Source organism: Oreochromis aureus, linkage group 7 (genome assembly GCF_013358895.1).
Source record: "Oreochromis aureus strain Israel breed Guangdong linkage group 7, ZZ_aureus, whole genome shotgun sequence".
NCBI lineage: Eukaryota > Metazoa > Chordata > Actinopteri > Cichliformes > Cichlidae > Oreochromis > Oreochromis aureus.
Window position 1 is genome coordinate 54034341 of NC_052948.1, and position 240209 is coordinate 54274549.

Sequence of the window (240209 nt, forward strand, 5' to 3'; positions counted from 1 at the left end):
CTGAAAAGACCAAAAAGAAGTAAACCTTGAATCTCTAGTTCAGTAATTTTCAGAAACATATGAACAATGTGGATTCGAGCACATTATTTAAGCAGCTGCAGGTTAATTTAATGGGGACTATTTTCAGCAGTGTATAAATTCATTTTCACCACTCTAGTGATGTGGCACAGGGATGTCAGCTTAAACTCAAACAAACAACAATGGACAATAGAGCTCTGTGGCAAAGATAAATACGATACCCCTGGGTATGGTACATACACAACACTTGATAGTAGCATAAATACACTGGCTGGTTTTGATGTTTTTGTGATTTAAAAAACCTCATAAGTGGACATATAGCAGATATACAATACTGTATATGTACATGTACCTGCTGGCTTTAAACACACATATACACGCAGTCACTCTTTTCCAGAGATAGACTCTGTGTTATTACTCTAAATTAGTTCTGACCCTAAACCTTATCTCTGCTCCACAGACAAACCTCCAAAGAGCAGGCTGTGGCTTGCTGAGGTCCAGCCCACCTGAATGTCTCTGAGAGCAAACAAAGAGCAGAGGGCCAAAAAAGGCACCAGGGGGAAAAGATGAAGGAGTCAGTGGATGAAAGGTTGTGCGAAGCTATGATGGACATGGAGGACTGGAGGTTGAAAAAGGCTCTATTGAATACATGCAATCAGAAGAACTATACATCCAGGCAGGGAGCTTGGATGTGGTTGTACTAATAGAAATGGTAAATGGAAAAACAGGGCAGACAGCAGGACATGCCCTTTAGAGTGATATAAACAAGAATAATTAACTGTTGAGCATCTTAAGCTAAATATATTGCTTCTGGGATAGATCTTTTTCTGCACAATCAGCCAATCAGGCTTCACCAACTGTGGTACAAAGCTGATACTTATAGGAGCAAGAGAAGAAAGGCACATATTGCCGGAATAGCAGTTAGATGTCAGAATAAAATAAAAATGTTATTGTAACATTTGGGAAATGGAAACTGTTATGCAGGTGACCCCCTACTGACTATTACAGGAAAACTATTTTCCAGCATTTGAAAAAGTATTACCATAACATAGAATATAAAGATAGGTAAAAATACAAATATCAGCCTGTAAGGCCCCAAACGTTGATTCTGTTCAACTGGACGTAGTGTTTTCAGTGAGAGAAACGTTTCGTCAATCATCCAAGTGACTTCTTCAGTCTCAGCCTGTAAGGGTTTCACAACACCCACGTCCAGAACACAGATATCCAAAACCTAAATCTTTATTGTAAAATTGTGGCCATGCACAGACAACCAAGAGGTGATGGACAAATAAATGCAAGGCAAAGTGGCTGGGAAATTGAAGACAAGTGTTGCCCAAACAGTAAGTCTTTTTCCTGCAAAGGGATTGAGTCTGAATCGACCATCTTCTGCAATTCCATTATTGAGGTTGCTGTGCAGAGCTGTGGCCACAAGGTGGTTGGTGCTTGAGTAGCTTTTTACTGCTTTTTGTTTTAATCAGAGAAAGTTCTGTTACTTGTAACAATGCCAGTTGATGCAGTGGATGCATTCCAGCCTCTAAACTCCAAGCAAAAATAGCCGATTTCCAAAAAACTCGTATCTGGGAGAAAGGCTACTGGGCAAATATTGATTTGACTTATGTTTATTATTATTACTGCACATTAAATTACTTTTGTTGATAAATTGAAGTATTTATTTAATTTTCTTGATTTTATTGTATTGCCTGAAATGTTTGCATAGTACTGTAAAAGCTGATTTCACCTCAACATGGAGCAGAATATAACTAATGAGGCATGGGAAGCAAATCTGAACATGATGCACATGAGACAAGGGACTGTCAACATAAAACAGAAACGAACACACAGACACAGAGACCCAGACTAAGACATACAAATTGACACAGGAGAAAAAGGTAAACAAACACTGAGACAAGATGAACTGGAGAAACAGGACACGGAAACCAGACAGACACAGGAAAACAGAAATCCAAAGATGGGAACAGGACACAGACTGACAGGGAATAGACAAAAAGATAAGACTAACTAAATACAGGGCCATGGACATAAAAGGGAACTGACTAAATTAAAGAAGAAACTAAGAACTACATATAACTAAACTAGAAGGCACGTGGGAAAAATGCTAAACACCTTGACAAGGTAAAGATGAACTAAAGTAATAATCACACAAATCCATAAATAAATCAAAGCCCCACAAAACTCAAGACACTGGGTCCAAACCAAGGGATCCTAACACATAATCCACTCCAGATCTTTAATCAGATTAGTTTGTCATGGATTATCCGGGAAATTGGCCTCACCTGGCCATGAATTGGTTCATCAGTTAATCGCCCAGACTTTATTAGCATTATTTTTGCACAGTTCCCAATAAAATACACACACACACCATAACCGCTACACTGATATAGAAGTTAATGTTTGAAAAAATACCATAAAATGTTAAATGTAGCACCAATTGTGACTACCAGGAAAAATATGTTTCTGAGTATAGTGTCCAATAGATATAAGACCATATTATTTGAATAGCCTGTCTCTTTAACACAAGCACACACTTAACAGACAATGATATTAGGGAATGTATCTTTCAGCATACACATTTCCACTACCTACAGGCAGTCATGTGCTGTGTCCTGCTGTGCCAGGTCTAGGGTTTGAGGCCCTTTGTTTCTTTTAGAGCAGCTAGTGATCTGTAAACTGACAAATGAACTGTGAAGCTGCCTTTTCTGCCTTGGGGGTATGGGTGGGGGGTTGGGGGTCAGATTTATTTTTCTGAAAAGTCTAGGTCTGCATCACACACTGTATCTGCTGTGTTTATGCCAAGTCATTTACTGTACAGGTGAGTATCCTTCTTTAGGTGTCCAGTGGTGGATGAGCATGTGATATCATGTGTACCAAGCACAAATGAGAGAGATTAGCTTGCTGTGCTGTAGACTGTTGGGTTGTACAAAAACACAAATATGGTAATAATGCAAATGTGTTTCTGATGCTTTGACTGTTTTTTTCTTTATTTCACCACAGAAAAGTCTCTTACCATTCCTTCATTTATATTTGCTGTTGCAAATGAATGCATCTATTAAATATTGGTATAATGCACATCAAATATAAGAAGTTTCACACAGTGCTGGACATAAGGTTGAAATGTGCATACTGCACTTACAAGGAAAAGGTCTGGTTAGATTCACTTACTGTTTGATCACAAAGTTCCCCGTCAGAAAAGCTAGTCCAAATTTGGAAAACTGAAATTTAATCAAGGTTGTTTGTTTGGCACAGTTTTACAGTAGTTTGGTATATGCATAGTTACAGTTGCATACATCTTCATTTACAGCTGTTTGCTATGGTCAGTAAATACGTTTTTGTCCACAGACTGTATATAAAAGACACATTTGCTGTTATGTCATTGTTTTGCAGACTGCACATGTTGCTGTTTTTTGACACGAGTGTAAAGTTAGTTAAGCTTGTAAAGTTAAGCTTGGTTAGCATGTTGCATTTATGAACCATATGGCAGCAACACACAAACACATATCTCCTTAGTTGTTGCATCCTTTACCAGTATATCATTACTTATTCAACTATATTAAAAGTGATGCAGTATAACATACCAGCATATGGTCCAAAGGTTCATTGACTGAAATTAGCAGAGGTGAGGCTTTTTTAATAAGCTGCAATCATTACTGTTGGCAGCAGACCCATGCTGACTGATACATGCCTCACCATGCCACCATGGCCCTTCAACCTGATTAGCTAAAAATTAACAGCATCATTAGGAGTCATCTTCTGCAATCCATGAATATCTTTTCAGTGTTTACTTAGCCACCTAGTTATTGATTAACTATTTCGGCTCAGTAGTGTTGCCATGGTATTGATCAGTACCAGGATCTCGTAATCTTAAACAGAAAACTCCAGCACGCTTCTCTTCTGGTACAGTTTTGTATTTGTGTGAAGACACCAGGTGGGTACACACATATCATTTCATTAAACCTTCCATTTGCATGTGTGTGCATGCACATGCCTCAGTGCCTGTATGTGATAATGGGCATGGATGTCTGAGAGTGTTTGCGCATGCTCTGCATAATGTGTATAACGTGTGCATGTGTGTCTGTATTGCTGTGTTTAAATACACATGAACAATAGCGACTACGTTGCCGCTGCGGTGGTGGTAATTGATGAATGGCACAAAAAAGAGTGGATCCTGGGGGAATATTCCATACCACTATAATCAAAGCCTTGATAGTGTCCCTGTCTTTGACTAATGGTCCCAAAAAGATGCCTCTTACAGCCTGCCTATAATTCCCCTACCACAGACCTCCAGGGAGAGCCCAGCATACAGGGGGATAGGAGGCTTATGTTAGATTTTTACCTTCCTGTCCCTTAAATACAGATAAGTAAGTAAACAGTATTAATTCTTTTAATGAAAACTGTTTAAAAAAAACAAGAAGAAAAAAAAGAAAATGGACAGCTGGGCTATTTTTAATGGTGAAGACAAAAATAAAGCTGAAAAAAATCTCATCTTGGACCACGAGAGCTGTGATGAAATTGGTTACACACTTTCATCAAATTAAGAAAAAACACAATAGGATCACATACCATGGGGAAAAATAAATAAATAGAATAAAGATAAAGATGTGGAAAGAGAAGTTCAGTAGTGGGGCAGGGGCATATAAGAGTCACAAATACATAAAGATGTGACAAACTCACCTTCAGACTAGTCTTTTGTATACTCATATATGGAGACCTGTACAGTAGATGTGTAGGAGCACATTTTGCAATGAGGACACTCACAAGGCGAACTCAGAAAGGTGAAAATGATATCGGCCACTCAAACTAAGAATTCAAATTATTATTCTTTTGCAGTTATAACTATTTGTTGGTAAACTAAAAGTCCATTTCTATTCCTAAAGATACCATCTGTACAAACACACCAAAGGTCTACTTACAGGATAAAAAGGTACATGTTGTCAAACATTAAAAAGCACATATTTGCACAGTTGCATCTAGATCTTAAAGTGCAATGCTACGAGACCGTCTGTCTGTTCAGCCAATAACAAAAAGATTTTAGTCTAAAATCTTAAGGTTTTGCTTTTACCTTTTTAATTTGAAATAAAATACCTTATTAGTCTGAAAAACCTTTAATATAGAATCAAGTGTAGAAGAGGTCAGCAATGTTATCCTCCAGCTATATTTGACATATTATCTTACATTCAAGTGCACCAGGAGTATTTTGTGTTGTCTTTTCAAGCCCAGTGCCACAACATGAGCGTAGGCCTTAACACAGCAGCTTGCTTACATTTTTCTTCTAAATGTCACAGTGCTGCAGTTCAGAAACTAAAATCCAACACACAAACATGTTCGCACCATTATAAATGTATGGCATTACTCTGCACACTGCGTGCTTGTGTGGCCTTTTGCAGGCGTCCTCAGAGACGTGGCATTGACAAACCTACAAACAGTAATTGGGCCATTATGACTCCCTGCAATGGTATTGATTCCACTGTTTTAGGTGCAGGCGGGTAATGGGCGTCTAGACACAAAGGTTCATATTGCAGGCAGTAGGGCTTGTGCAGTATTAGATACAGTAATCTTTATGTTGTTCATGACTCAGGTGTGTTGTTTTCTGTAGCTCTGCCTATTGGTAATGATGTAATTCGGCACCACATTTGAGCAGTGATTGCACAGTATTTCACTGTGCACTGTGTACATGTTTCCGTATTGAGAGGCTGGGATAAGTCTGTGTAGTTGTATGCAAAAGTTGCCTCACCTAATTGTGCCATGTGACAAAATGTGGGCAACACTGTGTTTATGAGACATTCAATGAGCTTTAATTTTCTGTTTATTCCTCCTAAGGTACGTCAAGATTGGCATCAGGTATTGTAAGCTCACACCACTTCAGACTTGAATCAATTCTCTGAATGTTCAAACCTTTTAGTAATCTACAACAACCATAGTGTCCTCTAAGAAACTGGCAGAAGAACTTATATTGAAGTGAGGTTCATGCCTACAAAGTAGGAAATGGCTAAAAATGTATCCAAGTGATCTTCCAGTTTCCAGTTTTCACTCTCTGAAATATCAGAGAATTAAATGGAACTGTGAAAGCTGATCCACAAAGATGGTTCTAAGAGAGTCTTCAGTGTAGGAAACCTACCTGAAAGCTCATCACAAAGGTCAACCTCTGAAGCCTGCAAAACAACACCTGGATAAACCAGGTTCATGTTGTGCACAGAGAGCATTCATACTGTGATTCTGATGAGAACACATTGTCGCTTCTCCAGACATTGTCTCTTCTCAGACATTCTCGCTTCTCCAGAGAATGTCTGACATATCAAGGCAGAGTTCAGTCATTCAATATCAATGGTCAATGGCTGCTCTATCTCACCATCTTCTGAGGTCTGCAGCTTGGGTATGATTTTGGACTCTACCTTCTCCTTGTCACACATCATTCTCATCTATAAATCTGACTTTTACCACCTTCAGCCATAACTCTCTAAAGTTCTGCAGGTGAAACCATCATTCAGGTCTTTAACATCTTCTGCCTTGACTACAACAATAGTGTCCTGTGTGGTCTGCTTTCCAGATGTCCAGACAAGCTGCAGTAGGTTGAAAACTAAGTTGCTAAAGTTCTCACTTCCCAACCATATATATCCTCAATCGCTCCCAGTTAAATTCTGTATCTGCTATGAAATCCTCCTCTTTACTTACAAATCTCCACATGCCCTTGGTCCTAGTACTTATTGGGCCTTTTCCTTCTCTGTACCTCCCAGACTCTGTGTTCCATGCACAAGGACCTACTTTTCATCCCCCACAGCAGACTGCAGTCCTTTAGGGACAGGCTGGCGGCACTCTCTGGAACAGGGTCCCATCTAAGATCTACAATGTCCTGTCTCAGGGCATTTACAAAAACAGTTGAAATGTCACTTATTCACTGAGTCTTTTGGCCTTTGAATTTTAGTGTTAAGGTACCTCAGGTTCTTTGAAGGGCACTATAAAAATTCAAGTAATTATCGTTTTTATTAACTGTTACACTTTTGCAGATGCCTTTGCATGAACTGGGATACATTGCACTTCCACTTAATTTCAACAAATATATATTTCTATCTAAAGATATATGCAAATGTCAGTTAGTCATCACATACTATTACACTGGTGCTACTCATAGTAAATGTGGACAAAGTCTCACGTAATGAAAACAGCATAAACATAAACAGCAATTTCTTTTACTCATATTTGAGTAGCTGTCATATAGAAAGCTACTCAAATACCAGAGCTGATGAATAAAAATATGGAACAGGAAATGAGCAAAATTTGCCCACCTTAAGAAAATAAAACTCATTAGAAGTTAACTCATTCAACAGGACAATGATCTAAAGCACAGCAAAAAATTCACCAACTATTTTAAAGAACAGGCTGAAGCATTATAAGAGGGCTATCATTGAAGAGTGATGAAGCATGGGTGAATATCTTTAAGCCTTTCACAGATGATTAATGTGTTGAACTGCAAAAAAAAAAAAAAAAAAAAAAAAAAAACTTGTACATTTACAAATTATTTATTTGTCTCTGAAATATAGAGCACTGAACACAAAATCTTTTTAATTATGGCCATGGTTCACTCACTTCAAATACCTTGGGGTATGAGAAAATCTTTTTATTGATTGCAAAACAGGGAGTTAATACAGAAAAAATAAACAAACTAACATCTTGCCTCTTTCACATTCATTCAAAATGTGCTGCAGAAACCATGTATTTTTTCACTGGTTCCAGAAAGCTTGTCCTACCCAATGCTTAGTTTTGTTGTCTGAAAGGTTTTGTGGTTTACTTTTCTTTAAAATAATCAACTAAATATGCAGTTTGTACAGGAGTGCCCAAGTTAATGCATACAACTGTTGATTGAGAAGCACTCCATATGGAAAGGAAAGGAGAAAACATCACAATGGAGTCACCTCTTCCCCAGTTCAATTATCACCAGAGCTAAATCTAATTCCAGTCCCTACAAGAGCTGAATGACTACAATCTGTTCCAGGTTGCTTCCCAACTTTGAAAATCCTGTCACCTGGAGAGCAGAAAGCAGGCGAGTGGGATCTCATCAAAGCCTTGCTGCTGATCAAAATCAAATATTACTGAGGCTTGGTTTCCATGGCAATGATGCGTTGCCCCCTCCATGACATCTGGGGGTTTTAGCTGTGAAGGAGGCTCCCACCCTCCCTGTGTTGTCTGTCTGCCTTCTTGGTCCAAACGTGAGCAGAATAGATGAGTAAGCAGCATCTTGACCACCTTTTCCTGTTGCGTGCATCTACAGAGTTTTGTGCAACAGCTCTTCCACTGGCTGCACAGGGATAGGATGCTGCCTTGTGTGGCAAACACGCTCCTGTCCTGCACAATAGCGTTGGTCCACAGAGAAATGCTGAGGCCATCGATTGCTTTCTCCACTGGGGCACAAATGTGCAACCCGTGAGCCCACAAAATGTCAATGGATATGAATTGTGTAAAGAACTCTTGATCCCCTAATTCAATATCGTAAAGCTTCACAAAAGGTTGCACTGTACGGTAGAATATCAATATCTTGCAAGTATCTTTTGAAGATTGCCAGGATTTATTTGTATTTCTACACAGCAGCAACTTATAGACACAGTTAAGTACAGATATGTGCTACAAACATGTAGCAAGTATATACAAAAACTATGCTACAAATACAACAACTGCAAGCTGCATTGAAACCCACCCTACATATGTCCTCCATTTCATGTGGTGTCTGACTTGATCAGTGTCATATCTATTCTCTTCTTAGGCCTTGCTTTTTTGCTTTTCTGGATTTTGGGGGTTTTGTTAAAGCTTTTATGGATTATATGTATGGGACATACAGGTTCTAGAGGCTAGATTTAGGTATGTCACATGAGGTTTTTATAGTTCACAATATAGTAGATGAAATTTACAGTGCTAAAAGTGGTTGACTTGTTATCTTTTGTTCTCAAGATTTCAGTGTTCCCTGGAAATCCCATTAGTTGAGTAATGCAGTTCTACCCTTTTCTGTGCAAACAGCTAAATTTCAGTATCTGGTTGTTTGTTTTTGCACTGTATTGAGGTCACAGGGCCACCAGTGCCTTCCCGCTTTATACAATGACAACAGTTTTCAACAGCACATTCTGCTGCGTTCCCACCTTCTGCCTGCAGCATTCATCTGAGTGCTGCCATGATGAAACACACATTATAATGCTTACAAGAACATGGCCCCAGGCTCTTTTAGCAGCATCAGTCACCTACCATCAAGTCAGAGCTGCTCCTAATGGGTGAAAATAGGAACCAGACTCATCTGCACAAAGATAAACCTACAGGAACAGAGTATGGCGGACATTAAGATTTAAATGGACATGTAGGGTTTGGCTCAGTGTGTTCATGATCAAGCTTTCATGCTCAGCTCTATGGTCCTTTGTTAAGTCTGTCACAGATGTTTCTAAACGTGTGTGGGGGAGGGTGTGATGATTTTTACCGTGGTCTACTGATCTCCTCACTACATTAAGCCAGGTCATTCGTGATTGCCACTAAGGCTGCTGGCAGCAAATGAATGTGTAGACAACAGGGACAGACAGACACACAGACAGACAGACACACAAACACAGACACACAAACACAGACACACACACACACACACACACACACACACACACACACGCATTCAGCAGTGTTTTGTCTGCATATGTGTTCAACTGATAGAATACTTAATGATACTTACATGTCAATTTTGAGTTTCCATGTGTTCCAGGTGTTCATCTGTAAATAGCATCCCCTTTATCATCAAAAGTCTTTTTTTTCCCTGAAAGCTCAGGTGGATCTGCTCTAAAACAAAGAGACAAACACCTACCTTTAAGACAAATTATGATTCACATTAAAAAAAAAAAAAAAAAAAGATGCTCTGCAGTATTTAAAATTACACTCTTCCTGCTGGTTATGTTAAAAATGTCAGTGTCCAGTTTATTTTGTCTGTACGTGTAAATGAAAAAAAAGCTGCCCTGCACTGAATTCTTTAGGACAGTGTACATTTTGAGGGATGATTGTGATGTTGGCTGATATTCTTTGCATTTATGAATGCAGTGTATTGAAGTTATGTTGCAACTTTCCAGAAACAGATTTTACAAACAACTAAACAGCAGAGCATGAAGACACTTCTCCATTCCATCACCATCATTTGCTCATTTGTGATGCTATTTTGACCTGCAGAAGTTGTGCAGAAAAATTGTAATGGCATTCGAGCCCTTGTGCTGAACAAATGTCATGGGATTACACCATTTCTACCCTAATATATGCATTTTTTACTATTAGTACACACTGGAGTTCATAGATGCCAACAGCAATACATCTGTGATAGGTCAATATCAGTTGACCTGTATTTCAGTCTCTATTAATTAAGACAACTGGAGCAGCCATTAATGTGTGAGCAGTGAAAGGAGGAGAAGACCTACAGGCTCCATTTTTAGTTGTCATGACAAGCACACTCAAGTTGTAATCATCAGTTTTGTCAGGACCATAACATTCAAAAGAAGACTGATCTTTCCATTTTTCTCATGTCGGTCTGTTCTGTGAGATATGGCGCTGATTAAGTCAGATAGAGCATGTAGTTCATTTAAAATGACATTTGACAATCTGAAAGGACAGAGGGGTATCAGATGTGGGTTGGCAATTAGATTAGCTGATATTCATGGCTTGCATGAACTAATGCATGCAAGCCATGAACTAATTCAATGCAGACTTGTGACAAATTTAAGGAAAAATCTAAAATCCATAGTGAGTGCACCTGGCAGCTTTGCAGTGGTATAGGCAGCTTAGCTTGAGTTCAGCTGTCCCCTGAGAGGGAACAATTAATGAAAATCAATACAAACTTTTTCTGAATGGCAACCTTTATCTGAATATAAAAGATTTCTACCCTGATTGCTGCATGGTTGCTTCCATGAAAAGAATATGAGCATGGCGGGTCTCTGTGAAAAGGATGTGAATCATTTGCTATCGCTATGGCCTTCATAATCATCTGAGCTTAACTTAGGTGAAGACTTATGAGAGATTTTAGAATAAGAGCGCAAAAAAAAGAAAAAACTCACAAAGCTTGCAGCTGTAGTAATGGAGTGATTTTTCTGCTCACAAAAAGACTAAACATTTCATTCCATCTACAATTGTTATTTTTTAGGTTTCTTCAGCTGTTTTTTTCTTTGATGGGGAAACATAAAATGACAGGAGATGAAGGGCTCTAATTTAAGCGGATGGCGGTTAAACAGTTGAAGGGAATAATAAGGTATGTGTGGGTGTCAGTGTGCTGGAGGGGAGTATAATTGAATACACAGAAGGCCTCATTCTGTCCAGTCCATTGTCTTAATTGTCGTACTACTCTGTTTTGCAGACACTGTTCTATGATCGCTGAAGGAGAAGCAGAATAGAAACATAGTTTGTACATGTTCAGTGGCTTGCAGCACCACTTGCAGGTTCAAAACCATAAATGCAGCCTACTGGACAACATTAGCTTAAGTGGTCATTAAGACTTAAACCTTAAGTGTGTGCAAAAAAGATGCACTACAGTTCTGCACACATCACATGGCTTTCTGTGAAGAAAAAAAAAGCAGCTAGGAAACAAGGAAAAACAGGAGTGTTTGATCATTTGTTAGACATGCCTGACTTATTCCGGTCCTTAAAGGTGGTTGTCCATCAGTGTCCACAGAAACAAATGTGACTGGCTACTTAAAAGTCCCAAAGGTTTATGGTTATTAATTATAGCAGATCAGGCATTGCTAATCCAGGTGTAGGTAATTAATAGTTGTCAGAGGTAGAGGACGAAGCATTCAGCGGGTCCATAAATCTACTCCTTTAAAGGAGAGAGACAAACAACATCCACATGTCCAAACTTAGTTCTATCCTTTATTAAAGTGTGTTTTGGTTTATAGGAAGCTTTTCTACAAACTTTTTATCCCTTGGTTATGTATGGTAATAATTAACCAGTGAATTTTCAGGACTGATGCTGCAGAGGGGACTCTACACAGAAGGGAATTCATTGCAGGCTGTGATTCTCTTTTGTGTATCTTCATGCTAAGCCTGGGGATATGGGAGGCTTCTTGTGCAAAAGAAGAGGAATCTCCCCTTTATTCACTATCACACAAGTTTTGGGAAAGCAAACGCATCTCACTGAAGATGAATTATTCCTTGCTGAGAATCTATGCTTTGATTTCTCCCTAATCGAACTCAAGTTTGGCTGCACTGAAGTTCTGAGGCACAACAATGCATGCATTTTTCATAAAAGACAGATCATGGAAAACAGTTCGGACTGGAATAGCGGTGACATATTTTGTGCTGAATACACCATGCATATTTCATAGTGAAAAATGTTTTCTCCCCAGCAGCTCTGTCAATGCTCAGGCTCAGAGGATTCAGAAGAGATCGAGTGTTGCTCTCCCCACCACTTGGCAGTGTGGGAAAGTAGAGGTTCTACTGCTAACCATACATTTTTATACATAAATCATCAACATAAAATCATAGTCATCTGATCATAGTCATCAAAAGCTGTAAAGTCAGCAGACCACCACACCACTCTGCAAAAGACAGAAAAGAACAGCAACTGTCACGGCTGGGGCAGCAGTCGTGTGGTGTTGTGAGAAAAGGACCCAAAATGCAGATACTGGCTGGGGTGCGAGGGAGCGTTTATTTATAGTGATGACAAAGTACAAAAACAGGAAATAAGGAACAGGGAGCAACTAAAACCTAGACTGGGAAAAACTAATGAACAAACCTGAACACATAAGGACACGGGAAGATACGCAGAGATGACATGGAGAAGGGAGAGCAGAGAGACGCGAAGGTTTACCAGATTACACAGACAAGCCGACAACCAAGACAGACAGGCACCCACTATAAACGCACACAAGGTAATGAGGGACTGACACACCAGAGGGGAACACCGCTGAACCTAATTAGACACAACGAGACACAGACCTTCAAAGTAAAACAGGAAACTCACAGACTGTTTTACAACACAAACTCAGGGACACGAGCACAGGGGGGAGAACATAGGTAGGAATAATAAAACACTAAACACAAGAATCAAACCCTAAGAACTAAAACAAAATCAGAAGAAACTAGAAAGTAATAACAATAAACTCAGAACGCTGGGTCAGCGACCCAGGACCATGACAGCAACACAGGGAAAGGGTGAAAAGTGGAAAAAAGGTATGCATGTCTGTGTGGGTGGGTGAGTGGTTCCAAGCTAGAAATTATTTTTCTGTTATTTTATCAGTGATAAAATTTCAATTTTAACATTTTTATTTACTAATAACAAATCATGTGTTGATTGCTACAGTTCCTAGTCCACCATATTCAGTGTGAGTGTCATGCAAACCTGGAGATGACATGAACTGATGTTCCAGCAAATGAAAAGGGGAGACTGGGACAATATATACACAACAGGGTGATCAGGAAAGTGCAGACAGCTGGGATAACAGGAGGAACAAATCAGGCATAACGAGGCAGAGGAAGTGAAACTGAACACAATGCACATGAGATGAGGGACTGTCAAAATAAGGCAGGAAACAAAGTGAGAAGCAGGCCAAAACACACAACTTGACGTTGGAAGGCACAGACAGACAGACAGACATGATCGGCCCAAAAGACAGAGGGAGAGAGCGAGGGAAAGGCTAAGGAACAGGGAGAGAACGAGGGACAGAGCAAGTGATGGGGAAAAAGTGGGATGGGCTGGGGAAACTAAAGACAGAACATAGACACGAAGACTATGACAGATGGGACATGACAACAAGACCGACTTGGTAAGGTAGAAACTAACACAATGAAAGGACTGAGGGACAAGAGGGGAACACAAAAGGAACTAAACAATGTAAAATAAACATGAGTTGCCTGAAATAAAACAAGAAAACTAAACAAGGAAACATAATCCACTATTCAAAAGCAAAACAATAATAAACACACAAGTCCAGAACACAAAACACTAAACACTGGGTCAAAGACCTAGAACCATGACAGTGGGCTGGCTGACCCTTGGTGGAGATTACTTGTTATTCAATTCTCTTTGTCTTTTTTCTGGTGAATACATTGAAATCTATTGTGTTGTACACCACTCACTGCATTTAATCATTAATTATTCATCGCTGGCTCTCTTCCACAGCGTGTCTTTGTCCTGTCTTCCTACTTCACACCCAAGTGGTGATTGCAGATGGCTGCCTTTCCCTGAGCCTGGTTCTGCCAGAGGTCTCTTTATTTTAAAAGGGAGTTTTCCATCTCACTTTCTCATCAGCATCTCTCGAGAGGCACCTACCCACACCTTTTTCAGGGGAGTTGGACAATGTGCAGGATTTCTAACCCAGTGTTCACTTTTTTTCCACCAGCAGAGGCACCCATACGAGTGGGAGCTGCAAAAGTACAGCTCCCACGAGCCTCTAGTTCACTCAGGGCCGGCCTCCAGCAGAGGTGTGGCCGAATCCCGGCACTCTCTTGAACACAAGGGGAACAATGACGGTGAGCAACCTGGTCAGAAAGGACACTTTATCTGTCCGTCATGAGCAAAAGGGCGCACCCATCAGTAATGGTAGGAGTACCGGTGGGCGAAATAGATACCAACAATTCTCCTCCAAGACTGATGTTGCCTGCTAAGATTATAAACCGAGCTTTTCTTGATTCAGGCACTGAACAGAATTTTATGGACACAGAACTAGCACACCAGTTAAATATCGCCACAGAAACATTACCTCACGCTATCCATGTCTCTGCTTTGTCGGGACAGTGCCTTCCCGCCATCAGTCATGTTACCGAGCCCATTTCACTTGCCCTATCTGGTAATCACTGGTGAGAAAATCTTTTGTTTGTGTTCAAGGCTCCTGAAATGCCTCTCGGTCTCAGTCATCCCTGGCTGCAGCAGCACAATCCCCAAATCAATTGGAAGAAGGGGTTCATGTCTGGGTGGGGGGAGGAGTGTCATATGAACTGTCTCCGGTCCACCACTCCACTAAATTCTGCCTCTAATCCATCCTTGCCTTCTGAATCATCTAATCTCACCTCTAATCTCATCTCCATCATGATTTAGCTGAGGTGTTCAAGAAGGATAGGGCATTGTCATTACCCCCGCATCAGCCATATGACTAGGCAATTGATTTGTTCCCTGAAGTCCCCCTATCCATGAGCCAGCTATACAGTCTCTCCCAACTGGACTACATAACGGCATCACTGGCGGCAGGCATTATTCGGCCCTCCTCATCTCCGGTAGGAGCTGGTTTCTTCTTCATGGAGCAAAAAGACAAATCTCTTAGGACATGCATTGATTACCGAGGATTGAATAACATAACTGTAAAGAATAAATATCCACTGCCTCTTCTCTCCTCTGCCTGTGAGCTCCTCCAGGGGGCGACTGTTTTCAGCAAGCTGGCCTATCATCTGGTGAGCATCCGTGAAGGAGGTGAGTGAAAAACTGCCTTCAGTACTCACCTGAGCCACTTTGAGTATTTTGGTGATGCCGTTTTGATTAACCAATGTAGCAGCCGTGCTCCAGGCCTTGGTAAACTGTGGGATTTCATCATGCGTTTTGTTTTCATCTATCTAGACGATGTCTTGAACTTCTCCAGGTCAGTCTCTGAACATGAAAGCCACGTCAGGCAGGTACTCCAACGATTACTTGAGAACAGACTCTTTATAAAAGGGGAAAAATGTGAGTTTCATGTACAAACTGTGTTGCTCCTTGGCTACATCATTGAACAGGGCAATCTGAGACCGGACCCAGTAACAGTTAAGGCTGTCGAAGACTGGCTCAAACCCACCGACTGCCGGCAGCTCCACCATTTCCTTGGTTTTGCAAACTTTTACCGTTGTTTCATTAGAGATTTCAGCAAGATTGCTTTACCACAAACCCCTCTAACATCTCCTAAGGTTCCGTTTCAGTGGGATTAGTCTGCCCAAACTGCATTCACTCACCTTAAGGAACTGTCGCCTCAGTTCCCATCCTGTCCCAGCCAGATCTGAGTCTGCAGTTTGTGGTGGAGGTGGATGCCTCCGATTCCGGGGTGGGGGCTGTACTCTCTCAGCAAAAGAATGGTAAGCTTCACCCTTTTCTCTCGTCATCTTACCCCTGCAGAGCGGAATTATGACGTTGGGTATTGGGAGTTGCTTGGAGGAGTCGCTCTGGAGGAGTGGAGGCACTGGTTGGAGGGCATAGCTAAACCTTTCAAGGTGTGGACCGACCATAAGAACCTGGCATACCTGGAGTCAGCTAAGCGACTGAACGCCTGGCAAGTCACGTGGGCCCTGTTTTTCACCTGTTTCTGTTTTTCAATTACCTACAGGCCGGGATCTCACAAAATCAAGCCAGACGCCTTGTCACACCAGTTTTCCGTCACCGACGACGAACAGGACCCAGCACCAGTACTGCCTGCCTCTTGCTTAATCAGAGCCGTCACCTGGGAAATAGAATCGGGAAGCCCAGCAAACTGGAAAGGCCCCGATGGACCCTGGAAATGGTCCATCAGGGCGGCTTTTCAGTCCTGTCTCCATCTGGTCTCAGGTACCTCACTGTGCTCACATCTAACCACATTTGAGGCCTTTTGGGTTTTCAACCACCGTTTTTTCCTAGAATCAAATGTGAGTATTCTGTTCCGCCTCTTCAGTTTCATCTGCGCATATGTTGCCCGGTATAGTGGGCCACTCGGGCAGTGCTGCTGCGCACCAAGGAGCGCAACAAGCACATCTCAGACCAGCACTGAGCTCCCACACCGGAATACTCCGTTGGCCAAAAGGTTTGGCTCTCCACACGTTTCTTCCCGGTGCGTTTGGAATCCAAGAAGCTCACCTCAAACTATATTGGACCTTTTGAAGTCTCCGTTCTGGTAAACCCTGTTTCTGTAAGACTCAAACTCCCACGCAACATGAGGAATACGCAATGTTTTCCACGTCTCACAAGTGAAGTCTGTTCTCTCCAGTCCGTTGTGCCCTCATTCCAGGCTCCCTCCACCCACCCAGGTCATGGATAGGCTTCCAACCTACTCCTTTACTCGCATCATGGACTTCAGGCGGGGAAGGGAGTTCCAGTACTTGTTGGACTGGGACAGCTATGGCCCTGAAGAGCACTCCTGCTGTCCTGGATAAGACAATGTTGCGGGACTCTCATTGCCAGTATCCTGACAAGCCTGGTGGGTCACCGGAAGACCCCTGCATCTCTTCGACTGGCTCATCGTCAGCCCATATGTTGTTATTGTTTTTCTCCGCTCTCTCTATTTCTCTCTCCTATCTCCTACCTGGCTGGGCGGAACTCGTCACGGGTTCCTGCCTTTGGCCCACGCACCTGGGCTGATTAACCACCTGCCGCTCATTAACCTGGTTTCCTGGCCACTGTTTAAGGCAGTGGCTCAGTGCTTCTCGCCGTTGGATCATTGAGTAACCCGAGTCAGTGCAGCTCCAGCAAATCCTAGTCTCTGTATGAATCACTTGCTTGTTTCTGACTGTGTGTTTCCCTGTACATAGGTACCCTGGACCTGTTCCTGTTTACCTTCCCTGGATTCCTGAGTTTGGCAGTGTGGCATGGAGTGAGAGCATGTTTTTTGCAGAAGATGACTGTGGAGTGTACATTGGAGAGGAGCATGGCGTGTGTGATCGTAACTGTGTGTATGGACCTTCCCCCTCCTTCCTGTGGAACCCTGGAAACCCCGACCCCCGGACTTTGTATATATTTCACCTGGTGATTGTAAATAAACTTTTGACTTTCATTCTAAGAACTCCGAGTCTGCGCTTGAGTCTGTTCGGTCCCGTGACAGTTTTTTTGTTTTTATGACAAGTGGTCTAATAAATATGTTAAACATTGTATATAGGAGGTCTGAGGGTTGGATGGCTTATGAAACACTGACCTCATGGACCCATCAGCAACTTTTATGTAGCAGTTACATTTTTGTTATTATTTTACTGTGTGTGTTAGAAAAGTATAAAGCCAAAGTATAGCCAAACACAAAAATTTGCATTTAGTGAAATGTGGTGGATTACTTATATAATGGCAAATTCTCATCTGCCAACAGAGCACCACAATTGCTCACCATCACCTCTCAGCTATCATCTGCTGCAGTTTGTCACAACCCATAGCATCCCACTGACTCACCAGCTGACAGCTCTGGGACCCGACTGAAGAGAATCAAATGGATTGTGAGCCCAGCTATGTGTGCCAAATTGAATGGCGCACACTAATTTGTGAAATATACATTTTCATATAAAAGCTGACAAAGAAATTTTATCTCAAACCAGGGAATCGCTGAGGTATCGTCACTGGAGAAAATTAATTGTTACCCGCTCTGTGGCAGCGTGTGACAGTTTTTGAATAGGGTAGATAATGGCTTTATCATCGCACCATGAAAAACAGCCATATTAAAATAAGTGACAAGCAGTGCAACACGAAGGGCATGAGAGCTGCAGATATTGGATGGGCCGGCAGAGAGGAATCAATGGAATCATGTGAAAAACTGCGCAAACATCATCTGACAAGATACCAATTGTCAGAAGTAAAAACAAGTTTCAGAAGTAAAAATGATAAGATTTCATAGCTGTTAGAGAAAAAAAAAAAAGATTCTTCAAAATTTAGCTCACACTTGGTAGTTGCCTGGTGGAGAAAGGATCGCTTGGAGTATTGAATTTCTTTGCCACACCACTCTAATGCATCTCATTATAGCTAAACCAAATAATCAGCAATTAGCTGCCTCTGAAAATGACACTTCACCCGGCTGAATTTACTACAACCTAAAACCTTGCTCTTTATCAAAAAACTTTAAACATGCAGAACAATAACTGCACATTTTTAACATAGTGATCACTTGGTTTAACTAATAACTAGAAAACATATCATTAATAATATTTTTAAATATATTTATTTTGGAAAGAATAAGACAAGTAATTTTTTTATGGTATATTTCAATAAATCTTTATGATATTGGTTTAAATTAAAATCTGGAATGTTTTCAGATGTAAACAAAAGATATTTTCAGGCATTTGCATGCCAAATGGAAATTGTACCTCAAACATGGAATTCATTTACTAAATAACCTTACACGTACCCTTAAGATGACTTTAATTGTTTAATGAACATGCAAAATCAGCATTAATGCATTTAAATGCTTTAAGGTATTTTAAATGGTTTAGATGGACAATAAATGTTATCTAAAAAGAACAAAAGTTGAAACTCCATCACTGAATTTTGAGCTTAAAAGAAAATTTTATTCTACAATGCAGATAAATAAACTTTAAAAATCCTTTAATTTTGTTATAAAATAGAATTTCAAAAATAGAGATCTGACCACAAATGGATATTACATATTGGTAAACAATCATGTATTATAATTTTTTGTTGTACCAAGTGATTTAAACAAGCACTTTGTGGTAATATATGTATTTTCTTATCTAGTTGTAATTCAGTGATGTAATTCAGTAATTCAGCAATGTAAAAATAAAATAAAACAGAAATACCTGGAAAAAAAAAAAAATATATATATACACACACACACACACACACACACACACACACATATATATATATATATATATATATATATATATATATATATATATATATATATATATATATATATATATATATATATATATATATATATATATATATATATATATATATATATATGTATATAATAAACCAGCTGTTCTCCACAGAACCAGCCAAGGTGTACTCTCAGTGGCATGGGAACAATATGAGAACAGCACCAAGGCTGGAGATGGAACAATACTGGAAGAGCATATGGGAGAAGGACGCAACCCATAACGGCAATGCTCAGTGGCTAGTGGATCTGAGGGCAGACCACAGCAACCTCCCCGAACAGGGTCCAGTAACCATCACAGTGGCAGAAAGGGTCTCCAATATGAAGAGTTGGACAGCACCAGGCCCCGACATGGTTCACGCCTACTGGCTGAAGAAGCTTACTGCACTCCATGAGCGTTTGGCAGCACAAATGAACCAGCTGCTAGTTGACGAGAGACACCCGGAATGGCTAACCGAAGGCCGGACAGTCCTGATCCTCAAGGACCCCCAGAAGGGACCGGTCCCCTCCAACTACTGACCAATAACCTGCCTCAGCACTACGTGGAAGCTCCTGTCAGGCATCATGGCGGCTAAGATGAACAGGCACATGAGTCAATACATGAGCGGGACACAGAAAGGGATGGGCAAGAATACCCGAGGCGCAAAACACCAGCTACTGGTAGACCGAACAATCAGCCAAGACTGCAAGACCAGACTGACCAACCTGTGCACTGCCTGGGTTGATTACAAGAAGGCCTATGACTCAATGCCCCACAGCTGGATCCTGGAATGCCTAGAACTATACAAGATCAACAGGACCCTAACGGTGCGTTCACACCGAACGCGATAGGCGCGAGCGAAAACGCCCCAAATGCCCCTAATTTGACGCGTGCACATTCGCACCTCGACGCGTGTCCAACAGAAATCCATCGCGCGTCAAAATTGCATATTTTGACGCGCGTGAACCGGAAATGTGGGCGGGATGTGGGAGGAAGTTGTGCCAGACGGTATCTTTGCAAGATGGCAGCTGTCGAGCTATCGCTTGAAGAGCGAGATTCCCTGCTCTATCTACTGTGGAGAGCAGAGCAGCGGGGGAAAAGACGTCCTTGCCGTACCTGGGTCCATCAGGTCCTCCAGAGGCGTGAGCAGTTTGGTGAGTTTCACCACTTGCTCCAGGAGCTGCGCCTGGATGACGGCCGATTCCAGCGATATCACCGTCTTTCACTCGGCCAGTTTGAGGACCTGCTGTCCCGCGTCGGTCCCAGAGTCGCCCGCCTGGACACCAACTACAGGCGCTCAATTCCACCTGCAGAGCGCCTGTCCATCTGCCTGAGGTTAGTAAAAGTGTTTAATACGGTCGTCCTTTATAGATACCTGTGCTAATATATGCTAAACTATCGTTTATACACTGCTAACATGGATGTGCTATGCTAACAGTGAATGCTCTCGGTGTTTACTGAAAGCAAACTGTGGTACGGTGACGACTGTATTTTTAATATTTCTAGTGATACTCGAAAGTTCTCATCAAGTCCCGATTTAATTCGATTTATGCTGTTATCAGTGTTTGCAATGATAGCATGGCTGTGGTGTCTATCAGTGCATGCTCTCTGTGTTTGCTGATATCAAACAGTGGACCACTGTGCGCTAATCTTTGTTGTGATACTCTCCTTTTTTTTTATTTAGACCTGGTTTAATTCATGTATAGCTGAAATTTTTATATAATCCCCGCAGACTGTTTTAGATATTATCTAATAATTATAGTGTATATTAGATAATATCTAATATATTTGTAATTGAAATCTAACAGGGTGAGAAGTTCGGCCATCCGGGAGGGGCTCAGAGTAGAGCCGCTGCTCCTCCACATCGAAAGGAGCCAGTTGAGGTGGTTCGGGCATCTGACAAGGATGCCCCCTGGGCGCCTCCTGGGTGAGGTGTTCCGGGCATGTCCCACCAGGAGGAGGCCCCGGGGCAGACCCAGGACGCGCTGGAGAGATTATATCTCTCGGCTGGCCTGGGAACGCCTTGGTGTTCCCCCGGATGAGCTGGAGGAGGTGGCTGGGGAGAGGGAGGTCTGGGCTTCTCTGCTTAGGCTGCTGCCCCCGCGACCCGATCTCGGATAAAGCGGATGAGGATGGATGGATGGATGGAAATCTAACATCACCAAAGTGTTTTGGAATCTGAATAATGTATTTTGTAACTGCAGTACACATCATACTAATTTTAAACAATTTTGTCCAGGTTCCTTGCCACCGGGGACTCCTTCAGGACCATTGCGTTCAGTTTTCGAGTTGGTGTGTCTACCGTGAGCCAGATCATCCCCCAGGTAGTGACAGCCATCTGGGACTGTCTAGTGGATGATTTCATGGCTGTTCCTTCACCAGGAGACTGGCAGTCCATTGCAGAGGAATTCCAGGAGCGCTGGCACTTCCCTCTCTGCTGTGGAGCTCTGGATGGGAAGCACGTCCAGATGAAGGCACCCCCCAACTCAGGATCCATGTTCCACAACTACAAGGGAACATTCTCCATTGTTCTCCTTGCGGTTGTGGATGCAAGGTATCGCTTCGCGTTATTGATGTTGGGGGTGCGGGAGGACCAGCGGACGGGGTATTCTGGCCAACTCCACCTTTGGTCAGGCTCTTGGGCTGGGACTCTCCATCTGCCTCCTGACCAGCCTCTACCTGGTGGAGAACACCGTGGAGCCCAGCCCCATGTGTTTGTGGCTGATGAAGCGTTCCCGCTTCGGCGTGAGCTCATGAGGCCTTTCCCTGGACACCTCCTCCCTTTAGAGAAGAGGATTTTTAACTATCGCCTTTCCAGGGCCAGGATGATAGTGGAGGGTGCCTTTGGTGTCCTCTCCTCACAGTGGAGGATGTATCGGCGCTCCATGGAACTCCGTCCTGAAATTGCAGAGAAGTGTGTGAAGGCAACGTGTGTTCTCCACAATTTTCTGCGCTGTTTGGACGAGAGAGGGGCACCTGCTGTGAGGAGTGTGGCACCTGCTGTGGTGGAGCCGTTGCAAAGCCTGGGCCGTGTAGCAGCAAACAACTCCTCCAGAGAGGCTGTCCTGGTGAGGGAGAAGTTCATGGCCCACTTCTCGGCGGAGGGAGCTGTGACTTGGCAGCCAAAGGAGTAACCTTGTTTGAAGTCCAGTGACTTCCCACAACGGCTCTTTTAAGAGCCACCCACAAACCTGTAAAGAGTGTTCCTGCCTTTTTAACATTTTCTTAATAAATGGAGCTCTACTCCAAAATAAAATAACCTCTCTTTACTCTCTTAAATAACTTCACTATGTTCCTATATACTGTGTGATGCAAAATTTTGGGCAACCTTATTAATAGTAATTATTTTCCTGTATGAATCGCTGTTACAATTGAAAATGTCACTTGCATATATCATATAGGAGAGACACACATTGATATACACTAAATTTTCATTTCATTTGTCTTTTTAAGTTGCCAATTTATGCACCTGCTTGATTTTGTTTAAACAATTATTCCACACTTTATGTAAATCCAGTGAACTTAATTTCACTTCTCAAATATCACTGTGTGTGTCTTCCATATGATATATTTAACTAACAATTTTTATTGTAACAACCAACGATTTCTACAGGAAAATAATGACTTTTACCAAGGTTGCCCAAACTTTTGCATCCCACTGTATTAGTATATTTTGTCATTAGTATAATAAGAAATACATTCTACATGTGTCAAGTCGGTGTGAATATTTGCTGTGTAGTAAAACTGAGACATTAGTCATTAAAAATGTTTATTTGAAAAATATATAAATTCAATAACAACAACATTAAGCATAAATATATAAAATTTAACTATTTACAGAAAGACAGGAACAAAAAGGACCCAGCTTGGAATAGAAGAGCCTCAGGGAGAATGAGGAGAAAAATAAGAACATTGTTTCTGCCCTGGAGAGCCTGCTGCCTCATCAGAAAACTACTGATCGCTAGGGTCCAATGTTTCCAAATTTAACACAGCTGTGCTGCTTTCAAAAAGTAATTTGTGCATTTGGAATTTCACGAATTCTCGTGTCTGAGGCGGCAGGCTCTCCAGAGCAGGAGCAAGGCCAAGGAGGAAATACTCCGTTGGAGACGGGCGTGGCCTCTTCAGTGACTCCAGGATGGCCAGCTCCACCGCCAATGGACCATCCTGGGACCCGTCCCTCGACCGCTTTTGAGCTGTCCTCCTCTGTGGGCCTGTAAAACACAGCACAAAAACGCAAAGAATTGAGAAGGCTGCTACTAGATTTTCATTTTCAAAATTGAAAAAACAGGATATGAACAGATTGGTTGTGAATATTTAGTAAAGGTGATCACCAGTGAATCCAAGTGACTAAAAAGCTATCAGTGCTTGATGTACATACCTGTGGGTGCAGCAGCAGGAGTGGAGGGACCAGGGACTGGGGAGCTAGGAGAAGCAACAGGGATGGCTCTGCTGCATAATCAGTTGACTCTATCAAGACAATATTAAATGTTAACAGGTTGAAAACAATAGTCATTCGAAATTATATACAGTGGTCCCTCATTTATTGCAGCACATGAACAATAGTCGCAGTTCTCATAAGTTCATTCTCAAAGTGCAAACCTTTGTCGATTTTTAAACGTAAAAGTATTATTATGCGCGCTTTTTCTCCGTCTGTGGCGCCACTTTTGTGCGCCTTTTTCCTCGCAGTGCAGGTGTCTATTTCGAATGAGGGTCATAGTTATGAGTGTCTTTGTGCTGTTTTTTCTATTGGACGTGATGGTTATCAAAACCAAACATGGTAAATTTGGCGCAGGAGACACGACACGGAGGAGATTTGTCAATCAGGCTGCAGAATGCAAGGCGCATTGTTGAAAGCTGTACGGTGCACTAAAAAAAATCAGCAAAAAGGCGAGGCATTGACGGATGAACTGCGGGACTACTGTATACTGTTTATTAATAAACAAAATATATTCCTATATGACAACACGCATAAATTAACTGCCTACATTAATTCATTGTAAACATACCTTCAGACTGAAACTCCCCTGCTGCCTCTCCGGGCTGCCCCCCTCGGGGGCGAGTGAATGCTCGCCCCCGAGCACCATATTGCCGCTAGTCTCCCGTGGGGTGAGGAAGGGGTCCAGAAACCCCATGACCGCGTAAAATTTCCATCTCCTCCCCGATCCTGCTGCAGACCCACTCCTCTTCTCCTTCCATGTCCTCTTCTCCTTACTGTACGTGTCCCTGAGGCTCTTCCACTTTTTCCTGCAGATGTCCTCTGAATAAACACATTATCTTGTTATCGGAAAGGTATTTGTACATCAGTGGGGAAAATAGCGGGACAGTAGGCATGCTTGCCAGCTTTTGCGCGGACTCATCGGGTCAGTCTGAAAATTAAAAAGAAAGAAAAAAGAAGAACAAATGAACTTACCAGGTTGCCCGATCTCCTCACTTATGTGCCTCCAAGCTAGGTCCTTTTTATTCCTGTCCCGGTAGAAGTAGCAGCTAGCATCGTATAATTCTGGACGATTAGCCACTGCGCTGATGAGTTTTCCTCCATACTGAATGAAGAATGAAGGGCTTTGGTTTGATCTGCCCTTTGACCTGGTTACAGCCACGTCACCAGGCTCCTGATTGGTTGACGCGCGCCGACTTGACGCTGGAGTTCAAATTTTTCCAACTCGAGCGGTGAACGCTAAACGCAGCGTATGCACAAAATGCAACACAAAACTGACGCTGGCGTGGTTTTTTTCGCGAGTCAAGCGCGCCAGATGCGGCACACTGACGGCGCTGCCACGCGTTTTGGCGTTTTCGCGACGCAAATCTGCTTCGAATTTTCGCGGACGCGCAATCGCGCGTCATCGCGCTTTTCCATTGACTTTACATGTAAACCTGACGCTCTGGCCGCCTCTATCGCGTTCGGTGTGAACACACCGTAAGAGCCTTCATCAGGAATTCAATGGGGATGTGGCGTACAACACTAGAGGCCAACTTCAAGCCCATAGCACAAGTCACCATCAAGTGCGGGATCTACCAAGGAGATGCTCTGTTCCCACTGCTGTTCTGCATAGGCCTTAACCCGCTAAGTGAGATCACTGACAAGACTGCCTAGGGATACCGACTACAGAATGGAACAGTTGTCAGCCACCTCCTGTACATGGATGACATCAAGCTGTTTGCCAAGAGTGAACGAGACATCGATTCACTGATCCACACCACCAGGATATTTAGCAATGACATCAGAATGTCGTTCGGACTGGAGAAGTGTAGTCGGATGATAACAAAGAGAGGGAAGGTAGTCAGAACTGAGGGGGTCGAACTACCAGAAGGCAACATTGCAGACATACAGGACAGCTACAAGTACCTGGGCATCCCACAGGCAAATGGGAACCATCCCACATAGCAAAAATGGTATGGCCACGATCTGGCCCACACAATGTGCTTACACATGGCCCGGATACCGCAAAGAATGATGCCCCTTTGGTGGCCCAGATCTGGTTTGCCACAGGTGGCCCACACATGGGCCAGCACAAGGCCAGTTGCAGACACACTGGTGGCACTGTGCTGGCCCAGAACAGTTTCAGCTCTGGCCCCAGATGTCAGCCTAATGTGTACCTTAATCAAACCATGTAATAACAACATAATAGTGTAAAAGTAACATGATGAAACTCTGTTCAGACTGATTCTTACATAGCGCTTTTCTACTCTCCCGGATTACTCAAAGTGCTCTATACAACATGCCACATTCACCCAATCCCACACACTTTCTCTAAACTGAGTGCTTCCTAACTACATTCACACACTTGACATGCAGATTGGAGGAGCCAGGGATCGAACCACTAACCTTCCGATCAGTAGGTGACCTGCTCTACCTTCTGAGCTTCAGCCTCCCAGTGGTAAACATGAGTAAACCCTCACCAGGTTTTGGATAAAGTGTACACTCACAAACCTGTCAAACCTGCATTTGAAACATTGGCTACCATAGCAGTATAGTATTGCAACATGGCATTTGGATCTTCTAACTAAACATAAATATTGTCATCATTGCCAGACCTGGCCCACATCTGGTTGACATACACCCTGCCATGACAACAGTCAGTCAGAAGTGCCAGCTTGATGTCGGATCCGGGCCAGACCTGTTTTCTATGAGCCTGGGCCACATGAACCAAACCATAATCGGGCCAGATGTGGCATGCCATCAAATAAACAGTGCCATCTACGCCAGGCCTGGCCCATATCTGGATGACATACCACTTACCATGCCAGAAGTCAGCCAGGAGTGCCGGCTTGACACCAGATCCGGGCCAGACCCATCTGCTATGTGGGATGAAGAGGCTGCTAGGAAAGCTGCAACCACCAAGTACCTGCAAAGGGTCAGGCAAGTCCTGAGGAGTCAGCTGAACAGTAAGAACAAGATCCGGGCTATCAACACCTATCCCCTGCCTGTGATCAGGTACCCTGCTGGGATAATAAGCTGGCCAAAGGAGGAGATAGAAGCCACTGACATCAAGACAAGAAAGCTCCTGACCATGCATGGAGAGTTTCACCCCAAGTCCAGCACCCTGAGGCTGTACGCTAAGTGGAAGGAAGGAGACTGGGGACTGGTGAGTGTCAGCACCACAGTCCAGGATGAGACAATGACATCCACGAATACATCACGAAGATGGCCCCAACTGACAGCGTGCTCAGTGAATACCTCAGGCAGCAGAAACCCAAGAAAGAGGAGGAAGGCGAGGAACCATCATGGAAGGACAGGCCCCTGCACGGTATGTACCACTGGCAGATAGTGGAGGTGGCTGATATCCAGAAATCCTACCAGTGGCTGGACAAAGCTGGACTGAAAGACAGCACAGAGGCATTAAACATGACAGCACAGGAACAAGCTCTGAGCACAAGATCCATAGAGGCTGGGGTCTATCACACCAGGCAAGCCCCAGGTGCAGGCTGTGTAAAGATGCCCCAGAGACAATCCAGCACATAACAGCAGGATGCAAGATGCTAGCAGGCAAGGCATACATGGAACGCCATAACCAAGTGGCCGGCATAGTCTACAGGAACATTTGTGCCAAGTATAAGATCCTGTGGGACTTCCAGATACAGACAGACAAAATGGTGGTGGCTAACCAACCGGACATAGTAGTGGTAGACAAACAGAAGAAGACAGCCGTAGTGATAGATGTAGCGGTCCCAAACGACAGCAACATCAGGAAGAATGAACACGAGAAGCTCGAGAAATACCAAGGGCTCAGAGAAGAACTCGAGAAGATGTGGAGGGTGAAGGTAACGGTGGTCCCAGTGGTAATCGGAGCACTAGGTGCAGTGACTCCCAAGCTAGGCGAGTGGCTCCAACAGATCCCAGGAACAACATCGGAAATCTCTGTCCAGAAGAGCGCAGTCCTGGGAACAGCTAAGATACTGCGCAGGACCCTCAAGCTCCCAGGCCTCTGGCTTGTTTGGCATTGAAGCATATATGTCTCATATTTTGAATTTCAAAAAATTAGGTATTTAATGTAAGTAAGGTATTATTTACATTTAAGCAATTCACACAAAAACCCAGATTTAAAAAAAAATGGTTTCAAATGTCAAATTCAAATGTAGAATAATTGAATGTGATTATTATTTTGTTTTTGTTTTGTTTTTTTTTGTTTTGTGTCTTACGCCTTTCATGTCTTTATATTTTACTGGTAAAATAGGTCAGCATTTATTAAAACATCTGAAAATATACACGGAAATAAACTTTTTCACAGTGCGTATAATCGCTGTATATGTACTCAAATCTTAAAACTAAAATAAAAATAATTTAAAAGATAATTTAAATAAAAACACATTTCCATCCATTTTCAATTGAAAACTGGATTTAAAATATAAATTACTTTTATCATCATAATTATAAGATGTTAAAGGGAGAATATATTTTTGTGAACTGATGTGTTATTCTGCATCAGCAATATTTCTTTCTTTTTGCAAATCAGTGCATTTGACGGATATTAAAGTAAACAAAGACAATGATTTGAAGACTAAGAATGAAGGCTGTGACGAACAGCATTTCAGACCATTAATTGTCTGCTCAACATCATTTAAAATAAGATATAATTTTACCGATTTCTCATTTGGCATTTGTGTGACATAATTTGAAGAAAATGCTTTACTGGATAAGGAGGCAGGAGCACTCAGACAAGACCCAAGATGAGAACATTCAATGTGGCCAAATGAGCATGAAGAAATATAAAGCGATGCTAATGATCAGGGCTCATTATTCTAGTTATAGACTGAACTGAGATAGAGTGGTTCATATAAGGCAGCTCAGTGTGAGTTTTCAATCAAAGAATCACAGTAACATATTCTTAACATGTCATCGTAGCGTTTTCGATGTCAGTCATATCAATCCATGTAGACAGCCGACCTGAAAATACACGAGCGTCTCTGCCTCATTCCTATTCCCCTGGAGTTTGTCTCTCCTGAGCCAAAAGATTCCACTCAGGCGTCGAGAATCAGCCCATGAAAACATAATGAGCAAATACAGCAGCAAAGAAAAGCCTGGTAGACTGAGGACTGGGGGATTTTGTGCTGCACAGTCCTACCACGCACTTCAAAGTAAAGCACCCTATCCCTGGAGAGGTCTCCCGTTGCTCTCACCCCTAAACACTGCAGCAGCATCCTCCCCCTCCTGCCCTCTTCTTCTTTTTCTTCCTCCTCCTCCTTTCAGTTTCTAATCTTCCAATTAAAGGTCTCTGGCCTGCTCGCTGACAATCCCCATTATGTAGTGCATCTTTTCAGTGAATTTGTGGCTTGAATAAAAGCAAATCTCTCTCATATATTTCTAAATGATCCCATTTCACATTGAAATGACCTATGCAGTTACATAGGACATTGTCTGGTTGAGCAGACATACAATAGCCTAGATTTTTTATGCACAAAAGAGCAGCGGATGAGGTTAACTAAAGCATAACTTTTTTTTTTCATCAAATGACATCAAGAGGAGAAATGATTGCTGTAACTGCCAATAAAACCCTGGGGTGATGTTGCAGCTCCAGTGAACTAGACGAAGGGGCCCATCGTTGCCAGAAACCATTACCTGCTGAGGATGCTCTGCTCCCGTGGCCTCTACTGTGGCAATGAAATCAGAAAAATGGATGGTAATTCGATTGGCCCCTTTGTCCTTACAGAGAACTGCTCAGACCTTTCAGACTTGGAACTTGAGCACAGACCTTCAGATTTGACAGGGAATTTTAATTGGCAGTGGAATCGGTGCAATTACAGTGCAGGCCGTTAATCACATGTGCCCTCACGGGTCAGCTCAGAGTGCACAACGTGCTGACAACTGACATGACAGGCATACACATCACCGTCAATGGCAAATTAGTGTTTAGATATAAGTATCAACACAGCATTGGGAAAATAATCCATTGCAAACAAACTTTGGACTTTTAAAAGTGCATAAGCATTCTCAGCAACTAAAAGCACCTGTTTTGAAATATAACTGTCCCTGTGACTGTTACTAAATCTTCATTCTTGAGTCAAAATCCCGCTAACTTAAGTAGCACAGGACAAGAATGTTTCAGTGGGTCATGTATTTTCCAATTTATGAAATCTGGTACAAATAATCAAGCTGGCAACAGGGCTGTGAGCATCTGCGATCCATTAAAAGGGCATGGATACCCAAATGGTAAAAAACAGCTGGAAAAAGAAAACAAAAAAACAAGATGTTCTTGAAAAAAAACTGTATAATAACCTTAGCAATCACTTTAATTTTGTGTTTAAATTACTAACTTCCTGTGTTTCCTGTACATCCAGATAGGTTTGCAGTGAATGGTCTGAAAAAGAGCAAATATCCAATGAGCAGCAGTTCTCATGAATCCAGCGGAGCAGCTCCAGACCATCATACTACCACCACCGTGTCTGACTGTTGGTGTAATGTTCTTTTTATGAAATGTTGTTAGTTTAATGGCAGATGTAAGAGGATACAAACCTTTTTTCCTATTTGCAGCTGTGATCTTTGCCCTATATTGTGCCTTAATATTTGTCGACAATAAAGAAAACCCAATAAAATAAATAGAGGCAGCCACCACTCTATCTTTCTGTAGATCACCCCTTGATTCAGTTGGGTAGAGATGTCAACACTGTTCATTCCACATCTGAACAAAACTGCAGGAGGAAAAACATGAACACCAATGGCTGATTTAAGTGAGTCATGTATTTGACATTACTTCAATGTGTGAATTTCCAGGCAGTAAACACAAAAAGCCAGGCATTAACTAAGTGAAAGTAAGTGGAAGAAAGGGGAGTTTCCCTGCCCCAAAGCATCTTCAGAGGACTTTCATATGCGGTGTCTGTGCACGTCATGAATTATCCATGATTGCAAAATAGATCTCCTGCTTGCAGAAGCTGCACTACATGGAATATTGGTATGTAAAATAATGCGAATTATCTGCACAAATATGTATGCAAGCATAGTCTGTCTGGGTTCAATCAGCATTTCCAAGCTAAGGAGCACATTTCCTATGACACTCAAATGTCAGAGAACTTTGGTTAAATAACCAGAGTTTGCATCTTGTTATAGAAACATAATTGCTTTCAAAAATGTAATTGCATTTTTACTGTAGAACATACAGCAGTGTAATCCCTAAACTCCAGTATTCATCCACACACCTAGACACAACACCAGCAAAATAATGTGGGCCCATAAATCCTCCAGAAACCAAAGCAAATAGAAGAAAGCACACTCACAGGTCTGGCAGGGCAGGCTGCCGTTGCTGGGGAAACAAGAGACAGCGATGGCCGACAACTCAGGGACAGGATGAAGTGAGGGGATGTGTTTGTGTGCCTGTCCATCTGTGTGGGGGGCAGAAAAGGGTGTTGCTAATGATGGGGTGAAAAGGGGGACAGTGTGAAGAAGTCTACTGTGGACTGATGTGTTGTTGCATGATGGCGTGATGGCTAAAAGCTTAGGACTGAAGGCTGCTGAGTGGAAGGCTGATATATTTGGAGCACCTTACTTCTATCACAAAAGATCGATCAAGCTAATGATCAAAATCCAATTAGGTGTCCAAAGCTGAGTCCCGATCAGGCAAGATCAAATATTGTACTTGAAAAAAGTTGATGTTTTCCTCCCCTCATGCCCAACCAGTCATGACAGATGGCTCCTCCCTAAGCCTGCGTCTGCTGAAGGTTTCTTCCTGTTAAAAGGGAGTTTTTCCCTCCCCCTGTTGCCACTCGCTTGCTCATGGACGATTTTCTGTTCATTTAGGTTTTCTCTCTATTATTGTAGGGTCTTTGCTTTATAATATAAAATGCTTTAAGGTGAGTGTTGTTGTGATTTTAGCACTATATGAATTAAACTAAACTGAACTGAACTGAGTGATGATGGATCTACAGCTTTGATTTGGCACAGATTTTCACACCAGATGCCATTCCTGACGCAACCCTCCCAAGGACTTGTGTTTCCTCTCAGTTTTAAACTGGAGATCATTAAAAAGGTAATAAGAAAAAAAATGTAACATATGTCTTCATATTTATTACAAAATACAAGTGCCAAACCACAGTCAACCACAGACATGTATTGTAAGTATGCAAAAATAATCAAGAGAATACATTTTTAGATCTACATAAAAGTCAATCATCAATTGCTTTTCAAGAAATAATGCCATACCCTCTGTGGTTACAGCTTCAAGGATGTGGAGAGCTGCCACATTTGTTTATGGTATCATAAATGCTTAAGTCTATCCTATAAAATTAAATGGCTGCTCAGCTTTTAAGGTTGCGTTCCTTGAGTTGTTCTATAAAAAAAAAAATAAATGAATAAATAAGCCCTTGTATATTTCATAAAAACATTTACTTACATCTACCTTGAGTAGAACAATCTATATTTATTACGTGTTTTAGGTTTGGTATTGATCTTGTATTTCCCAGTCCATGAAACAAGAATTGTATTTGACTGCAACGAAGATGTTTAAAATTTCAATATAGAAAAATAATTATCTGATTAATGTATGATATAAATAAAAGTTGTTGTTTTTTTGTTTGTTTGTTTGTTTTGTTGTTTTATCTTACAGACAGTGCGGCAATGATTGAGTGATAATTAAGCTTGGGTTTTTTCCTACCACAAAGATTTCACCCCAAATCTGCATTCTTTGTAACGACCAGCAGGAGGCAACTGTACTGATTGCACAAAGAAATCAAATTATCAAAAATTACAAGAGAAAAAAATCCCTACTTCTCACTTTATCTATAACATCAGTAAAGGCTCTCCTGATACGTTTACAGTCACACTGCACTGAATACAACATATTTATTTTGTAAATTATCGAGAGTCAAAAAGACTCTAATTATGCAGCGGCATCATGAATGAGCAGAACCTTATATTGTCATCTTCTTTGTATTTTAAAATCATCTGAGAGAAGGTGAATTTGACACCCTCTCTCAGATGACAGTGAAATGTATAGTTTATAATCTTTTTCCACTCTAATAATGACCATACATTTACAAACTGAACTTGATTTTTATTTAATGTGATGTGAAACTAGCAACTGAACAAAACCTCCTCAGCAAAGTGTTTGCTGAGGTCCCACAACAAGTCCAGAAAGTCCCAGAAAAAAAACAGGCATTTTGCCACCTGATCAGGCACCGCCTATTGGCTCTTAACAAGAATCCAGGTTTAATGAATGTCTGGTGGCTTCACTTTTCAGTGTGAAGTATCTTGCATAGTATCTGTGGAAAGACACTTTAACATTTAGCTGAAATTAGTCCTGAGGTTCACCGGTTCTCTAATCATAAACAGACACATTGCTCCACTACATCACTGTCTTACATTCAGAAATACAAGAGGAACAAATAGGTATTTAACCACTGCTGAAAATAATTCCCAGTACTGTGTTTTAAAAACTATAGTGCCCAGCTGAATTAACACTTTGTTTTATTGTTTTCCCCCACAGCATATTAAAGTGTGCACAGAGAGTTCTTCTGAAAATATTTATTAATGCAAATTGTAGATGAGTCATCAACAAGGTATTGTTAAAAATGAACAAGAAGGGAGGCAAGGCTTTTAATTTGAATTTAGTTAATTTTATCACACACTGCCCCTTCATCTTCTCCAGCCTACATAACACCACCATGAGCATCTTCTTTGTTGGCTGTTTCTGGTGTGAGCTCTGTGTCCTTTGGAGAACCTGGGCACTCTTCAAGAGAAAAAATAACTGCTCTGGAGATCACAATACTTCTACATTCATATAACTATAAAGTTGTCTTGATAAGAGCTTTATCTGTATTCTCATTTCATATTTTCAAAACAGAAATCCATAAAATACAAACTATGACTTTACACTGCACTCTCACATTGCATTTGTTAGAAAAGTGCCCCCTAATCAAAATGTTTAACTATTTGCAATTTCAGGCAAAAACTCATCAGTGGCTTGCTAGGACCCCCTTTTACCTTCAGAACTCCCTTAATTCCTCAGCGATTTTAGTCCATGATACAATAGCATCACACAGTTAATGCAGATGTATCAGCTGCCCCATTCCACCACATCACAAAGATGCCGTATTGAACTGAACTCTGATGACTTTGGAGCCCATTTGAGTACTCATTGTCATGTTCAAGAAACCAATTTTAGATTATCAAAGTTTGGGACATGGTGCATTATCGTACTGGAAGCAGACATCAGACAATACTCAGGTAGGCTGTGGCACTTAAACGATGCTTAGTTGGCAATAAGGTGCTCAAAATTGGCAAGAAAACATGCCCCACACCATTACACTATCAACAGCAGCCTGAAGCTCTGATACAAATCAGGATGGCTCCATGCTTTATTCCGACCCTACTATCCAATTTTTTTCCAGTCTTCTATTTCCTAGTTTTGGTAAACCCTTCTGAATTGTAGCCTCAGTTTTCTGTTCTTATCTGATAGGAGTGGCACCCGGTGCAATCCTCTGCTGCTGTAAGTCATCTGCTTCAAAGTTCGGCCTGTGAGTTCAGACTTGTCAGTACTGGATACTTTTTTTCCACTGTGACAGCCATTCTGAGAGAATGATACCTTAAAGCCTTAAAACCACCTTCCATCACCATTTTGATGCTCGGTTTGAACCTCAGAATGTTATCTTGAACATATCTACATGCCTAAATAAATTGAGATGCTGCCATGTGATTGGCTGACTACATATTTGTGCCAACCTTTGAACAAAGTACTGACTTTTTTTTTATCTTAAATTGTTGATTAATTATTGAAGTAAATTCAGTTCTTAAAATAAATAGTACATTTAAAAAGGCTCATATTTCAAGGCATTTTTGCTCTCATGTAATTTACTTTTAATTTTTAAAAAGCATTTAGAACCTTTTTGCCGAAATATACAAATATACTTCTGTTCTCTTCCACAGTTTCATTGTGCATGTACAATGACAATAAAGAGCTATTCTATTCTATTAAATCACTTCAATTATTAATGATATATAATGCAAGGTAGCATTTTCTGGGTGCACTTGTAGTGCCCTTTAAAAAATGAATCCCTACGCCAAAGGTTATCAGACTCCAGAGTAGTAGTATTGTATGATAAATAATTTGAGGTATATGAAAATATACTAGTGATGCCAATACAGTTTGGTAGAAAAAATCTCAATTTTCCTTATCTAAAATCTTCCCGCTCCCTAAACTGTCATCATTTCGTGTGATAATTCCCCAAGACCATGTGGTACTCATCTTTTTTAAGACAGCAGCTCCCTCTACTGGTCTCAAGTAGTAATAAAGTCTCAAGGCTTTATTAAAACCAATTAGATTCGACTCAATCAATTCGACTCAGTTCTCACAGCAGAAAAGTCATTCTCACCACTCATAATCCAGTTTTGAAAACAGTTAGGGAATTTTTCATAACACAGTGTAACCTATGCAAAAGATGCTCCAATGATCAAAATCTTTTTCACTTTTGTTGAAACATGAATGGTCAATCAAGCACATCAACTCTGTGGTAAATGAAAAACCATTCACTGACCTTTAAAGACTGAGTCAATAAAATGTTTGGGTTTTTTGGGGGGGGTGTCAAAACCATACTGACTTTGGAAAGAGTTCTGCAGAAATGAAGGCTAATGTAGAGTGCTTTGTTTTCAGCAAAAAAGAAATGGAAAGGATTTATTTGAAACTTTACAAAACTGATGAAATGGAGAAAAGCAAAATACTGCTACTCGAAAACAGACAAAGAAAGTATGTACAATCTGAGAACATAGCGTCAGATGTTGAGAAGTGAGGTTGAAACTAAGCATCAGAATAAGGAAGAACAATAATTATTTATGGCGGGAATTTTGATGTCAGCTTGTGTGAATATTTCAGACACTGTAGATGTACTTTCCCACACAATCCCCTGCAGGGTTTACAGGGAATGGACTGATATGAGAAAACATCCAGTGAGCGACAGTTGTCTGGGTGAAAACACTTTGTTGATATCAGAGGAGAATGGCCAGATTACTTCGAGCTCTTGGGAAGGAAAAAGTAACTCAAAAAAAAAAAAAACACTCATTACAGACAAGCTATGCAAAAGAGCATCTCTGGGAGCCACACCTGTCAGTTAAGAACAGGAAACTGAGGCTACAATTTGAACAGACTCAACAAGATTAGACAAAAGAAGATTGAAAAACACTACACTCCAGTCACCAGATATCAGTTCAGTAGAGCATTCTTAGTACATACTAGAAAGAGAAATTTAGATGAGCAACTGTTACACAAGACTGAAAGTATGTATTTTCATTTGTTGTAAGTAAAATTGTTCTTGTAATTTTGTAACTTGATTGAAAACACTAATGCAATGCTGGACAGTATTCAAGAAAGTGACAGACCTAGACTTGTAAACAACAAAAGTACAAACTGTTTTGATGAGCTGTCAGACTCAAGTGAGAAGTGCATCAACACAGTAATAAATATCTTTAGTATTGAAGTATGTGTAGAAACAATGACAACACTGCTTTGAGAATTGCATTAAGAGTAGTGAGGATGACTTTTCTGCTGTGAGAACTGAGCCAAAGCGATTGAGAAAAACTGTACAGAAAGTGAGAGAAAGTACCACAAGCTTAAAAACACAAATTCAGTCATTTAAAAACAACACGTGGGAATTTAGATATAACTGATAACAGAACCCACAAGTAAGTCATTGGTGAACTTTTGCAAATACTAAGAAAAGATGTTTATGTTTTGTTGTTTTTTTGTTACCTTCTTTAGCAGAGAATAATAGAGAATAATAATAAGAGAATAACTTTTTTGTTTTGTCAGAAGCTCAAACTGGCTTAAAAGAGAATAAAGTGAGTTAACAATCTTGGGGTTTCTGTAAACATAAGGAAAGTCAAGAATAAACAGTCCTGGTTGAAAATGTTACTTTGAAAAATCTGCTTTAAATTCAGCTTCCATAAAAATGATATTGATTTAAAAATATGACTTAATGTTCAGTGATTGTCCTTACAATAATGCTGGTTTAAAAAAAGATGCACTTTTCAATTAAAGTAGTGAATCATAAAAATGATATTTGTCAATCAGTTATGTCACCATATGTGTTATGGTCTTCTGTCTGCTTTCATACAGTCACAATTAACTTGTTTTTGTAAATTATCATTATCATTATTATTATTATTATTATTATTATTATTATTATTATTAATATTATTAATATTATTATTCATATGCATAAAACTGGATGAATACATCTTAATTCGTTATATTAAAAAGAAATTATGTGATATATACATTTACAGTCTCTCTCTTTTAGCTATGACAAAACATCACAAAAAACAATGAACAGAATTGCCACAATTTTTTAAACAGATGCACATTTGGGTATAAACTGTACTCGTTAATTCCTGTCCTGTTTCACAGTCACCAAAAACGGGAGAGGACAGAATGTCGCCTGTCAGGCTCCTAAGGTTCTGAAATCGAAAAGTTTATTAGCTTTTATTGAGCTTAGATTATTGATTGTTTTTAATAAATAAAAAATTAAGATATATTAATCTAATTTTCTGCCCTATAATAATTATAATGTCCAAGTTACAGAAAATGGAAATAAAAGTGAAGTATCTCAATATTTCGTTAATAGTACTAACAACAACAGGATTACAACGTGAATTTTTGTTATAAATTTAACGACAGTCCTTTTTTATTATTTATATATTTATTGGGTTGAAATTATAGGGAAGACATCAGTGGCGCATGCGCACCTGCTCTTGTCCGCCTGTCTTCTCCCCCGACAGACCGCAAATGACCTCAGTCTCTGCAATATCACACAACTTAGACTGGAGCGCTCAATAAACGGCATACCGGGAGCGATGGCTGGGATGTTCGGGAAGATATTCGTTGGCATTTACGTGGAGATAAAACGGAGCGACGGTACGTAGCATGCTCCGCTCACACATGCACACTCAGACACACCGCTCTCCATCCGGCCGGTCCGCATGAGAGCAGCTAACGTTACCGCTCAACGCAGCCGGATGTTTTTGCTAGCTAGCAGGCTGCTACACTGTCATTCACAGGAATGTCGCAATAAAAAGGTCGGCGAGCGAAGTGTCAGAGACTCAAAAACGACACAAATAGTCTTTGACACGGTGCTGCTGTGTCTGTCAGTGATGCAGACATACGGCAATGGGTCGACCTGACTGCAGGGCTGCGGGCGGGTCCGTCCACCTGCTGTCCGGTTGACACCTACCCTGCCGTCCTCCCTCTCCTTCCTCCCGTCCATTGCTTCATGGCCGAAACACCTCCGGTTAGAGGACGGGATGCAGGCACAAGTCTGCACTGCATCATGCACCATGCAGCGGTGGCCTGTTAACCAGGGCTGATGGATGGCTGATGGGGGCCTTTCATCTCGAAGTGTATTTCATCTCAGTAAAAAAAATCGCACGACTTTCAAACTGCTCTGTGTATTTTAATAATTGTCTGATGGCTAAGAACCCGGTTAACAGTCAGTACACGCAGCTCTTGCAGTAGTGTGATTGACAGTCTCAACATCATCTTTCATCAGCCACACCCATTTAGCATATCAGCATCCTTATTTTAGGGTTTAAGTTCTCCATGTAAACACTGAATGACTGATGGATCCGTTTATTTGTTCTAAGATAATGCACAAAATATTCTCAGGCCTAATTACTGAACATTAGCTTTATGGCTCATAAGTTGGTGTCTGTATGAGCATTGGCTCTACAGTCTGGTCCAGCGCTGTGCAGGCCTAGCATCCTTCTGTATCCTCTCTGCAGGACGAATACACCAGGCGATGGTCACATCACTGCATGAAGACAATGAGAGTGTGACAGTGGAATGGATTGAGAACGGAGACACCAAAGGGAAAGAGGTACATCTACCTCTGCACTCTGTTTCATTCATTATGTCCTGAAATGTAGTGATTTGTAATTTGTAATTCTCTTCCTGAATTTTTGTCAGAGATCCTGAGAGGTTCCACCTAAACTCTTTTATTTAACTTTAATTAACTTTCAAATATGGCACCTGTCTGTAGTTTTATTAATGTTGCTGATGAATTGACTAAAAAGTGATTGTCTGCCAAAAAATGATAGCTGGTATTTAAAATGTTGTAAATGAGTTGCTGGGCTATAACCTGTGAAACATATCTTAAACATATCTCTTGTGAATGATATCAAAGAATTTTGAGCCAGAAACACTAACCCTGTCAGACGGCAGATGCTGCAATCAGTTTTGTCAAAGTGACTTTTATATGCGATTTATTTATCAAGGTAAAAACTCTTATTCATATTAAAATGGCTTTTTAAGGAGGGATCTGGCCAAGAGAGAAGCTGAAATTACAACAAACATGTCATTGTACTGTAAAGATGTTTTAAGTAGCCAAAAAGGACTGGATTGATCGTAATATAAAACAAGGAGCAGATACAATATTACAGAGTCATGAAGATACTTGCAAAATAGGTAATTTCTTTATTTTATATATAACAGCTTAGTGAATCCTGACCACACAATATTTATCAGTATATGTTAGAGATGAAAAACACAAAGAAACACTGGAAATCACTTTTTGGAACACCTGAAGTGCAATGAAATAGAGATGAGTATCTTATTACCAAGGTTATTATCGTTAACGAAAACTAACGAAATAACGAAAACTAGAAGTGAAAAAACATTTTCGTTAACGGAAATAAAAATGAAAACAAAAAAAGGAAAACTAACTAAAACTGTAATGAGTGTTCACAAAACTAACTAAAATTAACTGAATTTATAGCAAAAATGCGTTTAGTTTTCGTTGATGTGTGCGTGTCATACAATAGTCAAGGGTGAAAAAGAAGTTTAGTTTCCAGGTTTTTTTTCTTGCTGTGTCTCATTATGCCAGCAGGTGGCAAGTACGTTAGTTGAGTCGTCTGTGTTGCTGCTCCGTCCACGCGCAGAATCATGTCAGGAAAAGTCTGGAGAAAGCGCCAGAGTCCAATTTGGGATTACTTTGAATATGACTGTTTTGGATAAAGCAAGTGTCTTGTAGTGGAACGAGACAAATTATGAGGGACATTTCTAAAGGGAAAAAAATCCCACAAACCTTAAAGTGCACTTGAAAGCTCACACAAGAAGGCTAATCTAGCTTACCTGGAGAAGGTAAGGGAGCACGCCCAACCCTCATCCCCAGAAACAGAAGGTAACACCAGGCAAGGCAGCGTGATGCATCCCGAGACAACAGGACTGGGATATCTACATAACTGTGTGAGTCAATTGCCTTAACACCCGGTGCTGCAAGAGTTAATAGTGTCATTGGGGCCAAGATATACATTTTATAGTTGCCTGGTATCAATGGTTGTTCATCTGCCTTTATTTATTTATTTAAAGAACCCATAGGTGGGAATGTGAGTTGTCTTTCTCTGCGTGTTAGCCCTGCGACAGACAGGCGACCTGTCCAGGGTGCAGGGTATGGTAGCTGGAATAGCAACATACCCAAGGATAAGCAGAAGAGAATGACTGATATGATGTAACTGGGATTTTGTTACACTTTATTGCAAACACAACTAAAACTATAACTGAAACTAATCAAAACTAAACTGAAACTAAGGATTTTCAAAAAGATAAAAACTAAACTAAACTAGCAAACAATTGGTAAAAACTAATTAAAACTAATATAAAATTGAAAATCTGAAGTCAAAACGAAATGAAAATAAAAACTAATGAAAATTGCAAAACTATTAAAACCCTGCTTATTACTTGCTTTATCCTGGACATGTTGTAATGCTGTTGTAACATATGGGGTCTATTGCTGTACCCGATGCAGTGCACTACAAGTATCTCAAGTGTATAAGCATAGAATGCTTAAAAAAGATAGAAGTAGACACCGTCACATGACCCATAGTTTAATAAAGTCCTCATGTCAAAAGGTGAGCTTTTATTTTTGGAATTGTAATGTTGATGTTTTGAAACCAGATGTAATAAGTAAGGTTTACCAAAACTAGGAAAGACTGGAAAATTTAACAATACTACATTCACAATCACAATGTAGGCTTGCTTTAAGACAAAACTGCAAATGAACTGCTTTATTGTTCATTTTAGAATCTAATTGGGACCATAATTTCATATATGTGTTCAATAAAGCCTGAAACTTATAGGCCATTTTCCCATAGACTTCTATGCAATCAAACTTCTTTTAAAACTAAAGGATTTCCCTCCTGCTAGCAATCAGAAAGATCGTAGATTTTAATGAACTTTGTCATTGGCAGAATTATCTGAGCTTTTTTTCATGTTGGGTGTTCATTTGGGAAGCTAAGTTCACCTTTAAATCATTACAGCCTTCTAAAAGAGTACAAATATTGAAAAAATATTATTAATAAAAGATATGTCGACAAACTAAGCAGTCACATACTGCAAAGATAAACTTGTTTCCAAGTGTTTGTGTCATCTTTATTGATGTTCTCAGCAAATACAGCCCCTCTTGCACTTGATGAGGTGATCTTGAGCCCCTGCTTAAACCAAGATTATAACGATAACAAAGTAATTTCTATCTTTTTTCTGATTTAGATTGATCTGGAGAGCGTCTTTGCTCTGAATCCAGATGTAGCTCCTGATGAAGAGATACCACAGAGTCCCGAGGCTCCTGTTCCTCCCTCCAATGTTGCCAAAACCAGCAAAGTACCCAAGGTCTGCTTCTCAACATCAGCCATCATTAATCAATCACTCCTATTTGCACATGATCTTTTAACAGAATATTATTACTATTATTCCTGATTTGAAGAGAATATGCTGTATTTTTTTTACCAGCTGTAAGTCAGTTTAGACATTTTTCCTTGCAAACTTTATGTACTGCCTTCTTGCATTCTACATTCAACTCTGATGATTATGGTCTTTATAGACCAGACGGATTACAGCGATACCCAAGGCTGAAAATACCCCACGGGAGAACAGAGGTACGTTTGAATTAAACCTGACCCACTAACATATCTGAGATACAAAGCTTGTAATTTAATCATTTTCTACTTCAGTACAGTTGGTGGTGCCGAATCATGTAAAAAAAAAAAAAAGAGTTTATTGGAAACAGAGTGAGTGAGGGTTATTTTCTCTGAAATTAGTGTAGAACAGTTTCCCTACAGCTTCTTTAACTCATGTTAAAGTCACTCTTTTGGCATTCCAAGATTTTCCCAATACAGGAATTAGTCCAAGTGATTAATGACTGTAAAAGTCAAAGATAGAAATTTGTATACAACAGGGTTTTGTAAGAATGTAATAATGACCCCCAGTGTGCATTTTAGTAAGAAACATCCAATAAGTGTGCTGAAATTTCTTTCTTATCAATGTTTAATTGTGAATTGACAAGAAAAAAAATTCAGTGTTAAGTATGTTCACATTTTGTTAGAATTAAAGAATCACGTTTGGTTGTATTTACCCTTCTAAGTCTGTCAGTTAAGACAAAATGAATGGTTAAGTTTGTGCAGTGGGTTTGAAGCAGTCAGCATAGAAACACTGGCATGAACAAACCTCACAGAAAATCAAAAAAAAGAGTTTAAGGATAAGAGGGTCACTGTGAACACTTTTCCTGAGAATTTGGGTATAACTTTGTGTAATTTGGGTGAACTGCCTTTTTAATGTTTTGAGATGAGCAGTTACAATGGATTGTGTGCTTCTCAGCTGCCTCAGTGGGAACCACCCGGGCACGTCCCAGTCAGCACAGCCAAGCTGCGGAGCCACCCCCACCAACCATCGTTCCCCAGCCTGCCATAAACCAGTCCCTGATACAGCAGCAGAACGGTAACACAGTCACCCTATCTGGAAACTTCATATGAGAGAGGATTCATGTCCACATGGCTCTGTTTGAAATTCTCTGGAGGGAGTTTCCAGCATCTCTGTTGTTGTTCTCTGTAGCAGTGATGTCATGCTCCCACACAGCTGTGTCTAAGGGTGTCAAAGGCTCTTTCACTCGCTGTGGCTTCATACTGCAGCACTTGTTTTTCCTCTACTGCTGTTTGAATTACCATAAATATGCAAATAAGATCAGGCCTTCAAATAACACTCAAAACATAACATTTGGAAAAAGAAATACTGTAAATAAAAAGTCATATTCAGTCTAAAAAAAACAAAAAACAATCAGTTAAATCTAGCAAGTTGTTTGTAGACCTGCCCACCTGGCTATGTGCATACGCAGAAAGCAAGAACAGAACAGACCAGACATCATGACACAGATGAACTCAGACACAGAATGACGAATGGAGCTGGACAAGATATGGGCTGAGGGACTGAATCAATCAAATCACTGCCATGTGTTTTAGGAACACCCCAGGACTTTTAACACGTTTAAAATAATGCTGGTCCTAACATCCAGGTTAGGGGGCATTCACAATTATCAACAAATTATTTTTTACAATTTATGAAATGGATAAATGGATGTAGTCTTTATAGTATAAAATTTTAGATATTGTACATTTTATACTTTATTATTGAGAATGACTGATTTAAGGTGATGCATGACATGTGTATAATTAAAAAACTGACTTTTAATTTGAGATTTGAAAGTGGGACATATAATAAATGTTGAACAGGATTGATTAAATTTATGAAACCATTTAGATTTCAGGTAAATGTACAAAGCGTAGTGTAACTACTCAGCTACACACAGTTCTTTTGATTTATTTCTTCTTTCTTCCTTTTTGTTGTATGAAGTGTTTTGTCTATGTGGTAGCCAGATGACTCAGAGCATCAGCAAAACTGCAGCTCTTGTTGTGTGTGTGTGTGTAAAAGTAAATGTAAGGCATTATGAGTCAGTATCAACAAAAATAATTGTTAATGTATTGGAGGGAATACATTAATAATTATATATATAATTGATATATATATATATTTTAATGCTGATATTTTAGGCCACTGTGCTCCTTTTTTTTCAGCACGGAGGAAATCTAACTGTGTGAAGGAGGTGGAGAAACTGCAGGAGAAACGAGAGAAGAGACGTCTTCAGCAACAAGAGCTTAGAGAGAAGAGGGCACAAGTGAGAACTTAAGCATACGCTACAGTACTTTACATTATGCACACATCAACACACATTACCACAGTGTGAAGTGGAAAACCATTTGTTTGAGAAATATTTCTAGATATGAAGCTGATTTATAGCAAACTGTTAGGGTGATTGTGATAAAAGTTGTCATCGTTGTACTTAAAATTGTTAACCTTGTCTTGAACTGCATGTTCAGATATTTTTCTGTTCCTCCCCTACACATCTAGGATGGTGGGGGATGCTATTAGCTATAGTGTTTAACTGCAGGCACATTCTATGCAAGGTTCTGGTTTCCTTATTTGGTAAGGAATGTTTACTTCCTGCCCTTTGTAGGCTCACCTGTATATGGTGGACCGTTAAAGGAGTTGAGCCATATACCGGGGGGTGAGGGGAGATGACCCTTTTGTGATCAGCAGGAAGTCACACACACGCACACACACACACACGCGCTCGCACATGCATATACACACACACAGTGCCTTAGCTTACACACCACAGGGGTTTTACAATGGGGGGTTGTGTCATTTCAATAAAAAGTCTCCGAGCAGAGTTGTCTGGGATCAGGTGAGGAGCTTTCAGCTCCAAGAGCTGACCAGGCTTCTCTTGCACAGCAAGTAAAAACTGACTGAGAGGAATTGTCTTGCTTTGTTCATGGGAGTAAGTCTCTGAGTCAGTGAGGCCTGCAAGCGCAGACCTAACACATACCTGCCAACACATTTTCCCAGGGTTTTTAAGACATCTACTGGAGGCCACCTGTTTTACTATTTCCACTGTAACACTTCCAAAATTTGCAAAAATGCAAAATGTGTACTATCTTCACTTTTTCATCTAAATGACTTCAAAGTTCAGTCTTTGAGCTTTGACCAACCCTACCACTCTAACAAAAAAGTCCCAGATTTTGAAACCTAAATGCTGGAAGTTATGATTTATAAACATAACTATAAGACATGGATAATAATGCTGCCTCTCACACAACAGGAGTTTTACCCACTATACTGTTGTATTGTGTCTCTTTATCAAAGAAAGTTAACTGACTGAAAAACAGAATTATGCACAAACAACTAGACTCTGTACTGTTAACCCAAATGTTGAAGTTATTCAGTAGATTAAATATACTGTATATATTTTTGCTTGAATATTTTGACCTTAATTAATGTGGACGTGTGGACTGAGCTTTTTTTCTGTGCTTATTTCTATTGTGTGTCTGCTGTAGTCTGCATTCTTTCACAGTGTGCTGGTAATGTTCCAGATTTGCAGTAACAAATTATTGAAACCTAATGCATGCTCTGTCATCCTCACAGGTCTCTTCCATTATCAGGTTTTTTAAATTTAACCTCATGTTAAATAAGCAAAACTGTGACACTATGAGTCACATGGAAAAAAAAAACATGGATAATTATACTCCAAAAAACAAAATAAAAGAAACATTACTCATCAAGTTATATTAACTAAAACTGTGAAACTCTGAAACTGATTTAATAAGCGCTGTGTTTTAATTAATCAGTCAGCTCATGTAGCATTTAATAAAAACGTTTGAATTCTGAAAACAACTGAAACAACACAAACTTTTAAAGCAATCAGATGCTTCAGTTTTTTTCTTTTGATTATTGCAGCTGTGTTCGGTTCACAGTGTTCTGAGCAGGTGCCCCTAGAGTTAAAACATTTAGTTAGTTTGAGCTAAAAATCAAAAAGTGATCTACCAAATTTAGCATAATTTTAGAGAGCACTGTGTGGATACAAAAAGTATTCTCAGGCTGGAAGTAGCTTCTAATCGGCTGATGTCCTCAAAATGTTAGGATGTTGATTTTGAATTAATTAATTCACGAATAATTGAAATGCTTCCTGAATGTTTTTATTGAATTTGTCATTATGTGATCAATACTTTTGTTTTCTGTGACACTGCAGGAGGTGGACGTTAATTTACCAAACTATGAGATTATGTGTATGATCAGAGACTTCAGAGCCAGTCTGGACTACAGACCTTTAACCACAAACGATCTGGTGAGTCCGATTTAGATCTGCTGGTCAAAAGGAGGCGGTAGAGAGAGAGGTACCTGAGAATGTTGGAAGAAAGGAGGAACGAGGAGGTCATTTGAGGCTGTAGGACAGGAGGGGGTTAGGGCACCAAGAAAGAACGAAGTGAATAGAGAAGTAAAGATTAGGAGAAGGTAGAAGAAAAGCCCAGCAGAAGGGAGATATAGAAGAAAAAGATGGCAGAGGAGGAAAGGAGGTTGTAAAGAGGCAAAGAAAAAGGCAGCAGAAGATTTGAGAAGCAAAAGTGGAGGGGAGGAAATACAAGAGAAATAAAGATGACAACAGAAGGTCCTATGCCCATGTGCCTTTTGTATTTTAACTTCCTTATTTTATTATTTTATTATTTATTTTAACAACACCAAACAGAACAACAAAGCACATATGGCCAGTACAAAGGTGTAAACCGCACTATTTATTCATGTCTTCTCATGTTTCAGATCGAGGAGCACAGGATATGCGTGTGCGTTCGCGCACGTCCCCTCAACAAAAAAGGTAAGAGCAGCTTTATGTAGCAGCTGTATTCAGAGAAACTGTGAAGCCTGTTTTCAAGCTCAGACAGCTAATCAAAGTAGTTTGGAATTGCAGGGATGACCCCTGTGAGGAGGTGGAAAGCCTCCCTAAAAGCTTTTTATTGTTTACATCCACTATACCAATCAGAGCTGCCTGATTTTGGACACACACGGGACATTGCTTCTGTTGTGGTGGCAATTATGTCCATTTTAAGTATTATTTCTAAAAATCTCTGAATGTCGATTAATTAAAAACAAGTAACAGAGATGTCTATAGACTGCTGCTTGTCTTTGCCCTGGTGCACCTTTGTAGCCTGTGTTTGGCCATGAATAGAAAATGTCATTAACAATGACTGTGTCTCTTCAGAGTTATCAACAAAGGATCTGGATGTGATCACCATTCCCAGTAAGGATGTGGTAATGGTCCATGAGCCCAAGCAGAAAGTTGACTTGACCCGCTACCTGGAGAACCAAACCTTCCGATTTGACTATGCCTTTGATGAGAACTCCACCAATGAAATGGTTTACAGGTACACTGTTTTTTCTTTTTTCTTTATGCTGTAGCACTTGAGTCAAATATTCTGCTGCCAATAAACACTCCACCTGCAGGTTCACTGCTCAGCCGCTGGTTGAGACCATTTTTGAGAGGGGAATGGCGACGTGTTTTGCATACGGACAGACTGGAAGTGGAAAAACACACGTGAGTGTTTGACTTTGATTTGAGAAGTTTGTTTTTAGAATCATGTTCTAACTCATGTCTCCTTTTAGACAATGGGAGGGGACTTCTCAGGAAAGAATCAGGACTGTTCTAAAGGGATCTATGCACTGTCTGGTTAGTTTATGCTTTACTGATTATTATTATTATCATTATTATTGCTGGTCTCTGTTGTCAACATAATTCATTTACATGTTTCCTTCTCTCCCTGCAGCCAGAGACGTTTTTCTCATGTTAAAGAAGCCAAATTATAAGAAGCTGGACCTGCAAGTTTTTGCCACATTTTTTGAAATTTACAGTGGGAAGGTAAGTGTGTTATAATGACTGATCATTTATTGAAAAAGTTAATATGTAATACAAATAAAATAATTGGTTAAATAATTGATTTGTGAATAGAGTCACGATGAAGGATGAGACATTTACTTCAATTTCAAGCAAAAATACCAATTTTTTTTACCAACTGTTTATGCCAATGTGCTTGATTCCCGGTAACAGACAGGTACGTCAATCACTGTTCCTTGAAAGAGAGGAAGATATATAAGATATATATACATATACATATATATATATATATATATATATAATATATATGTATAAAGTATGGGACATATACTGTGGGATATTAGACACCCGCATGTCCTGGCTGAAAATACCTCTATTCACACCTTTATGGTGATAACATGTGCGGCTGCACTTGCAAATACACAACCATGTCATCACAGCCAGCCTCAGTCTCATAGCTGCTCTTCACCAAGCCCAGCTGCACAGCAGAGCAAGCTAGTGTTTTACCTCATTCCTCTCCTCCAGGCAACAGAAGTATTAAAAAAGCAGGAAAAGGCTGGTTGAGAGAATAAAAAGCAAAAGAAGCTGTTGTACTGTTTTGTTGAGGAATCCAGCATTTCAAATATGCTGCTCAAAAAATAACACTTGTATCTTGAATTAAATATTTAAGTTGAAAATGTCAGTAGTTGCATAATTATATTAGGCACTATATATTTTAAGCATGTTTAGGCGAGTCCACAGTTTATAATTTTCATTTACATTGTAGAAAAAAGTAGATGTAATGACAAGGGTTTTGGCTGTCAATAAGCACTTGTTTTTCTGACATTTTCCTACACCTTAGTGTGTATGCATTTATGATTGTTAGATAGTTATAGTCCTCATAAATTTATGTTACCTCATTATGCTTTGATGCTGCTAACGCTGCTATCTCAGGGTTAGATTTATTTGTTTCCTACTCTGCCTCAGTAAAGAATGTGAGTTGAGCATATTTGTGTTTGAAGGTGTTTGACCTGTTAAACCGTAAAGCCAAGTTACGGGTGCTGGAGGACGGGAAGCAGCAGGTGCAGGTGGTGGGCCTGCAGGAGAGGGAGGTGAAATGCACAGAGGACGTCCTCAAACTCATCGAAGTGGGAAACAGCTGCAGGTAAACATGTAATTTTTTTCACATAATGACATGTGAAAACACTAAACAGTAACAAGATTTGAGTTGGAGAACCACTGAATGAACCCCCTGAACACCCCTCACCATGCCTCTTGCAGGACGTCTGGGCAGACATCGGCCAATGCTCACTCCTCCCGGAGTCACGCTGTTTTCCAGATCATCCTGCGTCGGCGGGGGAAGATGCATGGAAAGTTCTCTCTTATCGACCTGGCAGGAAATGAGAGAGGGGCAGACACGTCCAGCGCTGACCGGCAGACCCGCCTCGAGGGAGCAGAGATCAACAAGAGTCTGCTGGCACTCAAGGTCTTCGCTTCAGTACTACAGATATTCTGTTCTTTAGTGTTGTGCTTCTCATATAGTTGTGATTTGAGGAGTTTACATACACTCATTTTGGGTTTAATGTTATTTTAACTTGGGGCTTTTAAAGATTTCTTTGAACAGTTCATTTTCCGGGGCGAAATGATTACACACCATACCATAAAAAAAAAAGAATTGAGTGCAAAAATTTTAATTTATTTTGGATTTTCTCTAATTTGACAGGATCAAAGTATACATACAAATATACATATACTAACATTCACATAAATCTTTTAATAAGTGCGCCTGAAAGTTTGGTATTGCCCTTTAACCTGAGGGTTATCTTCTTTATAGTGATCGCCATTGACGACAACTGGTAGTTTCTCTGCCAGCATAAAGAAATTGACTGAGTGGACTGACCACTTTGCAGAACAACAGAAAAGTCCTAGGAACTCAGTGAAGGTTTTCATAAAGTCCTGCAAATTTAATTAACACTGATATGAGCAGTTTTGATGCTAAAGGAAGGCAGGTATAACAGTGAAAAAGCAAGCACCAGAGGTGGTAGTGAAGGTGGATGAATTCAAGTACTTGGGGTTAACCATGCAAAGTGACAGTACACAAGAGAGGTGAAGCGAGTGCAGGCAGGGTGGAGTTGATGGAGACAGCTGTCAGGGGTAATTTGTGACAGAAGAAAAGCAGTAAGAGTGAAAGGTAAGGTGGTAGTGAGACTTGGTATGATGTATGGTTTGGACACAGTGGCACTGACAGAAAGATAGGAGGCCAAGTTGGAGGTGGCATAGTTGAAGATGCTAAGATCTTTGTAGGAGTAACCAGATTGGACACGATTTAATAAGGTGCTCAGGTTGAGCAGCTTTGATGTGTTCGACATGTCAGAGGAGGGATAGTGGATATATGAAGCAATGGATGTGGAAGACTGGCAGGCATGAGGAAAAAGGGATTAAGAATATCTTTTAGGTGCACTTTGCTGTATAATCAGAAGAACAACTATCAAGCAAAATGGAACAAATAGCCTATAGATATTTAAAAAAAACTTTAAGACAACAAAGAGGATTCTTGGAAGATTCCTCAGGAAAGGAGGAGATGGAGGCAGGCAATCTCAAGAAAATCCCAGATATATTTAATTGACTTGAAACAGCAAATCATGTGAGAAAAGAAAAATAGTAAATATTTCCTAGTTCTCCTTAAAAATTATTTTTAAAAATGACTATAATTAGTTAGCCAGAATTTTTGCATAATTGGGCATGGTGTATGTTTGCAGGAGTGTATTCGAGCCCTGGGCAGAAACAAACCACACACTCCGTTTAGAGCCAGCAAGTTAACCCAAGTGCTGCGGGACTCGTTCATAGGAGAAAACTCCAGAACATGCATGGTAAGAAAACAACATGTACCCACTATAGATGGACACACAATAGAAAATGTGATTACAGATCACAGTATGCAGTTCTGGTAAATCCCTCTCTCATCTTTTTACAGATTGCAACCATCTCTCCTGGGATGGCATCTTGTGAAAACACACTGAACACACTGAGATATGCCAATAGGTAGGAGAGATTCTGCTGAAAGGCAAAAAAAGGTTTTCAAATATAACATTAGGATGAATGCACATTGAGTTCTAATTTCAAATTTATACACCTTCACTTTCCACTAACTAACCTGACTCTCAGTCTTTGTCAAAAGCATCAACATAAAGTTTTAAAGTGGACCTGTTATACTCATTCCAAGTTCCATAGTTCTATCTATTATACAAGATTCAACTGTCAAAAAAACATTAACAGTAAATTCAATTCTCTCACTTGAAGCCAGCTTTCTTCTGATTGGCTGCCTATCATAAACAGAAGTTTGGAAAATTTGTTTATTAAGCACATTCACCATTGTAAGAGTATAGAGAATTATTAAAAATTTTGTGTTTGAGGGGTTTGCATGAAACATAACGACAGATTACACGCATCTTGTCATCTCATTTTTCTTGAAAATGTTGACTCCTTGTCAGGAATATTCTTAGTTATCTGTGCGCTCCGTTTGTCTTTCTCCTCTGTTGAATTAATTCATAAAAATGTAAAATAGAAAAGACTACATAACATAACATGATCCTCTCCTGCCTCCACTTGTTGATGTGTGTTTCTCTCCCCTGTCATGCTTTTTATTTTTTCCCCAGAGTAAAGGAATTTGGGATAAGTCCCTCAGACATTCCCTTCTCCCAGAGTGGGGGTGGAGGAGGTCGCTCTGAGCTCTCCCCTACCTATGAGTATGATCATTTTGCTATGTCTCTTAATAGTGTCGTGCAGAATTAGTTATATTGGCATTTCACATGAACCCAGGCAGCCGCTTTGTGTCTGTTTCCAAAAAGATCATTGAGGGTCCTAACATTACCGAGGCTCTTCAGTCATCATAATCATGATGTAATCACTATTGTAGGGTCTTTACCTTACAAGATAAAGTGCCTTGAGTTATATAAACCGTTATATAAATAAAACTGAATTAAATTCAGTTTAGTTGGCATGTGAACCAAGGTTAAAATGAGTTCATTCACTGTCTGCCTCACTTTACTTATTATTTACAAAGTTTTTTTTATTGCTTTAAGTCATTTCCTTTTTTGTTAGTGTTATTTTATTTTTGTCAACAAATCCCTTGAAAAAAACAATAACAATTGTACTTTTCTATGAAGTATTACTTTGTATGAATATTATATATTTTTGCACTTCCATCCCAAAACACTCCAGTGAGCTACACGTTGCACTGGATGAAAAATTTCTTCGTTGCTGTGAAAACTAACTGTCATTTATTGTGTTTTAAACTCACATACATGTCTTCATACTGCAAATAATTATTCACTAAAACAGGAGTGTCAAATATAGGGCCCGGGGGCCGAAATTGGTCCAGCAAAGACTCCAGTCTGGTGCACTGGATGGCTCTGGAAAATGGGATGGAGAGTGTAAATTTTGGACTTTTAATTGTACTCTTATAAGTACAACCTCCCCCATGGCCATTTATACTGCACCAATGTAGTAACGCAACTTATAAACTGTTAAATGACAGAAAAGTTCCTGTTCGTTCACTGTCTATAGAAATTTCTGTTTTTTACAATGGGTGCACAGTAAAAAAGGGCATTTTCTGTCAATTAACAAAAACTATCTGCTTTTATAATTGCAAGAAATTCTTGGCAAACCGCTACCCACACATATAACCTTCCTGTTAAAGGAGCGATCCTCAACAAAGCTGCTCATAGGGCATCGTCTAATTATTGGGGTTCTCTCGCTGTTGTTGTGGGCTTTTACCTTAAAACATGAAGCATCTTCAGGAAACCGTTAATAAAAGTGATTTAAAATGAAGAGTAAGTTAACAATTCATTTATAAAATGATGTGCTAGAATAATGTAGAGATGGCAAAAAAACAAAAAAGAATTACACCACAACCTGATCTCTCTATTCAGCATACCATTTGAGAACTGCATCCTCTGGGTTCTGATCTTTCTGTAAGATTTGTTGGCAAAAAGTTAAAAAAAAAAATCACTACATCGTCTTACCAGTATCATCCAATCTATTCAATATATTTTAGTTTTTTGTCACCCATCATGATGCATGTGCCCCACTTTGTTCAAACTCTAAATCCCAAATTCAGCAGAAGTGTAAACTTTTTGGTTTTATTTGTTCTTTAGGCTTTCTTTCATCAGTCATTTGTTGACTTGACTTGTTTTCCAGACGTGAGTTCCCAAAGCCTGCATGAAGTTCATCATCATCATCTTCATGTTTCTTTCTCATAACTCACAGTATTCATCACTGCTTTCTTGGCATGTTGAACGACTTGTCACCGACACGACACGTCTTCTCATATACAGCTACACACCATTGTTGCTCACCTCAGCAGTTGTTTGCAGTGGTCATATTGTTGGTTTACCCACAGTCCTGATGTGTTGTCAGGGTGAAGGAACTCACAGTGGACCCTGCGGCAGCCATGATGGAGAGCCATCAGGGAGGACACATCACACAGCTGGAGGTGCTGGAGGCTCAGTGGGGAGTGGGGAGCTCTCCACAGAGAGATGATCTGAAGCTGCTCTGTGAACAGAACGTAAGAACATCTGCTGCCCACGCACGCTACTGTGACAGAAAACATCTGAACCCACAGCAGCTCCATGTGAAAAATATAGATGCTAGGTTTCCACAGACTGACTTCAGTCAGCAGGGAACTGCTGAGCCAGATGATACCTTGCATTATTCCACAAATGTGGCCCATAGAAAATAATAATATTCAAAATACCTCCTACCTTCTCATATCTTTACTCTAGCTCCCTGCCACATTCACAGTTCAATTCAGCACTAAGTCTACTTGCAGGTTCTTGCACAGTTACTTTCCATATAACTACAGTTTCAACAGAATAAACAATGGATCTTGCCTTTCTCTGCAGTCACTTTATTTTTTAACTTTTATGTCATAACCCTCATTCACATTGTTGCTGATGGTGTCTCATCTGGAAAAAGGTTATGCCTGAATATTGAATAACATTAGCATTTAATAAAAGAAGTAAATAAAGTAGCTGTGGGTTTTGGTACATTATTTTTATTTCTCGGAATTTATCTAGCATAATTGTTTTTAGTTTAAATTTGCATATATTTCGTGCAGTTTTAATTTCATAATCAGAGCACTGGCTTTGTTTATTGTAGGAGGAAGAGGTTTCCCCGCAGCTCTTCACTTTCCATGAAGCCGTCTCTCAGCTGGTAGAAATGGAGGAGCAGGTGCTAGAGGATCACAGGGCTGTTTTTCAGGTACAGTAGGCCAGAAAATTTCTGTTTTTCCATTTACAGCTAAAAATAATAGGAAATTAATAACCAATTGTAGCTAATTGCTATGCCTAGCCCCACATACCTGATTGATCATTTGTTTTGAGGCATGTTAGTATAGATACAGATTGTTTCTGAACAGTGCTAAATCGTGTATTATAATGGGTAAAGCTTTAGTTTTAAAAATGTGGTATCCTAAGCAACAGTTCACAGCTAGCACTGGAATTCATCTACCCTATTTTCTCAAGAGGCTTTACCTTTGCCAGACCTCCTTCTACTTCTTTTCCACCCACGCTATCGAGCGTAATGGGCGACAAGGTCTCTCCATCGATCACGATTTCCAGCAAGCTCTTCACCTTCATCCCAAGCAATGCAAAGGGCTTTGAGGTCATAATGGAACGTCCGGTGCCAGGTCAGCCGTGGCCGTCCCCTGCCACAACCTCCAGGTGGAACCCATCGGAATGTTTTGTTTGGCTGTCGTCCATGCGAATGATGTGCCTGGCAAGTTTTTGACGGCAGCATGCAATAATCACACTGAGGTGAGGAAGGTTGCTTCATCGTAGCACCTACTCATTGGTGACATGATCAAAGTATCGGATCTTCATTATCCTTCAAAGGCAGCACTGATGGAAGACGTCCACCTTCCTGGTAATACTGGCCGACGCTTTACACCTTTCAGATGCATAGATTTCTATTGGTATGATGATTGAGGCGTACCAACGAACCTTGATGTTGGGATGATGATTGAGGCATACCAACGAACCTTGATGTTGATTGAGATGGAGGCAGATGACCAGATATTTCACATTTGTTGGAATACCACCGAGGCTTTGCCAGTGCGGCTCTTGAAATGGGTCTCTCAATCTCCGTCCCAATCGATGACACTGCCAAGGTATGCAAACCTCTCAACCACCTCGAATTCTTGCCCACCGATCTTGATCTTAGGCATACTGGCCTGGTTGCTGATGTGCATGTTTTTTGATTTTTCTGCACTGATGCAAAGTCCAACTTTTTCCAGCCAGGTTCGACGTTGGACCCTGGAGGTGGTGTCCATCTTCCACCAGCAGGACTGTATCATCTGCAAAATCAAGGTCGGTAAGTCAACTGATCCCGTCCAAGGTGATGCCTGCATCTGGCCCGACCAGGGCTTTCTTCATGATGAAGTTGAGGGCCATTAGGAACAGGAAGGGCGAGAGGATGCGTTCTTGCCTGACACCAGTCTCAATGGCGAAGAGATCGGTGTGGCCCGTGTTCGTCTTGATGGAGCAGTTGGGGTGGCAGTAGAGTGACTTGAAGATTGAGATGAATTTTCACGGGACACCGTACAGGTGGAGGATGCTCCAAAGCAAATCTCTGTGAACGCTATCAACGCTTTTATGAAGTCGATGAAGTTTATTGAGAGTGATCGCTCTCAATTAACACGCATCATTGAACACTAACTGTTCGATGATGTTCCTGAATATTTGGGTGAATATTTGGTCAGTGCATGATCGTCCACGTTGAAAACCCGCCTGTTCTTCGCAGAGGCGTTGGTCGGCAGCGCCTTTAAGTTGGCAGAGTAGCATGGTGAAGAAGGCCTTTCCTGTGACCGAGAGTAGGGTGATTCCACGCCTGTTTGTGCACTCCATCATGTTGCCCTCCTTTGGTAGTTTGAGGATGACGCCTTTCTGCCAGTTTTCGGGGACAGCCTCCATTCACCAACATTCATTGAACAGTTTTGTGAGCACATTTGTAACAATCAGCCCTCCTTATTTCAGCAATTCTGATTGGATTTCATCCATGCCGGCTGGTTTGTTTGATTTTTGAGCTTTCATTGCCAAGCAGACTTCTTGTTGAGATATGGCGCCTTCTTCTACTTGAAGGGCTCCCAGTGCTTCTTGTTGCTCGAAATTGTATGTGCTGGTTCAGTGTTTCCCAGAAGTGTTTGACTCAACAAGCATCCTGCTCTTCTTTGGTCACCAGAAGTTTGTCATTCTTTATTCTGTTATCTGTTCAACAAAATACATAGATGTATGAAGTCCTTCCATGAAGCCCTTTGTTGATAGCTCTAACCTGTTTAGTGCAGTAATTTACAGTAAATACCATAGAATTTGCCATATTTTTATAAAGAGGAACCACGTGCTGTAACACAATTTTGACCCACTTTTGCATTCATAGGCAATATGAATTTAAAACCACATAGCCCAACTCAGCTGCATCTTTTTCCCTTACAGGAGTCGATCCGCTGCTTGGAGGATGAGAAGGTGCTTCTGGAAATGACAGAGGAGGTGGACTATGATGTTGAATCATATGCAACTCAGTTAGAACAAATCCTGGACCAGAAGATAGACATTCTTACTGAGCTAAGAGGTAAACATCATGCAGTTTCCAAATTTTCAGCCTCTTTGCATTAACAAAGTATCAATTCTACAAGTTAGTCTGATAAATGAATAACTGTAGATGGCAACAGACACACCCTTAACAAACAACTACCAGCTGCCACAGTAATTAAAGCAATGTACCAATGTTATGTTATGTGTAAGCTACAATTCAAACAATTCCTCTGCCAGCAGTTCTTTCCCACAAGGAAATGAATCTGTTCTCTCCACCAGACTCAGAAACAGCAATTTTATCTCACAAAACACAGGAATTTTCATCTACTGTAGTCTTGATTTGTTGGTATTGGTTGGTTTGTATTATTGTGCTGTGTTTCAGTGTGTAAGCTTCAATCCAAACTAATGCATTACAGTGCAAGAGTGCTAAGCAGTTTCTATGATAGCGTGCCATTTCCATCAACAAACTTGCAAGTAAAATTAAAATATATCTTCACATTTTCAGTTGTATATCAACTCAAAATGTGTTTTGTGCCAGCAACTCAAATAAGTTTTACACTTATTCATATAGGATTTTTAAGAAGTACACCCATATTTGGTGATTTAAAAATCTGAAACTTCAGTCAAGGTCAGTACTGATGAGCAAATAGCTAATTATATGAAAGAAAGAAGTTAAGTTACGAATTATATGAAAATACAAGAGACCCAACAAAGACAACACAATTGTCCAGCAGTAGGATTATCCATGATAATAGGAGAGAGATAAATCTTTATTTCCTATTCTTCACCAGTTTCTGCTCTTATCCTATCATTTCACCTTCACTTTTTATAAAATTCACATTTTGCTACACAATATTTCACAATAATTTAAAAAAAAAAGCTTCCACTGTTGTATCAAATTTTGTATGAGTGACGTGATTTCATGTTATCCTGAAAGACGAAGATCATCATTTAAATAGTGCCTTCTGTGTGATATTCTCTCTTCTTCCAGATAAAGTCAAGTCTTTCCGTTGTGCTCTCCAGGAAGAGGAACAAGCTAGCAAACAAATCACCCCCAAGAGGCCTCGGGCGCTATAGACACATAACATGTTCTATTTCACTGATTGGTCCTCAGAGAGGTGAAGGCCATAAGGAGGTCAGTGCTGATGAAGCAGCTGATTTAACTCAGCTGTGATTTTATGGTGTGAGTTCCTGTAAGTGTGTTTGGTTTCCCCCTGACCTCTCTGCTGTACAGACTGCTTCCTGTCATCCATCCATTTGCAAAGCCAAAGAGCGTACCGCCCAGGCTCTGCCATGTTCCTGTAAAGCGTATCTATGAAGTTTTTCTCTGTGTGCTTAATCCCAAGTACTTGATTTTAAAATAAAAAAAAAGTTCAGACATTGTTTTGAATTATTTTTTATCAGATCAGTCATGCTCACCAGGGCAATTTTATAAACAACTTTTGCCATTTTGTGCAATATTTGGAGGAATTTTTCTTCCTGTTCTTCCTGTTTCAGCTCGGATGAACAGGGCATGTCAAGTTTGTGTGTAACATGAGCCACGTGTTTGTGTTGATACTGTATGTAATTAAGGTTTGATTGAGACAAGCCTAAAATTAACCTTATGTGACATTAACTGCGCTAAAGGGTGCATTTTGATCAAGGTGTTTCAGGATACATTTACAGAAACTGAGTTGTTTTTTTTTCATTTGCCATAATAAAAGATTACTTCTTGTTGCTGTATGTGTATTTATTTAGCCCTCAGGGCACCTTCTGTGGAGCATCTAGCTAATTTTCTCTGGGCCACTAGTTTGTAGTTACTAATTATTACTAAAATATGTTTAACTACTCACGCCGTTCAAAGGCATGAAAATCTTTTCATAGCCTTCAGTTTAACATGAAATAGTAAGCCTAGATTAATTTTATTAGTATTTATTATCAAAATGACTGCTGTAAACTCAGTTTATTGCAGTTGAGCTACATTAAGTTCAAGAACTGTGCTTTGTATGTGTGTAACTTGATACCACATCTGTATTCTAGTAACCAACAGTGGGCCTCTGGTTACAAAAAGAACTTGTACAGGGAGTGCAGAATTATTAGGCAAGTTGTATTTTTGAGGAATAATTTTATTATTGAACAACAACCATGTTCTCAATGAACCCAAAAAACTCATTAATATCAAAGCTGAATGTTTTTGGAAGTAGTTTTTAGTTTGTTTTAGTTTTAGCTATTTTAGGGGATATCTGTGTGTGCAGGTGACTATTACTGTGCATAATTATTAGGCAACTTAACAAAAACAAATATATACCCATTTCAATTATTTATTTTTACCAGTGAAACCAATATAACATCTCCACATTCACAAATATACATTTCTGACATTCAAAACAAAACAAAAACAAATCAGCGACCAATATAGCCACCTTTCTTTGCAAGGACACTCAAAAGCCTGCCATCCATGGATTCTGTCAGTGTTTTGATCTGTTCACCATCAACATTGCGTGCAGCAGCAACCACAGCCTCCCAGACACTGTTCAGAGAGGTGTACTGTTTTCCCTCCTTGTAAATCTCACATTTGATGATGGACCACAGGTTCTCAATGGGGTTCAGATCAGGTGAACAAGGAGGCCATGTCATTAGTTTTTCTTCTTTTATACCCTTTCTTGCCAGCCACGCTGTGGAGTACTTGGACGGCGTGTGATGGAGCATTGTCCTGCATGAAAATCATGTTTTCTTGAAGGATGCAGACTTCTTCCTGTACCACTGCTTGAAGAAGGTGTCTTCCAGAAACTGGCAGTAGGACTGGGAGTTGAGCTTGACTCCATCCTCAACCCGAAAAAGGCCCCACAAGCTCATCTTTGATGATACCAGCCCAAACCAGTACTCCACGTCCACCTTGCTGGCGTCCGAGTCGGACTGGAGCTCTCTGCCCTTTACCAATCCAGCCACGGGCCCATCCATCTGGCCCATCAAGACTCACTCTCATTTCATCAGTCCATAAAACCTTAGAAAAATCAGTCTTGAGATATTTCTTGGCCCAGTCTTGACGTTTCAGCTTGTGTGTCTTGTTCAGTGGTGGTCGTCTTTCAGCCTTTCTTACCTTGGCCATGTCTCTGAGTATTGCACACCTTGTGCTTTTGGGCACTCCAGTGATGTTGCAGCTCTGAAATATGGCCAAACTGGTGGCAAGTGGCATCTTGGCAGCTGCACGCTTGACTTTTCTCAGTTCATGGGCAGTTATTTTGCGCCTTGGTTTTTCCACACGCTTCTTGCGACCCTGTTGACTATTTTGAATGAAACGCTTGATTGTTCGATGATCACGCTTCAGAAGCTTTGCAGTTTTTAGACTGCTGCATCCCTCTGCAAGATATCTCACTATTTTTGACTTTTCTGAGCCTGTCAAGTCCTTCTTTTCACCCATTTTGCCAAAGGAAAGGAAGTTGCCTAATAATTATGCACACCTGATATAGGGTGTTGATGTCATTAGACCACACCCCTTCTCATTACAGAGATGCTTCATTACAGAGATGCTAATATGCTTAATTGGTAGTAGGCTTTCGAGCCTATACAGCTTGGAGTAAGACAACATGCATGAAGAGGATGATGTGGACAAAATACTCATTTGCCTAATAATTCTGCACTCCCTGTATAGAAGTCCAAAGTCACTTGGCTCCTTTGATGTGTAACCTCAGTAAATACTTTTCTTGATGATTTCAGGTCTCAATTGCTAGTTTCAAGTCTTATTGAATACAATGTGTTTATTGTTTTTTTTATGGACCCATTAGAGGCGGAGAAGGCAGAGTACACATTTGGATGAGCCAAACTTGTGATTGACTAGTCGCTACTTTACAAGCCTTGCAGTGTCTGCTCCAAAGCTGATTAGTTGTTGTGGAACAAAAAAACTCAGAGTTGCCGATCGCAGAGTTAACAAACCCAGATCTACCTCTCACTCGGTGCTTCCTGTTTCTAAACACCAAGACATCAGTGCTTGAAACACTGTGCTTCAGGCATCACAGTGGGATCTCACTCCTCAGCTGGTTGTAAATCCTGGATTTATACTTGGGGGTTTTTAGACATTCCACCTAATTGTATGTAAACATTTAAGACTAGGCTAAAAAGAACACACAAACACATGGTAATTTTTCATCCAATTATATTTATTCCACAGTACAGAGGATAATGGTGAGTGCTGGGGGTCAGAAATCTACCAGAACACATACTGTCTGAACAAGGACACATCTGTACCTACTGAAAATGTGAGTCTAAATCACTTGAAAAAGTAATTCTGGTGTCCCTAATTAAGTACATGTGGCATCTTAGTTACTGGCTGTCGGTGTCATGGATCAAAGAATCAGTTAAAACATGTAAAATGGGTAATGACAATCTATGCAACAGCTAACATGGCGCAGAGAAGTATTATTTTATGCCACCCTTTCCTAGCAAATATAAGCAGTATATAAACGTTTAACGATGCAATAATGTAACTGTAAGCAGATACAAAGTTTTTGTCTATTCCTGTAATTATAAAAAAAAAATAAAACAAATGGAAATCACACATAAAGCATAAATTAATGATGCAGTAATGGTTACAGGGCAATTAAAATTGCTACAAATATAATAAATGAATGTGTAGAGCTACATTTTAATGTGTTATAAACCATTAAGTGTTTATAGCGCTGCTTATAAAGACCAGATGATGTTAAAATAAATTTTGTGCATGTGACTCTAATCCCATACTATGCATATATTAAAAGTGTATATTAATTATTGCCACTATACACTTTGTCACGGTCCTACAGCATCTGCGGCATTATATTTCAGATGTGTACATACAAAATGTGATATGGCGCTAAAGCTGGACATCAATAAATTGTCAGTCCCACTTTCTAATAAGGAAGTTTTTCTAAAAGATTAATTCATTTAAAGATATTAATCAAAACCGACTTTTATTTGGCAGCTTTGTTTCACTTATAATGGCTTTTAAAAATATTTGTAATCCTATTATAAATATTAAATAGTCATGAATTAAGAACTTTAATCAGTAGGCATGCTTTCTTTTTACATGACTGTACCTCTTTAGTACAATACATACATGTTTCAGGTATGAGTTTACAGAAGTCATTACAAATACTTTTATTAGCTTTAGAAAATATGGGAAGGTTTTAAACACATGAATTTTCAATAAGTGCCAAATAATTGGTTTGCTAAAATCCTGTTAATAGAAGCAACAGTGGGTGCTAACATTTTTCACAGTTTCAGCATTAAAGCTAAACTGAGCAGTCATCTCATAGACTGAAATGAAGAGTGGTCTTTTTGGACTAACACGTCCAATGACTTATTCAGCATACAATAATGTTTACCCTTTCACAAAGGGTGTGTTATTAGAAAGTGAAACCACAAACTAATAATGCACTTTTTAAAACTAAAGATGTAGGTCTCTACATTTAATCATTTTTATCCCAAAGTGGCAATAATTGTGATTACAGGAAATATATTCTGCTGTTTGTTTTTGTTTTTATATATAAGTGTTCAGTTTAATTGTAAGGACATAGTGGAGAAGAGTTAAATTATTATTCTTACCAGTGTAGGTTAAGTAATTTTAAGTCAGATTAGACAACATGCAACAGTTTGTTAAATATTGTTTTCTGTTATGGGCTTTTACTTTTCCATGCACCTACTGCTGACTGAGAAAAATGTCTCGAGTTATATTTCAAAGGTTTTGTAAAATACTCCAGCTTGAAAAATAGGTACAATAGTCCTATAAAACATACTTGACTGTTGTAAGAGACAGCAGATGTCTACAGCAGCTCAAATACAAACAGTTTTCACGTGGTGTGAAAAAGCTGCACGTGGTGTATGGACGTGTATGCTTTCAGACTGCATGTAGATTGTATTGTGGTAGATTGTGCCCCTGCTGTGATGTGAAGAACAATATTGCACTGGTAGGAACATAAAAGCTTCCTGTGTTGGTCCATAGACTGCCAAAATGACAAATAAAATGCTACATATTTCCGTTATAGTTCACCTGAAATTTCCAGAGTAACGTCATGAACCTTAAATAAATAAATAAACCTCGACCCTATATTTCCTACATATATATCTTTACAGTATGTACAGTGACACATCCTTGGCTCCTGAACAGTGTCAGAATCCAGCTGGACAGACATTCAACTCAGCAGCCAAAATGGCCAAATGGGAAAAAGTGTTTGCATCCATAAAACCACCCACAGCACGACAGGCAGTCACGCTTAAACTCCAGGACTTCTTTCAGTCTAGCATATTGTCCAAGGTTTTGGCAGCACGCTCGAACTCTGCTCTACAAGGTCAAAACATTTTGCCCATTTTTTTTTTCACATGCAACATTCAATTTAATATTATGTAGTCAGCAAATCAAAATCCAGTCAAAGCATTAAGAAGTTTGCTCTCAGTACACACTTCCCCTTCTTATGAAAGGCTGGATACAGTATGCATCAGGGGTTTTCAAACTATGACAACCTCCCATCTGTGTCAGGTGGATTGGACAGGTGCACAGAGGTATTTGAGAGCAACAGGAAGCACTAGTTGTCTTTTTTGGCCCTTTAATTTTCCCACTTAACAGTTAGAGAACTTTGGTGTCTCATTTCCAAGTTAAAAATGAATGAATCTATGTGATATATGTATCTTTAGATTCAATGGGCCATAGACTTTCAGAAGATGTTGCTATATCCAGTACCCATGACTAATAAGCAGACAGTACTTCATGGGTACAGTGCAAACAGGAAGAGCTAATAGCTAAGACAATTGCTAAAATGTTTTTAATGGGGCCAAAATCTAAAAAAAAAAAAAAAAAAAGTTTTATTTTGTTTTTTAAAGAAAAGAAACAAAAATAAGAAAAACTCCTAATCCTCTAGCCATAGTCTGTGCTTCTCAGATATCAGCATGTAGTCAAGTCACAAAGCTAATTAAATTCCTTTAAAAAATAGTCACCATTGTTCTAAATGATTTTCTGGATTCCTCAATGAGTCTTCTAAGTATCTGGGTTAACCAACAACAACAAAAAAGCCTTGTCTACTCAGTAAAAAGAAGATTTTAAACTTGAAATCTTTCTCATTTTGCACCTCTGAAACCAAATGAAAACAAAGACAGCAGTAGATAGTAGGAAAATTAGGAAATAGATTTGAAGAGACACCTCTTGTAGTGTGGTGGCACAGTAGTAGAGCAGTAAGTACTGTTGCCTCACAACTAGAAGATCCTTTTTGTCCATTTAAGGTGTCCCTCCCCAAAAGCCCCCTTTCTTGTGACTGCCCAACTGCTGGAAGCTTGCTGAGGAGCAGCACTGATTATCTGAGAGTTACATCCTCCTGAGAACCAGCCCATTCATTTATGTGTCCTCTGTAATGGACATCTGTTTTTGACTTATTTGCGCTAACCTACTAAGCCCTGATGTGCTAAATAGATGACATCCTGGGATTTCCATTGATATTTCATGGGTTTGGTCTTTTATCTCCAAAAAGGAAGGAAATCACAAAAAAGTTCGATAGAAAGATTGTTTTTTCCTCGCTTCTCAGGAGGATATTTCTGGGTGTGCTGTGTATGTAGCCAATAGCACAAAGAAATGAGGTTACTGTATGTCATGTTATTGTAAGATAACATAACATATGAAGGAAAAGTGCGCTTTTAAAGGTAAACTTCAGGAGTCTACATTAGATTGCACTAATTTTTAAAGAATTACATTTACTGTAGTTCCAAAGCTTTGAGAATAATCATCCACCAAACAGAAAAATATGCCTGTTAAGAGAACACAGAGTGTAGGGATGGATATGCATCAGTGGGGGAGCACAATATCAGACTTTGAAAACTCCTGGTCTAAAGACTTATAGAGTTCCTTGTTAACTGTTTGGCACATATACTTACATCATTTTCATATTGTGACCAAATGTACAGACATATGCATACCTGCACATATATCCTGACATAAATGAAAAATGTCATGCACTACAGAGGTGTTCGAATGCAGCAACATGAGATGGTAACTACAGTATATTCCACTGTAAACTAGTGCAAAAAAGGATAATGAGGTTACGCTGTTGATTAACTACAGTATTAGAGAATGATTTTGGCTTTTGTGGTGGGTTCAAGACGGTCTGAATCACACAGACTGGAAACAGATGCACTCTTGTGTAGTGTGGAAGCTGGGCATGTGAAATAACAGCATAGTAAAATGAGGGTGACAAGCAGTGCGGCTGCTCCATACAACCTTACACGAAGGCTTAAAGGACAGATTCACAATTTTTCATGCTTCAGAAATAGCCAGATGGTCATCTGAACACTGAAACTTTTGTAGTTATAATTATTTAAGTCTATACCAAGCATCCATATGTAGAACTATGTATCATTTGTTTAGACTTAGACTTCCAGTTCATGCAAAAACACATTAGAATTTATGCTTGTTATTACTAATATAAATATTCTTTTGAAAATTTGGCTTAAAAGATTAAAGTAAATGATTTCCAAGGTTTTAAATTTCATCTTTGTGTCAGGTCAAGTCAAATTACTACAGGGTGTGTATAAAAATAAATAACTTTAAAAACTAGCTATATTAAAACAATTCTATTGCAATATAAGAAGGGAATAGGGTTGATTTTAAAAATCGAGTATATGGCCCTTTATGAATTATCTTCATAAACACTTTTTTAATCATATGCCAGATTTGTTTGCACTGTGGAGCTCTTATTGACTGAATTCAGATCATTTTTAAGGTCTAAATTAAAAGCTCTTGTCATTCAGTTTTGTGCAGCCCTTAGTAGAACACCCTGAACACTGGCTGAAATTTATCGAGAGATGTTATTTAGTTGTTAACATTTGCCAAAAATAAGCATAGTGGATTCTGTCCGCTATCACCTAAACTGGAAGCACATTGTGTAGGGTATGTCTTCTGACTAGTTTTACTGTTTCAGTGTTCACACAGGCACCTGACTTTTTTATTTATCATACCTGTAAATATTTTTACCTATTATTTAAAGAGTGACATTTATGCCTGCTATCTGCCCATAGTTTTTGTTTTGTGTTTTTTGGATTTGGGTCAGAGATGTGAGGTGGCTTCATCTTCTTTAAAGGGAAAGAGAGACCAATGGGACTCATCTCCCATACTTTCACACTGATAATTCAGTCATTTCAACATTCGAGCTGAATCACTTCGGCTCATTCTTTAGTCCATTTGGTACAAATACTGAAACACATCTTTGTGAGTGAAAGCTCTCCCTTCCAGTTCAGTCTGAAATGAAACAGGCTCCAGGTCCAGCCTGCATTATATCCTATGAGAAAAAAAGAGCAAATACCCAGGAAACACCTCAAAAGTGTCTCCCAGCAGCAGCAACTATGGGAAACAAAACACCACCAGCAGGTGGATCTGAGGTATTGCAAGCAGATGAATATATATATAGATATATATATAAATAAAGGGATAGTTGCTGTGGACTGTACAGAGTCTCAGTTGTTGCTTTAATGCTGCATGCCCTGTTTTTCTGCTTTCCGTTTTCTCTGCAAAGAAAGTGTCTTGTGGGATATTAAGGCCTTGGATGGCCCAGAGGCCACACGGAAACAGAAAATACTACAGAGTCTCACACAGGGTGGAATGAAAACTGAATGGCCAACCTGCTATCAGTATGTTTTAAGAAGCATGAACAGGACTGATCTGTGACTAAGACGACAAGTACTTTCCTCTGTGATACAGTATATTTCACAAATCCAGCCCTTATTGTTCAAAGGATCAATTCATCCAAAATACACATTTCTTTACTCATATCTTTTGGTATCTAAAAATTTAGAGATTCTTTTAAAATCTCTGCCAGCACAATACCATGAAGGTAATTTGTTTGTGGTCCATTACACTTAACTCAATGCTAGCATTGCCATGCTATCATTTGTCCAGTAACAATGCTGCAAGCTTTTTTCCTAATCTAGTTTAGCTTGTTAGCATGGTGATTTTAGGTGGTAACAAAGAGAGTTTGGACCCTCAGGTACATTTTCATGACAGAAAATACTTCCACTTACATTTACATCATCTTAATGTTTAGATACTTCTGGACAAATAAAACCAAAAAGTACCAGCCAGATAAATCGGGTGGAGTAAAAGGGAATTGGAGAATCCTTTATGAAGCCAGCTGACAGGCTGATGGTAAGAAATGGGAAGAGAGTAACTAAAGCATCTAACCTAACAACCTACTGGATGGATTTTGTTTACACTAACATGCTGTGGCTAGTTAAAATAGCTACTAATATGATCTTTTTTTGTAGTTTGGATGAACAGATCCTTTACAGTAAGGTCTCCATTTGGTCTCTCCTTAATTTTTGTTAGATTTGCTTTTCTGTTTTTGCATCATGAGGGTTTTCTATACTTATTGCCAGTCACTGCTGTGTTCCAAAACAGTGGAAAAGAAGCTCAAGTGTAATTCACTGGCCTTTTGCCACGGCTGCCAAACGAACTTAGCCTCAGTCCCATGGTTGACTGTCTGAAGATCAATCTGGCTCTGCAGTTTGTCCTGAGCTCATGAGTGTGAATGTTTGGACAGTGTGTTGTTTGGAAAGGAGAAGGGAGGGTTTCCCGTTAGACGAGATTAGTTTAAGGCTTACAATTTCTTTTTTTTAATCCTTCCTTTGTCATTTTTTTTAAAATAGTGGTATATCCTATAAAAGTGTAACTGTAAAAGAGTCATGCTACAGAACTGTTTTGTTCTCTAGATCCCACTTGGCCTGATTAGTCCACTCCTCCTGGACAGATCCCTACTTATCGCTCCTTCCTAATCTCTATTAATTATGTGTTATTTATGCTATACCCTCTGTGTACAGACCCATCATCCACACCCTCCCATCTTTTCTTCACCTTTCTATCTTTTATCTTAGTCCAGAGATCACAGTGGCTCAGCCAGGGTCCTTTATACCAAAGCTTTTATTTTTTAAACATTACTTGGGGCCATGTAAGCCTACACTGCCCTCCTTGGTGCTGCTGCTGCGCCCCCAGCACCCCGCAGCTATACTCATACTCCTCTGTGCTGCTGCTGTGACCCCTCTATCCCGCTCCACTTCACACTGGCTGAGCGTGCGCTCAGTCCGGCCTGGCTGGCTGGGTGAGCCTGACCCCGACCCTCCAGGCTGCTGAGAGGAGATGGTGCGAAAGATGTGGTTCCGTTTCCGGAGGAAGTCTCCTCCGGCTGTGCCCAGAGCAAAGCTGCCCTTCCGGAGGACCATACGGGTACTGGCGGACTTGGCAGGGCGAGACCTTTGGTTGTACTCCAGCTGAGATAGGTGGGAAGCATAGCCATCCAGGATGAACTGGAACAGATTAACAGTCAATTAAACTGGGTTTACTCAGCATTAATGCACAGACAGAAGGTCCCCTGACAGACCCTAAACACTCAGCGATTAACCATGTAAAATATTCATGGACTATTAAAAAAAAAATGCACACCTACTCAGATAAAATATTTTCATTGTGGGCTAATTTATAATTTACCACAATTAATTTACTATCAGACCTGGCACTGGTGCTGCATTTTCTTCGTGGGCCTTCCCACTATGTAGATATGAGACGGAGGCAGGCCAATAGAAGTGTACACTGAGATGTCCTTGGTGGAGCCATAGGCAGCAAATATCCTCATGTGGGCCTAATCAAATACAAAGAGTTTAAACTTTTAGGCATTGGAAGGATTTTGCTGCATTACTATTCCAGACTCTCCCTGCCCTCACTTACCTCATTGATGAGGGTTTTGAGGAAGTTGGCCTTGTGTCGGAGAGGGTCATGCACCAGGCCGTCGCAGAATGAGACGATGCCATTAGGGAAGTTATGCTGGGAGAGCCAGGCAACAACACGCTGCTTCTGCATGTCAGGACGACCTGTGACATACACTATCAGATAGCCCAAGTCCTGCCAGTACCTGCAAACAATAAAGAAGAATCCTGAGAAGGAGTCGCATTTGGATTAGCTGACTTCCATGCTAAAAGGGAGTGATATGTTGTTCAGAAAATCAATATTCTGCCATTACTTCACATAAATATTCCCAAGATGCAGCACATGTAAAAACTACTAATACCAGGGGGGTAGTATTTATTCTCAATAGTTTAGAAGAAAACTATAAAATAACACATATGGAATTAAAAATGTGTGAAAGAAAATGTGTTTTTCAATTTTACATTTTTCAAAACTTTCACCTTTGTCTGTAACAGTAATGTATAAGCTCCACACAACAATTAGTCCTGCAAGTACCTGAGCTGAGAGAGAGGAGAACCCCAGCCTTAGTACCTTTGTCCATGCAGCAAGTAGACCATGTGTTTGTGGTCATTTATCCATTTATGCCTTCACTGTGGAGAGGAATGTTTTGCATTGTGTGATGTTTTTGACCTAGAGAAGCAATTCTTGTGTTGCTTCTTCTATCTTACTAACACACAAAAACCAGATAGACCAGATTGAAATGTGAGATATGTGGCTCCATGTGAGATGCAGAGAAAGTGAACTGCTCATATCTGCATATGCATTTTCCACCATGAAGTATGGAGAACAAGTTGCCAAGACAACATTCCACAACAATCTGTTTTGGTCTTTGCTGGGGAGTTTTTGTTTGTGTCCACAACTTTGATTTGTACTATCTAGATGTTTTACACTATATATTACTGCAGAGTAGTATTCCTACCAAGCATGCTGGTGTTCTCCTTACCTTACCACATCCACAGCCCCTGCTCGAACCTTAGGGTCACTCCCCATTATTGAGACGCTGGCAGCAAATGACCCGTCAATGCTGAATACAACAAACTCCGTTCCTCGTGGTACAATAGTAAGATAGCTGTCCGCAAATGTGTGGTCGCCCCTATTAGAGAAACAGCGACTGGTAAATATGATGAAATTCATACAAGTATGCGTCTCTCCTTGTGAAATAACTACAACTCAGCATACCTGACCACCATTTTGACAGGATATACCCCGATACCCAGCCTCTTGCTCTCTGGAAGTACATAAGAGACACGTCCACTGTTGTTAGTGAGCTCCGTGTCAAAGTACACCCACTCTCCAGAGGGAGGCTGGGTCATGATGTGAATGTCAATCTGCAAGAAAAAGAAAAAAAAACAAAAACAAAACATGGCTTGAATACAAACCATCTCTTTTTTCTTTTTGTTCCTAACAGCCAAATATGTCAGTCATTACCTTTTCTCCAGTTAGTGTGACCATGTCCAGAGGACCATACATGAAACGTCCCGTCAGTGTCTGCACTCCATCCTCTGTGAACACGGCGTCATTCACGCGATGATTAGCTGTCACATTCTGAGAAGCAACCAAAACAGGAAATCAGTTTCAATTCTCTAAAGTCTCCCTTGAGTCTCCTCTTACTGTCTTTTGCTGCCAAAATGAGATGACGAGAACTTGACTGAAATGTTAATCAGCTATTTGTTTGTCCTGTGAAATGCCTCTTTGGCACCTTTGGGACTACCGTATCATCTTCAAGGACTTTTTGGACACCTTTTTTTCTGGAATAACTGAAATCCTTTACTTATGTCTTGCTGCTTATATCTTATGCAGGGCTATGGGCTATTCTATTCTATTCTATTAAATGTTTAGAGAGGAAATATTTTCTTGGTAGATATGCTAGTAACTAACAGATATCTGAAGTATGAAAATCAAAAAACTTGCTTAATCTTTAACAGTAGCTTATACACAGCCTTGTCAAAAGAAAGCAATGATAATCTAATATTTAGTTGGAACAAATTTAGCTTGGCATTATTTCAAATGTTTTATGCTTAGCATGTTAGTGGGGTTAAGTTAATCAGGTAGGTTAATTAAATTTGGATGTGAACTAGATGTGAACGTGAACGGTATGACAATGGCTGCCTGTCTCTCAGTGTTGGCCCTGTGACAGGCCAGCGATCTGTTCTGGGGGTTTCCTGGCTCTCGCTTTATGGTGGCTAGGATAGGCTCCCCCCATGACCCTTAATTGGACAAGCAGAAGAAAATGGCTCTAGTATGTGTGACATGACATTTTCTGATGTTAAATGAGTCTTTTAGAGAACAATGTTGAGGTCTCCAAAGTTTGGATCATTAGATTTACAATTTTCTTTGTAAATTTGCCTTTCAGGTAAATAAAACATCCATTTTTCTCCCTTTGTGTCATTTTTTGCTGCTGCTGAAATACTTCTAAAGCCAAACCTATGCCCTCCGAAAATATAGCAGAGATACTTTATGGATGTTTAAGTCAAAAATCTCTCTTTTGTATCCACATCTTAAAAGTTCAGCATTGCCTCTGTCAGGTGGAGATACCATAAAGACCTCTTACCCGAATTTTAACGTGAGTCCTCTTTCGAAGCCACTTCTCGCGGGGTTTTGAAGGAGTAAATTCAGACACTTCTTTACCATCCAGCTCCAAAATACCAGAATTCTCATGTCTCATTACCTGCAACAGGAAATGAAATTAACATTAATCAGAAGAATGAAAATGCTGTGTATGAATGTCTATGATGTAGATTCTGTTCTCTTTAATGTTTATGGGGAAAAAAGAAATGTAGAAAGCTTGGTGAACTTATTGTACCAAATTTTCTATAAAGGAATGGGATCTAATATTTAATTGTAAAAAAGCAATGACTGAGATTATCATCCCTAGAACTATGCAACTTAAAACACTTTAGTGATTACAGCTTTCAAAACATTTCCAGTCTCATCAAAGAAATAAAATCAATTGAAAGAGAACCTGTCTGAGTATAAATGAGACAACGTCCGTAGATTCCCAGTAGGAGGCATGGAAAAGATGAGGCAGAGCTATGGTTGGAAACGCTGTCAGGGCATCAGGACAGTAAAGAGCATAGTCCATCCTCTTACTGCCCCACCACCGAGAGGCAACTACAGCAGTGAAGGGAAAAACAGACAGTCAGAACATCCACTGTGCTGATTTTAGCTTAGTGTTTTTCACTGAAGGTTTGACTAAGAGGCACTAGGGCTAGGTTAAAACTGGACAGTGGTGAGTAGTAGAAAGGTTTGAAGTGCACATTGTTCCCTTTCTTTTTTTCTTGTAATGCAGTGGTTCCCAACCTTTTTGACTGATATATCCCCAAAGCCCTCAAATATCCCTCCACCGATACCACAGTGTATTCCAAACATGATCCCAGTGAATGCTATTTTAAACTCTACAATATTTTAAAAGACACGTGATTAATTGTAGTGAAGCAATTCGTCCATTTTTTGTGTTGCAAAAGTAAAAAAATGTTTGTTGTTACTGTTTATCCACGACTTGTATTTGTCCACTGTTTTATCTATGAACTGTTAATATCCCTAAACTGCAATATATGACTTGGATACAGCAATTTATTTGATATGATTAATTTAGTTATCGCTTGTAGAAATAAATTAGTACACATCAGTTTTTACTACTATTTGGGCTGTTTTATTTTCCCACATGAATGGGATCTCTTATGCTCATTTTTATTTCCACAGATTTATTTGTAGCCACTACTAGTGTATCCATTATTCATAATGCTAAAGCATCTGAATTTACTTATAGTGGGCTTTGGTGCCATCTCTGTCTTAAACAAAGTGTTTAACTTCCTTCACGCTTTGTTTGAGATAACTTTCTTTTGACTGCCTGCATTTCACAACCAGAAGGTTTGATCAACAGGTGGGTGGGGCTTCTGTGTGCCTGAGATGATCACATTAGCAATATCTGCTCTCAGTGATGTCATATAGATGTAGCAGCAAGGGAAAAGTCTTTAGAGCAATCTGACGCTTTAGGCTCACAGGGATCACTTACACCTATAGCACACTGACCTTCTTATTTAAAACTTAGACCATGTTTAATATCAAAATCCATTGTGTCATAAAATAAGGAAAACATTACAGAAAACATCAGTATATATTTTTTGAGATTTTTCTGCCAACACCCAAAGTACCTACTGAGGTACAAGTAAGCCTGGTTGGGAATCACCACCAGGACAAGAAAACAGTGGTTCTCAAGAAATTAAGTTCAGAAAGGCTCACAAGAAGGATTATGGACCTCCAGTGTAATTACTGTAACTACTTGGGAGTACTATCTGAGAGAGAGGAAGAAGCCAGAGGAGGAAGGAAAGAACACAGGGAATGAATACAGATTGTAGCATCCTTCCCTCAAGGTCCTCTTACTACAGCTCCCAGGGTACCTTTCTCTATGTTCTTCAGCACCCTGGGCGACGGGGGTGCTGAGCTGATGTCAGTGATGTCAGACGTGACATCAGTGAGGTCAGAGGTCATGTCAGAAGTCATGTCAGAGCTAACATCCGAGCTGTGCTCGGACTCCACACCGTTGGATCTCGGAAAAACCTGACGAATTTTCTTGCGCAACTGAGGCGGTGTGGTCCGAGAGGCAAATCTATGGTAGGGTAGATGCAGCTGTGACAGCAGACTGGGCCTTTTAGTGTGGCTCACTTCACATTTGCTTGCTAAGAGGATGTTTGGAGGGAGGAAATGAGAATGTCAACATGTAAACTTCCAGCTTCTGGACCAAAAATTAGGTCAGAGACACAATGTCAGAGGTCAGCTTACTTGTGGCGATGTTGGAGGCGGTGTAAGAGTCAGCTAAGCCTGACACCTGGCTGGCTATGCTGGCCTCACTGGCTCTACGGTTGCAGCGAAGGTGAGGAATCCCTGGTGATGTTGATGATGGATGCTGACCATCAACAAGAGTATGTGAGTGAAGGGTATCCACTGTGGATAAAGAGGAGTTAGAGTCATATTCTTTATTCACATATGATCAATTATTTCTATGATTATGAATAATTCAAACACCAGTTTAAAATAATTACATTTTTTAATCACTCATGCAAGGAGAAACAAGTTGTAAATACAACATGTTACCTTTTGAGTTTTAACCATTTGATAAATTTAAGTCTCACATTCACTCTTTTAACTCTTTTTTTGGTTTCCTCCAAATATCTTCCTGCTTAGCTACCACATGTTCCACTATTTTCACCCAATAGTCACAGAACTCTGTTTGCTATTTGCTGCTGAGCAGTTAGTGTAAAATGGCTTTTTAGTGCTTAATTTGTCTGAGAAGGAAAGAAAGGAGTCTGAAGTGGCAGAAAAATTAGAGTCATTAGAGTGAACCAAAATGATAAAACTGCAACCAGCTCACTAATCAACTAGTAGAACCTTAAAATGAAGTCTGACAGAAAATTCAGTGGATAAGTACAGGTTTATGAAAGAGCCATAAACATCAACAGATGAATCAGCCAATATACTGGAATATTGTATTTTTTAATCACCAAATATCAGTAATGGTCTTAAAAAATCCTATATTGTTAGAGGCTCTAGTTTTAACCAAATCCAGTCCACATTAGAAAAAAAATAATAGGATAAAGGAGATAAAGAGAACAAATACACACTCTCTGTGTGGCTCTGGGAGGTCTGCCAGTTGAGGACAGGCACAGGGATGGAGGTCTCACTGACAGTGCTTTCCTGGTTGCGATGTGATGCTGTACTGCCAGACTCTATCAGAAGCTGGGGGTTACTTTGCACAGTCTCAACTAAGCCAGACAAGGGGTAAAAAAAAAAGTCAACAACTTGTATTACATAAAGTTCTGCAGCAAAATGTCTCAGGAAGTGTGCCTTTCTTTTTTGTCGGTGTTTGCGTGTGTGTCAACTCACCCAAGAGAGCCGAATGTCCATCACCCAGAGGAAAGCGCTGATAGCGGGGGACACTAAAGGGAGGCAGCAGGTAGAATCTCTTGTCTAGGAGAGGCTCAAGACGAGAGGCGGAGGGGTCAGCTGGATGAAACATGTTGTAAACCTGCTGGCAGGCTGGACGCAGCGCCGACACTGGAGCAGGAAACACAGCAAGAAGTTTTAAATAAACAGACTGGTGTGACTAGTAACACGGGACACTGTGTATACAAACTATAACTTTAGATGGTAGGCTGGAAAATACATTACAGTTTTACTGAGTGGGAATATGTGATGCAACTTTATCATGATAATTTTTTTCAAAATTTATACTTAGGATGCAAAAAACAAGTGAATGGATTTATTAGAATAACAACATAAAGAAGCTCCACTGACCACCAATATATAATCTTCAGTCATTTTAATGAGCCTTGTTTTATGACAGCATTGTCTCACATCATCGATGTAATTCTCTCCACTCCTTTTGGAGATCATTTATCTGAATTTCATTAGTGGGACCACACCTTGAAGCACACCCTTTCTCAAAAATGAGAAGCTGTTTGTTCTTGTTTTTGTGCCTTACCCTGACTCCTTTTTTCAATTGATTCATTTCTCATTAGTACATTGGGATCTTTCCAGTCTGGGAGTCGCCGCCAATCCCCTCAGAGGCCCTGAGGCCTTCCCCAAACCACAGCCTCAATTCATGCTCAAGTCATCTGCCATTATCTACTATATCTACTGCTGTAAAACCTAAATGAGGATGTGGTCCCAGCTAGTGAAATGCAGTTCTTAACTCTGTAACACACTTTCTTATTGTATTTGCACACACTGCTATTGTTTCTACCCATTAGTACTACACACATTTTGTTATTGTGTTGAAGCACTTCTCGTCTGAATCTCATAACTAATCAAAACATTTTCCGTAACACTGTCCAGTATTGCATTATTGTTTTCAATCAAATCCCTTCAAACTTCTTTCAAAGTCTGTATGAAAGACTAAGGCCAGTCACACACTGCCAGTGGAAGAACAGTTTTCCTCGATCACTTTGGTTCCATTTCTCCCATCAGAAAAGTCACTGTCACTACTAAATTTGGATGAGCAGCTGACAAATCTGCAACAACTCTGTTCTGAAACCTGTACTAACAAGGTGTACTTAATAAAATGGTCAGTGAGTTTGTACAGTATGTATAGTATACGCATAGTATACGCATGTGTGTAATTGGCAGTGCCATGACATTCCCCTGTAACACAAGATTGTGAGTATTTATTTCTATTTGTTTCAACTAAACTTCTTCTGACAACGTGTTTGCTTTTACCCAAAGGACAATTTCACTGCTAACACCGAGAGTGTGTGAGTGGATTTGCTCTTTCATACATGTTTGAAAAAAGTTCAAAGTAGCTTGACTGAAAACACTAATGCCGTGCTGGACAGTATTCAAGAAACTGACAGATGTAGAGTTCTGACTAAGAAATATATAGGTTCGATCACTGGCTTCTCACAGTCCTTGGGCTCTCTAATGCATTCATCACAATATGAATGTGTGTGAATGTTAGATAGAAAGCACATATACAGAAAAAAGTGCATGTGTGTATGAGGCAAGTTCTTGGTGCTCAGGTAGAGTAGAAGGACTATCTAAGAACCAGTCCATTTAGTACTAAATTATAAGTAGAAACAATAGCTGATGTGAGAATTGCACCAAAGCGATTGATAAAAACTGTAATAGGACTGTCGTCTTTATATAAAACCTGACAACTACTTTGCTGATGTAAACTTTTCACTGGTCTTGGTCTGACTACACCATAGATTCTCTAGTGTTTGTCACAGTGTCTACAAACAACAGCAATAAAAAACTATGTCCGTATGAAAAATAAAAGAAGATGTGTATAACCACCTAGAATTCCAAACAATCAATGTTTATATCCCATCATAATCACTTTTTTTTACACTTAAACTACTATAGTGTGTGCTGTTTGAAATCATACCTTTATCCATATGAATCTTTGATTCATTAAGCTACTAGGTGGTATAAGCTTTGTTTATATTTAATCCTATGTTTTATGCCCTAATTTGATGTGTGATTGTACTGTCATATTTCAAGAGTATGGAGGATACTGTATTCTTGCCAAAGTGGCATGTTATTTAGGTGATAGATAGAAGAATATCCTCACCAGTGGTAATTCCAGGACATTTTCAAGGCAAGCAGTACAAAAATATTTGACTCTTTATGTATTTTATCAGTATAAGAGACCGATAAAACTGCATCTACCAACAACTTATTTTCATAATATTGAAAGTTTTAAAGTTATTCCGATATTATTGTGGAAAACCATGAGAAATAAATGGCTGTGTAAACAAAGAAATGAAACTAAACATCCGACAGCAACTGTAACTTTTTTTTTTTTTAAAGTCCACATGTTAAGCCAACAGCTGCAGGTCAGTAATCTGTTTCTTTAAAACCTCAAAGGACACAGTGCAGTCAGACTTGTGGCTGTGTAAGCACTTCTATCACGTATTTCTCTTTTTCAGCCTTTGAGATCAAAAGCATGACTTCTAACCCCTGACACCTGCCTCCCAGCTGCTGGAGACATGCATTTCACACAGGAAGAAACACAACGTGCTACAAATAACCACTTGCTGCTTTGACCTGTGGCGAACATCAAATTAGACCAACAGCAAAATAAATGATAGGAGCATAAAAAGGGAGAAAATCCTTCCCCACCATCCAGAGTGGGCACCACAGTCTTCCTCAGTGCAAGCACCAGCCCGAGCGGAGAGCCGAACAGGAAGAAGTCAGTCACTTCAAATTCGAACTTCCCCAGAGATCCTCCCTCCAACATGGTGCTGTTGCTGGAACGCCGGGATCCAGCCTCTCTGTGGAGAACGCTGGAGTGAAGGCTGCCCAGAAAGAAACAAAATATAACACACTAGAAGAAATCTTTGAAGGATTCGTGACATTTGTTTTAAGTTCTGTGTCTCACCTAGAGAGGAAGGCTTGGTGGTGTTTGATGGTGTCCAGCTCGTACGTGGAGGAGTCACTGCGTTTGCGTGGAAGCTGCTTCTTGGGGTCGTCAGGCCCAGAGCAGTGAGGGATGTCAATGTTGCTGCGGCTGAGATGGCGGCTTCCTTCAAGGGATGGCGAGGAAGAAGAGACACTGTTTATGACGATACCAGGAGAAAGAAGTTCTGTGTCCTAAGAGAGAGGAATGAAAGAGGATACTGTCAATGTGTGATCGAAATTATTCCCATAAGTCTTTAGTTTATTGTAATGACTTAGGTGTTTGTAATAGCCTTATGGTTTCATGGATAACACTCTCAAACTGTTTGTCAGGACTATACTCACTATAATTTGGCAACTATCAGGTGAATGGTAATAAACTTTTGCACCAACATTCATAGTCTTGAGATGCCTCAGAAAAAGAAATATCCAGAGTCTTTGTCTAGCACAAATGAGACCAGCAGAAAAACATGTTACCATAGTGAGCTGCACCTGCAATGTGAACCCCATTTTGTTTTTAAGCTGCTGATTGTTTATGTTTTAGAAAATTAAGGATGGTTTAGCTTTTACAGTTGCTATTTTGCAACAAGTTACAAGATCATTGCACTTGAAAGATAACTACAAGATTTTGCTTTAACTTTACCTGTACGGATATCAAAAATTGCCTCAGTACCCTTTAAATGTGACATAAGATCTGTGGTAACTCTTTACCTTTTCTTCATGCAAGGCTGAAATTGTATGAATTGTAATAGCCTTTAACTGGGTTTATGACCAGAACATGCACCTCCAAAACAAATGTCATACATCACTGCATTACTTCCACTTTGTATGTATTACCAACTAATAGATGTAATACATTAGAATATGCTAAACTAGGCTGCTCTATTTTAGCATTCAGTTCCAGGCACCACTGTGCCACACTGTGTATTGTCTTGCAGACCCACTAGCATAGCTTAAGAGTCTTGTTACATCTAATGTACACATTTTCTTCATATATTTTTCCCCAAGGGGCACACATTTAGCACACTGTACTGCATTTGACAACATATCACTCATTCTGATGCTTTAAAAACAGAATAAGCCACACCATTGCATGCTCATGGACATACAGGGAGTGCAGAATTATTAGGCAAGTTGTATTTTTGAGGAATAATTTTATTACTGAACAACAACCATGTTCTCAATGAACCCAAAAAACTCATTAATATCAAAGCTGAATGTTTTTGGAAGTAGTTTTTAGTTTGTTTTTAGTTTTAGCTATTTTAGGGGGATATCTGTATGTGCAGGTGACTATTACTGTGCATAATTATTAGGCAACTTAACAAAAACAAATATATACCCATTTCAATTATTTATTTTACCAGTGAAACCAATATAACATCTCCACATTCACAAATATACATTTCTGACATTCAAAAACAAAACAAAAACAAATCAGCGACCAATATAGCCACCTTTCTTTGCAAGGACACTCAAAAGCCTGCCATCCATGGATTCTGTCAGTGTTTTGATCTGTTCACCATCAACATTGCGTGCAGCAGCAACCACAGCCTCCCAGACACTGTTCAGAGAGGTGTACTGTTTTCCCTCCTTGTAAATCTCACATTTGATGATGGACCACAGGTTCTCAATGGGGTTCAGATCAGGTGAACAAGGAGGCCATGTCATTAGTTTTTCTTCTTTTATACCCTTTCTTGCCAGCCACGCTGTGGAGTACTTGGGCGTGTGATGGAGCATTGTCCTGCATGAAAATCATGTTTTTCTTGAAGGATGCAGACTTCTTCCTGTACCACTGCTTGAAGAAGGTGTCTTCCAGAAACTGGCAGTAGGACTGGGAGTTGAGCTTGACTCCATCCTCAACCCGAAAAAGGCCCCACAAGCTCATCTTTGATGATACCAGCCCAAACCAGTACTCCACCTCCACCTTGCTGGCGTCTGAGTCAGACTGGAGCTCTCTGCCCTTTACCAATCCAGCCACGGGCCCATCCATCTGGCCCATCAAGACTCACTCTCATGTCATCAGTCCATAAAACCTTAGAAAAATCAGTCTTGAGATATTTCTTGGCCCAGTCTTGATGTTTCAGCTTGTGTGTCTTGTTCAGTGGTGGTCGTCTTTCAGCCTTTCTTACCTTGGCCATGTCTCTGAGTATTGCACACCTTGTGCTTTTGGGCACTCCAGTGATGTTGCAGCTCTGAAATATGGCCAAACTGGTGGCAAGTGGCATCTTGGCAGCTGCACGCTTGACTTTTCTCAGTTCATGGGCAGTTATTTTGCGCCTTGGTTTTTCCACACACTTCTTGCGACCCTGTTGACTATTTTGAATGAAACGCTTGATTGTTCGATGATCACGCTTCAGAAGCTTTGCAATTTTAAGACTGCTGCATCCCTCTGCAAGATGTCTCACTATTTTTGACTTTTCTGAGCCTGTCAAGTCCTTCTTTTGACCCATTTTGCCAAAGGAAAGGAAGTTGCCTAATAATTATGCACACCTGATATAGGGTGTTGATGTCATTAGACCACACCCCTTCTCATTACAGAGATGCACATCACCTAATATGCTTAATTGGTAGTAGGCTTTCGAGCCTATACAGCTTGGAGTAAGACAACATGCATGAAGAGGATGATGTGGACAAAATACTCATTTGCCTAATAATTCTGCACTCCCTGTACACAAGTGAAAATTGTTCAAGTTCATATAAAGCAAGAATGGAGTTGAATATAAGAATGTAATGCATCGAACATGTTGGCTAGTTTTCCAGGTATTTTAGCATAGCTAAACTAAACACAGCTTCTGGTATCAAAATGGACTGTATATAAAAGATGGATGTAGCCACTGTTACATTACCTGTTGGTTTGCAAAGTCACATTTTTGTCTTTAGCTAAGCATTTTAGCCATCAGCATCTGAGCTACTGAACCTAAAAATAACTAAGAAGGAGTGAAGCTGACCGATAAACCGAGAGACACTGAACAGTCCTCCTTGACACAAGTGGAGACCATAATGTACAACGGCAGTTTTTGTTAGGAAGTGTTTTAACATATACTTCAAAGATTTCTAATATCTTGGATATTAGAAAAAAAGGTTTTTTTAAGATTTCAGCATTAGTTTCATTTTTTAGACCCAGAACTACATCCATCTTTTATATACAGTCTACGGTATCAACAGCTTGGTATGTCATCAGAGAAATGAAGTTGATACCTGGACACTAATGGCACTGCCCCGTCTGCTGCTGTTTTGGCTTTCTGATACCGTCACAGAACTGCTGCACAGCGCATCAAAGCCCAGAATGCCCCCAACACAGTCCCCAATAACACACACCTGTATTATAAAGCAAAGCACAAAAACATGAGTATGCACACTAAATTAGCTTTATCTGTACAAGCAGTGCCAATCCAAAAAGACAGAAACCCAACCTGGCCATTAAAAGAAGCTCCTTCCAAAGATCTGATGAAGTCGCTGTACACCTGATTGGCTCGTAAGATGACGGTTGCCACAGCATCTTGGTACTGTGGTGCAGAAGTAGCCAGAAGAGGAAGCGCAGCCAGCGGAATGTGGTCCTGACTGCTGGATAGACAGCTCTCATCGTAGCTGTAGGGGCTAAGACTGCAGAGCAGAGAGAAGTGGCTTTATGTCTATAATCAGCTTGCACGTGTATAACAGCATGTTATTAAAATGCTGCTTGCTCACTTGGACACAAGCGAGAATGCTTCGACACACACAGCAGGACAGGGTACCATTCGAATGGCAATGCGGCCCAGTGCTGAAGGGTAATGGACCCTCATCACAGCCTCAAAAGCTCCACTTAGCGTGTTTACATCTCCCTGTTTGCTGTTCTGTTCTCCTTCAAGACAAGCAAAAGCTCATTATTAATCATTGCCATAAACCACAATCATAAGGCCTTGCACATTTATTTGAAAATTAAAAGACTTACTGTATTGCATAAATGAACATCTCCTATACCGATTGTGTTAGTCTTAGCTAAGACTTTCCTAGTCTTACCTAATCATAACTAGCTACTATAATTTTGTTTTAATTCGCTTTTCATATATTGTTTGTTTTAACTATTTGACCTAGCTAAAAACTATATGCTTTTCATTAGTTAGTTGTTTTTGTTTTCTTTAAAATTTTCTTCTTTTCTATCCTTGATCAAATTTAATAATGGTTGGAATTTTTTGACAATTAATTAATTTCCCTTTTTCTTCTAATTATTATTATATGTAAATGATATTTTTATCACAGAAAAATGAAAACTTAACTATGCTAATTTTAGCTTTAAGAATGTATTCTTATTATTTTCACTCTTGTACTAAACAATCAGCTAATCCAAAAATAGTCTATAATGTAATCTATAATGAATTTAGTAGTTAGTTGGATTGTGCAAAGAATTTTGAAGGTGTGACTTAGGTTTTCTGTACCAGAGCCAGTGTCCAGTATGTTGCCTCCATGCAGGACCAAAATGAGGACATGAATTTTGGAAGGCTGTAGACACTGCTGAGATGAACAATCCTGCAGGTAAACAGGAAAAAAGCAGGAAAATAAAGGTGGGCTGATAGGGATAGAGGCAAAAGGGAGTAAAGGAAAACACTAAAAGGACAAGGACATTATGACATGCAAGAGGAGGAACTGGGAACTGGACCTTCAATGGCAAAGATTCAATTAGTTATCTGTAAAAAAAAACAAAAAAACAAAAACGCAAGAAAATACAACATTTGTGCTTAAATGAGCAATGAATTCAAAATAATCAAATAAAGTCTAAACACTTTGCTCTAGAGAAGACCAGTGGTGAGCTAGCTACATTTACATTTCATTTTGAAGAGAAAAAAGAAACCCTAACCATGTTTTTCCCTTTTAAGGACACAACACTGGACAAGAGGAGGAAAAATCTTAAACATCTCTCCTGAAATTAAAGTCTTGGGTCAAGTTTTATTTTGGATTCTAGTTTCACTTCACTGGCACGGTGACAGGAAGCTGATGTAGATGGAACAGTACCATCTACAAGCCCTTTAATTATGGGTGTCGGTGTAAGAAAGACAGGAATTAAATGCAAAAACACTGAAAAAATGGCACCTCTATCTGTGTCTCCTCATTGACGGCATACTCCCCAACCGACTCCTGGTACAAGGTTTCTGTGAAAACAAATTATGGACTTCATCACTGATGACAGAAGAGATGGCTTAAACTATAAACTATAAGTCCTCAGGATACACTGGGCTTCATTCACAAACAGAGTAAACTGTGGCACTGTTCACTCTGGTGGGGGGGCTTTAGTTTCAAGTCTCCTTTAAAACAGAATGATGTTTTTGTATTAATTCTCCAGTCCTCATGTGTCACTTCGTTCAGTTAAAAAAAAATGAGGAGCAATGGGGAGGGATTCAAAATGTTTGTAGCCCACCAACCGTGATGTCATGGTGACTATATCCATCTTCTATATACAGTCTGAGTTCACAAAAAGTGCATAGACATAAATCTTAAACTGTGTGTGTCCATAAGCTTTCCGTTTGGATGTTTGCCCAGTAATTGCCATCAGTCTGATGTAATTGCTGTTATACTGGTCACGTAGGCCTTGTCTTCCTCCTTTTTTCTGGTCTTTTTTTCTTTTTCTTCCTTCTTTTTTTCCCAGCTTTCTTGGCATAGACTTAAATGTCAAACCTTTCTTATTCTTAAGTGACCCACAGTCCCTATCACAGGGGAAAACATCCAACTCCTGGTTATTACAGCCCCTTTGTCACTTCAGAGGAAACACTTCTGTGCCTCATCCATATGGAACACTAATGTTTCAGTTCTTCACTTTTGAAATCTTTTTGATTTGTGCTTTAGTAGGCATGCTTCTCATTGAGAATAACACCTTTCAATACAAGATAATTTTCCTTAATGCACACAAGATGATAAGAACAAAATTGGTAGGTGCATCTCTTTCATTACTTTTATGTATATCAGTAAATGAAGCCCAGTGTTTTCTTGTTTTGTTTTTGGTACACAAAAGCATATTAACAGCGAGGCAGTCACTTACCTTGTCCTTCATCCACTTCTATTGTTTCTATTTTGTCCATAAGATCATTTGAGCTCCACTTGGTGATTTCCTTGGAAAACATGTCTTCATTATCAGAAAAGTCCTCTGCAAGATACACAGAGGGATTTTAATATAATGAGACACTTCTCTGATCATCAAAGCAGTCAGCCTCATAACACAGATTAAATAACCTAAATTACATCAAAGGTGACTCCTGTTTATGCACTCTTTGAAAAAGCAGTCTGTCTATTATGGTTCTCTAAAGGCTGGTTCTCCTGAAACCTCAAACCTCCTCAAAGTCTCCAGAGGTCTTTTTTAAAGATGTGCCTGCAAAGTCCTCTTTCAAAGGTCATTGTTATTCCATGACATCCAGTACTGAGCAAAATGTAAGCACTTTTGTTTGCATTCACATTCACTAGGCAGGACCTTCAGAGAGGCATGTGAAGGTTTCTGAATTTACCCCCTAACCCTCCAGGTTTATGGGTAGGGTTAGGGATGGAATTGATTTTAGCAACATGGTAAATACACAACTTTTTCCACAAACTAGAAGGTGATCAATCTAATGAAATCTAACACATTCATTTGAGAATTACAATTTTTCTCATAAAAAAAACTTATTTGGATACTCCAGAAACACAAAAAATCATACATTCAGGGTGGAGCTACCCCAACCTTTCCCATGACACTTGCCACAGGAGGGTTGTGGGTGTCCTAGTGAATGGCAGAGTAAGTTAATATGTTATCTCAAAAGTCTGGTTTGCTTAACAGAGCTGTCCTTTTTAAGACTTAACAGATAGTAAAACAGCACTATTCAAAAATACTTTTTTTTTCTTGTATTGATATAAAGGCAGATGACCTTTAAGTTCAAAGCAAGGTTATACGTTACATAATTATTATAGTTAACTAAAACTAAACTAATAACTAGAAAGAAAATTAAACTAGCTGAACCTTTCAAAAGGTTCTGGGTTTTTTGTAATACCTGTTCTGATTTTCATGTCTCTGACATATGCCCTGACATGTGACATAATAATAATAATAATAATAACAATGATAATAATAATAATAATAATAATAATAATAATAATAATAATAATAATAATAATTACCAATCAGAGTCATTTAAATCCCCCTTCTACCTCATTCTGATGCTGGGTTTTAACTTCAGCAAGACATCTTGACTATGTCTACATATCTCAGTGCACTGGGTTGCTGCCATGTGACAGATATTTCCATTAACAAGTAATTAAACAGGTGTACCTAATAAAGTGACTGTGTGTATGGCATTAGTCCACAGTAACAAGCTGTTGGCATTTAAAAATTAATTTGTGAGACTCTGTCTGGCAGAATAATTCCTCTGGCTTCAACTTTAATAACATTCACTAATTAACATTTCAGTATTCATTCTTAAGGATAAATACCCACAGGGATAAACGAGAACATTAAAAGAAGCAAGCAGGATTAACAACCTTGAGTTTCTCCACTGTTAATATTTATCATCCCAAAGACACACAGATATGAAAACACATTAATTCATCTTTCAAGATAATGTCCAAATACTAAATTGAATCTGTGGGAACTGCTGAAATGCAAAAATCTTTCTTGCAATAAAAATTGTGCATGGGTACAATACTGAATGAATTCATTGGCTCGTGAGCTGTTTATAATGTGTTTTATTCTGCTGACTTTTACCATGAGCATCAAAGAACTCATCATCTGTGCTGTCCTCAGAGTCCCGGGCAATGCTCTGCATCCTCCACTCTGAAATGCTCTGATGAGATGGACTTCCTGTACAAACAAAGATTAACGTTGGTGTAGCACAGCGTTACCTAAAATTATGGCATGACCAATATTTTAAATAAGTACTTGCGCTCACGTCAACAGTTACACTGTAATTCAAGATATATCAATACAAATATTGTACCACAGACTGTGGTAAAAGCCAGTGAAACAGACAAAAATCAGAAGGACGTCCTCACCTCCTCGCTTTGATGACCTGTTGGAGGATCTAGAGGACGTTGACCATTGCTTTGTGAGCTCCCCTCTTGTTTCAAGTGAATCTCCAAGCTTCCCTCCTGCTCCTTCTGCCTCTGCAGTCGAGCCCACTGTCTCTGCTCCCTGCTCCTGCTCTTGGCTAATAAAGGAGCTGTTGGCTTCTGTTCCCCCTCCTTCATTCAGGCTGTATTGGGCCATCTTCTTTGCTAAGGCCAGCTGGGTCTCCAGCTCCAGCTGCCTGATGTCCTCGATAGTCAGGCCATACCACTCGTCCTGCCAGCACCACGCCTGCCGGTGGGCTCGAACCATGACTTTACGAAGGCCTGCAGGAACAGCAACCAAAATTTAGTGCTAATGAATTATTTTAAGGGCTCAAATCTACAAAAGTGGTTTAGCTGAATATCCATATCATTACAAATCCAATTTACTTTCTTCAGGTATTTACGATTCTCTGTCAGCTGTTTTGTCTTGTGTCTTCATTTTGATTTAGTTGATTTTTTTTTTTACTGCTTTTTTGAAATGTAAGTTATCTTTACTCATCTTTTTTGGAAAGAGAGCAGTGATGGCGAACAAGAACAGTTAGGTGATGACTGTATAATTAACCAGTCAGTTGAAACTCACCATAAAGTGTTTTAGTGCCACTTATATCATTATGACAGTCACGTTTTTAAATTTATACACATGCATAAATTTAAAAACTCAACAGCCATATCTTTTTAAACTGTGCCTAACAGTTGTTTGAGTTGCATAATATGCTTAACTTTTTTCATCTTTATTTTCAGTGTGTATACATGGAGTTAAATTGCTTTTGACAGACCAATCCTGGCCTCTCTTCTTTTTCAGTTTTCATATATATAAACAGAGGTCAGGATTGGTCTGTCAAAAGCAATTTAACTCCATGTATATTTAACTCCAAGCATATTATGCAACTCAAACACCTGTTAGGCACAGTTTAAAAAGGCAATGTGTCTTGGAGCTGGTGTGTGATAGTATTCATGAATCAGGGGAGATGCAGATGAAGACGCTGTGAATATTTTAGGGTGGAAGCCCAGTAAACAAGTGCAGATAACATTAGCATAAACATAAAGTTCAATGAAAGGCTGAAATGTGACGGGAGAGTCACAGAGGAAAATCACATTTTGTGATTGAAGATGTGTTGATTGGACCACTGAGTGAGAATATCATGAAGATAGAGCAGCCGCTGCTTCACTAGTCTGGAAGTAAAATGCTGTGAGGCAGCATCCTGAGGGCCGTGGAAGTGTATAAACAGTCTTAGATCACAGCAATAAAACAGAAACACACCAACACAGGCAGGAAATTAATCCAGCCTGCTCTGTTATCTCGAGAAGCCAGAAACCTCTCTCTGCTCCTGCCTCTCTGACACTTTCTACACCAGGTATCGTTTGCATTTTTATTAGTTTTTCTTCGATACTTGCTTCTATTTTAACTTGGTTCATTTCTTTTTCAGTATCTGGCACTCCAACGTAGTTTTTTTTTTTTTTTTACTTTATCAGTGGTTAATCGCAAACAGAAATAAGATGTTTTCTTAAATGCTTACTTTCACTAAGACATTCAACAATGAAAGCCACATTTCAGTGTACTCTTGCCTGAATTTTCAGCCTAATTTCTGATATTTAATCCATGACTGATTGATTTCTAATGCCAAATTTGAATGATGTTTCACTGATGTTTTTCAAAATTATTCACAGGAGTCATCGGGAACATTGTAGCCTAAAAATAAATCAAAGGTTTAAATGTTTATACCAGTTATTCAACATCATTTTCAGAATTAATTTTACAGAATTATTTAAGAATTATTTTTCAAGACTGTTAAACACTTTTCAGAATGATTCCCAGTTTCCTGAGAAAACCCATCAAACTACATTTTGTTTTTGACTTTCTGACTTGTTTTGTTGTGAGGCTTGTGTTTTGTGTCAGCTCTTCTACGTCCTCCTCATGTGATTAGCTGCATACTGTGTATATCTAAGTGCCTGGTCTGTGTGTATTTCCTTTTCCTCTATCAGATTACCTTAATAGGGCTGTGAAGTCTATGAGGTCTATACACAGCCCAACAGAGCTCGGCTTTCTTTGTGTTAGCTGGGTTAAAAAAAATCCTAAAAACTCTGTCAGAGATAATGTGTCTCACAAGTAGTTGGTGTATCACACCAGCGATCATCACTTTCTTTCTTAACCCAGGCTTTTTGCTTCATATTCTGTGCATGCTCACATAAAAGGGACATTTCACGAGTCATATAACTCTTCTTCCACACAAAATGATCTCCTTTTTCATGTCACCTGCCCCAGTCAGAGATGTTATTAGAGGAAGATAATTCAATGGTAACATAAAAAGACTATAAAAAACAGAGCAGTAAAACGCTAAATTAACTCAAGTATAACTCAGGTTTATTATTTTAACATTGAGTAAATTTTTGATCCTGCTGTTTATTCCTATCGTGAGAGCTGGATACTTTAAATGTCAAAGTTTACTGTCTTATAGTCTAATGAAGGAGAAGTGGAAATTGTTTTAGTTTGTCAGCAAATCAAAGTGAAAGTAATTTTATTGATTGAACAGGTGTTCCCGGCCTGTGTTCTGTGTTCTAGTAGCTGCAATTTCAGCAGTTTGAAAGCAACTTGGAGCAGACTAGAATTAAGTTTATTACAATAAAGACATTTATGCTTTTTCTGCATCAACAACTAACTACGTGCAAATTCTAGAGATATTACAATGCACAGTTTGTACTGCTGTTTACAGATGGGTTTCATTTGCAATGTTAGTCAAGCTCAAGAACTTGCACATATAAAACATACTCACCCAGCACTTGAAAGATGCTCTAAATAAAAAATTTATAGATTTGATTTAGTTAAAAGATTTAATAAAAACGTAAGATTATGTGTTCGGCACAAATTACCATGATGATTTAGCCAGGTAAAAAACAGCCATTGAAAACTTAGATTATAAACTCGACATATCTTGCCAACCTAACCAGAATCCTCTGGTTTGTTATGCAATTTGTCATATGAATAGATTAACTACCTATGTACCAAATCTTGAATTAACAACTAAAATTTGAATTTTTATCTGGTCTTCCAAGTTGTGCATTTCAGTCCTCTTTAGGATGTCACAGTTTGCAGGATTATTGGACACTGGGATTAATTAACTGCAGAAGTCTTCCCAAATATTGATATAGTCATAGTTTTTGCTAATCTTTAAGGATTTTGGGGGATTTTTTGTTTTTATTTTAGCTTCTCCAGTTGTCTTAGACTTTGGTTTTTCCTTGTTTTTCAGTAAAATATATGTCTGTAGGTTGTAAGATCTGAACCACATAAAAACATGCATACACACAAGCCATACCTACCCACATCATGAATAAAGCGTTCGATCTTGGACTGCATGCCCCAGTATCTGAACTCTACTTTGCACAGCTTGTAGGCACACATGACAGAACTCTGACCCGGGTTCTGGCCGATTTCCTCAATCCAGTCCTCTGACAATGGACCCCGTTTAGTCTTGACTGACTGATATAGCTTAGGGTCTTCTTCCACGAGGTACTCATGAGGAGGTATGTAGTCCTTAACGATGTCTATGGGGTCTACAAGGGAAACAAAAACATAATGAATTGCTAAACTGAGGCATATTCAAGCAGCAGGTATGTCTCAAAGTCCTCACTCACCTCAAGAAAAGCATGTGATTTTATGTGTGTGTCTTTTATGTAATCAGTCCCTGCAGGGATCGTGTCTGGAGCTGACTGCACATTTTCCCTGCACCCCAGTGAATTTTAGTATGCGGAGGCTCAACACAAGCTCTTACACTCCACAGCCTACATCCCCTCTGCACCACACTGTCAGCACTTTCATTGCAAATAACTCTGTGTAAATTCGATTTCTGATCCTGCTTATGAGGAGACAACGACCAGGCAGTTGATCCCAGAGGCAGAATTTTAGCGTAATGGTGCAGAGTGAGTGAGTTTTTAAGTGTGCATGACGATAAACTTACCAATAGTCCTCTGTCTTTTCTCAGCAGAGGACATATTGAAGACATCCACTTGATTTCCAGTATCTGGTTTATAATAAGTCTCAATGTCTATAGAAAATTTCTCAACAAAGGGACAGGTATACCTGAGGAAAGAAAAAGAAATTGTTGCTTTGGATGGAAAAGCAATATGAGCAGCTAGGTCTCCAGAAGTAGAGCCACTTATCTACAAGATGGGAGGTTGATGGCTCAATCCCTCTAGGGGAACTATGCTCCCCTAGTTTACATATCAAAGTACCCTTGGGCAAGATGCCAAGCCCTGAATTGACCTCGAAGTATCCATCAGCGTGTGAGTGTCAGTGTGTAAGAATGTTCATTAAGTGCTTAGATGGAGAAAAAAAGCAGTTTATATAAAGCAGTATTAGTAGTGCAAGTGTATATGACAGGGTGAATGAGCCTTGTAGTAAGAAAACACTTTGAGTGCTCAAATGGAGCACAAAAGCGCTGTACCAGTATTTGCTATTGAAAGTAATAATCCTAATTTCCACTTCAAAATCATATGAAGTGTGAATGCAGTGTCACAATGTAGGATTGCCGGAGGCAATGGTGAAAAGCTGCTCTGGCATCTTCACATGGTTGAAACAATACAAGAACCAATGTTTGGGTTCTTTTCTAGAAGTCATTGGTGGTGTCATGCATCAGTTAACAGGATCCTTCATCCCAAGTCAATATTAGATCTCATGACCATCCAACAATGCATAAGAAATTAGATATCTTCAAGTGAAAGTCATCAGAAACCAAGCACAACAATTCACTGAATATCCCATGCTCAGCATCCTTTCAAGGAATTGCAATGGACTGCATTTTAATAACACATACAGCCTGGTCCTAAGACATAGACCTCCAGGGTGGGAATGGTTAAAGTTACTAGTAAGTGCATCTCCTTTAAAATGTAGCTGAGCATCAGCAGAAAAAGGCCTAAGCTGGAGTAAAGTGCAGCACCTGTAAGCAGTACTTGCAGAGCTCATGCAAAATGCTGCAAATCAGCATCAGTTGTAAAGTAAAAAGTGGTGCCAATAAAATTCCCTTAACGCTTGATGGGCTTAGAAAGCAGTTGGAGTGGCTGGTTCCAACACATTAAGTCATCAGGATGATATTCAAAGTTGGCACCAAATGAATATGTGGTCATGCAGCTGAAGTTATTCTATTTTTTTTTAAAAAAGAAAGAAAGAACACACTGCCATCAGCAGATAATAATAAAAAGAACATAATAAAAACCATCAACAACTTTTTATCTCTGAAAGGTCAGCATTTCTACTTCAGATAAAGCCAACGTCATGTAACGTACGCTTTTAAGCACTAACAGGGAGCGACTGTTTTACAAGAGGCACAGGGACAGTTTTATAATGTGTTCCCCGGAAATAAAATTCCATCACTTTTTTTATTTTCTGTATCTGTGGTTCCCTCACCGGGTTCGCGTATAGGGGTAAGCATTCCAAGACTCCTCTTCCACTCGAAGGGCAGCTTGAGGCAGAATGGCACAAAACCAGGATGGGATGTGTTTGCCGATGTGATAGACCTTGTGAGTGTACTGACCCGAGCCGCCAGGGCCGTCCTCATATGGTTTGTTCTCCAGGATCTCCACCCCGCTGCCCTCACCACAACTTTCTTGTCTGCTCTTTTTCTGCAAGACAGCAAATAGTATGAAGAGATCTAAAGTATAAAGCTGTTGAGATTAATCAAGATGCAAAAAAGGCAGTAAATAGTATGTGTAAAACTCCAAAAGTTGAATCTGTTCATCTGGACGTAGCGTTTTGTGGGAGAAACGTTTCGTCACTCATCCAAGTGACTTCTTCAGTCTCAGCTGACTGCAGGTTTCCCCAAACCTAATAAACAGTACATTTGCATAATGACTGAAACCAGCCCACTGAAGGAACAATGGGCTGTGAGGTCAGTTCCTTAATCATAATTATGCAAATTCCCATGACCATTGATCAACAATCACTGACCAAAACCCACTGATCAAAGAACACTGATCAATGGCCATGAGTACCATTCACAGAGAGTTGGGGAATGGCTGCAATCACAGCATTGTAAGACGGCGAAAGATGTACCCTTAGGCCCCCTCCTTGATTCAGAGATGGTCTTTCCCTTTTCACGTAAATGGCCTCCTTGACTCCACGCTCAAACCAGCGTTCTTCCCTGTCCAGGATGTGTACATCCTCATCATTGAAAGAGTGTCCACTGGCCTGAAGAAGTCACTTGGATGAGTGACGAAACGTTTCTCCCACAAAACGCTACGTCCAGATGAACAGATTCAACTTTTGGAGATTTACTTTCCTGGATGATTGAGAATGCATCAAGAAGTATGTGTAAAAGTACTCAATATACAGGCACAATGGTGTTCGCGTTAGAGTATTACATTAGTATCACATACAAACATTATATTAATAATAATGTAGCATCAGCTAATTTTACATGTATTTGCATGTTATACTCTACTGGACTCCAAAAGTGTTGGATCACATCAAAACCCAAGATATTTATTCGTAAGCCTGCAATTCAGAAATATTTGAAAACACAAGAGATGAAATGCAAAAAGAACTTCAGACAATTAAAACAAATTTTCTCAGTGACCATAATTCCTTAGTACAAAAGGTCAGATTCCCTCAAGTTATATTTTTGTCTATATAAGCAGTGTTCAGACGAAGCTCAGGTAGAAGCTCACATACAATTAGGTCCATAATTTGTTGAACAAGGACACACTTTGTCTCTGTACACCACCTCAGCAGTTTTTAAATCAAGCAATTAAAAAATGACTGAAGACTTTAATTACAAGGAATTTACAAAAGTTTTGTATTAACTGTTTTGGAAGTTCAGCCATAGACCACCATTTTCAGAGGCTCAAAATTAATTGAACAAATAACTGACAAGAAGGTTCGTGGATGGACAACGTCTTGTTTTTTAATGACAAATGAAGCAGAAACAGTATCTGAAGTTGATTTTGTTGAAGTATTTTACACTTTTTCATTTCAATTTTATTTATATAGCACCAAATCACAACAACAGCCACTTTAGGGTGCTTTATATTGTGAGGTAAAGACCCTAAAGAGAAAACCCCAACAATCAGGCGACCCCCAATAACAATCAGATGACCCTCTATGAGCAAGCACTTGGAGATTGTAGGAACGAAACACTCCCTTTTAACAGGAAGAATCTTCTCGCAGAACCAGACAGCCCCTCAAACAACCGGTTGGCAGTGAGGGGAGGAAAACCGTACAAAAAGCATACTATTGAAGAGCGCCAGAGATTAATAATCACTAATGACTAAATATAATATATAATATAAACACATAGAGACTGAAAAGAGGTGAAGAAACACTCAGTGATTCATAGGAAGCCCTCAGCAGCCTAGGCCTGTTGCAGTGTATCTAAGGTAGGATTCAGGGTCACCTGATCCAGCCCTAATTTTTTAAGCCTAGTCTTAAAAGTAAAGAGGGTGTCTCCACTGAAGAAGCTTCTAAGAGGGAGGGGGGTCTCAGTATTGGTCTCTGAGGAGATGTAGTATCTTTAAAGCATTTTTCAGTCGGGGAAAAAATGTCCAACACTGGAAATATACTGCAGTAACAGAAAGAGATTTCCACCTGCCTGAACATTTATGACAATGGCTAACATCACTGACATTACAAGAATTCATTTGTTACATGTTACAGTTCTGTTTCTTCTTTATTAGGGGTGTGATTGTACACTTTAGATCCTGCCTCCAACATACAAAACCTACATGACTTCACTTCCACTTTCCCATGCTGTAAAACTCAGTGCTGACATCATTGCTGTAGTCCAATCATCTTACTGGCTCCCTTCACTCTGAGTGAACTCAGCCCACCTTCAATCAGTCTCCACTCTGCATCTTTTAAATCACACCACTCATCTTTCATTCTCCCTTGCAGACTCCTTCGTGCAACCCAGCTCCCCCTCATCTCTGCCTTACGCAAGTCACTTCATCCAAGTTTTCAACTTATCTTCATCACCACCAGCGTCTAGACTTCAAGGGATCCTGTCCTAATTCATTTTATTGTACTGTGATGGGTCATCGGCATCTAATCGCCAAATACCATAACTTAAAATCATCATGAATTATGTTTAGTTCTCTCTATTGATCTCTCTTCATTGAAATAAGACATATCCCAAAAGAGCACCTTTGTTTACTAAGAGTGGTGTAATTTCAAAAAACACTTTTTTCTTTGTTAATTTCAATGAATCGCTTAAATAAGCATGTCTCTTTGAAAATAACTCTGTTCCTTCATATTCTATAAAGAGCCAAGAGTGTTTCTTATCATTGTCAACTATGGTATGTTTTTAGGGGACTAATAAATCGAAATAACAGATCACTTGCAACAACTGGTATCACAAGCTTTTTATATTGCTGAATGATAAAGGTCCTTAAATTGTACTTTTCCTGGCTCAGACCTTGGTTTTGACTAATGAACAACTTGCAGCTGGGGCTGGTGTTCACACACACTCGCTTCTTTCAATAAACTTCCAATTAAACCCCTGCTAGCCTTACGCAGCACTCCTGTCTGTCACTGCCCAACCTTGTGACTACATCACTGAGCTGGATGATGCAGCAGAGCCAATGTGATGAGGTGGAAAGAAAAAGCTGCCACATGGAACAAGAAAGGTCTGCCTCTCCATTATATAAGACACCAGTTTTCTCTACTTCACCCACCCTATTCCTCTACTGTTCATTTTTCAGAGTTTTCCATCATCTTTGGCTTTGAACGACACCTCTGTTTCACGTTACACTGTGAAATTCTTTTTCACTTTAATTTTATAAGAGTTACGTTAACAGCAGATTCAGTTTGCGTATTTTGAGTCAATCTTGCTTTAAATGCAGCATTTTGCAGATTTTCCTCAGGTATTAGGAGGAGCTTTCAGGTGTTTTATGAAGTCTCAGTCCTAGCTCATCACTGAAAGAAGAAAGCTGAGTCAGCGTGATCTAGTCTGAGCCGGTGATCTGATCTGATGCCTTATGCTAAATGGGAATATTAGTAGAATAGTCTTCGACCTGTTCTAGATGATAATAGGTTTGTAGAAAATATTGTTTTAGGGCAAAAAACTGAATAAAAACTCATTGGTTACCAGGTGATTGCACAGACTTTTTTCACATTTGGTGAATGATTTCAAGCAGCTGCAGAAAGCAACTGGTCACCCAGAAGTTGAGTGTGCAACACAACACCTCTGACCGACCACTTTTGATCAAAAGGCGATGTCACAGGTCACTTAGTGGGAAGCAAAATATTTGTTACCAAAAAAGTCAGTTCATTACAAATTAAGGTTTGGATTTCAATAGAATATCTTGAAATACCAACCAAAACAATACATTTCTGATTGTATTTTTTACGTATCTATATGATAACAATCTGAGAAGTGCATAACAGTAGATCATACAGTAATATTTTGAATCTGTTATAAACCTCCCATCTTTTCATCTAATCCAGAGTAAATGAGACAGACATAGGGGAGGTAAAATCAGCACGTAACCTCCTCCAATAAAAGGCAGCAGATGGTTCAGCCACATAGATCCCACCGAGTGTTGTATTAATCCTGTTGCTCTACAGACAACTGGTCTGGAATTACAGTTTCCATTTATAAAGAGCCTGCATCTCCTTACAAGGCTCTCCTTTTGTACACATCCACCTTTATGTGGCTTATTAAATATATGAAAACCCTCCAGGATCTGATAATAGAAGCTCAGTTACCTACATAAGAATCACAATCTACCAGGGTGGAAAATGAACTTAAAATTTTAACATCTGCCAGCAACTGGCAGGCAAATGTTCACATTCACACAGTAAAGGATTGTTTGGTGTTTAAAACCACTTTTATATTTTACCATCCTTTGGCTTGTGACTAGAGCTAATTTCCAAAATGACTGCAGTGATCACATGACAGATATCCATATTACTGGATTTAGTTCTTTAGTTTTCCAGAGGGTCAGCGACTTTCATATAATTAACCTGCCATGCTTGGTTGAATATTTCAGACATAATAACACTGGTACAAAACTATAGCTGGGCAGACTCATATTGGAACAGAAAACATTGAAATTGGAGTCTTGGAAAAAAAAGAAAAAGAAAATTTGTTACCCCCAGCTAATAACTATCCAAGTCAGCACTGACACCATGGGTGCATACATGTTTCATATAAACAAAAGTCTATAATACTGGAAAATAAAAGAACTTTCCAAAAGAATATGTGATAATATGTTTTTCTTTTTATACTTCTATATGTCTATAAGGACACTGATAAAGGGCATGGCTGCTATAATACACAGGTGTGCCAACAAAGGGAACAACAGTATCACTATTGTATCTGCTAAGCCTGATCTTTGCTAATTCTAGTCACTGAAATGGACATGTTGATCTGTTTGTGGCGATAGCACCTTTTGGAGCAAAAACAGAATGTTTTGCTGTGTGGCACAACTAGGAAAAGACAGCTGCAGTTCAGTTTTGTTGAGTGAAATTCTAAGATTTTATTTTATTTTATCTGATACTAATGCACCATTACCAATCTGTTTCTCTCTGTTGGACCCACATAGATTATGGATGGAGATGCAAGATCCTGCTAAGTAATCTGCTCTTTTGCTCTCTGTTATCTGGCTCCAAACATCAACACGGCAACAGTAAGAGCACTGATATTTCAAAATTCAAATTCCAGAAACCCCTGGTTGATGGTTATGTCCATGTTTGTTATATGTGTATGACACCACAGTGTCAACCTGGGGCTTTTGGGGCAATATGAAGATCTGGGGTCTCAGGGTTGCTGCCCATGCACTTTTAGTGGCAGTGATACACTAGTGATGTAAGAGTTAATTATCAGGTGCTACATTGTTCATGCAAACTGAGTATTTCTGGCTACAGCTTTTGCATCTTCCTACTCATTCAGAATGAATGACTGCACTGGCATTGTCTTATGATTTTTGAAACATGATTGAAAAGGCATTTCATTCGTGCCACTGTAATATGCTGCAGGTCGAGGAACGCACAACATGAATACAAATCATCATGATCATTATTAACGGCAAGAGTGGGGTGTTCAGGGTCAAGAAGGAGAGCTCAGATTGCAAAATGAGCTCTCTCTACTGAAGACTTTAGGGAGGTAATATCAGTAATGAAGGTCAGAGGAGGCAAACAGCTGGAAAATTGTAATAATCTAGCAGGTAATGTAATTTAGGTGGGGAGCTAAGAGCCTCAAATTATCATCCTTCTGTCTGCATACCTTCTGGGAAGTGAGCACACTGGATCTGTATTAATAACACTCATCTTCAAGCCCAGAGCAGAAATGAGGTACAGTGTAGAATATACAGCACTACTCCAGGGTGCTCTGTGAATCTTTATTAAAACATAGGTAATCCTGGGGAATGTTGAGCCTGACAGAAAGTTAAAGCTGTTCCTTTACACAGCATCTAAAACAGTGAAGGTAAAAGTACTCAGCTTGAGGGTTCACAACAGGACTTCTCTAAACAATGGGTAGCCGGGGCCATGTTTAAGATACAGTTTATGCACAGAAAAACATGAATGGTTTTTACTTAAACTGACTGTGATTAAGTGTCTGAAAAGCCAAGTTAATGGCTTTGTCAGTGGTGAACTAGTGAGTCTCTACAGGTGCTATTGATGGAGTTTGTTAAAGGATTTTTATATGTATTCTGCTTTATTGTAGTTAAAAAATCCCTAGTTGTTTAGCTTCATTTAAATCTCCTATTTTACTGTGTTTCATGACAAAGCTTGCATGAGGAAATACCACAGGTGCCTCCACCCTTGCTGAGTTTGCTGAGATAAGCTTGACCGGTTACTATTTTTAACAGTTTAAATATGTTTCATGCTTATCACCTTGTAAGGAGTTGTTTTACACACAAGGGGCACCGACCCGACATATTTTAGGAAGGAGCAGTGTATAAATAAAGAGGGAACTGATGTCTCAGTGTGAGTCTCCACTGAGATCACCCATGTATATACATGTTTGAGTTGTGTCTTTCTTTCCCTGCTGAAACAATTCTTTGACATTTTTATTGGTCCTTCGAGCCGGATAGGAAATAACAACTGTTTTGTTGTGACTCCAAAGCAGAGATCTACACTGATTCCTGACGCCGTGGGGAGCCCGCACTGCAGTCTTTCGACAGCCCTCTCTAGGTAGAGGTGAAAGCCCAGGAGCGTAAAAAATTCGGGTCTTGGCCAGTGTTTTTATCAGTGGTCCACGGCGGTGGGATTCAGTGGAACGATCTAACGAAACCGGCTGCAACGACGTTTCAGTAAGGTAAAGAAACCCACACGTATACACTCGCGTAAAACGTTGTTCGCCTATAGCACGGGCTGGTAGAAAAGTGCAGGGATCCAAAAATAGGTTCGCCACCGCACGGGCTGGTATAAAAGTGCAGGGATTCGCCCGCCTGAAGGGCTGGTAGACTGATCCGCTGAAAGGATCTGCGCGACTGTATAATAAATGTTTGTGTTTTTTGTGTGTGAAGAGTAAATCATTTTTAACAGCACAGTACGCTGCTGGATTACTCTTTTGTTATTGTCATTTTGTTTCCTGTCAGTAGCCAAAGTACTGGTGAGTAGAGGAGAAAGGTTGTGTTCATCACGTAAAACTGACACCGCTCCACGAATAGCGTAGGAGTAGAAGGGCGTGTTAGTTACCACTCCTGACTCTAATACCAGAGACGGCTCTGCAGTTTTGTTGTAATGGGTAATAAAGCTACAAAACTCACTGCTGACGAGCAGTGGCTAGAGAAAAAATGTCCAGGCGCCGGACAAATTAGTGCATGTAGATGGAGGAATCCAAAGAAAACCAAATGTCCCACGTGGGAAGGCAAATGTAGTCCCTCCGCACTAACGCAACTATAAGAAACCCTCCAAACAGAAATAAATACAAGAGGAATGAAGTGGAATAAACAAAAGGTTAAATTAAATCAGAGCTTATCTGATGTATTCAAACTAATAATAGGCAGGATAACAACCTGTAAACTGGTATTAACAATGAAATATCGTTGGCATGACGAACGTGCCTAGAATGAATAGAGTAAATGAAACCAGATAATTCACATGAAAGTATATCAAATAAAAAAGAGAGCTGCATAAGGTATATTGAGGCTGTGTCATTGTTCAGCCAAGGAAAGTGTGTCTCCAGCTTGGGTAAGGGTGAAACTGCAGATCACCCCCAGCCCTTGATGGATACATAATAAAATATATATGAAATATTATAATAGACTATTGTATATTTGTAGTATAGTAGTATATTGTAATATACTATTGATGTTATATAGAAATAAGAGAAAACAATTATGAGATAATAATATTAATAATAATATTAATAGTGACATAATATTAATGAGAAGAAGCATCTTATTCAGCTATAATGTAAGGTGGATAATTGTTAAAAGTAGTCTGAATCAAGCTTAAGGTTTGCTCAAACTCAGTTCAATGATATATGAGATGAAGAAAATAAAGAAAATACCTAAACTAATCAGGTGCATAGAGGCGCTTGACCTGATTGAAATCCTGTCATCCTAGATGAGACTTTGTTGAGATGGAGAGCAAACCTATACTAACAACTTTGCAGACAAAGCAGCTGCAAAACAAAAAGTGGACACACTGACACTTGACACCCCCACACAAATTTCACTGGATGTTTTGAGAAATGAACAAAAATCGGCACCATTATTAGAGCAAAAGAAATGGTTGAGGTGCGGAGCAATCCTACAGGATGATCTGATGATATGTGATGGGAAACCAATACTACCGAAGTCTTTACATAAAACAGTAGCTCTTGTGACACATGGAGTTACTCATGTGTCAACAGGAGGGAGTATAATTAGTTAAAAACACAGTTCTATACACTAAATTTCGAAACTTCGGCAAAAGGATTTATAAGGACATGCATGATTTGTCAAAAGCATAATACACAAGGTAACCTAAGACCAAAAAGAGGTCATTTTCCTGCACCACCTCACCCATTTCATACTATTCACATGGATTTCATTGAGCTAAATGAAAGCCAAGGTTCAAAATACGCCTTAGTGATTATAGATGTGTTCTCAAAATGGCCAGAAATTTATCCTGTAAAAAAGGCAGATGCAATCTCTGTAGCAAAATGCCTAGGCAACCATTTTGTCCCAACATATGGCATACCGTCCCTGATAAGATCAGACAATGGAACACATTTTGTAAATGATGTGATTAGCAAGGTCTCCGAAGCATTAGGATTTAGTATAAAAAATCACTGTGCCTACCATCCACAAAGCGCAGGGCTAGTGGAAAGAACAAATGGCACTATCAAACAAAAATTAGGGAAATGCATGGAAGAGACGGGGAGACCGTGGCCTGAATGTATAGGTCTAGTAAAAATGTGGATGAGATTAACACAAGGTTCCCAAAAATTGACGCCATTTGAAATAATTCATGGAAGACCTTTCCCCCTACCGATAACGAGTGAACCAGTAAGCAAATCAGTTAGAGAGACCACTCTAGCAGAGTGGATGGCAAAGCTACTAGAAAATAAAGAAATTGTGCTAAACAACAAATTGCCGCATGACTCTTCTCCAGTATTTTGCAGGTTGAAGCCAGGTGACTGGATCCTAATCAGGGTACTCCAGAGGAAAAATTGGAGCTCACCCCGTTGGGAGGGACCATACCAAGTGCTTTTAACCACGCCTACTGCATGCAAGATTTCTGAAAGACCATCCTGGATCCACCAAAGTCACTGTAAGAAAGTGAGTGAGAGCATAGACTAATAGACGCCGACGCCCCTGCCCTCTGGTGATCCGAAAGGTGGAGGAAGGGCTGATCGGGTATATCCCGCCCTTTGCTTCTTGCCTTTAGTCTACTTATCAGAGGGGCCAGGTGCGCCAGGTCACCATGAAGCTGCTCCTGATCTCACTGACCCTGGCAGTACTGGCAGCAGGATGCTACTATTCAATATAGACCAAAAGCATCATCAGAAGAAAGCTTGGACGCATGATAACTCACACCACTACACAATGACATTTCCAATGGCACCTATTGGGTGCAGGGAATGGCCTGGCTATGTGGACAGCGGGCCTATTTCACTCCCCCCAAGAACTGGACAGGTATGTGTGCTCCAATCTTCATATCTGATCACACGTTTAAGATAACTACCGACGATACATCACTCAAAAGAGGGAAAAGATCAGTTGACACTCCAGATCCGAAACCACATGACCCAATATGGGGCTCTGACGTCCCACAGGAATTCAAGCTTTGGACTACAGGACAGAAAGTGCTGCACTCACTCTTTCCGTGGGTAGGCACAGGGAAAAATGCGCTAAGGATCGAGACATTGAACTATCGATTTGGATTGTTCCTGAATACATCATGTCGAGTCAATGACCAGCAAAACGAGGAGATAGATGCCCTGCGAATAATGGTCATGCAACATCAAGTGGCGCTTGATATTGTGCTGGCTGAAAAGGAGGATTATGTGTGCTTTTAACACCACCTGTTGCACTTACATACCTGACAACATACATTCTAGTAACATGACGGATGCATTAAAAGTTCTAAAACGACTTCAGAATGTACAGTCAAAGGAATATGTAGACGGGGGTACAGATTGGTTGAAATGGTTGCTAAGTGGCTCGTGGACTGTTTTGCTGTATAAAGGTCTAATATTCATAGGACTCTTACTTGTATTATTCTGTGTATTTTCCACATGTATTCTCCCTTGTCTCAGGAAGATGATTTCTAAAATGATTTCCACATCATTGACAGCTTATGTTACTGTACCAATGGATGACAAAAATGATCTGAGTAACAGTGAAGATAACTTTGAAGACGAAGATGTTTATGTGTGAGAAGAAAATCTTAAAGACGACCTGTAAAGCTAGATTGCAATATAAGTAACACATAATGATGACATGTTTGAAAATGCTAGGAGCAAGAGAACATGTTCTGAAATAAAGTGTGAAACGTGTTTAAATGAGCTAAAACAGGAGGGAATGTTAAAGGATTTTTATATGTATTCTGCTTTATTGTAGTTAAAAAATCCCTAGTTGTTTAGCTTCATTTAAATCTCCTATTTTACTGTGTTTCATGACAAAGCTTGCATGAGGAAATACCACAGGTGCCTCCACCCTTGCTGAGTTTGCTGAGATAAGCTTGACCGGTTACTATTTTTAACAGTTTAAATATGTTTCATGCTTATCACCTTGTAAGGAGTTGTTTTACACACAAGGGGCACCGACCCGACATATTTTAGGAAGGAGCAGTGTATAAATAAAGAGGGAACTGATGTCTCAGAGTGAGTCTCCACTGAGATCACCCATGTATATACATGTTTGAGTTGTGTCTTTCTTTGCCTGCTGAAACAATTCTTTGACAGAGTTTGACAACATTGGATTACATTAATTAGATTGCGTCTAATTAGCAGTTAATATGTGAAAACTTAATAAGTGAAAACTCAGAATTTGAATGCATTTCATTTGTCAGCTTTAAAATTCAAAAATTTTTATAGTTTACTAAGCTTTGACCTCCTGATGATACTAAAAAGTCTGATTATTAGATATTTCATGGGATGTGTGCCAGAGTTAAAGTTATTTTAAAGATTTTTTCTATGATCGTTCATGTCTTAACAGGGCAAATCTACATGGTAGCTTATGCTGTGAACATAAACTGCTTTAGGGCAGGTTAGACTGTAGAGTAGAGATCAAGAGGTATAAAATCACTATTCCTAGATCCCTCGGACCTCTGCAGGGAGAGTAGGAGGAAGTTTTTCAGTAGTGTCTAACATCTTGTGTTTCCCTGATAAGCATCAGTAATATATGTAAATTCTTAGATTCAACTTTATTATTTGATTTTCTTTCTATTGGCTGCAAAAAAAATTTAAAACAATTTTATTGTTTTATTAGCAATAATATCTGATTCTAAAACAGGACACCTACACTCTACTTGGAGACCTCATATCATTTGTGTATAGACTAAGCCTACTGTCACGTCCGGTGTGGCAGACGTGTGGAGTTTGTAGAAAAGGACCCAAAATGCGGCAGCTCTGGTGCCGGTGAGTATTTATTGACAGGAGTGGAAACAAACAGCTGACAGAGAGTGAGCAGCTGACACTGGAGACTGAGCTGACAGAGAGTGAGCAGCTGACACTGGTGACTGAGCTGACGGTGGCTGCTGGGCGGCTAGCCGAGCTGACGGTGGCTGCTGGGCGGCTGGCCGAGCTGACGGTGGCTGCTGGGCGGCTGGCCAAGCTGACGGTGGCTGCTGGGCGGCTGGCCGAGCTGACGGTGGCTGCTGGGCAGCTAACTGGGCTTGAAGCCGCTGAGCAGGTGAATACCTGTTCACGTTAGTATCTGCCACACAAAACACAGCCCCGGAATAAACAGTCACACAGTCCAAAAACAGAAAAGAGTCCTCACTCACCACAGCCGGCGAATTAGGAGTCCGAACGTCCGGCTGTGGGGTGACGTGCCGGTGGCGTGATCGGTGTTTTCTCCCCGCAGACGGCTCCGACGGGCCGGGCGAAACCACATCCGGCGGGTCGGGAAGTGGCTGAGAGAAGGTGTGGTGTGTTGTGGAGAAAGGCCTGCACGGTCGGTGGAAGCGACTCCAGAAGCCATGGCAGGCCGGAAAAGAGCCGTTGTAACCGGCTTTCCACAGCGCGGCGAAGCTCCTTCGGCGGGTTCTCTAGCCACAGCCCGAGGAGAATCTCCACATTGTAAATAATGTCGTCCCGGAGCTCCTCGGACGGATTTACTGCTGCTGGGTCCATGGTGGCTGGTTCGTACTGTCACGTCCGGTGTGGCAGACGTGTGGAGTTTGTAGAAAAGGACCCAAAATGCGGCAGCTCTGGTGCAGGTGAGTATTTATTGACAGGAGTGGAAACAAACAGCGATGGCGGGGGAACATGAAACTGGAACCTAAACTGGGCGGAGCTAACAAAACAAACCTGAACGGAGATGCAGGGAGGTACGGGGAAATACACCGAGAGGCGGATGGAGAGACGCAGGAAGAGCGAGGTGAACAACACAGACGAACCAGCAACGAGGACAGGTGAACACACACTATAAATACACACCAGTAATCAGGGGATGGGAAACAGGAGGGAAACACACCTGGGAAACATAACAGCTGACGGGGCAGGGGAAACGTAAACAGAACGCACTGACATAAGACAGAGACCTTCAAAGTAAAACAGGAAACACATGCACGTAATGACACAGACTCAGAGACGCGGACTAAACATAGAGACCTACTACACTAAGGGGATGCACAAGCAGGGAAGACACCAAACAGAGGGAACACCACTAAACCCTAGGAAACCCAAAACAACAGTCATAATACAAACCAATAACACTGGGTCACCAACCCAGGACCATGACACCTACGTTTGAATTCTGTTTTTATTTTTAATCTTTATTATCAAACCCTTAAAAATCCTTATTTTACCCCTCTGTGAACTAAACCACCAGACTAATGATTTTCTGCAGCATTCATCTCTTGTCCTTTTTATAATAGTGTTGTATTTGACTGTTATATTTTTATGTTTCTTATACATTTTTAATCACGTTGTAGGTGGCACTCATAGGGATCATTTTCTGTGGAAGAAAAATCATATTACCCATGAAACAATCCTTTAAGATTGGGACTGCCAACACCACCTCTTTCATGTGCGCCCAAGAAAACCCTGGGTTAATTTACCGAATTGATAACCAGCTTAACTTGACTGCTTATCCTGATTGTCAACATTAGGGTAAGTGAATACAGCTAACAAAAAGATACCCTGGATATGTTGAGCTGGCTAGTACAGGGCCAAGATATATTTCTGTTACCCAACTTCAGAGTTCAGTTTTATCAGTTTTACTTCAGAGTTGAAGATAACTCTCTTTCTAGAACAGAAAAGCTTTAGTTTCCCCCCACTCAGGTTTAACAAACTCAGAGTTGTTAGCTGAAGCCCTGCACTGCTGTATTGGACTATATCCCCCTTTCAGCCCTTGCTGAATAACACAACCCGCAGACATGAGTGCAGACATGCTGAGTAAATGGAAAAAGGACAAGCTCCAGGTCTCCTTGGAGATCTTACATGACCGTAACACAAAGCGATCAAATGCAAAGTCTGCTTACTTCTCAAATATTGTTTCTAACAGTCACAGGCCTCAATTGCTCTTTAGTATTTTTAATTCTGTCTTGGTGAGAACCGCTGTAATGTTGATCAGGCTGTTGAAAAATTTTCTGCTTGCAGATTTTCATCACATCTGGCTGGTAATTCCAAATTGCCCATAGGTGTGAATGTGAGAGTGAATGCTAGTCTGTATCTCTGTGTTTGCCCTGCAACAGACTGCCAACCTGTCCAGGATGTACCCTGCCTCTCGCCCTATAGCAGGTAGGATAGGCTCAAGTTCTTCCTCCAGTGTGACATCACTTTGGATTATTGCATTTTATGGTCTGCATTTACTTTACTTTATTTGATCTTATTTTATTTATTGTCTTTTAATGTTGTGTGTTGGATTCTATTTTACTGGATTTTAAAACTTTTACTTCGGCTATATATTTTCATTTACAACACTTTGTTGAACTCTGTTATTCTAAATGCACTATATGAATACATTTGTGTTATATAAATACATTTGACCTTGACTTTATCTGTATGTCCAGTTTGAGAACTGCTGCTAGCTTATGCAGACACTCGGACGACTCCCTCTGTGAATTGTAATAGCCCAGCTTTGCTGAGGGTCGTGATTCTGCCAGGCTGAAGTGTCTCTGAATAATTTATGTGACAACACAAGGTTAGCATAAACCAGGGGTAGCTAACTCCTCTCCTCAGCTCTTGGTGCCTTAGTAGAACCTCATGCATCAAACATTATGAGTGGCTGCTCAAAGGCTTCACACATCTCCTACCTTGGTCATTTTTCAAATCCTGTGCTTCAATGTGACACTGGCCACAAACAAAAGGTTATTGTCAGCTTGCTGCTGAAGTAAAACAAAAATGCAATGGAAAATCACACACAGCACCAACAAGTAGACAAAACTGTGATAATCTCCTGTGGACAAATCATGGTCCCCAGAGGACAAAGCCCAGGGCTTGATAATTCCCTAACTTTCCCTGTAGGTAGTTTTTAATGACCTCTAATTAACAAAGGTGAGGGATGATATGTGAGATGGCTTCTAGAGAAACTGACACTTGCACTGACACAAACCCAGACAATCATTCGATATTCAAAAATTGCTACATATGTATTTTCTATATTTTGCAACTGCAGTCCTCCACATTTAGACGCACAAGTGAAAACGTATCACAGAACAGATATGATCCCAGTGGGAATAGGAGCTTTAGAGGCCGTAATTCCCATCTCCCTGGGAGAGACACTGCAGTAGATTCCAGTCACATCATCAAAGGTCTCCTAAAACTGAGTCTTCAGAACAAATACACAGCTTAATGTCTTCTATGATGAGCTGCTAACCCGCCTGTTGTCTTGGTGTATTTTGGTAAAGTTTTTTTTATGTATTTATGAGCAGAAGATAGTCAGGAAAACATTTACAACCTTGTGTAAATTGATCTAATAATTTCCACATTTGAGAAGCTTAACATGATTTTTTTTTAAGAATGTTAGATAATAGTCCTGTAGTATGCATGATGATGGGATTGAAGTGATATTTCAATATTTTTTACCTTTTGTAAGGTAACTCTAGGAGTTCAAATTTATTATTTTATTTTTGGTCTTACTTGTTTAGTTGTCTATTGTAACTTAATTTCCAACAATATATCAACATTTCACTAAATCACAGCTGTCCTTTCACTTGCTGTTTTTCTCAAAAACAAAATGATGGCAGCTGCTGCCTTGCTGCAGCTGATGTCACCGGTTACCATGGCAACTAGTGCCCAGCTGTGAAAGCGAGCAAGAGGTAACGTCCAGCACAAGTGTGTGTGTGTGTGTGTGTGTGTGTGTGTGTGTGTGTGTGTGTGTGTGTGTGTCTTACTTAATGTGCCAGTGACAATACATTTAGAGGATTTTGGGGAAAACATAAATATCAAACAGGCACTACCTGCTTTTATGCCGTGAGGTCCAGCGTATCTGAGACTACATCAAACAGCTGTGACACTTTTATGTAAAAATGGAAATAATCTGAAGGTATGAGGATTCCAACTAAACCTTTAATTTAATAAAACATTTAGGAATACAAGTCGTAACTTGTAAAATTCAGATTTGGCACTTACAATTTGTCTTATTTGTCTGTTAAGCTAAATCAATCTGCAGCCATTGTTCACCTCTAAGAAAAATGGCTGTATCTCATGAACACAGCAGAAGCAATAAAGGAACACGGTGGTGCTATAGCTCATTTGGTTGAGCAGGTGACCCATATTCTAAAAAGCTGGTTTGATTCGACTCCAGACCATTTCCTGCATTTCCTGTCTACTCTCTACAGTGACATTGGCCAAAAAATAAATAAAAATAAATAAAGGAATTTCACAAGAGTGAAAAAATTATTATCAGCAAAAATCCTTTCTATGTGTCACAACATGACTAGGCTCCACATCATATGGAGAGCAATACATTAAGCTTTGTACAGTGAGAGACAAAAATCCAGTTATGTTTCAGATAGACATTTTGATTCCAGTCAGCAGAGGTCAGGGCTGGAGAAGAAGGCTGTCTAATAGCCTCAGAGCATCTCAGTGGTCTCTGAACTGATTCCCAGAAGGGAAGAATACTCGCACATGGTCAGCTCTGGACACTGCAGATGAACAGCTGTTCTTATTATACTAGTTTCTAGTATATTTGTTGGATGCATGCACACTTGTAGTGTAGCCACGGTTACAACTAACTGCGGGGACAAAAGATTTTGACGATTCTGCAATTTTGCTGCTAGGCCACACAATACAATTAGTTCAAGAAGCACCTGACAACCACAAAATTCTGGATTTATAGATTTTCCTCCCCTGTCCCCTGACCTCTGGTGGTCTTGGACTTTAGTACCAGACTGTTTTTTTCTGCAAGCGTATTCAATACTGAATAACATTTTGTTAGAATACAATACACAGAGCAATGAGACACCACAATGAGGGCTAGAAGGTGGTTATGAATATTTCCCTGCTTATATTTACTAAACAAAACTCACAGAGAGATCATATTTATGCCCTTGTAACTATCTGTATTTGTATTTTCACACAATTACCAAGATAAACACAAGCCACAAGCATATGGAGCACCATCTGCTCTGCAGAACTCCACTGCCCCTGTGACCATTTACTCATGTTCCCTTAGTGCTCTTGTCCTGGTACAGACCCACACAGCTGACCTCTGCCACCATGACATAAAAAACCTGAACTTCTACCTGGTTTAGTGCCCCAGGTCAAGAAAAATACTCTACGCCCTGTACTATATTTTTTTTAACTTAATTCCTTAGCTATACTTGTTATTTCTGTAAGCTCAACATGAATTCAGTGGGGTTTTTAAAGTAGTAATTCTGGCAATTTCCTCTGAACACAGAAAAAATAGAGAATGTGCTCCACAAATATTTGAGTATATAAATTATTTAAAAATAAATGAATTTTAAAAATCACATAATGCAAGTTCTCATTTAAAGTTTTGATTTTACAGCAAAGGAAAAAGACATCTAGACATCGAGAGCATACAAGTTATATGGGTTGTAATTTCTGATTTTTAAAACAGTTTAATATAAACTCTGAAGCCAAAATGATGCCATTATTTAATTTATACACGCCTTGTCTGCAGCTTTTATTTCCAAATTCTATAAAAACTTAATATATAATAATTAGAAAATTTAAAAAAGTATTCAAATGACCTGTAGTGTGTCTAATTTATCTGTACTGTGCACAGTTCAGTCCATACCTGTAAGTGTTTGGACAAATACACATTTTTTTATTTTGCCTTAGACCAACCACAATGGATTCTAGACCAAACAACCAGAAACGTGGTTTAATTGATTAGGAATTACAACACAGTGCACTATTTTAGCATCTGAATTGATAAACAAGAGTTTCACAGCCAGGTGAGGCCCGTTCCCTCAATTTAAGCAGATAAAGTAGAGTAGTGTTTCACTTGTATTTGCATTTGGTTCACTGACTTACCATATATTTAAAACGATGCACTCTAAAAACTAAAACTGACATTTACTTAAAATTTTTGAGGCAACACTTTTACACTTAAAAATATTGAGTAGATTGGAAACCAGTCAAATCTGTTCAATATACTTGATCAATTGAATAACTAAAGCTTAAACATATTAAGTTGAAATGAATAATTTTAGTTGTTACACAAACATGAAAAAATTGAGTAAATAAAACTGATATGCTTGGGAAATGTAACTGAAATACAGATGGTCAGTTAATCCAGAATTTTGTTCCATTTACTTAATATTGTAAATTCAACATAATCAAAATTGTATTTAATATTAAATATGGTAAATGGCCTGTATTTGTATAGCACTTGACTTAGTCCCTATGGACCCCAAAGCGCTTTACACTACATTCAGTCATCCTGAATGTGTGTGTGAATCATTCAGTCATTCACACACTGGTGATGGCAAGCTACATTGCAGCCACAGCTGCCCTGGGGCGCACTGACAGAGGCGAGGCTGCCGGACACTAGCGCCACCGTGCCCTCTGACCACCACCAGTAGGCAGTAGGCAACCAGTAGGCGACCGAGACTGTCGGTGCCGGGGCTCAAACCGGCAACCTTCCGATTACAAGACGAACTGCCAACTCTTGAGCCACGATCACCCCTTAACATTTAAATATGAATGTTATTGTATTTCACTGGTAGTCTAAGTCTAAAAAACTAAACAAACTAATATGTAGTCATGTGCTTCATAATACATGTATGAAAAATGACCACATGTTAACAGTTTTCCAAATGAAAATTTAATTTTCAGAAACATGGCAATAACTCGAAATAAACAAGCGCTAAAAAGACAAGAGCCTTTTCCCTTTTAGCTCAAAGCCTTACATACTTGAATGATAAATTGCAAACCAGGAGAGCAAACACAAAAGCTCAGAGTATTTAAAAAAAAAAGTGCGAAGAAGATATTCTGTGAACCACATACTGAATTTTTTGTCTGAGATAAATGTAAATAAATACCTTAATTTAACACAAACACATACGTTAACATTTTAGACATTTATTTCAACTTATCAAACTCAAATAATTACTAAAAGGATATTCATAGATTTTATCAGGCTCATCTAACTTATATTTATAGTGATATTTACTAAGCCTCTGAATTACTTTTTAGAGTGGCTAATTTTTCCACTTATAATTGAATCTCTGAAAATGTGAGACTGTGTATAAACATGTAATTGCATGACACATGCATGATAGTCTTTTAATATAAATGCTTAGTTTTTAATAGTGTCCAGCCATAGCAGTGCCACATCTAAGTGAAACCAGGAGAAATGAACCTAAATACACGTGTAATGTTTGTAAGGCTATGTGAGGAAAACTACTCACCTGGATCATGTAGAGCTGAGCAATGCGGTACTCCTCCACACTCATAGGCATAGGGATCCGATACTCCTTGATCAGCATGGCTGTGCTTGAGTTGAGCCGACACAGTTAGTGTGTGTGTCCAGAGAGGAAGCAGCGCGTGAAGGTAGATGCTCCTGTCAGTCAGCTTTGCTACCCAAGCTGCATGTTCAAGCAGGAAGAACGGGACTCATTATTCACACCTGAGACAGAGGAAAAATGTCCTTTCAGCTTCCAGAGTTACAGACAAACCACAGGAAGAGTTTGCATGTTTGTCTCAAGGATTAACCCCCCTCCCTCTACATACACAAGCCAACACATACAAGGTAATCCACTGACCCAGGAAACGCGCTGAAATCCCCCAGCAACCTAAATCCCAACTCTGACTACAGACCAAAGATGCAACCAAGTTGTGTTCAGTGCTGCCTTTTAAATCACTCTTCTTGTCTATGTCTTCTCTAGTGATAGAAAGCGTATGTATTCAAGTGTCATGGAGCCACAGTGCTGAGGTATTTTCTTGTTGTATTATATTTCAACTTATAGTGCATTTCAGATTGGAAGACTGTACTACTTAAAGTTAATAGAAATTTTACTTACATTACTACATAGGGGGAAAAACATATAAGCTGTTCATTTAAAATAATGCATTCCATAAAAGTTTCCTGGCATTATCTGGTTCACTTGTCCCTGTAGAGCAGGTTTGGTCAACATTTTTATTCCAGAGTTCTACTGATACTGATTTAGATGAAGTGAGCAAAAGGCCACATTCTTTTTGTTTCTCTTTTACATGTGTGTTAGCTAAACTGAGATGGGCCCAGGCTATGGGTTGTATTTTTCCCATGTGTACCTTAGAGAGACTGACATGCTGGATGACTGCTCCTCGCTGAACCTGTGATCTCTATTCTGTCACCAAGTGCTTTTCCTGGGGTTCTCTCTCTGATTGTAGCACCTTTACCTTTACCCCAACAATACAAAGCTTCTTGGGGTGACTATTGTTGATACTATTGACTGGTGCTACACTATAAATAAAACCGAATTGATCTGTTGGCTTGCATATTAAAATACATTTTTAAATAACCAATTTTCTGCACTTAAATTACCATTTAAATGTGGGAATTTTAATTGCAAAAGTAATTTTAGCAGCTCATCCCATCTCTATGAGTCTGACAGCTCTGTTTCCACAAGGAAGGTGGAACCAAGTGTTTTGACTCCATTAAAAAAAAAAACGCCATCTTTACTTTACATCATTATTCATTTATCCAAACAATGCTGTGAGAGTGAGGGTGATGTACTGCTTATTCCACCTGCCATTAAACAACCAGAAGAGGGTCACATGACAATGAATGCTTAATCTTAGGCAGATGATGGTGGACAGTAAATCTAATGCTGAGAGGGGAAGGGGTTAAGGTAAGGAGCTGATGTCGAATGCGAAGTGTGTGTCTGTCCATCTGTGCATGATTAAGCTGTGCATGTTTGTTCAAGCTGCTATAGCAAATGAACCGTAGTGGTCAGGAAGTATAGATTGACATTAAAGACTTCCTGGAGTCTTCATTTGCTTATTATTGTATTTAAGCTACAGCCATTTTTAAAATCTGTCAAATGACAGTAATAACCCAGCTGATAAACCACAGAATTTGGACTTTTTTCTTGGAACGTCAGAATTCTGAGGGAAAAAAAATCTGAATTCTAAAAACAAAAACTGAGAATTCTGAAATTAATGTCAGAATTCCAATTCCAATTTGATTGCCAGCACTGCAAACAGGAAAATCTGACCAGAAAAAGTATTACAAGATGTAAAACAACTGCATGGCAGGGGCGTTGTTTTATTTTTCTGAACAGTCCATGCCCCAGGAGCAGTTACATGATTCAGAGCTATGCTCAATACTATACTTTTAAATCATTTCATTCAAAGATTCATTTCTTTTACACACATCTACAATGGATAAATAATAACAAACAACAGGAGCAGGTATAAAACATTTGTCTGACTCAACAACAGAACGAACAGTGAAATCCAAGCTGCCCTCCAGAAGCTGTAATGTATGACCTTATTTACAATGCAGAGACAGTTTGTGCTCTGGAGCAGTTACAGCAGAGAAACTAAGTGACATTTCTCACTGACTCCTATGAAGAGTGAGTCCTTGGTCCACAGAACAGCTGCTATACAGCGAGAATCACTAAATCCACATAATGCAAAATGTGAGACAGTGGCAGATGAGCCCTGACATGTAGACATAAACAGACACATAGTGTCATGTATGATAAACTGGCTTTTTTGGGGGGCAAAAGGATGTGAATTATTAAGGAGAGCCGCCAGCATATTACTGTAGGGGAAATGATTAGTTCACTGACAGAAAATGAATCAATTATTTTAAGAATGAATTTACATTCATTACAGGGAGATGCTTTCTCTTAACAAACAAAATCATTTCAAGTAGTTTTAAATATAAGGATAGTCATTAACAGATTAGCTATCTTCCCTGGTTTGCATAGGTCTTGTGCACAAGTGTAGCAAATCTCAGGTTTATATGTAAGTTGTTAAAATAGTCTAAAGTTGCTTTTATTAATTACAGTACAAACAGTAGCGCCTACAATCAAAGAAGTTACTTGATTTCCTATTAGAGGGGCTGCTTTTAGTGGTGAATTTGAAGCTAATTGCCACTGTCTCTGCAGGGCATTTTAGCATCTTTCAGCTATAAGTTTACAACTCGTAGAGCAATGCTATAATAAGCCCCAATCAACATCTGCTCACCAGACACAACATTTCACTATGGCACCAGGACGAAACCACATAATAAAGAAAGATTATCCTCTATAGACTCCAATAAGTGAGAATCCTACGTGTTTCTCAGATCACCATGAAGGGCTGCATGTTGGATGGCACAAAATTTTCTTCAACTCAGTACCTAAAAATACAAAATCTTCTTGTACAACCCCATGGAGTTGTCTTGGTCTCTTGTCCATACATTTTAGAGTAACATTTCATTCAGCTTCTAGCTTTAAACCAGACATCAAATAAGTTATGAACTAGAACAAGCAATCCATGTTTATTTTTTCAAAGCAGCAGATTGACTTCTTGCTAGTTTTAGCAGACAACATCACATCACCCCAGTCTTGACTTCTCTACATTAGCTTCCTGTATGTTTTAGAGTTGATTTTAACATCTAAGATGACCATTTTTAAGGCACCAGCTTGGTACCAAGCTGCACAGAAGAAATTTCGACCCTAATTGAACCAGTTTGCAGCCTCAGATCTTTAGGTGGGGCCGTCTGGCTGTTTCAAAACCCAAACTTAAATCTACAGATATGACTGCAGAAATTAGGCTTGAAAAATCAGAAACTTCCTTGAAACCACTTCTTCCAAAGCACATTTTTACAGGCTTGCTTCTTTGTGACATCATTACAGTTTTATGTTGTCTTTTATAGTCTTGTATTAAATGTTTATCATCTTTCACTTGTCTTCTTTATTATTTCCCTATATTTTACTCTTTTACTGCTAATTATTTTTTATTTTACTTTCTGTTTTTGCACCTTTTTTTATTATGTCTTCACTTGAACTTAATTGTATTGGCCTTATTTGGCCCTAATATTTGGCTTTCTATTTGAAACTACCACGTGTGAGTATTCTGCTATTTCTGTTTGCCAAATTGCTTTGCACTCTATTTTTTAAAATACAGTACAAGTAACATTTATTATAATCAAATCACCAGTAAACTCAAACAGAGTGTTGACTCCATGCAGCAGCTAGGACGTTTCCTGGGTAGATTCAGAAGCTTTCCAATTGAGCTCAAAGCAGAAAATTACAGCTGATCAGAGCCAGTGCCTGCCTATGCAGAGAAAAAGAAACGTCTCATCTGCACCTCTGAGAGGATGACTAGCTTCCAGCTGCCATCTATCAAAGTCCTATGTGATGGGAGGTTGAGAAAGCCTACAGCTAAACTGTACTAAATTTACAGCTGAAGCAGCTCTGGTCAAATAAAAACAGCAGCTTGTTCCTGTGCACCAAATTGGAGCTCAAGCCACCATCTGGAAAAAGGCACACCCACCATTAGCCCCTTCACATTTAACTTGAGTCTTTAGCCCACAGTCCAACAATAGATGCTGATGTTTCAACCTGAATGACAAAGGTTGTGACAGCTCATCTCTGGGACAACTGCAGATTAAACCAGAACGTATGGGACACGATCTGCCACAACTTACAGGTTATTCCTCATAAAATGGCAAATGTGACCTTGGTCCTGAACACAGTTAGGTTGAAGATCCAGACTGTGTGTGAGTTTGACTAAATTCTAATGAATAATCTCTGAAAAATAGTGTTTCTTTCAAATTGTTGATGGACATAAGGATGGACAGATGGACAGACACACATCTCGCCATGGCACAAGCTAATCAAACACTTGTGCCAAAAACCAAAAAGATTACAAGGCTACTTACAGCACATGTTGATGAGTTTGACAAACAACTTCGACTGATTCTCCAACCAGTATTTTGGAGCACTAGGGTCAATAGAAATTGACAGAACATGAACATATTAGGTTTTTTCAAACTTGACACCCTCTCTGTACCCACTTCCACTTCATTTGTGTGTCCATGTGGAAGGTCCCCCTCACTGAGCACCATTCCATCCCAGTGAGTGGAAGTGGGTTATGAGATGATCCGCCAGTAAGTCTAGATTGATGCTAAAGATACTGACAATGTTCAGGGTCATGTTGGGCTCCTCATGGAAGATGCCCTGAAAAAATGTGGCATGCATGAAACTAACTGTATGTTTATTAGTAAACTGATCAAAGATAGACATTTTATCAAACAGACACCAACAACATAAGCATTATGTTGCAAATGCACTATTTCTCTAGTCTCTTAAGCTCTCACCTTTTAACTAGCTTTGGCAGATCTTCCTGATCCTGGTTCTGTTCTTTTGATTGTTCATATTTTAGGCTCCTTATCTAACAGAAAAAAACACATTAACATGGCTGTTCCTGTGAATTACTGGTAATCCAGTTCAATTTGTAATAAGTGTTTACTGGGACTTTTGCACATTCGATTCAAAACCAAGATTCCTACAATTCAAAGAAGCTGTTTAACCCACCTTAATGAGCGCTGCTTCATTCAGCTGAGAATATTTAGTTTGTGAAAGGTGCATTGTCATCAAGTCCAGAATTCAACTCTACTAAATGGTGCATGATGGTCACCAGCTGGTCTTTGTGTGTGTCTGCTTTTTGCAGCTTTTGTTTGTTTGTTTTTTATAGTTGTCTTAAACCTGCTGCCAAACAGCCAACAGAAGCAGTGAAGCTGGAGCCAAACAGCTCTGTAGAGCCAAGAGCAGATCCAGGTTCAGGAGATAATTCTCCTGTCAGTGTTTTCATATTTTAATTACAGGCATTGTTATTATGCAAAAAAAAAAAATTTAAACACATATAATAGACCCACAAATAATTGGGTACTCTGACTTCCTCCTACAGTCCAAAAACATGTATGTTAGCTTAACTGCTCATTCTAAATTTTCTCTCAGTGTTAGACCTGAGACGGACTGGCCCTTCCATGGTGTACCCCACCTGCCACCTCTCACAACCAGCCTCCCTGAATTGAAGTGGTTAAGAAAAAATCCTCTTGTGGAGCTCTTTTTAAGCTCTTGGTTAGTTTATTTTCTGCACCTTACTTGTATGCACATCTCATGTTGAAGTTTTTTAAGTTCCTGTTCCTCTGCCAAGTCCCCTGAGTCTGTGCAAAGTACATGGCCAATGTACAATATGTGACCCAATCCACATGACACATCCACTCCAATGCATTTGTTCTTCTAATAAGGATATAAAAGAAGCAGAAGAGTTAGTTAGAATGAACAGTATGGCAAACCATTACCTTTTGCTTAATCTTTTTCTACAAAAAAATAAGATTTCTGACTCAAAACAATGGAAATCTATGCTATGTGTCCAATGCTCTCAGCTTCCCTCAGGGGGGATCCCCAGATCCCCAAATCCCCTACTCCCTACTTAATGTGTTCCCTCAGAGATCCTCAAACAAAACCTACACCCATGATATGAATAATGTGTTTCTGTTGCACTGCAATCACATACACAAGATCTAAGACCAGGAGGCCATCATCTGTTTGTTACACATCACAGTCGGATGCATCAGGATGCATTTGATTTGATTCTTTGGCACTTAGAGGAGTCGTGCTGCACTGACAAGATCCCCCGATGGGATTGCTCTCTACATTCAGTAATCATAGCACACACTGATGTAAAACACACCACAACAGTCTTCACATGCGAGCACACATGCTGGGGCACAACATCTGCCACATACACACAGACAAATCCACAGCAAGTCTGATTCCCCCCTGATTTCATGAGATACCCCAAGAGTCAAGTACTGTACTGTGTGTGCTTGTTGCGTAATTCAGTTTTCCCTCCACACTAGCTGCAGATGTGGATTTCATAGACCGCATTTACTGCCTAATATTCCAATAAGAAATTAGCAAAAGATATTCGGGCTACTCTGTACAAAGCAGAGTCTCGTATGATGATTTATTATCATAACTCAGGTATGAAAAGCTCAGCGTGCAGCACATCATCACCACCCAGCTTGCAGCCACAGGACAGTAATGACATGATGTTCTGCAAACATTTACATCTAAAGGTTTATATTTTGATTCTTTCACGCTAAATAATCAACATACAAGTTGGTTCACACAATTTGCAAGATGAGGTAATTTTCTTTCAGATATTTGGCTGAAACCTGTAACTGGCATTTTCCCCACATCCACAGGGTTACAGTGTCTGATTATAGAAACCTTTAAAAAAAAAAGAAAAGAAAAAAAAAAGAAAAGCTTTATTTTTTTAACAAGTGTTTGATAACGAAAACTGAATGCTGCTCAAGCCCACACATCAAACATGAATCCATTACTTATTCACAGCCATACACTGTAAAAAAGAAAATGTTGAGAAAACTTAAAATTTCAAGGCAACATGATGCAAGAGATTTTTGAGTTTTCTCAACTTTTGCCAACTGTTGTTGACTCAACTAAGATTTACAAGTTCTGCCAACTTGGATCTTCTTGTTCACCTAATTAGGATAATCCTGGAAGTCTAACGAAGAAATTCTGGTTTCAATGCCATGTATTTCTGCCTTCACCAAACACAGATATTCTTGTTGAGTAATCATACAATTCTTACTCCAGTGAGTTGAAAATTTACCTATATAAACAAAGGAAAATGTATGTTGTTATTATACTTGAAAAAACACTTAATAAATAGATATAGAATAAAACAAAGCACAATTCAATGTTATCTAAAAGCTTATTTATTTTGTTCAACAGTCTTTTCAGTACATTTCAGAATGTCATGGGTAGTAGGGTGAATTTCTGTTAAAAAAAACAAAAGAAAGAAAGAAAAGAAATAACAAACAAACAAAAACGTGTTGCCAGTTTCTTTTGGGTGCTTTGAGCACCCCAGCAGAGACGTTAAAATTCCAGAGTCCAGAACCAAAAAGAAAAGTGTCCAGCAACTTAATAATTCATGCACACACACACACACACACCCTGACCGTCTTGTAAAAGCTGAACATAACTATTGCACATTAAATAGGGTAGTGCCACAAACGATTGCCTATGCACCCAGACATTGACATTTTACACAGGCTTACTATGATGAACTATGGAAGTTAAAAGGTATTAGAAATGTTACCATCAATGAAGAGGAAACTAACACTATAACAAATCTTTTAAAATACTACAAGACAAATTTTCACCATATATTCTCAACAATACAGATTCATCTGACTAAATTTTTACATTTCGAATAATGATTTATCCACTTCACCTTCATATTGTCCCGACCAGGCCAAAATAAGATGGCCTGAATTGCTTCAAAGGTAAAACTCATCTGCTTTGGGTAATCAATGTTGAGGGCATACAGAAGGCCAAAGAGGTGTGCCAGGGCAGTAGAGAGATCTGGAATGTTATGTAGCACGATGTCCCCTTCCAACACAACTGGATGTTCTCGCACAGACGTATCAGCATCGTCATCTTGTAGGATGGTGAGGATGGCAACTGATGCACCGTTCAACACTGGTTCCAAAATGTCAGTGTCCTGAAGAAAAGTAAAATAAGAATTATTGAAAGCTAAGAAAAACTAAAGACAAAACAAATTTCTAAAGATTTTAACTTTAACCTCTATACCATGCTGGTCGTTTGACCCATGGAGGTTTTAAGAAGAAAAAGCTTATTTTTTTTTTAATTAATGCCACCTTGTGAGTTTTGTACAAAAATATTTTCTGCTATGGAACAACCACTAACAATGCCCAGCAGCTGCTCAGCAGCAAAAAAAAGGAGTGAGAGTTATGACAACTGCAATCCCCACTATAAAATTATCTGGACTGCACTGAGAAAGTGTACATTTCCATTTTGGATAAACTCATCCTTTAAAAACATCTCATAGCAATTAGTTTTACTTGCATTAGTTTTTTGTACTTACTAAGCACTTCAGGAAAACCTCTGTTGCATCTTGTCTTGAGGAAAATGGGCAGGCCTCTCAGTGCCCGTTGGACACAGTGTTGGATGTCTAAAGAGTGTTCAGTGGAAAACAAAAATTTCAATTAGTGAAGTAACATGGTGTACTATACACAATGCAAAATCAGAACTCTCATAGTAATGAGAGTAAAGCACAGGTCAGACCCAGCAACACGCAAAAACATACAACCCCCCCCCCAAAAAAAACAACAACACCACCATGTTAACAATTTTACTTTCTTTTTACAAATTAAATAAAATACTGCCAAATAAGAACAAAGCAATGACTCATGACATTCATTTTACGGACATGTCCACTGATGTGTTTTATTTGAAGCCAACATCTTTTTCAGTTTCTGTTAAGAGAAAAGTATACTCTCTTCTGCAAATGTCAGATAAAGGAGCACTTCACTCACCTGTTCATCAAGTTTATCCAGGAGGTCTTCCATCTCCTCACCAAGAGCTCCCTTCTTAGACCAGTACAGTTTCAGCAGGCCAGGCACAACTTTGTCAAGGGATGCATTGAAGGTCCCCAGGAGGTCTTTGCTTGTGATCCGATGAAATGTTCAGATATCTAAACAATACATTCACCAAAATATTGTCATTTACTCAGCACAGAAAATTCCTGGGTAGCTGTCTTGGACAGTCTGCACCATGTTATATGCCTGACTGTGTCATCAACAGCAAAACCTACCTACTTCAAAAAAAATCTCTCATGAATACGTCTTTTGCACTGGAATAGAAACACCTCCCACAAAACCCAGTATCAATATGAAAATACATATTATGTTCTAAGTTGCACCAAAATCTGTGACCAATCAGATTCTGTGACCTGCCTTAGTATTCTTTCCTAACAATCTCAGACTATAGAAGTCCTATTTCTAGCACAAAAAAAAAAAAAATACATGCTAAGTCAAAATTATGAGATTGCCTTTCTGTTTCACAATTTCGATTTAGCATGGGGACTCTTGTACTGGCAGAAATGTTCAGGGTAAGGATTTCAATATAACACTGGCAAGGGCCTTGACTGGAGTGGTAGCACAAGATAATAAAGTTGGCCAATGCATTACCCCAGCAAATACCGTACTGCTTCAATATAAGTATAAATCATGCCCAATTTGAATAATAATTAAATTATAAATAAATTAGGACAGTCTTACCTCCTCAGAGGAAAACAGCGCAGGTCATCTCTCCTGGACCTCAGATACCATAGGCTGACACTCCACGACCTCTCTCCGCCTGAGAGAAAATGTTTGCAATAATGAAACATTTCAATATAATGTAGAAAAAAAACGAGAAAAAAAGTTACGGATCGGACTCCACGATCCTTACTGCGCACGTGCAAAGTCGGACCGTACAGATCGCGTCTACCCGTGGAATTGTACATAAAATCAATACTTAACTCCACCAACAAAAGGCTCTCAAAACAATACAATACTTTCCACAGCTTTGAAGGATGGGTCAGGTGTATCCTTCGTGGCCCACCCTATGCCAGAATTCATAGCGCGGCCCAGCCGATTCTAGTTTCAAACAATGGCGGCAGCCACTTAGTTTTAATATTACTCTTATTACTCTTTCTGGGTCACAAAGTAAACTTTTAAGGTATTTTCAGGCGAGAATGTAGCTGTGTAAATTTCAAATATCTGCTCAGTTTATTAAGACAACACATTTTTGCAAAAATGCTTCTACGTTTTGGAGACGTCTGTTACCACCAGCTTCGATAGCTAGCTGGGGATTCAAGGCTCGCTAGAGCAGCGAGAACAGCGAACTCCTGGCATATCATTTTCAACCCCCGCGGTCCTTCGCTAGCTTAAACATGATATATAAGTCCCTTAGATGACTTAAATATGTTATTGTTTGGCTTTTTTCAGTGCTTTACTCGTTCCACCCTCCTGGGTCCTCAGGAGGATGCAGCCTAGCGCTTGTAGAAAATCCTAATAACAGATGTCGTTAGCTTACCTGCTAGGGCAAATGGCCGGCAGCTCCCCGCACCTGTCCAAAAATGGTCAAATAATACACTCCAACTTCAGACCAGGTAAAATCTGTAATGGTCGAAAAATTGTAATTTTCATCCAATTTTGGCCACGTTTGTTCAAAGTTTCTTAGCAGGTTTTCAGTTCAGAACACATCGACAAACCACTATCACACAGTCTGCTCAGACTCGTTTGGTCTAGTTCAAACTTATTCAGACCACGACGTGTGCCAGTCACCCACGGGTTTCCCACGGTTCCCAACTCGACTCAAAAAATCTACTCAAAAGTTGATAATCTTTGTTATGCTCGCTAGAAAATCTTAGTTAGGACAACAATGGAAGAAATTTGTTGGGCAGACAAGCTATTTTAGGTTGTAAATGGAAAGTTTTATTTCTAAGTCAGTTTAATTTGAAAACTTTACTCAAATCAACAATTACTAGTTATCGTTTTTACAGTGTAGTTTCCCACCTGCAGATCCTCACTCCAGTCAGCCTCGACCACAGTGAACCACAGTCCAGCAGGCAGCATTTATGTTGCCATCATATCATTTACGTTCATAACAGTGCAGTTTGGAGGAGAAAACAAATGAATGCTCTATTTGGCAGTATTTCATGTATACAAGCAAATAATCATGTATAATCAAATAAATCATTTGGGTGTTTACCTCAAAGCTACCCAACTGATCCACTAAATAGAGGCTTAGGGTCCATTGTAGATTCCAATCCTAAAGAGAATCCCAGCGCAGGCACCCTCGCTCCCCTTCCTCCTCCGTCTTTGGTCAGCTTATCCTCACCGGTTCACCCCCGCTCTGGTAAGGAGCTTCACTTTCTAAATTCTCACAGTGAAATCAGAGAAGATATCGATTCTCTGTCTCTCCTCTATCACCTTTCTCCTCCCATCCACCTCTATTTCTCTTCTGCGCTCCCTCTTCTGCCGTCTCCACCTCTTTGGGACTGAGGAAGCTTTGTTACCACGGAGACGCATGAGGCTGTGGCCTGATTGGTGGCGTTTGTTGTGATGCAGCAAGTCGGCAGTGCAGCCCACCAGATTGATTGCCTTTTCAGTCAGAATCGTTGTGTAACACTGAGCCAGAATCAGCTTACTAAGTGGAGATATATAGGAATTTATTTTCAGTAAAGCGGGGGATTGGAATTCACTTTCAGTGTTACATTACGTTGTGTATCACAGCAAAGCCCCGTAGTGGAAAGTATGGAGGACTGTGAATGTCAAATTTATTTAACTCCAAATTAAAAAACATACTTTACAATGGAATTTAACAATCTATAAAAGACTAACTCAGCACATTTTGTCTATTACATTAATTGATTAATTTTATTGGATAAAAAAGGAGAACAAGCAGAAAGCTAGTTTTCACAAACTAATTATGAAAATAATTGTAAAAAATTTCAATAAATATAATTTTGCCTTTTTTCCAGATATGAAGCAGATTAAAGCAATAAATGCTCACAGTTCCATTTTCTTTGAATTATCCAATTCAGGGTCGCAGGGGGGTGGACCCTATCTCAGCCTCAAGAGGGGAAGTGTCTGTCATAGGGCTAACACAGAGAGACAGGCAACCATTTCCACTTATGGGCAATTTAGAATCACCAATTAACCTAACCCCACTAAATGCATGTCTTTGGACTGTGGGAGGAAGCCGAGTACCTGGAGAGAACCCACACAGACACCAGGAGAACATGCAAATGCCACACAAAATAGCTCAGGCTTCTTGATGTGAGGCAAACCATTTCTGCTTTGAAAAATATTTTCATGATTAACCTATTTGCTAAAAAGACTGCAATTAATTTGCTGATCAATTTACAGTTAACTTGATGTAGCAACTTTTTTTTCAGTCATTTTTATAAAGCTTTATAGGAATGGCTTTGCAAACCCCTTTTTCTTTTTCTCCTTGTGCATTTGATACATTCCCACAAATCCTTGATGATGGGATCTCTTTTAAAGACAACATCAGAGGTGATGAGGTGTAAATGTGTGAAGAAAATGTGTATGCATCACGTTTTAATCGGAGCTCTGAGCAGCAGATTGGTTGCTCTGATGATTACGCCTTTGTTTGCAAGGCATCGTGACTGTCCTGCCTTTGGTGAGGTGCTTTGCTTCTGCTTCAGCCTCTGAGGTGCATTTTGAACAGATTCAGAATGAGTCAACTGAGTGTTGTGAACACAGGTATTTCCCTTTGGTTGAGCAAAATGATACAATTTATACAGGTAATTCCACACTGCAAATAGGCTTCTGAGATATTCAAAAATCATCAGGTTTTTGTTTGCTTGTTTTTTCTCGGCAAGTGTTAGTTCAGTGGCTGCTGAATATGTACACTAAAACCCTTGCAAAACTGATGGAATGGAGGATTGGAGGATATTCATATGGCACAAAAATTCTGACTTCATAAAGGTACCTCAAACACATAGAAAATTAAAAAGAAATTATGAAATCACTTAGTGTGGAGGAAACAAATTATGGATCGATCAACAAAAACATCACAGTTAGCATAGTCTAATGAAAGATAAACAGGTTTCAACTCTCAAATGGTGATTGAGCAATAATTTATACAGGATGGAGCCTTATCATGGACCATTTCTTTCTCTTTCTGTTATAGATTTTCAATTAGCTTGAGATCCAGACTGATTGCTGAGTTAATGTAGCTTTGCCTGAAGAAAAGCTTTAACACTCTTGGCTCTCTGGCAAGATGCATTACCATCTTGACAAATAAATTCATAGCCAAACCTGCTTTTCATACACAGAATGAGAAAAGCATCCAAAATTTCATTGTACACCTGAGCATCTACTGCTGATGTATTGACTGCCCTCTCCCCTGGGCATGTACCTGAAACGCCATATCATAAATGAATCATCTTCTTGTCCAATGTAGATTTGTAATTCACAGGTAAACACAACTTTCATTCACTCATCCAGAGTTCACAATTGCTCCTCTTTGGACACCTGTATGTTTGTTTTCTCTACTTGTGTTTCAGTGCTGGTCAAGTTAAAAAGTTTTCATTGGCATGTAATCAGATATATACACACAATATGATGTGCATAGAAGGTATATTTTAATTTATACATACCCTTTATTTCTTACAGTTCTGTCACAAACAGTAACTCCTGTTTCTATCCATTTTTTAATTTACTTTGTTGTGCTTTTTTTTATTTTTAAAAGTATACTGCTTTGAATTTCTTATCCTGTCCTTTGAGTTTTCTGTCTTCCATCTACCCATATACGCTTTCCTTTTATAACCTTCCCATTTTTTGTACTTCCTCCAAATTTAGACACAGCTGAGTGGAAACAATCAACATCTTTTGCCACAAACTGTGTCAGATTTTCTTCTCGAGGAAGCTTTATAATCCTTTCCTTTGTTTTAACTGACAGTTCTCTTATTAGGGCCATGTTTCCTTTTAATGAGCCTGGTGCAATAGTGTGAATTCTGCAAACACTCTCTTTTTAATGCAGGGAATTTTGCATGTTTAGTTTTTGCAGAATTTGTTTTAGTAAAGCAGACTACACAGTGAAGCAGGGAAAATTGGCAGGCATAATGATTTGAGTAAGTTTGGCATGGGCTAAATTTTGATTGGGAGCGCAGGACAAAGCATCCCCAAAACTGGAGCATTTGTGGGTGTTCTGGCTCTGCAGTGGTTAGTTAGACAGACTTCCTGTTTTGGGGTCATGGGCAATGCAAATCAACAGTATCTATCAAAAATGGCTCAAGGAAGGAAGTGGTGAACCATGGGTCATGTAGCCTCTTTCAGTAGTATAATGCCCCCTGCCACAAAGCAAAAGTGGTTCAGGAATGGTTTGAGGTGTTGACTCAGCCTAAATTTCAAAGATGTTAGTCCAATCAAACATCTGTGGGATATGCTGGACAAACAAGTCGGATCCATGTAGGCCCCACCTCACATCTTACAAGGATCTACTGGTGACATCATGGTGCCAGATACCACAGCAAACCATAAGGGGTCTAGTGGAGTCCATGCCTCAATGGGTCAGGGCTGTTTTGGCAGCAACAAGGGGAACCACAACACAGGTGGTCATAATGTTACCCCTGATTGGTATATTTAAGATTTGTTCATTTGCTACAAAGCTGAACTGAATAAACATCCTGAATGACCTTGGTTAACATTGACTATAGTCAATAGTCACCTTATTTGGCATGTGGCTCAGCTGTAGAGCAGCTGCAAGAATCCATCACAGAACAGTGCAGGCTTCAGTAGAAAATCTACATGACATTAAATTCAGACTTAAGCAGCACCAAAGGAGCAGCTGGCATTGAGGTTAGTTGCAAAGCATCTTGTAGATGTGTAGCAACTATGTGCAGGTTAAAGAAGCTTAAACAGTGTGGTAACCCTACTTGCCAACAGGATGTTGCCTAAGCTGGCATTGAGTAAGCTGATCTGCAGACACCATGGCTGAGTTTGGCTTTTTGGCCAGCCTGAATAAACATTTCCATCCACTAATGCTCCATTTTATGAACTATTTTTCACTTTCCCCATTGAGCTTCAAGTTAACACCAATTTATTTATGACTTTTCTCAAAGGGTTTCTGTTTAAAATATTCCACCTGCAGCTCGTAGTGATCTATAGGGGACTGTGTAGCTGCTGCTTGGGCTTAAAAGACATTTCAAAGACTATAACTTGAAGAGGAAGGAGAAGAAAGACAACCTGGAGACATTTCACTACAGGAGATCTCAAAAGCCAAGCCAACCCCTAAATGAATTTACAGTCAGAGTGCAGCGCGGCAACTGAAAACAAGCTTCGAGGCTTGTACAGCAACACCAGCAGCAGGTTCACTGCTCTCAGCCTCACGTTTTATCTGTGAGCTGCAGGGATCCACATCCTCAGAATGAAATGACTTGTTGATGGGTGCTCCGCCCGCTGCACACACACTCTTTATCTGAGCATCAGCAGAGCAGACACTAACAGAAACAACCCCTGCTAAGTAAACACCACTTACACACGCACAACCCAACATGAACATCTGCTGTCATTGTGACTGTTAATTTGTGATGTTGTCAAGCACATCTTTCCTCACCAGATACTCCTGCTACCAATCCTGCACTCGTCAAACAGAGGTCTGTGTGGCTACTCACTGTCAGCTGCTGTGATGCAACTAACGGCATTTATGTGGACGTCACTTGAGCATGTGTGTGGCTGCATTACCAGTAGACTGTTTGCATTTATATTTCACATTTATCTTTAAAGCATTACATAATTACAATTGTGAGGCACTTATTTATTTATATTTACATTAAATTTGATCCATTTTTTCTTAGTGCTAGAAACAGCCCTACACTACCTGCCAAAATGTGGACACCCTCTCATCCATAGGTTTTCAGTAGTGTAGTTCAGTGACTTGAAGCTGCTGGTAATGTGACAGACCCCACCTAGTAGGCAGTTCTCTGTCTCTCAAAGTGGCCACACCCTTAATATTCCATAACTTTAAGCCTAAATACAATTTAAAAATATGAGTTAGTACATATGTCTGTCTCTCTGTATTCTGGTAGCTGGGATAGGCTCCAGCCCCCTCACAACCCTGACAAGGATAAGTGGAAGACAATGGATGGATGGAGTAAGTGTGCAGAAATTCCCTATACTGTACAGCCATCATGAAGGTGAAAAATTGATTTTAACATGAGAATCTAGAGAATCTATGAGAATTGATACACTGGAGTGACCTCAAGTAGCCATTAGAAGAACCCGCTACCTGAGGTGTCCACTTGTTTTACCCTTTTAAAAATTTTGAAACAAAATTGAAGCTAAAAGCTATTTATTAGTGTAAATTACTTCTACAGCGTGCCTCCCCTTATCCCCCTACCAGTCGCGGCAGTGTTTGCTCTGATGACCACTTTACTACTGTCAATAAGTAAATCAGTTTCATAGAGAGACTCAGGGTGTCACAGATTGTTTACAGTTCAAATCATAAGAGTAGAAACAAAAAGACTTGGAAACACTAAAATAATGCTGCTTACACATGATGAGTCAGCATTAATAACAACACATAATGCAAAGGACATTATAGTGCAGAATGAGTAATTTGACTTTTCTGAATAGTTACGGTAAGTAGGGCTGATGTTCTGTTCTTCCTTTTACTTAACAAAAATGATATTTTATCACTCTTCCTCGCTGCTCAGTTGATGGTTTGGTTTGCAGAACTACTACAGATAGAAGATGGTGTCACTGACCTGCAGTTCATCCCCAGTGGAGGTTTCAACCTTTCTTCCTGTGAATGAGAAACAGCTGAAATGAGACTCAGTGAGCAGGCGGCATCTTCCTAATGTGTGTTTCAAGGAGTCTACAATGCAGAAGCATTGCACAAGAAAGAGAGCGCTGTCAAAAATATCACATTATGGAGGAGAAGTGACTGTTTTTAAACCATTTCCTTCCTCAATCCAGTTTCAGAGCATTAAAAGTATTGAGTAATGCTTAGTTGCAAAAGCATTCCATATTACATTATTTAAAAAGTGATTTGGGTGTCTGCAATTAGTTGGAGGTCTATTTTCCTTGACGCCAAATGCATTCATCCATAGCTAATGTGGTCATCTGACACTGTCAAAATATCACAACAGAGAAAAAAAAATGAGGCATGGACAGCAAATGAGAGTGAACGCAGCCCTGACGTGATGGCTGGGTGATGAAAGAGGAGAAGCTATTTTTAGATGAGGGTGGCAGAGGAGAGGGAGGAGGTGGGGGCATGGGGGAAATGGAGGTGAGGCGGGTCCAGGGATCAAAGTGATGGCGCTGCTGTAGCTGGAGTTAGTTGTGACATTTCTCAAATTGCTCTGCTTTCCTGCGCGTTCGTAAATGACAGCGATGCATCACCGCCTGAGGAGGGAGGGGAGCTAATCAGTGTTCTCAGCACTCATCTGAGCCTCTGCTTAGTTCGTGTTTCAGTCTTTGCAATGCTGTTTAGTGCACTTAAACAATGGCACAGAGCTGCAGCTACAAACAAAACAAACACAAGTTGAAAACTGCGATATTTTTTCCTTTGGGCAGAATATTAATCACTGCCACAGACTGAATATAAAAAAATAACTTTAGATGTGGCCCCATGTTCAACTGTAATGACTTCATGAAATGAAAGATCTCATAAAAAGTGTCATTTAACCAGCTGACAAACAGCTGAAAACTGTTAACATCCTTTTGGATATGTACAGAGACATATACACTCATCAGCTACTTTGTTAGTAACACGTGTTCAGCTGCTTGTTAACACAAATATCTAATCATCGCTAGAGTATACAGAGAACAATCTGAAAAAGACAAAATGACCAGTTAGCAACAGTTTTCTGAGTGAAAATACAATGGCCTGGAGTTTGACACCGCTGCCCTACATCAAGTTATTGACATACACTACCAGTCAAAGGTTTGGAAACACCTTCTCATTTAATGGTTTTTCTTTATTTTCATGGCGATTTACATTTTAGATTCTCACTGAAGGCATCAAAACTATGAATGAACACATGCGAATTATGTAGTTAACAAACAAGTGTGAAATAACTCAAAACATGCTTTATATTTTAGATTCTTCAAATTAGCCATCCTTTGCTTTGATTACTGCTTTACACACTCTTGGCATTCTCTCCATGAGCTTCATGAGGTAGTCACCTGAAATGGTTTTAAGCAGTCTTTCAGGAGTTCCCAGAGATGCTCAGCACTTGTTGGCCTTTTTGCCTTCACTCTGTGGTCCATCTCATCCCAAATCATCTGGGTTTAGGTCAGGTGTCTATGGATGCCAGGCCATCTGACGCAGCACTCCATCACTAGCCCTTACACAGCCTGGAGGTGTGTATGGGGTCATTGTCATGTTGAAAAATAAATGAGGGTCAACTAAATGCAAACCAGACTGCATGTCGCTGCAGGATGCTGTGGTAGCCATGCTGAATCAGTGTGCCTTCAGTTTTTTCATTAGTGTCACCATCAAAGCACCCCCACACCTCCTCCTAAATACTTCACAGTGGGAACCATGTATGTAGAGACCATACGTTCACCTTGTCTGTGTCGCACAAAGCCACGACGGGTGGAACCAAAGCTGTCAAATTTGGACTCATCAGACCAAAGCACAGCTTTCCACTGGTCTAATGTCCAGTCTTTGTGTTTCTTGGCCCAAACAAATCTCTTCTGTTTGTTGCTTTTCCTTAGTAGTGGTGTCTTAGCAGCTATTAGATCATGAAGGCTGATTTGCGCTGTCTCCTCGGAACAGTTGATGTAGAGATGTGTCTGCTACTGGAAGTCTGTTTGGCATTTATCTGGGCTCTAATCTGAGATGCTGTTAACTTGCAATTTCTGAGGCTTCAGTCTCCAGAGACTGAAGAAGTCACTTGGATGAGTGAGGAAACATTTCTTCCACTGAAAACGCTATGTCCAGATGAACAGAATCAACCTTTTGGGATTTACTTACCTGGATGATTGAGCATACATCAAGATACACCACTGAATAAAAATAATGTTATTGGTTTTTTACGTCATTATTATTTTCTGTTGGAATTTATATAGAGAGTTAAAAAGACTATATAATAAATGCAATAGATTAAAAAACTGTGGTATTTCCAAATGAAATGGAGCAAAGTAGCAGTATGAGGTAGTGTGCAGTTTGGTTTTCCTCTTGTTTCTAGTTATTCTATAAATATAACTTCTGCTTATTTTTGTGCTCACATAAGCACAAATCTTCAAATGTTACATTAGTGATTAACACAACACAACAGTATGAATAAAATACTACAGAAGCAAACAAAAGAAATGCTTAAAGGAGAAATTCACGCAGCATGGAAATCAGAGCACATACAATGCACACAGTTGGTACAAAACTACTAATATAAAGATAGGAAGTTAAAGCAAGTCTACAAATCAGCATTACATTTCAGATGTAATAAAAAGAGACTAGGTGTCAAGGAGTCCTGTACGTGGGAGTGGACCAAAGTGGAGGCACAAACAGAACAGCGTTAAGGTTTTCAAAAGCTTTATTATAAACACAGAGATAAGCAATGACAAGACGTGAGTATGTGGTGGGCAATCTCGGACGTGGAGGCACTGTAACAGAGGGAGAGTGTGGTTAGGACCTTGCTTTTCCTATATTCCTGAGAAGACGGCGGGCAGCCTCCTGGCAGGCAGGTGAGTTGTTTAACTTCCGAGGAGTGAGTTGCAGAGTGAAACAGAGGATCTTGCTGTGGAGACCACCGTCCAGATTATAGAGTTGCAGGTGAGTTAGGCAGTGGCTTGATGAGGTTACTGAAGGCACAAAGAGATCAAGATAAGCACATAGCATAAACATGGAAACAAGAAGCAATGAGGCCTGGTTACCACCATGAGGTAGCTGACAAACTGGTGAAGAACAGATGACAGTGGACTGGAGTGCACCGGCTTGGCTTGGGAAAAGTAGAACATGGGATCTATGCGCATGGATGCAGGGAGCCGTAGGACTGATGACGGACTCAACTTCATAGGGTCCAATATAGCATGGGGCGAGCCTGTGGAAGAATCGCCTGAGAGGAATGTTCCTGGAGTAAAATTAGGGGCAGGTCTTCTTAGTTGATCCACGTAGCGGTGCTTTCAAACAACGGCCTTTAGTAGCGCCTCCCGAGTCCAAGTCCAAATGTGTCGACAGCGTTGCAAGTGGTGTTGAACAGAAGGAACAGCGAGATCAACCTCATTCTGAAGGAACAGGGGTGGATGATAACCTAGAGAGGCTTCAAAAGGCGAGAGACCAGTTGTAGATGAGGTAAGTGAATTATGTGCGTACTCTACAAAAGGAAGATGCAAAGACCAGGTTACCAGGTTTAGTGTGGTGACACAGTGGAGGGCCAATTCGAATTCCTGGATGAGCATCTCAGTATGGCCGTTGGATTGTGGGTGATATCCAGAGCTTAGGCTGACCTTGTCTCCAAGAGCGGTGCAGAAGGTCTACCAGACCTGTGAAGTGAAACGAGGACTCCTGTCTGGGAGAATTTTTGTAAGGATGCTGTGGAGACTGAAAATACGACCAACCAGGAGCCTGGCAGTTTCAGAGGCAGAAGGGAGTTTGTCCAGAGCGATAAAATGGGCTGACTTGAAAAACCTATTAAATATTGAAAGAATTACGGACTTCCCGGAGGAAGGCAGGCCGGTGACAAAATTGAATCTAATCTTGAGTGCTGTTCTTGCTTCATGCATAGATGGAGCAGGCGGCCACATAGTCTTTAACATCTCTTTCTGGAGTTCCCCATCAAAAGTGGTGACATTTGATTAATGAAATAGTCCTACTTACACCTACTTACTTGGCGGTGTGAACCCAATGGATGACTGCTGAAAGGGCTGGAATGGGGACATAGCAGTGATTAGGTGGACTGGTACCTGGGTCAGGCTCATCCTGAAGAGCCTGGCGGATTGATGTCCCAGGAGACGAAGCTACCATGAAGGTGGCAGGGAGAATAGGGGCAGTCTCAGGTGGGTCATTGTTGGTGGCAAACTGGCGGGACAAAGCATCAGGCTTGACATTTCTGGAACCTGGCCAATAGGAAGTAGAGAAATAGAGAAACTGCAAAAAAAAGATGCTAACAGGCTTGGCTGGCATTGAGCCTCTTGGCGGTTCTTAGGTTCTTGTGATGAGTCCAAATGGTAAATGGTTGTTCGGTTGCTTCTAACAGGTGACGCCATTCCTCAATGGCTAATTTTACAGCAAACAGCTCTCAGTCGCCCACATCATAATTTCGCTTGGCTAGAGTGAGGCGACGTGAGAAGAAGGCTGTAGCTTGGCTTGTGGCCCTGAACGTTGGGAGAGAAAGGCCCTAACTCCTGAATCTGAGGCTACTTCCACTATGAATGATTTTGTAGTGTCGAGGTGAATCAGAACGGGTTCCGAAGTGAACAAATGTTTCAATTCAGTGAAGGCTGCTTCAGCTTCAGGAGACCAGAAAAATGGGACCTTGGTGGAGGTGAGGTTAGTGAGTGGTGCGGCTACCTGGCTGTAATTCTGAATAAAGTGACAGTATAAGTTAGCGAAAGTGGGCCATTCATTCACTGCTTGAATCTTTGCTGGATCGGTCTTCACCTGTCCTCCTGCCAAAATATAACCAAAAAAGGTTACTGAAGGAAAGTGGAACTCACATTTTTCTACCTTGTATTATAACCAATTTTCCATGAGGCGTTGTAGTATGGACTCGATATTCTTCTAGTGAGTTGGTAGACAGAAGTCCCTCAATACATCATTAACTAGTGTCTGAAAGACCACAGGGGGCGTTAGTGAGACAACATAATCAGATATTCGAAATGACTTAGGGCTGTGTTGAATGCGTTCTTCCATTTATCCCCTCCCGAAAGTGCATCAGGACAGTAGGAGAGTGTAGGGAGAGCAGTAACCACATGGAAAGTGGCCATGGAATTAAATTCCAGCGCAGATACTGTGATAGTAAGTCCAGTCATGTAATTTCCTCACTCCTCCATATTCCACACTCTGCTAGAGGTATAATAACAAATTGAAGTCGGCAGACACTGAAGCACATAGTGAGCAGAGGCCACCAATTTCCTGCAGTCAGCCGCTACAGACCTCCAGACTTCATGTGGTCTTCAAATTAGCTCTCTGGATTGATGAATCCTGCTTCCCTATCTGGCAATCTGATGGAGAACAGTATTTGCTTGACTGCATTGTTCCAAGTGTAAAGTTTGGTGAAGGGGGGGATGATGGTGTGGGGTTGTTTTCCAGGAGTTGGGCTTGGCCCCTTAGTTCCAGTGAATGGAACTCTTGAACGTGTGGTTTAATACTGTAAAGTTGGACATTTTTGTAATGGGAGTCTATGGCAATCAACTCCATTTTGGAGTCAGCCTCTAGTGGCTCTTGGAGGAAATGCAGTTCTTGCCACTTGTGCATTTGCTTTATTGTTCAGCTCCAGATGTTACTTCCCACTTTTCATCTAGTCCAACCAGGTGGTAAAAACCTTCTTTTGTATCCACAATCATGGAACCCACAGGATCACCCTAAAGGCACAAATGGCCCTTGGATAGGGACACAATCTATATCTCAACACTTACTGGATGGAAGAACGCAGAAGATGGATCTGATTTGCTCTGACGTTTCGTGTAGTGAAGATTAATACTTGCAAGGTAAAGCTCAACAACTGATTTGGTTGGGACTGTGACAACAATAATTTTAGTAACCTCTATGATAAACTCCACAATTTTTTTTTCATTATTTTTCTTGGTGTTTAGTTGGTCTAATAACCTCATCCAAGTAGTAACAGGCATTTATTACAACAGGAGGATTTAAGGAGATAAAAGGCCAAAGGAAAATAAGACAGAACAGTAAAAATACATTTCAATCTATATAACAAGACAGTTGTAATTCTGTCTTGCAATCCTTATTTATGCCAAATGCAAAACAGAATGTTCATTGTATGCTTTGGAGTAGTTGGCCTGTAGCCAACCCTTTGAGAAAACTGATTCACAGAGATTACTCTTAACTAAGTAGCAGAATGTATCGAATATCTATTGAGCAGGTTTCTGTGCCTCATCCGTACCCCTGAACCTGTGCGAATATTTAATGAGGACATAACGCCTCACTGGATCTGAACAAAGCTGGGGGACTGTTAATTAGTCTGAGTGCTTTCAATTCCCAGAACAATCCCCCCTCTAGCCCGCCAACTTGGTCTCAGATGTGTTCAGGGCACCATCAATTCACTGTAAACCCTAACAATGTCAGGCTACTTTGAATATTTCCTATATGTGTGTTTGTATCAGCTTTGTAATAACAGGGGTTTTTTTTATGTCAGTGGAAATACTAACATTAGAATACAGAAATAGTTCTGAGTAAAAGTCCTCACATTTCACCAGCATGACTTTAGTAAACTAAAAAACTAAAATCAAAAATAAAATGGCTTCTGTGATGGTATAATACCACCAGTTTATTTGTTAATAAATATTATTTTATGTCCAATTTATTCATTGTTTTCTGTCCCTCAACATATCTCTAGTGTTGTTTGGCAAAACACTTTACTGTGTTGCTGTTAAAAAATCAAATACATTTTGATTGTTTCTTTATGTTTGTACTTTTATGGTTCTGCGAGGCAAAGAAACTGATAAATCCATGCCAGACAACATAGTTAGTTACAAAACAGCCAGGGATATTGGCAACTCCCTGATAGAGTGTTGCTCGTATAATCCCTGGGTTTGAGTGTGTGCACAAAAATGGAAGCAAGTGATGGTAGATCCATCACTGTGTGATTGTAGTGCTGAAAAAACACTTCGGGCATGAGCTTCATATTGCTGGTTTCCACTTGTAGCCAGTCATTTTTGTGAAGGTTGTATACATGTTTTGGTAATTAACTTAATAGAAAAGTAACTGCTGACAGGTTTTTCAGTCGAAAACATAGAGGATATTGCATGTGAATGCATGTAAAGCAAAACAGTGTTGCAAAAGTAGCCAGAAGAATTGTTGGTCTATTTGCGGTGCAGTGTTCATTATGACAGGCCAAGGTGATGGGAGGGGAGTGACGGTGGAGGCAGACAAAAAGGGCTTATACAACTGTCGTTCATTCACATCCAGCATCTCACGTTCTGGCAGTCTCCCACCTCACAGTCCTGACTGCAAAGCCATGATCAGTGGGCTGGAATCCCTCTGTTTACGCTGCTAAAAATAGATTTCACACACTGCGATGACGTGGCATCTCGTGACAAGACCCCCATCCAGCCTCCCCCTTCTTCCAAGACTCCCCGGCCACTCTCTTCCCTCCTTATTGGTATGCAACCGTCACTCTGGCTACATGTCACTTCACATTAAATCTTTGTAGACATAGGACAAGGAGGGAATGTGGCATGTCCTTTGAAAGAAACGAAAAATTAAAACAGAGGACGAGAAAATGACAAGAAAAAAAGGAAGCGATAATGTGAATATCTAGAGATGACATAAAGAAAAAGAGAAGAGAGGAAGAGTGAATGGATGGACGACAAGACAGGGAGAGAGAGGGAGGAGGAGAAGGAGCAAGTGGCAATCAATAATATGACTCATTCTTTCTGCAGTGGCTACTTCCTAACAGCATTCATTAAAGCAAACCTAATCATTTTGGCTAGATAATCAAATCCTGTGAGGCTCCATCTTCTTTCACTCCCTGCCACACACACACACACACACACACACACTCAAATCATTCAAAATGAACCTAAAATGGGAGGAAATAGGGCGAGCACATCCATAACCAGTATGCATCTGGTATTGGATGTGCTGATAGGAGTGATAACAAGCAGATGGGTTTTTTTTTTTTTTTTGTTTGGGGTTTTTTTGTCCATGACAGGAGCATAATGGTTCGAAACGTTTTTGGATTTACCAGTTCTAAACATTCTCTGGCTTCGATTAATCTATCCATTTTTCTCCATTTTCACAAGTGTAATGTAAAGGTGTATATGTGAGTGAGACAGATGGAGGCAAAAGGGACACAAACATACACACAGATATATATATATATATATATATATATATATATATATATATATATATATATATATATATATATATATATATATATATATATATATATATATATATATATATATATATATATATATATATATATATATATATATATATATATATATATATATATATATATATATATATATATATATATATATACTAATAGATTAAAAAAAAAAAAAAAAACGTTCCACACAGCACACAGACCAAAAACAAATACAAAGTGGTAAAAGCTATGAGAAGCAAAGGGTGTGCAAAGAAACAACAAACTGTTGCAGAGATTAAACACCTACAAGGACGCATAAAACAAAGCACAAAAAACACAAAACCATCTAATCAATCACGGATTTAATAAGAGAAGAAGAAAAAGACAAAAAGCCTGCAAAACAACGACAAGAAGACACAGAAAAACAGTGGGAAATGACCACAACAACACACTAAACAACGATGATATGCAAAGCACCTACACAAAATGACCAAAAAGAGATGCAATCGAGAAAAAAGACAGTCACAAAGACACACAAAATGACTGCAGACGGAAGGAGACCAACCCACAATACAACAGCAGCCATGGGGCAGCTCTTACAACGTTTTACATATGTCTCCACAGGTGTCCCTTATATCATGCAAGTTGCCCACAGTAGACAGACTAACATCATTCCCCTCACACCACAGTCATAATATATGTAGACTATGCTGCTTAGCTGCTTTGCACTGCTTATGACGGACACCACCTGACCTCTGCAGCCCAAATCAATGCTCCCACAAATAATGCGGGAATTAATTAAACGTTACATCGCCTCCATTAGTGGAATTAATGAGAGATAGCAGCGTTAATTAGCAGTGACACCGTACAATCGGTCAACAACTGCGGCATCAGGGCGATCGGCGGCTCACCTGCAGTCACAGTCTGTCTGCAGACCACATATCGCGCACATCTCCGGACTTTTCAGAGGATTTTCAGAGGAGACAAGCCGGCTTACAGCGTTATCTTTCATATATTTTACAGTGAAGGGTTAGCGGTGTTCGTTCTGCTGATTTCCCCCCACAAACAGCGCTCATTCCCGGTGTGTTTCCGCCTGTCAAAGCTGCTGTCAACGCCACAGCGGACTACCCGGCCGTCCTGTTCGGGCTTTCCGCTGCAGCGCAGTGTGCTGCCGGTGGCTGCTGATAACATGCCGGGTAAATAGTAATAACAGAACAGGACATTTTTCTGCAGAGCAACAGAGGAGAAAGGCGTCCTCTAGTGGGTCACCTGTGTCAGCTGCGAAATTTCTGCTGAAATAGTGTTCAAGTTAGCAGGGGCGTTTCCAGGATTTCTTAAGTGGAGTGGCACGAGATGGACCAAGAACAAGGGCACCAGGACACCACAGTTTTGAAAACATGGGTATTTATGTGAAGCACTGTATTCTCATCCAGACAGTATTAGAACATCATTTTATATTTAACTTTTACAAAGTGGTAAAATACAAAGTGTGCCACAGGTAGAAAGCAACATATTTCTTGGTCCCCACACTTCTTATCTTGGAGATTATTTATTGGAATTTCAGGAGCAGGACCAAGCCTCCAAACACGCTCCTTCCGGTTGTCATCTATATAGGTTCCCCCAGTTCTGCAAGATGTTCATTCTCGTTTACGTGGCCCACCCTCTCCCCCTCCATCTCAATTTTCTAACTTCTTCATTTCTATTTAGTGCATGGGGATCTGCCAGGCCCGGGAGCCATCGCCAGTCCACTTCAAGGCCTTCCCCAAACCGCAGCTCAATTCATGTCAAAGCATTCACTTTTACCTACTAAAACGCTGTCAAACCTAAAATGAGGACATGGGCCCAGCTAGTGAAACTAACAGTATGAAATTTTAGCTGATGTGTAAGAATCTGCAGAGGAATTACTTATTTGAAGAGTTTCAGTCAGGTTTCAGAGCTCATCACAGCACAGAAACAGCTTTAGTGAAGGTTACAAATTATCTTCTTATAGCCTCTGACAGTGGACTCATCTCTGTGCTTGTCCTGCTGGACCTTAGTGCAGAATTCGATACTGTTGACCATAATATTCTATTAGCGCGATTAGCACACGCTGTAGGTATTACAGGTACTGCGCTGCAGTGGTTTGTATCATATCTATCTAATAGACGCCAATTTGTGCATGTAAATGGAGAGTCCTCTTCACACACTAAGGTCAATTATGGTGTTCCACAGGGTTCAGTGCTAGGACCAATTCTGTTTACATTATACATGCTTCCCTTAGGCAGTATCATTAGAAGACATAGTATACATTTTCACTGTTATGCTGATGACACCCAACTCTATCTGTCCATGAAGCCAGATAACACAAACCAATTAGTTAAACTGCAGGAATGTCTTAAAGACATAAAGACCTGGATGGCCGCTAACTTTCTGCTTCTTAATTCAGATAAAACTGAGGTTATTGTACTCGGCCCTGAAAATCTTAGGAATATGGTATCTAACCAGATTGTTACTCTAGATAGCAGTACCTTGGCCTCCAGCAACACTGTGAAGAACCTTGGAGTCATTTTTGACCAAGACATGTCCTTCAATGCACATATTAAACAAATATGTAAGACTGCTTTCTTCCATTTGCGCAACATCTCTAAAATTAGAAATATCCTGTCTCAGAGTGATGCTGAAAAACTAGTTCATGCATTTATTACTTCCAGGCTGGACTACTGTAATTCATTTTTATCAGGATGTCCTAAAACCTCCCTGAAAAGCCATTAGTTAATCCAAAATGCTGCAGCAAGAGTACTAACAGGGACTAGAAAGAGAAAGCATATTTCTCCAGTATTGGCTTCCCTTCATTGGCTTCCTGTTAAATCCCGAGTTCAAAATCCTGCTCCTCACATACAAGGTCTTAAATAATCAGGCCCCATCTTATCTTAATGACCTTGTAGTACCATATCACTGTATTAGAGCATTTCGCTCTCGCTCTGCAGGCTTACTTGTTGTTCCTAGAGTATTTAAAAGTAGAATGGGAGGGAGAGCCTTCAGTTTCCAGGCCCCTCTTCTGTGGAACCAGCTTCCAGTTTGGATTCGGGAGACAGACACTATCTTTGCTTTTAAGATTAGGCTTAAAACTGTCCTTTTTGCTAAAGCACATCGTTAGGGCTGGACCAGGTGACCCTGAATCCTCCCTTAGTTGTGCTGCAATAGATGTAGGTTGCTGGGGGATTCCCATGATGCACTGAGATTTCTAACTCACTATGTGTTAATAGACCTCTCTGCATTTAATCAAAGCTGTTATTAATCTCTGTCTCTCTTCCACAGCATGTCTTTATCCTGTTTTCCTTCTCTCACCCCAACCGGTCGCAGCAGATGGCCGACCCTCTCTGAGCCTGGTTCTGCCGGAGGTTTCTTCCTGTTAAAAGGGAGTTTTTCCTTCCCACTGTCGCCAAAGTGCTTGCTTATAGGGGATCATATGATTGTTGGGTTTTTCTCTGTATCTATTATTGTACAATCTATTGTGCAATATAAAGCACCTTGAGGTGACTATTGTTGTGATTTGGCGCTATATAAATAAAATTGAATTGAACAGAATAGGGTTTAGACACTGTCAACTTATGTGAGTATGCTGCAAATCGATGAAAATTAAAAGGAGGACAGAAATAAAGGACATAGGAACCCTGCCAATGTGAGAATGAATGGCACACAGAGTATTCGACTGTCAGGCCCCCATGGTGTGGACCAAGCTCCTAGTTTAGACTCAGGAGGCATATAGGCATTTCTTCAGTGCTTAATTGTGGGATGGTGGTGCTTTGTAGATGCAGTAATCCTAGCAACAATCTAATCAGGCAAGCTAACCGATCTTTCATTAGTCTTAAATTACTGCCTGTTATTCATTGTATACAAAACAGAGTGAATCCTCAATGCCAGGATCTCCTCTTTGACACTAAACTTCCAGAGCAATTACCTCACTCTCTTACAATATCATAAATTGATTTGATTGACTACAGTAAATAAATCTGATTTGATTGGCTGATTCCTGCCTCTGAAAAATTTAACTTTTCAGTACAAGCGGCACAAATAATTGGAACCAACAGTTCTACAGTTCAGTTGAGCACCACATGTCACCCCATCACGCAAGAGCTTTGAAGCCTGAAATCTATCATGTTGCTGTAGGTTTAGGTTGCCAGGGGCCTTTCCACAGTACACTGAGCACTTCCTCATAGAAGCGAGTTCTTTTTCCCCACCATCAGCAAATGCATGCTCAACAGAGATCAACAGGGAGTCTCTCTCTAATATTGTAAGCTCTTTACCTGAGAATATAAAGTGCCTTGAGATAAATTTTGTAAACGGGCTCTATGTAAATAATACTGAATAACAGCCACTGGGCATAAACAAAGAGAAATACTGATTTATTTTTAACAAAAAGCGTCATTTATTGTGCAACAATATTACATTTCCAGTGAAGTTCATATCATTGTAGGAAAACCAGGACAACAAGGAAGCAGTGCAAGAACCTCCATGCACAAGCATCATTGAAAAACAGCTGACTCAGGTTTTGACTCTGTGGAAATGTGTGTGTGCTGGTTTCACTCTATTTCGGAATGGACCATTACTGTAAAATAATTTACAGACATAAAGCAAAAAAGCCACACAAAAACCCCCTGATTTGACTCAAGTAAATATTTCCTTCAAGATCAATAAGTTTGGCCCAAAGCAAAAGATAAATAAGCAACAAATTGAAGAAAATTACCTTAACACATAAAAACATAAATGAATATATTTTATGTCATGTCAAATGGAAAAACATTCAAAACTTAAAAAACAAAAGAGCCACAACAAAAGAAAAAGAAAAAAAGAAAGAAAGGCAGTGATAGTTCCAAAGTGGATAAATGATTTTGCTGGAAACGTTTGTTTTGATCGTTCACATTTACTCTGAAACATGAGCCAATTTAAAAATCTACTCCTGAATATGGCAAGTAAAGAATATTAATATTGATATTTCTGTGGCTAAAAAAGTAAACGACTGTACAAATCTGTGCTTTTCTAAAAAATATACTCCAAAAAATTGCTATATCTTTCATACATATACAAAATATCCCCGAGTAATAAGTAAGAGGTATAAAAAGATGCTGTGGAGTCACTGTACAGATGGGTTTATGGCACAGAAAAAGATGGGAGGACAATCAGTGCTGTGTATAAAACCAAGACACTAAGTTGTAGAATCAATACTAAAGTAAGAAGACAGACATTGCTATATGTTGGTCGAGGAACGGAGGACGTGGAATCTCTTCAGGGTCATTCGGATGGATCCCAGCTCACGGTTCAGCCTCTCCAGACGATTCTCTAAGGCCACCTGAGGGTGGAAGTGGAGCATAAATTTCAGTGGCAGCCGTTTCAAAAGTAAGTTAGCAGGTTCAATACATTAGTATCTGATTTAAGGAACTGTATTAACTCTAAGGATGTTGACCTGTCTGGGAGGTCCCAGATGTAAATGTAGACATTCATGGGGCTCAGAGAATAAACCCAAATGAAAACTGGCATCCCTTGACTTTTTTTTAATGAAGCATCACTTCAGGTCACCTCACTGTTGCCAATTAGTCACTTTTCATCTATTCCCACTTTAGTGTTTTTTTCACCTTTTTCTTACTAACAAAAAACCCCAAAAACAAACATCACCAACGATGACAACTGCCTACAGAGATGAGATCCAACGCCTGACAGAATGGTGTGACAACAATGACTTAACCGTCAACACCAGGAAAACCAAGGAAGTGTCATGGACTTTCACAAGAAAAAACTGATCCCCCTTCCCTCTCCATAAAAGGTGACTACATGGAGAGGGTGTCCTCCTTTAAGTTCCTCGGTACCCACATTTCTGAGGACCTATCCTGGACAACTAACAGATCAGCCCTGGTGAAGAAAGCCCAGCAGCGCCTCCATTTCCTGAGGGTTCTGAGATGGAACAGGCTGCAGACTGACCTACTAGTGTCCTTCTACCGTGCCACAATCGAGAGTGTGCTGGTGCACGCTGGTTGCACAACAGCCGATAAGAAGAGACTCCAGAGGGTCATCAGAACTGCAGAGAAGGTGATCGGCTGTCCACTCTCCACCCTGGTCTTCATTGCCAGCTCTAGATGTCTCTCCAGAGCCAGGGCAATTATAAAAGACCACCTCCATCCTAACCACCATCTATTCAACATCCTGCCCTCTGGAAAAAGGTTCAGATCCATCAGGTACAAAACCAACAGACTAAAGAACAGCTTCTACCCGTGGGCAGTCAGAAAAATAAATACAAATGAAGAGTTTTTTACAATCACTCTGTTGCTGCTACTTGCTATTTATTTTGTTGCTTTTTATGTGTGTGTGTGTGTGTGTGTGTTTCTTTTTGTTTCCGTGCAATATTCTGTTCTTCCTCTGCAATATTTCGGCAGATGTGCAATTTCCATCCAGATGTGCAATTTCCATCCCTTAATGACCATAGCCCTCCCACCCTTGTTTATTATTTTTTATATTTTATTACGACGCCTTGTGCACACCCCCACAATGCTTCATGTAACACAAACATCATGTATATAGTGTTCTTATATTGTTTTTCTTCTTTCTTGTATATAGTTTTCTTTTCTTTCACACCTTTATGGTCTTGTTTCCTAATTTCATTGTGCAAGCAACTGAACATTGACAATAAAAGTTCTAAGTTCTTCTAAGTTCTAAGGTTTATTTTGAGCATCTGACGGCTCTTTTTTGCTTCTCATCCGTAAATTCTCTCCATACTCTTTCACGTATTTCTTGCGTAGGTGATAGAAGAGGGTTGCCATGTTTGAGTCCTAGGTGGGGACCGGTTGCATAATTTGCATAGTACAGTTTTCTGGTCCGTGTCAGAGTTTTCATAACCAAACCATGTCCATGCTACAGAGGTAGCCCCTCGTTTAGGAATAAGCTCCTCGATTTGTTTTTACTGATCCTTCTGTTTGAAGCTACCTGGTTCTGCCTCATCTTGACTGGCCATGCTGGTATTCTCTGTGCCTGCATCCACGTGGTGACTGTAAGTGCCATTTAGAGTTACTTCTTGTTTTTATTTGAGGTAATTTGTTTGATGTATATTCTAAAATTTGATGTTTGAGAATAAATGTATTTTGTCAGGTCATGTTCAGTTTTTTTTTAAAAAAACCTCAACAGGATATTCAGCTTTATTGTGAAAGGTTTATGTGGAAAATAAACAAGCAGACGGCGGAGCCACACAATGTTTTACTATTGTTGTTGCTAACGACAAAGAGTAAAAACAGTCGCTTTTCCGTCCACAGTGTTGTTATTTTAAATATAAGAGAAAGATAGAACTTTAAAAAATTAATATAGCCACTACAGTGACCATCAAAACAATGAAAAAATATTGCCGTAAACAGTTTATTTTGTGACACCACAAAACAAACGATAGTGTAATATGAAACGATAGACGTTTTCATATCGTCATATGAAACATATCGTTATATCGAATTGCCCTACAGTAGAATCAATGATTCTAATTAGCTAATGCATTTAGTTTGGTCCACAAAACAGAATCTACTGAACAAGGTTGACAGCAGCTTGGAGTCTCTACCTAATTACAGTGGTAAGCTTTGAGCGAAATGCTAACAAAGCATACTACCATACTAACTTGTTGAGGTTTAGCAGTTTTATTTAAAGTGTCAGTATGTTAACGTTTGTTAAAAAGCCCTGCATACGACACAGTTCAGGCTGATGGCAATGTTTTCTGGGTCTTTATTTTTTTTAAATAACGAAAAAACAAAGTATTGAACAACATAAGACATTTAGCAGTTGGTGGATAAATCTAAAATGTATCAATAAGCTGGCTGAACTATTTCTATCTGCACCAAAGTGGGAGACTGGTATCCACAGATTTACATTGTAAGCCTAGCCTTTTAAACTTATAAACTGTGAAAACACTCTCTTTAACCACAACCTAACCCCCCTCAAATCATGTAATTTGCATTACACAAATGTTCAAATTTAAGAACTAGTGACAGGTTGCAAAATTTTGTTAGTAAAAAGGATTGTAATAAAGAATCTAAACACCATCTGCTTAACAACAACCACCATAAATAAATCCTAGAAACATGATATTAAATATTTGGATGGTTTCCGTGGAGCCTTACCTCATCTAACCTGGTCTGTAGGCTCACTCTGCCGCCTGCACCAGGCATCCGGCTCAAAGCTGCCTCAATCTGTACATCACACATTCAGAAGTTAATCATTTATGACCAAAAATAATTATATTAATTAAGTACCCCTCACACGAAACACATTCAATGGACTCATGTGTAACGCAGAGTAATATTCCCATGTCAGCAAGGTAGAGACAGGAGGAGGGGGGGAGTGGGTGGATATAAACCTCCTAAAAATAGAAGTCATTTAGCAGCTCTGTAAAAACAATGAATCCTGGCCTATGTGTCAAGAGATGCAAGGGTCTTTAAAGGTAACTACTGGAATTTCTGGTGTTTAAAATAATTGCAAATTTCCTTTTGTAATTACAAGCAGAATGTGATGAAACAATCACTAGGACTTGGAAGTGTATCAAAGAGATATTAAGAAAAAGTTAAAAACAGGGCACTTGTATCACAAGCTGTTATAACAAATCAATAAAGTACAAAGTCTGCCCAAAATGAGAGGAAGAGGAAATCCTAATACCAAAGCAGAAGAACAGGTGTTCTAGTTAAGTGGACAGCAAACAGGGTGGCACAGTGGTTAGCACTGTTTTCATGTTCTCCCTGTGCTGGGTGGGTTCCCCCATGTACTCTTTGTTGTAGAGTGGCGAGATAAAGGCTGTTAATATCAATGTTTGCCATGTCCCAACAGCTTATAAGGGAAGCTAAATTTTGGAATGTTACCATGCTCATGTGTTTGTTTGTTTTTTTGTTAATAACCATCTATCTAGAGGCAGGGAGACTAAATTATCTTAGGGTAAAACCAAGTACACCCTTAACTAGTTAACAGTTCATTAATGGGCTAACACTGAGAGATACCATTCACTCGCCCCCCCACACCTACAGACTTATCATAAAACTTGCACATGCATGTTTACCTTTTTACACCATTTTTAAAAAAAACACCAGTGTGCCACTTACATACATACATTGATTTAATTAAAAAGCAGATACTATTGCATATTGTGACATGCCTTTGAACTCTCACCTGCTGTTTCTCCTGCGTCAACTCATCAAACAGTCTCTCAGCCTCCGCCAGTGACTGGATTCTGTGAAGTGAGGCTGAGTCTTCACAGGGGTCCTGCGGGTCAGGTCCACTAAAGCCTCCCTGCTCCTCCCAACCCAGCTGGGAGTTTTCATCCTGTGGGTTTTCACCACCAGAGGACTCTGGCAGAGAAAGGAAAAAAGTGCTCACAGTAAATACTGTTTTAGATCTACTGTCTGCTATGTGTGCAAAAAAAACAAACAAAAAAGTTACTGAAGTGTTACTACAGCAATAACAGAAGTAGTGAAGATTAGTGTAATTAATATAACAAATTAATTATAATGTACCTTCTCGCATTCTAAAGCAACACCTTAAAATAAATAATGCCCAAGAACAAACAGGTGCCTCCTGTTAAGTGAAGACAACCAGTGTGACCAACGAAAAATCAATTCAAATCAATCAAGCATCAGGTTTTATTGTTACATCGCATATTAAAAGATTCATCATCCATCCATTCTTACATTAAAAGATAAGAAGTATAAATAATCACCCTGTTATTCAGTATCACTTAAACTGGTTTATGGTAGGAGTACAGCACCAAAACAATGCAATAAATCTGGTCAAACAACAAAAAAGCAGTACTTCACTGAATTTTATAAAAAACTGTATCTGTACGTATAAATATGTTACCATCTTCTCTGCCTGTTGACGTAAACTGGAGTCTTTTCTTGGGACTGCTGCTGTGGAATGAGTGACGTCTCTTGTCAACTTGTCCGTCGGGCCTGTAGACAGCACACAATGAGGTTTTAATTCACTTTAACAAGAACAACAAAAAACAAGTGTGACAGCTGCTGTGTTCAGGGGCTTATGTGATGAAGCAGTGAGGTGTTTATATTTCATTTCATGCTCTAACTGACTTTGAACAAACGTGTTCTGTGTCACACTCTTTACAAGGTTTTAATGTGTGTAGGGAGCAGTGGGATGACACCTGGTGGTAAATCTCAGCAGGCAGTGTTAACGACAAATATATGACGCGAGGGTTACTCTGTCCTCTGTGACATGGTGCAACTAATAATGTTCACTAACAGATGCCAGAGCTCCACTGCTAATATTTCTCGACGGTAGCTCACCCACACCAAAATCTTTGAGACATCTCTCTCCAAGCTGACTAAGATCCAAGCTGAGATACCAGAGCATTTGGCTTTGGGGGTTTTTTGTTTTCTTTTTTTTTTTAGCCTGCCACTGTGTAGTAGCAGTGGAAAAAAATAAACCCTCTATTCCAACTATCATTTGGTTTGGTGAGCTCAATTTAAGACCCAAAGGGAACATATTGAGTGTAGTTTGATGTGTTTCATACAGATCTTACACTCGCTTCCCAGACCACATTACGACTGTACCTGGCTTCAGAACATTTTCAATGAAAGTCATATTAATCCGAGTAGCACAAAGAAATGTACAGGGACTGCACTACTTGAGAAAAGTGGTGCAACACCAGACAGGTTACTGCAATGGGACTTTTCGGTGGCCTGAATATTGACCTACAGGCTGTAAAATACATCCACATTACTTCCCAGAGGAAAGTGTCAGAGAATCACTGTGGCTATCCTGTTGTTAAGTGATGAGATATGAACCCTGCTTGCGAGTCCAAACTACATTGGGATTATAAAGGCTGTTGTCTTTTTAACACGTTTTAATGTTTTGTATCTTCTTCTATTTAATCTGAACAAACCCCTAAAAAAATAGTCAGTGATCACTGTCGGCCTCTATGGGTTTTTATTATCACTATTCATCAGCAGCACATTTTAAAGCTTAGTTTTAAAAACCTTACAATGTAAACACAGTCCACCAGCTCACAGTTTTCCAGACAACAAATATTTTGATGGGGTCGGAAAAGAATCACTCTGAGGCTAACAAAGATTTGAATGGGTACGTGAAGCTGAGAATCAGAAATTTTTTTATAGCGAGTAATCCATACCATGCAGCAGTACATTCATGACTAACTTCATATTGTGAATGGATTATCTCAGTTTGGCCCGTTTTCAGCATCTTTTATCTGCCATGCGATTGCATTTGTCTCCACCATCGAGGACCCTCACGTTAGAATAGAATAGAATAGAATAGAATAGAATAGCCTTTATTGTCATTGTACAGGGTACAACGAAATTGGAGTGCCACTCCCTTGGTGCAAAATGCAATAATAAATATAAATGTAAAATATAAAAGGTACAATAAAACAAACGTAAGTACTCACAAAAGTAAGCATGATATTTACAGGATAGCAGCATTAATATAATGACAGTATGACAGTATGAATAGCAGCATAATATAATGGCAGTGACAGTATGGTATGGCTAAGCAGGTTCAATCGTTTTTGTGCTTATTTACAACGGTGATAGCTCTGGGAAAGAAGCTATCCCTGAATCTGTTTGTCCTGGTTTTATGTGACCTGTATCGTCGGCCTGACGGTAATAGTTCAAACAGTTGATTGCTGGGGTGAGAATGGTCCTTGATGATATTGCCAGCTCTGCTGAGGTACCGGGAGTTTGCAATGACCTCCAGGCTGGGCAGAGAGCAGCCAGTGATCTTCTGGGCTGTGTTGATGACCCTCTGCAGTGCTTTCCTGTCTGCAGCTGAGCACCCTGCATACCATGTTGTTATGCCGTACGTTAGGATGCTCTCTATGGTGGCTCTGTAGAATGTCACCAGCAGCCTCTCCTCCAGGTTGCTCCTCCTGAGCACTCTCAGAAAGTGGAGACGCTGCTGGGCCTTTTTTACCACCGCAGTGGTATTTGCAGTCCAGGAGAGATCATCAGAGATCTGCACGCCCAGAAACCTCATGGAGTGTACCCTCTCCACACGGTTCCCGTGAATGTAAAGTGGGGCCGGGTCTGCTCTGCCCTTCCTGAAGTCCAAGATGAGTTCTTTAGTTTTCGTGATGTTCAGTTGGAGGTTGTTAACTGAACACCACTCAGTCAGTCTGTTGACCTCATCTCTGTAGTCCGACTCATCCCCCCTTGAGATGAGTCCAACCACAGTGGTGTCGTCCGCAAACTTTATGATGGTGTTTGAGAGATGGGTAGGGGAGCAGTCGGATGTGTAGAGCGTAAACAGGAGGGGACTCGGAACACATCCTTGTGGAGACCCAGTGCTGAGTGTGATGGTGCTGGACAGGTGGGGGCCGAGTCTGACAGACTGTGGTCTGTTTGTCAGGAAGTCCTTGATCCAGAGGCAGATGGGCGTTACCTTCTAATGAGGGGGAAATACTGTTCATCCTCCAGCTTTACTGTGCTAATGTATTTATATCATCCTAACCATAGCATATGCCAGCTAGCCCCAACTTCAGTACCCCTACAATCATCACTGATGTTTAGTTTTCTGTCTTTATTTATGTCCAAAGTGATAGCAGAGCTGTAGGTTTTAATTTTTCAGAAATCCTTCAGTCAGAATATGGTATATCATCTTTAAATAGAAACTAGCAAGCTAACGCCCTGCTAACTTCTAATTCTTTTAAACTTTAGAAATCCTGTTTTCATGGACCTCTGGATGTTACACTTTATTGTTACACCTAGTAGAGCTACCACACTGATCATTTTATTAAAGATGAAAGAATTTAGACTGTTTTTAACTCGGCGATGCCACAGTATTTGTTTGAGTTTGGGAACTGAAGAGGAGTTTGGACCCGGAAACAGCTAATGACATCAGAGTTAAAAGGCGGGTAGTGAATGTATTATACCTGAATGTATAATGAATGGATATAGAAAATAAACTGTGTGTACCCTCAGTACAGCTTAGTGCACAGGCAGCTGAACACTTTCCCTGATATCTGTTTCAACTCCACTGACATGAGGACAGATGCAGAATAACTTATTTTATTGTTTTTATTTAGGTTTTGATTTATTAAGATCATTTTTGAATTATTTTGTTGTGCTCTTTTTGTGGCATCAATTGTGGCATATTAAGAAAGTTCAGGTCATGTAAAAATGTGCCCACATGGGAGAGCTCATATTATGTTATTTCTAGATGGTTTAAAATAAAGAATCACTAGTTAAAATATTGTGAAGCACAGTGAATACTTAATTCCACCTCTGATGTATGTTTCTTACCTGTGGAGAAGGTATTCCTCTCTTGGCATCAGGTGACCAAAAGCAGTGGAGTAATTTTCAGTCGGGCTGCGTTTAGGGCTGGACTTTGCAGACAGAGGCATGAGTAACGTTTCCCTCTTTGCTGAATGGAAGAAAAGAGCGTACCACTAAGTAAAGCTCAGTGACTGAGTGTGTCACAGGAGACAGAGCCAACAACAATGTCTTTGTGTTTTGTTTTTCCAATTAATCAAAGTAATTCAAATTACAGACAAACAGTGGACTCCAGCAGTGTACAACTTATTACAGTAATCACAATACCAGTCAACCAATTGTAGCAGCATGTAGTGAAGCTAACACAGAAAACAAAGGGAACTAAGCCATCTGATTGCTACCATAAATTTCACACACAGTATATACATCTTAAGTCATACCAAAAAAATCAAACAAGACACTCGATTTTACTCATTTTTTGATCCCTCTTTAAATGGTAACTGTTCTTATATTTGCTGTTTTCTACTCTGAGCACTCGTTAAATACAACTTGCCTGATTCATATATGTTTTTCTATTTAAGTGCTTTCTATCTAACATTCACATTCCAATGGATGAATCGGAGAGCAACTTGGGGTTCTTATCTTGCCCAAGGCTATTTGGCATGCAGACTGGAGTAGACGGGGGTTGAACCACCAACCGTCCATTTAGTAGGTGACCTGCTCTACCACCTGAGCCACCATCACCCCTAAATGGAGGTAGAATGACTGGAAGCTCTTACTGGGTGTAGCTGTGGGTATGCTTCGGTGTGCTGGAGGAGGCAGTGAGGACGATCTGTGGCCCTCTGGAGACAGACTCCTCTGAGCTCTTAGCAGAGCAGCAGCTCTTTCTGCTCCACTGCGACTTTTCAATCCTCCATGTTCAGCTCCAGCCACAACTCCTCGAGGTTTAACCAACTCCTTCTCTCTGTGAAGAAGCCCGGCGTGCTCCTGAATTGGCTCTTTGTATCTCCTCTCCACAAACCCAACAGTGGTTCTCTGGCTGCTGACCCCTACAGAGACAAAAACATAATATAATCCAAGAGCAGCTTAAAAAGTGCATCCTGTATAAGATTTACCAACAGGATGTGTAATAAGGTATAAGCTGAGCCATCAGCTAACACTCCAGACAGAAAAGCAAGAAATGACAAGTGACTACAGAAGGCCTAAAAGTAAAGAATAAAATCCTGGAACTTAATGTGAATCACCACAAATTAAAGAAAAATCCCTATCAAAACACGTGAACATATTCAGCCTGGAGATGGGAAAAAAAAAAAAATCATTCCCCCCTTCACATGTACTGAAAGTGTACGAAATAGAGGAATGATTACAGTCAGTAACCCCTTTTTAATTGTAGCTCCTTTTGTAAAACCAACACTGAGGTCTGACCTAACTGTTTGGCCACAAATCTTTGTTGGCATGTTTGACATGTTGGGCTATATAGTAGCTGTATAATTTCTCATTTTTTCTCAATTAGCTTGTTTTCCAGGAGTCACTCTTTCTGATTTGAGCTACAGGACTGAGGAACATTTTTTTTCATGGTTAGCTGCTTAGAATTTCAGACAGTCCTTCAGTATAAAGTGGCCTTTGTGAGTGAGTGTGAGTCATACTATGGTTGGTGGAGCTGTTCTTACAGGGGGCCCGGGTATCTGTGGCTTTAGTCTCCTCCAGCTCTATCAGGGCCCTCATCATGGGTGTCAGGGCACAGGATCCTTCTCTGTGACTAGCTTCCTGGTGGCCAGCACTCTGCTCCTGGTGTCTGATCTGAAGAGCAGACTGTTCACACTCTGGAGGAGATGCACACCTGTTGGAGAAGATCTCTGTAAATCACTTACAGTTGTACTAAACAAAACAAAAAAAACATCCTCAATGATCAGAAACACACCTCCAGCTCCCAGCAGCTGAAGGGGTGTCCACGGAGCTTCCTGTTCCTGATGAATGATCATTTAATGGATACGATGCCCTTTTGTGGACTGTTGATTGATTAGGTCTTCTGACACTTTTTAGCTGGTCTGATAGAGGAGGAGACTTTCTGTGCGTGACATCTGGCTCTGCTTTGCCTTTACTGGGTGACAGCAGGAGGTCCGGATGGTGGAAAAGACTGTGGACATGTTAAAAGATTCAGAATTTGGCACGTATCGGTTTATACACCCCTTGTAAGCATTGCACTTACAAAATATTTGAGCTTAAATTGGAAAGATATAATAAGAGAGACATGATTAAAAACATTAAAGAAAATCTGTAGTTATTAGTTCATCATTCTTATTCTGATGGCATACTTTTGTTTGTTGTAAAAAAGTAAAGATTCACGTAATCTATGTTCCTGGTTGTGCTTTTCAAAACTCAAATCATCAAGTTTTGTGGCCCTGGCAATTTAAAGCAAAAATCACATCTGAAACAAGAATTTTCAGTAGAAGAGTTCACATTGTCAAAGACCTAAGATGGCGATCAATACAAAGGACCATGCTCGCTGTTTTATTAACAGTTACAGAGTCCCATATCAAATCTGTTCCATATCACATTGGAGTTCTACTGTACAGTCCTGAAGCATCTAAATGTTTGCAGAGCACATCCTAATCAATGAAAGTGGCCAAACCAGGTGGCGACAGGACATAAGTAGGGCATATGTGGAGGGGAGATTTGCTTTGCAGCACTAAAAATAGTCGTCCGGAGACCAGAAGGTATCACAGTGGCACATTCAACAGGACGTCCATGGAATGCTTTAAAAATACCACCTCTGTTCGTCAAAGGTATCAGAGAAAATGGCCTTGATAGGAAATCAAACAAATAACCAGGTAAAGATTCTGATTTTATTTAACGGGTGGAGTCCCTGACATTATTGATTACACCTTGTGGAGGATTTCAGTACTTTTTGTGCTTACCCAGCTCCAGAAGGTTGTATGTTACTGTGGGAAACATAACGGGCCCTGGCCTGGTTCTCATGCTCCAACTGCTTCACCTGAGACTCCAGCTTAGAGATCACTCTGAGGGGTTTAATCACAAACATACACATGAAAATAACTAAACCAACACTGTTTAGATTCAAAGAGTCATAGAAGTATTTCAAAGGCAGGTACAACAAGCCATGCTGGCTCATTTATTTCTTTTTTTCACTACACAGCACAAGGCTGTTTACTTTAATGACTGATGGAGATGTGCAATCAGTAGCTGTGATCAGTAAACAGCAAACAATGTTAATAAGTGCAAACGATAATATATGACTGTAAATAAATTCCAAATAAAATACAAATTATTGTGAGACTATTAAACACACAGCAGCTTCACCCATCTACTTTTTAAATTTTAAATTAAGGGTCCACCAAGCACATGAACAGACAGCTACTTCAGACAATGGATGGACAGAGGGGCTGTACAACATCTCTGTAAGCTCAAGTAGGATTACTTTGAACTGTGAGTCATACAACGCTAGTCTAGTCCAGTGCAAGAAAATATGAAAATGGAAATGAGCATATTAGGTTCTCTTTAATGTCAACATTTTGCAAGAAAAATTCTCTCAACCATCAAGGCCTGGCTGTAATTTGCTCCTCTGTTTTACAGATCGTAGTAATTAACATTTGCACTGTGACTCCATTAGTCCTTGACGCTTAGAGCAGCTTACACATTTTCTATTTTTAAAGTCCTCTGTGTATTCAAAAAATAAAACATTTCTTAGTTTCCCCAGTCTCTTTACACACAAGGTCATATGTTATTTCAGTGGATGCTGATGTAGGCCTTACCTTTAGGTTATTAACTCAAAAACAGATAAGCTAAAGTACTCCAATTTATAACTACGATCTGTTCATATTGTTGACTTGGCACTCTTTATCAATGTGCTCCCTTTATAGGCATCAATTCGCAGGCAAAGGGGAAACTGCAAGGAGACAATGCTGCCTAGCATCAGAGGCCAGCACTATTATCTATTTTTAACAGGAGCATCATTAGGCTTTATCGATTAATATTCTTTTCTCCGTCTCCCTGCTGAATACCACCCACCACTGCAGCCCTTTCACAAAAATGCTCAAACCAGCAAGTGACAATGAAACACTGACATGCCAGAGACCAATAACACTGTAACATTTTGACCTTGACCTAAAGTGACATTTAAGCAAGCTGGTAGTCTTGGGGCGTTTCTCAATATGCGTACTTGTGCGTACTTGCGTTCTCGTGTACTCGTGATACGTCATCAGTCGGAGACCAAGTACTGTTCCAATTGGCACGCATCAAGCTGAGAACGAAAAAGTCCCGGATGTGTTCTCGCTCCGCCCGTTTTATCGAGCATGCATCGGTGTGGACTTGGTACAGCTAAATATCCCAGAATGCATTTCATCCAAAACTCAACAGCGGACTCCCGGCACATCGTTTTCAACCCCCCGCTCGCGGTCTTCTCACTACTCAGGTTAAAGAAACCCCAGTAGCTGTCTATAGTATTGAGTGTCCACTAAAATAGAAATAAAAGTGTTCTAACATCTCACCTGCTTGCTTTTATTAAGGTATGTACACGTATGTACATGTACACTATTTTTATTAATAGAGGTTTCACTACTGAGGTTAAAATGATATATAAGTCACTTAGATCACTTCTAAATGTTAATGTTTGGTTTATTTCAGTGTTTTATTTGTTCCTGAGTAAACCGGTTTGGCTGTGATTAAAGTTAAGCTTCATAACATGTTACTCACAGTTAAATTAAGAGGGACGGCAGTAAAACTCCGGACCTGTGACATCATCACGCACGCAGGTGTTCCAATTGTACATATCGCGAGTCCGTGCTCGCGTTCTCGGCGGGTACGTACTCCCGTGCGTTCTCGGCGAGTACGTACTCACCGAGAACGCGAGTACGTACTCGCGTACTTGAGAATTGAGAAACGGCCTTGACTTTTTAACCTTTAGATCCAGCTCACCTATCGTCACTCTCTTCACTCACCTCTTTAATTCAGATATCTTATCATTGGAATCAACAAGCTTATTCTCTGCTGACACCAGGTTGTTCTGTAAATAAATAAATGGGGAAACTCCATGAGGCCAAATAAATCAAATAATCACACAAAGGTTTTAATGTAAATTTCAGTGAGAGAATCATTACCTTCAATCCTTCATGGTCTTTTATCAGAGAATCATATTCTCCAAGCAGCTGAGGAAACAAAACCACAGACATTGTAACCTTGGAGGCCAGCATTACTGCAGTGCTGACAAAGAGTGATTTACTTTTTTGCTCTTAATACAAAATTCTGAAAATGTGTCAGTAGTACTGACAATACTTCACGAAAGAAAAATCAGGGCTCACAAAATCGCTAGCCCGACGTCCCAGGGCTAGCGAATTTTCCAGTCGGGCTACCAAAATCTATCTCAGCCCTGCCCGTCGGGCTATCATAGGAAGTAAAAATATATGTCAATGCTTTTGCATTCTTTCGGAAATGTAGCTGGGTAATTATGTCAGTGGCATCGGTGAGCCACTGTCAATGTGTGACATATTGAAATCGCGTTTGAATTTGCGCTTGTTTTTTGCTTTCACTTTGCGATCGCGCGAACTGTGTATAGAGAGCGGCAGTACTGATTGGTGAGTGACGATTAATTGCGCACCAATTCCTCTGACATCGTCTTATCACTCATTAGCTTACTATTCAAACCTGACAAGTGAAATCTCCCACAGCAAGCTTAAACATGTGAGAGGTTGATTGCGCAGAGAATCGCTGACCGTTATGTGAGTGCGTGTGTAAAAGCAGCAGGATATATATTTTAGTTCTGCTGAGCCAAATAAGACAAGCCAGGGTGAAGAAGTGACAGCCAAAGAAAAGCCTACCACAAAACGGAAAAGTTATGACAAATCAGACTATGAGGGAAAAAGAAAGTGCAGCTTTATGGTTTCATGGACAAAAGAATTTCTGTGGCTGGAATATGACAAGCTAAATAACCAGGGGTGCACATAAGTGGTCCGCAGGTGCGCATTCGCTGTCAAAATAAAAAACGCGCACCAGATAAGAAGTTGCAACGCGCGCCTCCAGATTTTCTGGAGGAGGACAGACATTTGTTTAGAACTCTTAAAGATGTCGAAGAAGCAAGCTCCTTTAAGCAATTACTTTACAAGAAGCGCGTATTCTCGGAAAAGTGGTTGCAGGAGGTGAGCTGGCTTCAAACAAATGATGAACGCACAGAGATGTGGAGCAGAATATGCCGTGAAAATCCCACTCTAGCGGACAAAAACAGTGCCTTTTATATGTACGCAAACGCACGTTGCAACTTATCTGGTGCGCGTCTTTTATTTTGACAGCAAATGCGCACCTGCGGACCACTTATGTGCACCCCTGTAAATAACATAATGTTCTGCCAGGTGTGTTGTTGGTTTTCCCTCGATTTCTGAGTCGACAAGCGCCTTTGTTAGTGGGACCAGTAATGTTAAGAAAGACCCCCATTAGAACCCATGAGAAATGCAAGAAATGTATTATTGCTCAGTCTGCAATATCTTTCCCAGAACAAACACCAATTGCAAAGAACATACTAAAAAATAAACCTGAAAAAGCTGTTTAGAACAGCGTACTATGTTGCAAAGAGTGAACTACCATTGGCAAAATTTTGCAGTCTTTGCAAACTTCAAAAAAATGGCCTAGATCTTGGTTCCACTTATCTCTTACCCGTGACTTCAGTGGAAATTTCAAATTCAGGACCTGACACAGACTGATTCATGTTCTACACAGTTCTTACAAGTTCATAGAAATTTCTGTTCAATGAGAACCAAGTATTTGAGTTGATGATTGTAATTTTTATACAATGTTGTAATTTGTGTTTCAACAATTTTTTGATTAATGTTTTGTTTCCGTTACAATATTATACTTTAATGTATAATATTGTAACGGAAACAAAACAGGAAACAAAACATCAATCAAAAAATTGCTCCCTTTTTTATTCGGGCTACTTAAATTTATTTTGGACTACCACAAGCTGAAGAGTCCCTGCCCGAAGGGCTACCAGAGATTTTGAAATTTTGCAAGCCCTGAAAATCAATATTAAAATCAATAAAAAATGAGCTGGATGTGGTGGCTAACACAGGGTTGTTCAATAGTTTGGTTTTTTTTAACTTAATTTTTAAATACTCTATACATACTATAGCACTGGCAAATGTCCTTTTTTATAAAATAATGTAAAAAAAAAAAAAAAAAAAAAAAAGAATCAAACAAACAAAACAAAAAACCCCCACAAATTTCTAACACTGCCTCTTTATTGTTTAAATACTAAATGAATAAATCTTTCTGAAATCTTAAGGAGTATGTAATTTGTTCCATTAGATAGATTATGCATAAGTTATCTAGCCACATAGTCTGTTGGTTGATCGGGAGTTTAGTTTTTAGTGCAAAAAGTGCACCTCTGTAAATAATAATGTGAGCTTGATTTATAACATGTTATAATTTGATAATGAATGCACAAAATACAATTACTTTTTGTTTTAGATCAGCATGGTGACATGGTTGTTAGTACTGTTGCTTCACAGCAGAAATATGAGGGTTCGAATCCCCAGCTAGCCAGGGCTTTTCTGTGTGGAGTTTGCATGTTCTACTGGTTTCCTCCCACAGCCCAGAGGCATGCACCTAGTGGGGTTAGGTTTATTGGTGATTCTAAATTGCCCAAAAGTGTGAATGTGAGTGTAAATAGTTCTCTAACTGTGTTGTGTGACAGACTTAATATTTTTTAATAGTACTTTCAGAATTATGTTTTTAAAAAAATCTACCGATACTTTGTCCAGTGTTTCAAAAGACCAGTCATGAAAGTGGCAGAAACTGTATTACACGAAAATTATATGTAGACTATAAAGTGAAAGACTTTTGCTTTTACTCCCCTGCTTTGGAGAACATCTGGCTGTAGCCAACATAAGGTTAAAAGGATCAATACTGAAGCAGATAGTAATCAGATGAACCTGACTGGTGCATCCTTGAAAGAAAACTCTTAACATAGAAAAAACTCTTACATACATCCTCAGCTGCAAACTAATTCCTCAACACCTAGAGCTAGCTGACTGCAGGTAAAGTAAACTATCACAAATTATCAAGTCCATTAACAACAGTGTACTTGCCTGATTAAAGGAAATACCTCAGTACTGATGCTAACAGCATCCAGAGGATGTTTATGAGAGTTTTATGTGACAGTTTTCTGACTGTTATCATGTCTTCATGTCATTCTGTTCTCTCACACTTACATCCTGCAGCATCTTGTACTCTCTCTCCCTCCTGGCCTCCTTCTCATCTGCTTCTCTGCAGGCTTTCTGCACCGCCTCCTCCAGCTGCCGTACACGGTTCTTCAAACGCGCCACCAGGGTGTCCTTTTCTTTGGCCGAATGTTTGCTTTCTTCCAGTCGCTGTTGCAAAGATTTTACAGTGGCACCTGCTACAGCATAGCGCTCTGGCCATTCTGCCTAATGACAAAAAAAGGACATCAAAATGAAGATATGGAATAAAGATTACTTTCATAGCCATTGACATATTTTTAGAAAACATCCTTGATGAAGTGACAAATTAAAAAGACATTCTAATTAAAACCCAATAAATATAAATGAACACATAAATATATATTTCGCATTCACAAAATTTTCAAAAAAATCTGACCTATGACTAGGGATGGGTATCGTTTAGGTTTTATCCGATGCCAGTACCAAACCGGTACTTTTGAAACGGTGCCGGTGCTTAAACGGTGCTCGAACCGGTGCTTAAAGAATGGAGAACACACAATTTGTCCTAAAACCTCTCATTTTTAGCTGTTTTTTTTTTTTTTTGTAAAAAGATAACAATGTTAGCCTTTTCTGCAGCTATAGGGCATATGTGGTATCACTCTTGGCTGGAAGCAGTGCTTAAACAATGGAAAAAACACAAACTTTGTCCAAAAACCTCGCATGTTTAGCTGTTTTCCACTTTTTCTTTGGTCATTTTAGCCTTTTTGGCCAGGGTGAAGGGAGTATCTGCCATCAAACAAGAAGACAGCCGCATGTAACTACGATGGTGTTTGCTAGTTCACCTAACATGCATTAATTTAATAACGTGGTTAGCGTACTACGTAAATTACACACAAACAACATTAACCTCCTAAGACCCGAACTCTTCCACGGCATGCATTTTTAATTTCTCTTTGATATTTGGTCACATTGGAGCCCGATGAATGTAAAAACAAAGAATTACCAGATTTTTTTTTTTTTACCTTATTTTTGTTTTTAAGAAAAATAAGAGCCAAATATGAGGATATTCATTTAAAATTTTGATAGAACAGTAGCAGTATAATGTCCTCGTATGTGGATATCAAGTGCCTGTAGAGCAAAATTGAGTATTTTGGTCTAAATAACCCAAAATGTGATGTCCACATATGTGGACGCCAGGTCTTAGGAGGTTAAGCTACTCGCGCAGAGAAGAACGGCTGCTGCTGCCATCATCATCCGTCATCATTTCTGCTACACTGGCAGGGCTAGGGGCCAGGACTCTCCTCTTCGGGTTTTTGGGGGATGCTAACTCCGGGTCCGATAACAGGCACCACACCCGTAGTAGATGTGCTCGGTGTGAGGTCTTGCAGCAAGCTATCAAATACGGTGCATTTCTCGGCTTAAAAAAACGCTATGCGTCGCCAGGTGTTTCATCAGATTTGAGGTGTTACCTCCTTTGCACAGTATCAGCTTAAAGCACTTCTTGCAGGCTGCTGAGTTTGCATCTTTTGCTGTGAAGTACAGCCAGACTTTTGACCGCTTCGCCTTGGGCATTTTCAATCTGTAGCTCTGCTCTAAAAGAACGTACGTACCTGGGCCCGCCTACTTCGCTTGCAAAGGTAAAATGATTGGCTAGAATCCAAAGTGTGTGACATCTCAGGAAAAAAAAGCACCGAAATAAAGCACCGAAATGTGCGCTGCTTTTCGGTCTGGTTACTACCGTTTATGTCAGAACTCTATACACAGATACCAGTACCCATCCCTACTTATGACCAAACTTGTTGAGACTTCTAGTAGTGCACCTATGGTATCAATTTGAAACTTCTATGTTGCTTGGTTAACAAGTTATTGCATTCACAACTTGGGTGTCCATGTCCCCTGCTGGGTGATGACAATACCACATCAGCTTTTTACGGCTAAGGGGTAAAAATGATATAAAATAAATAGCAAAGCATACCAGCTTTTTTTCCAGTGAGCTGTTTGTTGCCTCTAGTTCTTGAATACGGGTGGTGGCCTCAGCCAAAGCCTGTTCTAGATGCCTGCACCTGTAAATAAATAGCAATAAACAATGAAAACATAAAAATAATCTAAAAAGCAATACTACGGGATTTTATGCATCTTGTTATTTCAGAATATGAATTCAATATCATTCAAGTTTGATTTGACACCTTTTCCCCTTTAATTTCAGCATCTTAACCACAACTTTGCATCATTCTAAATGGAGTACCTATTTTAATGTCCCCTATTGTTAATGCACTGACAGATGTAGAAATGTGTTAAACTTCTGAACCCCTGGACATCAAAAACAACAGTTCACTTATTGGCTATTTCTAACCAAAAGTGACAGTTAACCCGCTGAGGAGGACTGTGACTTGGTTCTACATTTAACTGTATCATCCCTGCTTATTTTTCTTGTACATATAGAACAAATTTTTTACTCCAACTCAATATAATGAACAATAATATTTTAACTGAAAATATAGTCCATAAATGCAAACCTTTCTGTAAGGGCATGGTTGCTCTTCTCTAAATCCTGGGGCAGATCTCTGAGCTTGAGTTTGTCTTGCAGGATTTTGATCTCAGACTCATAATATGCTTTCAGGTCAGCCACATGCCGAGAATGCTTCTCTCTCAGGTTCTGCCTTAGTCTGAAAAACAGGAGAAGAAAAACAAAACGTTTTTTAAGAAGATTGGTCGTGTAATGTTACTTTATTCACAGCACTTGAAGTAGTTTTTGGTTCTCTGGGAGGTGACTGGGCATGGCAATGTGATCACGATGCAAAGTGAAGCGTATTAATCTGTTACCTTATTTATCCATTACTTCTGACTTTCTGATAATCTGACATACCTCTACTTTTACAAGTACAAGAAGATAATGGGAAAAAAAGAAGCAATAAATAGAAATGAGAGCGGCTTTTCTTTTGGGGCTGGCTAAAGCCTCTTGGACAATGCCAGAAACAATTATACTCACCTGTAAATAGAGGAATAAAAGGGGAACTATAACCAGCCTCAAGGGTAAAAAGTTTTAAATATGTGCTAACATAATCAATCTTATTATGGACCTGAAATAAGGGCATGGCGCTATTAATGAAGCTATGAAGCTATTAAACATGAGATTTCTGTTCACTGGCTCTGGGTCCTATGAAACACATGACCTGCCATGCCCTTATTTCAGGTCCTCTTAACAGAAAACATTGGCAGTATTTTGGATTTATTTGATGTCTTTAGAGATTCATATTGTTCAAATACTAATCATTTATACTTTATAAACAGACATTTTCAGTTCTTTAGCTTCAGGTCAACATTTACCATAAAGGGCCAAATCAAGCATTAGAGTAGATGTTCTTAGAAATTATTTTGGTTTTTTTAGAAATTATTTGACACATATAAAACTTTTTTTTAATTTTCATGCTAATTAATTCTGTTCAGTCAAGTCTCTAACGTTATGTCATGCCCAAAAAAAACAAAAAAACAAACCCAACTTTAAAATTTTAACCATACAGAGCATTTCTAGCTTTCCTGTGGTGTTGCTAACTTTCTGTAAGGAAACTGAAAAGATCTACCACTCAAAGACACATTGACAGTCAGTGGATTTTTTGAGAATAACATATCAAAACCAAGTGATAGAAAAGGCTCAAACAAGTTAAAGTTAATATCAGTGCATTTTTTTGGAAAGATATAGGGACTCAAAATGTGCTCAACCAAATGGTTGAGCAGAACATTATACATTATAACGTATGTACGTACAGAGAGAGGACAACAGGATCCTCTAGTGATGATGCTCTTTCCATGTGTGGACTGACTCCATGTCGCAGAGAAGCACCAGAGGCTGAACAAGGCTTCAGGGTGCTGGTGTGGGTGTGACTACCCTCCTCTTCGCTGGCAAAGGGGGCACTGGCTCTGCGCTGATGGCTGTCTGTTTGGGAGGGCTGAGCCTTATCTTGGGAGGTAGACAGGAATTCTTGGGTTGTATTTCCCCATGAGCTTTGCACTTTAGATGGGGCAGAAACACTGGAGGTATCAGAGATACAGTCTGTATCTCCAGGGTTGGGGCTGCAATCCACCATGCTGTCAGGGGTTATGGGGGTCCCGACTCTAGGGTAGAGGTGGGGCTGATTGGCGAATGATGGGCTGCTGAAATGAGAGGGTGAAGTGAAGCCAGAGGTGCGATCTGACTGCCGCATGTTAGCTGCTGGATCCAGTGTCAACATCTGAAGCACAAACATACAAATTGTAAGAAAATGTGAACTTGTGGATATGAAATTTATTACAAGATTAACACGTCACCAGTCACTTGTATTTTTAAAAATATTATATTTTTTAATAATTAATGTTTTATCGTGTCATTATCTATCTTCTGTAAATCACTTCTACAATCTTGGGATTGCAGAGTTTGAGTCATATGACATACCTGCGGTGACAACGGAAAAGAAGTAGCAGAGCCTTCCCAATCTGAACGCTTACAATCTGCTCTTTGCTTGTTCTGATAGATCTCTCTGAGAGACAGCTGAGGTTCCTGGCTTCCTGGAGTCTAAAGAAGACCAAATTAGGCATCAAACCTCAGCATTATAAGCAAACCATGTATTTTACATCAGTCTCAGAAGCCACAGTAAACCGTAACGTAACTCACCAGACTCATGGATGCCTCTTGCAGAAGTAGATAGGCACCACTGTCAAAGCTTTCAGGTAGTGGGTGATAGAGATCACACTCATTCAGACGCCAATAAGTGAGGCCTAAAACAGAAAAAGGCTTACTGTAATTGCTATATGCAATAATTTGGAAACATTGTTTGAAACTACAATTTTATCACATATTTCTGGCAGTGCTGGCCACCCTAAAATATATGTTTTTAATATAAACAAGAACTCTGATATTTAGTTAATTGCTCAATTGGTTGACACCACTGGCAATGTTTACAATAACAATTTGGCTGATAGCCAGTGCTGATACTATTCACTTTTTATTTGTTTCTGTACCAAAGATTGTTAATATCCCATTATCAATATGGATGGGATATAGCCAACATGGATCAATTCCAATACCAATATTCAGCTGACATATATGTTATAGCTTCCTTGTTATTAGCAAAGCTATTAAAACAGGGGTGCCCAATCCCAGTCCTCGAGAGCTACTGTCCTGCAGCTTTTAGATGCATCCCTACTCCAACACAGCTGAATCAAATAGTTGGATTACCAATTCGGCATGCCATCAAGTCTGGCAAAGGCCTGATAACGAGCCATTCATTTGATTCAGGTGTGCTGGAACAAGGACACATCTAAAAGCTGCAGGGCAGTAGCTCTCGAGGACTGGGATTGGGCACCCCTGTATTAAAAGTACCAAAATTACACCTAAAGAAAGAATGTAGTTGAAAAATATGTGTGTATGTCTATATGAAATATCTTATTCTTGTTCCACTGAGCCTTAGTGTAATCTACATATTATCATAAACACATAACTGCACCATAGTGTTGGAGTAACCCCCCAAAAAAAAAGAAAAAAAGAAAAAAAGAAAAAAAAAAACCCCAAAAAACCTTGGAGTGAACAGCTGTTTAAAAATGGTTGACTGGCTGAGAAAAATGCAACTCTATTGTAACTCTACTATATGTTTAACTGCAAGAAGCACAGAAATTAGCTCTCCAGGTATGTGTAGAGATGTATGTTTTCAATTTTTTCAACATGGAGACATATATCAAACACAAATATGACCAGGGGCTTCATCTTCTAAAAGAAAAAATGTAATATCCTGTATTTTTTATTTTTATTTCATGTTCTGTATTTGATTTATTTCAATATACTTTACAGTGGCCAAATCCAGTCACTGTGTGTCTGAATTCAAGTCACTGAATTCTTACCTGAGGCTTCGGATGCTAGGCTATCACTCCTCCTCAGTGGAAAAGAGCTGGAAGACGGCCCAGCTGGTTGATGCTGAAAACCAATAGAGATGAGTGGATTAAATTCAGCAGCAGGAAAGTAATCAAAACAGAAAAAATTACAGCAAAAAGAAAAAATACTACAAATAAACACTATGCACTGTTGCTGTTTTGGGTTTGTTTGTTTGTTTTGTTTTGTTTTATTTTATCTATGCAAAATCTTGGACAATTAATCCTGGAGAAGAGGCTGTCACCACTTCCTGGGTTATACCTGGTCCTGGGACTCTGTGCTCTCCACAGTGTTTTGACTGTGGGATTCTCTGGGGCTGCGAGGCTGCTCCTGGTACTCTGGTATTTGGGATGACGCTTGTCCTGCTTTGCTCTTCTTGGGCCTCAGTTTCTGCCTCTGGGCCCAGGAGGTCAACTGTTGACTGGTGCTGTCAACAGAATTGCTTAGGGTAAGTAAAAATATAATTTCTCAGACAAATGCTGCCTAAACCTCAACAGGATTCTTGTAGGGTATCTAACGGGTTGAATGAGTATTGTTACAACAAGCATACTGGTGCCAATCCAGTCACTTCAGTGCCTTTTTATTCTGTATTTATTATTTATTTATTATTACAGCAAAGGGTCAGCAGTTTGGAGGCATTCCAAAGATTTCTTTGTTTGTTTGTAACAATTTGTGATTAAAACACTGGTTGCATATGCTGACACAACTGAAAAGCTCTGACAACAGCATTTTCTCTCTTTCTCTCACTACATTATGTTCAGTTTAACGCTTGTTGAGAATGAGTCACCTGTGTGCCCTCTGCTCCACTCAGTGTGTGAGGTGGTGAACACACAAGTGAGACAGGGAAAGGAAACACTAGCACAACGATATATTCCAATAAAGCTTAGTAAAGACTCGCACTCGCAAACATGTCCAAAATAATTGGACATGTTTGCCTATACTGCCAATACTTAAGAAAACCACTATTCTAGAGCCATTTACCAAGTGCATTTATATTGTAGTACTGTGTTAGTACTTTCCAGATTAAGTTACTAATTCCTAATAGTATTACTAAAGTAGTTAGTGTGATAGGGGCGATGATCTACATATGATGATCTAGATATTTGGCAGGATATGCTCAATTTTTGAGACATATTTCCTGTTTTCTTGTTTGAATTTGGGCTTCCTATCATCTCCCATCCAGAGACTCTCATGTGACTATGTCATGTTGGGTGGCCATTTAGTTTCAAAATTTTTTTTAGAAAACATCTACAGGCAATTAAATTTGATGTTAAATGTATTTATAAACCCAGTTTCAAACACAGAACACTTAACACTGATGGCTTCATCAGTGTCTTTCTTTTAGGTCATGTTTACATTCATGTTCCTCACTGTAGGGTATAAACTGACTGCGTGACAGATCTGAAGTGAAGTACACAGTCACTAGCTGCTTGATCCTAATCAATGGTGTCTATATGTTGGGCACCATTTATTTTAAGTAATTAATGAAGCTACTATTGTTGTGTCACATTCATAAATCTGCTCAGTTCTCTTGCTTAATGATTGATGCTGCAGGTGTGTTGGAAACTCAGAGGCAACACTTCTACAGGCAGCTGCAGGCAACAAATAACTTTGGCTCCCGACTAAATCTCATTAATCTGGCCTGTCACAGACTCTGTCTTTATCACATTGAAGACTTTTCCATTATTTTAAACACTCAACATATAAAATAAACTGTTGGCCAGCTGATTGACCGTGTCTGTAATGTTTATGGACTTTGTCTGGACTCAGACTTTGTCTATAGCCATTTTCAGATGCTCTTGGGTTAACAGATAGAAGTTTATGTCTGAAAAAGCTGAGAAAACACCACAGTACATCCTTACAAACTCCGTTTAGCATGGATGTGTTTGACCTTACATACCCGGAGATTTTCTGCTGATAAACTAGTGGTTCATTCACTCCGAGCATCCTCTCATTGGAGAAATCTTGCTGGCAACCAAGCATACTTGTCTCTGTTTCTTTCTGGAAGTTAATGGACCAGTGATGCTTTTCGCTTCTTTGACCAACAACCTCATCTTCCCCTGGTGAACCTGCAGGTTCCAGACTTGACTCCCAAGTAGAAAGAGTCCCATATCCACTGCTGAGCACTGTGGTTGCACGCTCATCCCGCTGGTTTGTGGCCTCAGACCTAGGGAGTGGAGGCGATGGGGAGCTAAAAGGGGTATGGACGGGAGCTGCCAGACTGTCATTGTCACTGGACACAGTTTTGGGAACAGTACATTCACTAGAGACAGGGGGGAAAATATAGTCCTTCATGTTTGTGGTACTTTTGCTCACAGGAGTTGGGGAGAACTCCCCATGTGGCTGGACACTAGCCTGTCGGTTTTGGAGCTGAACCAGGGCCTTAATTTCATCCTGAATCAACTGAAAAAGAGGAATTATTTTACTGTAAGAAATTGCTTTCAATATACTTATTAAGATAGTTCCCTTGTAATCCACCATCTCTTTTTTGAGGTGGTCCAATTTCATAAAACAGGACATGATGTTAAATGCAGGCTTACCTGTATTTGGCACTGGTATTGTTCTTGCTGAGCAAGTATTTGCTCTTGGTATTGCTTCTCAACCAGCTGAAACAGATGCAGCCATCGGCCCTGTTGCAGAAAAACAAACACCGTTACTTAGCATAATTATTCAAAGTAAGACATTCCCCTTAATAAATCAACTGGGGGTGGAGCCAGGGTCATTTTAATCAGTGTCCATATATGCTGACATTCCCTGTTTTGTCTTTATAATGCAGAGGCAATCACTCCTGGCAACTTTCCTAAACGTATGTCTGAACTACCATACCATCTAAAGGCCAAAAGAGTGATGCTTACCTATTGACATTTACAAAAATACAATTAACAGAGGCCTGAACTACAAAGAAAGCTTTAATCGGTAAGGAAAGTTCAATCCTGTATTTTTTTATGTTTAAGATGGTAGTTCACTTACGAGGGGAAAGTCACCGCTGTAATTTATCCTGCACATTTCATCAGGCTTTGGAGCAGGTTACGTTAAAGAACAATTTTTTCAAAACTACCTTTGGCTGACCGATCAATTCTCTAAGGAAATAGCAGATAAAACATAGATAACAGCTAAAATATAAGTTAAGAAATCTGTTTTGTCTTTCCCTAACATGTATCAAAAACAGATGCAGCTTCTTAGCGCAGGAAACCGGAACATTCCTTGCATCATTTATTCCACTCAACTGCAACCAATTCAAAAGCCACTTCAAGAATCTACAGGTCCTTACAGAATCCTGAAAACCTAATGGTTTGAATTAATTTTCTTTATTTGATCCCAAGAAAATTAACTGCTACCATGGTTACAACTTAAAGAATGAGGCTAAAACGACATCCGAGCAACATTGCCATTAAATAATAATTTAAAAAAAAAACTGTAATTATAGTAAAGCAAGGGGCAGTGACAGTAAGTAACAACATTAAGTCATTAGCTTTTGGTTAACTTACTTTTCAGGCTTCGGCTTTAGCGGCAGTGTTGTTTTTCGAAATTATATTTAGAAGTTGCTCAACTTGCCTTAAATTCTAGCTGAGTCAGGAACACTATACTAAAAAAAAATGTTATTTCCATAGGCAGTAAATTATATTTGTAGGTATGACCAGGGCCTCCCCTATCACGCTTTGTGTATACATGGAAAGCCATAAAGACGTAGTCACAGACCAGAGCAGGTATCAGTTTCAACAAATGTGGCACTGAGTGAGTCAGAAACAGCATCAAAACAGAAGGATGGTAAATGAGCTTACATGTGCAATAACTGTAGACAGGCTAAAGCAATATACCCCACACAACATTTGCCAACTGGGCTGCCAGCTTAGCCCAGTGAGATGACTAGGCAACCATACGCTGGGCCGGCCTGGGTTCAAGTCTGACCCGTGGCCCTTTGCTGCATGTCTTCCCCTCTTTCCCTTTCTCTCTCCCTCCGCTTTCCTGTCAGTCTTCACTGTACCTAAGTAATAAACCCAGAAAAAGGCCAAAACAACAAAAACATCTAACAGGATTTGAATAAGGGCATCAGCTGACACTGGCACTGAGATCAGATAACCTTCTAGGATTGCAGCTGAGCTAGACTTAGTGGTTCTGAAAAATGTATACCTGCCGATCTATTGTACTTCTTATATTATACAAATAAAAGGAGAATCAAGCTTATAGCTACTTTTGGAAAACCTGGGCTGACTTATCAAACTGATAAACACCTTTGTATAATGATTTAGTGTGACTGCTGATGTGTTAAGCTAGGTAAGGAAAAGATCCTGGATATGCTGAACTTGCTTTATAGTATAAACCACTGATTATGCACTTCACCAGGCAAGCAGACAATATGTTTACATGGACTGTTTTAACTTGGTTACTGTAAATCCACAACATATGCAACAGGATGCGTTTTTTTTTTTTTTTTTTTGGGGGTTGGGTTTTGACCTTCCCCGTACAGAACACCTGTTGTGAACCCCTGACTGTTCACAGTCATCTGTTTAAGGCTGGGGTGGGCAACTTCAGGCCTCGAGGGCCAGTGTCCTGCAGGTTTTAGATCTCACCCTGGGTCAACACACCTGAATCAAATGGCTAGTTCATTACCAGGCCTCTGGAGAACTTCAAGACATGTGGAGTTCGAAAATGTGACGTCATTTCTGGGATAAAACCGCAAAGGATTGTAGGTACAAGTGGCTAGCGCGCGGGCTATTATAAGACAACAGTCACACAGAGATAAACAGAGACACAAAGAATGGCAAGAAGCTGTTGTATTACTAACTGCCATAGCCGGTCGCATGATAGCCACGGGAAGCCGACGGGTAAAAAGATCGTTTTTTATCAGATTCCTTCGTGGAAGAAAAATTGTTCAAGTCATGTTTCCGAAGTCACGAAGAGGCGACAGATCCCCTGGATTGTGGGGTAAGTCCCAAGACACACCGTGCTACAAGAAATCCCTTTCACTGGAAAGAACAGTGACTGTCGCTGCCCCCTCTCTCTTCCAGTACTCCGGAGCGAAGAGACAGACAGGACGGCCGGGGTCGCTGCCGGGTTTTCTTTGCCCCGCTCCAATTTTAGTGGATTTTAATGCTGTGGCTGACGCCACTGGACTTTTAGTGTTGTTTTTATGTTTTCACTGTGTGTTCCCCTTGGCCAGGGGTGTTTTTAACAGTTTTAAATCTTTTTTGTGAAATAAATTATATTTTAGTAATCGAGTTTTGTATTGTTCTATTGCCTTGGCTACTCCACTGCTCTGTCCATTTTTTGAAGGGTTGCCCTTCACTTAGAATAAACCTGGTGTCCACCTACATATCTGGCTACTCGGAACATCTCAAGGTCCTGTACCCATCCATCAGTAAACTGGAACTGGGCTTGTTGCAGGGACCTGAAGTTACTAAACACTTCATGAGTGTATGGACTCACCCTTAGGACCATATAATTATAAATATGAGTGTGATGAAAGTTGGGCAGCAAGCTAACGTCTTTAGTCCACTCTGTATGCTCGTATGAGTCTAACCCTTTCACTCCTTTGATTTTTTCCTCGTACCTTTTTTTGCCTTTTCGTCAATTCTGTCTTTATACAGACCTACTGTGTTCGCCTTCGTTTTGTACATAACTATATAAAATGCAAGTAGGGATTAAAACTGCAGAATGAATGGTTACCGGTCCTGGAAATGCTAGCACTTGATGCAGTGTTTTGATTTTGCTGCCACTCGTACCTACAATGCAACGCGCGCAAGTCACGTGGTCTGTCGATCTCTGTTGGGGAGGCAATTTAGCCATTTGAATCCCCTGTGCTGGATTGATTGATTGATTGATATACCTTTATTAATCCCACAAAGGGAAATTTCATGTTAAGGCTGCCGACCTATTGCACGCAATGGCGGCGCCATCTTACCCATCCGACCATACATACATTACACAAACATCACATGGGGAAGACAGGTCAGAGGGTATAACATGGAAAAGCACAACATGAGGAAAGATAAGGAGAAAAAAATAACTCCCCCCAGACTGAGCTCCAACAGGGAGATCAGTTTGAGAACAGAAAAAAAAAAAACACCTCTGCACATAGCACATGAAAAAACTCTTAATACACCAAAGAACACATGACAAGCAACAAGGGTGGGTAAAGGGTGAGAGACATCCAATGTAGACAGTACATCCGGGCCTGCAGCCTATGCGCTGGTCTCCATGACCCACCGTCAGCATCGGAAGGGAATAAGCGTCGAAGGCATTTGGAGGGGGAATGAGTGTATATCTGCATGTGTATATGTCTGTGTGCATGTGTGTGTGTACGTCCAGAGTTCAGCTGAGACACTGTCCTTCGCCCTGCCAGGCTAAGTAAACAGTCTTCCAGCCAACCATCAAGGACACATCTAAAACCTACAGGACACCGGCCCTCGAGGCCTGGAGTTGCCCACCCTGGTTTAAGGGAAAGTGTCTCTGAGTTCATAGTTTCTACACAAACACCTGCAACCATCTGACATCACACCCAGTAAGGTTGGGTGATATGTAAAATTTTTCCAACCGACATTCCTCAGTCTAATAACCGACGACAGCCGATATGTCCGCGCAGGTGACTTTTTGATGGGCGGAGCAATGTAATCATGCACAGACTGATTTCTGTGTTTAGAATTTATAGTTTTGTTTAGAGGGAATATTTTACTTTCTTTTCTTGTTTGTTTCAGTTTTAATATAGCTACTTTTTGTATTATTCACTTATTTATTTGAGATGTGCCAAATCACACAAAAGACTTAACATTACATCTAAGGCTACGTTCACACTGCAGGTCTTAATGCTCAATTCCGATTTTTTGATCAAATCCGATTTTTTTGTCTGCTTGTTCACACTACAAATAAAATGCGACAGCAAACGCGCTCTAGTGTGAACGCTCAAAGCGGCCCGCATGCGCAAAATATGTCACACACAACGCGCTCTGTTTAGACCCAGAGCAAACAATATTGTTTGACTGATGGTCCTTAATATAAAGACTATGGACTTTACGTTTCCCAATTTTTGCTTCAAGTTATTTTGTTATTTACATAATAATGTAAATAACCTAATAATCATCCTTATTGCTGTTTTAGAGGAGCGGTGCTTCAAAGGATAGTTGCAGATTTCTGTCAGAATCTGCAGATTATACAGTACAAATAAAATGTTCACGTTGTCCTCCCAACAGTTTCACTGACATCTACGCTGGATGGCCAGAAAGCGTTCGCGATGTCTTCTCGGGCGCTTCTCCGGCGCTGATAATTGGCGTCTGTCTTGTGTCAGTGACGTAAAAGACGGATTTAATGCGACATGACCGTTCAAACAGCAGTCACTTTCTAAAACATCGGATATGTATCGGATTCAGTACCACATACGAAAGTAACCCAGATCGGATTTGAAAATATCAGATTTGTGCTGTTCACACTGTCATACCATGATCGGATATGGGTCGCATAGGGTCAAAAAAATCAGATTTAATGCGCTTTCGCCTGCAGTGTGAACGTAGCCTTTGTTTTGGTTTTGGTTTTTTAATGTTAGCTGGAAGAGACATTTTTATTTTTAAGTTACTTTTTGTTTAATTTTGTATTTGTTGTTTGGTCGAGTGTGTAAGACAGATAAACACTGGAACGGCCTGTAAACACGGCCTGTTATAGTGGAAAAAAGAAGCCAGTTTCTCTTTGTTTCCCTCCCCACCATTGTGGATTTTTTATGTAAATAAAATGCTTTTGTTTATTTCTGAACATAGGCTGCTGCTTATCTTTCTTTTTGTAAATGAATCGCTGCATTTAGGCGCACTGTGGGTGCATTTGCACACAGGTGGAAGAGGGTGCCGTTAAAACAGCGCTATTATTTTTTCTGTTGACTGATTCTCTTAACTTCAACCAACATTATTAGCAAACGTACTCATGGGCAAATAAATAAATAGCTCTTGTAAAAACAATCGGTGAAAGCCTATCGTCGATAGTCGATAAATTCGTCCAATCGCCCAACCTTAAAACCCAGTTTAGGAGTCAACAGTTGTTCAGTATACAACGTACACAATTAGATATGGGCACTGAAACCACAGTCCATCAGTTATTTCTGAGATTTTATTAATTAATTAATTTTAGATTTCTCCATGAAAGAAAATGTATAAGTTAACTTTTTCAAGTTTTACTTTTTTATTTAAAACAAAGAAAACCCATATCAAACATAAATTCCCTCTCTTAAATATGTCTTGTCAGACAGATGCTTCCATGTGCCACTAAGGTCCTCATGACATGAAAATGAACCTCTGCCTATGTGAATCAAACATGTGTGAACATGTATGAAGAAACAGCATGACCATAACCACATGTGTGATCTATATACTTGCTATTATACTGCATGGTCAAGAAATCAATTTCCTGGACATCCACCATATCAGTATGGCCGCGCCTTTGTGTCTGGGTACGCCTCTGTGTCTGGCCGCGTCTCACCACCTGCTGCCCTTGGTGTTTGTCTTGTCTCTGTTTATGTCAATTTGAATAAATAATGTCAAGCTGCCATAGTGTATGACTGCCCAACTCTCTTCTTTCAGGGACACTTACACATTTGAATTTAGTCAGAAATGCCCTTTCCGCTAACTACCCCTCAGTATACCTAGAGGGCCCTGAGCTAACCCCTGTGGCTGCCATCAGAGGAAAGGTGCAAGAAGTGTTCAGTTGAGAATGCACGTCTCTAACTGATATCGGCTTATTTGATTCATTAAAGAAGACAAATCTGACCAGCCTTGTCAACTTGTCTACCACTGTATTCTTGCGCCCAGGTAAACCCTACTCCAACCTATCCCTAGGGGCTTAGCCACTGACTTCTGGATTTCCTTCCACTTTGTGAAGCAGACCTCCTGAATCCTCGAGAAATTTCTCCACTCATCAAACTCTGCCCAGCTGATTGTAACTTGATGGTCAATTTGCTCTTGATAGCTTCCATGTGCCATTTCAGAAGGGCTTTATCAATCAATTCTGTGATTTTCTTTCAAGAACAATAACAAATAACAAATAAAACAAACAAATAAAAATTTGATCAAGTTTTAATTCTTGGTGATTTTAATGTCCATGTTTGCTGTCCTGATAAACCTATGGTAAATTTTTTTAATGCACCTCCTTCATTCTTTTAATTTCACTTGGCTCACTACTGCACCCACTCATAAACCGGACCATATATTAGACCTAGATTTGTCTTTTGGTATTTCAATTTGTAATCTGGATATAACAGATGCTTTTTCATTAGAATTCTATATTATCCTTTTTGATATGCTGCTCCTTCTTTCCCCTGCCACACAGCATCTACCTTTTCACCAATCACATTATATTAATTCCTCCACTGCTAACTATTTTGGTGAGTCCTTCAAAGCTGCAACAGATGCTTGGTCCGTAGCAGCTTCCCTGCTCTATCTCAGCACTGAAGATTTTACTAACTTATTCAAAAGCAACTGCTCCTCAATTATGGATACTGCTGCTCTGAATAAATTGAGAGTATAAAGCCTGGCCTTAAACAGTCGTCCTGATGATTGCTCAGTGAATGTTTTCTCTCATCAACTCTTAAAATGTGAATAATTTCTACAATTCCTTACTAGTAAAGTTGAGACTAATAGCATTCCCTCCCCTTTCACAGTTTAACTAACTCTCTCAAATAGCCTGTTTTAAACCCATTACACTACCCACTCTTACAAAGACAGAGATTTCTCATTGAAATCTACAACTTGCTCTCTAGTTACTGTGCCTTCCACTCTTCTGAAAGATGTATTTGATCCAAGCACCCTCTCCATTATCAACACTTCTAAATCTACTGGTACTGTTCCATCTCTCTTGAAGCAGGTAATCCAGCACTTGCTGAGAAAGTACAATTTAGACTCCAAATTACCTAATAATTACCAACCTCTACAATCAACCACTACCAAAATTCTTCAGCAACTTATTCCTTGCATACAGAAAAACAACATCTTTAAAAAGCATAAAATGAAAACAATTCTTCTACATCAGCTGCACCTTATTGTAGGGTATCTCAGGATTCCATTTTAGGCCTTATTCTGGTCTCCCAGTTTTGCTTACTCTGGGACAAATCATGAGTAAACACAATCTCTATTCACTCTCATACTGACACTATTCAGTTGCACCTCTGCCTTAACCCCAATGAGAAGTCCACTTTCTGATTAAGTTTGACAAGCAAATTACCTCAATGGTTAAAAACGTCTTCGTTTTGTTTTTTTAATCTCTGTTCCATATCAAAAATTAAGCCTTTTCTTTATGTGAAAGATCTGGAGATTGTTATTCATGCCCTCATTTCTTCCCACTCAACTACTGCAATTCACTTTACAATTGTCTCAGTCCTCTCTGTCCCATCTTCAGTTTATCGAAAATGCTGTTGCTAGGATCCTCACAGGGACTCAAAAAAGACATCATATTATACCTGTTTTAGCTTCTTGATTTCCTGAAAAATTTAGAATTGATTTCACTGATTTCAAGATCCTTCTCTTTGTCAATAGAGCCCTTCATGGTTTGACCCCTTCTTACATCACCAACCTCCTACAAACCTGCTCCCTTTCCAGGTCCCACTCCCATGAATCGCAGAATACTGACCCAAATGCAGAACACCAGAACAGCCAAGGGTTAAACTCAAAACACATTTTTAATAGGGTTGTTTAAGCAGTCGAAAGAATATAATATCCACAAAGGCAAAATGAATCCAGAGCAGCATGAAACACATGAGGGCGGGTTAACTTACACCGAGACAAACAATGCTCTTTATAAATAAATTTGAATTGAGTAGAGTTGAGAACACAAAAAAAAATAGTTCCATGTACACTAGAGGACTGCGATACTATGTGTATTTATGAAGGTGCCAGAGAACCCAGTGGTGCACAACAATTATGATACAAACTTCCATTAGAGAGGAAGAAGACATAGAAAGAATTTAATTTTCCTGTGACCTACCCATACAGTAATTAAAGATTGAGAACAGAGTGTGTTATACCCAGGTGTACAAACTGAAAGCCTTCAAGCTTGATGAACTGTGCCATAAAGTGCTTTCACATTGTAGAGCATCACAGTTGTCTGTTCTCTGCAAATCACGTCCTGTGTCTGAAAAGATCAGCTGTGGAGTGGTGCTGTGTGGGTGTTGGGGTCTGTAAATGTGTATGTGTGCATCTATCTTACTGTCAGGTGTGATTTGATCAAAAAATACATGTGACAAGTCTGAACTGAGGCTACCAGCAGCCAAATACAGCGCACAAGAACAAACTGCTACAGCAGCAAACACTAACTACACTTCATCATCAGCCTTTCTACAAGACCTATTGTCTTCCAGTCTCAATGGGTATTTTCCTACCTCGCAGTCCTTCCAGATCTCAGGGTCTGTCTCTCCACTGCTCTGGATCTCCTGCACCAGGGCCCTAAGGGTCTCCAGGGAGCTTGGATTGATGAATGGGAGGGTCTTCCCTTGTTCAAAGGCTTCATCTGTGCTCAGACATAGGCTCCTGTAAAACAAATTGGATATTGTTAAAATATTGTATCAAGTATTAAAATATTAGATATTAGATTAGAATATATTAGATATGTTTCTCCAGCCAGTATTATTTTATACTGTCTGGCAATATTATTATTATTATTATTATTATTATTATTATTATTATTATTATTATTATAGCTGAGCAGTATTTTAGAGACTAAATAAAATTATAAAAGTCAAAAAAGATCTCTACTTCTTAGGGCAGACTGACATATTGTCTAGCCATCTGCAGCAGATATTGGCCTATCACAGAATTTTCAGTGTCTGATATTTTGTTCAACATGCGCCAATATTAAAAATATTTCTATGCAACACAAGGCAGAAGAATATCCATCTGTATATTTAAAAACAGTGTTTATCTTGAAGAATAGCTCTGACACATTTGTCTGCAGTACATGCAGCAGAGTAACGTCAAAGCTGAGCAGCAGGTAGTGTCAAGCACTGGAAGTTATCTTTAGCCTTTGAAATGTTTTGGTGGAAATTAACACAATAGCCCTATACTTCCTCTTCCAGTTTAACACTCTATATGTGAAACTATAAATAAATACCACCCAATATGTATATTGTATGTACAGTATCTACTTGAACTCAATCTGTTCAGAGGTTTTCCAAACACAACACAAAAAGGTCCACTGAACACAAGAGAGTAATATCAGCACCTATTCAATTTTCCATTCCATTTAAATCTGAGAAATAATTATGTATGCGGTCAATTGTAGTTCTTAGAAAGAAAAAAAACTGTCATAGGAGTTTTAAAAGACCATAAATCAAAATTGACACAGAAAATTGCAGTCAATGCATCTTCATATTCAACACTCCTACATATGTTCAAATTTCCACAAGCATTTAAAGAGAGCTGTCACAATAATGGAGAAAATCTTCTGCATAAATAGGTAGTAAATGTAAATCAATTTTCTTTCAAGCATTTAAATAAAATAAAAAAAACTACAACAACACACCTGCATTAGAAAAAAAAAATCAAAATATTTAATATTTTAAAAGAGGCAAGTGTCTCTTTTTTTATGCAGACACTTACTCATACAGTAAGGAACTTAGAGTTACGGTACCTGATCTTGTTGCATGCTGGTGTGATGTCCATGGGCCTGCACTCCACAGTGCCTCCTGTTGTTTGGGAGGTTGTGTGTCTCCCCTCAGAGACAGCCAGTCCTGAGGCTGATGTCCCCTCAGAAGACACCAGCGAGTTTTCGCTCTCCTTGCCCACATCCCCATCAGCACTGACATGGCAATGGCTCAAAGCCCCTGAGCTGGACACATCCTCTGAGATACTGTCATCTGTGGACATTTTTATGGGCCCATGCAGAGGGAGTCACTCTGACAGCTAGGGACCAAGGGAGAAAAGTTAAGAGTGCTGTTAATCACACTTCTTGTATTTCCAGCTTCAACAACAGGAAGTGCTGCTGAACTGTGAACACGACAATGCATTAATACATTAATGCATAATACATGTAAAAGCCAAGAAAAGACACCCAATCAACTCTTAGTTTTGATCTTAGATCTACTATCAACATTCAGTAACTGACATAAATATAAGCAACATAAATAAGACATAAACAAAAGCCGTGCACAATATGCAGATTTTCAAGATAATATGTAATTGTTTTTGCTTTAGCCTGTGACAGAAGATCTTCTGTCAGTCTGTCTGTCATGACCTGTGTTTGCTCGTCCAACATGGGCAGCTTTGATTGGACACCTAATTAACTTAGCCAACAACAAGATAATCAACAGAGACAGAGCTCCACAAGCAGTGGGCTGGTTCATTTAATAAGAGGGTACATTAGCTGTTTTAGCTATGGTGTCGGCCAGCGCAACGGATGCTGCAGACGGTTGAAGTTGCCTATAAACTCCGCGGGAGCCTGGGTCAGTCAGGCTAAGTTACCAAGCTAGCACAGTAACTACCTCTGACTAGCAGTTCAAAATGGTTAGCTAGCTAGCTCAGTTTGGCTAAGTTGGGTTATGACAGGTTTGTAACCACAGCGTAGGCACACAGGAGAGCGCGGGTGAAACGATAGCGCACGCGGGTATATAATAAATGATGTAAAACAGAAAACTGTGTCGCGCTGATTGGCTACATGTAATAAACATTTAACCTACCCGTTAACTTGTATCATTATTTCATCCATATTTCTCTGTGAGTAGTCTAGCTGGCTAGCTGGTTGCTGGTTGGCTACTGCACTGCAGTGGTCGTTGGCTGCTGTAGCGTTCACAGCCCACATTGCTATTGGTCAAAATATTATCTGAAATACAGAGCTGTGATTGGTCGTTACTTTCACTCAGTGTTTCTATTGGTTATGTGGGGAACAGAGGCGTACGCATCTGTTGGGACCGTAGATAAACCAAAAGCATGAGGATTGTAAATTATCAATAACGGGAAAAAGACACGTTTATTTGACTTAAAGTGTGGCTTTTAAGCCAGATAACTAAAGTCATGAAGAGTTTCTGATTTTTTACGCCTTATTGTGTTTTAAAGTCAGTTTGCTCGATTCTTGAACTAGTGTGTGATGGGTTTTATATTAGACATTTCTCATTTATGGTGTTTTGTTAGTATTGTTTCAAGGGTACTAGCAACTTATATAGCAGCCAAACAAAACATTTTACACAGGAGAGTGGCTCCTTTTTCATGTACTTTTGAATGTAAAACAGTGACTACAGTATATACAGCTGCATATAATATAATTTGGTTTCAACACAGTCAGACCTGTACACCAAACCATATTGTGTGTTTGTGGAACAACCAGAGTAAAAAAGTTTCAAAAAGTATATGAATCCATTCATCACATTCTCATTTTTGAAATGTATTTGAAATTTTGTACTTATTTGTTTGGTTGCATTTTGATTATTCAAACATGTGGAGGAACCCCATGTCCACTGTCACAACAAGTCAGATGTTCTATTTTGATTTCAGATCTTGCATCTCCCATTTGGCTTGGCATTAATTTGCAGGTTTCTTAAGTATGGGTATTTCACAATATCAGTGAATGTAACCACTTTTGGTGTAACATATTTTCACACAAGAATCCATTTTATATATTAGAGGCCTTAGAGAATATGAAAAATACTGCTTAAAGATAAAGCTGGGATATGTTAGCGGGGGGATTTATTGTCATACAGAAGTAACTCATCAGGTCTCAGAAGCACTTTGTCATCAAAATATTTGTCAATTAATGCTCCGTGAATAGCAGATTAATTGTTAATAACTGTTAAATGTTTGAGAGAAATATTTTCTCCCTTTTGGCATGGATAAGTCTACAAAATTCCAAAATAGATAAAAAACATTTTTAGACAAAATCAGAACTATTTAAAAGAGGTGCACTGCCATAAATTATATGGCAATGAACTATATTTATTTTATGAGTCATCCATTTGAAAAAAAAAAGTAGGATCCATAGTAGTCTGGACTATAGACTGTATATAAAAGATGGATGTTAAAGCCAATAACACAAAATGGCCTTAAACTTGCATTCTTTTTCATTGACAATCAGGGGTCGACCCCTGTGTGTAAAAAGAAATATTATTAAATACAACATGAAATTCATTTTGTTATTCCCTATTAAAATCTAAAAGGATGATACTTTGGTGCAGGCATACGACCTACCATGTGATTGACAGGTCACCACCACATGAGCACTCGGTGCAGTTGACTTTCAGATTCAGCCTACTTTCATTATATTTAGCTTTTAATAGTATTACAATGTGTTATATCATGACGATTATGTCAATCATCATGGCAAACTAACCAACTGTTGATATATTTCAACCTGGACCAATATGGTTTACTGATCCATCATCCATTCATCCAAAGAGATGTGTCATTATAGGTAGATGCTGATTTATTAGTAGGTCAAATTTAATTAATTGATAGATCATCACTGGCCTCTATAATTTAGCTATAACTAGTACAATATACCAGTAGTCTCTTAAACCATGTGTACATGGGAAAAAGTAATGCACTTATTAAACCCAGAGTACAATAAATCATGTTGACAACTATATTGAAAATACAATTTATTACACTGAGTAATAAATACATACAAAGATGCAAGTTAACAGCATTTTCCTTTTTTCCCCTCCCTTTAATACCAAAACCAACCTCAACACGAATCAACCGATGCATTTGGCACGTCTCTGTCCCTCCCTTACTTAGCTAGGTGTTACAGGTGTCTGAAAAACAGACCAACCACTACCAAAAAAAACAAAGTTTAAAAAAAATTCAAAGAAGTCCTCCCCATCTACACCTGTATACTCCATGCAGTGTCTACAATTAACCTATGAGCCCATTTGCATGCATAAACCAATGCTTTAAATATGAAGTCAAAACTATGATCCCAAAAATGGGGCATAAAAAAAACAAACAAACAAACAAACAAACAAACAAAAAAACAAACAAACAAAAAAAAAAAAAAAACACATGATATCTCTCATTTTAGTTCCAATAACCCACACATGATTGAAATTATCCTCCAGAGCTCTCAGGAGTCACAAATTGCATTACTGTATTTCTTTTTTTTTCTCTCCCTCAAGGAGCTTGCTGTTCCATCCTTTGTTCATTTACTTCCTCCTTGCAAAGGAAACGCCATGCAAGTTATTTTTTCTCCTCATGAAAGGTAGTTCTTGCAGGGAGGAATGGGCGTTTTTAGCTAGGACCTTGCATTCCTCTCAGTCTCAGCCAAGCATTCACGCACCAGCCCCCTGGCATGGATTATTCCTTTGAAGAAGAACAAATACAAATTTAGTCTGAGAAATGTTAATGCTTGCCTGCTGCTTTTGTATTGCTCTGCATATAAAGGTTACCTCTTTTCAGTCGCTCCATTGCACTCTTACTTCCAGCGTATGTGGGTCTGATCTCCTTTCCGAGCTCTTCGATGATGGCCAGCAGCTCTGCATATTTGTTCTGAGGCACTTGGCTGCCAGTAGAGCCCTGAAGTTAAAGCAAAAATCAGTCAGGTTCAATACATTTAAACTGGTTTCTGGTATGCAAAATGGAGCCTCACAGTACAGTTTAATACTTGTGCTTTAACTTCTGACCAAAAATTAGGACCTGTGGAGTCTGGGGTGGAGAGTAGTGTCTAAAATTGACCTTCATGTCCCAACACTACATCAGACACAGAGAGGTATTTCATGTCACTATAAGAGTCCATATAAGCAGCCCTGCTTAAAATCCCCAAGAAATCACCACTTCTTGATTCAGTTGTGCTGCTGCTGTGTAAAAGACCACCACTGGATGGAAACAGGTAAAAACACTGCTTTTCATCATATGGGTGGTTTGACGGACTGTAAATGCAATTTTAATATAAAAATATGACTTATGTTGAAACCTGGACTGTAAAGTTGATATGAATATGAAGTAATTAGGCCAATGTTCTCCAGTTTTGCACAAATAAAACTCAACAAACAACACTCTTGTATCTTCCATGGCAATGAAGGAAATGGAAAAACTGGAAAAGTATGTTTGTTTTGTTTTGCCTTTACGACCTGGGGTATACAGTGAGATTAGTAGTTACCTGTGAAAATCCCAGAGAAGGAGGTCCGTAGTCACTCAGAAGGGGCCTGTAGGACTGCAGTGTGGCCAGGCTAGCTGCTGAGGGAGACTGAAGGTTTGCAACTGTGGACAATTCAAAAACAACTCCTGTCAAAATCAAAATAGACACACAAATCAAATATATTCAAAAAAATAGAAAACTTTCACAGCTGAGAAACCTCAGCCAACTGCTCAACTTTTAAAGCACTTTAGAGAACCTGTAAGGTTAAAAGGCACTACAAATAGAAACTGTTTGCCATTAAAGAGATTTTTTGTTTATGGAAATTGTATTATCAGAGCAGTAAAGCCGTTTTTTTTCTTATAGTCAGCAGTTTCACAAAGGAAGCATGTTAGGCTCTTCAGTGTTTGTGTTGTGGGAAACAGCAGGGAGGTGATGCTGATGGTGCAGGGCTTGACAGTGCGTATGTTTCACATTACAGTTAAAGAAAAGATGCATACACTGTAAAATGTTTTTAGGAACATGTGTGCGAATGAAATATGCTACAGCATTCACCACAAGCAGCATTTATTCTTCTCACAGGTGTAGTATCTCCTCTCTAACACACACACACACACACACACACACACACACACACACACACACACAGAAAACATTAAAAGTACAACGCCGCAAGAAAGTGAGCCCAGGCGGGGTGAAGTGATTTTCTAGTTTCAACAGCAGCAGTGCTTGTTACTGTCATCACACTCAAAACCTTTTATCAAACCACCCATTCAGTGACCTCAGACATGAAGAAAAGAGATGAGTATGCCAGTGAACTTTGCTTTTCATTGCAGTCATTTCTCTTTCTAGCAGTAATTTCTAATTCCTTTATACTTTTCTTCCAAGAAGACAGACTTTATCATTTTTGAAAGTCATCTTGAACAATACTTCTCTTTGAAGGTTGTTTAAAGTTCAGTCCAGTCGTTGTACCTTATCACCTTCAAAGGAATGTTCTTTTTCTTTGTGAAGCCACCTAACACTGATCTATGAATCACTCAAGCAGCGAAAAAAGGCACAAAACTTAAATTATCAAGGAGTTTTGTTACTACATGACAGAGAACTTAGCAAAGAACCAATTTAAATTCTGTCTTGAGGCACTTTTTTACCAGCAGCCTGCTGCAGAAGTAAACATCTTTGATGACTATGAAAAATGCCAACAATAACACAGTTTGTCAGGTATAATAGAGTATATTTACACCAATATGGAGAACTTAGAGGACAAAAGCGGAGCAAAGGCCTAAAGAGCTATCTTTAGGCCTGGGTTATCTTATCTGAATGTCATGTGTTTAAGAAAAAGGAAAAAAAAAAAAAATCTGTCACAGGAGAGATGCATCTGGCCCTTCAGGTGATCCACCTACTATTCACCAAAGCCTCATCAGAAACAGGCTCAGCTGAAGCGTAGCTGTCAAGAAGCTGTTCTTAAGGAAGGGAAACTGGGGGGAAAAGCTCAAGTATGCCAAGTTACACAAGAACTGGGCTGAAAATCACCAGCAACAGGGAGTTCAAATTTTTAGTTTGTGTACCGAGAAGGTCAGGAGAGCGCTACAGCCATCTATAAAATAGGATGAAAGCTCTGTCATGGTTTGGGGCTGCATTTTAGCCAGTGATGTTGGGGCTCTTGTCAAAATTAATGGACTGTGAACGGAGAAAAGTACCGTCAGATTTTGATCCACTATGCAAACATTTCATTTTTCACCATGATAATGTTCCCAAACGCACTGCCACTGGAGTAGAGCATACCTGGATACAAAAACATTTACTGGAACACAGTCAGTCTGACCCCCCCTTACTCTGAAGCAGTGTTCCTATGTTCCTAGCTCCTATGAGAGTTAAGGCTGTGTTGAAGAACAAAGCTTCGACTTTCGAGATTGTTGGAATTATATAAACTCTCTTTTTGCATTATATACTGTATTCCCGTGTATGTTTGCACATGATTCAATAAATCTCTACATCCATTTCCCATTTTCCTAGCAAAATATAAAGAAATGATAGGTGGTTTAAGACTACAGTACAGTAGATTAATATAAACCTACTAAAAACTTAGTACTATTAAAGATAAAGCTAATCAGCAGCTTATGAAGCTATAAAAACTACTTAAAAATTGTTATGCTGGACATAGGTGATATCATCTTTGGTATGCCATAGTCTTATGAAAATGGAGATGAAATTTAAGTTTAAACAAAGGATTGACCTTTAGATATATCTGTCATTGTCTGGACCCATTACCTCTGGACTAAAGTAAAGCAAGTAGAAGTAAAATGGGTAAAATGTTGCAAAAGCACTGAAACATCAATATTAACAATCTCATAAGAGAATGTCAGTCAGGGAAAAAAAATCATTTTTTGCACTTTATTCATGTGCTAAAAATAGAAATTATTTCCCTTGTTACTAATAGAATTTTTGAATTACAATTTTACCAAATACCTACAATCTGTACACCACCGTTAGCTTGACTTGGAACGACAATTCCTATTGTTTTTTTTTCCTTCTTCTTCTTTCTTTTAATTCTTAACTCTTCCCACTACTTCCATACATTTCTCTGTATAACAGAAACCTTTACTTTGAGCAGATTGATTTTTTGTATTTTTTATGTTTTGGCTGGTAACATAAAGAAACTGGGGATCTGAACACTTCCATCCACGCACATGCACCTCCATAATCACCGCTCCCCTGTCGCTTTGTTCGCCTGTAATATTCAACCTCCAACACGAGATGTCCTCGAAGAGACATAAAAAAAATTCGAGGCAGATCAATCGGCAGCTCCGACCGAGGAGCATCATGGAGGAAACGGAACAAGGCTGGCTCAAGAAGACATAAGTGATACATTTTTGTCACCGTGTAACGGCACCCACCCGGCGGGACCGCGACCCCGGACGACGGATATCGACACTGTAGGAACCGCCGCCGACTCCTTTCACATCCCCACCGTGTTTCTTCGCCGACTTGTATCGCGGATGGCGCTCTTTTACATTAGTAATAATGGCGGATATGAATTAGCCTAGCTCCCAGGATCTGACCCTATATATATAACTGGACAAAAACTACAGACACGGTCTTTCTCCAGGTATTCTCCGAGACCCCGAATTTAACACTCGATTTAACAGACGGATACTTTGATTTTCTCCGCCGTTTTTTCCTTACCCTGGTTCCCAGAAGTTCCCGGAATGTGCTGATGGACATTGGGTTTGTAAGACATTCCCAAAGACATTGTAAATTAAAGAAATAAAAATGACCCGAAATTCAGTGAAGCGTCTGTCTCTCACTTTTTGTTTACAACAGCGGCACCGGCAAATATGGCCGTCACTTTATATTGACACCCACTGTGCTTTTTAACATTGCTACTATCCACTGCGGATTATCAAGAAAACGGTTAAAAGAAGCACATTTCACCACAAAGCGACCAAATTCGCGCACGCTTTAACACGCATTTTAAGCACATTTGCCAACCTTTATCCCTGAGTTTACTTTAACGACACTTTTAAAAGACTTTTTTAACAAAAAGTGTTTAAACGTGATATGTGTTTAGATGTTTTAAACTTAAATTTTTACACAACATTATGAAGGAGAAACCAGACTTTTAAAGTAGAATAGACAACCAGACGTGGATACATGTATTTGAGGTTAAACTTTATACTCACCCATATTTTTTAATAGATTTTTTTTTTTTTTTTTTTTGGTTAAGATAAAGTATGAAAGAACACCAGCGTACCTGTCTTTGTCTGAGGGGTCGTATCCATTACTACTGATAGCCGTCTGCTTTTACCTAAAAAGAAAAGTAACTGGAGTTGGAAGCAGGCGCTCTTATTTCGGAGACTTTATCTTCAGTTTTTCAAAAATGTGCTCAGGAGTCATTTCAGTTCTTCATGTCCCATCAGTACTTTTGGCCACATGGTTGGACACACAAAGGCAAAAGTGTGGTCCAATCGTGGCTCTCAGGGTCATGACCCGGACCCCTGCCCGCTCTGTCCCCCCCCCCCCCAAAAAAAGAAGGCGCACGTAACAGGGTGAAAAATGCACTGTTTAGTGTTAAATCATTTCAAAATGTTTCTAATTTTGGTAATTGCAATCTTGGCGCAATGCAAGCAGTGGGAACTCATTATCAATATCAATAAATTATCAATAAAACAACCATATAAAGCTTGAGGTTTAGAAGACAGCAGTTTTTATAGATTTTTTTTATTATTATTATTTTAGAAAAATTAAATAGTCTGACATTTTAAGGAGCTGGAGAATCGCTCCATAAAAAAATCTTAACGGCCTTTCTGGGAGTATTTCACCATGCTTTGGTTTAATGCACTTTGTATTAACTTATGTGTATGGGAATTATATGTAATGGCATTATATACTTAGTTGCCAGTTTATTAGCAACACCTAAAGTAATAGAGCTATAAATGCTCATATACACCTCACACTTTTAATATGCATGCATAATGCTTTTTTTTCCCTGCACTTATGAACTACACAGAGCTGTACTTTGAGCATCAAAATAAATGAATAAATAAAGTGAGTAAGCACCTCGCAGCATTCTCACATGCAGTATTTTTACTTTTTATAGGAGTACTTTTAAGAGTGGCATTACTGCCTTTAATAATAAAATACAGAGTGCCTGCATTAAAAACAAAAAACAAACATACCACACTTGTCATCTCAAATTGTTAGTTGCTGTTGTTATTTGATAAACGATTAACTGATGTTTCTGGAAGAATTCAAGTCCAATCATCTGTAACTGTAGTCTATAGAATTCTCCAGATATGCAATGTAATGCAGTAGCTTTTTAGTATTATAACACACACAACAATGTAGAAGTATACCAAGCTTTATTGAGCATTGCACTCAGTCATATACAGGTAATTTTGAACTTTTGTACAACTCTTGTCAGTAGTGCAACTTGTGCGATAATGAAAGGAAAAAAAAAAATTAAGTCCTTCAAGTGTTTCAACTTCAGATGAGCCAAATCTGCCGTGACATTTTGACGGCATTTAAAAAAAAAAAAACAAAAAAAAAAACCTAACAGACAAAAAAAGTTTCCAAGTCAGCCACCAGCCCAAAAGATAAAATAACATGAGTTGTTGGTCTGTACATGGTGCACATTCAAGTTAAAATGAGACTTCCAATTAGAGAGCAAGCTCTAACGAATAAGTTCTCCCTCCACCATAAAAAAAATAAAATAAAAAATAAAAAAAGGATGCATGAACAATTTCAGTTTGACTCATTTTACAAACTGTACAAATGATACAAAGATTTGTTCTTGTTCCACCTAACAGTAACCACTCCACAGGTTTAGGATTCAAACACATCCTCCGTTTAATTATCACCACTGGGACAGCTCACGTATCCAGACTTTGGTCTGACCCTTCCAGGGCAGGTCGAGCATCACGCAACATATGACTGAGGTGGTACAGGCTCAACAGAAAAAGTGGACTGTACAACAAACAGACCTTAATTACAAGTAAGCTCAAGAAAGCAGAGAAACTGGAGAACCATGTTTGGATGTTTGACACATACGAGCTGTAAATACAGCTAAACACACACAGAGCAACTGTACTGAGCAAAGATGTCCAAGGACCACTGAGTTCTAATCATGCATTTGCGATACACTGTAAAACTCTTGTGTTTTGGGTCTTCATATGAGTTTAACCCCTGAGCAGATTTATATTTACAAAAAAAAAAAAAAAAAAAAAAAATCAAAAATCAAAGTAACAAAAGAAAAAAAAAAAAAAAAAAAAAACACTGAGAAGGACACAGTGATGCAGACTGCTGTGAAACCTTGAACATACGCACACACGAAAAAGGCTGTTGTCAACAACATGCATTTCACAATTTTTCAGGAACCCTTTATCTTTTTTAAAAACTAACCATTTTTTTGCCATTTTCTCTGTTTTAATAGCAGCCAGCTAAAGACCACGTCAAGAAATAAAACTGCTGTAATGGATTGGAAAGGAGTACAATATTAAATAGTTTTCCCCAACCCCAAACTGTGACCTAAATTTTTCTATTGCCAAAAATTTTTTAAGCATCAAGTAAACATTCAACAACTGATTCACAGCACTGTAATGTAGCTTTAATTATTTAGCACTTTTGTCTACAATATTTCTTCTTGTGAGCATTCAAATGCTGCCACGTCTGAACAAATGACGACACTGAAACAATCATTACAGTTGCCTAATTTATGTGCTTTGTTTCATTTCAGTGCAGTGTGAGTCTATACTGCACTATGCAGTAATTTATGGTCTCTGCATTTTTCTCACCACCTGCCCCTTAAAGCCTCTGATAGTAAAGGGAAACACTGTATAGTAATGTTAAATGCCCTCACATGAGGAGATAAACTCTTAACACCATATGTTTGTAGCTACAATAAAGGCCATAAACCATTTATTAAATGTTTCAATACTTTAATAAAGACTAAATTGTATTTATTATACCCAGTTCGCTTAATATTCATCATGGATAGAAGTCAGAGGATAGCTGATGCAAAAATAACCAAATCATTTCTTTGTAAAGGTGCCCAACTGCTGTAGCTCCAAGTACTCACGCAAAGGCACGTTCACAAACAACTGGCTGATCAAGTTCCAACATGGACAAAAAGGAACAAAATGTTCAAGTTAGACATTAAAACAAACCAAGGAACTTTGAGGAATCTGAGACCTGTGTGAAAAACAGATGAGCAAAAACAGAAATTGGCCTGATTTTAGAAGGAAGTGGAACCTGACAATAAGAATATTTGGTCTTCACCGTCTCATGAGCAAATATGCCAGATACAGTGCCCCCCCAAAAGCAAAAGGTTTCCTGCAGTAAACTGCATCACTTTTTCTACTTCTGAAAAAAAACAAAAATTCTTACGCTGCAGTAGTGCTGGGTAATATCTAATATAATGAGTCTCTAGCATACATTAATATGTGATTGTAGTTAAGCACTATATGCCCATCTGAGACTTTCCTCTGACTATGAAAAAAACGTAGATTTTGCTTCATCTACTTTTGGTCCAGACCCACAAAAAGTCTCTGTTTCATACTGAGGTGGTTCTGGGGTAAAACAGGGTAAAGTATCAGTGAGGAGTGGATAACTCAGATCAACATGCTCTCTTAAAGTCACAAATCTTCTCACTCTGAATGTCAGAGGAAAATACATCACCTGTCAAATATCTCCAGGTGAAAGGAAGAGTCTCTGGAGATTACAATTTTTTTTTTTTGGGGGTAAGTAAAAAAGAAAATTTCTCTATACAACCACTGCTTTACATCCAAGTGTCACCACAGCTTGGTACCACACCTCTGACCCTCAGGAACAGTGAGGGTTGTGCACAAGGTCCTGGAGCCTGCAGTGTAGAGAGATCCCTTCAGGGAGGGATGTGAACTTAAGGGGTAGAGATGGGGATTAAAGCCCCTAAACTATGTGTGGTGTGTGTGGCTCAGACTCTGAGGGTGAAGCTGCTGCCGCTTCTGCTGCTCCTGCACAGCCAGCTGCTGACACTGGTCCGATGTTGAGAGCTTGTTAATTAACGGAGACACACAGTTCGCCGGAATGATCAGTCCTGCATTAAAAACAACACAGAAATTTTAAAAAAGGTCTGAGAATAAGCTGGGTGTCTACACATCTGAGAGGACCGCAATTAAAAAGGAACTCTTAAGTGTTAGAATACCATGTCACATATCTGTCTGTTAAATAATAAGGCACAAAACATAAAACCAGGAGTTTCGCTGCGACGCCAACTCTACCAAAAAATGAGACTAGTTTCCAAAATATGAACTTCTTTAGTACAGCAGTCACTTAACTTACCGACTATCCTCTGCCCATCTTCAGTTCTCAGCCGGACAATCTGCACCTTTACATTGGTTCCACTGACCGGGGTGAGCACTTCCTCCAGCTCATTCCAAACACTGAGCACTGATCCACACAAAACATAGTACCTCCTGCACCGAAGACCAACTTCACACTGCAAACCCACTGACGCCTTCTTGCAGTTACCGCGCCTGACAACAGAAAAACACAAATAGGTTTACAAAAAGAGGACCACAGAGCAATGGAAGCATCAAAGGTTGAAGCTGCTGATGTCCTCTCATTACGTTGTCTTCATGACAAAAGAAGAAAAGTGTTGTTCTAAATACTGGTACCATTTTCACTGCCAAATTAATCTGCATTTGGTGCTCTGAGAAGTAGCATCAACAAATGTGGGATTAGAATACAGTAAGCACCATGCAAATCTGAAGTGCACATACCAATATGCGTGTGAGCAGATTTTTTCTGAAGACTTGTACTGGTCAGTCCAGTGCTGCTTGGCATCTTCTGACAAGACCTAATACAGGGAGAGCAAAACACATATGATTCACCACATAAAATATTCTGTCTTCTTCTTGTCATAATGTAAATGAAAGAGTGCCATCTAACCTTTTTAAATTTCTTCTTGAGGTCTGTGTACGTCTCTAGTTTGACCTGCCGGCCGGTGTTGGGCCTGTACACCAAGAACAGCCTCTTCTTAGTGTTCACCTCTTTGACAAGGATGGCCGTTTTTTTGTTGTTCCTCATCTGAAAATAAACCACAGACATGTATGTCATATGTCACTGCTCTGCATTCTCACACACACATGTACGGGTTAACTACACTTTATTACGATCTAGAGGCTAAGTCACAGAAAGAGGTTCGGCTATTTGAGCAAAAAAAAAAAAAATCAATAAGGAATGAAACATGATCAATAAGGAATGAACCCCCCAATTCGGACACACAAAAAACCCCCAATGATTTCCATAACATTTATTAAGTGTAGTTAGCACTTCCATACCTGCACATAGAAACCATCATCGGCTCCATTCTGGTCTGCCCAAGCGTGTGTGGCTTCTTCCCAGGACATTCCCCTTTCAACACTTACCTGTGAATGAAGACAAAGTCAGGGGCATGGTTGCTATGACAACACTATAAATGGCATACAAAATAACAAGTCTAAAAGTAAGAAAACACTTTTAAAAAGTCAAGACTGAGCGTATCTCACACACACACACACACCAAAAAAAGGAGGTTAAATATCGACATTTAATATTGTTAACCACAATCTTCACCATATTTTAAATGTCGCTCAAACAGATGACTTGAGTAGACATGTGCAGATAGGCAAGCTTTCTTTCCTTCCAGTCCACGATAAAATTGCCTACATTCAATCACTCATTTTCTTTCAATAGAACCAAATAATATTTGTCTGACATAAAACAAAAAATTAAAACATTTCAGATGTTTCGGACTTCTTATCACAAAGCGAGGGGCAATCTTATGTTCGGGCTCTGTAGAATATTGTAGTGTCTTTAGCCTACAATATAAATTACCTTGTGGTAACTATTGTTGTGAATTGGAAGTATATAAATAAGACTGAATGGAGAACTTAATTAGAGCCAACAGTTAAAATCAGTCTTGGGCATTAAAATATTAAGAGCTTGTTCAAGCTGTGTTTTGTTAAATATATTCAGTATATGGGTAGTATTGGGTTATTTTTCTTCAATGTACATAATCTAAAAAATATATTTTTCTAAATGTTGTCTTAGGGACAACATTTGTCTCCTCCGGGAGGAGGCCCCGGGGCAGACCCAGGACACGCTGGAGAGATTATATCTCTCGGCTGGCCTGGGAACGCCTTGGTGTTCCCCCAGATAAGCTGGAGGAGGTGGCTGGGGAGAGGGAGGTCTGGGCTTCTCTGCTTAGGCTGCTGCCCCCGCGACCTGGCCTCGGATAAAGCGGATGAAGATGGATGGGTTGTCTTATTTTATTGTCAATTGTTACTGTTTGTTATGTGCAAAACAACAACAACACTCTTGTTTCCAGGCCCTTTTTCCCCCTCACTGGAATATCAAAACTCAATGTATAGAATTACCAGTTAAAAGGTTCACCAACTTTGCCCCAAAGTAACATTTAAAAAATGATTTCTTCAGTACCACGTCTAGTCCTCATACATAGTCTATAGTTGAACCAACTAATCTTGCAAATCTCTAACTAGAGCATATGCATATATGAACTTACAGTGTAGAGTTCAACATGCCCTGATGTAGTGTAGCCAGGTGTTAGAAATTTCCTGCAGTCCACCTTCTTTACTTTTTCATCACCTGAGCCCAGATCTAACAACAGAGGACAGAAATAAATGCATTGAATGATTAAAATGAAACACAACAGTAACATTCAATCTCCAAGAAAGAATAAAACACTTAATAATTTATTACAAAGGCCATCCTTTGGCCCAGCCTTGCTTCTGTGTTTGTAAAAGCAGTTGAATAATCTTACCGAGAATGCCCATGTCGTATTTGCCATTCTTCTTTGCTTCCTGAATCACAGCTGCAAGCGTGTCAGAAAAGTACTGAAACAAAGCATTCTGCTGATGGACCTCCATGCCCAAAATACGATTCAGGAACTTCCCCATGTTGTTGTAGTCTGCAACAGTAACAAGGCACGTGGTTATTTAAAGGTTCCCAAGAAGTAAAAACAAGAGATTCTCCTTGAAATTCCCCAGTTTCTAGTCACCTTTGTCTAGTGATAGTGTGCCAGATCTGTCCTCCACATTTATGAGGCCAACACCTACTAATCCAATTTGAATTTCTGTAGAAAGAAAAAGGCAGACAATAACCATATGTGCAAGTAATTGATTTAAAAAAAAAACAGAAAGGTATACAACAAACATACCAACATCTACAGTATGAATTACATGCGCAGCAAACACAACAAGCCTGCAGAAATGCAGGAAATAACTCCTGTCCGTGGTTAACAGTGTATGAGTCATACCTTTGAAGAAATCCCCTTTAAAGTCAGAGGGTGGAGACACTAATGGAGTATCAAGCTTTACGATCGACTTCATCACAATTTCCAGAGCGTTTCTGCCATACTGTGGGAGAGTATGAGTGAGTCACTGCCCTAAAAACCATAAGACATCCTCTCAGAGAAGTGCTTGATGTTCTTACTTTGTTGTCAAAATTGAACCTGCTCAGATCCCGAGTTTCTGTTGCTCTTCTGTCACCATGAGTGAGAGCACCCTGTTACAAAGAATGAACACAAATGAAGTCCACATATGAAGAGAAAAGTCTCTACAAGACTAAAGAGAAACAAGAAATCAGCATCCTCACCAGGCTTTCTAGTCTTTTGGCAACAATGGATGCAAATCTTTGCTCTCCTGCAAGCTCCGATATGAGGAAGACATATTCTGGAGCTGTGACCTGGTTTGATCTGTGGGTTCTCCCTGTGTTTGAGAATAGAACATCCATTTTGTTACATACCTTTTTATTATTCTTTTTTATTAACAAGGTGCAGTCTAACACAGGAGGAAACCAAAGAAAAATCATGTACTCAGAGTATAGAGGAGTAATATCTACTGACCAAACTGCTGTATAGCCCTGTCTGCGCTCCACGGCAGCTCTAGTGTCATGTGGACTCTCCGCCGCTGGTTCTTCACTCGACGGTCAGCCTGCAGGGATATACCCGAGCTCGCTGCTTCTGAGATGATGGCTATGTTCTGGTTGAAGGACCAGATGAGTGAATGTTACACTTCAGACACAAAAGTGCAATTAGCAGCTGTGACGTCTGTATTTATAGACACATGTCAGTCAACCACAAGCCACAGCTTTGAACCCTGTTGGTTCATTTCTACAGCAGGCCTGCAGCAGTACAGTTTAAGTGTATATTGAAATTTTATATATATATATATATATATATATATATATATATATATATATATATATATATATATATATATATATATGTGTGTGTGTGTGTGTGTGTGTGTGTGTGTGTGTGTGTGTGTGTGTGTGTGTGTGTGTGTATATATATAAAAAAAAAACAAAAAAACGGGGAAAAAAAAAAAAAAAAAAAAAAAAAGCCCCAAGCCCTGCAGGCGGTTTATCCTTCAAGCTTGGGTCCTCTACCAGAGGCCTGGGAGCTTGAGGGTCCCTGCAGTATCTTAGCTGTTCCCAGGACTGCGCTCTTCTGGACAGAGATCTCCGATGTTGTTCCCGGGATCTGCTGGAGCCACTCGCCTAGCTTGGGAGTCACCGCACCTAGTGCTCCGATTACCACCGTTACCTTCACCCTCCACATCCTCTCGAGCTCTTCTCTGAGCCCTTGGCATTTCGCCGTCATTGTGGATGTTGGGTATCGAAGAATCCATAGGTCCCTCATCCTATTCATGTAGCCCCTTCCGCCAGGGTTACTTGCGTAGTAGCATTCCAACAACGCCCTGTTTTCGTCTCTTGCCCACCGATGCCTTCTTGTTCCAGTAGCCCACTTGTCGTCAGGGTGCCCTGGTTCCTCAACACCTGACGCGGACCTTATTGATCCAGGCGACGTCCGAGCCGGCATGCCTTCATATTTATCTGTCTTGCTCATGTCTGCGGTAGGCTCGCTTTTAGCATAGGGGGTCTAGCCTTAGGACCCTTACTGGATACAGACGCCCCAGGCAGGAATCGAACTTATACATACATACGCACACACGCAATTTAAAAACAAACAATTATTTTACCTTCTCTCCATCCATGAACCTCTGCTTCTCAGTGAGATTGAGTATTTCCACAGGGACGTCCAGCTCAGAGCGAGATTCATAAGTGATGGTCCCATCATCGTTGCTGACCACGCGACCTTTACGGCCAGTCATCTGAAGCACAATTAAAGAATCCGCAAAGTTAAAATTCATACAGAACAATCCAACTTAAAAACTGGTGGGGTGGGTGAACAGGGGAACTGGAAGTTCAGCCTGCATACAACAATTATTTTTACCTCAGCTACATTTTCAGGTCCTCCCAATTCATCTATGAGCTCATCCAGAGTGTTGGGAGGCAGATCCTCTGCCAGATCCTCCAGTTTTTCAAGCAGCTCTTTCTTCATTTTCTGGGCAAGTTCCACTGAGTCCTGACTTGTTAGGCAGCTTTCCTGACTGTCTGCCTTGACTGATGAACAAGGAAAGACACAGCATTCATTAACCTCCAAAAAGCTCAGTCAGGGTAATATAAGTTTATGTTACCATGCTGGAACATGCTTACCTGTGGCAGGCGTGCTGGGGGGATTAACTGAGGCAGTGAAAGTAGGCCTAGTGGAGCACAGCCCCGAGGCCAACAAGGCACTTTGAATCGAGTCTGGATCAATACTCTTCCTCCTTTTTTTCTTCTTCTTCTCCTTGCCTTTCTTTGGTTCCTTCCTGTTAAGCCATGGATCTAAAAAGAGGAAAAAAAGAAAAAAAAACACTGATTTCCTCCAATTCACTTTGAAATGCTTTAATTTACATCCAGGCTCCCCCAGTATCCTCACCACCATCATCATCATCAGACTCTTCTCTGAATGGGTTGAAATCGTCGTCTTCGTCTGCTGAGCTGACTGATTTGAAGCTGTCATCACTGTCACAGTCTCTGTCCGACTCCTCTGACTGGCTCTCATCTGAACTCGTACCCGACAGACCCCCATGCTTCCGGGGACGCTTTTTCTGCTGCTTTTTAACCTCTGAACCTGGAGAAGCAGAATGACATAAGAATGATGCAAAAGCACAACTTGATTTACATGAGCCATCTTTTTGCTGAGCTGAGTTTTAGGCATCATTAATGTTTTTATGATGTTTTTTTTTTGTTTTGTTTTTTTTACCTTTCCTCTTCTTGCCCTTCTGTTCTTGTTCTACTGCTGCGTCACTGGGAGAGGGGGTCTTCTTTGCTGAGAGGTCGATACCCAGCAGGCTGTAAAGCTTCTGTCTGTCTGGAGCTGGGAAGTGCTTTTCAATCAAGGACTGTAGCACACCTCTACAATAGAAACATTTTATCGCATTATTGTCATGAAAAAGACACAACTATGTTCACACTGTCACAAAACTGTCATTTTAAGTCAGTCCGTACTTTGCAGTTGAAACAAAGTCATTGAGTTCTCCCCCTCCTTCCTCCAGGGCCTCCAGTGTTCTTGCTTCACCAGTGGACTGAAGGCCAATCACCACACACTGTAAAGGTAAAAACTGGTTAGCTTATTTTTTTTCTCTCATTTAGGAGACAAATGATCAGAATTGCACAACTTTATATTTCAAGTCACTATTAAAGTTTGTGGCTAGGGCTTTGGTCCCTAATGTTATTCCCAATTCCAACTCTATTCACTTCTCTGTTCAGCTGCCATAAAGATATAGTGCATTTTAGTCCCCCACAGCAGAGGGGAAAACAATTCAATTCCATCCCCTGGCAAAAACCGAAAACACTTAAAAAGCTGCAGTCTGGTGAGATGCACTAACAACAAGGGAAATAATCCACAGCTACATTTTACAAGCTGTGATAGTCAAAAACTAAACATATGATAAAAACATCCTCAGTATGTCTACGTGTGTAGCAAAACAATGTATGCTTAAGGATAAGATAATACTTTATTTATCCCAAAGATGGGAAATTCCTTGGGTACGGCTGAAACAAAACAGAATAGTAAGCAGCTCGATAAGATCCAATAGGACCAAACAAATTTGTGAGTTCTGTTTGCAATTACCTTGTAATAACTAAGAGTGTTAACTAAATGGCTTTAGCTAGTTATAAGTGTTACATTTTGCTATGTCAAGGGATCATTTTCACATTTCAGGGCTCAAGTGGATTTTTTGGTGGGGTAAAAGTTTTCCCTGTCAACTGGTATGGTTTTCAGAATATAACACCTAGCCAGAGTATTGTATGTAAATCCTGCACTGAAATCTGCCTCTTAAGTGTGACTTCATTAGCCATTTCCAGGTCCAAACTCTGTAGTATCAGAGTTTAAAAAATTATATGATTTATTATAATAATTAAAAAAAAATGTTACTGCTCTCCCAGGTGTTACAATAAAGGTTTAAAATCCAGGCATCCATGAAAAAGATGAGCTGCGAGGCTTAACAGAGTAGAAGTTAGCTCGCCAGTTTCCATCTAAAGACGGAAAACGCATTAAAACACATTAAAAAGCCCCAATGAACGTGGTATGACCTTGGACCTAGAAGCCGGGTTAAAACTTCATCGCTTAACAACTGAATTGGAGATTCGGTCATGTTCTCCCATTTGGCTACTGATTGGTCCTCTAGGAGCAGGAGCTGGATCCATCATCTATTCATTCAGGTGTCTTTCATAGTGTCAATGACGATCACAGGATGCGCTGTTGTGCTTTTATTGTGGAGTAAACCCACACTTGACAGTTACTGCTTCAAGTCACTGAGCACTTGTTTCAACAGATCTCTCCAGCCACACAAACACAACTACCCAAATTCAGATTGTGTGGGAGTTTTAAATTCCGCTATGTGTAGCACTTTGTGCCATACACAGCAACGCATGCAAACACGCACACACACAATGTCAGATTAATTTGCCAAGTGTGCCTAACTTTAGCTATCACATGGAGCCTTATTTCCTTGCAGGTTAAAGTCCACACCCCTGCAGAAACTCGCTTCAGCTGACACACCCTACATATAAAAAATATTGACATATCAATTTGTTTAACCAGTTAGTGAGGGCAACAACATCACTGTTAATCACACTTCAAAAACAGTTTTACCTTTCCATTCTGGACCTCTTCTCTGGCCAGCTGAACCACTCGGCGGACTTTGGAGGCAATGCAGAGATACTTAAAGAACCTTTGGTGGGCAGACCAAAACTGACCCCACATGGACTTCTTCATGCGTTGCTCTGCATCCATGAGGTTTGCAGCCTGCTGGAACCTTTCCCGTGCACTCACCCACTGGAAGAAGCAGGAGACAAAGTTGAAATAAAAATAGTGCAAGCACAAACGGAAGAATTAAAGTGATGAAGAGGTAGATGCTCACCAGTCTAACAGATTTGTTGTACATGTTGATATATTCCTGAGTCAGGGGAACCTCGTCGATCTTGAAAGTCACACCTGTAAAACTCAGCTGTCTTGCAATGTACATCCCTCTCAGCTTCATGTCCATAGCTACAATCTCCATGGCACCAACACCTCTGGAATTGAGAGGAAAATGTATGCAAAAATGACGCGCATGTTATGACCTACTAGAGGCTCCTATGAAGTATGAAGCGGCCAGTGGAAAAGTACAAAAGCTATTAGCTAACACCCTTTTTCGAATGTTAGCTCATGTAATTTCATCCTTAATTTTTTTTCCCTCCTTGTGTCAAAGCAGGCACTTAGTGAAAAAAAACAAAACTAATCACAGGGCTGGGCGATATGAGGAAAATCTAATATGACGACATTTTTTGGCTATATCACGACACGTGATATACCAATGTTATTTTCAACCATATAGTGCCATAGAATTCAGGAGACAAAATAAAACAGCTGAAATTAAAATATGTTATGCTTATAACATAAAAATTTGGGGGGGAAAAAAAAGTGACGACCTCAAATTACAGAAACAACAGTGTAGACAGTGACTATAAAACAACTGACCAAGAACAGTCACAGGTATCACAGCTGATTTATTTAACGTTTTCTTTGGTGTGCGGGGAGACGATGACATGCCAAGTTGAAAACGGTCTTCGTTTTCCAGTGAATGACTTTTCAGCTGGTGGAATTGATTAATCATTTAGCAAATTTTTCGGGAAGATCCCTCATGACCTTGATTCCAATATCAGACTTCTTAATGACTTCTGAGAACTTTGTCTTTCAAGTCTATGGCTTCTTCTGCAACTGTAAAGGCTTACCTGCGCTCAACAGCTTGGATAAAGTCCCCAAATTCTCTGAAGGGTGTTTTGTGTCCCCATATGCCCAACCGGTTCATGTAGGCCATGTTTCGTGGTTCAGAGGCACCTACATAGGATTATTTTGTTACAATATTTAATGTTTGCAAAGATGCATAATAATATCATTTAAGACTGCCAATTTATTCATGGATCAAATTATGTTTGTGTTGTTAACAAACCTGTAGCACTTGCATACACAACCCGAGCCTTTGGGAGTTTGTTCTGCAGCTCCAACACTGCAAGCCCAGTTTTTGTAGGCTTGGAGGAGCCAATTGGACAAACATTTTTGGCTTTATGACACTCATCATAGACGATCTAAAGGACACTTTGTTAAGGAAACCCCTCATATTTATCTTATTTATATCATTTTACATATAAGTAATCATACTCATGCGTACATGAAAACAAAAATGGTCTAATCAACATTTTGTATGCATTTAAAACAAAACAAACAAACAAAAAAACACTTCCGAAAGGATACGACTCCATCAAAGTCTTCGCCACACCAGTGGAGAAGCTGCTCAAATCTGGTCTTATATTTCCCTCCTGACTGGCTCTCTCCTATCAAAGAGGAGTAGGTGGCAAAGATGACACCTTTCTTCACACTTCCATTGTGTTTTGAAGAGATTTTGCCATATTTGAACTGAAAAACAGAAAAGTGTAATGTCATATGAGTGAGTAAACACTTGACATTATTGTGTACATCATAAAAGTGTTTTACCTTGTTCAGGGAATGAACCTGGATGTTCTTGGCTCCAATGTCTCTTAAATCCCTTTCAGCATCATACTTCAAATCATTTGAGACACTAAACCTTAAGAGAAGACAATAATACACAAAATATTATACAGAGGACATGTTTAGGTTTTATTTTACAGTCAATCATCTGTCAACGACTGTGGCAAATATTAGAACTTACCATAGTGACCTCTTCCTGCCCAGGAGGTAATTCTCATAGATGATCCCTGCAATCGTCCTGCCTTTCCCCACACCAGCTCCATCGCCGATCAAATAAGCAGCTCGATCACCATTTGGGAGGAATGTCTCATGTTGCTGTGGTACAGTGAGATAAGAAATTTTATTTTTCAAAATAGGGAATAGCAAAGAACTCTGCAAAAATAAAAATACCTAAACAACAATCGCAGCAGAACAGAAGATCATCACATTAAATATTATACGCCGTTTTCAAATAGCAAGTTTTGGTGAAACAACAACAGAAGAGTTAAAGTGGAACAACCAACCACAGATGCATTTTTTAGTCTTATTTTTTTTTATTATGAATAAAAGAAAGAAAGTTACTGTATAGTCAGTCAGTTTCCAGTGATTACCTGAGCTGCATATGTAATAGCTTCCAGCTGCAATGCAGAGAGGCAGCCCCTGTCAATGACTTCCTCTGGGATGGTCAGTCTGTACCACACATCTGGAGGGCTCACACTGGACAGAGAACTGGTCTCTACAACAGGATCTGGGTGCCTCAGGCCAACCTTTACTGCAGTGACAAAACCAAGTGGTCAGAGGAAGAAGGAAGCAGCAGCAGCAGCAGGCGGCTGCTTCTTGTTTGATTTGATGGAGCAGTATTGATTAAGGGTGATGCTGACACTGCTGTTAGTCCACAGTCTAGTTCATTGGCCTTGAGCTCCTTGCTTAGTGACAAAATGTCTCATTATTGATGAGACTGATTCTTTGATTTAAAACAGTAGTACTTACATTTCTGTGGCATGTACTCTGCATAAGTCTCAGCATGACCCAGCTCATCCTCCTCTTCCTCCTCAGGCTCATCCTCTTCCTTCACCACTGGAGGTTTCTGTATACAGAGAGTCATGTGTAAGCAATGTTCTGCTTTTAAATTGTACGCCAAGGCCAAGCAAGACCAAAAAGAACTATTTAGAATCACTTATATCTACTCTGTAAAGAAAAATTAAAAAGATGAGAATTACCATAACTGTCCACCTTTAATATTATGACACTTACCAGAGAATGTGGAAAGGTTTGTAGTTTAATGTCATCATGAATCCAGATCCTGGCAGCATCTTTACCCAAAACTTCTCTCTTGATTCCATTGTTCAAGTCACCTAAAACACCAACAGGCCATTAAACTGTTACTGGTATGGTCAATGCCACATGGATGACTTGTCATTTTTGAGGCAATGCTTAAAAATCAGAAAGATGTCTCTGCTAAACTATAATAGTTAGGACAACAAATAAACAGCATTTTGTTAGTTTATGCTATTATTTCTACTTTTCATTTTATTTTCCAGGTAAACTTCTCTGTCTCATGAGATGCAAACAGAAAATGTTCAGCTCTGGATGAGCTCAGCCAGGAAGTCTCAAAAGCTTTCAGCCAGGATTTAAACCAGTTACAACCGCTTCAACCAACTACAACTTTAAAGATCATTTTAGCTATCTGGGATTGAGGTGAGCTTAATGATTCTTATCAACAGAATGATTAAAACGTCACAGCTGTGGCATGGAGTTGGAAAATTAAACTTAAGACTTAATACAGACTCATAATAAACCCATCCGAAGTATGAATGATGAATGAAAACTAGGTCAAAACCCCATCACCACTTACCTATGTTTATTAATACTTTCCAATAGTATAACAATAGCAGAATTTGTTTTTCTCACATTATAGTCATTTTAATTCATAGATGAAAACTTTTAACTATGACGTAAACTCAGGCTCTGAAGTTATCATTTTCCCCCCCTCCCCCTTTCCTATGTTTTATTAACCTACCAATAAAGTGATGACAAAGCTGGTAAATAATGTTAACAGCAGCCCTACTAGGAGTCATTTAGGATAATATAAAAAAGTCATTAGGCAGGTAAATCCGCTTCCTCCCACAGTCCAAAGACATGCTTACTAGGTTAACTGGTGATTTTAAATATGCATGTTTTGTCTGTTAGCCCTATAATGAACTGCTAACCTGCATGTGGTCTGCCCACCCAGACTCCACCCACCCATGAGCCTGAAGTGGGTTTCTGGTTAAGATTATGGATGAATGTTAAAATGAACTTGGGAACTCGGCGATTACACAATGGGTAGATAAATTAGCTAGTTAAAGATATAACCAAAGTCTTCCAAAAAGCAGGTCTCGCCACCCCATTATGCTTCCAGCCAGTTAGTTGGAAATCCCTATCTAAATATACTGGAAGAGAAACATATGTTCAATTTCAGTGGTAAGGGGACATCAAAATGCATGCATAGATTTACTAGTCAAACTAAATTAAAAAAAAAAAAAACATTGTTTTTTTTACTTCTTTACTTTCTTTGCTTTTTTTTCCTTCTTCTTCTTACTTCTTTTTGTGAACAAGTGCTTAATAAGTTTTTGCTACAACCGCATTCAGTAACACTGTAAGAAACAGACCATTACCTTCTATGACATGATTTAAATAACCTGAAATGATTTATTTATGCGGCCTGCTGTGTTAAGTATTAGTTGAAATGTTTACAATACATATTTACAAGAACACATGATAACTCACCTGGGCCTGTGGCTGTGGCTGTTGCTACTGGTGGAGCAATATCAGGTGGAGGCTTGAGCTTCATGAGCTCTATCAGACTGTTGCCCTTTAGACCAGTGCTCTTCACACTGCTGGACCGAAGGAGGTCTTTCAACTGAATCTGCTGAGATTAGAATAATTAGCATAACCAAGTAAAATGCTTTTCCACTGACTAAACAACTTAACCACTGAAAATATGAGCTGCATAAACTCACCTGATCTCTGTTAGAAGGCACTACTGTGGATGCTGAAGGGGGAATACTTGTGGAAGAGGGGGCTGATGAACTTCGCAGGGTTGAATTCGCCACATGAACCACCTTGGTGACAGTTATGGTATGCTTGACAGGGTTAATAGCAGACTGTTTGGTCACAACAGCTCCCAGTGGAGGCAACTGATTCAGCTGATTTAAGACAAACGTGGTGGTTGATGGCTGAGGTTTGTGCTGGTAAAAAATAAAGACAGTAGATTTGAATTCACACCGCAAAACATAAGCTGCAAAATACCAGTGTTTCCTAAAACAAGAGGGATATTGTTCTGTAATCTCACCCTGATGGTAACAATGGGGACTGCAGCAGGATGTTCAGGTCGAACAACTTCCACTGACTCTGTCCCCACACCAACACCAACATCCAGGGCACTGATGGAGATAGACTGTAGGAAAGCAAATGATAACATTAACATATATACAGATGTATAAACATTCATTTCTCCATAAGAACAAAAACTAAGGATCGTCTTACTTGCTGGGTTGTAGAGGGCTGTGCAACATCCTGAGAATCAACATCAAATAAGCCAATATCATTTGGGCAAATTCCACTCTCACTGAGAGCGGCGAGAAGTAAATCCTGTCCAGGATCCATCTGCAAGACAAACATTAATATAACCTTATGGAAACATCTTCCATTTAGAGTGTTGATTATCTACAGGTCCAATAATGATGGTATGATTAAAATCACACTCAGAGGTTAACACGGAGTGGATAGAACATCAGCAGCCATTTTGTTAACTGTGTTATAATGAACCAAAGGGGAAATCAACAAAAAAAAATTTTCCGGCCTCTCAAATGTGAACATTCCCAGCCTAATACGAATCCCTCTAAAAACAAGTAATCCGAAAACCTTTTTGTCATGTGTTAGGTACGTGTCATCTGCATTTTTTACAGCAGGGGTCCCCAATCCCAGTCCACGAGGGCCGGCGTCCCTGCAGGTTTTAGATCTCACCCTGGGTCAACACACCTGAATCACATGATTAGTTCATTACCAGGCCTCTGGAGAACTTCAAGACATGTTGAGAAGGTAATTTATCCATTTAAATCAGCTGATCAAGGACACATCTAAAACCTGCAGGGACACCGGCCCTCGTGGACTGGGATTGGGGACCCCTGTTTTACAGTGTGTAAATCAGCCAATACAAACAAAGACTAATTGTTAGTATAACTTCTCTTCATCCGCAGCCCTAAAAATTCTCCAACACAGCAATACGAAAACATGACGAGACGCCCTTCTCTGGGATGAAAAAGAAACTATTCACTCTGTGCAACCATGAAACTCAACTGTGAATTTAAAAGTGAATGCTATTTTCAGCTAAATGAAAACTTTCCACGTCAAGCAACATGTGAAGCCTCATAATATTACATCTTTTACCCATTTAAAGCTCATTTTAGTCTCTAGTTCAGATTCAGATGCATTAGAAAAACTGAGCTCTGCTTAAACAAATACAATCAAATGTTGCCATCAAAAGCAGACCAGTAATAATCAATCCTCATTCTTACATGTAATTTACAGTAACCAGACATAGAGACATACAATGGGGACAGCTTACAAAGGAAACCCAAAAGAGTATAATGTAAACCACAAATATCAAGACCCACATGTAAAGCACACGTGGGGTACAAAACAATCAGTGTAAAACAAAATTCAAAGCTACGCTTTCCGATGAAAAGTAAATTATATTTCACACTCAGCATGAAACAACAAACTTTCGATGCTAAACTTAAATCCGCAAATGCTGTTTCAATCAAATGTAAGCTGATTGGATGTTTAAACTCTCCTCAACTCTTGCAAGATCGAAACAAGCAAATTAATGATGAACAATTCTTGTAAACGCTGACTCGATATACTTTAATTCAGTCGTTGGTAGGATTAACAACACGAGAATTAAAGCTAGCCGAGTACTATAGCAACTTCTACACACCCGTGTGATCCAAAGACTTGTTCCAAAGTGACCCAAAACAAGACACGTGTTTGCAATGCCCTCTTATAACTTCCTGCTCTCTCTGGATCATCAGAGCTTCTCCTTCCTCGTTAGCTCGGGTGGTTCATAGCCTTATTATTTATGCAGACAATAATATCGTATATGCTAAAATATTATATAAGCTCAAAGAATAAATATATAAGATAAACACCAGTCTGCAACAGCCACTGCGTGGTTTTTCAGAATGTTGTACAAGCTAAACTGGCCTGCTTAGATCAGGGTGACACAGCTAAGCTACGCTAGCTTGCTCACTAACCGAAAGCTAAGCTGCTGAAACTGAAAACCAGTTTCATATTCAGTATTTCAGTGACAAGTCAGATAGGTGAAATACTCTCAAACTGACAGAGGCTAACCTAATGCCAAGTTCAACCACGTACAAAATTCAGAAAGCAAGCTTACAGCTGTTATGGCTCAATGTTATTAACGGTAACCACGGATACTTGCTTACGTCCATATGTCAGTCCATTTATCCTACTGTAGACTCTCGCTCCTGGAAATGTTTGTTTTCTCCAAGTTTACTTTATCTCTCACTGGTCCAACTATCACGGATACTTTGATTCCACTACACCGTATTAGAGACCTCTAGCTAGCTTGTTACGTCGGCGCTCCTTGAAGTTGATAACGAGTTGCTGATAAATGACGTTAGCAAGTTTTTTCAGCACTAAGTGAGTTTTAAAAAATACCTACTTCGACTATTTCCAGCAGGCTACCCCTCCTACTCTCCTGCACAACAGCTAACGGAAAAAAAAAAAAAAAAACCATGCTATCGACCCCTCACATTGTTTTGATACTCACTGTGCTCTCACCCACTGTGTCACGGCTTTTGCTAGCTAACATTAGCAACAAGGAGCGTTCAGACCAGCTACCCGCTATCTTCAAATCGAGAACTTGGAATTTATTCTTCAACAATCAGCGCACCACCGTAATTTTGACATTTTCCTCGCGAAGAAGTTGAGCTAGCGTTAAAACGAAGCGTTCCCACGCCGATGTGCTCACCTGACGATTGAACGGCCGCTGCGGCTCGCGATCGGCAGCGCTCAGCAGTTCGGGGCTTGTTGTCCTATCCGCTCCGTCGCGCTCACGCCATCTTTTTATCAAACGCTCCGCCGCATGCTGGTCACGTGACGTGTAGGCCTATAGCGTCCGTTTTCGAAGTCAAACTCTTCGGGCAGCGCCGACAAAAACGAGTCTCTGAGCAGCTGCGCGGCATCCCCCGATGACAGTAAACTGATAAAAGCGTGAAAATCAACATTTCTTCAACGTTGCCGCAAACGATAAACATAGCAGAGTCATCGAGCTAATACCACATCACGTGACCCGACCAGGTCTGGATAGGAAGTGACGATGAAAATTGTTTCTTCTTCGTCTTCTTCTTCCTTCCTTCGTTTTTTTTTTTTTTTTTCATCGTTTTTTCATTGTTCTATTTTTTATTTTACTATGAAATAAGATGTGAACCCAGTGGGTAAAATTTGGAACGACGGGATATTTCACTGTTATGACTGTTATGAATACCTTCCAGCACCCCTCGACCCTGAATCGAATAAGTGGAAGTGAATAGATGGAAACAGAGGGGTGTATTTACAACTGCATGAAGTTAAACAACATAAGTAATAAACAAATACAAATACAAAATTAAATAAAGGTTAATGCATTTTTTGGGACATAGGGTTTTTACAGACTTCTTGTTCAAGTAAGAAGAAATAATGCCCACATTCGCTGTCCAAAACACTAAAGAAGTGTTTTTTGTTGGCAAAGTTGATTTATGACAGTTGAACACATAAACACAGAATAGTTATACAATGAATCGTTTATGGTTATTTGTCATTCTTTCGCCTATAAAAATCAACATAATCCAAAATCAAATAGTCATTTCTGTAGGCTTTAATAATCTTAGTAACCACAATGTTTTCATTTAGTAACAAAACTAGAATATGATGAAACAGATTTCAGGATGTGCTGTAAAAAAAAAGAAAGAAAAAGACATCAATCCAAAATCAGAGTGAGAGTACATATTACATGAGATTAACAGACGGAAACATAAAACAGGAAATATGGATTTAGGACTAAATGAAATATTAACTGGAACAGATGAACAGCCATATGTTTCATGAGCACCATGAAGAAGGTTCTATAGTTCAGTACTTTGAGTATAAAAGAAGCTGGAATAAACAGAATTAGCAAAGTTGGCATAGCAGGTGGTATTACACCTTATAGTGGAAAAAAACAGCTTTAAAAATTTGGGTAACAGTGGTTATATACTTATCTTGTTCAACAAATGGACAGCTGTTCAAACAAATGGACAGCTATTCAAAGGCTGTTTTCTTGTATTTGCGTCAGTGTTGATAGTATACTTGCACATAAACCACTACATTGGATGTGTCACTCCATACCCTGCCACCCACTGGTCGTTTAATGTTACTATAGATGTATGACGTGTTTTATTGTAATTATTGTTATTTAACCCTGTCATTCCTGAATTATGACAATCTCAATCAGGATTTTTTTTAAAGTATTTTATTCATCTTTTTATGCCTAAAGATGAATACAAATTCTTAAGAAAAAATTCCTGATTGAGGTTGTCATACTTCATGCATGAAAAGGTTAAGGGCAACTTCAGGGCAGTTGCACAAGTGGTTATCAAGTACAGAATATAACAAGGTGATGCCCTATGCCTGCCGTTGTTCTGAATACGCTCCAACCCCCGAAGCCAGCTCTTTAGTAAGTGTGAATATGATAGATTAAAGAGTGGAGTGACTACTAGTTACCTCCTGTACATGGATGATTTGAAGATGTACACAAGAAGCAAGCAAGACATCGACTCACTGATCCACTTCACCAGGATCTCTATTGTGGACATCAGGATGTCACTTGGACTAGACAAGAATTGCCAGAATACACACTAATGGTACCAGCTACAAGTACCAGGGTATCCTACAGGCAATTGGGAATCATGATGAAAATTAAAGGTCAGCTACAGCCAGCTGCCTTCAGAATTATGGAGCATCCACAAATACATCAGGAATATGGACCCAGAGATGAGCTATTACAAAAATGTCTTAGGCAGCTGAATGAGATGGAGGAACTATCATGGAAGACATATCATTGTACCATTCACAAACAGAGGAAGTGGCTGACATTAGGAAATATTACCAGTGGAAGAAAATACAAAAAAGGCTGGCCTAAAGAACAGCACAGAGGCTCTGATAATAGCAGCACCAGAACACGACCTTAAGCACCAGATCCACAGAGGCAGGAGTCTATCACAGCCAACAGGACCCAAGTTGCAGACTATATGCAAAGGTCCCCAAGAAACAGTCCAGCACATAGTACCAGGTTGTAAGATGCAAGCTTGGACAACATACACTAGACACAAGTGGGGGACACACAGCTAAGGGTTTTTGAGAACTATACAGAGCAGAAGACTGTTGTGTTAGAGTGGCAATCCCAGTGGACATTAACATAAAATGTAGGAGCACAAGAAAATAGAAGAAAAGAGGAACCAGGGCCTGAAGAAACAAGTGGAGCAGATGTGAAAGGTTAAGTCCAAAGTCTCCCCAGTGGTAACAGGAGCATGTGAAAATGTTCAATTTAGTTCAAATGTATTTATAAAGCACCAAATCACAAAAACAGTTACCTCAAGGCGCTTTTTGTTGTAAGTTAAAGACTTTACACTGATACAGAGGAAACAGAGAATATAAACCCAAATCTTCAAGAGTGGCTCCAGTAGATTCCAAGCACAACATCAGAGGCCTCTGCTCAGAAGAGTGCAGTCCTAGGAACACCTAAGATGCTGTGCAATACCCTCAAACTCCCAGGCCTCTGGCAGAGGACCCGAGCTTGAGGAAGCATGCAATGCACTCATGTTTTCTCTATATACGACTAAATTTTTTGGTTTCTTTAGTTAATGTAAACATATAGAGTGAGTAAACAACAGATTCCCTTTCCTATCACAAATTATGAACCAGATTCAACTCTTTGAGTCATTACAGCATGGTGCTGCAATGGTTAATACTGTAACCTCAAAGCAAGATGGTTCCGGGAGAGAGTACTGTATGGCTGTCTGTTTGTCTTATTGTATTATTATTATTATTATTATTATTATTATTATTATTATTATTATTATTATTATTATTATTATTATTATTATTATTGTCAGTAGTCTAGCACAGTTTTCAAAATATCATTTTCAAATTTTGCAAAATATCATTTTCACATTTTGCATCATGGTAACACCCTGAACTGATAAAATGTTGGTAAAAATCAAGTTAAGGTCAAGTTCACATCAAATGTTTAAAATCAGTGAAAACTTTATGTTGCCCACAATTTTTTATGGATTTTCTTCAAACTTCACAACAATATACTATGCTTTCGGTGACATAATTACTGAGGATAGTTAAGCCCTGGACCTTCATTGTTAGAACTCAAGGTAAAATTTGACTGTGAAAGGAAATCTGAAGAAACAATTTTGAGTAATATATTTTATGAATGGTCATGGAGAGAGCTGTACAACACAGTTTTTATTTGTTTCACTATGGCAGCTTACAACATCACAATGACGCCATAACAGTCTGATGTAATCATATTGTAGCAAAAGCAGGCTGACGTCAACAGTAATACAAACAACATAAAACATCAAAGCTTTAGTATAGCCCTTGTCCATCAGGGGGCCCTGCACTCTCTGAGTGCTGTTGTTTATAAAGCTACTGTTTTGATCTTCATTATATCAGTGTAAAGAGTCAGATTTGGTGTCTATACAATCATTATGATATGTTACAGCTTTGGCAATATTTTGAGAATTTTTCACTCTACTGGTATCCACATACCTTATGACAGATATCAACACAGAAGCCATGTAGTGTTATTCAGTTATGAAAAAACAGTGGCTTTATGTATTGTACTGAATTGTATTGTAAAATCCTTTGCACAGAGGCGATTGTAAGTGTGAGTATTTTAAAAATGTGACAGTTAAGTGAGATTTCTGCTAAGCTAAGAAAGAGCACAGAGTTTAAATTTCAATCTTTTGCCCTTTGTCCTGTGATTTTTTAATGTTTAGCAAGTAGACCTAAACTGATTTTAGTAAACACAGCTACAGATACTAAATAAAGAAATAAATGATATTAAAATGTACAGTGAATGTACATTTTATTATTATTATTATTTTCTTATTAATTGATATATGTGCACGTGATGACTGACATTTACTTTTGGTACTTTGTACTAAGCTGTACATGAAAGATTTTGAAGCAGAAATTAAATCTTGCCTATTTCTAACTCTATAGCTTTACTCTTAGACTCTACTAGAGTTGCTTTGATTCACAGTTACAAATAATCTGTATTTTTCTTATACTGGGCCTTTGTGATACACTTCAGTTCATTATCTGGTATAAACGGGACATTTGAGTTTTCTAAATTTTAAGCCAATTTTCTTCTCCCACTCTCAAACAGATGCTCTGAAAAGCAAGTGGGTGTGGCTCCTTTGTCTCAAGAGTGAGCTCACCAAATTATGGATATCATAATTTGGCATAATAAAAATTAAAGAACAGAAAATAAATCTGGAAAAAAAAACTGTTTTTGGATTACAATAGCTGTACACATACTGATCTGAGAGTCTGAAACTTTGTCCATGTTTAGTATGACCATCTGCTACTGTAACAGTTATGATATGTGTTATGAATACTGAATCTAATTCAGTTCAGTTCAGTGTAGTAGTGGAGGGAAACAGGACAAAAGATGAGGGGGGGAGTAACCAGAGATGAATAATAATAGACATAATATATGACCAAAAATTAATTAATTAATTAATTAATTAAGAGGTCCTCTTTAATATAGCTTTAGCTTTGTTTATAGAAGACTGTTGCTCAAATGGTAGAGTGGTCGCCTACCAATTAAAAGGGCAGAGGCCTCCACTCCCCAGACTGAGCCATACTTGGGCAAGGTCCTCAACCAGCAGAGTGTGTGTATGTGTGAATGTTAGAAAGCAATTAGGTATAGATAAATGACCTTACAGTAGAAAGTGCTTTGAGTATTCAACTCAGTAGAAGGCCACTATTTAAACACAAATCCATTTACAAACTTACAGTCTGCACTGGTGCCCTCTGTGAGTGTTGATAATACAGTACCTACACAGGCTTACTGCGTTAAAATACCAGTTAATTTAAAAAGAAAAATAAGACAACATGGAAGCCTGGGAGTGTTGGTTTGTTTTGCGTGGCAGACACTAAATTTATCGAAATTTTGGCTAATAAAACGAGAGAAAACGGAAAGACAAAACACACAATAATTGTACTGTCGCTGTGGACCTGCAGGGGGCGCCGGAGTTCCTCCACTCCTCTCCTTCATTTACAAGCAGACGGGAAGATGGCGGAGCGGAGCTGTGGAGGCTGTATTGGCTGAGCTGCTGTAGGTTTAAATGCAACAGAAGGGCACGCAGTCACCGTGGAAGCGGCCGACGTGAAGGGACATCTTTCCCTTGTAGGAGCAGGGCGAGCCTAGCCTTTTACTGGATTTTCTGTTTGTGTTTTTCTCTAATCGAGAGGAGAGTGCCGAGCGAGGAGCAACGAAAACAAGTCGGACATGAACGGGGTAAGTTTGCTTGTTTGGTCATCACCGTCGAGCCAAACTGTGGTTAAATACGGAGAGCTAGCTAAAGTGGGATAACTCTTGAGACTAAGGTGCTTGTCGGTGAAAATGTATTTAATTAATACTTGTAGCCCAGTTGGGTAGTATTTTTTTTCTGTAAGTTAGTGTCGTTAGACTCGCTACAGAGGTGCCGTTTTGTTGGGGAGTTCTTGTTTTGGCTACTGAAAGCTACATGCATGTGCCTGGCAGCCGAGGACACAGCAGCATTTTCGGATGTAGAAGAGATCGAAATATGTCTATTTGCATTTGTATTTTTGAACGGGGTTTATAGATTAAAATCAGTTCTGTGGTTTGGTTTGAATGGATGTGATCGGGAGATAATGAGTCAGGAGGCCTATCTGTGCCTTGACTCTGGATTTAAAGGGGCTGACTGGGGAGTGTAGGTGGGTGTGGATCCAGCGTGGTCCCCTTTTCCAGGCCCCACCCACAACACTGGTGGAAAGTAGCGACCTATATAATAAGATTGAGGAGAGATATTAAGGAATCAATGAATATAGAAAAATAATTACACGCATATGTAAAATAATGTAGATGAGATAAGGTGTGTGACAAATTAAAGGAAAAACTGAACCTCCTACCTCTACAGCGAGGGGATCCGCTGGGTGTGTCATGCTTTCGGGCCATTTATGATGGATTTGTTTGGCTACACTTCTTCTCGACAAAGGAAAGGTTCACTCAAGTGTCTCACCAGAAAGAGAGTACCAATTTGTTTATTTGGTAGTTCGATGAAAGGCTTCAGTTAGTTAAGAGTAAGGAAAAAATGCGTTAACTTTTCCAGTTTTGTCTTGTTATACAATATTGGACATTTTAAAAAACTAACAAAACACTACATTTTCAGAAATATTTGTGGGTGTTTTCTTGTTTGTTTGTTTGTTTTTGTACTACTTTGAACACTAATGTGGCCCTCCAATGAGATGACAGTACCAGCAGTGGCCCACAGCTCATTTAAGTTTGAGACCCCTGCTCTAAATGAGCACAAAGTTACTGTGAGTGATCACCTTCGTCCTATGTTGAAACATTCTGCCCTGATAAGAATGCTAATTTCCAGGATGGCAATGCTTCTGTCCTGAGGGCACAAGGTTCACTGAAGGGTTTATTTAGGATGAAAGTCATGTGGGTCATATCTGTTGCCTGTTTGTGATTTGGGTCAGACCTATGAAAGAGTTCTCTCTAAATAATAAATGAATACATTTCTTTTAGAAAACTGGTGTTTGGTCCCTCCAGTAGTTTTCCTGGGACTTGAAGAGTGAGTCTCAAAATGGTAGAGAAACATCTCTAGCCTGGTAGGCAAACACCTTAATGATACACTTTTTTTCTATCATTTGGCACCCATCTCGATATTTTATTGTAATGGTTATAATATTGTCTTTCCTGTGTGTATTCTAGTGTTTAGACATTGCATTTACATTTAATATGCAAATCAAGCTCTAGATTTTCAAGTGAAGTAGTTTAATAGAATGACCACAACCCCCATCTGACTGTTTTCACCGTGACAAAGTAAAAGTGGCTGTTGATCTTATCCCTTCCTGTTGATTGCATCATTTCAGCTTCATTCCTACAGAAGAAAACAAGCTACATCTTATCAACAAATTAGCTGAGACATATCTTGAGTGACTCATTCAACTTAATCCTTTTGCATTTTGGTTTGGATTGGTGATCTGCTTTTGTTTTTGTGCTCCATTAGACTCATTTTATTTGTTTCTAATATTTGTTTCTTTCCAATAATATATGCCTCACTAGGGATGGGTATTGATAAGATTTTCACGATTCCGATTCCATTTTCGATTCTGTTTAATGATTCGATTCTTTATCGATTCTCTTATTGATTCTTTTTTAAAAAGGAGAACACTAAGGTCGCTTAGCTTAGAACTTTGTTTTATATCTTCTCTTTGAACAAGGTAGAAATTTAGGAGTAACATGGCCTTACAAACCCAACAGTGAGATCTTAAGAGATCCACAGCCTTCGGCTCTTCAATGGGGTGTCACAGGGTCCCCAGGAAAAATTGTAAATGTAAAATAATAAAATAAATATTCTTCTGTAGCAATAACAAAGTATAACATAAATTATTCTGTAGCAATTACACAAGAATATCCAGTAATGTCCCTGCCTACAATTAAACACATTCACTTACCGAAAATCGGGGGCATCTGCTGTGGCAAATGGGTGCAAGCCTTTGACCACAAACTTAGTCACTGCTCGGTGACATTCGTCTATCCTGGCCTGAAAGGAGACGCTAACGGTAGACTGCAGCGAGAACTGCCAGCATCTGAGCCAGCCAGACTCTGTCTGTCTCTCTCATCATGGTCACCTAAATGCAGCGCAAAGTAATGGCAGGTTTTGTAATAAGGCAGATCGCGCTAACATAATATGCACTGTTAGTTGATTATTTACCTGCCGCATTAACGGAAGAGGACGTGCAAACGTTACCGCTGCTGCTGGGTTGAGATTCACGAGTCCGGAGCGGAATTAAAAACACGACATTCATTTAAGGTTATCGCGTGTTTTGTGAGCAAATGCTTTTGCATATTCGTAGTGTTTCCTCCTTTAAATGAAATATCTAGTTTGCAAGTATTGCAAGTTGCCCTGTTGTCATCCGTTCTTGTAAAGTATAACCAAACTTTTGAGTGTTTGAGCCGCTTAGGCGTCATGTTTCTTGCCAGGTAAATGACGCCCATTTGCAAAAATGGCAAACAATTCCAAGGAATTGAAACAGTGGGAACCGGTTCTCTGGTTTCGCTACCCATCCCTAAGCCTCACATTCAGTTACCGGTGGGCATAGACTCAAAATTATACCACGATATTTCTGACGACACGGAGAAAAAAATACTTAACATTTTACTGGTGCTTGCAGCTTGCACACAGCTCATCATATCATATATTGAGACAATGATTGTTATTGTCTCACTGATAAATTCAAAAAATGTGGCAAAAAAGTAGGTGGACATGCATAGGAGGAATCAGTGGTACTGAACAGGGCAATCGCAATAGTAGTGCTTGGTTGTACAAGACGTGTCGTTATATTTCCAGGGAGTTGCACATCAGGTTCTAGCAAAGACTACGGTGTTGGGTTTCCAAGGGTTTGTAGTTACAACATTGGTACTACATGGATTTCCTGCTCATGCATGAATCCTCAGTTATAGAGCAATAATAGTGCACATCAAGGTTGTACATCACCAGCTGCTAGTATCTCCTCCTACTTACTTTTTGGTGTCCTTTTTTTTTTTCCGTAAATTGAGCTTGTTGTTTCCACCTCTAGTAGGAAGAAGTTCTGTGCTTTGTTGGGGGATGTTGAAGTAGCTCCCATTTTAGGTACTAAATCACCACCAGAGGCTGTCGCACAGCTTTTACACTCAGATGTGCCTCAGCTTGTCTCGTTGCTATAAACGGACTATCCCAAATATTCCTAAAGATTCCTCTCCATGTTTTGTGATGGATCATTCTAGAGAGTGATCAAGCTTTCTCTCCTTTCACAGGACACTGTATGCAACAGCCATTCATTCACCCTCTTAAGCTGCACCAACTCCATATCATCAGTTCAAGATGAAAAGCCCACCATCAGGTTGACACAGGAGGGAAAGTGCTCTCCAGTTTTGTCCTTGCAGAATGATGCCCAGAAGCCAGGAGAAGGTGAGTATGTTTACTCCAGTTTTCAGTTTGATCGCCAGCAGAGGAGAGCTGTTTGAATAGTCCATGGGACAGTAACTGAATCCCTGTTAATATATATATCATGTAAGAATTTCCAGTGAGAGAAACTAGAAGCACAAGATTTGTCTGAATCTTAAGGATGATGTTTCTCTCCATTCACTCTTAGGAAAGACAATGAATACCATCAGCACTCCAATGAAAGACCCAAAGGCAGATTTCACAGAGATGGAGAACAGCTACAGCCAGTGTTCACCCTGCTGGTCTGATGAACAGCCATCACCTCTGCAGCTCCACTGCACCGAAGCTTACCTTTGTTCTCATCCTGAACTCTCCCTTCCCCTCAGCAATGGCTTAACTCATACTCCCCTACATGCCAACAATGGCGGTGCTTTCCATGGCCACCAGAGGAGGGGAGCCCGGGTCAAGGTCATAGGAAAGAAATCCACTCGAAGAATGTATGTGTTGATTACTGATGCATTTTTATGTCCTTTCCTCATGGTACATGAAGAAGAGTGTGCCCACATGCTGCCGTTTGTATACAGGAACCATACATAGTATAAATGTCATGCTCATACCCCAGATACAATTTATGGAATAGGTGGTCTGATTAGATTTCTTAATTACTACATTTTCTTGTAAACACGTTAACTCACAAAAGCTACACACTAGATAACCTCATGGACACTATATAAGGAATATAGTTATAGTCTGAACTCTTTTAAATAATGTATTATATGTGTTTTTGGTGGCTAACTTGTACATGATGTTAGACTTTTAAAATATTTGGTCTAAATCTTCCATTGCGTTCTTGACTAGTGGTAAGCCAACTAGCTGTGACTTAGTTACTTGGAATATATGTAGTAAGTTTTAGTCTGGTAATGTTGGTTGATGAAGAAATTTAAAAATTGACAGTTAAATTACTAAATCAGCCCTGGTAGCTTGGATGAACGAGCCAGTCTTATCCACTCAAGGGAAATTTTGCTATGGAAAATCCTAGACATTACAGTTGAAGAGCCTACAAGGACTTGGCTAACCTTAGTTAGAAGAATCTTGGCTCAAGGTCAGATTTGATCTCAAAAGCCAAGTGATCCATTAATAAACTGAATGTCTTGCTGATGTTGACTGTAGTTTTTCACTGACAGCCAAATTTCTGTTTGGCTAGATGGGCTTAATTTGATTAAACAGACTTTCTTCTGGCTAATCTTGATTAATAGACTAGTGTTTAATAGTATAATATTATACTATAATATTATATTATATAATAATAAGTTAAACTATCACCACCGAGTGTCTAAATGTGGTTAGGGGAAGGCTTTTCAGTTGGAAGGTCAGTAGTTTGATCCTTGGTCCTCTAAATCCAAAGAAAACTTTTTTTCCCTTTTTGGCCTGAATGAATATGGCACCTATCCATGAAGGAGTTCAAGTGCCTCTTGGTAGTAAATGGTGCAGTGCTGTAATAGTCTATCATTAGGCTGAATGGGTATAATAGTTGTTCATGTTGCAATGTGTTTATTTACTACAGGGCAGGAGGGGAAAATTCCCAAAACCGGAAAGTTACTGATTTCTATCCAGTAAGACGAAGTTCAAGAAAAAGTAAAACAGAGCTCAAGGTAAGAAAAAAGTCTATTTCATAATGTACTACAACATATGTTATAGGTAGTTAGGCATAGGTGTTCATATTATTTGATATTCAAGTGGTTTTCTTTAGAGAAGTGGCAAAAGTATGGGTCTTATTAAAGTGTTTGCCCTCAGCCAAAACCTGTTTTGTCTTTGTGACAATTATTTGCAACCCCCCCACCCTGCCACGAAAAAGCTCCTTCTAAGTACAACACACTTTGACTCAAGAGCAGGTCTGAATTGTTTGTGGTGTCACTGCATATCAGAGTAAGGGCTGAAAATAGCTGATATGAAAAATTGTTTTTAAATGTATACAAATCACCATTAGAAGATATTCTCTACGAAAGCATATCTGAATATGAGCGTTTAGATACTAGAATGATACTAGAATGTGCTTTTAGTTTGTAGTGTACCTGTATTTGTAGGCTATGGCTGGATACATTATAATGATATAGCTTTTTTGTGTGTGTTTGTTAGTTCTTGTTTTTTCGGTTGATCAAAATTTGTGAACAATAACTGTCAAACAGAACAGGAAGTTGGAGTCAGTAGACCTTAACTGATTGGTTCTCAGACTGATGGAAGTGTCACTGCTAAGTAAAAATTTTTGCGAATGGTGGACAGTTTCCACAAGTGCAGATTTTTTAAGAGTAGATAAAGTTCAAAGGTGGAGTTTTGACCTTAGCTGTATCTGTAGCTTATTAAGAATGCTCATGACAAAAGCTTTGTCCTAACATATACTCTCATAGCATGTTTAGTATTGTCAAAAACATTGTCTTTATGTTTGCACTTGTGTGGTGCTCTGACTGTGTTTGAGGGTAATATACTTTTTATTAATAATGTGGATGTACCGTTAGGGGTAATAGTTATCTGAGCCCTGCTTAAATTATAAGTTTGCTCACCAACAAAATGAACAGTCTCTAATTTTTATCGTGGTTTTGTTTTAATGGAGAGAGACTTAATATTAACCAAAAACATAAAAAATAAAATTGATTTCCATTGATTTGTCATGGAATGAAAGTATTTGATCCCCAAGCAAAAGATGAGTTGGCACTTGATGGAGAAACCCTTGTTGGCAAGCACTGCGAGAGATTAAATAACTATTACCCCCGCTGCATATGTGTATGAAGAGAAATCTGGTCTGGCCTGCTTCATGTTCCATTTTATTACCAGTGCGAAGAAAAGAAGCTCATAGACGATCTCATTACAAGTGGAATAGAGGAAGGAATGGAGGTATGTTGAATTTTCTTTGTTTCTTCTTTCTTCATATGAAGGAAAAATCTTATTGTCATTGTAAATGAGGTTTTACTGTAATGTTCTCATACAAAAATGTCTTATTTTAAGGATTAATTTTAATATGAAGCCCACAAAAAGGCTGAGAGTGACCTAATTCAAATTGTACATTGTTCATATGTTTACTGAAGAACCTTTGCTTTGCCAAGCTGTGTCACCACAGAAAGCCTCTTGTACTGTTTTTGTAGGTGCAATACATAGAAGGAAAGGGGAGAGCGGTGTTTGCCACTCGGTGTTTCCAGAAAGGCGATTATGTGGTGGAATACCATGGAGACCTGCTACAGATCACCGATGCTAAAAAGAGAGAAGCCGAATATGCTCAAAATCCAGCAACTGGCTGCTACATGTACTACTTCCAGTACCTCTGCAAAACATACTGGTAGGAGGAAAAGACTTATCTGGGATTCTATGAACAGTCATTGGACATTTTGGAATTTGTGTTATATTAAGTTATGAAACCAGTTTACCAAAGTCACCAGTTTGATAGGACAAATTATTAATTTCGTTTTTTTTTTGTTTGTTTGTTTTATTCTTTTAATGAAAATGAAATATTAGCATAGCAGCTAATATGGTCACTGAAAACAATTCAGTATTTAATATGAAAATGTAAATGTTGTCTTGTGAACATATTGTGTATGTATATTAAACAACCTCTAATACTAACACCAATGTAAATGTATGTGTTTCTGTCAACAGTGTGGATGCTACAAAAGAGACTGGTCGAATGGGTAGGTTGATAAATCACAGTAAAAATGGGAACTGCCAAACCAAACTCCACGACATCAACGGTGTCCCTCACCTCATTCTCATTGCCTCTCGAAATATTGACAAAGGCGAGGAGCTGCTTTATGACTATGGAGACCGCAGCAAAGCTTCCATTGCTGCTCACCCCTGGCTCAAATATTGATTAAGAGGTCCAGAGAAAAAGTAAAGGGAAACGTACAGTAAGACTTGTTTCTCAATAGCTAGTGTACAAAAGGCCTTAGAAACAGAATGTGTACTTTTTTTTTTTTTTTTTTTTTTTTTTTTTTTTGTTTCAATAATGAGGAAGCTGGGGTGTGGGAGGGTTTAGTAGACATTAATGGGTCCAGGTCATGGGGGTTGATTGGGTTCATATCACATTTCGATTAAGGTCCATCTGCCTTGTCAGATGATATCTGTACTTTTTATTTATGCGTGTTTCAGAAACATTCTTTTGTTTTGCAGCACATTTGTTTTGTACATTTTGTATTACCTTTAGAGTAGCGCTTCTACAGCATGCAGGTAGTAGTTGATGCTCTGCATTTTTATACAGCTTTTTTTAATTAGTACGTAGATACTTGGCAATACTTGTATTTGCTCCCCATTTTGAATCAGCAGAAACTATGAGATGCAAATTACAAACTCTTTTTAGATATGTATTCTATTCAAGGGGTATCTGTTTTCAGCAATCGGACCTCACACTCATTGTTCAGTGGGGTGGAATAGTTTATCACGTTCACGGTTTATTTGGCATTTCAGGGTTTTGGTTACCAAAAAAGATCACATGTTTTGACACTGGATGAAATACTTTGTGTTGATCATGGAAAAGATTACATTAGAATATGGAAATTACTCTTATGAATGTTTATTTTTTAGCATAGATTGTATTTTATAATATTAAACATGCCATATACAAAGAGTTAGTATGTGGTAAATTTTAAAAATTAAAATGAAAAGTATCTGGGAAAACCTACAGAATATTCTTTGTGACTCGAAGAGATGATTCGCTCATGCAAGTAATAGTTTCGGTGTCCCTCTCTAACCTCACACGATTATCTCATCTGTTGGATTTAGTTTCACTTAATTATAACTTCTCCCACTGATGACGACACTGTCTGTGGTGCTGCACTTTGTAAATATATTTATTTGCTTGCTGTTACAAATCCAAATGTTGTTTCAAAAGAAATACTGTGACATTTTGGGAATTATGCTGTATGTTTTTAGTTTTTGCTGAGACTTAATGGGAAGATTGATCAAACTCTCCTGTGTCTATGCAAAATGTCAATCTGATCACCTTTTTTGAGAGCTGACACCTGAGCTTAAATCCAATGCATTATACTTGCAGTTGCGTTAATTTAAGAGGGGAGAGAAAATATTGATGGTTAGGCCAAAATGCAAATTCTCAGTTTTATTCATAAAGGTTTTATCAGACAGATTACACCCGTTGCCTTAAAATTAAACTCCTAGCTGAAATATCATTTTGAATTTTTGGACTATCATTACTGTTAATTATACTGAAGTCGTGTCGTGGTTTGAGGAGCCGAGGGGGCCAGGGGAGGTCAAATCTGCTTATTACTGTAATATAACACCACTGTTAGCATTATTAGAGTATTTGCTTCTGAATGATCGCTTAAACACACATCTGGATGGAGAATAGTGTAAATTTGCTGTACTGGTGAAACTAAACTGAAAACCAGCCAGAACGGCGTGTGCTCTTGTAATTAACAAGGTGCAGTACAGGTACCAATTAAAGAGTTTGTTTATGTGCCAAATCTTCACGATTTTTGGTAAATGTAAACTGTGATTCTGTTCCAGTATCTGTAGATTCCTGTTTCAACATACAGACATCATAGTCTTATTGAACTCACAGCAAAATGGGAAAATGAATGTATTTTACAAAATACACACAAGCAGTTTTTGACTGTGAACTCTTCCATGTTTCCATTAGTTTCTATTTACGTACGCATATAAAACAGTCTCACAACAACTGTATGGCTTTTCTTCTTACAGATGCCAACAGATTTGCTGTTGTTGCATATATATCCATAATTAACAGTGCTTATACAAATCAGTGGACAACAGAAAGCCAACTCGATAACAGCTGACCCATTCCAACAATGTAGTGTGTTATAAATGGGTAAAGCTCAACAAGTTAAACAACAAAAACACAATCAGACTTGGTTACACACAGTGTTAATTGGCAGCTTAATCCACATTTGGTGTCCTAGTGAGGGCAGCACAGGATTAAATCATGCATTTGTGTTTATGGTAATGAGCAAACATGTCACCCAGTCCCACAGTTTGACGCACTTATGTTCTTTAGCAGTTTATCAGTAACAACAGAACTCTGTGGTAAAAACACGAGTAGTTAATTAACAGCCTAGTTCGCTGTTTGTTGTAGGTTATTCTGCAAGTATGTGAAAATGATGAGGGAGTTCAGTTCCAGTTGGATGAGTTTAAACGTACTCAAGCTGCCACTGATGCTTTTCATCGCACTGATGCAGTGGTTTTAAAATGGTGTACATGTGATCTGCTTACCCATAGTTTCTAGTAGTAGTTCAGACTTTTACTTTATTTGGTTTTCATTTATTTTTATTTTGTGTAGTTTTAATTATGGTTTTTGTCGGGGGATCCATCGGGACCTGTGTTTAAAGACACAGTGTTACCGGATCTCAGAAAAAAAGTGTGACAAACAGTGTTTGTTTGGGACAAGGTAGGACAGGTTAATGCAGGGAGGCAGTCCAAGATATCTGAAAGCAACTTTTCCGGCTCTCTTGCTCAGTAAATACAAGAAGAATAAAAGGAAATGGAAGCTGCCCTTCTTACTAGCACTAGTTTCTGAGTTTCAGTTTGGCCTTTTTGAGATTGATCTGACAATTTAAGGCAAATTTAAGACAATTGTGATACACAAATGCATATGGTGTCCCACTTCACACGATATTTTTTGGTATTTTTTATTTTTTTTTATTTTTATAGCCAGGCTACTGTTTCCCTTGTTTCCAGTCTTTCTGCTATGCTAAACTAAGCCGTTCCTGACAAATTCATGTTAACTGTACAGATATGAGTTGTATTGATTTTCTCAGCAAAAATCCAAATGAAACACAATTTCCTAAAATGTTGAACTATTTCTTTAAGCCTTTTATTTTATTTTTTTAATTTTTTACTTGATTGTAGCAGCTTTTAAAAATGACCCAGCTAAACAATATATTGTACCTTTTGCACCAATTTCTCTATGTTCTTATTGTCTGTACAGCTGTCGAGGTTATGGAGATTTCCAAAAGACAACAACAAATCCAGCTCTCTAAGTTATTCTTAAAATATTCAGTATATTTAATGTTTGGATTTCTGTTCTTGTTAATATTATTTAAATGCAAAAGGAAAAAAACAACAACAACAACCCAGTGTTAATAATAAATAGCCCCGTCACATGTATCCGAGGAAGTACATCTTAAGTGATGCACTGTGTTTAATACATAAAGATACACCTTCCTCTACTCCCTCTATCAGTAGCATTGTGTATGAAATGTTTTCATATGAGCCTTTCTTGACAGAGATATTCCACTCTGGATTATTCCATTGTCTGTGTGGAACTAATGCAATAATAGTTGAGGGGCAAAACAAACCTGTTGGCTGTTTTTTAGGGCATGATAGATCTTTGCTGTTGTAGCGCTGATTAAATCTTAATGCTGGGGTTTTAGGCATTGTTTAATAAAGATGTAATATGCAAATTAAACGTCTTGGGCATCGGATTTGTTCTTCCATTAAAAGAAAGAAGTACTTAAATGCTTAAAACTGTTTTGAATAAATGGGAATTCAAAGAAAAAAAGATGGGAAGAACTCTTTTCTACCATGAGGGTTGATGTTGTATAGTTTGTTCACCAGAGGGCACTCTGCACCACGCCATCTGTCAATTTTATTCCACCTATCCAGTTTAGGGTTGGGTGGGGGGCTGGACTCTATCTCAGCTGTCACAGGGTGAGAGTTATAGTACACCCTGGACAGGTTTCCAAGGGCTATTACAACCATTCACTCCTATTGTCAATTTAGAATCACAAATTCCACACAGCAAAACCCCAGGCTGGAATCAAAACGAGGCCAGGACTTTCTCACTGTGAGGCGACGGTACCAACCACTGTACCACCATGCTATCCTCATCTAATTGAGATAAATCATATTTCTTGTCACAACTTTCCACACTAACCCAGCATCTTAAATAAATAAATAAATAAAATCATCTTTGTTTTTTTTGGTGAATTGGACTACTACTGCTGTGCTTTGTTTTAATGTTTCATATTTAGTCTTCTTCATATAGACCTCTGATTTCTAAATTGTTACGTAAGGGCAAAAGGTGATATATTCTATATAATGGAATTTCAACCAAATACACTGCTTTGTGCCTTATGTTTAAATGTAAATTGAGACAGAGGAAAATTAATGTAGTTAAAATTTTTCCCCATGCCAGTTATTTTACCACACTGGATGTTCTTTGTTTACAAATGTATGTTTTACAATTATGAACGAATCAAACACTTGAACGTGACTGCAATCTGTTGCTATGCAAGTTAGGAAAAAAACAACAACAAAAAAACCACGTACAAAAATGTCAAATATTACAGATTTTTATTACTGATGTGACATGTTTGAATTTCATAAAGCACTGATCCATTCAATATACCTCTTAAATCTCCACTTTAATGGGCTTCATAGGAGACTCAACAAAGGGAAAAAATGAAGATTGGAGTGAGCACTCGGGTATGAGTTCATTTCCCTTAAAATATTTCACTGTTTAATTCCTTCATGAATAAATTGAGCAGATCCCTTTGACTTCCAAATAACATGTAAAATATAGTTTCTCTTTAACGTATCTGTGATTTCATAAAAGGGGGAAAGCTGCTTTGACACACGTCTTTAGCCTCATTTCTCAATCTTTTCATTTGCCATTCATTTATTCCACCTTCCTGGGTGAGTATAAATGAAGATAAAGTGCCACTACTGTTAACGTTTCCATGAAGGCATCAGCTGTTAAAGCACAAGCACCATCCGCAAAATAGCCTTTTTAAAAAATATATGTAAACACACTCTTCAGCTTAATTACCATTATTTTAAACCATGCACAATTTGAGAAATAATTAATCCTTCATGACTTACAGTTTCTAAACAGAGCCTTGATTCATGTTTAAATTTGAGGCCTTGTATAAATGATGCATATAAACACAAACGCACTGACTTCTATTTTGCACATGATGTGTGATGATATTTGGGGTTATTATTGTTGCTTATGCTGAATATGAATATTTTATCTAGGGAAAAAGTGCAAATGTAATTTAAGATTTAGGCTCTTATTGATGGCACAATATATGTATTAATTAAAATACATTTTAATTTATTTTGCTTTTATTTGAAGTGAAAGCTTGTGATGCTGTACATTTTTGTTATAAGTGATTCTAATACAATATTACATTGTCTCTTAGGGTCTATGTTTGATTATAGAAATTATCATATAGATGTAATTTATTATTGCCTGCTATGGTTTGGCTGGTGTTACAAAACTGCAAGTTTGCATGAGCACAATGTGGAGCGTCACGTTTGTCACTGAAAGCATGAAATCAGACTTTATGACAAATGTAAGTTTGTATGTAAGGCTTTGTTTAGATAGTGTAAAATATTAGGGGAATTCCCATGGCACATCTATTCTCTCTTTCACAAAAGACAAATCTGTGTTAATTGTTAGAGAAAAGGGGTACATAAAAAGAAAAAAGAAGCATCACAAACATAAATATATTCAAATTTCTCGAACAAAATAAAGAGATACTAAGTCAAAACTATAGTGAGTGAAGAGCTTACTATGTCAAAATTATGAAACAATACATCATCATTAAGTTAATAAATTAGAATTAGATTGACTAAAAGAAAATAAAAAAATCGCAGTAATGAACGAAAAGCTCAAGCTTTGATTTACAACTTTTAATCTATGAAAAGATCATTAGTAGGAGTAAAGATCTAATAAATAAAATGGGTTAGCTAAATCTTACAATTTAATTTGTAATTTGTTTAGTCAAATGTATTATATTCATTTACGGTTTTCAGATCGTAAAAACAATAAATTATTAAGTCAGGTGTTAAATTTATACTAAACCATGATGAGTGAGTAAAAAATGTAAAATAATTCATCAGTAGTAGTTGACTTAAATAAAACTGGAAAAGTTTTATAATGAACTAATTCACCATGCCAAAGCTTTTATATTACCATGAAATTATGGAATATTGCAAACACTGACTTAAAAAGTACAAATATGTGAATTAATGACCCACTAATTCAACTTTAAAGCCACGATGTTGCTTATGCTGGCTACAAACAACATGTAACCAGCATTATAGGAGACGTCATGAAATGCTAAAATGCTTAAACCATCCTATAATAGGATAATAGAAACTATGATGACTGGGTAAAAATGCAAAGACAACTTGGGATTATGATGGTCAAAATCTAACTTTCACTTTACACGAGTACTTTAAATTCTCATAACCAAGTGTTTATGCATTCATTCTTTTTAGTCGCAGAAACTGCTGCATTAAATATGAAAACAAAATATCTTCACACCTTCACACAGCTTTAAATTGTGACTGCATGCAACATTTAAACAGAGGCCTCAATTAGATTTTATAGAGCTGCATAGTCTCAACTTGCAAAACGCTGGTGATGGACTGATTAGCTGCCCCCTTGACAGAAATTTGAAATAACTAAATGGGATATTAAAATGTTGCTCTCATTAAAAAACTAGTGACACTCAGGTGTGCAGTCATTTTCCCCCTCGTTTACTCCGGACCTTCAGCTCCTTATCATTTACCACCTGCCAAAACGTTCCACTTTCCACAGTTCAACCTGAGTTTACCCTCTCGCCTGCATGTGAATCCTGTAAAACACTTTCAGGGATTTTTTTTTTTTTTTTTTTTAAATGGCAGAATTTGAAGTATACGCTGTATTTTTTCGAAGGACATTAGATTCTTCTTGTTTCTTGCCATCTTCCCACCTCATGTACATGGCATTTCAGCTGCAGTGTGAGTTGCTAGTGTTGGTTTGGTGTGCAGTTGAGTGATGGGAGTGTTAAGAGTTTTAAGTCCCATACGGTGACTACATGTGCTGCAACGCCTCCTGGGCTTGTTCGGTGTACACGTCGTCTTTGCCTGCCCACGAGCCGAAGCCGACGTCGAAATGTGCACTGCGCTGCGAGCTCCGCTGCTTGTCACGTGAGAAGAAACTAAACCTGAGACGAGAGAACGGAGAGAAGAAACAGGCGGTGGGTTACAATACCATATATGTAGGGCTAACACTGAGTATGAGCTACATGTAAAGCAGTGTTAGAGTAATGGCAAATTTAACAGACAGAATGCATCACAAGTGAATTATTTTAGTTTTCAATTACGACACCTTCTGTATAATTAGTGTAAACAAATGCCTCTATCTTACATCAGTAGTTTTGTTTGGATATCTGATATTGTTTTCCTTTTGTCATATGCCAAGTTCTGTTGTAACCCTGATTCAAATTAACACAAAACTCTACAAACCACTGAAGGTGAAATAACTATATAGAAATTCTGCTCATTTAAACGTCCCCTTAATTCCAATATGCAATTTTCTTTCCAATTTAACCTTGTCAAGTGAGGTGCTGTGGTGCATTCATCACTACAAAACACTAACACTATTTTTCAGTGATTTTTCCCTCATGAACCTATTACTTTCATCTCTAAAATTCCCTGTCATTTTACCCCCTTTTACCCAGCCCCCTTTTCCTCTTCACCTGCCCTAATACACTATTGTAAAAATTCAAAAATTATAGCAGAAATTATTTCATCTTTTTACTGTAAATTGATCTGGGCAGATGATAAAATATTAAAGCATTAAAAATTAAATGAATCCCTAGTTATGATCTAAAAGCACTTTAGATCAATTTAGTTTGTAAATTCCACACAATCATTTTTAGTGCACATGGTCAGTCAGGATGGTCAGTGAGGGTAAAAGTTGAGACATTAGACTACACACTATTCTGACTGGCTGATTTATTTTTTGCACGATCCTTGGTCGTCTCATTCGACAAACACAATAAGACAGCCCCACAATCAGCCAATCAGAATACTACAAAGGTGCGAAAAGAAAGCAACCCCCTGAACATGCAAAGGGGGTGAAGTCTGTTAGCTGAGACAGTGATGGATTGCAAAGCCAACCAAATATAGAGTCATACAAGTGACATGAGGCGTCTGATTGGCTGTAAAGTGGGGTCATCTGGGATCAAACCAGCCGCTACCATCGGCATTATAGCGGTGAAGATCCTGTTACACAGAGGTAAAGACACGAAAACACACATACATAGGGGATGGGGGAGGACAAGGACCACATCAACCGTTGACCTCTGTCTGAACCCAAACCTCATTAAAGCTCAAAAGATGTCAAGCTGAGTTTATTTTAAACCAAACCGGAAAATAAAATTATGATATTGAATTAAAAAATACAACAAAATCCAAGAACAACTCACAGCACGTTAAAATCCAAAACACAGTGAATGCAACTTAGTTTGAACAGATAAACTGTATAAGCATGCAAACTGCTGCTAATGTTGCCACCATATTGGTATAGCGACACCTCCTGATACATTTAATTAATGTCCCGAATCTTGTACTTACACTTGCTACTGTGCACACTGACAGAGCTGCCATAGAATTAATAAAAAAACTTAACCAGAAAGCTTGTAATAGTCTGCCACACACACTGGAGCAGCCTGGGATTGAATCATTTCTTCCTCCTGAGGCACAGCCACCTCGTATAAATAATGTAATACATGGTAAAATAAAAAGAACATGTTTTTAACTGCTAAAAAATATTGTAAAAATTACCATTTATTGATATCACCCTAATCTAATAATGTCTGTTTATTTTTTTGGAAAACAATTGTTTTATATTTTGAATACTTTTAGTTTTACATTTATGAAAATATTTACCCTCAGACAGTCACAGGACTTACAGGAATGATATGTACTCTGTATCAGAGAGCTATACAGAGACACAGATTAACAGGTAAACAATTTCATTAAAAAATTCTCAACACTAAAAAAAAAGACATTCAATTAAATATTACGTTAATAAAATAGTAAAGTGTCCTACAATTAGAATACTTGGAGCTGCTTTTAGCCTTGAGTCCTTGTCACAATGTGACAGCTAATTGGAAACAACCACAGACTCCAGTTTGTACATGGCTGACAAACACAGGATAAATGTATGTTTACTTGTTAGTAGCCCAGCTACCTCTGTAAAGTAAAGTATATATAATATATGGTATCACACGAGGGAAGTGAAGTCTAAAGCTAAAGCTGCCAGCCTGAAACAGCGTCTGGCACTGCTGCTGAAGAGACAAGAACAAGCATGTAATATGCAAATGACTGAGCATGTAGAGACCAAATAATCAACCGCTACTCACAGCATGCAAAGTTCCCATTAATCACAGGAAGCAAGGTTTTCACAGGCAAGTGTTTTCATTAGCAGATGTTACATGAGTGAGAGTATTTGTGTGAGTGTGAGCTCCACATACAGGCGTTTGATTCCCGATTCTGGCTGGGCAGCAGAGCGGGAGCGAGTTCTCAGTTCAGGGGAGGGAGAAGAAGATGGAGTTATAATCTCCTCGTCTGCCTCATCACTGCAAACACAGAGACCACCAGAATTACAGAGATCAGGATTACTTTGTCTATGAAGCACAACACATCAGGCTTTTTCACAGATGGACAAAAAGAATTAGATGTAAAAAGTAGGATTTTTTTGGAGTAAATACATTTTTAACTTAAGGTGCTGGCAGAGGGATGAGCAAAAGATGTGAGGAAAAAAGGGAACAAAAATATGCTTTAGAGAATTTAAATCGGTTGTTAGTCGGATTTTAAAGCTCTGTGGCAACTTGTGTTGGTTGTGAGCAACCCTCCAAGAAAAATATTAAACAATGTGAATGTCTAAAACTAAGAACACATCAAGCAAAGGTTTGTGACCCTTTTCTTCCATCCTATGGTTCATACCAGAAGTGGAGCATTTAGCCTACATGGAGAGTTCTATTTTGGGAAATGACCAGATGATCTATGTCTGTCCTGTATTCAGAATTCCTGTCTCAAAACTGTTTAATCAGAAGTAGACTCACTGTGCAGAGGATGCAACAAGTATATCACAGCTGGGACTTGACTGAACTACTCTCAATGTGAAAAAGCAGTTTGCTAATACAGTTTTTCTAATGCAACAACAACATAAACAGACAAACTATCACCCAGCCATAAATGAAGCCACTGCTGTCAATTTTTGCCAAATCATTAAATATTAAAAAGAATTTTATTTATACATCACCTCTTAATTGGGAAATGCGTATGGTTTCCCACAACAAGTCTATCCCTTGTGGAGGGACTGAGTATTTCTTTACTCAGTCCCTCCACCCATACTTATGATATGGTGGACACCAATAACATAACTTGCCAAAGTATCACAATAATCTTACGGCCTGCACCTTAAAAAACAAATTCGAAAAGGCTTCACAAGCACATAAACAAAAGTCTGAAAGTCGAAGTAAAAGCAGAGATAACAGTACAACAAACACGAGGCTAAAATATAACTGTGCTAAGTAACAGAGCATAAACATGAAAGAATATAATAATTAAACTGAAAACAGCTACAAATAAGTGCAATTGTAACATATATTAATGAGGAAACAGCAACTTAAAGCACTCAGCAAAGAAGCTGGCCCTGTGTGGTCTGACTTAGAAAACAAACTTCTAAATCCTGTTGATGCTTTAAGCGCACGATAAACACTGTTTTGTGCAGCTCGTAAATATCTGTCTCCACAGGAGGTGGGTAATTGTCAATATTAACACGTTTAACACCTATATGTACCTTTTATAGTAGGCCAGCTCCTCCTGCAGCAGGAACACTTTGGCCTTTAGCTCATTCCGCTCATGCAGGACATCCCTCAGCTCCTGCAGGGTGAATCTGGGCCTGTTGGGGTCCTTTGGATCCAGGCCCCCTGACTCCTCCTCACACAGCGCCTCCTGCCAAGAGAAAAATGCATTACACAGAGTAAAGTAAACCAGAGAACAGAAGGGAAGAGGCAGGGGCGGGGAGTGAGGATACCTTAGTGAAATATTGGAACACAGCAGGCATGTCTTCATCGCACATCGCCTCCTGGTGGCAAATGTTTAACTACAAGTCAGACACAGGGCCTTTTTGTTCCAATGCATTGGTTTAGTTCAGACTTCACCCCAGTCTGTGAACTAAAATGCTGTTAGCTTTTTTAACTCAGCAAAGAGAAATTCACTGAGTGTTAAAGGAAAACACCTGAAACACATGCAGCGGACACGAGGCACTCATGCACAATTCTACTCTAAAATGTCCAAAATTCTCACGTTTTTCAGGATTCTCTATACAATCTCAAAGTCCAACTGGAATCACATGTTTCTTCAAACTTTTTAAACATTAGAGATTATCTGAATGTGTGTGCAAATGAATAAAAAAATGGTTTTGTGATGCGCTTTAGCTCAGCCACTCCTGACTTTGTTGTCTGCTCCAGACATTTTCAGCTCACTATCTTATTACTTAATGTTTTCTTTATTTTAACCTTTGTGTACAGCGCTTTGTGACTGCCTGTCTACAAAAAAGCGCTTAATAAATAAACCTTACTTACTTACTTATATTTTTTCTTTCATTTAAAACCAAATAGTACAGATTATTTCATGTGGTCGAACTGACAAATGCTTATTGTCTAGCAGCCCCGATGCTAAAGTGAGACCATCTTTGCATCTTGCTGGTTAATGTCAAGCAGCAACAGCAGGAAATGTTTGCATAACTTTGGATAACTTGTAACCACTGATTGTACACCAAGGTGAACAGATAGGCATCTCAATAGAGTTGGGCCAGCTCCTGAAGGCTGATGGCTGTCTTGGTCATAAAACAGTAGTTTTGGGGACTGATGAAGTGAAAAGGACCAACCTGCAGATGTGAGTCAGGCGTGGTCTGTGGCTTATTTTCTCATTTATCAGGGATCAAAGAGCCAGAACACACAGACCTGTTTGACTCACTGAGAGCAAACAGTAGTAAAGACAATGGTGCATGTACATCTTCCACCGCAGCCGTCTAGTGCGCTTATTTGGCTCAGATTCAGTGTCACTGTGACAACAGATTTATCGGCATGACTCCACCTTTGTTTAGCACATCAGATGTTTCCATCGGTGTGCTGAATACTGCTGAGCGGCTAAAAAAACTCAACCATGAGCTTTCATGTCATTAGCTGCGCCAACTGGCTAGTTAGAGCTGTCATTCATTTATCATTTATGAAATTTTTCTGAATGTGTTTTAATGTGTTTCGAAACATAACATCAATCGTAGTTAATATAAAAGTCTTAAATGTAGCTACATTAAAAAAATAACATTGTAGTACTCTTGTTTTTTTTTTAATTCTTACTTGCCACTATTACAGCAGAGAAATAAAAAAGAAACACTTAATTGTAGCTTTTTCTGCTGTCTGTGTTTCAATCTCAGGGTGCATGAAAGGACAGATTCAAGTGTCGTTAGAGGCTGGACTCTTGCAGTATTCTATATTTAGAGGGGTCATGAGCGCACTTGTCCAGAAAGTCACTTAGCTGTTGAGAGGAAATCCTACTGATACTCTGTTAGCTTTTTGACACCCATGCAGAGTCGTTTCAGCACAGTCCACACGTCACAGAAACGTTAGTCTACTATCTTCCTAGGCTAATGTTCCTCTGGGAGGAGTGCAGGTTTGGAGTTAGAGTCAGGACAATCACATCACTCTAGTGCTAATCAGCACATTTGCATTACCCAAAGCAACACTGCATCGTCCTCAGCATCCTCGTGTGCCTCTGGGCCGAGGGAACCACACAGAGGCCACGATACACCATCAACCCCCCCGGGTGTCAGCTCTGAGGAGCCCTCAGCCCCCACCAACACTGTAGCAATTTTACCACACTGGTGAGGTAAAAGACAATTTGTGAGACATATAATAAACTATTGAGTTGCTCTGAGGATTTGTGCACCTACAGTTCAGATAAAAGATGGTGGTTTGAACAACTGCATGTGAAAATGATCAGATCTGTTATACAATGCAAACGATTTGCATAACATGCTAGTTTGTTTGCTCATTTCTCGCAACAAGCCTAGAGAAGATCAAACTAAATGGTTAGCTTCAAACAAAGACTGGAAGATGGGGGAAACTTCCAATAATGTTTTTTTAATTATTTTTCGCCATCATTTTCTGTTCCAATGTATGTCCAAAATTCCAATACCTCAGGCTTCAGACCACCCTAACTAAAGAATTTTTTCTGTGTTTGGCTCTGTATGACATTATGACAATGGATATTCCTAATATGGTCATCTCACAGAGGCCCCACCTACTTGCTAGTACAAAACTTCTGTGTTTTGTTTGCAAAGGGCAGTGAAGAGGAATTTGGGGGAATTTAGCAAAAAACATCTTGTTTCACACAGAGAATGACCTGAGGGGCTTCACCAAGGCCCAGCATATTATAAAGAAGGATTATTTAACTATATAACATACAAAGAGTACAAAAATCAAGAAATATAGAGCTTGTGTAATAGGTCCACGTTAAAGTAAGCAATGTGTACTATTATCTGTAAAAAAAAACTAAAGTGTGAAAACAAAAAGTTATTTTCAGTTTTCCATGTGCTCTGCTACCTCTGCAGGTGAAGGAGGCTGAGGTGGGGGCTCATCTGGGTTCTGAGCAGTCAGCTCTCCTTGAAGCCGTTCCCTTAAGCGTGCAGCTTCTTGCCGAAGAGCAGCAACTTCCTGTCCCCGAGCCTGAGCACTGGCCTCTAGCTCAACCTTCTGTTCAATGAGAGCTTTCCCTTGAGCTTCTACCACAGAGATTTTATGGCGCAGGTCATGGTTGATTTTCATAAGTCGAGACTGTTGCTGCTGGAGCTGGAGAAAAAAAGAGAGAGAATGGGCTGCATGGTCTCGCGTAGCATGTTGGAAGCTAGAAGTGTTTCCTGTTTCTCAGAACTGCCACACAGGAGGGAAAAGCCAGCCATCAAAGGTAAGAGCAGACATTTTCAGGCAATCTCTCTGAGGAGATATTGATTGTGCTGTACTGGGTGACACACAAACCATTAGTGGGTGTGAGGGGGTTTCTAAAGCCACAGAACAAATGAATGGCTGAATCCATGGACAAGTGAAATAATAGAAATGACTAAAATGGAAATTCACTGTTAGGATCTTAAAATACCTGAGCCTTAGCCAGTTCAGAGTGAGAGTGCCTAGGCTGCCTTTCCCAGCATGACATCAAAGGAAACCAAATGAGTGACATCTGACTACTCAACTTCACTGTATATCTAAAGTAAGTTTCACAATGTGGAAAATCTTGGACTAAAGAACATTTTGAAGTCTCACAATGCACATTATTTTTCTACCTACCCATGCGTACAGAATCACATGACTCCTGAAACGTTCAGGAACCTTTACTGTGCGCATGCATCAGCAAAACAACATGATTGGCTAATATGTTTCCTGTTTTGAATGTTTAACTGTAGTATCACATACTATCACATAGTTCTGTGTTGTGTCTTATCTGCCTATCCAAGTTTTTTTTCTTCAGATCTCTAGTAGCTATTTTGGTGTCTCATCTGTTCTCTGCTGTCTCTCATCCTGCTCACAGGCCGGTTATAACAAGAATAACTGTTCCCTAAACTGTACTTTTTGGTCATAATTAGATCATTAACCCATGTTAACTATCAATTTACTATACACATAAGCACATGCCTTGGTATTAGTCTTATCTATGATGTTGTATACAGCTGTATTCACAAGCTAAAGTGTGAGCTGCTGTTATTTATATTAGTAATGGTTTAGTTTTCTGACAAAGATTTGGAAAACCAGTAGATCAATAGTAGATTAGCTGACTTGCTAAAGAATTTTCTTCATCAACATCCTGAACTTGAGGCCACAGCATTTTTACGTTCCCTTTATCCACCACCTCATCCAGGACTCATCCATCCTTTTTAAAAAGTGCCTCCATATTCATAGCAGAGCTATGGCAAAAGGCCAAAAGATGAGTTCTGTAACCTCTTCTGTAACATGTATAACCTCTGTCACTCTGAGAGAACCAAAAACCTGCATATTTGCATTTTGCACCAATACATTTTGGCATGACTGGAATTACAGATCAACAGATCCAGGGCTTTTCTGAAAAGCCATCTTGTGAAATTCTACATGTTTATTGAAGAAATTTTAGTCCTCTATGTGAGCTTCTGACTCGTTGACCTTTTCCAGATCTATGGCCATGTCTTCAATTTGCTACACAATCCAGACTGGTCTGTAGTGATGTCCTTTGCATGACCTTTACTCTGGCTTGTTCACATTACACTGTTGCGTTTAGGTGGGGTCTCTTTGTTATCTGAAACCTAATCTATACAAAAGAAATACTCACAGCCACACAAAACACATCAAACACCCTGCATCTGATAAAGAGAGACTTTGTAAATTATACATGTAGGCTATTTGTTTTTGAGACTGGTATGATCCACTTCAAAGGTTTGAAGTTCTTTATCAAGATAAAGAACTTAAATTATTTGAGACTTTGCACAAATTATGTAAGAAAATAAACAAATACTTTGCTCATTTCCAGGGTTTCCTAGCCTATGTTGAGGTGGGAAGCTAGAAATTGAAGGTGGGGAACTCGGGCACTCTGATAATCTTAAGATTATTATTTTTTCTGTTCTTTCCCTGAGCTTTTTAACCTTTTTTTAAACAGTAAAACACTGGCAGCAAATATATGTCTCCTCAATACTGAGCCAAAACAGTTGCTGCTCATCTCCATCTAACCAGGCCTCTGTTATATTTAAAATATAGAAAATATCTGAATTCTTTATAATTCACACAGGAAGAAAAAAAACAGCCTCTTCTCATTGAGGCACCAAGTTTGTGTCCTTACTGCTTCTATGTCCTCATTTTTCAGAGTGAGCTCACGGTCCTTGGCTCGAATCTCATCTCTCTGCTTGTCCACCACTTCTTTGAGCTTCTTCATCACCTGCCTCTCCCTTTCTGACATACCTGGAAACGGGTGACAGAGGAAAAAAATTGTCAGCCATAAAAATAAACAGGACAGATAGATTTTTCATCTGGGCTGACAGGCAGACGTGAGCTCTGATTTGTGTGTGAGGCTTGCAGGTGTGCTTGTACACTGAAGCTGGTCTGTGCGTCAGGGTGACTGTGGCCTCTGTGTGAGACCACGGAGAAGCCTCTGACGCAGGGATGAGACTGGCTCACCATTAACACAGAGAAGGCTCCCTTTGTTTGTGTTTGTATCTGAGTGTGGTACTGCGTGCACAGCAGAGAGAGATAGAGGGACACACATGAGAAACGTATCGAGGGCAAATGGACAAGCTTCGGACCACACGCGGCACAAACTTTAACTGAATTTCCAGGAAAATCAGCAAAAGACAAGCTGTTTCATGCTCTGCTGTGATGTAAACATTACTAGGTATCAGCAGGTTTCGAGTGGTAGCATGCAGACTCCCAACACTGAAGCAGGAGTCTGTTGTTTGAAATTATTATTAGGCACATGCTCACAGTGTTAGTAAAAAAAAAATTACCCATGTACATGTTTCAGAAATCCGATGGTAACTGCAAAGCTCTTTGTAGGACCAATGCACAACCACACTGTTCCTGAAAAGTGATGGCAATGAGCCTACTTTTGACTCGATTCAATCTTGGTCTCAAAGATTTGCGTATAGGGCAGTAACATTTCTAAACACTTATTAGTGAATAACACATATTAATAATAATGTTTTAAAGCAACTGACTTGTAAGTCATTCACATTCTCAGTCACTTGTAAACTGGTGTGTATCATGAAAAAATATAACACATTTTCTTTTTCTTTTAAGGTAGACAGTACTTTGCTTTGATGGAGCCCCACATCCTCACCCTCATGCCTCTGCAGCTCCTCCTCGCTCATGGGGTCTTTCATGGACATGTTGGTGAGAAGGGTTTTGTTCTCTTCCTGCAGCTGAGCAATCTGGGAGAGCAAATCCTGAGCTTCTCCCCTCCACACATCCTCCACCAGCTCCAACTCCTGCGCTCAGACACATACGCACATACTGTTATGCTGTACATATATCACTACTGATCACATTTGTTATGGCCCAGTAACACTAGAGTAAAAAACTAGGAAGGCCTGATTGCATTGAGATTTTTTGCTGCCTGAGGTTGACTGCAAGGTGATTGTACATAAAAGCAATATTACCAAGCACTTATGTACAGACCTGCTTCCCTGGTTCAAAGGAACCATTTCAAAGCTAACAAGATCACAATTTCAGTGCAAACATTCGCAATAATTTTGGTTGTGTAATGGGAGGATCAACCCATTGCTCCACTTTGGTCCTGACTATCTCAACAAAAACTGGATGGACATAGTTTCTACAAGCATTTATGGTGCCCAGAGGAAGACCGGCATTACAAAACAAAACTGGCACTGCTGTGGTCTTCTGAGTTTTTCCTCTGTGTGGTTTATGTGCATGTGTAAGAAAAAGAAATCTCAACATCTGTAACTTTCAGAATGTACTGCAGTAATTTGCTTTTAAAGAACACAATCGTCAAATCAAAGAGTAATGCGTTAATGACAAAAGCCTATAAAACACAATCGAACTGTCTCGCTTTAAATTGTGGACAAATTTTGGCAGATACCAAAAACGAAACACCTTCTTCAAGTCAGTCACTCAGACCTTAAATGATTCATATAGCAACTGGAAAACCAGGAACAAACAGGAAACAGGAAGTATGAGTCATTCTGTTCATATTGTTAAAGCAGCCGCATTAACAAGAATGCATAATTTGCTGTTTGTACTTCATTTTTCCAGTGTACCTGTGAATGAATAGGTAAACATCACTATTACTTTAAAAATGTGATGCATGTTTTTCAGATGTGATTCCATATTTAAATCTTTATTATCAATGATATCAGAGGTGACTGTATCCAAATCGTTGTTGGACAGCTAGTTATGATTCTGAGCAAAAGTAAGAGTTACAGTCATCAACAAAAGAGAATTTGAAAGACTTTTTAAGGATTGTAAACATGCAAAATTTGACACATTGGTTGCTACCATGATGGAAGGTACCACGGGAGGCTATGCAGACTGTGCACGGGAGGTGTGGAAATGACAGATTCTGTGGACATGTGCCATTCCACACTGCTCCGAGGCCTGCTGTAATCAGTTTCATTGATTTTAGTGGAAGCTTAGTATGGGAGCATGTGCACTACACATGGGCAACATATGCTACATATTCAGTCATTGGGTTCATGAAAAAAACAAAACAAAAAAAACCCACACAAAGTTTTATTATATACACTGCTGCACAACTCTTACATTAGCTTTTATATACACAAAAGAAAACTGTACACAGAGCCAATAAACACTACACCACATATTTTCACTGTGGATGTGAGCTTTTCATTTCCATGTGAAAACGGTGCTGGCTTCAAATGGCCTGTGAGTTGCAGCACAAACAGCCCTCTCCACTTTATCACGGTCACGAGACAGTTAATATGTGAACCAGTGGCTCAGTCACTGTCACGAGAAACTGACACACTAACTTTTTTTATAGCGCTGAGCAGTCTGAGTGTCCGGTTTATTTCAAACCCCAAACATAGGGTCTACTTTTAGATTCACAAAGATGGAAAATAAATGAAAACATTTAAAGCTCGATGCTTTAATGCACTGCATTTAGATTTTACTTGACCATTTCATAATACTTTACATTTAGATTCGAAAGGGAAATGTACTTTTTACTCAATTCCTTTATGTCTGCTAGCTATAGCTACTTTCAGATTATATACAAATATATAATTGCCTTATAAAATACAGCACGTGGTTAAGGATGATTTTTTTTCCTTTCATGGTGTATGAATACATTTTTACTCCATAAATTGTTTTTAGTGGCTCTTGAACCATTGGAAAAAGAAACCCATTCCTAGACATTTCTAAAGTTTACCCAACTCTTACACCAATGAATATGAATTAATAATTTATACTCACCTCACTACCACACTGGATGAATCTACATCTAGATTTAGAATAAGCACTATCTGTATGTAAAGTCATTTCAACCACTGGAGCTCCACCTCGACCAACTTCAGCCACAGACTGTATTTAAAACTGGACATAATGATCAAGGATTTGATCTGACAGGAGTGCTTGATGATACTACGTACAGCCATACTGTGACACTGTATTCATACAATCAAAGTAAGCCTCACCCCAAACCTGATTTGTCATTTTTACTTTAAATATTACTAGAATTTACTAAATTAACATCATCTGTTATTAAATGAGACTTGAAAAAGGCAATTCAGATCATAAGTTCACAAAGTAAGTGTTTGCCAAGATCATAAATCATGTCAGAAACAGGATCACTTTATCGTAGACTTCTTTCCAATCTAACTTAAGTTTGAAACCAGAGTCACTGCCCCCTGCTATCTATTAAAAAAAGTAAAGGTTTAGAAATTTCACCTCCTGCTTCACTTCTTAGAGCTTATGTCCACCATTTATTCTGGCTGAAACGCTGCAGCTATGATGTTTTAATTTTTTGACTATTTTGTGCATTTCTATTTAGTGTTATACATTAATAATGTGCACTAAAAGCATTTTATACATGTTTTACTTCAGTACTTGCTTTTATTTAAATATAATGAAAAAAGGCTCTTTTAGCAGGTTATCCTTCCTGTTATAGGATTTTTACTTAAGTAATTGTTACCACTATCCACGTGCTTTGTAATGCTTTTGTAGATATTTTACTGTTTGTTGTTTTCTTTTGTTTTTTCTATGGTTGAGTGCAAAATATTATTATACAACATTGACTGTAATGGATCATATTAATACTCTGTGTACTTGTGTGTGTGTGTGTGTGTGTGTGGGGGGGGGTGTTGTTGTTGTTGTTGTTCAACTTGTTTAACATTGTTTAGCATCCAAAACTTTCTTGTGCCTGATTCATTTTAGAGTAGAGTGACACTTACTACTTTGACTCGGGTCACATTATAAATGCAGGACATTTTACTGTGGTATTAGTATTGTCTTAGGAAGACGATTTGAACACGTCCTGACCTACACGGATCAAAAACATAGTATGACAGTCACTGACAAATTAAATCTTGATTTCCACTTTTATTCTGTAGAGCAGAGAGTGATTGGCTCTGTGGCTGTGCAGTGTGAGACCTTTCTGTGCCTCTTCTCCTTCTCCAGCCGGTCTATGCGCTCCAGACGCAGCTTGTCCAGCTCCAGCCTCAGCTCTTCGGTCTCCGGGCTGATGCTGCTGCGACTCACCATCACCTCCAGGATCTCCAGGACCCGCACCACTTTGGGCATGAGCCTAGACAGAGCCTCGCAGCCATACTGGTCTATGATCCGCTCAAACTCCTGCCCCACCACTGCGGCGATGTCATACACGTCCATCACCGTGAGGTCAGCCACATTTTTCTCCAGGGCCGACCCGAAGTCCTCCATGTCGAGATATTTTGTCCCTCCCCGGTTTCCTATTATGTTCCCTTCGCCGCAACAAACTTCCTCCCCCGTGAAGAACAAGCCTGCTAAGTTACGCTTTATGTCCTCAGCTTGATAAGCGGTGTCCAGAGACTCCTTAAAGCAGCATATAACACTGAAACTATTGCGTATCCATCACTAGCGGCTCAGTCCTTCCGTTTGATTTTTTTGAGATACATATCGCCTAAGTCCCATCGCTGTCCTGCTGGAGCTGCGGTGCCCCTGTAAGCTAGCAGCTACCGCTGTCAACCACTACAAAAGTAAACTTCACAATTTCGGCAGCACGTTTCAAAATAAAACCCGCAAGGAGAAAGATATTCCAACCTCTTCTCATATATTCATAATTGAGATGTTTTAACTAATGCAAAGCAAAGCAATGTGCTTTTTAACAAATAAAAACAAGATTCCAAAACGTTACTTTTAAGTAAAGATGTAAAAACCATTTAATTCTATTCTTATACAACGAAAAGTAAAGGCTCATTCATTAGAGTAACATTAGAAGCACACTTATCATCGACTCCTGTATATCAAAATAAGCCTTTCCAAAATTAAATAGCTTCCAGCTGAACACGAAGAAACAACTGCTATGACTTTATGGTCAAAACATCTGTGTATGGTGTTGAAGAAAGATCAACAGAATCTTAACACGGGGCCGAGTCATCCTTTCAGGTAATACCTGAAAGCGACGCCTTAAGAACCTCTTATTTAAAATGGTGGTCTGGCAAAAGGGAGTGTGGGTAAGGCTAAAATTAAATATGAAACACTGAAAGCGCCTACCTTAGAAAATTTCAACGTACCCCGAAGTAACACGTGGTGAAACGCTAATATATTTTGCATCACCATGTCATTAGTAATACCATCACTTTTTGCATGTGTTGTTCATGAGGGCCCATGACCTACTGTATCCACTGCTGTTCTTATGCAGATCAATAGTCTTATCTCAATGGACAAAACAATAATTTAACAGTGCATCAGGTTTATACAGAGTACCAGTTGTGATTACACTGTTGCCTTGTACCGTTTATTAGTGCTTTTATTTTGAATATGATGAAGTCGAACGCCGGTTGCCTTTCCCTAACTTTACTTCCTGTTTGGTCCCTGCGTGAATCACAGTGGCTACTTCCATAGTGGTGAGGTTGCAGTTTGTATTGCGCATGACTGAAATAAGAGACGGACGAGGTTGCTATGTGAATATATTACAGCACGAAGAGACGATTAACGCCTAAAACAACGCATCACGTATTTTATGCGGGGGGGGGGGTGATCCAAGTCTACCTAGAGTCTTTGAACATTTAATGAATCACTGACAACAGAAATAACAGAACTACATTCATATTTACTGACGTCATATTATATGCATTGTAACACTGGGTTATAATAACAATAATAGGAACAATGATATATAAAGAAATATTTCTAAATGTTAACAAAGAAGAAAAAACAAACCAGCAATCTAAACATTTAGATTTGTACATTTTCTGTCAACAAATCTGTTGACAAATTGTCCCATGTTTACTTTACACCAGACACTCATACTGAAGTCAGTTAAATGTATATATGAAGATCTTGCTGTGAGGCAACAGTGCTAACCACCGTGTTGCCCATTTCTACAGTCTTTGGGGGAGCTGAAATTAGCTGAGGCTAAGAAGGATATGTGTTTTGCGGAAAGAGTTAGAGAACTGGATTAACTCTGCTACTTGAGGGCTTGAGTGGCTGAGGACCAGGAAGGGTCATTGTGCAGGTAAGCAAGTTTCTGGAAAGTCCTTCACCTTATAGGTGCTAGATTCTGGTGATAAGCAGCTGATGGTGCATTCAGATTTCCTTGGAGCAGCATGAAGAGAACAGGAGAGGTTTGGCACAGACTGGCAACAAGGTAACAAAGTTAGTCAATGTAAAGCAGAGACATAGCAAAGACAATCTGGCAGAGATCTGCTACACCATCCAGCCCTCAGGTATGAGAAGGACAATCTAAATAGAAGAAATCCACCCACAGGCGAACTCACAGAGCCCACTTCCACCTAGAACTCAAAGCGACTTTTACAAAGTGAGAGAGGAACAGAAAATAAACACAAAAACATCAGACCCTGTACAGACCACTGACAACTATGTTGAGAAATGAAGATTGAAATGTGGGGAGAGGTCAAACTGTGGATTTTTGAGAAATATAAGAACAGGTTATCACTAGCTGGCTACCCTAATGCTAAGATCCTGAAGTGAAGAAGTGAAAAATGACCACTGTGTGTTTATGTAAAAAAATTTTAAGCCCAATAGCAAAAACTGTGACTAACAAAGAAAGGATAAAGCTGAAGCATATGGAAGAGAGAAAAACTAAAAATGAATAACATGCATTCATGCATGGTGAAGCAACCCTTCATCCTCTATGACTATGTTGTACTGAAGTTGAGGCACAGCAACCCCAGACACAGACATATATACTGGCCACACACACCAGACATACAGACACAACAATGCACAAAAATACACATCGATCCATGTTGATGTGTATATGAACAGAGGGTGGGTGCTGGGATGTAAAAATTGAGAAGGCGAGAAAGGAGAGTAGGCTCCAGCTGGCTCAGTAGGCACCTCAATTCCCCATAGTACCCTGCCACGCAGTGGGAATAAGTGGGCCTACTGCAACCACATCCCAGGGCATCCCAACATCCAAGGCCAGCAACAAAGAAGATAAGGGTCTCTTTTAAAGAGTGAGGGAGGGATGGCTAAAGTCAAGAGATGTTCATTGGGTGGAAACATACTGCTTTGGTGACAAATTTTATATGCATCTACAGGGTGGGCCATTTATATGGATACACCGTAATAAAATGGGAATGGTTGGTGATATTAAAGTCCTGTTTGTGGCACATTAGTATATGTGAGGGGGCAAACTCCTCAAGATGGGTGGTGACCATGGTGGCCATTTAGAAGTCGGCCATCTTGGATACAACTTTTGTTTTTTCAATAGGAAGAGGGCCATGTGACACATCAAACTTATTGGTAATGTCACAAGAAAAACAATGGTATGCTTGGTTTCAACGTAACTTTATTCTTTCATGACTTATTTACAAGTTTCTCTTTGTTCACAGCCATTGACATGTCGAAGAGGTTAACACGTGAGGAGCGGATTGAAATTGTGTTGATATCTGGTGAACGCAGTAACCGGGTCATTGCAGCAGATTTCAATGCAAGACAGCCTACGAGACCACCCATCTCCCATGCTACAGTTAGCAAACTGCTTGCTAAGTTTCGTGAAGCTGGTTCAGTCTTGGATTTGGAAATGTGGATGCAAGAAAACTGTCACTAATGAAGAAACATCAGTGGCTGTCCTAGCTTCATTTAGCAAGAGCCCACAGCGTAGCACTCGCTGCATGTCACTGGAGAGTGGCATTAGTCGAACATCCCTTTGGCGGATATTAGCTACTCACAAATGGCACCTTTACAAACTCCAGCTACTGCAGCATCTCAACGAGGATGACCCAGATCGGCGCACAGAATTTGCAGAATGGGCAAAACAAAACTTGGAACAGGACCCTCAGTTCACGCAGAAGATTTTGTTCAGTGATGAGGCAAACTTTTATGTGAATGGTGAAGTTAACAAACATAACCACCGCTATTGGTCTGACACTAACACACATTGGATGGATCCCTCCAAGACTGTTGGAACAACAAAAGTGATGGTTTGGTGTGGTATATGGGGTACAACGACAGTGGGTCCATTCTTCATCAATGGAAACCTCAAGGCCACTGGATATTTGAAATTGCTACATGATGTGTTTCCCTCTTTATGCACTGAAGCTGGCACGTTCCCTGAGTTTTTCCAGCAAGATGGTGACCACCACATTATGGGTGCCAGGTCCGAGCATTCCTAGATGAACAGTTTTCTGGAAAGTGGATTGGTCGTTGTGGGCCAGTTGAATGGCCCCCAAGGTCTCCCGATCTGACCCCCTTAGACTTTAATACGAGATGTGCAGCACCTGAAACTACGGATACTGGATGCCTGTGCTGGCATTTCTCCTGCGCTGGCATTTCTCCTGCGGTGTTGCTATCAGTGTGTGAAGAGTGGGAGAAGAGGGTTGCATTGACAATCTAACACAATGGGCAGCACATTGAACACATTTTATAAGTGGTCAGAAACTTGTAAATAACTCATGAAAGAATAAAGTTATGTTGAAACCAAGCACACCATTGTTTTTCTTGTGACATTACCAATAAGTTTGATGTGTCACATGGCCCTCTTCCTATTGAAAAAACAAAAGTTGTATCCAAGATGGCCGACTTCTAAATGGCCACCATGGTCGGCCACCATGGTCACCACCCATCTTGAGGAGTTTGCCCCCTCACATATACTAATGTGCCACAAACAGGACTTTAATATCACCAACCATTCCCATTTTATTATGGTGTATCCATATAAATGGCCCACCCTGTAGAATGAAAGTGTTAAGTCCAGAATGACACCCAGGTGGCAAATTTCTGGGCATAGCCAGATGGTGCAACAGTCTACATCAATGAATAGTCTAATCTTCCAGATTAGGGCCATGGGAGCTGCAACCAAGAGCCGTTTTATTAGTGTTGAGCTTGAGTAAGTTAATACGTCTCTCTACATAAACAGATTTTGTCAGTGTTCTCAACAATGGCATTCACATAGCATTTGGGAGTTTATAAGCAGGTGGCAGCACCTGTTGGTGTGCCTCAGTATCAGTGGCAGCAGACACTTGGCCCTCAGCATCTGCTACCACTCTTTTCCTTGGTAGGAGGGGTTTAGGTGACTAGATGCTTTATAGCACAAATTGGTCCAACACATGAATATGAGTGAGACTGTTCATGTGTGATAGACAGGTATTTGACCATACCTGAGAATGTTTAAT

The 240209-nt window shown here is 39.5% G+C and overlaps 7 protein-coding genes across 20 annotated transcripts; 2 read left to right on the forward strand and 5 right to left on the reverse strand.

The window, feature by feature from the left end:
- Nucleotides 1-37694: 37694 nt before the first annotated feature.
- Nucleotides 37695-57770, forward strand: LOC116315899 (kinesin-like protein KIF2A). 3 transcript variants are annotated; one of them, XM_031734329.2, is made up of 21 exons: nucleotides 37695-37862; nucleotides 38726-38820; nucleotides 41487-41606; nucleotides 41818-41872; nucleotides 42591-42710; nucleotides 43841-43941; nucleotides 45853-45948; nucleotides 46419-46473; nucleotides 46858-47020; nucleotides 47100-47190; nucleotides 47259-47322; nucleotides 47420-47511; nucleotides 48489-48631; nucleotides 48748-48952; nucleotides 50226-50336; nucleotides 50441-50508; nucleotides 51123-51212; nucleotides 52885-53032; nucleotides 53626-53727; nucleotides 55956-56091; nucleotides 57046-57770. In XM_031734329.2, the coding sequence occupies exons 1-21, from the start codon at nucleotides 37802-37804 to the stop codon at nucleotides 57129-57131; spliced, it is 2202 nt and encodes a 733-aa protein (XP_031590189.1). In that variant the 5' UTR covers nucleotides 37695-37801; the 3' UTR covers nucleotides 57132-57770. The 3 variants fall into 3 exon arrangements, with proteins under 3 accessions (XP_031590189.1, XP_031590190.1, XP_039470277.1); XM_031734330.2 differs by lacking the exon at nucleotides 51123-51212; XM_039614343.1 differs by lacking the exons at nucleotides 55956-56091; nucleotides 57046-57770 and adding an exon at nucleotides 54009-54264.
- A 2417-nt stretch (nucleotides 57771-60187) lies between these two features.
- On the reverse strand, nucleotides 60188-125864 carry LOC116315895 (membrane-associated phosphatidylinositol transfer protein 2-like). Its single transcript, XM_039615616.1, has 28 exons — nucleotides 125820-125864; nucleotides 120293-120730; nucleotides 109133-109350; nucleotides 90116-90330; nucleotides 88671-88792; nucleotides 88033-88266; nucleotides 84661-84999; nucleotides 84374-84469; nucleotides 82685-82789; nucleotides 81742-81800; nucleotides 81090-81180; nucleotides 80362-80515; nucleotides 80088-80277; nucleotides 79873-79992; nucleotides 76658-76869; nucleotides 76399-76574; nucleotides 73663-73833; nucleotides 73401-73541; nucleotides 72562-72723; nucleotides 72180-72458; nucleotides 70742-70890; nucleotides 70331-70447; nucleotides 69208-69324; nucleotides 68959-69107; nucleotides 68723-68872; nucleotides 67762-67945; nucleotides 67547-67675; nucleotides 60188-67343 (listed from the first exon to the last, which is right to left on the reverse strand). The coding sequence occupies exons 3-28, from the start codon at nucleotides 109208-109210 to the stop codon at nucleotides 66975-66977; spliced, it is 4308 nt and encodes a 1435-aa protein (XP_039471550.1). The 5' UTR covers nucleotides 109211-109350; nucleotides 120293-120730; nucleotides 125820-125864; the 3' UTR covers nucleotides 60188-66974.
- A 12577-nt stretch (nucleotides 125865-138441) lies between these two features.
- On the reverse strand, nucleotides 138442-175133 carry LOC116313180 (M-phase phosphoprotein 9). 2 transcript variants are annotated; one of them, XM_031730791.2, is made up of 24 exons: nucleotides 175017-175133; nucleotides 173972-174243; nucleotides 172725-172872; nucleotides 163918-164007; nucleotides 163278-163780; nucleotides 161639-161804; nucleotides 161350-161422; nucleotides 160127-160230; nucleotides 159908-160027; nucleotides 159244-159707; nucleotides 157995-158144; nucleotides 157454-157541; nucleotides 155509-155724; nucleotides 152407-152454; nucleotides 152248-152312; nucleotides 150208-150309; nucleotides 149211-149426; nucleotides 148960-149129; nucleotides 148069-148338; nucleotides 147320-147440; nucleotides 143907-143998; nucleotides 143220-143398; nucleotides 142184-142252; nucleotides 138442-139386 (listed from the first exon to the last, which is right to left on the reverse strand). In XM_031730791.2, exons 2-24 carry the CDS (start codon nucleotides 174205-174207, stop codon nucleotides 139285-139287), a joined length of 3792 nt encoding a protein of 1263 aa, XP_031586651.1. In that variant the 5' UTR covers nucleotides 174208-174243; nucleotides 175017-175133; the 3' UTR covers nucleotides 138442-139284. The 2 variants fall into 2 exon arrangements, with proteins under 2 accessions (XP_031586651.1, XP_031586650.1); XM_031730790.2 differs by having other exon boundaries at nucleotides 148936-149129.
- A 1781-nt stretch (nucleotides 175134-176914) lies between these two features.
- LOC116313208 (cyclin-dependent kinase 2-associated protein 1) lies at nucleotides 176915-182409 on the reverse strand. 3 transcript variants are annotated; one of them, XM_031730823.2, is made up of 4 exons: nucleotides 182151-182409; nucleotides 178424-178524; nucleotides 177714-177840; nucleotides 176915-177627 (listed from the first exon to the last, which is right to left on the reverse strand). In XM_031730823.2, the coding sequence occupies exons 1-4, from the start codon at nucleotides 182176-182178 to the stop codon at nucleotides 177560-177562; spliced, it is 324 nt and encodes a 107-aa protein (XP_031586683.1). In that variant the 5' UTR covers nucleotides 182179-182409; the 3' UTR covers nucleotides 176915-177559. The 3 variants fall into 3 exon arrangements, with proteins under 3 accessions (XP_031586683.1, XP_039470278.1, XP_031586682.1); XM_039614344.1 differs by having other exon boundaries at nucleotides 178424-178548; XM_031730822.2 differs by lacking the exon at nucleotides 182151-182409 and adding an exon at nucleotides 181583-181753.
- A 3227-nt stretch (nucleotides 182410-185636) lies between these two features.
- On the reverse strand, nucleotides 185637-202157 carry sbno1 (strawberry notch homolog 1 (Drosophila)). Of its 5 annotated transcripts, none has more exons than XM_031730786.2 (33): nucleotides 201832-202157; nucleotides 199323-199442; nucleotides 199129-199233; nucleotides 198797-199024; nucleotides 198564-198705; nucleotides 197049-197149; nucleotides 196785-196881; nucleotides 196406-196566; nucleotides 195997-196130; nucleotides 195801-195891; nucleotides 195561-195722; nucleotides 195259-195394; nucleotides 195041-195146; nucleotides 194188-194341; nucleotides 193920-194102; nucleotides 192272-192369; nucleotides 192027-192178; nucleotides 191700-191894; nucleotides 191435-191605; nucleotides 191172-191341; nucleotides 190918-191049; nucleotides 189780-189915; nucleotides 189530-189642; nucleotides 189368-189439; nucleotides 189192-189291; nucleotides 188934-189008; nucleotides 188697-188843; nucleotides 188439-188533; nucleotides 187216-187302; nucleotides 186824-186961; nucleotides 186655-186731; nucleotides 186215-186408; nucleotides 185637-185969 (listed from the first exon to the last, which is right to left on the reverse strand). In XM_031730786.2, the coding sequence occupies exons 2-33, from the start codon at nucleotides 199440-199442 to the stop codon at nucleotides 185827-185829; spliced, it is 4215 nt and encodes a 1404-aa protein (XP_031586646.1). In that variant the 5' UTR covers nucleotides 201832-202157; the 3' UTR covers nucleotides 185637-185826. The 5 variants fall into 5 exon arrangements, with proteins under 5 accessions (XP_031586646.1, XP_039471191.1, XP_039471190.1 ...); XM_039615257.1 differs by lacking the exon at nucleotides 201832-202157 and adding an exon at nucleotides 201631-201785 and having other exon boundaries at nucleotides 198564-198702; XM_039615256.1 differs by lacking the exon at nucleotides 201832-202157 and adding an exon at nucleotides 201631-201785.
- Nucleotides 202158-207145: 4988 nt separating this feature from the next.
- kmt5aa (lysine methyltransferase 5Aa) lies at nucleotides 207146-218517 on the forward strand. 2 transcript variants are annotated; one of them, XM_031730785.2, is made up of 7 exons: nucleotides 207146-207417; nucleotides 210949-211102; nucleotides 211287-211575; nucleotides 212643-212730; nucleotides 213908-213967; nucleotides 214216-214406; nucleotides 214724-218517. In XM_031730785.2, exons 1-7 carry the CDS (start codon nucleotides 207409-207411, stop codon nucleotides 214932-214934), a joined length of 1002 nt encoding a protein of 333 aa, XP_031586645.1. In that variant the 5' UTR covers nucleotides 207146-207408; the 3' UTR covers nucleotides 214935-218517. The 2 variants fall into 2 exon arrangements, with proteins under 2 accessions (XP_031586645.1, XP_039470077.1); XM_039614143.1 differs by lacking the exon at nucleotides 207146-207417 and adding an exon at nucleotides 208681-208757.
- Nucleotides 218518-219371: 854 nt separating this feature from the next.
- Nucleotides 219372-235601, reverse strand: rilpl1 (Rab interacting lysosomal protein-like 1). Of its 4 annotated transcripts, XM_039614141.1 has the most exons (9): nucleotides 235021-235601; nucleotides 231737-231884; nucleotides 230744-230862; nucleotides 228490-228735; nucleotides 225918-225968; nucleotides 225681-225835; nucleotides 224350-224454; nucleotides 223009-223096; nucleotides 221897-222033 (listed from the first exon to the last, which is right to left on the reverse strand). In XM_039614141.1, exons 1-9 carry the CDS (start codon nucleotides 235306-235308, stop codon nucleotides 222028-222030), a joined length of 1206 nt encoding a protein of 401 aa, XP_039470075.1. In that variant the 5' UTR covers nucleotides 235309-235601; the 3' UTR covers nucleotides 221897-222027. The 4 variants fall into 4 exon arrangements, with proteins under 4 accessions (XP_039470074.1, XP_031586643.1, XP_039470075.1 ...); XM_039614140.1 differs by lacking the exon at nucleotides 223009-223096 and having other exon boundaries at nucleotides 219372-222033; nucleotides 235021-235599; XM_039614142.1 differs by lacking the exon at nucleotides 221897-222033 and having other exon boundaries at nucleotides 223003-223096.
- Nucleotides 235602-240209: the final 4608 nt, after the last annotated feature.

Coding starts and splice junctions, on each gene's coding strand:
- LOC116315899 (XM_031734329.2), top strand. CDS start 37,802: ATGGCTGGGATGTTCGGGAAGATATTCGTTGGCATTTACGTGGAGATA. Junction 48,953..50,225: donor AGAGTCTGCTGGCACTCAAG/GTCTTCGCTTCA, acceptor GTATGTTTGCAG/GAGTGTATTCGAGCCCTGGG. Junction 53,728..55,955: donor ATCACAGGGCTGTTTTTCAG/GTACAGTAGGCC, acceptor TTTCCCTTACAG/GAGTCGATCCGCTGCTTGGA.
- LOC116315895 (XM_039615616.1), bottom strand. CDS start 109,210: ATGCTGATCAAGGAGTATCGGATCCCTATGCCTATGAGTGTGGAGGAG. Junction 72,459..72,561: donor CGCCTCCAACATCGCCACAA/GTAAGCTGACCT, acceptor ACATCCTCTTAG/CAAGCAAATGTGAAGTGAGC. Junction 67,676..67,761: donor TCAAAACCCTCATCAATGAG/GTAAGTGAGGGC, acceptor GTATTTGATTAG/GCCCACATGAGGATATTTGC.
- LOC116313180 (XM_031730790.2), bottom strand. CDS start 174,207: ATGTCCACAGATGACAGTATCTCAGAGGATGTGTCCAGCTCAGGGGCT. Junction 161,805..163,277: donor TATCAGCAGAAAATCTCCGG/GTATGTAAGGTC, acceptor TTCTGTTGACAG/CACCAGTCAACAGTTGACCT. Junction 155,725..157,453: donor GCTCACTGGAAAAAAAGCTG/GTATGCTTTGCT, acceptor TTTTGTCATTAG/GCAGAATGGCCAGAGCGCTA.
- LOC116313208 (XM_031730822.2), bottom strand. CDS start 181,649: ATGTCTTTGGGAATGTCTTACAAACCCAATGTCCATCAGCACATTCCG. Junction 177,841..178,423: donor CTTCTCTGGGATTTTCACAG/GTAACTACTAAT, acceptor CTTTAACTTCAG/GGCTCTACTGGCAGCCAAGT. Junction 177,628..177,713: donor AATGGAGCGACTGAAAAGAG/GTAACCTTTATA, acceptor TCTTCTTCAAAG/GAATAATCCATGCCAGGGGG.
- sbno1 (XM_039615256.1), bottom strand. CDS start 201,672: ATGTTAGCTAGCAAAAGCCGTGACACAGTGGGTGAGAGCACA. Junction 198,706..198,796: donor TGCCTTCTAACAGAGATCAG/GTGAGTTTATGC, acceptor TTCTAATCTCAG/CAGATTCAGTTGAAAGACCT. Junction 186,962..187,215: donor ATGATGGTTTCTATGTGCAG/GTATGGAAGTGC, acceptor GTTTATTTTCAG/ATGAGGAACAACAAAAAAAC.
- kmt5aa (XM_031730785.2), top strand. Junction 211,103..211,286: donor TGCCCAGAAGCCAGGAGAAG/GTGAGTATGTTT, acceptor ATTCACTCTTAG/GAAAGACAATGAATACCATC. Junction 214,407..214,723: donor TACCTCTGCAAAACATACTG/GTAGGAGGAAAA, acceptor TTCTGTCAACAG/TGTGGATGCTACAAAAGAGA.
- rilpl1 (XM_039614140.1), bottom strand. CDS start 235,308: ATGGAGGACTTCGGGTCGGCCCTGGAGAAAAATGTGGCTGACCTCACG. Junction 231,885..235,020: donor AGGAGAAGAGGCACAGAAAG/GTCTCACACTGC, acceptor GTCTGAGCGCAG/GAGTTGGAGCTGGTGGAGGA. Junction 228,736..230,743: donor AAAATGAGGACATAGAAGCA/GTAAGGACACAA, acceptor TTTTTTCTCCAG/CTCCAGCAGCAACAGTCTCG.